We start from the raw sequence: 288,358 nt of genomic DNA, 5'->3' as shown, positions 1-288,358 counted from the left end.
AATCCGGATGCATTACTTACATTGTTGGCTGTGTTCACTGCAAGCCTTCCATGTGGGTGAAAAACAACATGCAATGAGAAGATGAACCAAAATATTAGAGGGAATCGGAAAGGTTAATGTTCATTCGATACCTCTGCGAAATGAATCAGGACCATGCATGTAACTAATCATTAATCATGTATTTGTGGAAAGATATATAAAGAAGTCAAGAAAAGTACGTAAAAGAATAGGAAATAGCAGAAAGAAATATTTTTAATAATAATATGCTGTTTTTGGACGGCTTTCAAGACAAAATAAATAAGAAATCAGGAACAAAAAGGAAGGAAGGAAAATAATGTTATAGTGCCAGGTATAGGACACTACTTTATGCCATGAAGGTCGATTGAGAATGCCATGCAAAACGCAGGGTGCATAATACCAGTTTAATACCAGTTCCTTGGCAGTATTGAAATGGTAAATGTTCCAGTTGCAGTTCGAGGCTTTGCTCACTCAGACTCGCATACTGTGGGTGATGGTGGTAACTCGAAGTTGGGGAAAGCCATCGATCCCATACCTCTGGGGTGGTGGGGAGTGTTATGCGGCAGTGGCTGCTCTACTTAGCAAAGCACAGCAGAGCGGTGGCCTTGTGCATTAATCATTCTTTGGCTTTGCTGCATCAGACGCTGGCACTGGAGTCACAAACAACACAATAGGCAGTGACAATCATAAAGCAATTAAACACCGACACCACATACTAAGGCTCTAGTAATAATATAACTTGGCTTGGAAGGAGAAAACTTGAAGAACTTTTATTCTGAGGCTCCTCCCCCCCCCCCCCCCCCAACGACACATTGAACATCTGAGGTCATCAGTCCCCTAGAACTTAGAACTACTTAAACCTAACTAACCTAAGGACGTCACACACATCCATGCCCGAGGCAGGATTCGAACCTGCAACCGTAGCAGTCTCGCGGTTCCGGACTGAAGCGCCTAGAACCGCTCGGCCACCGCGGCCGTCTCTTCGGCAGTGCAAGGTGTGTGTGCATAATGCTTCTCGGAAGGCCGTAGAACACGACGAGATGGGTCAGATCACACCACCCAGATCCCCTGCCCTCGGGAAGACCGATGCCGCATCCGAATGGCACTGCGGGACAGACCTGCGTTCTCCTCGGCTCTGGCGCAACTGTGGTACAGTGAAATACATTGTACACCGTCAGTCTGTCACGTTTATTACTACATGGATTACGTGCGCGTCGTCCACTTCTCAGCCTACCTTTGACGAATGTGCAGAAACATGCTACAGTGCAATTGTGTATGAACCACGTCACTAGGGACAGGAATGGTATCAGATGGTGTTTTCCGACGAATCCAGGTTCTGTTGTTGTGTTTGTTTGAAAAAGATGGCCGCATTTTGGTTCGTCGCAGACACGGGGAGCAGCATCACAGCGACTGCATTCTCATAAGACATACACCGCCAACTCAAGACCTTACGGTGTGGGATGATATTGGGTGCAACCAAAAACCACAGCGGGTGCGTGTCCAGGTCTCTGTGACTAGTGTGACCTACGTTAATGACATCCTGCGACCCATAGCCATACCCTTTCTGCACAACACACCAGGCGCCATTTTCCAGCAAGACAAAGCACAAACACACGTTGCTGCACGAACACGTGCCTTTTTGGTATCACGGGACGTCAGCTTTTTGGCATTGCCCGCCAGAACACCAGACTTTTCTGTAATCGAAAATGTGTGGAATATGGTGAAACGACAGATGCACTTCTGTGGCCCAATGCCAACCACCACAGATGCACTTCGGAGCAAGGTGAATGCAGCCTGGATGGCTACACCACAGGACGCCATTTGCGCCTTATACGAATCGATGCCATCACACATGGAACAATTTATCAGGGCCCATGGCGGACCCTGTGCCTACTAGAAACAGGACACATGCTGAACCGAGGTGACTGAAATGCTAACCATTTCTGCAGAACGTACTAATGTACATCTCCTTTGAATATAAATGTCGTATCTCTAGTCATTGTAGAAGGTGTTCTGTTTTTTTCTGCTCATGGGTGTAATATAGATACTGATAAATTGAATGAGGCCTTTCCCCTTTTGATGAACCTAACTGCCTATGCAAGTCTGTGTTATCTGCCACTTTTGAGCCACTTAATACAGCAAAGACTGAACGCCTCTGTATTGGTAATTCCTTGTTCACCGAGATTACAAGCCGGCCGATGTGGTCGAGCGGTTCTAGGCTCTTCAATCTGGAACCACGCGACCGCTACGGCCGTAGGTTCGAATCTTGCCTCGGGCATATATGTGTGTGCTGTCCTTAGGTTAATTAGCTTTAAGTAGTTCTAAGTTCTAGGGGACTGATGAACTCAGATGTTAAGTCCCATAGTGCTCAGAGCCATCTGAATCATTTGAACCTAGTTTACACATTCTGAAGCCTGAGTCTACATCAAACGAAACACATGAAAAGAGTTTCTATTAACAATACTGTTATATCTTACATAAACACTTTTTAATCTTTATGACTTAGCACCAACCAATCACGCTCTCTGCATTCACTGTCAAAACCCCAGGTCTCTGGCATTTAAAACAGATAACTAACGAGAACTGAGCGCTAGGGACACTATAACCCAGCAAATTACACATTGAACACTTAACTTGGCGCATATCAGCATAAGTCTCTGTTGAGTTCCCCCTACATACCCCAAACCATCACTTGAGTCCGCTTTCATGTCACTATTCTTGAACCCTATTCTCATGCGCAACAGATCAGACATTTTTAACCACCTGAATAGAAAACGGCCAAAACAGTTCGCTATCATTCGCCACGCTGCGATGACGATGCTGCACAATGGCCAACTGCTTTTGACGACGGTGTAATAGGGCCGGGAGCCAGACACTATTTTATGCCATGATTATCGCCTCAGGATACCATACAGGACATACGTTAAGTACTAACAGTTACTCGGCGGTAGTGAAATCAGCAATCCTCTGTTAGCAAATACAATCTTTATTCACTGAGAGTCTAGCACAATGGCTGATGTCTCGAAGCCAGGGAGAGGCATTGACCTCGTGTCCGTGGGCAGTGGGGAGAGCTGATGATGGTAGCAGTTATTCTACTCCGTAAATCACGGCACTGCAGTGACGTTGTGCAGTAACCATCCCCCCGTGTCGCTGCTTCGTAAGCTGACACGACACAACTGGCTGAGTGTTGGCCGTGTTAGCCACTGGTGACAGGCGCTGGCAGCAGTGTAGAAGCGAGTCAGCATGGTGCCCCGAACCGAGGATCTTAGCGAAGGACGCAGTATCAGCAGCGCGAAATTCTACAGTAGCAGAACACTTTTAAACCGGGCAAATGTCAGTTTGGCATTGGGTAAGAAGTGAGGCACGCTGGTGCACAAGCTCCAAACCCAATACTCCTAGAGTGCGAATTTTTCACTAGTTAACGGAGCGCACCTAATTCTGTTCAAATGTACTACAAGATTATGAATTACTCCTGTATGGCGTAGGTTCTACAGAACTAAGTTTGAAATAAGTAAGTGAGTGTTGTTACCTCCTATAAAAAGTGAATTACGTCATTTCTATTTAACTTGAGAATTTTGAGAAAGAGCTCCAAGGAAGAATTCGAATCGAGAACAGCGGCCAACATGAGCAACGTAGAAGTAAATTTCCTCGGAGTAGTGAAGCAACTTAAATCACTTAATAAAAGGGAGTCTTCTGGTCCAGACTTTATACCAATTAGATTCTTTTCGGAGTATGCTGTTGCATTAGCTCCATACTTAACAATCATATACAACCGTTCGCTCGACGAAAGATCCGTACCCAAAGACTGGAAAGTTGCACAGGTCACACCAATATTCAACGAAGGTAGTAGGAGTAATCCACTAAATTACAGGCCCATATCGTTAATGTCGATATGCAACAGGTTTTTGGAACATATATTGTGTTCGAACATTATGAATAACCTCGAAGAAAACGGTCTGTTGACACACAGACAACACGGGTTTAGAAAACATCGTTCTTGTGAAACACAACTAGCTCTTTATTCATATGAAGTGTTGAGTGCTACTGACAAGCGATTTCAGATAGATTCCGTTTTTCTGGGTTTCCGGAAGGCTTCTGAAACTGCACCACACAAGCGGCTTGTAGTGAAATTGCGTGCTTATGGAATATCGTCTCATTTATGTGACTGGATTAGTGATTTCCTGTCAGAGAGGTCACAGTTCGTAGTAATTGACGGAAAGTCATCGAGTAAAACAGAAGTGATTTCTGGCGTTCCCCAAGGTTGTGTTATAGGCCCTTTCCGTTCCTTATCTACATAAACGATTTGGGAGACTACTGAGCAGCCGTCGTCGGTTGTTTGCAGATGAGGCTCTCGCTTATCGACCAATAAAGTCATCATAAGATCAAAAACAAACTGCAAAATGATTTACAAGAAACATCTGAATGGTGCGAAAAGTGGCAGTTGACCCTAAATAACGAAAATTGTGAGGTCATCCACATGAGTGCTAAAAGGAACTCGATAACTCAGTCTAATCTAAAAGTCGTCAGTTCAACTAAATACCTAGGTATTACAATTATGAACAACTTAAATTGGAAGGAACACACAGAAAATATTGTGGGGAAGGCTAACCAAAGACTGCGTTTTATTGGCAGGACACTCAGTAAATGTAACAGACCTACTAAGGAGACTGCCTACACTACGCTTGTCCGTTCTCTTTTAGAATACTGCTGCGCGGTGTGCGATCCTTACCAGATAGGACTGACGGAGTGCATCGAAAAAGTTCAAAGAAAGGAAGCACGTATTGTATTATCGCGAAATATGGGAGAGAGTGTCACAGAAATGATACAGGATTTGGGCTGGACATCATTAAAAGAAAGGCATTTTCGTTGCGACGGAATCTTCTCACGAAATTCCAATCACCAACTTTCTCCTCCGAATGCGAGAATATTTTGTTGACACCGACCTACATAGGGAGGAACGATCACCACGATAAAATAAGAGAAATCAGAGCTCGTACGGAAAGATACAGGTGTTCATTCTTTCCGCGTGCTATACGAGATTGGAATATTAGAGAATTGTGAAGGTGATTCGATGAACCCTCTGCCAGGCACTTAAATGTGATTTGAAGAGTATCCATGTAGATGCAGAAGACGGCAGATATAACCGTCAGATTGTCGCACACGTATAACACTCTAAAATATTGCTGGAATGGCTCAAATGGCTGTGAGCACTATGGGACTTAACTCCTGTGGTCAGTAGTCTCCTAGAACTTAGAACTACTGTAACATCCACGTGATAAATTTTTGGCTACAGTGCGACGAGAGGAAATTATGCCTCTAACAGTTATAAACATTGTGTATTCGACGTATGAAAAAACAGTAAAAACTTATAAATATTAATTATTTATACAGGGTGAGTCACCTAACACTACAGCTGGATATATTTCGTAAACCACATCAAATACTGACGAATCGATTCCACAGACCGAACGTGAGGAGAGGGGCTAGTGTAAGTGGTTAATATAAACCATAAAAAAATGCACGGAAGTATGTTTTTTAACACAAACCTACGTTTTTTTAACATCCGTTAGTTTTGTTAGCACATCTGAACATATAAACAAATACATAATCAGTGCCGTTTGTTGCATTGTAAAATGTTAATTACATCCGGAGATATTGTAACCTAAAGTTGACGCTTGAGTACCACTCCTCCGCTGTTCGATCGTGTGTATCGGAGTGCACCGAATTACGTAGGGATGCAAAGGGAACGGTGATGGACCTTAGGTACAGAAGAGACTGGAACAGCACATTACGTCCACATGCTAACACCTTTTTATTGGTCTTTTTCAACGACGCACATGTACATTACCATGAGGGGTGAGGTACACGTACACACGTGGTTTCCGTTTTCAATTACGGAGTGGAATAGAGTGTGTCCCGACATGTCAGGCCAATAGATGTTCAATGTGGTGGCCATCATTTGCTGCACACAATTGCAATCTCTGGCTTAATGAATGTCGTACACGCCGCAGTACATCTGGTGTAATGTCGCCGCAGGCTGCCACAATACGTTGTTTCATATCCTCTGGGGTTGTAGGCACATCACGGTACACATTCTCCTTTTACGTACCCCACAGAAAGAAGTCCAGAGGTGTAAGATCAGGAGAACGGGCTGGTCAATTTATGCGTCCTCCACGTCCTATGAATCGCCCGTCGAACATCCTGTCCAGGGTCACCCTAGTGTTAATTGCGGAATGTGCAGGTGCACCATCATGCTGATACCATATACGTCGACGCGTTTCCAGTGGGACATTTTCGAGCAACGTTGGCAGATCATTCTGTAGAAACGCGATGTATGTTGCAGCTGTTTGGGCCCCTGCAGTGAAGTGAGGACCAATGAGGTGGTCGCCAACGATTCCGCACCATACATTTACAGTCCACGGTCGCTGTCGCTCTACCTGTCTGAGCCAGCGAGGATTGTCCACGGACCAGTAATGCATGTTACGTAGACTCACTGCCCCGTGGTTTGTGAAACCCGCTTCATCGGTAAACAGGTAGAGCTGCAACGCATTCTCTGTTAATGCCCATTGACAGAATTGCACTCGATGATTAAAGTCATCACCATGTAATTGCTGATGTAGCGACACATGAAACGGGCGAAAGCGGTGACCTTTGGATCCCTACGTAATTCGATGCTCTCCGATACACACGATCGAACAGCGGAGGAGTGGTACTCAAGCATCAACTTTAGGTTACAATATCCCCGGATGTAATTAACATTTTACAATGTAACAAACGGCACTGATTACGTATTTGTTTACATGTTCAGATGTGCTAACAAAACTAACGTGGCTCCATTTAAAAAAACGTAGGTTTGTGTTAAAAACATACTTCCGTGCATTGTTGTATGGTTTGTATTAAACAATTACACTATCCCCTCTCCTCACGTTCGGTCTGTGGAATCGGTTCGTCAGTATTTGATGTGGTTTACGAAATATATCCAGCGGTAACGTTAGGTGACTCACCCTGTATAATATTCTATGATGTAATTAGACATATCGATGTGTATCATACAAAGACAACGATAATTGTAAACTCCTTTTATGATCTGCGATTGTCTTCTTTTTTTTTTTTTTTTTTAGCTTTTGTTGGATGGCTTTTGTAGGTTCAGCACGCAAGACGCATATGAAACTGAGGTCTGTTAAGAAATTGTAATTATTTGTTAATTATTACTTGAAAATAGAGTTCATTATTATTATAAACATGAGTGATTAATTATTTGTAACTGTAATTCCTCTCTCAGTAAGCATTATCTGTGTTAATTGTTTCTTTCCGCTGGAAGGAGCGCAGCCATTGATGATAGCGATTTGTATCGCGTTTTTGTCTGTGTTTTCCTTAGAAACAAATCAAATGTTTGCTTGATGAAGTCTAAATAGTGCACAATACGAAAGTAAAGTTTCTGTAAAGTTTAATAAGCAGTTATAATACTTATTTGGTCTAACAATAGAAAGTCTCTATCAATTGTCTGCCGCCACCTTAATAATTATCTCAGCGGCAAATTCAAATTACACAACTCTGCAGGCATAAATGCCGAACGTAATACAAATGTGTAAAAATAAATGTGCACTGGTGGTTCCGAACTCATTTTAATGAAAATAATTCGAATCAGATTGGTTCTTTAAAAATAGTGCTCATAGCACGATCGTTATAACAAACTTTTCTAGCTGATGTATGGAGCCGAAATTAATTACGCACGAGTTGCGAAGAATATTGTTTCAGGTAACATACGTCAGTGTTGTGCGCTGCTGATATTCGGTGGTTTCAATGATCATTTTGCTGAAGATAACTGTTTCCATCATAATCCATAATTGTATAGAATCTGTTGTATGAACTGTGATTTAGTGACACTTACACAACTTACAGACAACACTTTAACACGACGTTAACTTGGAGTTCTTTAGCAACTTGATCAAATCTTTAGCCGGGAGAAAAATTATTTAGTAATTACTCAATGTAATAAAATAAGAGTATCATTTCCATTTACAAATTAGTTAAATACCAAATCACTGAATAACACAGCGAACGCCACACTACTTAAACCTAACTAACCTATCGACATCACACACATCCATGCCCGAGGCAGGATTCAAACCTGCGACCATAGCGGTCGCGCGGTTCTAGAACCGCTCGGCATCCCCAGCCGGCAGCTGGAATGTAAACCGTTTTTTTCTGAAGCTGTATAATACCTTCCGAGGCCTTGACTGTATCTGTTAACATACCACGGTCAAAATACTGATAGATATTCAGAAGACGCAGTTCGTTTCGCCTCTGGTAGCACGCTGTGCTCACCCCCTGTGTCGGCATCTTCCTCGCACGTAACCGCTTCTACACAGATGGTAGAGCCGCGGGGAGCAATTTGAATAAATTATGCGCGTAACTTGATCGGCCAGTCGCAGTTTCGCCGGCTTCCTTTTGCAGGACATTTATGCATACATCAGCGTAAGATGATGAAAGTAAAATAGCAGTAAATTTCCTCTACCGAGAAGAGTGAGATCGGACGATATAAACACTTGCTCTGCTAGTCTGTATACTGCACGGTTTTAGAGTAATAGCACGTCTTTAACGTTGTTTATACTTACGATAGTGTAAGTTCCTCGTTCCTTCTTAAGTTTGAAAACGAGACTTATGAACATATAGCCTTCAAAGCTTCTGACCTCGAAAGCTATACTATACATCCTCTTTCTGTTTCCAAACTGTAAATTTCAGAAGTATAATTATAGGTGAATTGACATGACATACGATCAGCAATTTTAAACAGCTACGATGGCTGTAAACAGCAGAATACATTTCACTGTTTAATGTTGTGATTTATTCCTCTATAACGAAAAAATTACTTTTTGTTCTTTATTCACTTAGTTGTTTATTAGAGCCATATCAAAGACATGGGGTCATTTCTTACATCTGACCAGACTCCTTGTATTTTACGGAGTAGAAAGACTTATTTTTAGGGAATAATTAGTTTTCAATGTATGGATCCATAAACCTTATTTATCTCATAATGTACTATGTAAAATCAAAACCTAACGCAAAGTAATAACAAAAAAGACAGTTTTCATATGATGATAATGCTGGAGGCATTGCAGTACATTGTAAGTTATAACATAAATTTGAATAAAAGCTAAGTTCTTAGCTAAAGCACAAAAAAAAAACAATATAAAGAAAAAGTAACAGAAATAAGCAGCTTCGGATTAAACATGTCTAAGAGTGGACAAAAGCCTTAAATCCATGAAATGTCGTCATCAGGAACACCAAGAGAAATTAAGATAGAAATTATGCTAACGAAAGAGATTAGTAGTTAGATCTTCTCTTTTTAAACTGTGAAAATGTATATCTTTCTGGTGTTACGGAAAGGGAATTACATAGTCGAGTACACACAACATGGAACAACTCGTAATATGAGGGGGAACTGAACCTTCGGTTGTTTTGGAAACACTGTTGGTGCAGGAACGCTCGGCTGGAGGAAAGATATTTAGGATTCTCATTTCGGGAGTGACACTAGTGCGCGACGTATCACCGCCTTTGTTCTGTACATAATTAAGACTGTTCGCTCAGGAGATGCATATACCACGAAGTGTCGCGAACAGTTTACTGGAAGCTGGGAGGACATCTCGAGTTGCCGTGCATCATCTACCGCTGACACGATACGACAGACTACAAACACATGCATGGTGTCGAGCAAGAATCAACTACGACATTGAATGACATCCGTTGTATGCAGTGGTAAGTCTAGTCCCTTTTTGTGGAGGTCATACACCACTACGTGGTGGAGGGTCACAGGAAGCAGTGGTTCTAGAGAGTCATTCTTCTTCAGCAGCTGAATCGTGGTGTGGAGTGCTACTGCATATAACAACAAGAATGATTTGGTATTTGATAGAAGGAGGCTGCAAGCCCATCAGAAGGTGGCAAGAATAGAAAACCATGTAGTCACATCCTACATGATCAGGATACCAACAGCACACTCCAGCATCATAATTCAATTATTTTATTTAACAATAAGATCAAACAGCAAAAATAGCAAGAAGTTCTATCTCTCTTACTGTCCAGTCCGGCACTTTAGAAAAATCATTTTACTCTCTATTAAAATACACAAAGTAGATCAAATACTTAGTCTTCAGACAGTAAAACAAAAATAAAGAATACACCAAAGAGCAAACACCAAACGGGCACCAGGGTGGACAACTACGATAGTGACCTCACGCTGATGTGTTGGTTGCGATATCCGCCCGATTTCAACACTATGGAAAGTATCTGGGGGCTATCAATTGGGTCTAGGAATCCTGCATACTCGGTTCGCTAGACAAAAAATCAAACAATTTGTATTAATGAGTTTCATTACAAAAGACAACTACACTACTGGCCATTAAAATTGCTACACCACTAAGACGACGTGCTACAGACGCGAAATTAAACCGACAGGAAGCAGATGCTGTGATATGCAAATGATTAGCTTTTCAGAGCATTCACACAAGGTTGGCGCCGGTGGCGACACCTACAACGTGCTGACATGAGGAAAGTTTCCAACCGATTTCTCATACACAAACAGCAGTTGACCGGCGTTGCCTGGTTCAAAAATGGTTCAAATGGCTCTGAGTACTATGGGACTTAACATTGGAGGTCATCAGTCCCCTAGAACTTAGAACTACTTAAACCTAACTAACCTAAGGACATCACACACATCCATGCCCAAGGCAGGATTCGAACCTGCGACCGTAGCGGTCACGCGGTTCCAGACTGAAGCGCCTAGAACCCCTCGGCCACACGGCCGGCCGTTGCCTGGTGAAACGTTGTTGTGATGCCTCGTGTAAGGAGGAGAAATGCGTACCATCACGTTTCCGACTTTGATAAAGGTCGGGTTGTAGCCTATTGCGATTGCGGTTTATCGTATCGCGACATTGCTGCTCGCGTTGGTCGAGATCCAATGACTATTAGCAGAATATGGAATCGGTGGGTTCAGGAGGGTATTACGGTACGCCGTGCTGAATCCCAACGGCCTCGTAACACTAGCAGTCGAGATGACAGGCATTCTTATCCGCATGGCAGTAACGGATCGTGCAACCACGTCTCGATCCCTGAGTCTACACGCCGGCCGGAGTGGCCGTGCGGTTCTAGACGCTACAGTCTGGAGCCGAGCGACCGCTACGGTCGCAGGTTCGAATCCTGCCTCGTGCATGGATGTGCGTGATGTCCTTAGGTTAGTTAGGTTTAATTAGTTCTAGGCGACTGATAACGTCAGAAGTTAAGTCGCATAGTGCTCAGAGCCATTTGAACCATTTGAACCCTGAGTCTACAGATGGGGACGTTTGCAAGACAACAACCATCTGCACGAACAGTTCGACGATCTTTGCAGCAGCATGGACTATCAGCTCGGAGACCATGGCTGCGGTTAACCTTGACGCTGCATAACAAACAGGAGCGTTTGCGATGGTGTACTCGACGACGAAACTGGGTGCACGATTGGCAAAACTTCATTTTTTCGGATGAATCCGGGTTCTGTTTACATCATCATGATGGTCGCATCCGTGTTTGGCGACATCGCGGTGAACGCACTTTGGAAGCGTGTATCCGTCATCGCCATACTAGCGTATCACCCGGCGTGATGGTATGGGGTGCTATTGGTTACACGTCTCGATCACCTCTAGTTCGCACTGACGGCACTTTGAACAGTGGACGTTACATTTCAGATGTGTTAGGACCCGTGGCTCTACGCTTCATTCGATCCCTGCGAAACCCTACATTTCAGCAGGATAATTCACGACCGCATGTTGCAGGTCGTGCACGGGCCTTTCTGGATACAGAAAATGTTCGACTGCTGCCCTGGCCAGCACATTCTCCAGATCTCTCACCAACTGAAAACGTCTTGTTGATGGTGGCCGAGCAACTAGCTCGTCACAATACGCCAGTCACGACTCTTGATGAACTGTGGTATCGTGCTGAATCTGCATGGGCAGCTGTACCTGTACACGCCATCCAAGCTCTGTTTGACTCAATGCCCAGGAGTATCAAGGCCGTTATTACGGCCTGAGGTGGTTGTTCGGGGTACTGATTTCTCAGGATCTATGCACCCAAACTGCGTGAAAATGTAATCACATGTCAGTTCTAGTAAAATATATTTGTCCAATGAATACTCGTTTATCATCTGCTTTTCTTCTTGGTGTAGCAATTTTAATGGCCAGTAGTGTACAATTACTTAACTTTGGTATGTCTCGCAAGCAAAGGGCGACATGCTAAATAATCAGTCTTATTCAGAATAGACAAACACAAATCCGTGCTACATAGAAATAACTAACGAAGTGGCTAACGTTGAAGCTGCTATCGAAGTGGGCTGCCACCAGTCGGGCGCGGCGCTATGTCCTCTTCACGTAGGGGTCACTGCTGTCGCGTTGTCATCCTGGAGGGAGGTCGGTCAGTGTGCGATTGGTTTGATCTCTTCTCACAGCCATCTCTTCTCTATCGTTCCCGACTGGCGTGCCTGCGCTGACTTTACGCCGTAACACTATCAGGAGCCAATTCCGTGCACGCGACCCACAAAAGAGTTTACTGGTTGTGCTTAACCTGTAGACAACTGATCTCACATATCCCTTGAATCCTACCAATGACTTCTTGAGCCCATGCGACTCATAATCGCTGCTGCATTGCACTCAGCAGGTCGACCAGTACGCTATTGAGCGTGGTCATAAAGTTTTGGCTCATCAGTGGGCACTAGTGACATATTAATCAGGTCAAAAGTTTGTTACACTTAACTTAAGGAACAACAGTACAAAATTTCAGTTATTAATCAAGACTAGAACACCAAGCGATCACACTCCTTGGCCAGTAACGGACTATATTTATGTCGGTTTAGATCCCTTTCTCTGCAATCGAGATGCGTGAACTAGGGTTCTGTGAAGGCTATAATCTCTGGAGAATGGTGCTTCCAGCAGCAAAACAGATTACTTCACATCTGCGAAATGTTTCGTTACGGACTGTTTCACTACAAACTAATGTGTTGTGCTATGGTAGACTTGCTTGTTTTTGGTCACAATATGCATATTCTTAACGGAAACCAAGTTGAAGAGAACAAAATTTATTCTGTATCGTGAAAGAAAGTTTCAACGTGAGGTGACCACTGGGCTGCATCTCAAAAAAGAACACTCCGATTTGCAATGAAACTGAGGATCGTAAATGTATCATACTTAAATCATCAGTACCTGAAAGGCATATTACGGGAGACTTCAGTATTATGAACAGTAATACAAAATCTCTTAACTGGTCCGTCGTTATATGCGAGCACCAAAGATTCGAAAGCCATTGAGGAAATCTTGTCATTCATGAAAATTTCACAGTAGATTTCTAAAGTTAGGTTTAATAACAAACCAATGTATTCTCACACTGCAGCTACAGTAAAACTTATCCTCCGAGGCTCAGCAATCAAAGGCTGAAATTGCGAGTCGAAAAGCCTTGCCGGCCGCGGTGGTCTAGTGGTTCTAGACGCGCAGTCCGGAACCGCGGGACTGCTACGGTCGCAGGTTCGAATCCTGCCTCGGGCATGGATGTATGTGATGTTCTTAGGTTAGTTAGGTTTAAGTAGTTCTAAGTTCTAGGGGACTGATGACCACAGAAGTTAAGTCCCATAGTGCTCAGAGCCATTTCGAAAAGCCTTCTTTTCTAATCCGCAGAAGGTTTCTAATAGTTTTTCAACCGGCACGGTAGCTCAGCGTGTTCGGTCAGAGGGTTAGCTGCCCTCTGTAATAAAAAAACTGAGTTGATGTATCAACGATGAACTTCGAACAGTGTCATAGGACGTCCGCCCCGAACAAATACAACGATCAATTAGGAAACAAAAAAATATGGATAGAGCGTCTGACATGTAAGCAGGAGATCCCGGGTTCGACTCCCGGTCGGTGTATTTTAAAAAAAATGTAGAATCGTTGTTCCCTCACCCACCCTTTATTCAGTAACCTAACAAAAGCAATAATCTAGTAAAATTGTGGCTACTTCTTACAAGGGCAATAGATGTATGAATGAATCATATTTTCATCTACCGCGGTTTGATTCTAAGTAATTATTATTATCAGTATTCCAGTGGCCGTTGTTTCCTATCCTCACATTCACCACAGTCGACCTTTACATTATTATTGTTTCCGTTATATCTCACTTCATATTTGGTTTAAAATAAATACATCTTCAGGAATTCTGCCCTGAGCAGACACATATTTCTTCTTTTTTCACGCAAACACGTTTTGGCGAATTTCCACCATCATATTGCGTTCCCTTTATTTTTCTTAATAAAGCTGTCCACAGCGTGCCGTACAATTGCTCATCTGCAAGTTTTGTAGTTTCCACCTTGTCGTTACTCTGTGGAACTATACTCTGAAAAAACAACTGTATCACTATTTTGAAAAAAGCTCGGCGCCACCATGATCGGAAAAACATGCTCTTTTCATTTACGATGCAGACAAAAAGTCTAGCGTTCGCTGGGAATATTGATCTCCATTGTGCCGCACTGCGTTTCCTAGAACATACTGATACATGAATCAACTAAACATTTCGCATTCCGCCACCAATTACATGGTGATTTTTTTTTTAGTGTGCTTGAGGTCCGGCCGTGATCGGTCTCGCCGGGAAGCTTACGGCGTGTGCATAGAAGCTCTGAGAACTGCAAAGCTGCTCTCTGCTTGTTCGCATTGCATTGAAGTAGATTCAGAAAATATACAACCTTGTACCGTTATGTTACGACCAGCACTGTAGACGTTTTAACTGCGAAACAGTCTCCCGAAGTAAACACAAACGATTATTTTGCAGTTCAAATGATGCGCTTTGTGTAGTGAAACTTTTCTTCTATGTCTGTGTCGTAGATAACTTCCTACACATTATGCATTCGGCTGAGTAGAACAGTGTTTTGGCAAAGGTCCAACAAAGTGGCTCTGAAAGGTCCTACAAGTACTTCGACTGCCACGTCGATACGAACAGGTAATCTTCACTGCACCCGTAATATGATACATACTTGGGACACCTGTCCATATGACGGTACGATTGAAGAACTATATTACCTATACACGAAATAAACAAGTACAGTGATTTAAAAATGGTGGTGCAGTTAAAATATTCGATACCTATATCTCATCTTGGTTGGAAATAACCTATTCTAACGGGTATGTGTGCATGTATTTTAATATGAGGTACCTTAATACGTGCGCATGTGAAGGTGTTGATTGTCTTTTCTCTCCATCGAACATTCTTCCTCCAAAGACGTCGCCGGCCGTTGTGACCGAGCGATTCTAGGCGCTTCAGTCTGGAACCGCGCGACCGCTACGGTCGCAGGTTCGAATCCTGCCTCTCGCATGGGTGTGTGTGATGTCCTTAGGTTAGTTAGGTTTAAGTAGTTCTAAGTTCTAGGGGACTGATGACCTCAGAAGTTGAGTCCCATAGTGCTCAGAGCCATTTGAACCAAACACGTCACATAATTTACTACCACGTGTTTTCTGCGTGGTCGTAACTGCACGACTAAGTGGATTATGCCTGTCAGTATAGACTAGCCGTTTTACGTCCACGCTTCAGCTCCTGACTTGCTGCCACAGGAATACAAGCATTAATGCTTATTCTTTTCATATGTGCTTCAAGTTGCTAACCAACCTAAATATATACGATTTGTAATAGCTGTAATTATTAGTCTGCAAATGACGTGAATACTGACGAATTGTTGTTCAATAATCCCTCATCAGAAATATCTGCACTTACTTGTATACCGGTTTTGGCCAGTTCTCTTTTGCCATCTTCGGTTCAATGTTTACACCATTAGATATTCTCCTCCATTAGTATAGTCAGTGGTGCTGTACAATGTATGTCCATGGCCATAGATAATTGCAGAAACCTGTCATCTGTATGAATAAATAATTTTAGCGATCTTGGCAGTTGAGAATTTATTTAGTGTTCACAATACTACAATCGCCTGCACACTGACGATATCAGAAGTGTACAAACGTAACTGTGACACTCACTGCTTGCAACACATGACAAATGGCAGTTCCAAGTATTTTACAAGTTTTTATGTGTTAAAATATATATGCGCCATTTATCCACAGAAATTGTTTTTTAATATTTTTGGGACAGCCGTTAAGTAATGTATAAAATGCATATTTGAACGACCAGCTGTTTTTATTCTAAACCCAAATATCTATCGGGTTCGGTCTTGGACCATCTTCACGGATGAAGAGTTAAAATGGTTTAACCCACCATATGCGTTAGCCTTTACTTAAAATGTGTAGTGCATGCCATGAATGTCAATATATGACACAGGACTTTGAAAGCAAACATACGAGTATTAAATGTATACAGAGCATTATTGAACAATTGTTTTTATTTTCATGTAACAGCCGTTCACTGGGAGAATGCGTGACGCTGAAGGTGAGGATTCTGATCACAGAACCGTGCTGCCGTGTCGAAGGCCATTGCTCCTCATAGATGCGCTTGCGTACTGCCCACGGAGGTAAAAAAAGAAGGAAGGTGTCATTACGTCAAAAATTCTAAGCCGATGTCCCTCATCGTAAGTAGCCCAAAACATTAGGTTCACCTCATCCGGACCTCCACAATTCACCGCTTCGATACTTCGCCGTGACGTCACTCTCACGTGACCGTGACCGGCTTCCACCGTGTTGGGTGCTTTGATTGTTTGGAGACGTATTTGTTTCATCAAAAATGCCAGATTACGTTGTGGTAATCGATCCGATCGTAATCTCATGTTTAAAGGAATCAAATTTTTTTCGTGAGTGGAGCCATTCAAGTAATATTTTATTTTGTATACATGAATTATTGTTGCACTGTTTACTTTTGTTGCAATGGTTTTATTCCTGTCAGTGTCCGTCAGTTTCCTGTTAGTGTCCTGTCAGTGTCCGTTCTTTCTCTTCTTTCCTGTGATTTTGTTGCCTTCCAACTTTCCAAGTCACAAACGCTCCGGCATCCGAGCCACACTGTCCCCGCACAAAACACGGCTACGAAACCGCGCTGATTGTTGCAGCAGCATCTGATGCCCTAAATTCCTCTCGCCGACAACTATGATTCATTTTTCACATTTCTTCCCTCTTTAAATAAGATTCTGGCTAGAACAGCCGGAGACAGCGGTTATGAGTTCTTGAGTATTGTGTACATGATTGTATGAATGTGTATCTATGCTGTGCTTCCTTTTTGAAGAAGGCTTTGGATGAAATTTTATGTGAGTAGCTATCCATCCGTTTCACAGCATAGTTATTCCCTCAGGAACTTTGTTGTAAATAATCCACTCCACAGGAACAATCATGTATATAATTACAATACCAGAAGAAAAAATTACATTCATTATTTCACCTTAAGGTTGTCTCTAGCACAAACAGGGGTACGAAATGTTGCAACCGAAAGTTTTGATCACTTACCCATTGATACAAAATGCCTGTAAAAAGCAAAATCTGAAACTAAACTGCAAACGTTTCACTCTGATAACTCCTCCTATTCCGCAGAAGATTACGATTCACTGTAATGTGTAAACGGTGGTGGGAACGAATTATTAACATCTGCCTGTTTTTAATTTAAAAACTTAAAAACTAATAAATGATCAGCATGGAGCCATATTTACAAAAAAAAATGATGTCAATATGTAATGACCCATTCCATATCATTACGATTTATCGTGTAAGTGATCCATGGAACATGAAACTAAATAGCTAACTATTTGTATATTACAACGTACTGACTTACATACTTTGAAAACCTCAGAATGAAATTCAAAAGTAAAATGAAGCATATGACCTCAGATTCTCATAGTAGACGTCCATTCCAGTTGGGCTATGTTTGGTTTTACTGAAAACCTGACAGTGCTACTGGCGAGAAATATTCCGGGAAAAGAAGCAAATAGGCGAGTGTTGGGAAGGTTGGCCTAAGTCTTACACAGGTTGGGCTAGCATTACTAAAAACTTATTCATAACTTGTTAAAACAAAATATCCATTTTAAGGGCTCGTAAGCGTTTGATACCATCCCCTTAATCACATTTATAGCATTCCACAAAGCTGTAAGATATTTAAAAAATTAGATTTCTTTTTTTCCTTGTAAGTTACTAATAATGGCCACATACTGAATGACGTACCGTAGGTAGGATTTCAAAGTGAGAAGAAGGGTGAACTACAGTAAGACCAATGCACTGACAATCTAATAAATCAAGAACTCTATTCTGCATGGAGGTATACCTCTGTGCAGTTCTGTTTCTTTGACATTTCAACGATCATATTCACTTCGTTGACGTGCACAAGTTAAAATAGCATGCTTTGCTTCTTTTATCATTGCAACCGTTTATGTGCCAGCTAGGAACACGTTGGTAAGTTTTCTGCAAATGTGAACACTAAAAATGTGGTGCATAAGAGCTGAAGGCTGAAAATGTTACGAAGAAGAAGCAGTACCGTTATCAGTAAACGAACAAGCTTTGATTTCGGAGTTCCAGTTTCGTTTGCTATTGATACAAAAAATTATCAGATAATAAAACTATTGTTATATATATATATATATATATATATATATATATATATATATATATATATATATATATATATATATATATATATCTGTGTGTGTGTGTGTGTGTGTGTGTGTGTATTAACAATAGTTTTATTATCTGATATTTTTTTTTTTTTTTTGGTCATCAGTCTACTGACTGGTTTGATGCGGCCCGCCACGAATTCCTTTCCTGTGCTAACATCTTCATCTCAGAGTAGCACTTGCAGCCTACGTCCTCAATTATTTGCTTGACGTATTCCAATCTCTGTCCTCCTCTACAGTTTTTGCCCTCTTCAGCTCCCTCTAGTACCATGGAAGTCATTCCCTCATGTCTTAGCAGATGTCCTATCATCCTGTCCCTTCTCCTTATCAGTGTTTCCACATATTCCTTTCCTCTCTGATTCTGCATAAAACCTCCTCATTCCTTACCTTATCAGTCCACCTAATTTTCAACATTCGTCTATAGCACCACATCTCAAATGCTTCGATTCTCTTCTGTTCCGGTTTTCCCACAGTCCATGCTGTACTCCAGACGTACATCCTCAGAAATTTCTTCCTCAAATTAAGGCCAGTATTTGATATTAGTAGACTTCTCTTGGCCAGAAATGCCTTTTTTGTCATAGCGAGTCTGCTTTTGATGTCCTCCTTGCTCCGTCCGTCATTTGTTATTTTACTGCCTAGGTAGCAGAATTCCTTAACTTCATTGACTTCGTGACCATCAATCCTGATGTTAAGTTTCTCGCTGTTCTCATTTCTACTACTTCTCATTACCTTCGTCTTTCTCCGATTTAGTCTCAAACCATACTGTGTACTCATTAGACTGTTCATTCTGTTCAGCAGATCATTTAATTCTTCTTCACTTTCACTCAGGATAGCAATGTCATCAGCGAATCGTATCATTGATATCCCTTCACCTTGTATTTTAATTCCACTCCTGAACCTTTCTTTTATTTCCATCATTGCTTCCTCGATGTACATATTGAAGAGTAGGGGCGAAAGGCTACAGCCTTGTCTTACACCCTTCTTAATACGAGCACTTCGTTCTTGATCGTTCACTCTTATTATTCCCTCTTGGTTGTTGTACATATTGTATATGACCCGTCTCTCCCTATAGCTTACCCCTACTTTTTTCAGAATCTCGAACGGCTTGCACCATTTTATATTGTTGAACGTTTTTTCCAGGTCGACAAATCCTATGAAAGTGTCTTGATTTTTCTTTAGCCTTGCTTCCATTATTAGCCGTAACGTCAGAATTGCCTCTCTCGCCCCTTTACTTTTCCTAAAGCCAAACTGATCGTCACCTAGCGCATTCTCAATTTTCTTTTCCATTCTTCTGTATATTATTCTTGTAAGCAGCTTCGATGCATGAGCTGTTAAGCTGATTGTGCGATAATTCTCGCACTTGTCAGCTCTTGCCGTCTTCGGAATTATGTGGATGATGCTTTTCCGAAAGTCAGATGGTATGTCGCCAGACTCATATATTCTACACACCAACGTGAATAGTCGTTTTGTTGCCACTTCTCCCAATGATTTTAGAAATTCTGATGGAATGTTATCTATCCCTTCTGTATTATTTGACCGTAAGTCCTCCAAAGCTCTTTTAAATTCCGATTCTAATACTGGATCCCCTATCTCTTCTAAATCGACTCCTGTTTCTTCTTCTATCACATCAGACCAGTCTTCACCCTCATAGATGCTTTCACTGTATTCTTTCCACCTATCTGCTCTCTCCTCTGCATTTAACAGTGGAATTCCCGTTGCACTCTTAATGTTGCCACCGTTGCTTTTAATGTCACCAAAGGTTGTTTTAACTTTCCTGTATGCTGAGTCTGTCCTTCCGACAATCATATCTTTTTCGATGTCTTCACATTTTTCCTGAAGCCATTTCGTCTTAGCTTCCCTGCGCTTCCAATTTATTTCATTCCTCAGCGACTTGTATTTCTGTATTCCTGATTTTCCCGGAACATGTTTGTACTTCCCCCTTTCATCAATCAAATGAAGTATTTCTTCTGTTACCCATGGTTTCTTCGCAGCTACCTTCTTTGTTCGTATGTTTTCCTTCCCAACTTCTGTGATGGCCCCTTTTAGAGATGTCCATTCCTCTTCAACTGTACTGCCTACTGCGCTATTCCTTATTGCTGTATCTATAGCGTTAGAGAACTTCAAACGTATCTCGTCATTCCTTAGTACTTCCGTATCCCACTTCTTTGCGCATTGATTCTTCCTGACTAATGTCTTGAACTTCAGCCTACTCTTCATCACTACTATATTGTGATCTGAGTCTACTATATTGTGATCTGCTCCTGGGTACGCCTTACAGTCCAGTATCTGATTTCGGAATCTCTGTCTGACCATGATGTAATCTAATTGAAATCTTCCCGTATCTCCCGGCCTTTCCCAAGTATACCTCCACCTCTTGTGATTCTTGAACAGGTTATCCGCTATTACTAGCTGAAACATGTTACAGAACTCAATTAGTCTTTCTCCTCTTTCATTCCTTGTCCCAAGCCCATATTCTCCTGTAACCTTTTCTTCTACTCCTTCCCCTACAACTGCATTCCAGTCGCCCATGACTATTAGATTTTCGTCCCCCTTTACATACTGCATTACCCTTTCAATATCCTCATACACTTTCTCTATCTGTTCATCTTCAGCCTGAGACGTCGGTATGTATACCTGAACTATCGTTGTCGGTGTTGGTCTGCTGTCGATTCTGATTAGAACAACCCGGTCACTGAACTGTTCACAGTAACACACCCTCTGCCCTACCTTCCTATTCATAACGAATCCTACACCTGTTATACCGTTTTCTGCTGCTGTTCATATTACCCAATACTCATCTGACCAGAAATCCTTGTCTTCCTTCCACTTCACTTCACTGACCCCTACTAAATCTAGATTGATCCTTTGCATTTCCCTTTTCAGATTTTCTAGTTTCGCTACCACGTTCAAGCTTCCGACATTCCACGCCCCGACTCGTAGAACGTTATCCTTTCGTTGATTATTCAATCTTTTTCTCATGGTAACCTCCCCCTTGGCAGTCCCCTCCCGGAGATTCGAATCGGGGACTATTCCGGAATCTTTTGCCAATGGAGAGATCATCATGACACTTCTTCCATTACAGGCCACATGTCCTGTGGATACACGTTACGTGTCTTTAATGCAGTGGTTTCCATTGCCTTCTGCATCCTCATGTCGTTGATCATTGCTGATTCTTCCGCCTTTAGGGGCAATTTCCCACCCCTAGGACAAGAGAGTGCCCTGAACCTCTATCCGCTCCTCCGCCATCTTTGACAAGGCCGTTGGCAGAATGAGGCTGACTTCTTATGCCGGAAGTCTTCGGCCACCAATGCTGATAATTTATCAAAATCTAGGCAGTGGCGGGGTTCGAACCCCGCATGGAAGATGTTTTGATTATGAATCAAAGACGCTACCCCTAGACCACGGGTACTCTCAACTATGTGATAATAGTGAACTTATTATTGACAAGGCGAAAATTATTTTTAATCGAATCATGAATTTTGTATTTACGAAGCAAAGTAGTTGGTAGAGGCATGTACAACGTATTTTAAGCAGTTTATTTAAGCGTCATAATATATTTTCTTGTGAGTCAATAATTTCAATTACTGCTTTTGTGGAGCTGCATATGCAATGTCTTTGTCGTCCAGTGTCGGATAACTGAGTTTATCGACGGAAATTAAATTGAAGCACCTAATTACCGTAGTCATCCCTGCTATTATTCTAAAGTATTTTCCGCTCGTCTTGCAGTAAGAGAAATTGCAATATCAGTTTTCAAATTATCCCTTTGATTCAGTAATACGAGTATATGTATATCGAAGCCTGGAAGTATGTTACACCCAACTTGTTTGCCAAGAGACTACGTGGGGTTATAAATATTCATTCTAATAGCACCACAACTGATGAGGCTAACATGAAATCGCAAAATCAGCTTTTTATTCCTTTCAATTTGTTTATGAAATTGTTTTTTGTGAGTCGTTAAAAATAACCTCAACTTGTCTTCTGAGGTTTATAACAGGGGTGTTTTGGAGACTTTTCTTTATCATAAATAAAATAGTTGCCAATGAAAATCTGTGCAATGTCCAGGATTCTTTGGCAAATAAATTTATTGCCTTTTCTCTTACTTATTAAATATGGACTATGCCTTTAATCGGCAGAAGATTGTGTACAGCCTAACTGGTTCAAATGGCTCTGAGCACTATGGGACTTAACATCTGACGTGATCAGTCCCCTAGACCTTAGAACTAGTTAAACCTAACTAACCTAAGGACATCACACACATCCATGCCCGAGGCAGGATTCGAACCTGCGACCGTAGCGGTCGCGCGGTTCCAGACTGAAGCGCCTTTAACCGCGTGGCCACACTGGCCGGCGCCTAAGTGGTGACACTGAGTTCATCACATACGTATTATTGTAACTCGGTCGAGAAACGCTGCTGTCTGCGGAGGTTAAGGGTAAAACTATTTGATGTGGTGACTTTATCTTCATTAACCTCACCTCCAGTTGGAAGTGTGTTGCCAGAAACTACGCTAAAGACGTGCTGTCGGCAGGACAATTACGTCGTACAAGGACGCCCCTGACAATCGGGAGACGAGCGCAAAATGAGCGGGGGTGGGGCTGAGGGGGGAGCTCAAATTAGCGGTGCGGCAGTTTCCATCAGAGTCGCATTTTGCTGCGGTTGCTCGTGATCGTTGCGGGCCTTCGCCCTGAAGGTTGGCACGCCGCGAAACGCAATCGCATTCCTCGCTGACACACTCAATACGTCATGCGCTAACTGCATCCGGCTCGTGTCATTTCTCTAGACAATAAATATACAGTAAGGAAATCAATAACAGGCACTATTAACGAGTTACGGAAGAATACTTAGCATGAGGTTCCAATACTTATCTGGACAGATGTCGAAGTGATTGTCATAATTCGTTTACCCACACTGAACTAAGGTATATAAGCCTACATCCTGCAAAATAGCATCTTTCTTCAACGCCTACGCTGCATGTTCTGTCCTTTCTCGTTGTTGCTGCTGTTGTTGTGATCTTCACTCTGAAGACTGATTTGATGCAACTATCCATACTGCTATATCCTGCACAAGTCTCTTCATCTTTGCATACCTACCACAACTTACATCTATTTGAACCTGCTTACTGTATTCATGCCTTGGTCGCCCTCTACAAATGTTACCCCCACGCTTCCCTTCATTACCAAATTGACAGTTCCTTTACTATTACGGGGTGCCGTACTAACAGACTCCCTCTTCCGGTTGGGTTTGCCATAAATATCTTTTGTTCCCAATCGGACTCAATACTGCCACACTAGTTATTCTCTTCTTGCCTGAACTGTTTATCGTCTACATTTCACTTTCTTCTCATTAGTAATCAGCATTTCGATTGTAACTGTATCGGTCTTTTACTTACTTTTCTTTATTTTATTTACTTACTAATGTTCTCCCGCTAATTATCCTCACTTCATTAGCAAAACTGCGTTCACAACGGACATATACTGTATATATTCAAGTGTCAAATGAGACACAAAAGAAAACAATAGGAATTACTTTAGGTGTGACAAATAATTTTAATTTCTGTAATTGTTGATATAGTCTTATTAACTCACATGCTTTTCAGAACGATTTCGTTGTGAAGTATTTTCACTATCGAATTACAAGTCACTTTCAACTAACTGTTAACGTAAACATCCTGGTAAAATCTAACAAGAATTTTACATACTCTTTAGCGTTTTGCATTAACATGACCAACAGGCACCTGGATATTCATGAGGGAACAGCTTGAAATCGTAGTCTTTGTAACAATGACATAGGTTACAAACAAGATCATGGAGCATACACAATTATTTGAAATCAGCTATGATTCCTTTGTAATTGTAGTACTGTGCAATTGATCTGCAAGCTAAAATGCCCTATGATATTCCATCATACGATGTTCGACACTGCATATTCGATTGAACTGTATGTCCAGGACAATGTCCCATCCGCTCCATGATTATCCAGACAATCTGTTTCTACACGAACGGATTACAGAATTTTGTTTGGGAGACCCCCTCTGAACAGCACAAAGCTTCTTTGATAAGCCTCCACAATAGACGAATTTTATCTTGCAATTATGTGCTGTTCTCAAACAATAACTTGTGGCTCTTACTCTCTTCCAGCCTCATTCAAAGATGCAAAAGATTATTTGCAAGAAATGGTATAGGATCTCAATCAAGATCATTTAAAATTCATAGCCGACTACTCCTGAACAAAGAAATGTGTTGGATTTGTATTCCAGTGGTGCCCTACACTGTGCAAAGTGCATTTCACATTAATATGTCAAATACCTGTAAGATATATTCTCACTTAACAACATTCAGTTCTCAACATCACCAACCTGTGCATTTATTTGTAAGGAGATTGGCAGGCAATATCCAGATTACACTTTAGATACCTTTCATCGCACAGCAAAAAAATAAGTAACTAATTTTTTGATACATGAGTTCACAAAACACAGCAAACTCATTAAAATTATCCATTTATATCAACGAAGGAAAGTCATTTATTTCTCGTTGTTGACCACTTTCGACCACACGGTTATTTTTAATTGCAGATATTACATCAAGATATAATATGGAAAATCAGGAAAAGTTTTTCCTAAAATCCCCTATATATTTCGACATCTTCCCAGATTCACCTGAAAATGGCAGAAGAATGGGAATTATCCCAACAGTATGGAATAAAACTTTATCCTTCATAAAATTTGCAGCATTAGCGTAGGGAATAGTTCCATTTAGACTACTTAATAACCCTCATGTTTAAGTGATGGAATAAAAAAGTTACTGACAATACCAACTGCAGATTAAAACTCTTCAAAAGCTGTATGATAAAAGTTCCAAAAATTACTCAGCAGTATGCAATTCGCAGTGTCACAGCCATTGCCGTGTACTGAACTCTGATGTGCAGAGAGCTGTTTCGGAAGGTCTGAAAATTGACTTTCTCTGTCTTAGTGATTTTCTTTAGTAACGTGTCTCTTTATATAGACGTGATGAGTTCCATCGTCTCCCTGAAGTTTCATGCAGAGGAAGGATTCTTTGTAGAGTTCCAGAAAATTTTGTACGGTAGGAGTCACGACAGAAGTGGACAACAAATACTTTCCGTTTATTCTTTAGATAATATTACTTTTAATGACTACCTCTCTCGCGTAATCGGCGTGTGCGTGCTACTCGTAATTGGCGTTGATGCTATAATTGCATCTTTCTCGTTTTAACGGTTGTACGATTTTAACGGGATTAAAAATATAAGTACCGTTAGTTTACGATAACTAACCTGGAGCGCTAACCTGTTAGCAGAAAATTATATACCATTAAAAATCGATTAATTCTTGTTTGGACACACAGGTGTTGACGGTTCAAACTCCCAGTTTTTTTTTCTTTCTTGCGTTTTCGAAGAACGAGAAATTCGCTATGCACAGTAAATGCTCAAAAATCTGCAAAGCGTACCCTCACAGCTCACTCTGTTACAATTCCTCTCACAGTCATTATTCGATGATATAAGCCATCGTAATACGCTGAAATAAACGCTTAGAAGATGCACTTATTTTTCTCTGCGTCTCACCATTTCATCATTTGATTGAAGTTGTCACATTTAATTCAAGTGATAATAATTTCCTGTACTTCTGTTCTAACTCAACAATTGCTCTTGCTCTCTTTTCTTTCAATTCTCAAAATTTTCTCTGAGGTAAATGTTTTTCAGATAAGTGTTATGCCGAAGCAGAATCAAATGGTTCAAATGGCTCTGAGCACTATGGGATGTAACATCTGCGGTCATCAGTCCCCTAGAACTTAGAACTACTTAAACCTAACTAACGTAAGGACATTACACACATCCATGCCCGAGGCACGATTCGAACCTGCGACCGTAGCGGTCACGCGGTTCCAGACTGAAGCGCCTAGAACTGCACGGCCACACCGGCCGGCTGAAGCAGAATCCCATACGCTAGATGTTTGTCGATAGTGATACTTAACAAAATTGCATCACTACTTCGCTTAACAAACAATAAGAAATTGAGTTTTGCAAGAGGGAATTTCTTCAAAATAATTTAGATGTTATAATTCTTTTGCAGTTATTCGTTAATTCCTTTGTTGGTGTGATATTTCTGAAGGATAAACATAACGTCACTTATAACAGCGTTACACAAAACGTACTTGTCGTTAAAGTCTACCAAGACCCGTTTCATGGGATGTGCTTCAGTGCAGTCCGTTGTACTCGGCATGCCACTACTAAAGAACGCCCGTTGAACGTCAGCACGAGTTCTATCAGTAGTTGACGGTAACTTGATCACATTTGTTGAATAAAAGCCCCAACGTAATAAAATGAAAGTTTAAATTGATACCCATCGTGGAAAATACATGATCAAACCATTAAGCGGGACTGTACGGTGAAAAGAATGCAAATGGCATCAAATCGGCGTGCAGAGACCAGGCAGCACAAGCTCGAGAGTGGTGCGAAAAATATCTGTCACGGCATTGTAGAAGCACGTAAGTGCGATGCCGTCTTTATTGAATGCAGAATTGTCATCTTAACCGACTTCCAGGCTACAGACATGTTACTGGACCACAACTTTGCACAACGACTTAACAAATCTTTTGTCTATAAAATTTTGTAACAAATCATATGACTGCAAAATCACCACAGATAAGTCATATTAATCTGAATCAGAGGTCACAGTGGTATCCACGGCAAGGAAGAAGATGCCCAATGGCTAAACAAGGGGCAACTTCAGTCACACAATACCATCCAAAGGTACTTCACATCCATTCCCTAGAACGAAGAAAAATGACGATACGAATGAAGTGAGATGAAAAATGCAGAATGAGCACAAAGGGAAAATTTAATATATATATATATATATTCTGTAGTACCGACCACTCTTTGGTATTTCAAGTGAAATGTTCAATTTTTGGAATGTAGTAATATGTCGCGGCCTGGACCCGTGGTCAAGGAGTAGCGTCTTTGATTAGTAAACAAAACGGCCACGGTCCCGCTTTCGAAACCCCCCTCTGAAACTTTGGTTAATAATCGGCATTGGCGGCCGAAGACTTCCGGCGCAAGAAGCCGCCCTCATTCTGTCAACGACTTTGTCAAAAGGGCACTCTTTTCTCCTTAGGTTGGGAAAGGCGAAAGAATCAGCAATAATCAACGGCATGAGGATGCAGAAGGTAAAGGAAACCACTGCTCTAAAGACATATAACGTGAATCCACAGGGCTTGTGGCCTGTAATTAATAAAGTGTCATGATGATCTCTCCATTGGCAAAAGATTACGGAATAGTCCCCATTCAGATCCCCGCAAGGATCTGACAAGGAGGAGGTGACCGTGAGAAAAAGACCGAAAGGCGTAGAAAGCATCGTGTTTGCTGATAAAAGACGTGATCACAGGGATCGTTCTGGAACCGTCGACCACTCGACCAAAGTGCATGCGAACTTAATGAGAGTGCTACCTCGCCCAGAAGAGTTTGTTTTCGCTTTGGTGGATCTGGGCATTTTCCCCGTGATTGCCATTCATGACGAAAGAAACTGGTGGATAGTTGACGTCAAGGGAAAACGGCAACGTAGATCTTGAGCTGCACCGAGAGGAGGTGATAAGAATGGAGGTTATGACAAGACGTAGATTCCCTTTATGTGTGCGCCGCTTAACAAAAAACCTATTTGTTCCTTGTTGGATTGTGGGAGAAGCTTCTCTTATTCTCGATCATACTTCGATTTGAGGAATTGTGGCAGAAGTAAGTTTTCTTCATTGGGTTGCGTTTGTACGAGTTTACTGTAAAACTGATGATCTGTCATGCCAAGTAAGGCTATTCGTGGCTAAAGGTCTAAGTACAGAATTGTTACTGGCTTATGATTATATTCAGGGCGCTGTATTGGTTTCAGATTATGCTGGTGGCCAATTTTATTTTATGTTCTGGCCCCATAACTTATATAAGCTTTGTGAACACTGTAGTGGTCAAGGTTTTTATAGCATGTCCGATGAAGATACTGAATTTATAGCCCCGTGATACTTAACTTTTACTGCAGTTGCTTAGGAAGTTTTCGAGTGTCTTCAATGATGATCTAGGTGTAACAGATAAATAAAAGTGTGGGAGACAGCACTCTGATCTGGTGACTGTGTGCTGCCAAAACTGATGGTCCTGCAACAACTGATTGACCAGATGTTTCATGATACCCTGATTATGGCTCTAAGCACTATGGGACTTAGCATCTGAGGTCATCAGTCCCCTATACTTAGAACTACTTAAACCTAACTAACCTAAGGAAATCACACACGTTCATGCCCGAGGTAGAATTCGAACCTGCAGCCGCATCGTTCGAGACTGTAGCGCCTAGAACCGCTCGGCGGCCGCGGCAGGCACCCTGACTGTGTCGTCGAATTTGACTTATGCTTCGCTGATGTTTCTAGTTCCCAGAGCTATATGCGTGGGATATAGGCCAGTTGTAGATTATAGAGCTCTAAATCAAAAGGTCATTTTGGAGTCGGTTCCCTTGATAGACCTTCACAATTGCTTCACTTGGTTCGCAGGGACGCCGTAACTTACCGTTTTAGATTTCAGCAAAGCCTACCAACTAATTCCTGTGAATAGGGAATGGAAGCATATTACGACTTTTTTCACTGATTGGGACTTGATAAGAGTTAAGTCGGTTTCCCTTAGGTTTATCTACCAGAGTGGCTGCATTTTGAAGTTTCTTGACCTCTGTTTTGGAAGATATTAAAATTAAATTTGTTAAAATGACCTAGATGATATTTTCAAATATATTTGTACATTTTCTGAGCATACTAAGAACGTCCACTAAGTATTAGGCTGTTTGCATAGTGCTGGTCTCACAGCAAAGCTATCTAATGTTAATCTGGCCAACGAGGAAATTTCCTTTCTTGGGCATTTAGTGTCGGCCAGTGTGCTAGAATATATCAGGTACACACTAAGTGATCCACAAGTTCCTAGCACCAAAGTATAAGAAGGGAATCGACTGTTTTATAGGGATGGCGAATTTTTCTTTTAGGAAGTTCGTCCCTAGATTTGCTCAGTTGGCCGCATCTTTGACTCAGTTACGTTAGAAAGGGGAAGCATTTCAAAGGATAGAAAGTCAGCAGGTAGCTTTTGACGCTTTGAAATCTAAGAATGTCGCTGGTCTGGCTATCCTGGATTTTAAACGGGAGTTCATAGTCCACCCCGACGTCTTTAATTCAGGCCTCCTGGCTGTTTTGTTACAGAAACGATGATAGACGTTCTGTCGCTTATGCCTCCAGATCTTTGTCTCATGCCGAGATAAAATATTATGTCTACAACTTAGAGGCACAGACGGTCCTCTTTGTGATAGAAAAGTTCAAGTTCTATCTTGTGCATCGAGGATTTTACCGTGAAACGGATAGGCAGGCTTCAAGCTGGGTCCTTGGTCGACAGTATAAAAAAGGTCACTTTGCCCGTTGGGCCTCCATATTTCAGCATTCCGTTTCTACATCAAGCATATAAGGGAAAATCCAGTGGCTGATGCTCTAAGCGGCATGTTTGAAGATGATGTAGGCGAACTGGTTATCCTAAAGAAAACCGAAGGAGGGGTCTGGTTTCCTGTGGTATTAGCTGAGATAACCTCCTTGTTTGGTGATGTCAATGAAAGACCTTACCCTTCAGGAGTTGAAACGGAGACCTGCCGCTGAGGAGGAACTGCATGCTTACCAACCCAAAAAGCGTTTGCTCAGCTGTCTTAGCCGTAAGAAAAACAGTTAGAAAATCTGTCTTTCTTGGGAGTTATCGCCAGCAATTCTCAAACATTTTCAAGAGCCTGTACTCAGCAGCCACCTGGTGATCTATAAGAAAATCCAGAAGGTTAAGGAATGTCTCGCTAGGCCATCCCTGGACAAAGACGCGAAGAGTTTGGTAAACCAGTGTGAAGCTTGTGAGTTTGGCAAGCCGAATTCCAACACATGCAAGGGTTTCCATTACTCCACACAGAGTGAGAGGTCAGAGGACTAGGCATTTATTGATTACGTAGGGCTGCTGCCTCCTACCCACAAGGGTAATAAATGTATATTCTTCGTCATTAATGCATTTTCGCGTTTCTTATGGATGGAGGAGTAATAGCTGAACTTAGGATTAGGCATATTACTAAAATCTTTTCCATATTTGAGCCGTCAGAGTCTCTCGTGAGTGACAATGGACCTGCTTGTTTCGAGGGAATTTAAGAGATTTTGATTTCAGAATCGGTATTTCATACGACGACGACCATCCTTTATTACTCTCAGCCATTCTCACTGGGAGGGTGAACCGCAATTTGAAGTCTACTATAAAAATATTTCATTCTTGAGCCCAGTGGGATAGCTCTAGTCCTTTTTTGAACCTAGCGCTTAAAACTGCCACTGATGAGACCAATCAGACGATCATGGCATCTTTAATGTTTGCTTGTTCTGTTATTTTGCACTTGTCGAATGTTTGGTCAGTAAATAACCTTCTTCCTAAGCAGGTGACCCCTGAAGTCATCTGGGCAAATATTGATATTGACCATGAGTATCAGAGGGAGGGGAGCGATACAAACACGCTATGCACTCCGTCAAATTGAATATAGGAAACATAGATTTTATTCAGAGTTTCAGTTGATACCAAAATTTCGAACCCACTTTTGCGGGTGATTGTAAGATTTTAAAAATCCTCACCACAGTTAGCTTTTTGGTCGACAGTCAGTACACCAGTCATGTTAAGACTTCCTAGGTTTTATAATTTTGTAACCTCCTCTCAGGGTGTTTTGATTTAATGGGGGGGGGGGGGATATTGAGCTTTGTTGGCTCTTATCAGTACTGCATGTGGTCAGAGTCTTTGTCTGTTACCGACGAGGGGGGACGTGTGCATCGAATTTCTAGTCGTTTTAGTGTGTACTGGTATCGTGATGAGACAGTCTTGATCTGGCAGCCAAAAGGCAAGGCTCAGGCTGGCAACTTCAGTGGCGTCTTCACTCTGAGGAGACTAGCTGAGAGGGCACCTACAGAGCTGTGCATGGTAAAGTCCACAATATCAACGTCGGGCCTGCATGAGGTTCAGACCGGAGGTGAAGTGGGCAGCTCTACATCGGGCGAAGGAATAGCTGGGTCATAGGCTGTGACCAGTGAAAGACTGGTGTACCAGTGGCCACTTGGGACAGCCCCTGTTCAGTCAGAAGAACTAAACTTCGTGCACACGTTCAAAACATTCCCCGTTGCTGTAAACTTGTGCCAGGAAACTATCTTCTGTCTATTAATTTGTCTTGTGATCACGGGTTGGAATTAAATGTTTGGGGTTCAAGGTTTAAACCATTCATTGATTAGTTTATGTACCGAGATGGATCAGAAGAATAGTTTTCTGTGGAACAGCTGGTCCGATCTAGCTGAGTGAGTGCGTCTGGTTTCAAGATTATTTTTTTAGTATGCTGCCTTGAAACTCGTCTTATTTGACGCGGTACGTCTGCTTAGATCTATTTAATTAGGCTTCACTTATCTGTACTGTCTACCACAAGTTTCAGTCTATCTGTATAACGCTTGTATCACGTATACCAGGACTTATCGTTGTCGGTTGGCTACTAAAAAGTTGATGGCTGCTGCTGTCAGGTATGGGTACTTTTGTTGTAATTTGTTCTTGTTCTTATTTATGAAGTTAGAATTATTTACAGTTTCTTGAAAGGTTACTTTTAATACATTTGGTTGTGGACAATGTAATGCCCGCAGAACCGGTTGATTTTAATAAAACTGTTGTTTTTATGCAAATTATGCTTATTTGATGGCCATGTTCTCCACTCCTCTAGCAGAACTCTCTGATCACAGTCCACGGGTAAACTAATTCCGAAAAGGAAAATTCGCCTGAATGTGCTGGTTGAGGAGGTTGGGAAAGGCACAGATTTAGATAGTCACATGATGCATTATAATGATGCCTTTGACATGTGGGACGACTTACAAGCTATCCATAAAAGTTATCCACGAGTCAAACCCCCAGATAAGCGATAGGTTCCTGCCATTCAAATGGATGGAACTGGTACAACGGCAGTTATTGATTCTGGTGCTGAGATACATTAATTCGACTGCCTTGTTCAGACTTATTTCTGAAAGCAAAAATGTGCCAGCATGTCCTGTTAGGACATGCAGCATCCTCAGTGCCACAGGTACATGAAGTAGAGCTATTAAGCTGCAGACCTGTCTTGAAGTGAAGTGTAAACAACCAGTAGTGTGTCACATCTTTCTTATTGTCGACAGTCTTGCAACTAATTGTGTCCTAGGTGTCGATTTCATTACAAAAAAGAACACAGTGATCGAAATCTCTGCCAGGACATTCGTTTTGCAGTAGGGAGGCCATACCTTAAAGGTAAATATGTTAGCTCTAGCCAAAGGCCACGACCGATTCTGTATGCAAGTATAAGTGCAGGAGGTGGGGGCCAAACCCAGACCTTAAACTCTTGTATTGGCAGTGACGCAGAAACAACCAAGGTGTTCGGACTGAATATTGCGACATTTCAGAGAAAAGACCTGGAGTGATTAACTGCAATGAGTGCAATCTATATGTTATACCTGATGTACCATTCAGTTTGCCATTTTACTCAAACACATGGGCAGAACGTCATGTCATCTCAAAAGAGATAAGAGGCTAAACATTAGTCTGGGGAAAAAGATATATCACCTGACAGACCTACTCCTCAAGACAAAACGCATGCACCCCATGCAATGCCTGAGGAACTTCTGTCCAACTATGGCACACAATTTACGAGTGACACTTGGAGAAACTCGTTCAGAGCAGAGGAATTGGAAAAATGCTGATTTCGAAGTACTATCCTGAAGGGAATCCTGTTGGGTAGTGTTTTCGCTAGCTGTCTCAGTATACATGCATGCTGCAACACCTTGTGCAGACTAAATTGTTAGATTTCTTGGAAATGTTTGAGAGAAAATGAATTATTTGCCGAACACAACAACTGCTACGCACCATGTGAGTTCCTGAAAGCTTGTGTGAGATAGGTAGTCATGTATGAATAAAGTAAGGCAGCCAGTAACAAACTTAACTGTGAGAGTCAGTCAAAAGAAATCCTCTTGTGATCAGAAAGTCACTCAAATTTGTGGCTATGAAGTTGGTAACGTAATCCTGATTCACAACCACCTTAAACCTTCCCATACTGCTAATTAAATAAAGAAGTGGAAATTCTTACAAGTTGGGCCATTTGAGATTATACATGTGTCACATCAAGGATCATATTTATTGAGCTTTTCTGGCTTGAAGAGAATAAGAGGTTTGTATTTGTATCAGAATATGGAAACATGTTATAAATAAACAAATATGCGAGACATGTGTGATTTCTTACAGTTACATATAAATGATCTAATATAAGTTGATATTATTTGTAGTCTCACACAGCTTTATTTTTTATGTGTGTATTAGCACGTAAGAGGTTTTGTTCCCTTCATGCTAGAATAAGTATGTTTTGTGTTAGTGGTTAGGCAGCCATGTTGTTTAGTTGAACCAAACATTTTCAGAGATAACCTGTACTGTAGAATTAAGATGCAGGGGGCAAACACACACACTTCTTGCAGTTGTTGTACACACACAACACTGATCAGCTGAAGTTGTGATTTATTTGTCAGTGGTTAGCTATCTTCTCCTGATTCAACGTGATTGTGTCCTCTCATTCTTCTTGTAATTTTTGGGTTAAATTCAGTCTAGAATTCGCCTGAGAAGGACATGATTGTATGGATCTAATTTGTAACCATGTAACAAAATAGTTAGAGTGGATCTTCCTACTATCAAAGAATGCGTTGTAAGTCAAGAGGTATAGGCATAGGTTCATAGTTAATTCATTTTCCTTTGATTTATCATTCCAGTTCAGTCTGATTTATTAAGACAAAGATTAGACAAGTACATGTGTAATTTATCATGCTTTTTGTTATGAAGAGAACGTTTCTATCAACAAACGTATGTTGGGTCCATGAACTTTATTTTATAAGTACTAACTGTGTCTCATGACTCCATGTCATGCATATATTACTTTAGTATCAGTATATAATGCAGGAAACCTATCTTATTTTGGACGAGTTGGCTTGCCATGTGAGCTTTGTGGTATGAAGTCTCTCCGAAAGTGTGTACCTGCCATTCAACTTGTACACACGTTTCCGCCATGCTGCATAGAGTCTGGAAGTGCTGTGTGTGTTTGTTGTTTCAACAAAGTGGTCACACTGTGTTTAGCTAGCAGCTATCAAAGTTAAGTATAAAAATTATTGCAAGAGGCGACCTGTTAACTCAGATCTTCTTTGTGAACCAGAAAGTGGCGTGGAAATAAGCCAAACTGCGTGTTCCTGGCAGCAGTCCATCTTCCATATAGTTAATGATTAAAAAGTATTCTACAGATCAATTTGATACTAAAGTAGGCCTGCCTTGTCGTAAGGTTTCCGTCCTCTACAAACTTTTAGCAGTATAATTGCACCATTAGGTTAATCACGTATTATGCATATTTTATTTTATCTTGTTTCGTCTCCTCTTGCCCCCCTTTTTATGCAAACTACAGTAGATAAGCAACTATGCGTCCCCTTAGAGGTCATTGACACCAGTGTCTCCACTTTGATTCCAAACAAATATTTGATTCACTAGTATGTTCTGTTACATCTACACTACAGTGAGCTTCATCACCTAAAAGAAGTCCACTTTCCTGTTGACAATGTATCCTATCATCTTATCTTGCTGTTTTCAAGACATCCTGTCAGCCTGATGTCAAACTGTGCGTGAAACAATGTATCTAGATAAAACTACCGATGGCAGTTCCACTCTGCTTTGGGTTAGGATAGTTTTTCCACAGCTACCAGACTAATGCCAGGATGAAGAAAAACCTTCCATCTTCAAAGCAACTCTAACATGCTACTACGTGGCATCGACAAAGCTGAATTTTGCTTTTGTTAAAATGTTATGTTTACCAAGTGTTTAAACTTGTAGAAAAAAATTGTAGCCACAGTATCGAAAACAAATGTATGAGACTGTGCTGAAAAGTAATGCCTCCGATTATTTTGTGAAAACTCTTAAATCTTTCTAAATAAAACAAACATCATTATGATCATACATCTTTATTTTTAATATGTACATATTTGCAGTTCTCTTTCGCTAGATGGCTCCAAATTGTAGCACGTAACATGGCAGTGCATAACGTAACCCTGTAGGTGAGTGAAAAACAGGGTGCTGCTATCGAATTTCAAATTCAAAGAGATTTTACATCAAAGGGACACCCACTTCTTCCGCATAGCAATGTTAGACCACACTGCAACATTTGCAACATTCCGACCCCTTGAGTTCATTGTCATCAGTCATCCTTCATACAGTCCTGACTTGGCCATATTCGATTTTCACACCTTCGAGGATTACATTTTGATAGTGATGATAGTGCAAGCAGAGATCATATTGTGGCTCCATCAATAACGTCAAACATTTTACAATGACGGTATCAACAAATTGGTCTCCTATTTGGAGAAATTTGTTTGTTACTAGGGTGACTCAATTTGAGAAATGAATATATAAACATGAAGATTATAGATGTACAATGTTAACAAAGTTTGTTTAATTTAAAAACCTTTACAGCTTTTAAGTAGAAAGTCGAAGGTCTACTTTTCAGCACAGCCTACTAATTGAATGCCCTCATATCCAGCATGCACCCTAGGGCCGAAATATGTGTACCTTCCTGTGTATTCATGTATTATGTACATTGTTCTATGTGTAATTTTGAAAAATTTGAGTGCAGATCATATCTACGTTACACAAAAAGTGTTTTTGTACCGGTGTTTCCATTGCATTGAGAAACCTTTTCATTCACGTTTGACAAACTTTCTAACAAGACTACGAAAAGCTGACAGTTTTACGGACTGAAATACTACAAAAAGAATGTTGTTGCCTTTCGATATAGACATTGGTCTTTTGATGTATGTCTGTTCTTTGTGTGTGTGTGTGTGTGTGTGTGTGTGTATGTGTGTGTGTAATATTGCTTCAGAATTTCAATTCTCATTGGCCGACTCTGCTCTCGACGCAAATTTCTTAGTCAATATGAACTTGAACAGCAGAAGCAGCAATGAATATCCTCAAATATGATAGGAAACATAGCTCCTGAGTGGTATAAATGGAAAACATAGTTTACAGAAGTTGGCAAATTACGAGCGACAACTTTCATCAGAGGCACCTAAAATTAGAGAGCAGACTTTCTGTAAAGTAATTAGCAGAACATAGTCCAACATGACCGTTTAAATCATTTTAGAAACCAGAAACGTGGATGCCATTCATCAAGATAAGACAAAAGTAATATGGTTCATGTCACAGAATTAGAAATAGACTTCAGGACACATAGCCCTGGTAACCAATAATGCTACAGTATATTAGACCACAAAATAATTGTAATAAGAGTGATAATATTTTTATCAAAAGCTAAAATTAAAGATATAAAGTGTTCAAGATATTTTCACATAAGAAATTGAGTCTACTAATACAAAATGCTACGGAGTTGAAGTGGATGCACCCATGTACATCACTGACGCAAGATCACACTGATCTGTTAGTATGTCACTTAGTTAAATACCACTCGATAAATAAAAGTTATCTTCATTCGTGATGTGGTTTGAATGATTCAACACTAATACAATAACAATACAAAAGTTTCAAACTGAAAAAGTATAGGAAATTATCTCAAATTCTCAACAAATAAAGACGTCCATTTTCAAGATGTGATCTCACTGTGGTCTGAACAGTCACACTACAACAAAAGTTACACTGAATTGTCTAATTGAAAAAACATACAAGTATATTTTAACATACGGCCGCTCTTTGGCCTTGATGAACACACAAATGGATGTGAGCATCCGTGAATAATGCGCAAAAGATACATAAAAAATTATCTAATAAAAAAAGAGTACATTTATTTTAGACAGGTAACTCCAAGTGTTCTGGTTCATAGCTTTTCATCTATTACTTAGGCATAGACATCTTACTTAAACATGGCCTCCCTGGCCTTATTTTTTAAGTGATTATATTAATATAGAGAACTGACAAGTTAAGGTCCCTGTGTCCTTATAAAAAATGACTGAAACAATATAATACACAAAAAGCATTGAGCTGACAGTGGTTACCGCAGTATAAAACATATGACAATTTATGGCCTCTGTGGCCTTACAGAAGGTTGAATAGAGTTACATGAGGAAGTAAAAATGGATGAGTTGTGGCCTCCTGCCATCATGGAAATTTGTGTGACATGCTTATAGTCTCTAGAATCCTCTAATATACCCATCAACAAAAAAATCAAATGTATGAGTATGATCTCAAATAAGAAACCATAAATAACAGTGCATAGCATAGGTAAGGTGTTTTTTCGATTGAGTCTGGCAAGACTGAATTCTCATCTTCATTTGCCTCATCACCAGACTACTTCAGCATAGGAAAGGTTATTGAACAGATCCTTTTTGTACATACAAAAGGGAAAATTAGAGTCTCAGTTAACTTGTTTAGTAGCCTAACAATGTTCACAAATTTGCATCCAGTATTCATCTGTAACCTATTTGACGTCTTTATGTCATATGAACATCCTCCACAATGGTCTAGAGTCTGGCTTAGATAAAGTATCAGAGTTCCTTGGTCACCTTATCACATATTCTGCATGTGGATTCATTTTGCCATCTCCTCAAGGATTCATATTTTTACATGTAACATATTAAGAGAGGTAGACTTATATTCTATAATTCTTCCCACCCCTTACTTACTACTGATACTTGGTCTAGTTCCAATGTTATGGTATTTTCATATGAATTACATACTTTGTAACATCTGTGGAACATTTATAATGCAGAAAATTATAACCTGATGGCAGTTCATAAGAGCACTGGAAAGTAAATGTGACCATGGGTGTTGTTTCAGATGTGATTGATGTATTGATGTATTGATGATTTTGAAATAACCACTTTTTATTTGTACTTCTAGCATTTGAAGAAATAGAAACTCATCCACATTTTCATATCTGGTATATTAAAGTGTTCACACAAAGACTTGATCCAAAGTTTCCCATTGTTCTATGCATTTTGTACCAAAGTGTGTTGTGAACTGCACTTCGGAACTGACGAAATACAAATGAGGTATTTGGAGTCAATTACAGAGTGTGTATAAATTATGTATTGTTCTAGAAACATACAATATATTCGATGAATAAAATTAGTGGTGCACACATTTGTGCTTTTAAAATTAACACAAATACACTCCTGGAAATGGAAAAAAGAACACATTGACACCGGTGTGTCAGACCCACCATACTTGCTCCGGACACTGCGAGAGGGCTGTACAAGCAATGATCACACGCACGGCACAGCGGACACACCAGGAACCGCGGTGTTGGCCGTCGAATGGCGCTAGCTGCGCAGCATTTGTGCACCGCCGCCGTCAGTGTCAGCCAGTTTGTCGTGGCATACGGAGCTCCATCGCAGTCTTTAACACTGGTAGCATGCCGCGACAGCGTGGACGTGAACCGTATGTGCAGTTGACGGACTTTGAGCGAGGGCGTATAGTGGGCATGCGGGAGGTCGGGTGGACGTACCGCCGAATTGCTCAACACGTGGGGCGTGAGGTCTCCACAGTACATCGATGTTGTCGTCAGTGGTCGGCGGAAGGTGCACGTGCCCGTCGACCTGGGACCGGACCGCAGCGACGCACGGATGCACGCCAAGACCGTAGGATCCTACGCAGTGCCGTAGGGGACCGCACCGCCACTTCCCAGCAAATTAGGGACACTGTTGCTCCTGGGGTATCGGCGAGGACCATTCGCAACCGTCTCCATGAAGCTGGGCTACGGTCCCGCACACCGTTAGGCCGTCTTCCGCTCACGCCCCAACATCGTGCAGCCCGCCTCCAGTGGTGTCGCGACAGGCGTGAATGGAGGGACGAATGGAGACGTGTCGTCTTCAGCGATGAGAGTCGCTTCTGCCTTGGTGCCAATGATGGTCGTATGCGTGTTTGGCGCCGTGCAGGTGAGCGCCACAATCAGGACTGCATACGACCGAGGCACACAGGGCCAACACCCGGCATCATGGTGTGGGGAGCGATCTCCTACACTGGCCGTACACCACTGGTGATCGTCGAGGGGACACTGAATAGTGCACGGTACATCCAAACCGTCATCGAACCCATCGTTCTACCATTCCTAGACCGGCAAGGGAACTTGCTGTTCCAACAGGACAATGCACGTCCGCATGTATCCCGTGCCACCCAACGTGCTCTAGAAGGTGTAAGTCAACTACCCTGGCCAGCAAGATCTCCGGATCTGTCCCCCATTGAGCATGTTTGGGACTGGATGAAGCGTCGTCTCACGCGGTCTGCACGTCCAGCACGAACGCTGGTCCAACTGAGGCGCCAGGTGGAAATGGCATGGCAAGCCGTTCCACAGGACTACATCCAGCATCTCTACGATCGTCTCCATGGGAGAATAGCTGCCTGCATTGCTACGAAAGGTGGATATACACTGTACTAGTGCCGACATTGTGCATGCTCTGTTGCCTGTGTCTATGTACCTGTGGTTCTGTCAGTGTGATCATGTGATGTATCTGACCCCAGGAATGTGTCAATAAAGTTTCCCCTTCCTGGGACAATGAATTCACGGTGTTCTTATTTCAATTTCCAGGAGTGTACAAGTAAATGGTATTTGCTAAAGTAACAGAATTTTTTTAAATACATATTTTATGTTAAGACATATATTCAACACAATGTAGAATGGTAAAGTAATCGAAACAGCATCTCTCGTAAGCTATAATCCATTGATCACATAAAACAAAATTTAAAACAATGTTGTACTTCATATTTTTTAGTAAGATTTACAGGAAGTCTAATTTTGGCAGCATAAGCATGCAGCATATCAAATTATTGATATCTACTCTGTTAACTTCAAGCAAAGCAGATTTCAGAAGAGTGCTAATAAATTGTATAAATATCCGATAACGTGTATCAGATACTTCATGTCAGAAAATAGGTGAATCATAGCTGCTAATAAAACGGTATTGTAAGTTTGCGTAATCTGAAGAACTTACATTAAATCTTGTTTTCTTTTAACTGTTTATCACCAATCTCAGTCAACATAATGCTCTACTAATCCCATGTAGTGAGAAATCTATTCATTGGATCACTACTTAATTTACACAGCGGTATAAATGACAGTAGTATACATTCAGCCAGTTATCCATTATTTACACATTTCAATAGAATTGGCTGCAATTTTCTTTTAACATACTTGTGTAAACACTTTATGTTTGGCTAACTGAGTGCACTATTTTTCCAGAGCTAGCTGGCTAGTATTGCAATTATCCCTCCATATATTTGGCCAAAGCTATTCCTTCTCAGTGCATCACTCTACACACCATTATATAATCAACTCACTACAACAAACCACATGTTCCATACCACTTTCTGCTAGCAAACATATGACAATCATTCATCAGTGCAAACTTTTACAGAGGAAACTCAGTTATAACTACAAGAAATGGAAGCAGTTATAGATACACACAGAATCAATAATCATTAAATACAATATCAAATTATCAGATGTTTCATTCCTTGCCTATAGACGAACACTAATAACAAACCAATGGAAGTTGCACTAGGCAATATTTAGTGATCATGAAAGGTAATTCTCAAACATAATCAGTTCCATTTTCTCTCATCACAAACAATCTACAAATATCCCTGATTCAGCTAACATTCCACTCATTGAACCGATTCTATTCTCCTATTGATACACCTAACTGTCCCAGAAACCTTCACTAATTTCCGTAGTTGACCACTGCTATTCAGAATTCTTCTGGCTTTTGTATCTATCAATACCCTTCCTCCTCGCTGAATGGAAGAGAGTGTACTTTTGACTCACAAAGTGTTTACAAAATCCCAACTATCTGAAAGTATCGAACATAGACTGTAACGCCAAAGAAACTGGTATAGGCATGGGTATTCAAATACAGAGATATGTAAACAGGCAGAATACAGCACTGTGGTTCAAAAATGGTTCAAATGGCTCTGAGCACTATGTGACTTAACTTCTGAGGTCATCAGTCGCCTAGAACTTAAGAGATATGTAAACAAGCAAAATACAGCACTGTGGCTCAAAAATGGTTCAAATGGCTCTGAGCACTATGCGACTTAACTTCTGAGGTCATCAGTCGCCTAGAACTTAGAACTAACCTAAGGACATCACACACATCCATGCCCAAGGCAGGATTCGAACCTGCGACCGTAGCGTTCGCTCGGTTCCAGACTGTAGCGCCTAGAAGCGCACGGCCACTCCGGCCGGCAGCACTGTGGTCAGCGTCAATATCAGATATCCGATAAAACATCGAATCTCCGACATCGCTGCGACTGGAAAAGGATCCTGCAAGATCAGAGCCTATGACGACAAAGAAAATCGTTCAACGTGACAGAAGTGCAACACTTCCGCAAGTTGCGCCAGATTTCAATCCCGGGCCATCAACAAGTGTCAGCGAGTAATACATTCAACAAAACATCATGGCAATGGCTTTTCAGAGCCGAAGGCCCACTCGTGTACCCTTAATTGCGGCATGGCACATTACTTCGTGCCTCACATGGGCGTGTCAAAAATGACATTGGACTGTCGATGATTGGAAACATGTTGTCATCTCGGATGAGTCTCGTTTCAAATTGTATCGAGCAGATGGATGTGTATGCTTATGGAGAGAGCCTCATGAATCCATGGTCCCTGCATGTCAGCAGGGGACTGTTCAAGCTGGTGGAGGCTCTATAATGGTTTGGGTCGTGTGTAGTTGGAGTGATATGGGATCCCTGAAACGTGTAGAAACGACTCTGACTTCGTCTGATCACCTGCATCCATTCATGTTCATTGTGCCTTCCGACGGACTTGGGCAATTCCAACAGGACAATGGGACACCCCACACGTCCATGATTGCTACAGAGTGGCTCCAGGAACACTCTTCTGAGTTTAAACACCTCTGTTGGCCATCAGACTTATGAGACATGAACATTATTTAGCATATCCCAGATGCCTTGGAACATGATGTTCAGAAGGGATCGCCACCCCTGCAGGTTACATGGTGTCAGTTCCCTCTAGCACTACATCAGACGTTAGTCGAGTCCATGCCACGTTGTGCTGCAGCATTTCTGCGTGCTCGCGAGGGCCCTACACGATTTTAGGCAGGTGTATCGTTTTCTTTGGCTCTTCAGTGTATTATCCGCAATAATAAGCATATTATCATTATCCAAGTGTATTCTATTCGAGACATTATTATCCGCATCTTACTTTTTAAATAATTACACACTTTTCGTGCTCCCAAGGATCTTCATCTGAATTGAGTTTGGATGCACAAATTATCCACTCTAGATGGTCCTAGATACAGTGGGAAAAACTTGTATATTAATTAATGTATTTTACTGGGTAATTTATGTGAGTTTGTCAACATTTTTTGTGCTACTATGGCACCCTTAGCTAATCCTCAGCACTTGTTGTTGGTCAGCTGCCTTTCTGATGTTCTTTAAAGCCAGTCTCACTACATCACTATGTCTCAACTCGGTGGTTCTTCAGTGTATTACACGCAGTCATAAACACGTTATCAGTATCCAAGTGCATTCTATTCAGTTCGAATTTTATACCATGGAAGCTGATTCTTCAGTAACTGAATTAGTGGTACGGAAAATGAATCATATGATACCCCATTCATGACTTCCTCCAATTGCTGAATGTAGGAGCTCCATTACTTGTGGCATTTCTGACTTTCAAGTCTGCATAATTTCCCTAGTTCTTTCATCAACGTTCAGAAAGGTTTGACGCTGAATGATTCAGTGTGATGTAAATGGTTTTAATCTTTTGATGACATACAGCACATTTCCAACCTAGTGATTTGAACTGTATGAATAAAACATACTGACTAGTAGCTCTCCTCACTGGTGCGAGTAGCACACATATGGAAGTCAGCTCAAAAGCAACCAAAACGTAGGAGTATCCCTGGTTTTGCCATGGAAGAGGACTGAACAAACCCACTACTGCAAGCTCTTTTAATCATTGTGGAATAATCGAAAACAAAGGAGTATGTTCAGGCACTGTTGGTGGTTTCGCCCTTTGACAGGGCTTGCAAAAACTAAGACCTTGCATATACTTTTCTCCATATTCAAAAAATAATGCGTTTCACTAATTTTACGAAAATACTTTCTTACACCAAAGTGCGCTTAACATATATTCTATCAGATCAACTTATTTATCAGTATTTCAGGAGTAAAAACAACTAACTATCAGTTATTTCAACATCTCTTCTTAAACTAGATATCATTTATAAAAAAGTGGAATTGTCAGATGACAACATTGCTACAGTATTCTCACTTTACTATTACTTCTTTACATGATGAATGCTTGTCTTGCTGCTCAGCAAAGTCTTTAAGAGAAGTCGTAATGAAATTATTAACTCTGACAAATGAAGTCAGACATTTATTCTGAAAGGTAACAGCCATAACATAAAAACGTTATGAGCATCTGACATGAAGGATGCAGCTCAATCTGTCGATAGCTTTCTTACAGATCAACTGAAGACAGGACCGTAATACTCCGAAAGTTTTGCAATAATTCTTTTAATGCCAATGGCCTATCATTTTCTGGCACAACGATTGTATTAATATGCCTCAAATACACAAGCAAACGGATGCAATTCCCCTTCTTGGGCACAACTGATAATATATTTTATAAGAAACGACAGCAGGTTCAATCGCCTCTTGCTGCAACATCTTCTCAATTGCTGCTTCAACCTCCTTTTTGTAAATTACTGGTATATGATATGGCTCTGAGCTGATGCGAACATGCCTTAAGAGCATGTTGCTCAGAAAACTCTGAATAATGACGATGCAGTACTTTAAACAAATTTCGTTTCGCTACCTCATCTCCTTACTGAACACAGTCACTCTGATACTTTAGCAACTGGAATCACTCAATAGAGGAAAGTCCACTGGACCTGACGGGATACCAATTTGATTCTACACAGAGTACGCGAAAGAACTTGCCCCCCTTCTAACAGCCGTGTACCGCAAGTCTCTAGAGGAACGGAGGGTTCCAAATGATTGGAAAAGAGCACAGATAGTCCCAGTCTTCAAGAAGGGGTCGTCGAGCAGATGCGCAAAACTATAGACCTATATCTCTTACGTCGATCTCTTGTAGAATTTTAGAACATGTTTTTTGCTCGCGTATCACGTCATTTCTGGAAACCCAGAATCTACTATGTAGGAATCAACATGGATTCCGGAAACAGCGATCGTGTGAGACCCAGCTCGCCTTATTTGTTCATGAGACCCAGAAAATATTAGATACAGGCTCCCAGGTAGATGCTATCTTTCTTGACTTCCGGAAGGCGTTCGATACAGTTCCGCACTGTCGCCTGATAAACAAAGTAAGAGCCTACGGAATATCAGACCAGCTGTGTGGCTGGATTGAAGAGTTTTTACCAAACAGAACACAGCATGTTGTTATCAATGGAGAGACGTCTACAGACGTTAAAGTAACCTCTGGCGTGCCACAGGGGAGTGTTATGGGACCATTACTTTTCACAATATATATAAATGACTTAGTAGATAGTGTCGGAAGTTCCATGCGGCTTTTCGCGGATGATGCTGTAGTATACAAAGAAGTTGCAGCATTAGAAAATTGTAGCGAAATGCAGGAAGATCTGCAGCGGATAGGCACTTGGTGCAGGGAGTGGCAACTGACCCTTAACATAGACAAATGTAATGTATTGCGAATACACAGAAAGAAGGATCCTTTATTGTATGATTATATGATAGCGGAACAAACACTGGTAGCAGTTACTTCTGTAAAATATCTGGGAGTATGCGTGCGGAACGATTTGAAGTGGAATGATCATATAAAATTAATTGTTGGTAAGGCGGGTACCAGATTGAGATTCATTGGGAGAGTCCTTAGAAAATGTAGTCCATCAACAAAGGAGGTGGCTTACAAAGCACTCGTTCGGCCTATACTTGAGTATTGCTCATCAGTGTGGGATCCGTACCAGATCGGGTTGACGGAGGAGATAGAAAAAATCCAAAGAAGAGCGGCGCGCTTCGTCACAGGGTTATTTGGTAACCGTGATAGCGTTACGGAGATGTTTAACAAACTCAAGTGGCAGACTCTGCAAGAGAGGCGCTCTGCATCGCGGTGTAGCTTGCTCGCCAGGTTTCGAGAGGGTGCGTTTCTGGATGAGGTATCGAATATATTGCTTCCCCCTACTTATACCTCCCGAGGAGATCACGAATGTAAAATTAGAGAGATTAGAGCGCGCACGGAGGCTTTCAGACAGTCGTTCTTCCCGCGAACCATACGCGACTGGAACAGGAAAGGGAGGTAATGACAGTGGCACGTAAAGTGCCCTCCGCCACACACCGTTGGGTGGCTTGCGGAGTATTAATGTAGATGTAGATGTAGATGTAGATTTTCTTCTTTGGAAATCTATTAATAGAATTATATTAGCGATACTCTCATTCGCTATAGACCTCGACTCAAAGGACAATTTAGACGTTGTGAAAAACTTAAGATAGTAGTTCAGACTTTTCTCGTTAGTCACATATTTATCAAAACATAACTTCGACATATATCCTTCACACTTCAACAACACTTCACCACAACCACAAAAAGTCAACTCCTAAATATCATCAATAGTGAGCCTCAGCACAATCACTAAATTTACAGAAAACATCCTATCCTGAACCAGAAATTTATTACACACCTATCTCTTCAGCTCAACGCTTTCTCCAAGAATTTCCACCTTAACCTTAGTCCACTGCAAAGGAACATTAGGACACTTTTTTTTTTTTTTTTTTTTTTTCACTTGCCGCCCTGATTTTACGACCCACCACCTAAGTGCTTAAGGTGGGTCTATTTTGACCACTTGGCCGCTACGACCGGTGTGCGGACTCTGATGTAGTTGATGAAACTCACACCAGTTCCCGCATCCGGTCGCACCGTTGCCCGTGTCCCGCCACGTGGAGGCGGGTCTGTGCTTTTTTTTTTTTTTTTTTTTTCTTTACTTTGGCAGCTTTCCCAAAACCGATTTAACAAAAATTTTACAAAAATTAATTTTGAATTGGAAGAAGGAAATACAAGGAATAGTTTAGTCTGAAGAGGAGAAAAGACGATAGGAAAGGAAGAGATGATAGTCCCACCACCGTAGGGGACTGAGGATGAGCGTCTTGGGATTTATCTTCAAGCCTCTGATCCTCAGTCCCCTAACCTTAGCCTAGGAAGTTCTATTCCATTCTAGTTGTGGCGTTTGATATCTCTATTTATGTTCTATCTGGTTACTTGTATACAGGTTTAGAGTGCCGTGGTAGCTGATGGCAATTGCGACGGTGCGCCGACACTGTTTATGTCTAATTTTATACATTAATCTATTGTCAGTTTTAGGTCTACTTATGTAAGTCTATTGCATGTCAGTTGTTTTATATTGAGACTTAGTTTAGTTCTTCCACACTATGGTGTCTGTCTGGGTGCTGCATATAGGTTTATTGTCTGTGTGGTCTTCTGTTCCTGTATTCTTTGTGGCATTCGTCAGAAATTTTGTCTGTTAGTGCGTTCAGTATGTCCCAAAGTTCAGGTGTTCTGATCGCGTCGTATATGTGTTCCTCTGTCTGTAAGTGTTGTATCCCAGGTGTGTTCCTGTGCTGTCTGTATTTCCCGCAGAATAGGATTGTGTGTTCGGGGGTTCCCATACCTCCACATGTACACGTTGATGTGTCTCTAAGACTCACGCGATTTAAGTGCGTGGGATAAGGTCCGTGGCCAGTCAAGAAATGCACCATGCCGCGGCTAGGATCGGCATGTTTCATTCTTAATCTTTCCGTTATGTTCGGAAAAAATGTATAGACTCTCCGTCCCTTATCACTTGTGCCCCATTCCTGTTGCCATGTGTCGATTTTCCATTTTTTGAGGTCCCGCTTATTGTTCAGCGGGGAACCAGTCAATATGTTGACCTGGTCTAGTCTACCCATCTTTAACCAGTACAGAGCGGCCCGATATTTGATTGTGATATCTATCGGGAAAATTCCTAGCACGACACACAGTGCTTCAACTGATGTAGTGCCGAAGGCTCCCGATAGTCGCAGAAGGACGCTTCTCTGCCCTCGCCTAACCGCTGTTCTGTTTGTGACGAGGTTGAGTCTGTGCGCCCATGTACTGGCCGCAAAGCTTAGCACTGATTCGAAGAGTGCGCAGTGGTAAGTTCGTGTGACTGACAGAGGAAGTCTGTATTGTCCTGAATTAATCCTTGCCAGTTTATGTAGTAATTTTTCTGCCTTGTTTGTTGTTATTCTGATATGTTCATGGAAGTTCAGCTTCTCATCTGTGTATACGCCCAAGTAGCGGGTTACCGTCATTCTCTTTATGTTGTTGTTCTGTATTTTAATAGATGGATTGCGTCTGAGTTGCCCTTTGAGCAGTGTGTATGTTGTTTTGTTGCCCGCTATCTTGAGTTTGTTTGTGTTGCACCATTGTGTTATTGTCTGCAGTGTGCCACTCGCCTTCTCCTCTAGCTGGGCTCTTGTATTTGCTGAGATGACCACCAGTAGGTCATCTGCATAGGCGACAGCACCGTCTGTCCTCATATCCTCCTCCAGCAGTTGCAGGAGAGGTTCAAAAATTATGTCCCAGAAGATGGGTCCACAGATCGATCCCTGCGGACATCCCTTGGTAATTTTCCTTATTACCTTCCGGTTGCCCACGCGCCATTCCACTATTCTGTCTCTGCAGTAGTCTAAAAGACTGTTGTATAGGGCTGCGGGTACTTCCATCTGGCGTAACCTCAGAAACAGTGCTGGCCACCACAGGTTGTCAAATGCTCCTGCGATGTCTATCATGATTGCCAAAGAGTATGTTTTATCTGTGTTTTGTGTGATTTCTAAAGCTCTGTTTATTGCATCATCGATGCTTTTCCCTTTCCGAAATCCAAACTGGTGGGGATTCATTCCAAGTAGGGTTCTGTGAGCCTGCAAGCGGTCACACAGTAGCCTCTCTTGGATTTTTGCCATGGTGTTTATGAGGCATATTGGTCTGTAGGATTTCGGATCTGATTGGTCTCTGTCTGATGATTTTCGTATGATGACTGCATTTGAGGTTTTCCAGACTGTCGGTACACGGCCTAGCCTTAAGGCGTCGTTTAGTAGTTCTGTTAAGTATGGGGTGATCTGTGGTGCTAGCCTCTTAAGCACTTCTGCATGGATCCTGTCGGGTCCAGGTGCTTTTTTATTCTTTAGCTCTCTTATCGCTACCGCAACTTCCTCGTGCGCAAAGGGACAGGTGACGGCGTCGGTGTTATACTGTTCATGAAGTTCTTGTCTGAGTGTGATCTGTTCCTGTGTGTCTGAGTCTGTGGCATCTTCCGGGAGGAGTTTGTTCAGCAGATATTGTGCTGTGTTTCTCCATCCCACTGTCATTGTGCCGTCTTCCTGCCGTAGCGTGCTTAATGCCAATGGGGTCTTTATTTTTTCTGTCAGGATCTTGTATTGTTCCCCCCAGATATTCTGTTGTGTGTGTGTGGTCAAGTAGCTCTCCCAATGTTGTTTCCTGGTCTGAAATAATGTCTTTTTGAAGAGTTCTTTGGCTTCCCTATATGCAGCTAGTCTCAGTAGTTTGTCTCTTTGTATCCATGTCCTCTGGTATAGTTTTCGTTTCCTTGTCATGCCACGTTTGAGTCTGGTTAATTCGTCTGACCATGGTGTTTCCCGTTGTTTGCTGTGTGTGTGCGTAGGTATTGCTGTTTCTTGTGCTGTTTGGATGATTTGTGTCAGTTTGTGTGCTCTGTAGTCCACGCTTCCCTGTATGTTGTATATATTCTCATTTTGAACAATTTGTTGTAGTCTGTCCCAATTCGCTCTTTTAAAGTTGAAGTGTGTTGTATCGTGTGTGGTGCGATAATTGTTTGTTGTGAGACTTATTTCTATTATGTTGTGATCACTTGTGGTCAGAGAGTCGTGTATGGTCCATCTTTGCAGTCGTCCTAATGTTCTGTCATTCGCCAGACTAATATCGATTTTGGTGGCAGATCCGCCTGGACCTCTGTATGTAGGTGTAGGTCCGTCTTCATTTATAATATGTAGTTGTGTCTCCTGTATGACGTCGTTGACTTTCCGTCCTCTGTCGTCCGTTCTGTCCGAGTGCCATAGTGTGGATTTAGCGTTGATATCTGCACATATAATTAGGTTCTTATTTCTAGAGTATTCAGCAATGTCTTGTATCATATGTAGGTATGGCTCTATGTCGTCACTGTACTGTGCGTATAGTGATGAGACCACCCATGTGTCTCGACCCTTAGTTATTTCTGCTGTGGCCAGATGACTGTTACATAGCTGCGTAATCTTAGTGATATTTAAAGTTTTGTTGAGGACAACTATGGCAGCCTTGTAGTTTCGTCTGTCTGAGATTGTGACAGCGTCCCAGGGTAGGTTAGTTAAGTATCCCTGGGTTGTCACATAAGGTTCTTGCAGGCAAAGAACATTAGGACAACAAAACACACTTTGACATCTCTGACCTAACCATCTCAGCAACTCAAAATGATTGCCTTAACATCAGTCTGAAGGACAGGACTCGCCGCAGCCATTACATCTTCCTGTCTCTAACAAGTAAAACCTTCCTCACATCTTTGAATTCTTCAGATTTTCCCATTCATAGCTATAGTTCACTATATTTTCAGCACCTAGTTTGGCTTTGGATCGAAAATCTCAGTCACTTGCTGGTGGACTCTCATCACAAATGTTACTTCATGGACCAACTGATCATACCTCCATAATGTGTAGATCTGAATCTCTATCATTCCAATAATTGCCTCTGATGTTGCTTCTGCTACTTTTGTATTTACCAAAATCCTAATATTCTAACTATCCCTAGCTATCCTTCTACTGACATTCTCATTATGATCATTTCTTTCATCCTGATACCTCCATCTGCCATTCATATGCTTGCTGTGTCATTTATCATTTTATCTATTATCATAATTCATACTCTGTTGTGGCATTGGGTCAGAATAAGCAAACTGATTACTTCTTCTACCACAACCATTCTCATCAATAATATCACACTCCGACTGCTGTATTAAGCTTTGGAAACATTCCTAGTCATTGTTCTTTCGATCATCAGGAATAATTTGATGTTAAGTGTGAAGGAATTTTTATAAGACAGATGTGAATTAACACAGCAGGATTGTAAGGATTTCATAAGAATTGATTTTTCAATACCGTGTTTTTACACAATGATGCAGGGTTGCTAAAACCATACATTAGAAGACCATATTTAACTCTGTCTTGTGCTGCTTCAGATCAATATGCAGACAATAACACACGCTTCCATTCTTCATTAGATTAAAAAAAAGATTTAAACATAAAACACTATAGTAATCTTACAGTAATTACCTTATCTTCTTGTTTGTTTAACCACATATTTACAAAGAAAATAACTGTCTCTGTACGTTGAAGCTTGCATCAGAAAATGCTGCCTGTTCCACAGATTGCAAACCTCTTCTCGAAGTTCTACCCATTCCTGATTCTATTCACAGACTTCCTCCAGTAAATATGATTTATAAACTGGACTATCTGCAAGACAAATGTAATGTATTGCGAATACATAGAAAGAAGGATCCTTTATTGTATGATTATATGATAGCGGAACAAACACTGGTAGCAGTTACTTCTGTAAAATATCTGGGAGTATGCGTGCGGAACGATTTGAAGTGGAATGATCATATAAAATTAATTGTTGGTAAGGCGGGTACCAGGTTGAGATTCATTGGGAGAGTCCTTAGAAAATGTAGTCCATCAACAAAGGAGGTGGCTTACAAAACACTCGTTCGACCTATACTTGAGTATTGCTCATCAGTGTGGGATCCGTACCAGATCGGGTTGACGGAGGAGATAGAGAAGATCAAAAGAAGAGCGGCGCGTTTCGTCACAGGGTTATTTTGTAACCGTGATAGCGTTACGGAGATGTTTAATAAAGTGGCAGACTCTGCAAGAGAGGCGCTCTGCATCGCGGTGTAGCTTGCTCGCCAGGATTCGAGAGGGTGCGTTTCTGGATGAGGTATCGAATATATTGCTTCCCCCTACTTATACCTCCCGAGGAGATCACGAATGTAAAATCAGAGAGATTAGAGCGCGCACGGAGGCTTTCAGACAGTCGTTCTTCCCGCGAACCATACGCGACTGGAACAGGAAAGGGAGGTAATGACAGTGACACGTAAAGTGCCCTCCGCCACACACCGTTGGATGGCTTGCGGAGTATAAATCTGGATGTAGATGTAGATGTAGAACAAACGAAAGCTATCCTACCGTGTTATCCTATTTTAGCAATGCAAATAACACACAGCAACAAAAAATACTGTTCAAGGCGTCCTTAACCTATACTCGTACAATTATTCACAATTAAATGTGACCAAACATTTTTCATTAATCTTGTACACAGCTTACTAATCTATTTTAGTGTTATTGTTCGAAGCATTGTTCCCCAAAATGTCTTACATTTAGAGTAATGTATAGAACTTCCACTGATACTCACAGATATAAGCAGTGATTCATTATTAAAATTTCCTGGAGGAGAAGAAAAGGTGTACCTTACAAATTTTAATGCCTAGCGTTCTGTGTTATCAGTGTAAATAACGATACTCTGTAATAAACTGCATGCACAGCAGATAACTGCTTCAGTGAAAATAAAGTTACTTCCAAACACATATAAGCTCGATGTAACTGATAATATTACTTTTTAAATAAAGAAACTGTATCTCTTTTGGAACCTGGACAAACAAAATTTGTTCCTTTATCAAGGCAGAGTCAACCAGCCGTATGTTGCCTGTAGAATGTGTATCTAGTAGTAGTGATCATTAAGTTCCACATTAAATTGCCCAGATTATGTATTTCTGCTTTACTGAGTGAATAAAGGCTAAGTAGGTAATATTATTACGCCTTCTGTCTGTCCTTCAGGTAAGTTTCACTACAGACACACCTGGTTAGCACAACATATATTATGTGGCATCCAAAATGGTTTATCACAGTTCACTGAGCAAACTTGTCATCACTGCTCTAACCCTAGTTTCCATAAGTATTATTTACATTACGTCTGGTAGGAAAGACAAAACATAATCGTCGATCAATTATTTCTTATAATACTTGACTGTTCGTATCTGGTAATACACCGTTTCCAGAAAACATTGTATGAATACGCTGAAACAACAGCTGGTCTGAAACTCTCAAAGCAAACACATCTTCTGAAATTTGAAAGCAAATTATTAAGGTAATAGAAATCCGTTCTGTCCGTACAATGCACATGATGTGAGAAGTGGTTATCACAAAACTATTGAGCTGAATATGTAAGACCTTTTTTTTTGTTATTCCTCTACAAAGAATCGGTGCAAGGCCAGAAGGTTAATCGTTGCCACCATCAAGAGAAATATATTTAGTTTTATTAAATAGATAAAAGGGATGAAATATAAATAAATATGAGAGATTCACTTTGGACTTGCGACTGTTAAACTACAAAGAAAACAGATACTTTATATGCATTACACAAGCCACGAGGTACACATACCGCTTTCATATAAAGACCTGCTCTTCAGGATGGTCGTAAAAACTAAGTGCTAATAGCCTTTGGTGAATGAAATTCCGGACTGATAAACACCATTACGATCCAGTATAGTATGTAGAAAGAACGGAAACTGCCAACATTAGGCGTAACCATGAATACAACTCTGCTATTCAGGCCTGCCGGGATGGCCGAGCGGTTCTAGGCGCTACATTCTGGAACAATGTGACCACTACGGTCGCAGGTTCGAATCCTGCCTCGGGCATGGATGTGTGTGATGTCCTTAGGTTAGTTAGGTTTAAGTAGTTCTAAGTTCTAGGGGACTAATGACCTCAGATGTTAAGTCCCATAGTGCTTAGAGCCATTTGAACCATTTCTACTAATCATTCAGATTCAGTAACAACGGAGTATTATTTTTCTAATATTACTCAACAAGTTCGTAATTATAGAAGAACATGATATTGCTTCGAGATTATATGCGTGGAGAAATTCTATGCGATACTTCATAAATAGAAACCGTTGACTGCTCTCATGTGTGACTCGCACATCTTTTTCAGACTAATTCAATGCACCAAATGACACACACGCGAAAGCACACCTTCATCTCAGAACAGAACAGAATGGAACAGGACGAAAAAGAAGGCTTCGTTCTGCATCAGACATGTAAGCCATTCAGGTCATAATATCGCTCTCGGTCCCTATTAGCGGAGCCTGCTCTTGGCGCAAAGATTTTAGCCAAGATCAAATAGTACAGTAGAAGCAGCTGTGAGTAAATGAAAAATCGATTATTGGGCGCAGGTATGACAGCAAAAGTTTCTCGCAAGTAGTAGGCACGTAAAACATAATTTATGGAGCTGGAAAATTATAGCAGAAAACTTTCAACTTGTACAAAAGGCACTTAGTATCTAGATGACTTACGTATTGATATTCTGTGCCAAACATGTTTGAATGAATGAAACTATTCAGCGGTGTGTCTACTGAGTGAAGCAACAGCTACAACGCGAATAAGAGTTTAGGTCTATAGACATCATACATATTCCGTACTTCAAAAGTTTCTTGAGTTCATTGTATTTTCATCATTTTAAGCATCATCTATATTAACGTACATTTTTCAAACTTTCTACGTTTCATCTAATATACATTATGGTCTGGAGTCTTTGCAGTCCAGCTACTGCGTCGTATTACTTCGTAACATTAAAATTTCGAGAGAACCGAAAAAACTGTAATAGTTTCGCTTTTGAAAGTTAAAAGACAACACCAAGCTTAAATAAGTTCCACTATCCTTCAGAAGTCTTCGCATTTTTGTGTGTTTATGGTTTCTAGAGACAAAATTTATTACTTGCTCCTCCCATAACAGTATATACAAAAAGCGATCCCTTTCATAAACGCTCTACTTCAAGGAATCTTTCTAATCATCATGTATGATTTACATAAAACTGCGTCAATCAGACATGCGAAAATGTGGAGCTCATGTCTCTCTAAACAGAAATTTTGAAACTGTGTTGCTCTCTGGAAGTGAGGCGGAACGTAATATCAACTACTGGGAAAAAAAGACAAGAGAATACCTGCGACAGCGTAACGTTATGTACAGAGGGCTGAGATCTCTGGCAGATGAAATCTCAGCGGATATTCTAACGAGCCGTAATCCTGCGGGAGTACGTGACACAAGTATTAATGCCTGTAACTACGCATGTTCCTAAGCATCGCAGAGTTCATATCAGTTCACCAACCTAAGACCCCGTTTCAGTGTTGCGAGAACATTGTGGTAAACAGCCTGAGAAGTTACTTGCATCACTCTATGGCTGACTAAATAACACGATGTATCAAAAAAATTCATCCAACTTGACAAGAGTATAACTTCTACATGAATAAAAACAGAAAGTTGGGGTTAATTTTAACTTACGTGTAGGTCTACAATTCTTTTTTTTTTTTATTTTCAAGGGAACCGTCTGATTTTACTAGAGTATATGTTTTGCATATATGTACATACAATCCTCGAATACTTTTTATAGTTAGTTTAGGATCAAAGTTTTCATGTACCTTTCGCAAATGTTCAATGTGGCCTCTACCTGACGCCCGATGAACATCCCGATGGTCAAAGTTGCCCCACGCTTTTGCGAGCATGCCTGAAGTTACCGCACTCGCTGCTGTAGCTATGTGGCGTTGCAGTTTATCCAATACCTCAAAAAATATGTACAATATAAAATCCGTATGTCCCTTATGCTGATGCAGTGATACTCTCGAAGAAAATCACGTAGCACAGATAACTGAATTGCGCCTGTTGAATTAGCCCCCTGGTTTCAATAAGAGACATTCAAGAAGTTTCTGTTTGAGGGCTTTGCTGCTGCTTATATGTAACATAACACCCCAATGCCGTTATGTGCCGGCCGGAGTGGCCGAGCGGTTCTAGGCGCTTCAGTCTGGAGCCGCGCGACCCCTACGGTCGCAGGTTCGAATCCTGCCTCGGGCATCGATGTGTGTGATGTCCTTAGGTTAGTTAGGTTTAAGTAGTTCTAAGTTCTAGGGGATTGATGACCTCAGATGTTAAGTCCCATAGTTCTCAGAGCCATTTTTTGCCGTTATGTAAGCACCGACATGGGGGTAAGGGATTACTGTGCCGTTCGTGTCTTTCCGACATAGGTGCGATAAATGCGGGAACGTGAACTATGGCGGCGTCATTACCTAATGCGTCCAAATAGGACCAAAGTGCTGTTTTCTTTTCTTATGTCGCGAAGGACAAACACCGGTAGACATCCAACGAAGAATAAAGAATGAGTATGGAGCAGCATGCCTGTCGAAAACCACAACTATGTTTGTCAGAAATATGACCGTTTACAGTCAAAAGGGACCTTGTGCACACGAACATCTTCGCCTCTGTGAGTGCTACGTACGCGAACATGCTTTTTTAACTCTGAATGGTTTTATTACTGGCAAACCCACGTATAAGGTGCTGTGGTTTATCCACCGTAATAGCAACATGCCATGAGGCACTAACTCATAATGGAACACGTTATATAGCAAAATATTTTCAAAACCAGAAGATATTTACAACTGTCAAAGCGGTTTGTAGACAATGAAAACTCATTTATGCGGTCTTGGTTAGTGAAAGTTTTTCCCAGATAAAACATAGATCGCCCCTTCTAAGTCCTCAATATGAGAAAATTCAGTTTTCGTGAGATATCTGTAAGGGGAAGCAATATGCTGGTTAACTCTTCCAGGAACGTAAGGTCTTGGACTTTCTTAACAATAAAGATTACTGTAATGCAGAACGGCTATCTTGTACCATCTGGCACTTTAGTTAGCTGAATACCTCGGTGACGCTTATTACATGTACCTGCACCGAAACATGCTGTTCTTGTTCAAATGGCTCTGAGCACTATGGGACTCAACTGCTGAGGTCATTAGTCCCCTAGAACTTAGAACTAGTTAAACCTAACTAACCTAAGGACATCACAAACATCCATGCCCGAGGCAGGATTCGAACCTGCGACCGTAGCGGTCTTGCGGTTCCAGACTGCAGCGCCTTTAACCGCACGGCCACACCGGCCGGCTGCTGTTCTTGTTAGATGTTCTCTGTTGCCTCTATCAATCCAGTTCCAGACTGACGAGCAATATTCAAGTATTGGTGAAATGAGCTTTCCCTACCGTTCTGAAATCATTTAGTCATGTATTTACGCGTAATACTTTACATTTGTCTGCGTTGAGAATCAGTTGTGACTCCCTGCAATACGTGTCGATCCTGTGCAATACTTTTTGCATTTCCCTAATATTTTCTAGCGTTGCGGTTTCTCTGTATAAAATAGCATCAATCCTACAAGTCCTCACGAAACTGTAGACGCTTTTGATCAGGTCATATATAGGTTTTGTGAAATACTCTTACGTCTGAAGATTTCTCTCCGTAAAGAATAACATACTAAGTTCTGCTTGCAAGGAACTCTTTAGTCTAATCACAAAGCTGGCGTGGTTTTCCGTACTCTCGTATTTTGTGCATTAGGGAAGAGTCTGGAACTGAATCGAATGCCCCTTGGAGGTCAAGGAACACGGAGTCAACTTCGTGTGCCTGTACCTGCTACTTTCTAAGTCCAGTATATGAACAGAGCGTGTTGAGCTTCACACGATCATTGTTTTCTCAACCCACACTGATTGCTACAAAGAAATTTTTCGGTGTCCGGAAATGCAATGCGCGACCATCACACATGTTTCAGAGTTCTACAGCAAACCGAAGACAAGGATAGAGGTCTATAGCTTTGTGCGTTTGTTCGACAACCCTCCTTGAAAACGCTGATGGCCTTCGCTTTTTTTTCCAATCACAAGATGAAATGGTCAGTTCTGTAGAGCTAAAGATAAATAATGTTAAGACAAACCCAATGTGCATAAAAAGTGGAAATTCATTTTTTCAAATTACCTGTAACAGAAAATACTACAAGATGTTGACTGATTTCTTACCAGCCTTCTCTGTAGTAAAGGGGACGTAAACGAAGACACAACAGTAGAACTGCGAAACCTTTTGCAGTCTTCCTACGATTGCGACCCATGTGGCAGTTCAACTCTACAAGCATGTCCACAAAGCGTCGACTGTATTCCTTTATCGTCTTTCCTTTGGTCGTTTACGAATGTGAGGCCTGGAAAATGTCAGTAAAACCAGTACACATGCTCAATGTTTGTCACCACCTATGCTTGAGGCGAATTTTGAAGACTAGTTATCGCGACCACGTTTCAAACGATGATGTGTTGAGACGAAGCAGTCTACGCAGTCTGCACAAAATCGTTGCTGAAAGAAGACTGGAGTTTGCCGAGGCATGTTATACACGTGAAAGTTGAAAGAATCCCCAAATCAGTACCGTTGTGGATACCAAAGGGCGGATGCAGATGTAGAGGAAGACCTCGCAACACCTGGAAACGAACTTTTTCAGTCTTCAATGCATAGACATGAACTGGGAGGCAGCTGAAATCCCGGCACCTGATCTAGTTCGCTAGAGGAAATCTGTTGCCCGACATGCTACTTAGCATTGTAGGTGCTGACAAAGAGAGACAGGACAAAAAAAAAAATATCAGTCAGTCGAAGCATTTCGATGCAACTATCAAAAATTATGGAGAAAATCGACTTAAAAGTTTTTTCGAGCGCCTTTAATCCCTTAAAACCAAGTCGTTTTTTCGATGGGTCACGAGGCTCTGTGGTAGAATGCTCGTTTGCCATGTGGGCAGACTGAGTTCGTTTCCTGGACACGACGAATTCCTACACAAATGTGCTTGTTGCGCGAGTATTTCTGTGAGGTGTAAAATGTATAAGGATGAAAAAAATTAATTTGTAATTAAAAAGTAGTCAGGTGCATTTTCTCTGGTGTTTCGACAGATATCTACAATTTCTGTTTTTTATATTGTAGCCGGAGCCAGTCCAAACAGTTACTGCTCGTCACGTGTTTCATGCAATGCGCAGTGTCGACAGAAAGCGTCAGTTCGTTTCCCATCACAAACAAAATGGTTTTTAAATCGAAATATGACGTGCCAATTCGACAGCGAGAATAAACAGCAATCCAGCAGCTACTTACTACCGGTACATTGTTGGCAGTAGCAGCTAATCGGGGCGAGCGCAGTGCTGTCACTGATAGAGTGCTGGTTATTCTTCAAGGTTTCTCAGCCCCTTTAAATATATATAGATAAAACCAATACCACTCTAGAATGAGATTTTCACTCTCCAGCGGAGTGTGCGCTGATATGAAACTTCCTGGTAGATTAAAACTGTGTGCCGGACCGAGACTCGAACTCGGGTCCTTGACTTTCGCGGGCTAGTGCTCTACCATCTGAGCTACCCAAGCACGGCGTGGACGTGAGTCGTGCTTCGGTAGCTCAGTTGGTAGAGCACTTGCCCGCGAAAGGCAAAGATCCTGAGTTCGAGTCTCGGTCAGGCACAAAGTTTTAATCGGCCAGGAAGTTTCATATCAGCGCACACTCCGCTGCAGAGTGAAAATCTCATTCTGGAAACATCCCCCAGGCTGCGGCTAAGCCATGTCTCCGCAATATCCTTTCTTCCAGGAGTGCTAGTTCTGCAAGATTCGCAGAAGAGCTTCTGTAAAGTTTGGAAGGTAGGAGACGAGGTACTGGCAGAAGTAAAGCTGTGAGGACGCGCCGTGAGTCGTGCTTGTGTAGCTTAGACGGTAGAGCACTTGCCCGAGAGAGGCAAAGGTCCCGAGTTCGAGTCTCGGTCCGGCACACAGTTTCAATCTGCCAGGAAGTTGAATACCACTCTACACTGATCTGGGACCGCTCTATCAAATGGACACGTACAATTCCGCTTTGAAAATCTTTTTTTTTCTGTAACTGGAAACAAACCAAAGCTTTACGTCGACACTGGGCATCACATGGAAACGTAGTGAGCAGTATTTATTTGGATTGACTGCAGGTACACATTGCAAAAACGATATTGCTAATATCTGCGGAAAAACATTAGCAAATGCGTCTGACAAGTGTTATGCAAACCTAAAATAAGCGTCTTCCTCTTTTAAGTTCGTTCTTTCTCCGAACAAATATAGATTTCTATTCCAGAAAAAGGGACAGAGCCACACCACCTCTCGAAAAATACATCATACTTCGGTGTACGAACGACCCGCGGAAAACTTAAGGTAGAACTCTGAACATAGCTGCTATGGTTCAGTGACCGTGTCAGAATTATATTAGAACAAATAAGCCCTCGGCCACAAATATTCAGTCAAAATTGACCAGGTTTCGACGCTACTATGAGCGTCGTCTTCAGAATTAAACTAACTGTTCTAAAACATAATAGGTATATAAGACATTAATATAAGTTTGTTTAGTGTGCACTGACTGGAAAGAGATGTAGTACTTACAAGTCACATTCTAAAAAAAAAAAAGCGGAAAGGGCGACGTCATGTAAAGTTGTAAATAAGATAAGATGGCGAGCCGCTAAGGGCTGCTCGTACCTGAGTGAACGCGGGTTGCAACAAAACTCAAAGTTGCAACCCGTGTTCACTCAGGTACGAGCAGCCCTTAGCGGCTCGCCATCTTATCTTATTTACAACTTTACATGACGTCGCCTTTCGGGCTTAGATTTCTTTTTTCTTTTAGAATGTGACTTGTAAGTACTGCATCTCTTTCCAGTCAGTACACACTTTAGTTTATCAATGTCTTATATGCTTATTATGTTTCAGAACAGTTAGCTTAATTCTGAAGATGACGCTCATAGTAGCGTCGAAACCTGGTCAATTTTTACTTAATATTTGTTCTAATATAACTTAAGATAGGCCTTGAAAATTTTTGAGAGTTGCATCGAACTGATTTGTCTAGGCGCTTCAGTCCGGAACCGCGCGACTGCTACGGTCGCAGGTTCGAATCCTGCCTCGGGCATGGATGTGTGTGATGTCCTTAGGTTAATTAGGTTTAAGTAGTTCTAAGTTCTAGGGGACTGATGACCTTAGATGTTAAGTCCCATAGTGGTCAGAGCCATTTTCGAACTGCTTTGGGCGACTGATATTTGTGTTCTGAATCTCACGTAGCTTAAATATTTAAAAGTTAAAAAAATTCGATTGTCATGTCGTCTCCACGCAAGTCTAAGTGCAAGTAGGAACGTTTGGCTCCTCCTGCTTGATTCCTTACTGTTCAGCGTTGTGTCTGTACACAGCATCGCCAGCGTTGACGACTGCAGTTGGCAGATACAATATGCCGTGCCCTGTACGCAGCACCCACCCATCCCTGTAGAGACATAGCAAACTACCGAGCCTGTTCACCTGCTGGTGTCTCGGAGCTAACTGAGCTGCAGAGACGGCGACCGCGCCCGACACCTCGCAACTCGTCCCTAGTTACCAGAAAACGAGGCAGCCTGCGGTAGCGGCGGTCGCGACCTTGAACCGGAAATCGGCTCCGGTGCTCCCGGGGGCGTCTGCGGGCGCCTCGGAGGGCGACGGCAGGGCCGAGCGCGACCGAGAGGTGGAGCCCGGCGGCGCGGCGGGAGGAGGAGAGATCCTCCGCGCGGAGATGCGCCGCTCCGCCAATGGGAGGGCGCGCCGGCGCGGGCGCACTTTATAAAGAGGCCGCGCGGCCGGCCGCACGTCTCCAGTGGTCCCTGCGGCGCCCGCCCCTCTCGCACTCGTACGCGCACACACGCCGCCCACGCACGCAGCCTCCACGCCGACAGCTCTCTCCGGCATCTCCAGCACACGCTCTGCACTCTCCGCCGGCGCGTCGTGGGCTCCAGCATGACTAGGAGGTGAAGACACACACCCAGCGAGCACCGCCAAGCGACCACCGACCATGGAGCCGGTCAGCGCCGCCAAACTGTGGCTGGTGAGTACTCTGCTCGTAGCGGTGACGAACGCGGCTGCTCGACAAGTGAGCGAGCTTCACGTCGTTGGGGTTCCCGTGCCGAGGGCCAGTTGGAACTGGTGACAGCCATCGGCAGAAATTGATAATTTTCTCTTGCGTGCTAGACATCTCGTAAAATAGTCGTCGAGGGCCCTAGTCCCACCTTTGGCCTTCCTCTGGGCTTTGAGCCAACAGCTACTGTGTTTACATTGGAAAATAACTAACAAACCACGTTTGCTTCTAAACTCATGTGAAATAGAGAATACCAACGAAAAACAAACAAAACCAATTTGTGAACAGTAAATACGTAGTGGATGGATGCATTTACAAATGACAGAGAGGTCGAGAATCTTTATTTCTCGTATGAAAGTCATCGTCATGCCAATATCAAAACTTTTTTTTTTCTTTTTTTCAAAGTAGGAATATACAGCTAAATAACGACCTCAAAGCAATCCCTAAGAGACCATTACAACATATTCTGTTAAAAGCTATATCATTGATAGCTATAATATCTGTGTTTGTAGAGCATCTGTATCATCACATTACGACGCACGCCTGAAGGAACAGGCACTGTTCCGATGGTTATTGTACTGTGAAGACACACTTTACAATCAGAGACATCGTAGTCATCAATGGTGTGTTCATGTTTCGACATGTCAAAATGATACTAAAATATTTGTCTCTGCCTGTACGGGAATCGCGAAATGTACGACATAAGAGTTGTGGACTCTGTGACGTGTGGAAGTCTGGGTCGGTCCTGGAGGCGTGCTTGGATAACCGAAGTGGTTAAGGTGACCTCTGAAGCTGAAGTCTACAAATATTAGCGAAATGCGAATCTGTTTCGTAATAAAAGCTATGAATACCTCATCTAGAGATATATGCGCTAATAGTGTGATGCATAATCGCCAAAAAACGGTAAAAGTGAATTTTGAACTTCCTGGCAGATTAAAACTGTGTGCCGGACCGAGACTCGAACTCGGGTCCCGAGTTCGAGTCTCGGTCCGGCACACAGTTTTAATCTGCCAGGAAGTTTCATATCAGCGCACACTCCACTGCAGAGTAAAAATCTCGTTCTGAAAAGTGAATGTTTTTGCTAGTGTTAATAAGCGAAATTTATCGGAATGACAAACGTACAATGGGAACATCTTGTTGGATCCAGTAACGAACGTCTCCGTCCAAAAAATCTTGACGCAGACCTGCATTCAATCTACTTTAGTACACATTTAGCCATTTGCTACGGAAATGAATCCAGTACACAGGAAGAAGACATACCATGCTAAATTTCCTCAAGGAATACATTGGGTTTATTAGCAAAGAAATGATACAAGTCGTCAAATAGTCTACACAGGGCAACTTGTAGGACGGTGTATTAGACAGGAGGAGTCATAGTGGTTACGAAGAAAGGTCTGGGACGGACCTAGTAACGGAGGAGATAGTCATAGCTGACGAGAAGCTGATCTTATCTAATACCAACGTCTTTTCGTTATCAGTAAGATTACTGAAAAGAGTTTAACTAATACGACTCCAACTGGTTGTTCAAGCTGCGACTGTGTAATCTCGCAAATAAAGCAGTTTCACTCCCAACATGCAAATAAAACGACCGTAGTAGAGTGCGATTGTAATGGAATTGTTGCGTCAAGCGTGGGTGAGATTTTGACAACTGTCATCACAGATAAATGCGAAAAGCTGCTACACCTTTTGATGACCCTCAGTTGTAAAAATTTATCTGTAAGACAATAATGATTACGTAATAAGTCATTTAGGGTGTAATGTCCACCGAGCATACTGCACATTTCAATTAAAGCTTTCACAGGAAAGACGTAAAAAGTATAGTCCTCAGTGACAGTTGATGTAGTATACTTCGACATTCCTAGTCTTTGATAGTTTGGAATGCATATCTATAATTCTGAACATTTAAATGTTTCTTACGTTCCATTGCAAACTAAGTAATTGAGTGTAATTACAATAAATTAATTTATTTATATATAAATTTTTGTGCCTTAAGATGTTTCTCTCCTTACTTTATCTGCAAGGGATTGGGTGTTTTCTTATGTTGTACGTGCCAATGGGTTGTTATATACAATTTGCTGTGTGTGGACGCTTTCCATACAATTAATTGCATTCTTCATGAAATCATGTGCTAGGCATAGGATTTTCTAAGAGCGAAACCCAAAAAGCGACGAAAATACCCATGAGAAGTTGAAGCAAACTACATATTCGAACTCTAGTTCACTCATTAACCTTCCGACCTCATCATAAGTGTTGGCGAACTGTGCAAAAAAAGGATGGAGCTGCGGTGCCCTCTTCTCCGTATACAAAGCTACATGAAAGGAGTAAGCTCCCAACCGGTCGGAACGGGATCCATCTCGACCTTGCTTTAAGATATTCGGTATTCCCTCCAGCTCCAAGGCCACGCAGATGGCTGTGTGCTGGCATTCTGCGGACGCGTAGGACGCCTTCCTTAAGGAGCCAGCCGTACCAGGCGCCGCCGCAGCCTCAGTGGACACCGCCTGATAAGGCCGACTAATTGGGCGTAGCGCGCGGTACGGCTCCACGTACGCAATTTGCATGGCTACGCAGATTCTGCGATAGCACTGCTTCTTCTCCCCCCATCCCATCACTCTTTTCTCTTTCCTCGTTCTTTCTTTTCGGAGAGATCTTCAACAAGTTAATAAGTATTTATATATTCACTTCGTATTTCTCTCAAAAAAGAGGGCTTAAGAAATAACGAGATGCTTTCATACTGATGGAATGTACGTGAGTTTGATTTACAAAGCTATCCAATACTGTCACAGACCCTAGAGAGTCTTTTTAGTCGCGTGAGTTCAGAAAAGTGACGTGATGTGTGCAAGGAATCTGTCTCCTTATCCCTAGTACATATATGCACAAAAAATGCGACAGGCTAGAAATGTAAGGAGGACTTTGTTAAAAATAATTTTGAAAACAGGGACTTAATGACAGTTGTTATAAATTTTTGTGGTTGTTGGTGCAACTCTCCATGCTGCTCTGTCCTGTGTAGGCTTCTTCATCTTCAAGCACTGCAACCTACATGCTTCTGAACCTGCTTATTGTATTCATCGCCTCTACAATTTTTCTACCCACACTTTCCTCCGATACGAAACCGAAGATTCCTTGATGTCTCGGAATGCGCCCTATACAACCGATTCCTTCTTTTACCTCCCTATTTTTGATGGATAATACTAGTGAAATGCAGGATGAAAGTATACTAACGCACAGTATGTCATAATTCTTGGCGTGAAAGAAGCCCGTTCACGAATACACTAGAAGCATGGAGTAAATTGTCAAAATCTGCGTAGCGTACCATTATGAAGTGAGTCAGAAGTAAATATACAAAGGTCCTCACTACTTGAATCAAAGACTTCATAAGACTTTTTACATAACTGCTCACTCGGCATTCCTCTATAGAATATATACAGTTATACAGCGTGTAACAAAAAGGTACCACCAGGCAGTGACTACACATAACTCACTTGAAGAAGAAGAAAATACATTAATGTGTATCTGGAAGTGGTCTATATCGAAAATCCATATTCTACAACTCTACATGACATATCAGACTTGGCAAAACGCAGGAACCTAACGCTTTATATTTCCACATGAAACTGTTTCTTTCATTCTTACTTCTGGCTAAATTGTAATTTCCGTCGGCCTCTAAATATCAGTTCTGCAACAGTGGGATAGGAAGACGTGGACTAATTCCCTGGGCTCCAAGTTCTCTCAACCTAAACATACTAAACTATATGCATAGGGATACATGTATGATGTTGTATATCGAAATCTTCGTCTTTGTCTTCGTGTGTGTACTGTGAAGGATGCGAAACTACCCATATTACTCCAGGGATAAGCCACCTTATTCAGGATTCAAAGCGACGGTTAGTTTATGCATTTATCAATCCTAAAGTGAAGCCAAAAAATCCTTATGTCGTGTTATACGACAGCTACAAAGGACATTTTGTTTTTAATCGACCACAACTTGCTAATTTTTTTATTATTCTCTGAAAAATTTCGACCTCGAACTCTTCGTCTGGCATACTTTAATTCTTCGTCATGGCGTATACCACATACCAACAGTTTTAAAATGTGTTAAGTAACACAGTGTTAAATAGTAATTCAATACATTTTAAAGTTGTAAATGTGTGGTATACAACATAAAAATATTTTGCTTATTCCAGACGATAACTTTAATTTCGACACTCTTTGGAGAACAATAAAAATTATCTAGCAGCTTGTGATGGTTTCATATCAAAATGTCTAATGTAAGACTTTTTGAAAACAACATTTACGAAAGAGCGTCATATATTATGCTTCTACATTGCGTTCCTGTGTGTTTTACATGGTACATACATTGAGTTTCAAAGTCCTCGCATCAAACGTATGGGGGTGATAGATCACGTCATGGAGAGCAACTTTTGTTGGAGGCAAAATGTTCACTGACACTTCCCGGTGACGCTAGACATGCTTTAGTATTCTCCGGCCCTTGTACGACGAGATGTCACCAAATTACTAGGTATCTACCAACCAGTTGTGCTGCACACACAGACACACACACACACACACACACACACACACACACACACACACACACAGACACACAGACACCGCAGAGTGCCTGTGCCTTGCAGGCTTTCACGGGCGTAACCAATACAACAGGACGCCTAGCGTGGCCGGGTAGGGTCAGCTACCTGTTTGTCTATAAGAAAATTTGTTCGCCGTGAGGTAATCTATCCCACCCAGACGTTTGACACAAAGACTTTGAAAGATATCGTATATTTCGAACTCCCGTGGATAATTAGTTACTGGACAGATGCCTATGTAACATAATCACTCCTCTTCGTGTGAGGAAAGTGTCCTGAAAGTTTCATCGTAATTTTTTGTTGCATCCTGTAAATATACTGAGACCATACCAGCTGTCCGAATGATAGACGATTAGTTAAATGTATGGGTCGCAGCCTGAGGCAAATCCTTCAAATCAGCGCCACTTCGGCAGACTTGATATCAGCCCATCGCGTATGTTTCCCAACAGGTCCTTAGCTAACATCGCGCGACAGAACAGATCTTAATCCAGACGTAGTAACTACAGGAAAGCTCGAGGTTGCAGCAAGGAATTATTTTGTATACCACTTTGCTTCCACCCTTTTTTTTCTCGGAGTTGGAGAAATTATTGCGAAAATCTTACAAAAAATTTACGATACAAAATATTGTCTATCGCTGCCCACTAATTTCTCTCATCTTTCGGGCGACACGAGAATATCGCGGCGAATGAAGTGGATCTCTTCTGAGGAGATCCACGAATCGACCCTATTTTGCACTTATTTGTATGACCGGAGACAGTGGACAGCCAGGCCGTGTTCCAGTGATCGATAAAGGTGGTAGTCGGAGAGAGTAACGTCAGGAGAATACAGCAGGTAGGGCAGAACTTCCTATTTCAACGTTTCCAAGTATCCAGAATGAGATTTTTCACTCTGCAGCGGAGTGTGCGCTGATATGAAACTTCCTGGCAGATTAAAACTGTGTGCAGGACCGAGACTCGAACTCGGGACCTTTACCTTTCGCGGGCAAGTGCTCTACCGACTTTTTTTAAAATTGTTCTCATTTTGTTCGATTTTGTTCGTTGCATTTGTTCGGTGCGGATGTCCCATGACACTCATTCAAGATCAGTCTTGAGCGGTTGACTCAGTTTTTCTTTTTTCTTTTATTACAGAGGGCAGCTAACCCTCTGACCGAACACGCTGAGCTACCGTGCCGGGCGTCCAACTGAGCTACCCAAGCACGACTCACGCCTCGCCCTCACAGCTTTACTTCAGCCAGTACCTCGTCTCCTACTTTCCAAACTTCACAGAAGCTCTCCTGCTGTGAGGACGGCGCGTGTGTCGTGCTTGGGTGGCTCAGTTGGTAGAGCACTTGCCCGCGAAAGGCAAAGGTCCCGAGTTCGAGTCTCGTTTCGGCACACAGTTTTAATCTGCCAGGAAGTTTCGTTTCCAAGTATGTTTCGACGGTTTTTACAACATGTGGTCGATAACTGCCACGTTGCAAGTTCACCTTTTCATGTCTATCGCTATATTGAGGCAGTTTGTATTTCAGTACTCGGGTGATAATTTTCGTCGGTTTCAGTAGCTTTGGAAACCTTCTCTCTTCCACCACCATGCCGGTCTTCGACGTCAGAATCACAGTTCTGGAAGCGTTCAAGCCATTCACTGCGCGTTCTTTCAGTAATAGGTGCATCACTATAGGTTTTACCCACCGTTTTATAATCCTCGGCAACAAATTTCATCGTGTTAAAGCAGAAAATTAAAACTTCCCACAAATGACGAGAATTGGAGTCGTAAGTTGGCATATTCAATCGAGAATAACTTTACGATGCAATCACAGATGGACTAATATTTTGATGGTGTTATGTTTAACAACGCCTAAGCTTATTGTATGACACTCACGACCTACCACCTGCTTCTATTGCCATCTGCTGCGGAACGACGGAAGCAAGGTTGTAGACCTCATAGAAACGGAAGCCACTGTCTAAGTAAACAGACACGTCGACCACTTAGTGATGGACAGTATGCAACAACTCATCACGATCCAGTCTCCATCGGAGATGGAGGTACCTCATTTGCAGTGCCTGCGTTCCAGACCCTTGATACGGAGAGACGCTGTTGGCGACGGAAGAGTGAGTGATGCCGCTGCTATGTCGAGCTGACCGCCGTCCTTGGCCAGGTCTTGCTTACGCGGCTCCCTCCCGCCGCTGACGGCGCGCCAATTCGCGCCGAGATGCGGTGGGGACGCGCCTCCTAAGTAGCCTGGCCGTCATCTCTGCAAACAGCCACCGACACGGCTAATCCCACCTCCGTTTCGGGAGCTTCATTTGCTTCCTTTGCTGCAAGAACAGAGACGAGGAACCGCTGCGGTGCGAGCACTTACATAAACCTACCAGAGGATGGATCACGGCTATATTTATACTTCTGCAGCGACTGTTTGCGCCGTTACTCGCCGGCATATTCTTTACCGTTGCTCTTCTGTTTTCTCTATGAGACAACATTTAAGCTATCAGAAAACCTCTATCCTCCTGAAGTTACGCATCGTAATTTTACTTTTCCCACAGAAACTAGCAACTGATACACATTATGTGATCAAAAGTATCCGGACACCTGGCTGAAAATGACTTACAAGTTCGTGGTGCCCTCTATCGGTAATGCTGGAATTCAGCCTTGATGACAGCTTCCACTCTCGCAGGCATACCTTCAATCAGGTGCTAGACGGTTTCTTGGGGAATGACAGCCCATTCAACACGGAGTACTGCACTGAGGAGAGGTATCGATGTCGGTTGGTGGGGTCTGGCAGGAAGTCTAGATTCCGAAACATCCCAAAGGTGTTCTGTAGGATTCAGGCCAGTCAGGGATGTTATCGTCAGGGATGTTATTGTCTGCACTCAAACTTTATTTGTGGTTCCAATGGTTCAAATGGCTCTGAGCACTATGGGACTTAACATCTATGGTCATCAGTCCCCTAGAACTTAGATCTACTTAAACCTAACTAACCTAAGGACAGCACACAACACCCAGTCATCACGAGGCAGAGAAACTGCATTTGTGCGCTGTACACTCCCGTACACGGTTTCATTCACAGTAGTATTAGTTTTACGTCATCGCTGATACTTTATGAGCTGTAAATCTTCTGCGTATAAGACAACCCGTGATTCTTTTACAAGCTGCGACAACGTCGCAAATGAAAGCAATGAACCACGAAGTGCAAAATGGGTCAAATGGCTCTGAGCACTATGGGACTTAACTGCTGTGGTCATCAGTCCCCTGGAACTTAGAACTACTTAAACCTAACTAACCTAAGGACATCACACACATCCATGCCCGAGGCAGGATTCGAACCTGCGACCGTAGCGGTCACGCGGCTCCAGACTGTAACGCCCAGAACCGCACGGCCACTCCGGCCGGCACGAAGTGCAGAATTTGTTTCTTTAATCCTAGTCTCTGATCACAAAAACTGTCGTCAGGCTATTGGCCGCGCTCCATAATATATCTTCTTCAGATCTGATTAAAACAAACGGTACTTTATATCATCCTTACGTGATGAAACTGAAAGATAATATGAGGCTGCGTGGCTTATGTACCGGAATCGAGATTCTGAGGACAATTTTTGTGGCCATATACTGGAATTAGAGAAACAAATTCACTCCATGATCCTTCGCCATACAATCTCTTGTAAATATTTTGCTTGACATTTAAAACACAGTTCCATATCTTATGTATTATACTGTACTTTATGGTAACACTGTTTTTCCTTTTTGTTTTGTTAATTCTCGCTACACTGTATACAATATCAGTTTTTGTAGCAGCCGGAGTTCCAGCCTGGGTGCGAATGTGCGACAGAGTATTTAAAAGTGTTGTAGTTAGCCGGTATTGTGAGTCAATGGAATCGTTTCCTTTAAAACATTGCGGCACACATTGTACGTTATACGCCTTTGCGATGCGGAGCAAATATACCATACATATGAAATCACTTCGGTAATTTGTGTGACAAACCAAACGAATTACTTTCTACGAGCCTCTGGATGTCAATGGTTCCCGTTATCAAAATACTCAACAAACAATCATGATAAATAACCGAAATACTCTAACTAGTGGCTGGTCACATCTTGTTTCTATACACAAAATATCGTAAATATCTGTTCTTTGATAAAGAACTACTCCCATTTTCCACGTTTTTCCTTGTATAGCCCTTAGAGCAATACTCCCTTTTCACCTGTTTCCCGAAACGTCCAGCAGCAATAACATCCTATAAATGTTAATACCAAAGCTATTACACGAAGAATGCCGCAGCTTTCATTTATATTTCTGATTTCCTATAGCATGAAATTTTATTAAATAATACTCTAACTGGATTAATGTAACAAAATAGCATGTCCCACTGAAAATTTTACTTTATTTTACCGTTGAATGAAATTTCCGAGAATATGGAAAACAAAATTGAGTTTTATGAGGCGCTACTTGGCGAGAGTTCGGCTGCAACGTCGTAACGGTAGTGAGATGGATTACTCGTGAGAGTAAGTATACTGTAAATCGACCTGAATCAAGCCCTTCAGCAGCGATGATAAGTATTTCTGCCAAGGGACTGAATTAGTTTATTAAACATTTTGTAGAACGTGTATATCGTGAATCGAACATGCAAGAAACGGTTGGTTATTGAGCATTCCTCTAATTCGTGCCTTGTCAGCCGTTTATACAATACCAATGAATTCTACTTTGGCTAATGTCCTACCAGCTAGAAGAAAAGAATGTTGTTGTTACAGAGCAGGAAACCATTAACACTAAAAGGAAAAATTTTCAGTCAATTCATGGCAAAGTACTGTCCGATTAATTCATAGAAAATTTTATTTAAAGCATTGTGCGTCATTTACCTGATAAAGTCACAGTATGCAAGTCATGAACTCTAGAACAACAGGGCAGGATAAGAATAGAGCCTCAGCTACGAGCTATGTTACCAGACTCACCTCCAGCACATTACACGGTCAGCTGAAGACGCCAGGCGCCCTGCAGAGTGGGTCCTCCTTGGTCGGTTTACGAGGAGGCGCACCGGTAGACCTTGATCCCGTTCCGACCACTCCGTAAAGAACTCGGAACGTGTCGCTCGGGCTGGAAAGGTTTTTGCAGAGACTCTCTTTTGGTATGAGCCAAGTTTTGCCAAATTAATATGTTTACCAGTGGAAGGAAAATAAATTTCATGTTCTGGAGGAGAGAGTTTGAAATCCCCATTCGGCCACTCTGGTTTAGTTTTGTGTCATTTCGTTCAGTCGCTTGATTGAATACTTGATTCCATGAAACCTGATCTGGTTTTCTGTCCCTATCTGAACGATTGATGATCAAAACAATGACGTGATTTGAAACTCCAACCATCGTTCATTTTATTATAACCATAACTATCTATTCGAAAGAGTTCACACCACACGTGCGAGAAACCGGGAAATGCCCTTCAGTAACAACGGGATCAGACAGTTTGTTTCACTATGTAAAGATCAGTTCTTATATGAGTTCAGTTGAATTTTCATCCAAAGGCTCTTCCCTTCAGTCCTCTATCCTGCTCCACCCGGCTACGTTCTCGATCACCTGACCAGGTTAAAATTTTGCGAGGCCATTTGTTATTAATTTTCTTTTCCGATTTGATATATTTCCTGCCTTGAAAAGACCAACGAAATTTATGTAAAAGATGACGCTTAGAGAGAATATTGTAAGAAATTAGCAGACACTTCAGGTAATATCTCCTGAAAGAGAATAGTAGTTCAGTGACTACATAGGTCTTGTAGTTGAGAGGATGTGAGTTCAGATCTACGTAGGACTATCGAAATTCTGATTTTTCGTAATTTCTGTTTGTCACTCTACTGGAATGGTGGAATGGTTATTTCCCATCGTGTCGAACCGGACGGCATCCAATGTCGATGTGAGGCTCAACTGTAACCGTCCCTAGTTTTGCTACGATTTCCGTAAATACAGGCAGTCTATCATTCAGGATCAAGGCACCTCAGAAATACTCTTTACACCGAAAATCAATTCGCAGAGGGTTAGAAAAAATCTACTAGGTCATTAAAGATGAAGTGCAATGTAGGAAAGCGTCCTTTTCGAAGCAACGCTCTAGGCAGCTGCCATAATCGATTTAGGGAAACCAGAGCAAATTTAAACATGAAATGAGTGACAGAAGTCAGAATATGACACAACTACGACAGTGGGAATATCTGGTAAATATGGTACTGTAGTAATGGCGATAGAACGCTGCTCCTCAAAGAGGGTGGAACACACACGTTACAAGTGACCACGAATACAAAGCAGATTAATACCCAAGGTTGCTTTCTGGCGCGATAACACCTGATCACTCTCAGATGCGAACCGTGACGCTGTGATTAGAGGATGCTGAGCTCCCCCTCTTATACCCTCTACCAGGCATTCAATGATTTTCATCGCATCGGAACGGTGGAGAAATGCTTTAGTCACTGACAGTAGTAAAATATACGGATATTCAACGTCATCTTAAACTGCGCCCAACGCTGTCACCGTGTCTATAGGCTTCAGTCTCTTACTGCGTTAGTAGGGCAAATGTTGGTCAGACATGGTAATTATAATTACATTCAAAGGAAACTGGAACCGGTTCCATATACATCTACACCTAGACGGTGTGTGGCGGGTGGTACTTCCGGCACCAGTATCTGGTCCCCCATCTGTCGATAAACCACCGTATTAGCCCAAATTTTTCGGATTTTCTGGTTGTCGTCATTTCGCGAGAGACATGTACGGCAGCAAGTAATCGGTTGCCCAACCCTTGTCCGAATGTACTCTCTAGAAATTTCAGTAGTAAAGCGTTCCGTGACTCACAATACAATGCTTCCACATTCCTCGGTGACTAATCACAGAGTTTAGTTTCAGTTAGCCTATCATACAGCTTGAACAACTTGCGGGGGCCGCGCGGGGTATCGGGCGCGGTCTCAGGCGCCTTGTCACGGTTCGCGCGGCTCGCCCCATAGGAGGTTCGCGTCCTCCCTCTGGCATGGGTGTGTTTATTGTCCTCAGCGTAAGTTACTTTAAGTTAGGTTAAGTAGTGTGTAAGGCTAGGGACAGATGTCCTCAGAAGTTTGGTCCCATAGAAACTTAGCACAAATTTTCAAATTTCCAACTTTGTCCAGGTGCCTCGCCAAGGTTCACGCGGCTCGCCCAGTAGGAGGTTCGTGTCCTCCCTCGAGCATGGTTGTGTGTGTCGTCCTTGGTGTAAGTTAATTTAAGTTGGGTTAAGTAGACTGTAAGCCTAGGGACCGATGACCTCATCAGTTTGGTCCCATAGGAGCTTAGCATAAATTTCCAACTTGTGCAGGGTCGATTTCGGACATATCTCCCCTGCGCAAGTTTTTCAGCGAGGGCCGTCTGTGTTTTGGGCACATGTTCTGAATTTTTACATTGGGGGAGAAAGATACAACTAAACATGGTAATGGTTGGGTGGCTGCTGCTACTGTGCGGTATCCTGGAGATACCGTGAACGCCGTTGCAGGACTGGAGACTTTCATTAGCAGAGATATCATTGCTTATCGCACCTTTCAAGTGAACGAGCTTTACACCGGGACATAGGTCGGTCGTATTTCACCTCTAATACGCCATTTGCAGTGAGGACCAGGGATCATCGTAAACTAAATGAGTGTGAGTCCGTCGCTGTATGGTTTAAAGGCCAAGGAGTGTGTGCAAAAATTAAAGTGATTGGTGATCTAACAGTTTATTGTAGAATCTGAAATAAAGTACCTGTCCTTTCCTTATCTCCCGTGAAAATCGAATGCAGTTCTTCCCTATGCGCAGTTAGCAAAGGTAAACGCTGGTCTACCGATGGGGTCGTGGCCCATACTACAGTGCATTACCACAACTGCCTGCGAAGTGGAGTTTGCCCGCGGCAGTCGTTGGCACCTCAGCACGCTGCAACCTGGAAGGTGTACTCGTAACCACCAGCGCAGGCGTAAAGAGCAGGTGAAGGCGCCACGCGCCGCTGTCGGGCTGCGGCACGTCAGGAGCAGACGGACGACGGGGCGCGAACGGTGACGGGGGTACACACACCGCAGCGCGGCCGCGGAGATGCGCCAGTGACGCAAGAGCGTGCCGAGCATCGAGCAGCCGGCCGAGCGGAGCCGGGCTGCAGCCACTTTCACCGCCGCCCACGGCGGGCCGGCCTTCACACTCGCCTCGTCTGGAGAGCAGTGCGCGCCTATGGCACGCTCGGCTAGACACATTTACATACACGCACCGCCGGGAACAGGGTAGAAATGCAGGAGTGCGCCACAATGAAACGTTTCGACTTTCTGGAGCCCCAGTATCTGTGATCACCCACACCGTCAACTTTTCTGTCGGCCGAGTAATTGCAAATATATGGCTGATGAAGTTATTAGTACAGGATTGCGCGCTTATTCTATACTGAACCGTAGGTCGACGAGAAGACACTACTAAGAGGTTAAGATATTGTTCTAAACTGAACTTCGTCTGTCGTTGACTGTATACAGGATGGTCAAATGTTCAAATGTGTGTGAAATCTTATGGGACTTAACTGTTAAGGTCATCAGTCCCTAAGCTTACACACTGGAATGGAAATGAAGTCCCATGCTTCTTTACAGAGCGTAGGGGAACGATGCGGGAGACCCGCACCGCCTTACTAGGCAAGGTCCTAATGGAGGTGGTTTGCCGTTGCCTTCCTCCGACCGTAATGGGGATGAATGATGATGATGAAGACGACACAACAACACCCAGTCATCTCGAGGCAGGAAAAAACCCCTGACCCCGCCGGGAATCGAACCCGGGACCCCGTGCTCGGGAAGCGAGAACGCTACCGCGAGACCACCAGAGGCGGACGCTTAGACACTACCTAACCTAAATTATCCTAAGGACAAACACACACACCCATGCCCGCGGGAGGTCTCGGACCTCCCCCGGGACCAGCCGCATAAGGTAGTCAGTAACAGTCTGTTGCAGTATAGGTTGTGCGGTGAAATAGTTGCTAAGAAAAGAATTCGATACGTCATACAGATTCCGAGCTAATTAGCCTTTAAGTTAGCCAGTCGTACTGTTGCGCGCCCAAATTCCAGCAGCCCGCCAGAGACTATATCGCTAAACGTGTTCTTCGTTTGGTTTCCTAAAATAATATAAGAGGACCGAACCCGAACCAAAGGCTGAGCAGTCTAGTACGTTAGCAACTCCACTACGAGAAAAACTGACGCTAATTGTATCTGGTGGGCCACTTGACATCGAATTTGCGCGCGCAATGACCTAATCGGTCAACTTCAACGCTAATTGAATCGGAAACGACACAATATATAGAATTTATTCTCAAGTATTTCTCAGCATAACCTACCCTACAACATCCGGACATTCTTTTTACGCTGTTTATGAGCACCCTGTATAAAACCAGGTTTAAATTACTTGTTTTGTTCAGCTGTATAAGTATTTCTTCATTTCGAGCTTGTTTTGCTTATTGTTCAAATGGCATCAGATGGAAACAAAAAATAGTTCAAATGGCTCTGAGCACTATGGGACTTAACTTCTGAGGCCATCAGTCCCCTAGAACTTAGAACTACTTAAACCTAACTAACCTAAGGACATCACACACATCCATGCCCGAGGCAGGATTCGAACCTGCGACTGTAGCGGCCGCGCGGTTCCAGACTGTAGCGCCTAAGAACCGCTCGGCCACCCCGGCCGGATTTGCTCATTGTCAGGCGGTTTTATTTAAGACACAAGAAAATAAAAGATACTGAAAAAATTTAAAACTATTTCCTAATTTAAAAATTATAGCTAATACAATCTTGATCAAATCGTTTTTAATTTGTAGCTTATAAAATACATAATTTTAGATTGTATCAGTAAATTTTATTTTTTATTTATGCAATAAAATCGCCTTACACTGAGCAAAACATGCTCGAAACTAGTAGGAACATATCAAATTAAGAAATAACGAAATAATATGATAGCATTCATAACAGCGACTATGTGCCCTTTTCTGGACTTCTGTCCATCAGTAAAGGTACTGTTTCCTTTCCATTTACTGCAGTACAGGGCGGCCAGAATCCAACTACCCGGAAATTGCGCACCAAGTACCAATATTGACAAACTACAAGTGCAGATAATTTTTAGGAGTAAAAATGATTTTTAAACGATGACCGATTAATTCCCACTTTAACAGCCCAACAGTGTTTCGATTTGGCTCCACTCCCTATCAGGCATGGATTCCTAGTATTCGGGCTGAGTTCGAATGATTTCCAATGATGTCTTTACTGTTAAGATGCCATTACCGTCAAATGCCGAAAACACTTTTCTGGTAAATTATATTTTTCCCATCCTGTGTATCTGTAAGGGTAAATAAAAATGTGAGCTGGCACGGCGAACCATGATTGTTGCCGTTTCATGTATTCTGCAAAATTATTTTTTGGGTTACAACCGTCATAGTCCTCTCCTTAAGAGAAGAGAATATGATTTTTCTATATACACTCCTGGAAATTGAAATAAGAACACCGTGAATTCATTGTCCCAGGAAGGGGAAACTTCATTGACACATTCCTGGGGTCAGATACATCACATGATCACACTGACAGAACCACAGGCACATAGACACAGGCAACAGAGCATGCACAATGTCGGCACTAGTACAGTGTATATCCACCTTTCGCAGCAATGCAGGCTGCTATTCTCCCATGGAGACGATCGTAGAGATGCTGGATGTAGTCCTGTGGAACGGCTTGCCATGCCATTTCCACCTGGCGCCTCAGTTGGACCAGCGTTCGTGCTGGACGTGCAGACCGAGTGAGACGACGCTTCATCCAGTCCCAAACATGCTCAATGGGGGACAGATCCGGAGATCTTGCTGGCCAGGGTAGTTGACTTACACCTTCTAGAGCACGTTGGGTGGCACGGGATACATGCGGACGTGCATTGTCCTGTTGGAACAGCAAGTTCCCTTGCCGGTCTAGGAATGGTAGAACGATGGGTTCGATGACGGTTTGGATGTACCGTGCACTATTCAGTGTCCCCTCGACGATCACCAGTGGTGTACGGCCAGTGTAGGAGATCGCTCCCCACACCATGATGCCGGGTGTTGGCCCTGTGTGCCTCGGTCGTATGCAGTCCTGATTGTGGCGCTCACCTGCACGGCGCCAAACACGCATACGACCATCATTGGCACCAAGGCAGAAGCGACTCTCATCGCTGAAGACGACACGTCTCCATTCGTCCCTCCATTCACGCCTGTCGCGACATCACTGGAGGCGGGCTGCACGATGTTGGGGCGTGAGCGGAAGACGGCCTAACGGTGTGCGGGACCGTAGCCCAGCTTCATGGAGACGGTTGCGAATGGTCCTCGCCGATACCCCAGGAGCAACAGTGTCCCTAATTTGCTGGGAAGTGGCGGTGCGGTCCCCTACGGCACTGCGTAGGATCCTACGGTCTTGGCGTGCATCCGTGCGTCGCTGCGGTCCGGTCCCAGGTCGACGGGCACGTGCACCTACCGCCGACCACTGGCGACAACAGCGATGTACTGTGGAGACCTCACGCCCCACGTGTTGAGCAATTCGGCGGTACGTCCACCCGGCCTCCTGCATGCCCACTATACGCCCTCGCTCAAAGTCCGTCAACTGCACATACGGTTCACGTCCACGCTGTCGCGGCATGCTACCAGTGTTAAAGACTGCGATGGAGCTCCGTACGCCACGGCAAACTGGCTGACACTGACGGCGGCGGTGCACAAATGCTGCGCAGCTAGCGCCATTCGACGGCCAACACCGCGGTTCCTGGTGTGTCCGCTGTGCCGTGCGTGTGATCATTGCTTGTACAGCCCTCTCGCAGTGTCCGGAGCAAGTATGGTGGGTCTGACACACCAGTGTCAATGTGTTCTCTTTTCCATTTCCAGGAGTGTATTTCAAAGTTTTAGCGACATACTTCGTCGCTAAACCCCACAGCATCTCTTTAACTCCAAAGAGTCAATCTCATTCTCTCTCTCTCTCTCTCTCTCTCTCTCTCTCTCTCTCTTTCTCCCTCCATCCTTCCCTCCCTCCCTCCCTATCCTCCTGGCCTCCTCCATCACTCTCTCGCCCTATCTTTGTTTCCACGCTATTTTAGGGCCCGCATCTCATATATACTCGATTTGCGATTTAAGCATATTATGTTTTTGCGACCAGAAACATTTCCTATCGGTATATCGTTATTTCAAGACAATGTCTGTCTGTGAATAGCGGAATTTTTTTCTTGTGGTGGAGTAAGGGAACCAGCCTTACGTTTGTCTAGTTGGGTGTGGTAAATCTAAATCTCTTTTTTCAGGATAACCCTTGTGTTTCCGCCTCACTGCAAGAGATACTCTTTTTCCTGTGTTAGTGGGCAGCATTCAGCGCCATACAGCAAAAAAAGATTAGTTTATAATGTTGTATACTTAATTTCTGAGCGGCTTCTGAACTCCTTCGTTCTGTGTGTAGTCGGACTGCACATTTAGAATTAAATTTGACAAACGAATCACATAACGTTAACAATCTGGTAATTCATTACACACTGTAAAATCATTTTGTAATCTCCAGCCAGTTTTTTGTGTGTCACTGACTCGTCTGAACAAATAAAGGATAATTTTTATACGAACTAGATGAAATACGTTATACACTCCTGGAAATGGGAAAAAGAACACATTGACACCGGTGTGTCAGACCCACCATACTTGCTCCGGACACTGCGAGAGGGCTGTACAAGCAATGATCACACGCACGGCACAGCGGACACACCAGGAACCGCGGTGTTGGCCGTCGAATGGCGCTAGCTGCGCAGCATTTGTGCACCGCCGCCGTCAGTGTCAGCCAATTTGCCGTGGCATACGGAGCTCCATCGCAGTCTTTAACACTGGTAGCATGCCGCGACAGCGTGGACGTGAACCGTATGTGCAGTTGACGGACTTTGAGCGAGGGCGTATAGTGGGCATGCGGGAGGCCGGGTGGACGTACCGCCGAATTGCTCAACACGTGGGGCGTGACGTCCCCACAGTACATCGATGTTGTCGCCAGTGGTCGGCGGAAGGTGCACGTGCCCGTTGACCTGGGACCGGACCGCAGCGACGCACGGATGCACGCCAAGACCGTAGGATCCTACGCAGTGCCGTAGGGGACCGCACCGCCACTTCCCAGCAAATTAGGGACACTGTTGCTCCTGGGGTATCGGCGAGGACCATTCGCAACCGTCTCCATGAAGCTGGGCTACGGTCCCTCACACCGTTAGGCCGTCTTCCGCTCACGCCCCAACATCGTGCAGCCCGCCTCCAGTGGTGTCGCGACAGGCGTGAATGAAGGGACGAATGGAGACGTGTCGTCTTCAGCGATGAGAGTCGCTTCTGCCTTGGTGCCAATGATGGTCGTATGCGTGTTTGGCGCCGTGCAGGTGAGGGCCACAATCAGGACTGCATACGACCGAGGCACACAGGGCCAACACCCGGCATCATGGTGTGGGGAGCGATCTCCTACGCTGGCCGTACACCACTGGTGATCGTCGAGTGGACACTGAATAGTGCACGGTACATCCAAATCGTCATCGAACCCATCGTTCTACCATTCCTAGACCGGCAAGGGAACTTGCTGTTCCAACAGGACAATGTACGTCCGCATGTATCCCGTGCCACCCAACGTGCTCTAGAAGGTGTAAGTCAACTACCCTGGCCAGCAAGATCTCCGGATCTGTCCCCCATTGAGCATGTTTGGGACTGGATGAAGCGTCGTCTCACTCGGTCTGCACGTCCAGCACGAACGCTGGTCCAACTGAGGCGCCAGGTGGAAATGGCATGGCAAGCCGTTCCACAGGACTACATCCAGCATCTCTACGATCGTCTCCATGGGAGAATAGCAGCCTGAATTGCTGCGAAAGGTGGATATACACTGTACTAGTGCCGACATTGTGCATGCTCTGTTGCCTGTGTCTATGTGCCTGTGGTTCTGTCAGTGTGATCATGTGATGTATCTGACCCCAGGAATGTGTCAATAAAGTTTCCCCTTCCTGGGACAATGAATTCACGGTGTTCTTATTTCAATTTCCAGGAGTGTATGATAACGCCAATTACTCCCTATCGACATCACTAATGCGGTGACACAATGCTTAAGGGGGGGTAGGACGTCAAACGGGCCGACTTGGAGCAGGAGAGGCACCACAGGAGATTTTAATTTGCACTGACTGTACTTTTACAAATAAATTCATAAAACTTTCTCAGCATGACCAGGAAGGATTCATAATTCACACTCATAGCAGTGGAAGTTCGAAAACGTAACGAAGTAATTTTTTTTACATGTCTAATTTCATGATTTTTTTCACTTAGTAATGGCAGCATTTGTTGCTATAGGTACGCTTTTCTTCATAAGTAAGAGAGATTCTTCGATGAATTTTGCACAGCATACAAACCATACTTAAAGGTATATGAAACTCTATAATTTTCCAAGTCTATTAAAAACTGTGGTAAAAATTGAGGTAATTAACCATGAAATTTGTGTTTTACCTAAACATGAAGTTTAAAATATAACAGCTCATTCGTTTTTTCATAAATTAAATAAATTCTAGAGTCTCATACATCTGTAAGTATGGTATGTATGCTGTACAAAATTCATCGAAGAATCTCTCCACTTATGAAGAAAAGTGTACCTATAGCAACAAATGCAGCCATTAGTAAGTGAAAAAAATAATGAAATTTCGCACGTAAAAAAGAAAATTATTTTGTTATATTTTCGAACTTCCGCTGCAATGAGTGTGAATCCTGAATCCTTCCTGGTGATGCTGACAAAGTTTTATGAACTTATTTGTAAAAGTATAGACACTGGAAATTAAAAAGTCGTGTGATGCCTCTCCTGCTCCAAGTCGGCCCGTTTGACGTCCTACCCCCCCTTAAGACGGTGCACTCGCATTTTGAAGAAGCAGATTTCAAATTTCTTACGGCCATATTGATTTGTGCTTCTCGTGCTGCCAAAAAGCAGTGTATATGAACACTGCAAAGATCACGGCCGATTGTCAGTCAAATCCGTGTCTAGTCTGGATATACGCTTCATCTCTAATTACCTAGTTATCGACGGAGTGTTGCATTCCAGTCTTGATTTTCCGCTTTGCCAAAACGGTCTATAGGTCGAAAACTGCAAAAATAGCACTTGCAAGAGCGAACGAAGAGCGGAAGTTAAGCCCGTCGCGGAATCGTGGTTCGCAGCGCAACGCCAAGTGCCAGCCGAGCAGCAGCTGCGTATTGATATTCAGCAGGTGATCGGTCGCCGGTCGCACCTCCGGCATGCTGGAAAACATGTGCCTGGGACAACCGAGGAGCGACAGTATCTGAATCTTCAATTGGGCGCTTTGTCTAACGCTACCCACAAGTGAAGTTGACTGTACAGTGAACGAAACTGTTACACCTAGTGCTGTTTCAGCTCACCAAAGACCCCCCCCCCCCAGTGCTGTTTCTTCCATTGCGACGAATGCAACCTACCAGTGTTTTTTCAGTTCAAGATTCCCAGTAGTGCAGAACCTTTATAAATGCATATTAAGAAGTCAGCTTCACCACTGATCGTATTGTACATCGTTGTTGGTAATTTGATTCTACAAAGGTTTATTTAATCAAAATTCAAATGTTTAAATGTGTGCGAAATCTTATGGGACTTAACTGCTAAGGTCATCAGTCCCTAAGCTTACACACAACCTAAATTATCCTAAGGACAAACACACACACCCACGCCCGATGGAGGACTCGAACCTCCGCCGGGATCAGCCGCACAGTCCATGACTGCAGCGCCCTTGACCGCTCGGCTAATCCCGCGCTTATTTAATCAATAGATAATGTTGACGACATTTTGCAGGGTTTTCTCAGTCGTCAAGTTTTTAAAATCATCCACTTACGTCTTATAAAAATTCAAAAACAAATATTTTGTCCATAGCTGTCAAAAAGATTGTTTCCTATTAGTTCTTTTTGGAACTAATAAATATTACTGATATTCTCGAGCGTTACGTCCTATGAAATCACCAATATTCTACAAACCACCTCCTCGTTATTGTCGACCAACAATAACCCTCTCCTGAAAAGAAAAGCAGATGATTCTTCGTTATATTTCAAAGTTTTAGTGACATACTTCTCGCTAAACGCCACAGTATCTGTAACAAATTGATTTACCTCTAAAGAGTCGACATCATTCTCTCTTCTTCCCTCCACTCCCCACATCCCCTCTCCCTCCTCCTGCCCTCTTTCATTACTCTCTCGCCCTATCTTTGTTTTCACACTTCTTTAGTGCCCGTATCTCACACGTATTCGGTATTATATTTTTGCGGCCGCAAGTAGTTCCTGTCGGCGTATCGTTATTTGAACACAATGTCTGTCTGTCAGTACCAGGAACTTTGTCTTATGGCGGAGTAACGGAATCGGCTTGTTGGTTGTGTAAAATCTGTATCTCTTTTTCCAGGATAAGCCGTGTGTGACGACAACATTTATTTCACAGGCGAAATGGTTCCGCCAGAACCCACTCTACCACAACGCTGTTTTGCAGTCCAGCGCTCTACGCGATAGTCCACAGAAATAGGTCATAATAAACGTTCATCTAGATCAGAAATTGTCCAGGCTGAGTTGTAATTATCAGTGAAAAATTCGTGCTGGTGTCTCAACCATGCATTGAAGTCTCCGTAACAAGTTTGAAATTATTTGTAAAATCTTCGTTTCCGTCTCCTAGAATATCAATAAAATATCGGTATGATAAACTGTCATGGCTAATAAGCATAATTCTGCAACTACAGATATTTGTCGGAGACGCCAGTCATCCTTAAATGAAGGACGAATTCGCTGCCGCAGACTCCTTGGAAGCATTCCAGAGGTATATACGCATCCCCACAAAACAGTTACCTCAGATTATTTCTGCAGTCTTACGTCTTCAGGGATTATGTACAGTCACGGAAACATGCAGCACTGTTATCGCATTGCGTCAACAAGCAGAAGGTCCCTCTTCAGACGCTGAGATGACGCACAGTAATATTTCAGTCCATCACTTTCTGGATATTACCGACGTATATTCACACTTTAAAAACTATTTCGTCGTTGATGAGGCAATCAGAATTACACATACTTCGCATGTAATTCGATATTTGCGTATAAACATCTGCGGCAAACTTGTGACCAAGAACCAATGCAGTAACAAATCGGAAACAGCACTTCAATTCCGGGTGCCGTGCCGAAGCCTTTACCATCGTAAGTTACCGTTCTGATTCACGAGGTTCGTCACGCAGCCAAACGACAGACTATAGCAAGCGGCTGTAGTACTGCGAGAGTTTCTTCTCAGTACTCGATTTCTGTACCGTCACGAGATGGAACTGTGAGATGCCCTCAGACTGTGACGTATTTTGCCGCATCCACGCAGAGTGTCACACAGAGAATAAAGGTAATATCGCAAAAAGCAGTAAAATGACAATATGTTTTTCCTTAGAGGTATATCAGCAAGAGCGTATGTGAAAGTACCTGTTACGGCTTTTAGATGAATTTTGCGTTTAATATGAGAGTAGTACCTTTTCGTTCCAAACAAAGCAAAGAACCACAGAGAGGACATTGGCAGTAACAAATGTTGCCTCCGTCTTGCACCTTGAAGTGCGTTCGTGAGTTGAATTGATTAAATGGTATAAGAATCCGAAGAAAAATCGTCCGTTGAATTATAGTCAGCGATGGTCTGTCTTGAGGAAGGCAGTGACAATTATCCTTCGTGAGTAAACATTTGTACGAAATAATTCTCGTCCCTGTCTATAAATGGTAAGGAAAGGTAAATAAATTGGAGTTTTGACTGCAGCGAAAAAAGGTAAAATATCTCGCAGTACTCCACTAGATAACGACCACGCGGTAAAACTTGCAATAGTGGATTTGATGAACACATAGTTTAAAAAGTGTAATGTTATCATGCGTCCTTCAAATTATGTGACTGTGAACGTTATCCATGAAAATTTAATACATCAACATATCGCTCCCAAAAGTTATACGGACGATTGCTTCCATCTTGTGTTGCAGTTTATCAAAGGTCAATATTGCATTCTTTTTCAAACCCTCCAAACATTGCCATGGCAATCATTGTCGCATTGCCTTCTAGGAAGCATCAAACCAATGCGGCATTTGTCTTAGAAAAAGCTTTGTCTACGTAATTCCTCTCGTAAAGCGTGCCGTACTTCTTCTCTTTAGGGGATTTTTAATCATATTGTACTCTTTCTCGGCATTTTCAGCTGTGTTTGATGGGTTCTGGACGCACTTCACGTCGATCATCGCCAATATAAGTGAAGGCACGTTTGTATCCAATTTCTCATTTCTTAACTGTTGCAAATGAAGGAGAGGTTCTCCGGATAAACTTTTTCCATCTTTTTATGAATTTCCTTTGATGAAATGGGTCCTAAACAAGCGATGTTATGATGTAAACTTTTCCCAGCTCCGATAGACGCCCGAAGCAAGCAACGTTACTATAGAACATTATTCCAGCCATTGGCATTCCTGTCTTTTCATCTGAACCAAACAAATATAATATTATTTTCAAAATCCGTTTATTCAAAACTATTGCTCATGTGAAGTTGACGACTCGATTTATTGCACGATATGTAGAAACATGTTAAACAAATAAACTTTATTGGCATCCTCACCACCTCTGTGAGAATGAGCCCCTTGCCACTGCAGTTGTCTCGGCTCGCACCGTTCGCTCAACAGAGATCGACACAGGCGTTGAGCCTGGGATAGGCTGTTGTCCAGGCTCTGGTAGTCTGGAACAGTTGGCCTGCTGGCATCCATGGCGCTTCCTGCGTGGCGCAACCTGGTCACCGCCCCACTTTCGAAAAAAAGCGACCTCCGCAGGCGCGACCTGCCTCTGAAAGCAGGTGATATAACGCAGGTGGGAGTGCCGCTGGTGTCAAAGGATTGTCGCAGCCAAAGACGTAGCAGTGTTGCGAAAGTGAGTAGGCCATTCACGGTGCAGGTCGCAGGACGCCTGCTTATCCAACAAGAACCGTTTTTAAACATTCGTCGTCAAACTGTCACGGTAGAAGTTTTCAGTCTGCCAATGAGGCGCCCAGTGATACGTCGATAGAATCTCATCTCACCACAATAGGGAGTTAAAGTCCCGTTCCAAGGAAGGAAGAGTGGAAGGGAAGATCGCAGTTAACGTCCCATCGATACCGGTGTCGTTACAGATGAAGAACATGTTCGGGTTGTGTCAAGGATGGAGAAGGAAATCAGCCGTGCCCTTCCTAATGAATCATCCCGGCATTTTCCTGAAATAATTTAAGGAAATCACTGAAAACGTGAATCTCGATGGCCAGGCGCGGGTTTGAACCGTGATCCTCCCGAATGTGAGTCCAGTGTACCACTGCGCCACCTCGCTCGGCTAGTCCCGTTACAATTCATAGTTCCAACTTGTTACAAACTTTCCAGTAATTCTGCGACAGTCACAGTATTAGCAACACCCGTGGCGGTTTTCGGGATTTTGTAAATTTATATTCAGGAGTATACAGTTACTTTTAATTGTGTATGTTTGCCGAATGGAGGCATCGTCTTCTACCAGAAGTCAGTGCGTGCCAGGGGCAGAAGAGTAGTAGACAGTCGGAGAACGACGACTAGTACAGTACTGAGGTACTCAAATTGAATTTTTGGTTGAGAACATATTTATCCTACTTTTACCCAAGGAAATGTAATCTACATAACTTAATATTATATAAAAAGGCGACTGACACGCATGACTCTTATTTTGTTTTATATTGTAAACAGCAGCGAGGGTCTAGAAAAAGATAAACACAGCTGAACGGAATAAAGTCACAGCTGACTGAAATACTTAAGTGAATAATTTCGTAATAACACACTTCCCCTATCTTTATTTTCTTTCTTGTCTCTTCCTCATTTCGTCTTTACGGTAATTGTGTCGTTTAATATATAAAATCATATATGGATGTTCTGTGTTAAACCTAAATAAACTCAAAGGCAAGAAAAAACAACGCACCATGAAGGAATTATCGCATGGACGGAAATCTGGATATGATGTAGATATACAGACAAACAAATGATTTCAGCTTCAGAAAACTTGGATGATTTATTCAACAGAAAGAGCTCCACAAATTGAGGAAGTCAATAATGTGCGTTGGTCCACCTGAGGCACCTATTAAAGCAGGTATTCTACTTGGCATTGACAGAGTTGGATATCCTCCTGAGGCATATGGTGCCAAATTCTGTTCAATTGGCGCGTTAGGTTGTCAAAATCCCGAGCTAGTTGGAGGGCCCTACCCATAATGGTCCAAATATTCTCAGTTCTGGAGATACTCAATGACCTCGAAATGTAAGTGCAGGATGGCTTGTCATGAAGGATAACGAAACAGGGTGTAGAATGTCGTCGACTTACCTCTGTGCCGTAAGGATGCCGAGGAAGATAATCAAAGAGGTGTTGTTATGAAATAAAATGGCACCCCAGACCATCACTCCTAGTTGCCAGGCCGTATGATGGACGACAGTCAGATTGCTATCCCACCGCTGTCCAAGGCGACTCCAGACACGTTTTCGCTGGTCATCGCGGTTCATTTCGAAGCGGGACTCATCACTGAAGACAATTCTACTACACTCAATGAGATTTCAGGCCAACGACGTGCCTCGTGACGCTTCGGACAGCGATGGGATGTCAATCTGACTATCGGCCGCCACACGGTTCAACAGCCGGGAGTGACGATCTGCAGCGCCATTTATTTTCACGGGGAGACCGCTTTGGTTGTCATACGCGGCACCTTTACAGCAAAGCGGTACGTCAACGATAGACTACGCTCCGTTTCGTTGCCCTTCATGGCAAGCTATCCTGAGCTTACATTTCAGCAATTTAATGCCCACACACGGTGAAAGTTTCTACTGTTTGACTTCAGGCTTGCCAAACCCTACCTTTGCCAGCAAGGTTGGCGGATCTCTCACCAGTTGAGAAAGTTTGGAGCACTGCAGGCAGGGCCCTCCAACTACCTCGGGATTTTGACGATTTAAAGCGTCAGTTGGACAGAATTTGGCACCATATCCCTCAGGAGGACATCAAATAATTTTATCAATCGATGCCAAGTCGAATAACTGATTACATATGTGCATCACGTGGACCAGCGCGTTATTCACTTGCTTAATCTGTGAAGTTCTTTTTCCTGTATATATCACCCAATTTTTCTGGGCTTCTAATCACTTGTTTGTCTGCGCTAAATGCGGAAGGATATGAACACTCTTTAGAGCACTGTGTACGGGTGTATAGTAGAGGAACGGTTCGGAGAGAATAACTGTATCAGCATTACACTGCACCCTGCCATAACACAGCAGCTGTGAGACAATAGTTTATGGACAAAATCATTCCTGAAATGAACTGGCATGCCCAGAGTCCAGACCTGAAGTCAATACAGCGCCTTTGGCATGCGTTACAGCGTGGACTTCGCTCCAGACCCCTGCGTCCAACGTCCCCCAATTCTCTTGAGAAAGAAAGGGCTGTAATTCGTCCAAAGACATTTCGACACCTCATTGTATACATCTCCACAAAGTTAGAGCACGTTTCTCTTGACAGGAAATCCACAACTGTTATTTATCGTTAAAGATAAAATTCAATACAGTTGTAGAAATTGTTTGTTTCTAAAAAGGAAATCCCAACTCGGTTTCAGAGCATTTGTCCCATCTTAAGGTGCACACTAAAATATGAGTTCACAAAGGATGCATAACTGTGGCTGATAGATTAAAATATGTTAAAGTTGTGCATCCCTGGTACACGGCATGCAATAGAATATCCTCTTTAATCCTATGCCTGCCAGGGAGACAAGTCTTCATACGGATCCATGTGCGGCGGGCCCCTAAGTACAGACCGTCGTCCTCCTCTGCGAAAGGCTTCCTGGCAGATTTAGAATGGTAGAGGATATTTTGTTTCATACCAAGTACCAGGGATGCACTTTTTTAACATATTTCAACCTATATTAACCTCACTTAAGCATCCTTTGTAGGTTCACAGTCTAATGTGCACCAGAAGATGGAACATATGTCTGGAAACCATGTCCTGTTTTCGTTTTTAGAAATAAGTAATTTTTACAAGTGTAGCGAATTTGATGATTGACGAGAGTTAAAGCCATCGTAAAGTCGATGAGTGGGCACAGTCCATATTAATGGCCACTACTGCGAGCCTAGATATTTCCCATCAGACAGTGTATATAAAATACCGATCAGCCTGACAGTGTGACGCAACTGTGACAAAATAAAATTGGAAGTGCTTATACTGTAATCTTTTGAATGTACAAGCTCTGTTACCGTTACACGAAATATAAATTAAAGAAAACTATGGGAAAGTTGCGAATGATCGAGTACTTCAGCAATCAGGAGAACGATCGAGATTGTACCATTCGGTGGACGGGACTATGGACAGCAGTTCAGCGGCGAAAAGTTATAGAGATGCCAGACGGCACTCGGGGATTGCCGTGCTCTTTGAGAAGTCACCTGGCGCACTTGTGGGACTTTATGTGTCTGGAGGCAACACCGAGATCGCAAAATGCGACAGACGCTCGCCTTCGTTGAAGGCCGCGACGGCCGGCGAATGCAGAGGAGCGGCTACCCAGGAAATGCGCGCCGACAAAGCGGAGCGTAGCAGAGCGTATTCCACGTAGCAGCGTCTGTTGTTGTCTGTTCTAAAAACGAAAAGATAAGCCCCTTGTTTCTTCACGAGCTCAGACACAGTTTCTGCAAATCCGTCAGTGATCCAGGAAGATATTTAAACATTTTTCTCTTTCTTTAATTCCAGTTCTGGTAGATAACCGTCTGTCTCCAGCCATAACAATACCACATCAGCAATGACTGGACTCAGAACTGAACTATTGCGCGATTTCCGTAGGAGCTGCATTCACGTTATGTCTCATGGTACATATATAGCATATTTATGGTTTTTCCTGCATCTACTGTACACAAGTTACTTTAAGGTAAGTGGTGGAGTGTACCTCTTGTACCACTATCCTCTCCCTTTTCTTGTGGTTTTCCTACAGTCGATGTTTCACTTCCATACAATGTTGTGCTTCAGACGTACATACTCAGATATTTCTTCAACAAATTATGGGCAATGTGTGATACTGGGAGCATTTTTTTTAGCGAGGAAGACTTTCACTGCCTCTGCTAGTCTGCTTGTTACTTTTAATTATTAAGGACACCACCTCAGCTGTTTTTTTTTTGACATATTTGTCGTGTTACGACCGGTTTCGTTTCTTTTAGCTTGTTCAGGTTGGCGAGTGGTGCTGAAGTCAAGACATAGATGGTCTGCTACTCGTACGTAAACACTGATCATGTCCTTGGATGTTGTCTTTAGCATTACGTACGACAACCAGACCATCTAGCCTTGACTTCAGCATAACTCGGCAATCTGAGCATGTCCAGAGAAACCGATCGCAGCACAACAAATGTGTAATAACACATCTGAGGTGATTTTCTTTAATCAGCAGCGGGCTCAATATGATCAAGATTATTTGTTTCTTCTTCGGATCCCCTGACATTCGTTATTTTACTTCCAGGATAGAAGAATTCCTCCACTTCATCTACTAATTGGTCCGGACCCGCCCAGACACGCATGCGTTAGCCCTCCACTTCCGGTGTGCCAGACAGCTCTGGCTCTTTAGGCGGTTTCCCACACCCGACTAGGTGAATACCGACCTGGTATCCACGTCCCGTATCTGTACCACGACTGGTATATGTTCAGATAAAGATCGTACACTTTCACGTAGGATTCCACGAGGCGCAGACCTTTGGGATACTAGGGATACGCAAATTCGGTCCCCGGATGGGAGGGCGAGGGAAGGGGGGGGGGGGGGGGGGGGGGGAGCGGGGGTGGGAGGAGGGGCAGAAGGTTGGCAACAGGAAGAGCTTCCGGCTACGCTATACCATTAACATTGCAAAACCGAGCAATTATCTTGCCGACCCCGTGATGATACGAGATAAAGGTCTGGAACCAGAAGGAAAATCTACTACTTGGTTCCCAGTTTCGATGTAAGTTAATCGTTAATCTTATTCTTCCACTCCTCATTACTTGCATCAATCTGTAGATTCCTCGATATTCTCTGTTCATTAGATTGTTCATTCTGTTCAGCGGGTTCTGCAATTCTTCCTTATTTCCGCCAAGAATAGTAATGCCATCAACGAACCTCATGATCCATATCCTTTCGCCTCGAAATTTAACCCCACTCTTGAACCTCTATTTTATTTTCCGTCATTCACTCTGCTTCTCTGTTAGCCACCTTATTAACACAAATAGCCACATTCCGTTTGTAGCTGATCCTGGAGTTCTGTCTGCCATTACGCCGGAAGTTCACTTTTGACCGCTAATTTTTTGTAGCAAATAGCCCGTTTCACAGTAGCTGAGGTTCCACGACACACTGTAGACACAGAAGTGCCCGAAAGAGCAAGCGTTTACAGGCCAGAGGAAAACAGGAACCAGTGGGAGCATGTAGGCACATCATTTCCCATAGTTTTGCTGTTATCGTGCCTAAGGACATAGGTACGGGTAAAAGAAGGATTCTAAGACTAGAGCGACTGCATTCGGACTGTGACGGCAGAGGCACGGAGCTGACGGGCTGTTTTCTCCTGCGGTAAGTCGGCCGTGTTAATTGTCGGAGCCTGTGGGTGCAGCGTCACCGGGTGAAGCAACGCACGGAGAGAGGGGAACAGACTGGTCAAATTACAGCACTTACAGGAGTCAGGCATTCCTTCGCCTTCTGTGACACTGTTTTTCTATGATGAATGGTGCCGAGTACTGTTGCATGATGCGGCTGCGGGTGATTTACCGTAAGAATAGCTTCTTGAGGTGATGGCGTAGACACAGTATTGCGATGAATGTGTTGTGCTGATTCAGAATAAAAATAACAAAGAAATGAAGCTATCAGTGATATCTGGGAACGTGCGTATTATAATGGAATTACCGGGAAAGATATGAACTGGTAAAATAGTGATTACTCCTGCACACTAGCATCGCAGCAGTCTACCCCAAGGTAGCTAGCTTAAATTATGGCAGAGAAAGAAATTGTCATCAGTTTGCATAATACGCGAAAGGAAACCTTAGGCAGTATTTGTTTGGACGTCTTCTTCGTCCCACAACAAGTTTCGGCTTTTTAAGCCATTATCGAATGGTTTTAGTGAGGTACGAAGAAGGCAGCGTATTCACATTATTTGTAATCATTTCTCTTTACATATTTGGTTATTTACTTCTCACGCCTCACGTGCACTGATTATCTGTTATGCCACGAACAGTTCGATTTGTAAAGCAAAATGAATGAAAGCACGTCGTGTGAATACGCTGCCATTTTCATTTATATGGCACGTTGTTTCGGCTAAACACTCGATAATCGCTTAGAAACATAAGTGGGAAAATGCTGTTATGAAGAAAAAGGATAAGATAGTGACCTAAGATCTTGATCACTACGGAGTGTGCTAATGTGGCTTTGGCTGTGTATCCGTCTTGTTCGCTGTTTCTTAAGGGGTGAGGACATGTGACACTTTTGACGGCGATCCGTCCATTGTAGATACGCTTGATCCAGAGGATTTATAAATGAAGTCGATTATTTGAAGCCTGCCGATAGGTCGATGTTTTCGAAAACGCTCTCATCTGCTGGTTTGAAGTGACCCGTACAAAAACTATCGTTTCTGTTTAAATAGATTTCAGAACATCGTTTTTTGTATGCAATACTCCTACCCCGCACTATGTTTCGGACTGTACGCATTAAATGTAGTTCACGCCATAGGCGCCTGGTAAAGTGTGTTCTCGTGTAGGAAGTAGGCAATTCATTGTGTGTCAGTAGATATTCTCGAGTTTCTTAAATGAAAGGCGACGTACTCTAGTCACACTAACAGCTTTTGACAGAACTATAATACGATCGCTCACAATAATCTGAATCTCTGGAAAAATGACATTTTGTCGTGGAGATAATGACTGACTTTTTAACTGTACACTTAATATTTATTTTGACGCAATCACAGAAAAATTTTACGTCATTAACAAGTTACAGGTACCACTGGCCACCATCAGAACTGTGTATATGGCAAAACGTAAAATAACTATAGCGAAAATTTCTTTTGGTACCGATTGAAAGCAGCTTCATATTGCCATCGAGTAATGATAAGTTAAAGAACATCTTCAAACTCTACAAACAGTCCACATGAGTTGACATTTTGACATCCTAGAAGAACTTGAAATTTATATGTCGGAAAGCAGCAATGTTGACAAACTTCTGAGTGGAGAAAATGGGTTCTCCACCGCCACATACTTGCCTTTGATAAACGAACTTGTATTTTGATTTTATTAAAAAGATTGTTTAGTTACATGGTGATTTTTAATAAAGCCATCCACGTAAACTTTTCAACTCGGTGCCGAGACGTTGCGTACCTGCGCATAAGGAGAGTAATAGTAGCACACCTACAAAACTTGCTCCTAGCATTTCAGATATTATTTGGTGAGTATTGGATGCGGCTTTCGATCGATGTAAAAAGTAACTTTCGTTTTACCTTATTATGTTGTTCACCAAGCCTAGAGCTGACAAATTCTTTTTCTCCTGTTCTGGTGAGGACCAGTGGTGGCCGATTACGAAACATTTTCTATTATCTGTAAGTCCATAGTTATATAGATGGTTAAGGAATCTCAGCTGTTTAGTATGAAATGTCGAATCAAACACCTTCAACCGTCTAAGTCTCAAATTATTTTATTTGAGCAACCAGTTTCAGCGCTATATTACGCCATATTCAGGCCCCCTTATCGACGTGTATGAAGTATCCAGTGTGTGGTCCAGTCAAAATAAGGGCCAGCACTCAGTGACTGGTATCCCTAGATTCTTTCTTAACGCAGAGATCCCTTCGATCATCACTTGCGGACTATTTTCTGTCATGATGTCAAAGAGAGAGTACTAAGTGTACCTTTGTATTAGAAAGTGACCTGGATTCCCCGCCAGCGTGCAGTCTGAGACAGTTTTTCGCGGCTCCGAGCACGAGGCACGCAGTTCTACAGGCATTCTGTACTGACATAAGCATGGCAGTTACGCCTTGCCATTGGCCATCTGAAGCCTTCAGACCACGCCATTTGATACAACTTCTTCTGGGTAGGCGCTAGAGCCTCTATAAATCTGAAGAAGGACATCGTTCCATCAGCCTTTATTTTGAAAAATTCTACTTTATTAAGCACAACTAGCGTCGAGCTTACTTCATTTTCGAATTCGTCTGTATCAAATGTGAATACATCACCCTCGTCAGTTAAGAATTTCGTGTCATGCGTCGTTATGCATAGCACGGTCGTCAGACTGTCAGGCGCCACAATGCATCGCCACAAACCACACCAACACACAGCAGCTTATTGTGCTTTCACGTGTCTACAGCCGGCCGAAGTGGCCGTGCGGTTAAAGGCGCTGCAGTCTGGAACCGCAAGACCACTACGGTCGCAGGTTCGAATCCTGCCTCGGGCATGGATGTTTGTGATGTCCTTAGGTTAGTTAGGTTTAACTAGTTCTAAGTTCTATGGGACTAATGACCTCAGCAGTTGAGTCCCATAGTGCTCAGAGCCATTTGAACCATTTGAACGTGTCTACAAATGTGATAAATAGCTAAGCCCGAAACTAGTGGTGCTTAATAAATCACAAATTCAGAAAACAGCCTGGTGGAACGACGCCTTTCTTAACATTTACAGTGTTCGATAATTGATTTCTTTGTGGTTTCCCATCTTCTGGTAATCACTATGGACTGAGCTTTCTGCGTTTTGCCTTCTAACTAAGCATTAAGTTCGTGAACTTATATCTTATCGACTACTCGGAACTGCCATTTGATCCACCGGTCACCACCCCACGTGTTCTCTACACTGAATAAGATACTGAATGTACAAAGCTGACTCCCTTCACTTTAGAGGCGCTCGCATAACAATGAAATGAGTTGTTGGTGCCACAGTGCCGACGCTGAATTTATGATACCGCAGTTGTTTCCGCTGTCATGCAGTTAACGTGAATGTTCAGTGAGCACGGCGCTGTCGACGTTTTCTCGTAAAATCTCGAGAAAGAATGTTTCCCACCCTCGTCGTTGTCGGGGTGATGAAGAACGACATCTCCGTTAATGATTTGTCTCCTTCTCTCCCGCTCCTAACCGAGCTCAGTCAATGAAGCACAGGATTCATCACGCCAGAGCGGACACTACGCAACGCCACCGGTGAGCAACGCTTAGAAAAACCCGCAACTAACTGTCGGTTACGGTGAGAAGATGTGCTAAACGCTGTCCCCGCCCACAGCGCCAGGCGGAGAGAGTGAAAGCAACTACGCGGCCGTAATCGTATGTGGCGAGTCAGCCGGAGAGCATGAGGTTCGGGACGCGCCCGCACTGGGATGGAGGGCCAAACAAGGTCGCCACATTTCGGCGGACTGCTTCACCTTTTGTCCTGTCCGGGATCTGGTTCGTAAAGTATGCGCTGGCCCGGAGAGACGAGGACGCGCTTTTGTTCCCCGCCCGGGCTTCCTTTTCTGTCGTCCGCCCATGTCGTAACCTAAACCGGCGGCAAAATTTATGAACCCAGCGTGGTCGCGATCGTGATGCTTTCGCGGTTTTTAAAGGAGGGCTATATTGGGGTCACGGTGCCTCGTAAATAACGTCTGGGATGAAAACGAAAAGCTGAAGCGTCAGCAGGAAATATGAAGCCACCTGGAAAGGTAACCGAAACTAAACGTGGCACTCATTCTGCCAATTTGTTCTTCCACCGTAAACCCCTGCAACAGCCGTACCTATTTCTGAACATGTTTTGACGGAAATAGGTTTTCGAACGAGCTCGCACTACACAGGATAACCAAGTTTACTGAAATTAAATATGCTGAATTGTAAGTTAAATAAAATACTCATAAAAATTCTAAGAAATTAACAGAGAATCACTAATATGGGAAAAAAATCTAGGGAATATTACAAAAATAGCAAGCAAAATAGCGTAAAATATTTCTTTAAAGTCAGTACCGCCATTAAACTGTTGTTTATTTACAGTGTTACATTTACACTTACACAATCATGATTTCGGCTTCAAAGTGCCATTATCAAGTGTTTTAAGTGTTATACATTGCCTAAGACTGCATACTGTCATATTAAAATACACTATTAGACACATTGTGTAAGAGTCGATATTTCTGGTAGAGCCTACTGCTTTGTTCCATCACTGAGTATACCATCTTGACTGAATGCGATTCAGTCAAGATGAACGACCGAAGAACAAATTAGCAGAATGAGAGCCTCGTTTAGTTCCGGTTACCTTTCCAGATGGCTTCGTATTTCCTGCTGACGCTTCAGATTTCCATTTTCATCCCAGACGTTATTTACGAGGCGCCATAACCCCTCCTTTAAAAATCGCGAAAGCATGACGATCGCGACTGAATGACATTCAGTCGAGATGGTATATTCAGTGATGAAACAAAGCTCTACCAGAAATATCGACTCTTAGACAATGTGTCTAATAGTGTATTTTAATATGACAGTATGCAATATTAGGCAATGTGTAACACTTAAAACACTTGATAATGGAACTTTGAAGCCGAAATCATGATTGTGTAAGTGTAAATGTAACACTGTAAATAATGGAGGTACTCACTTGAAAGAAATATATTATTACTGTGGCCCCACATAATGTAAGAATTATTAGCGTAAAATAGTCCCTTTCTTCGATATTTCTCTAAAGGGATCGCCGTTTCTGATTGGGTCTCCTTCCAGAAGCCAGTGCCGACTTTTATGAGAGTAACAATGCTCTTTGTCGTCTCTAAACCATTTTCATGGTAGATACGTGCTGGCGTCAAGTCCCTGATCACCAGACTTTGCGCCAGAGCCCTGGACCAAATTTCAAAACTCTTCACGATGTCTCATCGAGTAAGGACACGTGACACTGTTCAATATGATCCATCTGCCTGCACAGATCTGAAGCTCTATGGCTCCGTTGGTGCTATTCGAGAGGAGTAGGCAACATGCCAGCACTCTGTCCCTCAGCTCATCATCATAGCACACAAATAAGACACCACTCAATACACGCAACCGTTGGAGTCACTTACACTCAACAGATACACTTAAGCAAAAGCCCTCACATGAACTGCAAGAAAATGACTTCACACAAGCCATCAATATGGAGCTGAAAATGAGACGATCATGGTCCCATTCACACCCATCTGCTCCGATCTGCCGTGCCCTTAGTTTCTCTGGGTCACCTCAGGGTCAAACATCAATGAAGTTGCGCAAGTGATTCCCCGATTTAGATGCCCTTTTAATATCGTTTGTCTCTTACAAGCAGGCAGCAAGAAACAAAAAAAGGGGACGTATCTAACGCTCTATGGGCAACTTTGATATATTTGTTGATGATAATGATCGTGAACATGACCGTAGTTATGATAATAACATTACCAATTACTAACAACGAATGTTATTATTATCGACAAAAACAATAAATCACCCTGCATCATAATGAAAGACTACTTACATTGCCAACCTCACTGTCCACTATATATTGCACAATCTGGTGTATTTTCTCAATGTTTATTTTATTCTAACTGACTGTTCCATCTCTGACGTGTCACTTGTACTGCGGACATTCTCATTAAAACATTGTGGTGTTGCCATGTGACACACGGGAGGAGAAATTTTTCTCGTCGGTACGGCCCAACAAATTAGTCAGGACCCACGAGTGTGTGTTGTTTTCACACAACTGCTTTCTCCAGTGGCGCAACGGCCAATAGGACCGCTTACAAAACGTTTCTTCCTATAGACATTTATTTTGTCGGTGAAGTCCAAGTTAGTTACGACGAAACTCTCCCACTAGAGAAAGCTAACCTTTGGAAAAGTAGATTTAGAAATATCAGCACTTGTTATAATGCACATAATGAGTCAGTGGTAATGAAGAGAGACAAGATGAAAACTTCATAGGAGACTGCTTCAACACTTCGTTCCAGAAAGGATAGTGCAGTATCCGCTAATTATATCATGCATATACGTGAAATGAAGTTCACGGGCATATCAATAGGAGATTTAATTAGAGTGACTAATTTCCTTTCATTTATTAATGTTATTTAATGCACAGGTTATTTACAAATTTTGTACTTCTGGCGACGGTCCGTTAATATACGTGCAATAGTAATCTCATGGAAACAATACGCAGTGTTTTAAATATTTCTGGTGCAATTTTTGTCGTAAAATACACAGCTATTTTCGGTGGATAAATTGGTGTTTAACGTCCCAACAATGACAATATCTTGGAGACAGAAGAGAGGCACAGGGTGACGAGAAATAAGTAACAGTGTCATTTCCAAAGATAAATGCCATGTTTCCGTGCGTGTACGCAAAAGCAGTAAATGATTCGTGAGAACATAATTGATGAAATTTAATTTGAGATTATAGCAGGTCAACGCGTAGCGGCTATTCTGATATGCAGCGTACTCTTCAATGCAAAATTTCAGCACGAAAGTAACTTCCGTATGATGTGTGACTGTCAGGTAACGTATCTCGATGAAACTTAGACCATACACAGAAAACTGCTACAGTATAGTACAGACGTGCGGTGTAGCTTGTGATTTTTTGTTAAATTATATGGACTTATGCTGAATAAATATGTTGATAGTGGGTTGACCTGATAATTCTTCTACGCGTGTGTTGAAGACGTATCTATCAGCACCTGAAAAAATGCGAAAATTTTTGTTTTAGAGGAGCTGAATGCGAATGAGGAGCGATACAAGATACAAGAGCTGGCTGGTGTCAGAGGGGGAGTTTGTAGTGTACAGTTTGTCCTCCTAGTTTCAAGAAAGGGTGCTACCGGGATGTAAGCGAGTAACGTTTATTCGCGTGTTTTGTCACATCATTACGCTACGTGACGCGCCGGTCGAATTCCATCCCTAAGAATTTGGCGCTGTCAACTGAAAATGAGACAGATGGACAAAAAGTAAGTAAATAGTTTATTATTTCAAAAGTAATCGCAGTAACTATTAATAAATTTCTCCACTTGTGAGACAAGGTGGTCAATGCCTTCATAGAAAAATGTCACCGACTGCTTACGGAATCGTTGTACCATCCTTCGCTCGAAACAATTGGCGGCCACGAATGTCTTTCTTCAGGGCTCCAAAATACGGACGTAGCATAGGGAGAAATATGAACTGTATAGATGATCTATAAGAACTTCCCAGCGTAACTTCTGCAACGTATTCCAAAGAACAGGAACGTCAGCTAAAGGAAAGTCATGACGACCTTTTTCTTTGACTCTCTCCATGCGATTTCCATATTTATGGAGAGCTGAAAAAACAGTGATTCAGGAAGGCGCCTGTGTACAATCATGATTGCATAGGCAACAGAAAACATTTTTCCATGAATGCATTAACCGTCTTTATCACAGTGGGATAAACGTATTAACAGCTATGGAGATTACTTTTGAAATAATAAACAGTTTACTTACTTTTTCCAATTGTCTCCTTTTCATGCCCGCCGCTCTGGACGAGCGGTTCTAGGCGCTTCAATCCGGAACCGCGCTGCTGCTACGGTCGCAGGTTCGAATCCTACATCGGGCATGGATGTGTGTGCTGTCCTTAGGTTTGTTAGGTTTACGTAGTTCTAAGTCTAGGGGACTGATGACCTCAGATGTTAAGTCCCATAGTGTTTAGAGCTATTTGAACCATTTGTTTTCGTTTGACTGCCCCTTGTATGTACACTACTGGCCATTAAAATTGCTACACCAAGAAGAAATGCAGATGATAAACAGGTATTCATTGGACAAATATATTATACTAGAACTGACATGTGATTACATTTTCACGCAATTTGGGTGCATAGATCCCGAGAAATCAGTACCCAGAACAACCACCTATGGCCGTAATAACGGCCTTAATACACCTGGGCATGGAGTGAAACAGAGCTTGGATGGCGTGTACAGGTACAACTGCCCATGCAGCTTCAACACGATACCACAGTTCATTAAGAGTAGTGACTGGCGTATTGTGACGAGCCAGTTGCTTGGCCGCAATTGACCAGACGTTTTCAACTGGTGAGAGATCTGGAGAATGTGCTGGCCAGGGCAGCAGTCGAACATTTTCTGTACCCAGAATGTCCCATACAGGACCTACAACATGCTGTCGTGCAATATCCTGCTGAAATGTAGGGTTTCGCAGGGATCGCATGAAGAGTAGAGCCACGGGTCATAACATCTGAAATGTAACGTCCACTGTTCGAAGCGCCGTCAATGCGAACAAGAGGTGACGGAGACGTGTAACCAATGTCACCCCATACCTTCACGCCGGATAATACGCCAGTATGGCGATGACGAATACACGCTTCCAATATGCGTTCGCCGCGATGTCGCCAAACACGGATGCGACCATCATGATGCTGTAAACAGAACCTGGATTCATCCGAAAAATGACGTTTTGCCATTCGTGCAGCCAGGTTCGTGATTGAGTACACCATCGCAGGCGCTCCTGTCTGTGATGCAGCGTCAAGGGTAGCCGCAGCCATGGTCTCCGAGCTGATAGTCCATGCTGCTGCAAACGTCGTCGAACTGTTCGTGCAGATGGTTGTCTTGCAAACGTCCCCATCTGTTGACCCAGGGATCGAGACGTGCTGTGCTATCCGTTACAGCTATGCGGATAAGATGCCCCTCATCTTTACTGCTAGTGATACGAGGCCGTTGGGACCCAGCACGGCGTTCCGTATTACCCTCCTGAACCCACCGATTCCATATTCTGCTAGCAGTCATTGTATCTCGACCAACGCGAGCAGCAATGTCGCGATACGATAAACCGCAATCGCGATGGGCTACAATCCGACCTTTATCAAAGTCGGAAATGTGATGGTACGCATTTCTCCTCCATTACACGAGGCATCACAACAACGTTTCACCAGGCAACGCCGGTCAACTGCTGTTTGTGTATGAGAAATCGGTTGGAAACTTTCCTCTTGTTAGCACGTTGTAGGTGTCGCCACCGGCGCCAACCTTGTATGAATGCTCTGAAAAGCTAATCATTTGCATATCACAGTATCATCTTCCTGTCGGTTAAATTTCGCGTCTGTGACACGTTATAATCGTGGTGTAGCAATTTTAATGGCCAGTAGTGTAATAGAGTCTCGCCAAGACAAATCCCGACCGCCAGTGGTGAGTTAATGATCTGGGAGTTTGAGCTTGGTGGTAAAGTGTGGGGTTAGGGAGAAGACTGGACACTGAAAATGTGCACTGTGCCCGCTTGTAAATTCCTACTTCGGTTTGATGCAACCCTCTTAGCAGCAGTGCCTTCCTTTTATCGTCCGAATTGGCCTGTTTGCCGTCGCCCTTTACACTGTGGGCGGCGGCACCGTTGGCGAGTATGAAATGGCTCTGAGCACTATGGGACTCAACTGCTGAGGTCATTAGTCCCCTAGAACTTAGAACAAGGTAAACCTAACTATCCTAAGGACATCACAAACATCCATGCCCGAGGCAGGATTCGAACCTGCGACCGTAGCGGTCTTGCGGTTCCAGACTGCAGCGCCTTTAACCGCACGGCCACTTCGGCCGGCGGCGAGTATGACCGGCGCGTCGTGACCGGAGCGGCAGATCGGCGCGTCGCGCCCGCCCGACCGTCCTTGTCGCATCTGGGTCTCCCGGACAGCGCCGCGGTTGCCTCAGCAGCCGAGTGGATGCGCCCCCGCCGGCCACAAAGGTCGCCGAAACGGGCCCGTGCGAAGTCGCGTTCTTATGCAAATCCCCGGCGATCCACTGGGCGGTGCGAGTCTGATAACGACACTGCGGTCGCTCTGCGTAGGCGGTACAAGGCCGCGGGGTGGGCAAGATTCATTCTGCTAGGGGACCCGTGCGAATCCGGGCAGCGACGCGCAAAGGTCGCCCGGCTGGCGAAAACGTTGCGAAAGCCGGTTACATTATACATAAGGCTCGCTTTCTTTCAGCCTGGCCAGGACAACCCGCTGTCTCGAATAGGTAACGAGGCTAGGGCATTTAAAAGCTGCTCTCTCGTCTCTCACCACCTGGCTTCCAGGTTGTTCTTCTCTGCCGAATTTCAACTATTATCCATCATTGCTAATGGTCAGGTGTCATCGTAAACTAACACCACAATTCCGATCTACAAGAGTCTTATGCCACACATTTTATCTTTGACAGTATGCTTTCGATTTCTATTTCTCTCCAATTCTACCACTCTCTGCAATCATATATTGAAAATACCGCTACAGTTGTAAGGCTGTTTTATTTAGAACACGACCTGTTCCGGGCTCTTATACGCCCATCTTCAGGTGTCGTACAGAAAATAGCAAGAGACGCGAGATAATTTTTTTAGGTGCCGTAACACCTAAGTCAATGCCAAAGTGGCACCAGATATGAAACTTCCTCGCAGATTAAAATTGTGTGGCGGACCGAAACTCTTGCCCGCGAAAGGCAAAGGGCCCGAGTTCGAGTCTCGGTCCGGCACAGTTTTAATCTGCGAGGAAGTTTCATGTCAGCGCACACTCCGCTGCAAAGTGAAAATCTCATTCTGGAAACATCCCCCTGGCTGTGGCTAAGCCATGTCTCCGCAATATCCTTTCTTCCAGGAGTGCTAGTTCTGCAAGATTCGCAGAAGAGCTTCTGTGAAGTTTGGAAGGTAGGAGACGAGATACTGGCAGAAGTAAAGCTGTGAGGACGGGGCGTGAGTCCTGCTTGGGTAGCTCAGTCGGTAGAGCCGCGAAAGGCAAAGGTCCCGAGTTCGAGTCTCGGTCAGGTGCACAGTTTTAATCTGCCAGGTAGTTTCATATCAGCGCACACTCCGCTGCAGAGTGAAAATCTTTTTCTGGCACCAAATAGTACTACAGACGACTGCCTGGGTAAACAAATATGCAAAAATACCAGGAAACTTACACTTCGTGCTGTTTTTCACAGCGCCGCGGTGGACGAGTACAAGACGCGTTATGCTACCAGCATATTTTTTCCATATTTCTTTACCCAGTTCTGTCTGGTGTCACTTTGGCATTCACTTAGGTTTTACAGCACCTAGCCCGAGCGGTGGTTTTTGAATTTATTAATATTTCTATGGAATCATTTTGTTTTTCATGTACGCTGCTGCATATAAAAATTATCTCCCGTCACTTGCTATTGTCAGTATGACATCTGAAGATGGGCGTATAAGAGCCCGAAACCGGTCGTGTTCCAAACAAAAGAACCATACAACTGTAGCGGTATTTCTAACCTCTGAGATAATGCTCAGTTGCAGATGTTCCTCCGACAGGATTGTTTGCACTCTCTGCAAGTTTTTGAACGTCGTGCGCACCCACCTCCTCTTCCCACACACATTCTTCACCGCCGAAATATGTTCCCACTCATCTCCTCAGATTCTTAGAACACCTCCGGAAACCTTATACGTGTTTCCAGCTAGAGCAGCAAATTCTCTTCGCGTTCCCGCTTACCACGAAACCTGTTCCGTTCCCGGGCCTCTATCTCTACAGTATATTCACAAATTCCGTTTACAAACTCGTAGGACTTATACAGTGGAGTGAGTACATTATATTTTGAACAGGAACCCATGTCTAGAGACTTACCGTTTCCGTGATACATCCGTTTGAAAACATGTTTTCTAGATAGGTACGCAACAGGGTAATCATGGTGGGAGGGAGTGGGGCGATGGCTACTTCGGATGTCTGATGCCATTTGACGTCTGTCCTAGCTCTCTGACCTGGTTCGAGCGTCATTCGCTTGACTGTGACGTTAGAGAAACATGGTTGAGTACACGTTTGCGGAACACACCGACATCACCCTTCCGAATGGCGAAGCTCAAAGTAATGGAAGAGCTCGTCGCCTTTATCAAGATCGTTCCCCACAACGTCCGACTCCATTACTCACCGTTTCCACCACAATTACGCAACGGCTTCGAGGAAGGGTACCTTCACCGTCAGCAGGCGTGACTATGGTGCTCCACTGAGACGCCGCACACCCGAATTGGAACTGGCATTACCCATCAACGAGTACACAAGCAATTTCTTTAGCTATTAGTGAGTGGAAGTGTAGAACAAGTGATGTACTGTGTCACGGCTAATCAAGCGCCTGTAACAGCGGTGGCGTTACCAACATGTTTTCAAATTTCTGTAGCACGGAAATGGTACTTTTCCGGTAGCTCTCTGTGTATGCCCCCAATTTCAGTAATAGTTAACAATAAAAGGAAATTAAAAGGGCTAGTCAGATTCTAGTTGACATTATAAGGACTAGTTGTGTTAAAGAAGGAATCTAAGGAATCTGCAGTCATCAATTTTAAGTAACAGCGGCGTTCCAGTTCTGGTAATATGAAAAAATCGAAGAGAAGATAAATCACAGTCGACGAACCAGGATTTTAACACTCCTCCTTTAGAGTACGACCTCAGCGTCGAAAACTCTGCTCCACTTCGTTTGGTATACGGAGGACATATATCACCTCTAGGTCATCCGTACGCTAAATTATTCGATATGATATCTCTTGCTGCGTCCCTTCTCTCAAAACCATTTTGTCGCTCCTAAGACCTCGATGTATAACCGGAATATTAAACGTTTCTTTGGATGTACTAAGAGTGGAAAATAAATCTTTGAGTCTATTAATTTGTGGATAACACAGATGATCAAGGAAGGACTATAAATGTGGATAACTTAGCTTTAAGACGTTGATAGTCCACGTATTTTGGCAAATATAATCGCTTGATCTTGTCCTCAGATTGACGCACGTATGTGAAATTGTACCTGCGAAAGAAGTGGACTGAAGCAAAACGTCCAGGAATTAAAATTCCTAACGTCACATGCCAACAGGGAAATCTGTAGGCATTAGCCACACCTGCGTACTCGCGACTGGTTTCTGGCAGGCGTCCTTACTTTCTGTCCGATCTGATCCAAACTCCACTCTCACCCTATAAATTTTTCATCAGTGTCTTAGTAATCCTTCTTTACATGCGATTGTGTGCTTATTGGATGAGAGAAGCGTAATGAACCGGCTGATGAACGATAAGGACAAAGCAATGTGTAGTAGTCACAGACTGTGTCACAAGGAAAATGTGAAAAAACAGGTCGGTGACAAAGCCGTCAGAAACTCAGTGGCCTCTCAGAGATTAAGTGGCGTACTAAGACAATGGGCAATAGAAACTGAAACTGTGTTTCTCAGGCACTGTCTGCTTTGCTGTGGATTTCAAACTCCACTACTTTACACAGATAAAGCTTGTGGAGTTGTTAAAGAGTCCCGCCCGACAATCGTGGTAGGCTACAGCAGGTTCGTCCTCCTTTTCTGTGGTTTCCCTAAATCACTGGGTTGAACATAAAGAAAGTTCTTTATATAAGGCCACAATCAACTACCTTCCACGTCCTTAAAAAGAGCAAGCTTGTAGCCAGTCTTGGACATCAGGGTCAACTGAACATTTAGCTCTAAATGTAAAACTTCTCTCTCTCTCTCTCTCTCTCTCTCTCTCTCTCTCTCTCTCTCACACACACACACACACACACACACACACACACACACACACACACACATACGCACACACTGAGAGCATCTTACTCATCTAGGCAACTCTCCACTGACACACAAACTCTAAACAGCAGACAGTTTCTCGGTACAAATAAACTTGGCAACAGTGGTTAGGTAATACTTTATGGCCACTGCTGATGATGATCACAGTGACAGAAACATTGAGTTCTTCCAATGACGCGTCGACAGCTGATCAGTACGCCATGAAATTGTTTGATATGATACCAGTAGTGTTGGTGCACGTACGCTATCTAATCAAAGTTATGCGGATACCTGTTTGTGGACATTAATTTTGGATGGATAGACTCTTAGCCTTTATGACGGGTTGAACTCGGCTCGGGACGCTTTCAATGAGGCGCCAGAATGTCCCCTTCTTCCTCAAGAGATTGTGGAAATATTGGACACTGAGGGCTGGGGCGAAGTCCACGTCCTAACTCACCACATAGGTGTTTCATTCCTTCAGAACGGGGCTCTGCGTATACTAGTGCATTTCAGGACCGCTTCTCGTGACGTCTCGTGGTCAATCTGCTTTATATAATGGTGTCAAGATACTTTTAATCAGCAGCGTATTTTCAGGATGTGATACACGTTGCAGATTACTCTCTTATCTATCTCATATTATTTATTCACGATGTAATACAATTTGGAGTTCAAACTTTTCGAAAGACATCAAATTCGCCACTGACTGTAGAAATTATTTATTTTCACTTTTGCACTTTCAGCCTTTGTCCATTATCAAGTGATATGATGCAAAAGACTGTGTTTCATAGCATGTCTTTCAAAAAGATCTACATGGCTGTGAACCCAAACCACGAGCAATTAATCTGTCAATGCAGCGAAGATATCTCAGTATAACGTATTCCACAGCTGCTGCTGGACGTTACCACGCATTAGGTTTCAGGTATACGCATCACTGTTTTATAATGTTATTTCCCCACATTCCGTAGATATATTGTTCTCACTGCCCTTATACAATGAACGTAAAGGAAGGTGGAGAGATGACAGTATAAAAAACAGATGCGAATAGTTGAAGACTTTACGCGTGGAAACGTCTAGAGGATGCGTCTATGTAGCATCAGATGTCGAATGGATGATGATGATACAACAAGAAACAGAGCAGTCTAGACTGAGTCACATGCGGAGGCATACATAGAGTAATTTTTCTCATCTATATTGGCTAACAGGCTGTGCAGGACATGCGCAATAACGGTAATTTGTATCTTCAACAATACACTGTTTATTAGCCACTGAAGTATAAAGGTAGATTTAGAATTATTTAGTTTCATAAAGGCTTGGAGATACATTTCATTCACTAAGAAACTAGAGAAGGAAACAGATTTCCTGTTGTTACTCTACTTAAGTTTTTACGCCGCATGTCAGAGTACCAGAAACCGATATTGGTGAGGGTGAGTCGCAAATTAAACCAAAACTTGTTGAGATACAATTGATCTTGCCCAGTCAGTGCCATTTATTTGAAGTCAGTGGTTCATGTAGCTACCGTTCACTCATGGAAATTTTCAACATCCTTAAGACCTTGCACCTTGCTCGGTAGCTTAGTGACGATGTCTCCGGTTACGGCTCCGAGGATGTGCGATGATTATCTGTCACTTGTCACTTCTTTCACCTCTGGTAATTGGAAAATGCTAAGCTGAGTGTGGTTCGAAATCCTCAATAAATTGTAGGCACCCCTGTAAGTACTGGGTAAGGCAGTTCAGAGGTCGGAAGACAAAAGAGGCATACTGCTGCTAACGCCACCGTCTCCAAAAAAGCAGTGACGTACTCAAACTACGAGTGACGACAGCATCACGTAAGACGAAGAGAATGGGAGGGCGATTCTAGTGAGTCTTCTTGAAGAGTGCATAGCTCACTAAATATTTTGGTGAAGACTTGCCGCACGGGACGTAGAAACTGGAGTGGGCCCGCCGCCAATTAAACCAAATCTGTTCTCTTTCTGCAACAGTAACGTCAGAGCCAATGAAAAGGTCTGTAAACCTATGTCGGAAGCGAAGCGCATTTTACCCGGAACACCTGCAGGCACTTCAAAATACCACCGCTATATCTGTGCACGTAACGAGGCTCGACCCCATACGCTGCGCCGAGAATGTGAAGGTCGGCCGACACTCAGCTCATTGCCAAAGTACCGCAGCTCACTGTTGCCACTTAACCGAATCTCGGCCTTGGAGAAATATTAGCCGCAGACGTTCCCAGAAGCAATCATCGTGTCAAACAGCAGCATCTTGCCGGCAATCCGTCACGATCTCGTCAGCCGCTCACGGCCGGCAGAAGAGCAGCGGGTCGACGGCGCGACCCACGAACCGTCGGCCAGTGCGGTCACGCGAAAGGTTAGCCGACCGCCGGCTGTTATTACGGGCGGCGTAATGAAGCTGCGGGCGTAACGCACTGGGGAACCACGTGCCGGATGTCGGCTGCGTCTGCCCGCCGCGGCTGCGCAGCCCGCCGACACGACGCGAATATACAAACTCCTGATTAGCATTCCCGGGCGCAACCCCAACCGCCGTTCTCCGGGGTCGTGGACTGAGTGCGGAAGGACAAAGTCACCGCAGATTCACGAGAACCACTGGCCGCTGAATTCGTTCCGCCGATGGACAGGCGAAATACCCTCAGACTTCAAGAAGAATATAATAATTCCAGTCCCAAAGAAATCGGGTGTTGACAGATGTGAAAATCGCCGAACTATCAGTTTAATAAGCCACTGCTGCAAAATACTAACACGAATTCTTTACAGACGAATGGAAAAACTGGTAGAAGCCGTCCTCGGGGAAGATCAGTTTGGATTTCCGTAGAAATGTTGGAACACGTGAAGCAATACTGACCCTACGACTTATCTTAAAAAATAGGTTAAGGAAAGGCAAACCTATGTATCTAGTTAGAGAAAGCTTTTGACAATATTGACTGGAATACTCTCTTTCCAAATTCTGAAGGTGTCAGGGGTAAAATACAGGGAGCGAAAGGCTACTTACAATTTATACAGAAACCAGATGGTAGTTATAAGAGTCGAGCGTCATGAAAGGGAAGCAATGGTTGGGAAGGGAGTGAGACAGGGTTGTAGCCTCTCCCCGATGCTATTCAGTGTGTATGTTAAGCAAGCAGTAAAGGAAACAAAAGTAAAGTTCGGAGTAGGTATTAAAATCCATGGAGAAGAAATAAAAACTTTGAGGTTCGCCGATGACGTTGTAATTCTGTCAGAGACAGCAAAAGGCCTGGAAGAGCAGCTGAACGGTATGGACAGGGTATTGAAAGGAGGATATAAGATGAACATCAACAAAAGCAAAACGAGAATAATGGAATGTAGTCGAATTAAATCGGGTGATGCTGCGGGAATTAGATTAGGAAATGAGACGCTTAAAGTAGTAAATGAGTTTTGCTATTTGGGGAGCAAAATAACTGATGATGGTCGAAGTAGAGAGGATATAAAATGTAGACTGGTAATGGCAAGGAAAGCAATTCTGAAGAACAGACATTTGTTAACATCGAGTACACATTTAAATGTCAGGAAGTCGTTTCTGAAAGTATTTGTATGGAGTGTAGCCATGTATGGAAGTGAAACATGGACGATAAATAGTTTAGACAAGAAGAGAAAAGAAGCTTTCGAAATGTGTTGCTACAGAAGAATGCTGAAGATTAAATGGGTAGATAGATATCTAGTGAGGAGGTATTGAATAGAATTGGAGGGAAGAGAAATTTGTGGCACAACTTGACTAGAAGAAGGGATCGGTTGGTAGCGCATGTTCTGAGGGATCAAGGGATCACCAATTTAGTATTGGAGGGAAGCGTGGAGGGTAAAAATCGTAGAGGGAGACCAAGAGATGAATACACTAAACAGATTCAGAAGGATTTAGGTTGCAATAGGTACTGGGAGATGAAGCAGCTTGCACAGGATAGAGTAGCATGGAGAGCTGCATCAAACCAGTCTCAGGACGCAAGACCACAACAACAGCGATGGACACTTGGTTGTCACCAATCGCGAGACTTTCAGTTGTTTTAAAAATGTTCCCTTAACAGAGATGATCTGCTAACCTCTGTATACGTGATACAGCAATCTGGACCGCATCATTTATGTACACCCTTTTTTCTTGTTTGTCTCGGAAATATCCCCCCAAAGTTTTTACTATTGCACTGTTCAACACAATAAAAAAGTCATAGTACTACCAAAATGATTAACTTGCTCAGGCTGAATAATAAGGGGTGATATGTAATCATTCAGCTTGAAGAAAGACAACTTCTCAGCCAACATCACGTTTGTAAAATCCTTATTTATACTGCCAGATTTCGCTAAACAGAATTACCATCATATGATATCAGCACACGTTGATACATGTTTATGAAACCGGTCGTCATAGATAAAGGAATTACAAATGCGCTCTTGACCGAGAAGTTGTCTTTCTTCAAGTGGAATAAAACGACCTTAACTCTTTAATTTTGTGCTACTGAATTCAAGTCTGGCAAAATTTCAGCATTACTCCGGACCGAAGGAAAGTTCGTAGCCATAAACAAGAGTTGTGGTGGCGCTTCATGTGGTTAATCTATGAACTATCTGCGATGAATCTACATCTACTTCTACATGGATACTTTGCAAATCTCATTTAAGTGCCTGGCAGAGGGTTCATCGAAACACCATCACAATAATTCCCTATTATCCCAACCTCGTACAGAGCGCGGAAAAAAAATGAAGACGTATATGTTTCAGTGCGACTCTGATTTCCCTTATTTTATTATGGTGGTCGTTTCTCCAGATAGAGCTGGGCGTCAACAAAATATTTTCGCAATTCGGAGGAGAAAATTGGTGATCGAAATTTCGTGACAAGATTCCGCCGCAATGAAAAAGGCGTTTGTTTCCATGATGTCCACTTCAAATCCTGTATCATTACAGTAACAATTTCTCCCCTATTTCACGATAATACAAAACGTGCTGCCCTTCTTTGAACTTTCTCGATATACTCCGTCAATACTATTTGGTAAAGATCCCCCGCCGCGCAGCATTATTATAAAATAGGACGGAAGAGCGTAGTGTAGGCAGTCTCCGTAGTAGAACTGTTCCATTTCCTAAGTGTCCTGCGAATATGACACAGTCTTTGGTTAACCTTCCCCACGACATTCTCTATGATTTCCTTCCAATTTCAGTTGCTCGTAATTGTAATTCCTAGGTATGTAGTTGAATTTACGGCCTTTAGATTTGACTGATTTATCGTGTAACCGAAGTTTAACGAATTTCTTTGAGCACTCATGTACATGACCTCACACTTTTCGTTATTTAGGGTCAATTGTCATTTTTCTCACCATTAAGATATCTTTTCTAAATCGTTTGCAATTTGGTTTGATCTTATGATGACTTTACTAGTCGATCAACGATGAATCTAAGAGCACAGCTTAGGCTGCCGCGAGTAAACGACCAGTAATGACTTTTACAACCATATTTTTGCACAAGTTTGGCGCTTGTTCTGGAATATATCGCGATTTCAGAGAGGTTTGGTAATTTAGGGCAATGGGCTTGCCGCAGTGGATACACCGGTTCCCGTCAGATCACTGAAGTTAAGCGCTGTCGGGCGTGGCTGACACTTGGACGGGTGACCGTCCGGGCTGCCATGCGCTGCTGCTATTTTTCGGGACGCACTCAGCCTCGTTATGCCAACTGAGGAGCTACTCGACCGAATAGTAGCGGCCCCGGTTAAAGAACACCATCGTAACGTCCGGGAGAGCTGTGTGCTGACCACACGCACCTCTTACCCGCATCCACTGAGGATGACACGGCGGTCGGATGGCCCGATTGGCCACTTGTGGCCTGAAGACGGAATGCTGTTTTCTGGTAAGTTACACGTAAGCATACAGTTTAAACTTATTTGTGTATTCCTCGAAATATCATGTCACTGTTCGCGTTCTTGTGAAGCGAACAATTGACTCCACACAATACACGAGTCGAGTGCGGTAGAAGGGGAAGGAGACGACACGGATATACGCTCCATTGCAGGTGTTTTATGAAGTTGACTCATTATGCAGGCGTCACGCCTCGGTTCATTTCGTGAGTAACACATAGCTGGCGGCCGGACGAAGATCCGTGCCTGTTTAGCCTGAGATACGGGCACAATTTAACACCTGGCGCGGATCGGACAGCAGCCGGGATGCGGCCTCCGTGGAATGCGAGGCCAGGACGGCAGACAAGGGAGCGATTGCCCAACGGCCAGCAGCTCGGTCCCCCGTCACCGCAGCCACCGAAGAAGACCGCGGCCGGCGACCTTGCGGTGCAGCGCCGCTCCAAAGGCCGAGATCGTGCGTCGCCCGTGCACCCGCGACGCTCCAATTATGAGTCCCGGCTGAAGCGACCTCCCGTAGCCTTCACCTTCTCTCCTGTCCCTTTCTTCTTTGTCTAGCAAACAGACAGTTCTGTGCCATGCGCCAGAAGGCATGGCTAACACTATACAAATACTCAGGTCGAACACTCTCGAAACGTGATTAGCCTACTTAGTTACTTAGTCGGTTAGTTACATGTATTAAAGATCATTTCCTCGATTTCTATGGAAATAACGTGGAACAAATCAGTCTATAACGCCCGTATAGCTCATTGTGACTGGCTTATAGCTATACAAAGTGAATTTATAGAGTACGAATTGCGCAGTGGTTTAATGTTATTGATATTTGCAGAAATTCTTCGTAAATTGCTAATTCAGTGTTGTTTATTTTGTAGGTAAGCGTAACTATGCTTTGTAAAGTGATGTGAAAGCCGAACGTTGTGACCGAACGGTTCTAGGCGCTTCAGTCCGGAACCGCGCTGCTGCTACGGTCGCAGGTTCGAATCCTACCTCGTGTGTGGATGTGTGTGCTGTCCTTAGGTTAGTTACGTTTAATTAGTTCTAAGTCGAGGGGACTGATGACCTCAGATGTTTAGTTCCATAGTGCTCAGAATCATTTGAACTATTTTGTTGTGAAATATTAATATATTGCTTTTATTAAATTTATACGACTGTACAGTTTATCTCCTGAACAAGAGTAAGCATTACTCTTTTTTAGCAACTGAATTTTATTCTTGTTTTCCATCAAACAAATTGAAGATGTTTCAGAACAACTATAATGAGTGAGCAAGGTATATTTTTGTTCTAGTGTTGCAGCTGTTAATATCGTTATTGTTTTCAAGTTGCACTGAATGTTTTATGACCGGTTTTTTTAGAGAAGTAGTATTCAAATATCTAATTGTTTCGTGGAGTGCCAACAACATGCCTGTTAATGGGTACCACATATGAAAGTGAAACGAGGGTGCTCAGGCAACATGACTGAGAACCTTTTCGAAAATGGTGGCTTTGTTGTAGCAAAATTCTGTTGGCTGGTATGATCGTAAGGTATTATGAGCTGGGAGACCACACCTGCGATTGATCGACCGACACGTGTAACTATCTCCATTTGATGTCATTTTGGCAACCTGCATGTCTTTCAAATGAAGACGAGATGAAATGATTAGGACAACATAAATAACCACTTCTCGACCGAAGAAAATCTTCAAGCCAGTGAGGAATCGAAACCGGCAACCGGCTATCTGGAGGCAACCATAATTACTACTACACCGTGGGTTGCGAACACCCTGTAGCGTAATTGTGAGAACGGGTATTCGCTGTATACGGTGTCTGCCTCTGTCTGATATTTCACGTAGTTATCATGAGATACTAAGACTTACAAATATTTTGCTTAGCTCCGTATGAGATGTTACATGGGTCTGACGAATTCTGGCACAATGTACCCGCAGTTATGCTCTTTATAGTAGTTTGCGGAGTAAATATTTATACGCATATGTAGATTGCAAGATATGCAACTGTAGGACCATAGGATCATTTTTTCGCTTTGGCTGCAGACACGTATTTTGTCTCCTGCTGGAGCATCGCGATGCTTGCGGTCTGTGTTGGTGTGAGGAATCAGACAGGAGGTGTTGTGTACCGTACGGCACTGGCGCCAGATCCGCAAACGGGTGACGTCACACAAGGCCATCCGGCCTCCGCTGGAAGCGCTGAATCAGCAAGCACTCTCGCCGTTCCTCGTCTATCTGAGCTAAGTCTGTTAGTCCCAACTCTCGCACCATGAACAACAACGAAATATTAGTTATTTCCAGAGATCATGAGCGATGATACATTAAATGACTCGAGGTGTAGTTACACCACGTATTAGTGATTTTAAGCTCACACAAACGGCCATTCTGTTAATAGAATAGCGACTACGAGAATACGAAGGATGCTGACGCAGCCGTTCAAGGCAGGGCATGTACTGAAGAAGAACAAAATCCGACAGCCACTTTAGACGAACTGGAGAATTGCAATAAGTGCTTCTTGAAGCCGAACCTATCTAGTACCCACGTAAGCGTCTACCATTAATTGTGAAGCATGCTGGACGGCAAAAACCTAATGGAATTTGTACCTGCGATAAAATTTCTGCCCGCAATATTTTGGGATTATTTTGGACAGACGTCTGAGACATAGAAGACGCCGTCTCCAAGGCTGTTACTTTCTGGAGAACGCAGCCCTCACATCTCAGAATATTAGCCTTGCTGTACTGATTCTCTGCAGTCGAATAACCTATTCCTTTGTGGGACGCATTATTTGACGTGTTGCCCGCTATCAAATGGCACGTCGCGACTCAATATGAGAACATATTCCCTGTCGCAGGCATCATACCACCTACGATAAAGAGAGAAGTTGCTGCAGAGTCAAAGAGAGAAGAGAGAGAGAGAGAGAGAGAGAGAGAGAGAGAGAGAGAGAGAGAGGGAGGGAGGGATAGAGGGAGGGACAAACAGTCGATAGACTATAGATAATCCCCATATGTATATTAACCAGCTAGGTCCAAACCCACTAACACTCCATATTCTTAGCAGAAAGAGCATCGATGTGGTAAAAGCACGAAGATAAACAGGCAACAGAAACAGAGTGCGAAGAAAGATTTTTTTTCCTCCTACAGGAAGAATAATCGGTAGGTCCCCACATGTTTATTGTAGAATAATGACGGATTACGTGATCGATTCTCGAAAATGCGAGGTGAATCAACATCGACGACAAATGCTCGTTATGGGGGAAAATGCCGAATGCTCCTGTTCTTTCAACGATAGTAAAACAACCCTTACACAGGGGAATTTAATGAACACAACTTCTCTAATTCGTACAAATACTGAAAGGATAGCTTGTTATCTGTACACAGAAAATAAATACATAATAATGGTCCTTAGACTGACACAAACTTTAGCCCCAATAGTACATTGTCTCCCTTCTTTGTTCTTAACTGTATACCCTACGTCTCCAGAGTTCTAATTGTGGCGAATAACAAAGACTTAATTTGATAACAGGAAACACGTGGCACACTTTTACAGCAAAATGCAACTTTATTTGCAAGTCAATTTATCCTAAACCTGTTAAAGTAGTAGGTAATAAGGAATTTTCCTCTCAGCTATGTTTATTTTATTTTATTTTATTTTATTTTTATTTTTTATTTTTTCCCCTTAGAATATTCGCCCTCTCACTCTTACTATGTTGTTACTATCCAATTCTGTAACTAGCTTTCTCCATGATTACCTCTCGTGTTCACAATAAAGAAAGACCTCTTCGAAGGGCTTTGATGATGTAACACAAAAAGCAGGAAATTCGTGCAAAGACACTGAAAGGAATATGCAATCTGTCCTTAGACTGTTGAGCACCACATAGTGTCTTCAGTAATAGAAAGATCTCAAGGCAGTGGGTTAAGCTGTAGTGCAGGCAGAAAACCGGAAATTTCCGTTACTACCGTTGCCACCTCATCACATAAAAAGATTCCTTACATAATATTGCGGCTTGACAGTCTGTAAGCACGTAGTGAAGGACAAGTTTTACCACCATGCACGATACGTCACCACCGCAATCGTATTCACAATCGTCGCTGACAGCGTACGACCTGTCGCTCTTTTCCTGCCCACAGCAGCATGAATTGTAGAACGACGATTTAGATCACCCACTATGTGTTGGTTGCGAAATTTCGTTATTCCATCTCCTCCAAACGTTGCCTCGTCTTTAAATAAAACGAAATAGTTTGGTACTTTCTGACATATGTTAAAATAGACACTTTTTCTCATTTTAATGTAAGGAACCTCGTAAATGCATTTTTGAATCACCCTATAAAACACGATGCGATTAGTTACGAATAGTCCATATTCTTTGTGTTGAAAATGTGATAGGAGAGAGAGTAATGCTGTAAATTTTACAATCACGCAAGTACCTCTAACACGTTGTCAGCATCAGAAATGAGCTCTGAGGGGACGAGTTTTTACTTATTGAAACTGAATCTGGAATCATTGTAAGACCAGCTGTTCGTCCCTTGTCGACCTTTCAATTGGCCCGTAGCGGCCTTGATGGGGTCCATGTTGAAGGAGCGCCCGCAAGCGTAGCCACAACACCTGTCTTTGTACCACCACCATATTGCATGATAGCCAAAACACCCACAACATTCGAGGCTAATTGGCGGTGCCATTAAGTGGAGGCAGTGTAGGAACAAACGTGCAACTAGTCGAGATTGCGTGGAATCTGCGGTCTTAGCCGTGACTCATTTTGTGTTCGGCGGCCTTCTGCCGCTTGTTCTTCGACACAGCCATGTAGTGGACTCCGGCGAGCAACCGTAAAGTGGGTCAAGATTCACAGATGAGCTACATTTGCGAGGCGCCCCTCTGTGTGAGTCTCTCTCTCTTGAGTGTGTTATGTAACTCACCTCTGTTCTGCACTACTGAAAGTTCAGACCCTTATATTTATTCCAATACGTTAATTACTTAGTTTCCATTCGAAATTCAGCGAAGCGTAGCAAACGCAGGTCAGCATGGGGGTCTCCAATCATTAATCAGATATTCAGTGTGGAAAGGGTGACTTAACGTTTATCGCTAGCAAATTGCTGCGGAGGAGCAAGAGAGAAAGAAGAAATGTATAAAAATATAACGTATTTCCTCTTTCAGAAACACAGTAATTATTACCTACTTTTTTTAAGCTCCATGCATGTTTCAATGCAATTCCGTCACCCTCGGAAGGTACTCTTTATTTATAGACATGGAAAATTCTTCCAAAAATAGCTTGCAATAAAAATATGTACACTTACGATGCTTGAATGTCCTACGAATGTTTCTTTAAATTCTGATATACAGTGTTTCTGAGGCACTTAGTTTGACCAGTCATATACATTTTGGAATTGCGTTTTTGACATGAAATACACAGATATTTAAGACTAATTTGGCAAACATATGGCCTACCTTCATTCTGTACTCTCAACGAGGACACTTAAAATTTATTTGGTGGTTGATCTGATAGGGAAAATTAGGGTGGTTGTTTACTCTTAACTGGCTGGAGAAAGACGCAAAGTTCAGTATTTCTGTATCGGTGTTTATCATGAATTTCAATGACAGTAAAAAGTTCTGAAATTTCGCCAGTATTTACTTACGTGTGTTTCTCTACAAGTTGTGTTCTCTTTAACACATTAGAATGCAGTTTAAATGCGGTAATTGCGTGTTCTATTGCGGTTATTAACCTTTGCACATTTTAAAAATGGTTACTCATTCCCTGCTTTTTATAACATAAATAAATACTGAAGATTAACTTCTTCGTAGTGGCATCTCTAAAGCGTTGTCACATTACAAAGACCTGTGATTGGAAACTTATCTTGGGATGTGTTTATTTCTACATTCTGTCCAGAGGTAGGATAAGTATCATCTGCGTGTGGTAATACGTAGTTTGTTGAGATAGTTCTGCTTAATAACGTACTAATTGTTTTTCTTAAGGCTTTCTCTACGAACTAGTTGTGAAATCTCAACAACATTTCGTCACCGCAGCTCCAGGTACGACGAACACACTGTTGGCACCTACACTTCCGCGTGTTTACCACTTCTACTCGTATAAACAGGAGATTACAATCGTAGCTCAGCAGTGGGTTCCTCGCACCTGAAGATATTGGTCAGTTTGCGCCGATGAAGTATTGATGTTGATTTCGCAACAATAGCCGGTTGTTTCCCCGACAACCTTTCATTAGAGCCCAGCCTTTTAATAAAATGTTATCACATTGGGTTCACGTTGCCAAAACTATATAAAACTTTTACTTTTTTCGAACTAATCAATGAAATACGTACGTTGAGCAAAAATTGACGTATGCAGTACATCAGGAAACTACGAAAACCAACTACTGTATCAATATTTAGTGGCTCTACCCATACATACAATGAACGTAGCAGGTGCAGTGAAATTACAGTAACCCTGATAAAGTTGAATTGCTCTGATTTGTCCATAAAATTTTTGGTGAACTTAAGTCTTTATTTTCATTAACTCTTCGGTGTTCAGTTTTTGCTTGGACAAAAGAAATCGCTGTTTTCTACATCGTATGTCAACGCCGATTTTACAACTATACATAAATAAAAAATCTAGTATCTCATTTGTCTTCAGAATTTTCTCATAACCATTCACAATCTCGAAACCATTGTCACTTGTGGGGAAGTGACGAGAATGTACTGTATACTAATGCATCTAGTTTCATGAACTGAACGTAAATTCCATAGTTCATTATGTATAAATTCGTGAGTATTATGACTTCTCGGAGCACATTTGATTACTGAAGTGCTAAACTAACATTTCGCAGGTTAAAATTTGTCTATGCAGAAGTCAAGCGAGCCAAGAAACTCACAGTTACACAAAACCATAATCCTTATGTAAGACAAACAGTTCACGTTTTAGCATATGCTGTCAAATAATATTGAACAGAGAGTTGAAGAGGATGTGGTAGATAGGGAGAACGCTTTGAACATAACAGTTGAATAGTCGTAGCAAACATGGAAATCAAGAAGAGAGGATTTGGCAGGCAGAGCTGTTAAATCATTCATCAGAAACCCGTGCTTGGCACCTTTCGTAATGCTACCACGAGGGTCTTGTGGGGAAAAAAACGAGGTTTAAGCAACAGAGAACACGCTTTTTCTGATAACATCGTGAAGCGTTGTCTCAGAATGAGAATGTCCTTGCGTGCCACAGAGACAGAATCTTGCACAATACACACTTTTGGCTTCGGCGTCGACGGACCGTGTGGTATCACTTCCGTATATCGTTTTCTGTTGCCAGTATGTCCTAAGCAGCTCTATATGGAATCCCAACGACTGCCTGGTTTACACGACAGGGGTGTTAACAGTTATTCTTAGACACACTTTCAGACTAGTGATGCAACTCGATGAGGCCAATTTCCAGAAGAAGCACAGGTTGTCACCAAATTACAAGGAAGCTGACTGGCATTGCGATACGATGGTGTGTGCCTGGAATGCTGATTAAGCCTGAAGTGCTTCTCTAACAGCATTTTTGCCCTATCGTTACGGACAAGTACCGCTAAAGGCTACAGTACAGCAGTGTGATTGAGGCTAGTTGTATCACCCGCATTGATTACTACAAACGGAATAATCGCTCTCAAAAACTGGAGATGAACCGCAACTGTTACTAGAAAATTAGTTCGCTTAGTAAATCCAGTGTTCCATTTCTCATCTGGCTTACAGTGGTTAGGCTACCCGTGATTTTCTTAAATCGCTTCCTTTGAAAACGGCACGACAGATTTAATTCATTGTCTTTTGGGGCTTCGAACTCGAGCTCGGTCTCTGAACGAGTTCGTCGTCGACAGTACGTTGAACTTTAGTCCTTTTTTTCCCTAGACTCCTAAGGTGACAGAGGGATACTTACAAAAAGTAATTTGATAGTGTGCTAATTTTGAAAGTACGGGTAGGACGGAGATGGAAGTACCATTCGAGAACCTTTCCCAGGAAGTAACGAGCTCAGAATAAACGTTAAATTGACGATTTGTATACATGAAATATTAGGTAGTAATTTGCATGATACCATAAAGAATATAAGGAACTTAAGTTTGCTAGGTTTCATGGTTATAAAGTAAGCTCTGCGAATACATTGTTCCATTTATATGGTTCGGGTTTAAAATGACAAAACTTATCTGCTAAGGGACAAGAAGTATTGTAATTAAAGCAATCAGTAGCTCGACTCCTTCTGACATATTAAAACTATATGTCGCACTGGGACTCAAATGGGGAAACTTTTCTTTCGTGTTCTTACCGGCATAGCTATCCAGGTCCACCTCACAGCCTACCATTCCGCCGGTACCTTTGTCCTATTTACCAGACTTCGCAGAAACTTTGCTGCATACCTTGTTGGACTACCAGCCCTGGAAGAAAGGATTTCGTGCAGCAAGGGCTTAGCTCCAGTCTAGAGGTTGTTTCCACGATGAGTCTTTCGCTCTGCAGCGGTGTGGGGGCTAGTTTGAAATTTTCCACCGGGTTAAAACAGTATATGTGGATCCTTGACTTCCGAGGGCATTGTTGTTACAAACCTGCCCAGCCAGCTTCGAGTTCATGTATGGCACACAGTTGTAGTCAGTAGCGGAAGTTTCCAAATAGCTCAGATTCCACTGTAGAGTGAAATTCTCATCCCGTGCCTGTAGTTTATTTAAGTGTCCCGTAAAGTTGTACACTTAATACTGTGAAAAAATGCTGGTAAAGCGATAGTGTAGTAGGGATATTGTCAGGCAGAAGTCCACATCAGCATTTAATTCTTGCTAGACGTTTTGCGCGTAACAGCAGCTGACCAGAACATATAGGGACACACCTTTTACATCTGTTGTAAAACATCATTTTCAGATCAAGCCTTTGTGTTCGTCAGATGAATATTGTGTCTGCCAGAGCCAGTATAGGAGGTGTTCTCCAGCATGGTGCCGAGGAGCTGGTCTTTCACTAATTCTCTGAAATGGGTCGTGAGCGAAGCCTACAGATCCCTGATTTCCCATGACGACCGGAATTGTCCGACACCCGTTACAGAGAAACTTGTGAAAGTCCTTCCGGGACCTAGCATCTTACGGAAGCTCTCTTACCGGGAGCAGCAAACGGCCAGTTAAAGTATCTACATTCTGCTCCTAATCCCGGTTGGCTGGAATGCCTAAAGGTTGGATAATTTTGTGTAGAGTTTTGGCAGCTCACCAAACAGCGAGTCGGCCGCCAGCCCTCGTGAATTCCCACCTGGGGCGGAGGTAGTGTTACGGGGTGTATTTTGGCAGACGTTAGTCAACGATCAGTGAAGTGCTTCTCCCTGTGCGTAATGATTCCAAAGAATTCATTACCGCAGTTATTGGCTTAGTCGTCTGTCTGTTTTTAAGGCAGGTGCTGCTGTCTAGTGGGCGTAAATGGACCCAGTGGAAAGAGGCTCCGTAGCGGTTTTTGGAGTCATCGGGAGTCATCGGCTAACTGGAGTTGTTAGTTAAAGAACGAAGTGAACTTACCAAGGATTAGTAGAAGATAACAAATTCCGACTTTCTCCAAAATAAATCGTCGGGTCTTAGTGTGGGTCCTTATCCATTTTGACTTGAAATTATGATCCCGTGTTGTTTACGGAAGAGATGATGTATTGACCGTTAGCAGTGCTGGTTTTCAAATGGTTCAAATGGCTCTGAGCACTATGGGACTTAACATCTGAGGTCATCAGTCCCCTAGAACTTAGAACTACTTAAACACAACTAATCTAAAGACATCACACAGATCCATGACCGAGGCAGGATTCGAACCTGCGACCGTATCAGTCGCGCGGTTCCTGATTGAAGAGCCTAGAACCGCTCGGTCACCGCGGCCGTCGGTTTTCAAATCTAGTGGTCTAATGTGAGAGTCTTTCGAGAATAGTTCCATTGCTACACGGCACTGACGAGAGGTGTAGAATAAGCAGCCATTTTAATCCTGTCTTACAGGTCAAAGCGAGCTGTGTGATCCCAATATAGCTTAACAGGATGTGTGTAGCAGTGCATAGAAATATTTGAGGTCCACCAACAAGCATTTCTGAACAAGTCTACGGAGCAGTACGTTGCGTAATTTGTACCACCACACGACGTGTCACTAAGAGTGAGTAGATTCCGCGAGTGAGCCTTCGCCAGACGCTGCGGAAACTCGGAGCCGACAGGTGAGAGGCAATGTTTCAGTCTCTGTCGCTGACCGGGATTTTAGTTGGCCTTGTCGAGTAATACGCCAATGGCTTTGCCGTGTGGTAGCACCGGTCCCTGTCAGACTACCGAAGTTGAACGCTGTCGAGCGTGGCTAGCATTTGGATAGGTGACCATCCAGTCTGCCGAGCGCTGTTGGCAAGCGGGCTGCACTCAGCCCTTGTGAGGCTAATTGAAGAGCTTCTTGACAAGGAAGTAACAGCTCCGGTCACGAAAACTGACAGCTGAGCCTTCAATGCCTGTTGAGAGGGTACGGATTTTGAGTTTTTTTTTTTTTTTTTTTTTTTTTTTAGTATTACAGGATACATCGTGCCGGTTTGTATGAAGGCCGTTGAGAATGGCGAATTTCAAGGTTGTATTCCGACTGGTGCGGAACGTTTTTCCTTAGTGTCATAAGCCTTTGATCACATAAGAGTTGCTTGCCGTGCGTTGTACGGCGATTAAAAGTTGCCGCTGATAGGCAGGCATCGCCCTGTAGCGGACCCGGAACCCGTTAGCGCAGTTTGCATAATCGGCCAGCTCACGCTGGCTTACGACACAACAGAGCTGCCGGCTGCTCCTGAAACAGGTCGAAAGACGTCGCCCAGCGCGACGCGCCGTGCTGAACTTGGCCCGAACGAGCGGCAGCCGGAACACCGCGAGGTCGGCCCGGGCTGCGGCGGCCTCGCTCTGCACTTGCCGCAAGCCGGTCACTGTCAGCGGCGCTATAGCCTCATCTCCGACGGCTGGAACTTTAATAGTGGCAACCACTTCTTTACGATGTATATACGCAGACTGAGGCGATTAATGGAAATTGGGACAAGGCCGGTATTCGAACCCAGGTGTCGTCCTCACTAGGCACGTACGCTAACCACTACGCCACCCTGGCACAGTGAGTTTGTACAACAGCACGGACGACCCTAGCACGCCTCCCTTCTCAATTAGAAATGGCTCTGAGCACTATGGGACTTAACTGCTGTGGTTATCAGTCCCCTAGAACTGAGAACTACTTAAACCTAACTAATGTAAGGACATCACACACATCCATGCCCGAGGCAGGATTCGAACCTGCGACCGTAGCGATTGCGCGGTTCCAGACTGTAGCGCCTAGAACCGCTCGGCCACCCCGGCCGGCTCTCAATTAGAAATTTCAAAAAAATGGCTCTGAGCACTATGCGACTTAACTTCCTTAACTTCTGAGGTCATCAGTCGCCTAGAACTTAGAACTAATTAATCCTAACTAACCTAAGGACATCACACACATCCATGCCCGAGGCAGGATTCGAACCTGCGACCGGAGCGGTCGCTCGGCTCCAGACCGTAGCGCCTAAAAACGAACGGCCACTCGGGCCGGCTAGAAATTTCAATTCACGCCTCAGCCCACTTGTCATTCGCCATAAACTCGAAGAGCATTGCAGATGCTCTCCTATCGTATAGGAGAGCTTCGAACGTAGCAGGGGATCCAGTCCGAAACCCAGTCATAGGTGCCTTAATCAAATAAAATTATATGGTTCCAGAGACCTTTCCGAGTCTTGAATATCTATGCTGTATGTATGAAGACTAAAGCGACGAATGAAAATTTGTACCGAGCCCTGGATTCGAACCCGGAGAGCAGGAGACCCGGGCCATGGTACAAATTTTCATTCGTCGCTTTAGTCTACATACATACATCATAAAAAGGGTCTCTGGAACCAAATAGTTTCATTTAATTATTTATTTACAACTTACACAACACAGACACATGTGTCAAAGTTTTACTATCCTTCAGAGTAGTCAGCGATATGGATGTCGTAGGATACACTTAGCAGTGCCAGTTGATAGTTCGACCGGAGCTATCTATTGTCCGACGAATCACTTTAACAGTTCTAAAGATAATCCCATGCAGTGCTCCCTGCATCTTAGGTACCGAACTGAATTCACAACAGCTTACCTCCGGGGAGTGTGGTGTGTAGTTCAGCACTTTACAGCCCCATCGACCGAGCAAATCAGTCACAATTTGCGCCACATGCGCCCGAGAACTGTCCTGCAAAATGGTGGTTAGGTCCTGCAGAAAGAGTCGCCGATTCTTTCTCTATTCCGGCCCTAGGGCGTGTTCTAAAAGTGAATAGCATCATTTTGCAAGACAATTCACGGGTGCATATGGCGCACGTAGTGACTGATTTGTTTGACCGATGGGACTGGAAAGTGCTGTACCACCCGCCACATTCTCCGGACGTAAGCCCTCGTGACTTCAGACAGATCAGAAATTGAAGGAAGCATTTCGTGACATTCCCTTCAGAGCTGTTAAAGAGATTCGTTGGATAACAGAACACTCCACTCGAACTGTCAACACAACTAGCGCTACGACTTCCACAAACCTGGGAACAATACTGGTGACTACTCTGAAGGGTAGTAAAACCATGAAACATGTGCATCTATACCTATACTCCCCAAGTGCCTACTAAAGGTCTGTGGCACAGGACACTTGATATATCAGTATTAGTTCTTCCCATTCCTGTTCCAGTGCCGAGAAGTTCGCGAGCATGACTGTTGTTAAGGTTCTGTTTGAACACCAGTGTACCTATTTTTACCTTCATGGCCTTTCTTCGAGATATTCAGAGTGAACCAAAATTCACAGTATCTATCGACAAATTTTCGGAGGTTGTTCAGATATATTTTTTGAGTAATTTGGCATAAGGGATCCATATGCTCACGTAGTTTGTTTGATAATACCGGAATTTTACTTGATTTGGTACCCCCATTAACCTTTGTATCTGTAATGCACTGAATATATCTTCACAACAATACAAATGTCAACGACATGATCTGCGAGTTTTTTTTTTAAACAAACGCGTTCCATTGACTCATGGTGCTTGCTTTTCGCAACAGCATTTTCCACTTAATTCTTCCTGTACTTGTATTCCAGAGCAATATGGTTCAGATCACCGTCTGGCCTTCCGGAGATTTATGTTTTCCGTGATTTTCCTCAATCGTTTAAGACAAATGCCACCTTGTTTACCCATCTTCGTAGATTCCGAACTACTCAATCTCTACTGACTTTGGCGTGGACAGGACGTTAAACGCCAAATTTTATTCACTCTTTTTCCACCCTTGACCCTGAAGCTTGCATACAGCGCTGCTCGCTTCTGCCTCGCTTCTCTGTCTCTCTCTCTCTCTCTCTTTCCGGTAGTGTTCGTTGTGCGTGAACAGCGATATTCAGCAGCATCAATAGGCGTTGATGTATGGGGTAAGCTGTGTGCGATTACACTAACACCCCTGTGAGTGTGGATGCCCGTAAGAACTGGGAATTCATGGAAGTGTTTGAGGAAAACATGTTCTCGTAAGACTCACTGAATGGAAATAATACACTGCTACAAAAGCAAATACTCATCGAACCGCAGTGGCTGGAAATGGGAAGCATGTAAAATCTACAAATAACTATCAAAAAGTCCCCTACTATTGTATAATTAATAGTCGTCATGGTGACTGGGACATAGGCTAGTGACTGTTATTATGACAGTTTACGGGTTGTTCGGAACAGAAATGCAGTAACATGTACAAATAATAGAAAACAACCGATGTTACGGTCTGCTCCCAAAAATATAATGGGTGTCATAGGTCGATTGTTGATAGTCTTGAAAAGGTTAGATAGAATCTTCTAGAAGGAATTAAATGAGCAGTAACTCTCTTTCATTATCGTTTATGTTACCAGAATTTTGGATAAATAAGTTACTGGCCACACCCAGATAATATGCTGGTATACGCACAGAGGAAAGAGAGAGAAAAACCTATCTTATCGTACAGTGGGCGCTCAGTAAGTGATGCAACACATTTTTTTCTCGGCCAATTACAGTTGAAAGGAAGTGGAATTTGTTGTGGGACATCGTGGAAAATTCTCGCTTCGGCCCCTATGCTTTCATGAAGTTCCGATATGTGGCAGCGCTATCGCAGCCTTCAAAATGGCGTCTGTAACGAAGGTGCTTTACGAACAGAGAGCTGTCATTGAGTTTCTTTTGGCGAAAAACCAGAGCATGACAGAAATTCGTACGCGCTTGCAGAATGTCTACAGAGGCCTGGCATTGAACGGAAGTTTGGTGAGTCGTTGGGTGGGGCGTCTGTCATCGCCGCATTAAGCTCGTGCAAACCTGTCCGATTTCTCGCGTGCCGGCCGGCCACACAAAGCTATAACTCTTGCGATATTCGGTTTTTGTAGCCACACAAATGCGAATGAACTTCTCCTTCTGCATATCATCGCAGGGACTTGCACAAGTCTGCGTACCCGAGAGGCGATATGCCAGCCGCGGTGGTCTCGCGGTTCTAGGCGCTCAGTCCGGAACCGCGCGACTGCTAGGGTCGCAGGTTCGAATCCTGCCTCGGGCATGGATGTGTGTGATGTCCTTAGGTTAGTTAGGTTTAAGTAGTTCTACGTTCTAGGGGACTGATGACCACAGATGTTAAGTCCCATAGTGCTCAGAGCCATTTGAACCATTTTTGAACCGAGAGGCGATAACAAAACTTCATTGGACTGTTTACCCTCATCCACCCTACAGGACGTCGAGCAGTACAATGCGACCATGTAGGCACTCCCAGTATGCCGGCGTAGGTCGTCGCATTGAACGGAGATTATGTTCAAAAATAGGATTTTGTAGCCAAAGGAGTGGGGAATAACATCGTGTTTGGAATCCTGAATAAAACCAACGCGCTCTCAGGAAAAAAAAAGTGTTACATTACTTGTTGAGAGCCCCTCGTAAATACTGAAATTATCGTTTCAATTTGCAGTCCAACTTCCTTACAAACAGAGGTTAGAGAGCAGTTTGTGCCAGAGCGATGCGTGTGTAACTGCGTTCGCCACATGTAAGTCGGCGGGGTAGTAGTAGGAAGAGAAGTGAGTGTTTGTAGCAGGTTTGCAGCGGGCAGTCGGCGACCTCCTGGGAACGCGAAGGCTTCCGTGAGAGCAGTGACCGGCGCCGGTGAGTGGCTACCGCGGTTGCGAAACAAACTGGAGCAGCCGGCTGGCCACCTGTCCGGCCGCTCTTGATCTTGGCAGCGCCACGCCCCCGCACTGGCCTCGCTCGCCGGCGCTCACCGCCGCTCCAGTCTCGGACTGCCCAAGGACGAGGGCAGAAAGCAGAAACGTAACACAGCCGCGCCCCTTCATTCAGCAAACCGGCAGCCGCATTACGCGGCCGACTGTATGGACGAGTCCACCTCGCTTTTCCCATTCACAGTCTACTCGACAGATACGTTTCAGGCAACTACCTACAGCCCTTCCCCGACTGGATGGGCTTCCAGAGGATTTGATATACGATGCCCAGATCCATTCACAAGGCCGGCCGCGGTGGTCTAGCGGTTCTAGGCGCTCAGTCCGGAACCGCGCGACTGCTACGGTCGCTGGTTCGAATCCTGGCTCGGGCATGGATGTGTGTGATGTCCGTAGGTTAGTTAGGTTTAAGTAGTTCTAAGTTCTAGGGGACTCATGACCACATATGTTAAGTCCCATAGTGCTCAAAGCCATTTGAACCATTCACAAGGTGACGTCGGTTGGCCCGCCCAGTGACTTGATCCCACATTGTGTGATTTCTTTGCTTGAGCTACTCAAGCGCTAACGTATATCTTCTGTAAATCATGAACAATGAAATGTAGCAGTACAGCATTTTTCCGTATGATCATATAGCACTGATGACCGGGAGAGTCCACCTGGGAACTGTTCAAATGGCTCTAAGCACTATGGGACTTAACATCTGAGATCATCAGTCCCCTAGACTTAGAACTACTTAAACCTAACTAGCCTAAGGACATCACACACATCCATGCCCGAGGCAGGATTCGAACATGCGACCGCAGCAGCAGCGCGGTTCCTGACTGAAGCGCCTAGAACCGCTCGGCTACAGTGGCCGGCTCCACCTGGGAATGTTCGGCCGCCGACGAGGTGCAATTTTTTCAGTTGATGCCATGTTGGGAAACCTGCGTGTTGACGACGATGTAATGACGATCAGGACAACACTACCGACAGTACCATAGGGAAGAAAATCTCCAACCCGGTTGGGAACCGAACCCGGTCCCTCTGCATGGCAATCGGAAGCGCTGACGATTTCTGTGAGATGTACAATGCTTTGAAATATTTTTGTATGGGACTACTCCACAGTTCAAATAAAACAAACTAATCTCCTCTCGAACCAACGGTACTGACAGGCCACCGTATCACCCTCAGCCGCCGGCCGGAGTGGCCGAGCGGTTCTAGGCGCTACAGTCTGGAACCGGGCAACCACTACGGTCGCAGGTTCGAATCCTTCTTGAGAATGGATGAGTGTGATGTCCTTAGGTTAGTTAGGATTAAGTAGTACTAGGAGCCTGATGACCTCAGAAGTTAAATCCCATAGTGCTCAGAGCCATTTGAACCATTTTGAACCACCCTCAGCCAATATGCGTCACTGGGTGCGGACATGGAGGGGCATGTGGTGAGCACACCGCTGTCCCGGCCATATGACAGTTTCCGACACCGGAGCCGCCACTTCTCAATCAAATAGCTCCTCAGTTTTCTTCACAAGGGCTGAGTGCACTCCGCTGTCCAACAGCGCCCAGCAGACCAGATGGTCACCCATCCAAGTGCTAGCCCAGCCCGACACCACGTAACTTCGGTGATCTGGAGGGAAGTGGTGTTACCACTGCTGCACCACTCAGCTACTAAGTAATGAAATTTGCAAATACGATGCTGTACCTTCCCGTCAGGGTATGCCACCTAACGATGCCATACTACATAACTTTTCTGACCGACTCTATGCAGAGAAAATAGCTGGGCGTATTTCAGAACATTCCTACTTTGAAATCCATGTCCATTCGCAGGCAGTACAGGTTATTTTCCCAGACAAAAACTGGATACTGACCAGACTTTCATTTGATCTAGTGGACCAATATGCGTGCCTCGATAGCTCACTCAGGGCAGTATTTGCCCACGAAAGTAAAGACTCCAGATCCGGCACACAGTTTTAATCTGTCAAGAAGTTTCATAACACCGCACTCACAGCTGCACAGTGAAAGGTTCATTCTGCAGACGGTCAGTGGTTCTTAACCTTAAAGGGAACGCACTCTTGCATGTTCTGAAGAAAAGACAGATGAAACTGATTGTGTGTGTGTGTGTGTGTGTGTGTGAGAGAGAGAGAGAGAGAGAGAGAGAGAGAGAGAGAGAGTGAGAGAGAGAGAGGGAGAGGGAGAGAGAGAAAGAGAGAGAGAGAGACGTGGTGTGACTACGGTGAAGTTGATGACGAAACGCTCTGCAAGTCTGAAACGTCCTGCTTCTGGGTTCGCTTGTGATGCAAGGCGAATGGAATGCATTTTACGTTTGCTACAATGAATGCAATCGCGAGGCGGGTATATTCGTGTGATGACAGAACGAAAATAAAAAGATGTTTTTTGCCTGTTATAAATCTAAAATCGTTTGTTAGGTGTCGTTCGTAAATAACTATCAAAATAGACACGTTTCAAGATAAGAAATGGGCTATTTTAGCAGCTATATTAATACTCCATAAGACATGACAATCAGTGTATATACTAAGAGAAAACTGAAGTAGTATGTGCGATAATAGTGTGCATAAAGTTTACACTAATCTGACACTGGCATGTGTCTGTGACATCGCCGCGAGCTGTACTATATTCAGCAGTGGTGTAGCTGTTACAGTCGCTGGCCGGCGAAGTGTGGCTCATCGCTTCACTTTCCTTTGGTCATTTCGTCAGATCTGGCTAGCGTCTCCCGAAAACACTCACAGATACCTAGCGTGCAACCTGCCTCATCGACGCTTTTGTATTCATTGGTTTCTTAACCATACCTGTGGAGGGACCGATGACCTCAGCAGTTTGGTCCCTTACGAATTCACACACACAGTTCCTGTGACGGCAACGGCTATTACGTATCGTCATTGGAGCAACAGCTATATCGATGTCGGAGATACCACGTGTCGCCAGAGAGCTACGTGACGTAGAATCCGGGGTCAAACACAAGTTACCAGAGCAGGACCACTAAGTCGTTAACAGGAACTAATACATCACACTAAGCGCATATTTACAGAATAGACACGAAAGTATATACGGAGACGAACTGACTGTCTTATCAGGAATTCCTTCCATTCATGTATAAGTTGGATGTTCTTGAAAATTTCAGTATTCCAAAAATACGTAAGTCCAAGAACCTTCAGAAATTATAAATGATGATCATCGATAAACAATTGCAGGGGGTGAGAAAGGAACCTGCAACCCATACTTTTCTGGGCTGCCACAGTAACCGCTACGCCACCATATACAACGCATAAGATGCTGCAATATTTGTATGTAGTACATATCCTTACAGGTGTGTATCTAGACTCATATAAGTGCATCATATGCTATAACAGATGCATGAAACGGGTAATGACCCATGTCAGCTGTTTTCCAACAGCGTTGATAGCTGCTAGAAGGTAATGCCGTAACATCCACCCCAGGGTTTTGGTGTAGAGCTTACGGTGCTGTTCCTTACAAAATGTCTCAATCTTAAAATTATTGTTGTTTTTCGAAATCACTCAAGGTAACAGTCTTGGGATTCTTGCAGAAAGATAGATTCCTCATTTAGTTGAGTTTGCACAGAATCATTCCCTAGATACGGAAAAAGCAAAAGTCACTAAAAACCATCTTAAACAAGCGACCATAAAGTTCGTATTGTCACGGAAATTAAAGAACAGCGCCATGTTCTGAATTGTGGATTCTCAAATACTCTTATTTCTTGCGCTGCTTAAGTTTTACCCCAGTCTCTTGAGAATGTGGAAGTTGAAGCTGCGATTTGTTTCCTGTTTCGAAAAGATTCCTGAAAGCTTACTGATATGGGTGTAGACAATGCCCACATATAAATATGGTTAAGTAGCATAGCCTACGAAATTTAACCTGGAAGATGAGACCAGGAGTGGTCGCCCATCTGAAATCGAGTAGCCACGCAAGTGAACGTCCTAGTGCTTGGAGAATGTGCACGTGAGTCATGGGTCACTGGTATGAATTATTCACAAGCCTTTGCGTATGTCGAATATCTCCGGTTGCTGAGTACAGTGCTTGCTCATATTGAGTGAGCACGGCACAGAAAGGAAGAAGTAGCAATAAAGGTTGTGGCTTTGCTGGCTTGATCCTGTAATTTCTCTGCGCATCATCAAATGGGTAAGCTTTATGTGTGATTTTCTTTATCACCGAGTGCAAATACCACAGCAAGCAGACGGCGTACCACGTCCTCAACGTAAAGGTGCAATGCATTAAAGACTCGTGAAAGGTCAAGTTACGCGTTTCTTTGGAACTGTCATGTCGTACTGTTGACATATTATGACCTGTATAAAATGCAAACTTCTGTATTCGGAAAAATCAAATTTGCTATAAGTCTCCGGAAATAAAAGAAACATTTGGAGTAGGAATTAAAGCCCATGGAGAAGAAATAAAAACTCTGAGGTTTGCCAATGACATTGTAATTCTGTCAGAGACAGCAAAGCACTTCGAAGAACAGTTGAACGGAATGGAAATGTCTTGAAAGAGGGGCATAAGATGAACGTCAACAAAAGGAAAACGAGGATTATTGAATGTAGTCGAATCAAATACGTTTATGCTGAGGGAATTAGATTAAAAAATAAGACACTTAAAGTAGTAAATGAGTTTTGCTATTTGGGAAACAAAATAAATGATGATGGTCGAAGTAGGGAGGATATAAAATGTAGACTGGCAGTGGCAAGAAAAGCGTTTCTGAAGAAGAGAAGTTTGTTAACATCGACTATAGATTTAAGTGCCAAGAAGTCCTTGCTGAAAGTATTTGTATATAGTGTAGCCACGTATGGAAGTGAAACATGGATGATAAACGGTTTAGACAAGAAGAGAAAAGAAGCTTTTGAAATGTGGGGCTACAGAAGAATGCTGAAGACTGGGTGGGTAGATCACATAACTAATGAGGCAGTATCGAACAGAGCTGGGGAGAAGAGAAATTTGTGGCACAAACAGACTAGAAGAAGGAATCGGTTGGTAGGACACATTCTGAGACATCAAGGGATCACCAATCTAGTTCAAATTGCTCTGAGCACTATGGGACTTAACATCTATGGTCATCAGTCCCCTAGAACGTAGAACTACTTAAACCTAACTAACCTAAGGACATCACACAACACCCAGCCATCACGAGGCAGAAAAAATCCCTCACCCCGCCGGCAATCGAACCCGGGAACCCGGACGCGGGAAGCGATAACACTACCGCACGACCACGAGCTGCGGACGCCAATTTAGTATTGGAGGGAAGCGTGGAGGGCAAAAATCGTAGAAGGAGGCCAAGAGATGAATACATTAAGCAAATTTAGAAGGATGTAGGTTGCAGTAGAGGTGAGCAGACTTGCTAAGGATAGAGTAGCGTGGAGAGATGCATCAAACCAGTATTTAGACTGAAGACACAACAACAATTGTAAGAGCCAGAATGTTACTGGGAAGCGATAGCAGAATCTCCCTCCGAGAAGATGGGACTACTATTAAAATTACTGCGCGAAGTTGTTCAAGTGAGTACGTTTGCTTCACAACGCGCCACGACATTCTCTACAATGGACAGTGAGGCACCTGACAGATTTGCGTATGAAATTTTGACCCATTGTCTCACATTCAGCAGCCTAGTACCGAGTGATTTCGTCTTTCCTCGAATAAAGATATAACTGCGGTATAGGCATTTTGAGGTCGACATCTAGATAACACAAGAGCTTTCTGCAGTGGCCAAAGTAAGGAGTTGTTAAATTCAGGTACGCGCCAGCTCATCTATTGGTTGGGAGTAGCGTACCATTTTGTGTAGTGAATATGCGAAGAATAACTAAAACCGCTAACGAGCCTCCTGAGCTTAATTATCTACTTCAATGAAGATAATACAAGCCTTACTTTCCGTCTCTGACATTGTGAAACATGTCTTTCTGTTTTGTTAGGTGCCTAGGAGATATGCTTTACCGATCAAGAAAAAAGAATAGTCTTGAGTTAAGCAAAAGTAGAAATCTTCCCGGTACGAGCTTGAGGCCTGGAACTGCAGATTATTTTATTTTATTTTTGTTTATGTATTGGGTTCTGCGGGACCGTACGAACTAGAGTTATTTGATCATGGAACAGGTGAGTACACAAATTAAAGGATGCTGACTAGAAAATTTATAGACAAAGGAAATTAAGGACTTAATACACACGAGATGAGCGAGAGAGCATACGAATAAATAACACATTATAGAGAAAAGTTCTCAACAACTGCGAAAACCATCTACACAGTATGGGCGGAGTATGCTGGAAGGAAACTTTTTCACTTGAATTTGAAGACTTGTGGTTCATCACTCATTTTTTCAGTTGTGCTGGATGAGTCTTGAAAATTATACCTTCTGAATAGGCTCATCTTTCTGTACAACGCTTAAGGAATTGTTATCCAAGTACAAAACGTTTTTGCCGTGCATTGTTCACTGATTCCACGTTGCGGTTTCTTCTGTGTGAGTCAATATTGCCAACAACAAACCGCAAATCTGTCTGACCACCATTTTATGGACTAAGACTTGAAGTGTTCACAGAATTTCTCCCGAATATGATTGCATAGGAGATTATAGAGTTAAAGAAAGCAAGTGACCAAGCCTTCGTACTGCAGTGCGAGAAACAGTGGAGGTTATTCCTGTAACGAAAATATCTGCATTCAGTTTCCGTTTCAGTTTCAGTTCTGTTGCTGCCAAGAAACTTTTTTATCTACCATCAGTCCTAAGAATTTAAACTAGCCGACTTCACTGACTCTATGATTATTTTAGTATATTAAAATTCCGCCTTTAAAAGATTTCCCTGTTTGAAGCTATATACATTGCGTTTCGTTCCCATTAAGCGTTGATAGTTTCACTGAAGGTTATGTACTGATGTTACCAGCTGCCCTTTACCCAGATCGTTATCTTCCACGTCTTCCACAATCGCACGAGGGTCATCTGCAGTGTTAATAGTTCTTAATCATCCGTCATGTTTACTGGCAGATATCTATCAAGAAAAGAGACGGACTCAGAACAGAACTATATGGCATACCCACTTCACATAACCCCAGTCAGATTCAAATCTCTTCCTTGTTATTTGACGTTGCAGGGTAATATTCTGCTTCCTATTTTGCAAATATGAACTCAACCATTGTTGACCTATTCCCTAATCCCACAATGTTACAACTTATGTAAAAGCGTTCCATGGTTCGTAAGACCAAATCTTTTTCTTAGATCAAAGAAAATGCCCACTGACCTCAACCTGTCGTTTGGCTCTGCAAGTGCCTCACGCACTAGGCCACATAGACGTAAATCTGAGGATCCCTCCTATCGTCGGCAGAAGCTACGGTCGCTGCAGCTGTCCGGCTCGCAAGGACACCCACATCCCAAGGTCGGTCACATGGCGAGACTCTCCTGCTGCTTCTGCTACTACTTACGTCCCACCCAGCGTTGGATACCATCCCGACGCTCTCCGTAGCCAGTGTAAAACTGTGCGCCATGTCCTCCACTGACTGCAAAAGACTACACCTCTCTGCCAGCCACTCGTGGACAGTGTGGATCCAAACCGAAGGAGATGAGGTTCCTATTAACACTTTGAGTGTCATGCCCTTAGTAATTACGTTGCCTTCAGCGTTGGAAAGGATGACACCTCTGCTTTCATCTTCCAGGTTAGTTTTTATACCCTAAGCTACTTAACCATATTTACATCAAAACATCCTAGTGTGGACTGCCGCACCTACACTACGAGGGTTGAATGAAAAGTAATCCCACCACCTTCGTTAATTGGGTTCGGATGGGAATATTTTACTAAATCAAATGCAGAAATATTCCTTAGAATGTGATTTTTAATTACCAATACTCACTTTTCCACATAATCACAAGCCAATTGGATACATTTCTGCCAACGACAAATAAGCTTTCTGAAGCCGTCACGGCAGAAGTCGACTCTCTGATTCCTCAACCATAGTCTCATAGTTCTCTCGTAATGGTGTACTCACTTCTCGCCTCCTGTCACAATCGAATGGAGAGAGGCGTCACCTTCATTCTCGTAACGCGATAGGAGTTCCTGGCAAATTTCAAGTCTGTGCACTTTCATTTCAGTAGCCAGCATCCGGGCACAGATCTTCCGATAGCCAAGCAAAGCAATAATGTGACCCACACGTTCTTGTGAAACGCCGATTGTGCTTCAAATTTCTCTATGAGTGATACGACGATCGTCCTGAATCAAACTCTCGACATTTTGCTTGTGAAACTCAGCGGTTGCTGTCACAGGACGTCAAACTCTGTTTGTCACGCAGATCAGACGTTCCCTCCTACATGTCTTTAATCTTACTCGCCCAACGACGCGCAGTACTCACATCAACGCAATCAAAATAAACTGCTTTCATTCTCTGATATATCTGCTTTGGGGTGACACCTTCTGCTGTCAAGAATTCAACGACTGCACGTTGCTTAAATCGCATTGACCGACAGTCTTAGCAGGTTTCCATACTTTACTCTATAACAACATTGCCGTTCAATGCTATGGCTTCCCGCCAACTGGAGGCGTAGAGGAGAGGCTATGGAACAAGCCAGTACCTGCCACATACCAATGCTGCCAACTGTTGAAGAGTTACGAAGATGGAGGCATTATTTTTCAGTCAACCCTCTTATCACCGCTATGGCAGTCCTTAATCGGATGTTGTGACCGAAATATTTCGGGCATGGCAATCTTTCAACCATTGAAAGCAACGTAACATTACGGGCGTGGCCCTCAAAGTGATAAGGCATTGGTGTCACATTGGAAAGCAATTATGCTGTAAATTCAACATTTAGGTTCCCAGGATTACCGTAAATCCAATGAGGCGAAAACGGGAATGATTTTCTTGGAATTCATATGGCCAATTTCCTGTCCTGTCTGCGTTTTCAGTGGAACGTTAGATGGTAATCTTCCTACTTTTTCTTTCCACCACTATTTGGCGAGCGCCAAACTTTTTACTGACGTATATATATCTGGTTTAACATGTCACTGTCGAAAGGCACTGTCACGACTGCAAGTTAATGTCTGGAGTAATCACCCTCAAAGAACATGCTGTAGGTAGGCGAGTTTGTAGTGAAGTAATTAGGTGTTGGCAGGGATAAATGGAATGAACTTCTGGGCAAGAAAAGCAGTTTGGAGTCACGATCGTCCTCTTCCAGCCATTTGGGACAGTTCTAGCAGAATGCGAAGTTATCTACCTCATTGTAAGGTACCAGCTTGCCCAGAAAAACAGTCATCAGTGAATGGTTGAACGTAATTTTTGTGGACAGATTCGTAAACGCTTTGTCAAAGGTGCCACGACAATATTTCCCTAAAGATAAAGCTGTCCATCAACTTCATGGCGAAGAAAAGACGGGAAAAAGTCCTTGATTTTTCTTTGTCTCGTAACTTTTCTCCTAATCTGCAGGAAGACGTATTTAGTACTTACATGCAGCGTTACTGACGATTTCTGTGCTTCATCACTAAATGACTGTTCCGAAGATTATTGAGAAAGAATGGGCTACCAGAACATCGTAATATTCTTGTTTTAAGCTGTTCATGAATTTAAAAATGAACTGCCACTCGATAAAATGAAAGCATTTCCTAACTTTCTACATAATATTGTCCATAAAGATGACATACTATAATGTAGGTAAATATTTTCGGCTTACTGTGACGTAATGCAGACTGGAGTACTTTTAGAGTAAATGTAGTAATTTCCTATGCCCTTGGGCGATACAGAAATTAATATGCGATAACAGTCTCTTTCAATTAATACTTGCTTTATTGACTAGTAACCATAAAATTTTCCGACGTTGTCATTTCTCGTAAATCATATTTCAGTCGTCTACGCGGACAGACTCTGCGTTCCGATATCTTCAAGGGCACGTTGATCTATTTCTAAACAATGAGAACATGTTCACAGTATCAATTTCCAAAGTATTGTATGTTGCTGTAGAAAAGTTATGATAATGAAATATTTACTAGTAATAACTAAACACCTGCTCTTGGCGGAAGGGCATCTGAATAAGCGTATGTGCTGGCCTGTAAGGGAAGATTATTTACAGATTCATTCCGATGCATTAGTCGAACCTAATCCTGTTACACGCAATTAAGTAGGAATACACGAATAAACAGGAGGCACAAGAACCGACTAAGTTACCTCATTTTGGCAAGAGAAAGTTGTCGAGATTTCACAACAAGGCGCGAAAAGTGCACGTCAGATAAATCTGAGCGTTTCCCTTAATGCAAGCCGCGTACGAGGAGAAGCACAACTGTCATAACGTAAAGGTCGTTTGCAGCCTTGTCCGAGAAAGTAGGTTGCCGGTACAGGAGCGATCGAAACTCGCGGGAACACCCAACGTTCGTGCCGATGAAATCTCATCCTCGCGTCGCAGGTGCGTGAGCTGCACACGTCACAATATTGTGTTCGTGATGCACGGCACGACCGGCGGACTTGAGTAAGCACGATACATTTTTCAGGAACCTCTGCGGCAGTATTAATTTGAAGACCGTCGGTGTTAATAGCGTAGGTTTGAATTTACGAGCTCTTCCGCACCAAACTAAGAGAGGTGGCGCACTGAGTAAGACACGGGACCCTTTCCTTCCACGAGCAATAGGGGTCGGACACCCATCATGTCATTCATATTCAAGATTTATCTGGTGTTCATAGTTCATTTTCAGTGATTGCCCGCAGTATTCCTTCTGAAAGGACATAATCAACTTTCTTCCAAACCCTTCTCCACCCCGAGTTTGTCTTTCGTCTACAATGACCTCGTCGTCGATACGTGTTTCACAACACTACAGGCGACCAAAAAACTTTATTACCTTTAAGAAAAGTTTTTCTTTCCTCGTGTCTGCTGCAACACAGGTATGCTAACATTAAATACAGAATGTAGTCGTATATTTCATGATATGGTTGGCCAACAACCAAAATTAAAAATCAGTGAATTTTTTGAATATCAGTAACACGAAACTTTCTGGCGGACTAAAACTGTGTGTCAGTCCGAGACTCGAACTCGGGACCTTCGCCTTTCGTGGGCAAGTGCTCTATCAACAGAGCTACTCAAGCATAACTCACGATCCGTCCTCACAGCTTCAATTCCGCCAGTACCTCGTCTCCTCGAGCACTTGCACGAGAAAGGCAAAGATCCCGAGTTCGAGTCTCGGTCTGACACACAGTTTTAATCTGTCAGGAAGTTTCATATCAGGGCACACTCCGCTGCAGAGCTAAAATCTGAATACCTGGGGCTAGCCATACCGAGAGATTAGAAGTGGAGCCTTCACACTAATCTACCAGCCGGGAATGCAGATTCACCGAAAGTATGTCAAGAAAGTGAAATTCGCCCACAAAGGATGTCGCTAACGAAGCTCTCGGCTGACGATTTTTTGAGTAATGCTCGTCAGTTTGGAACCAATATAAATTTGAAATGCCTTGAGTAGGTGCTGGGGAAAAAATCAAATTTACATTAGTCACAATGTATTCATTACATTAAGAGTTTCGCGAACATCGTTTCATGTCATTACATCTTCATCGACTATATTTTCATCATCCATCCGTTTAATTCAGCGAATGTAATTCAATAAACATGAAGCTCGATTAGGAGAAGAGATACATGAGAGGTTTCTTCGATCAACATAAAGCAGTCACAAGAAATACTGGATAATCTTCAGTAGTAATTTTCATACGAAAGAGCCATCTGTAAAGGATAACTCTAAAAATTCCAGAGCATACTCTCCAAGACTACTCCACACACATTACTTCCTTCCACAAACCTTTAAATAAATGAACACATTGATAAAAACAGAGGAACCAGGGTTTACTTAAGGAATATCCACACAAAAACAGCACTATCACATAGTGCACACTCTGCCTCACACCTCATGGCGAAGTGCTGACTACACAGCATGATTTGGCTACAGTGAAATCAACAGGTTTTTGAGGAATATCTGCCATCTTTGTCCTAGCTTGGTCCAATATCCGTCATTTGAGGGTAGTCTTGTGTATGGAACTGAACGGCTCCCATGTCTTATGGAACGCCACAGCCAGACACATTACAGTTAACTAATTCCTGCATGTAACGATCGTCTGCAGCAAACTCAGGGTGTGTGGGAGGTTTAGAAACGAGTCCGAGGCGATTTGGGATAGAGCAGGAGCATCTGTGTGGGGAACGTAGCGACTCCTGTCAACCAAAACTTATAGGCGTCGCTAATTTTCTCGGCTCGGCGCCCACGCCCTCCAGTGGAGAAGCGGTCCAACAGGACCGGAGGAACGGCTTTAGCTACCCACGTGTGGTGCCGTGCGTAAATTGACGACATGACGACACGAGTCCCTAGCTAAGCAATAAATTATTATGTTACGGCTAGCCACCAACCGTCGTTACTCCGAAGGTAGTACGGAATATTATGCCTTCAAATTATATGGCTATTGTAGTACAGTTCAAATCGTAAAACGGCGATACTTACTAGCCACAAATGATCATTGTGCTTGTACCTCTTGATAATATCATCTTGTTACGCAGAACACACTGATCCACGTTACGTGCCAATAAATGACTAATAAACACTGACATTTTAACATAATTAATTGAGCAAAGGAAAGGTTTAGACCACATTTCAGCTGTTTGAGGTCTCGTTTGTAAACAGAGTGGAGGTGATTAATTTCATTGGATAAAATGTCTTTTCCGATTTGGATCTCATCATGGCACCAATAATTATAGCTTTCAGGTCTTACAAAATCGCATTTTTCGACTTATACTTTACCAAGAGCGTCTGATACCAGTAATATACGTACAACACAAAAGGGTTGCGTCGGTATGTGTTTATCGGCATCGACTGCATGGACAGTGTGTGATACTTTTTAATGTAGTCCTGCAGACGCTATTGTTAGAGTATTTGCTTTACCATACCACCAGAGCTCGTTTCTGCGAACACAGCGATTTACTTATTCTGCACTCTTATTTCATAAACTGCAAGTCACGTCTAGTTGTAACTTAACCATTAAACCACTTTCTTGAAATACTGATCTGCAAACTTAACATTCTTCATAAAATCATTTCTACCTTCTCTTTGTTCATATTCATTGAACTCACACAAAACTTCACGTGAGGGTGGTTGACTGAGTCAACAGTATTCATCATTCTTGTGTTTCTATTTGTATACTGCCAACTGCAGCAAGTGGACGAGCTACATTCCCCCTGGTGCTGGCACTGTGTGTTAGTACAAGAGAGTCGTAGTCAGTTTTGTATTAGGTGTTTAATAACGTCGTGCTTACGTGAACGGTGCACTGTGATACGTTTTCGAAAAGGTCTTGAGGAGAGGAAGTGAATTATTCAATAATAAATATAAGGTGATAATTAAAAAAGACGTACTCCTGCTTCATATCTTCGTAACGAACAAAGGTACGAAGGTAGTTTGAAAAGTTCGTAGTGTAAAATAGAACGAAACGACTTCCCTCAGTGAAACATTTTATTTTTCAATATAGTCTCCCTGTACGCTACTGCACTTGGGCCAGCAAAGTTGAAATTCCTTCATCTCATCCCGAAAACCAGGTCCACCTGACCTTAAAGCACCTGCCTACTTTCGTTCTCAGTTCTTTATTTAAAGTGAATCTCAGTCCGCCGAGGAAAATTTTCAACTTGGGGAAGCGATGGAAGTCTGATAGAACTCGATCATGTGAATGAGGTGGATGTGGCAACAATTTACATCTTATTTCACGTATTTTTGCCATGGTAACGACATTTGTGTTTGGGTGCACACTGTCTTGAGTGCACGCATTGTCTTGATGAAAGATAACTTTGTTCCTTCCCAAGCCTGGTCATTTCCCGCGTACCTTTTTCTGTAGTTCTTCCACAACGTTTGTGTTTAGTATCGTCGCGTGCTTATTTGATCAGTGGGAAGATAATCTATCAGCAGGTTTCCTTTCGCAACCCAGAAAACTGATGGCATGACTTTTACGGTCGACCGCATTTCCTTTAGTTTCTTTGGTGGTGGTTAATCAACGAGTAAACTGCTATGCCTGCTTTTTGTCCTTGGGGTATAGTAGAGGACCCGAGTTTCACCTGTGGTCACGAACCAGCGCCAAAAATCTTGTTGATTGCTCTGAAAGCGGGTTAGACATTGTTTGGACTTTACCATTCTGATGCGTTTCTGATCCTGCATTAGGAGACGTGGCACCCATCTAACACATAATTTTCTCACATCCGATTTCACTGTTAAAATATGATATGCCCGTTCAGATGACGTCCTTACAACAGTAATTTTACGCATTTTCAGCTGGCGATCCTCCATGACCGTTATACGCAATTTTGCAATGATTTATGGGTTAGTGGTACACCTTGGCCGTCCACCATGCTATTATCAGTTAAGCTTTCACGACCAAATTTAAATTCGTTTGTGCAGTGAACAACAGTTGATATGAAAGGGCAGAGTCCCTCACTGTCTTTTGAAAATCGGCATGGATTTCCTTTCGTTTTCATACCTTTCTATAGGAAGTACTTAATCACTGCTGGAATCACTACACGGGAACAACAACGGAGAGACGTCTGCCCTAAAGATGTCTCCCAAGAGCACTGATACATCACGTGTTCACTCATAAAGGATGATCTACTGTGCGCAACAGAATTAGAGGCTCACTTTTTCGAAATCCCTTATTTGCCTTCCATGACGACGCATAACTTTGAGATTTGGCTCAAAGCTGCCTACAGCCTTCCTCCGCGATAGTACAAAAGTGTGGTGCCCTACGACGTCACCTTCAGGCTCCACTTCGAACAGCAAGGTGTCAATATATGGGAAAATATGCCAGAGTTCGGAAGTTTATGTGGCCTGTAAGGTGCTTTGACGATGTCAGATTGCCGCCAAATTTTGCTACGATTCCGCTCAACGTCACCGTAGACGTGTCACATAATGAGAAGGTCGTCACAGCCCCTCTCACCCAACCCTTCTTTCGATGTCTCTGCGATGGAGGTCTGACGCGTGACACCCAGCGTTAAAATCACTCTGTTTTCTTCTGCATGGCCGAGGAAAACATTTCAGACGCAAGGCGGCTCAGAAACACCAAGAAAAGGCCTCAAGTGGTGGCATAAAGAGTGTGAATAAACCAATCGTTTCCCTGGAGCTTGATTCACACACATTTCGCGGTCTAAAATGACAGTTCGCAGTGCGACGAGCAAAAGAAAGATGTTCTTGACAAGCTTTGACACCATTGGAATTTTAAACCCTTCCCAAAGACACTGTAGTGTTGCACCCTCATTGAAAGGCTCTAAACACTATGGGACAACATCTGAGGTCATCAGTCCTCTAGAACTTAGAACTACTTAAACCTAACTAACCTAAGAACATCACACAGATCCATGCCCCAGGTGGGATTCGAACCTGCGACCGTAGCAGCAGCGCGGTTCCTGACTGAAGCTCCTAGAACCGCTCGGCCACAGCGGCCGGCCCATTTGAGAGAGGTCGCACTCCTCTGGAGTGCAACGTGACCGCAATTTTTGCTCTCGTGTACAGGTTGGAACCACTAAGGTCGGTTCGAACGATTCGACGCAATTTGAACGTGACCCGAGGCAGCAAATGATACTTAAACCTTTTTAACCACTCTGTCTTTCGCCCTCCTGTGCATGAATAAAACGGTAAGAGGTCCTTCTAAAACCCTCCAGTTCGGCAATACCCTCGGTGCCATCCACGAACATTTGTTGAGCACGTTAGAAACGTAGCTTCAGAAATTTCAACACCAAATCAATTTGGTGGCTGCTCTAGCGCCTGAGGATGAGACAACCCCTCTGACACCCCTTAAGTACCGTTTGCGTACCTTCAGGCCCCAGAGCACCCGCCAGAATGAATTTGAGTCAAAGTTCCTGACAGATACATTTGTAACGTGCGCAGCGAAGTTGCGTGGACGTTTGTGCGTGTAATGTGACTGCTCTTGACGAGCACTTAAACGGTATCGGAGAGGAAACGAAATGATTTTCGCTTTAGACTGTGACGGCTCTACCGCCAGTTGGCGCACGGGGCGTCACCGTACCCGAACGATCGGGATCGGTAACGTGTCATTTTCCGGATCCCACACTGGACAACCACCTCGGAGGAACAATAGCCACTTTGTCGCGCTGCCCGTCATTGTTCTGCGGCCGCAGCGCAGAGCGATGTGGGCCGAGGCTGTGGGGTCAGGACGCGACCACACGGGTCCCTAACGTAATTTGTCCGCGGTTAGAAAATTACGGGCGCATTACTTGCCACAGCGGTTTGTCGCACAGGGCTTTCACTCCCCGAGTGTTACGAACTGTTCTGCGCGGCGCGGCGTGGCACACCTCCGCAACGGCGTGTGGTGTGCTCTCTCGCGTTAGTTTCGCGCGGCCTGAGATGCGATGGGTGCGAGATAGGCTGTGGGAAACACGTGTAAAGTGCGTCCGTTCTCAGCGCGCGCCGCTTCGGTAGGCATTCGGTAGTCGCGCCGTCCGTTCTCATCAGGCAATGGGCGGGCTCTCCGCATTTTACGACACTTCGTGGAAACAGCGCGTTTACAGGAGGCTAATTAACGCTAAGGGCAATAGGAAACAGTAGGGTGGCGTCAAGGAAGCGAACAAGCGTCAGAAAATGACGCGTTCTCTCGGATAATTCGGAAGTTCAATTTCCAAGATATTCGTTATTTTTTCCATTAAAATGTAGCACAACATCATGTTTCTGCAAGTAATATATGCTACAAACACAGCCTCGGCACTTTTGATAATCAGTAGTTTGGTACAAGAAGAAGGTTCCGCCGTTCTTGGCGCAGACAGGCCAATGCTAGCCGACCGAACACCGTGTCATCTTCGGCTGGATGCGGTATGGAGGGACGTGAGGTCAACACACCGTTCTATCGGCTATTGCTGGCATTTCATATATTGGAGGTTCTTCTTTTCTTTCAAGTACCGCCACAACTGTCACCACGAGGCTGATTGAAACCCGTTCCAGTTCTCCCAACAAGGAAAAATTTTTGGCAGTATCGGGAATTGATTCCAGACCTCCACATGGCGCTACATGTGATATTAGCATATAAAAGAACATTCCAAGGTTTCATCAGGTTACCTTCCTTTCAGAAGGCTGTTACACTCAGCGACTGTCATATTGACTTGTTAGTAATAGATTTCAGCTGTCAGTCGTCCTTTTTAAATTTTATTGGCAGATCTAGATTTTAGCTAGAAACTAGCCATTCCCAATGCACTATCATTTTTGATCAATGCATGTAGTGCCCGTTGGCCCGGCTTCATCCACAGTTCATTGAATACTGAGTAGTATTCAATGAACTGTTTTTTTGTGATTATCTGAAAGTGCAGCCTACAGTGAACAGCCAATACTACTCGGATCGGATTTGATTTTAAACATGGTGAATCCAGTCAAGAGAGAGAGAGAGACGTTGTGGATCTCAGAGGAGAGGCTTGATTCTCCAGCAAGAAAACGCACGTCCACATACTGCTCAACTAACCTGTGAAACCATCAACAAAATGTGCTGGAAAGTACTGCCTCATCCCCCTTACAGTCATGATTTAGCACCTAGCGATTCCCATTGTTTGGTGCACTGAAGGAGGCATTACGGGGGAAGAAGACCAGGACAACGAGTACGTGAAAAAGTTTGTGGGAAATTGGTTCAAACATCAAGATTAATAGTTCTTTGCAGCTGGAATAAAAAAAAACTTGTAGCCCGTTGGAACAAGTGCATAAATGTTCAAGAGGATTATGTTGAAAAGTAAAAAAGCATTGTTTTGTAAAAATAAACCATTTTTTTCTCCTGGCAAATTTGTCTCTTTAATTATTGGATGGCCCTCGTAATTGTATCGTCGTCGTGGAAGAGCGGGTTTCAAGTTCATACCCGGTTCTGCCACTTTATGTTTCCCATAGGTTTCCACAAATATTTTTGAAAATGTCACATGCCACAGGTTGTGTCTCCGTCGTCGTTGGTACATCAGACCTAATTTTTGCATCCAAAAAGTAACGTTTCCTGTAGACTAATGTAGCTATCGGTTCTGTTTTCAACAGAATTATCGAAGATCAGCACGTTTTCCTTCGCCAGTAGTCGTACCTCCGATCTCATTAGCTTTCCCACAGCGTTAGATATTATCGGCACAAACTTTCGATAAATGACACATTAATACTTCAATGCGATCTACTGGGGTGGAAATGACAGTGTATAGGCGGTCGACGCCGTAGACGTACGAAGGTAGGTAAATACACGTTTTCCCAGACAGAAGCTATAGTAAACGTTGCGTGTCAGTGAAGTAAGTCAGGTGCGCGTATGCTCTGGTTGGAGAACGCTCCTCGACCAAATTACAGAGCCGGTGTGACGCGGCGTGTGAGTGAGTGAGATAACCAGAAAGGGAAAGTCAACTGCGGCGAATCTCCACGGAGCAGCATCTCGCTTCTTGCGCATTCCGGGCCAAGGTCCCCGGCTTGCCACAGGGCGTTGCGGGCTTGCTCACGTCGCAGGAGCACGCGTAAACGCGGCAGCTGCCGTCGTACACAGGACAACCACAATCGAAGGACTAGCCAGGCAATTCGGAAACTGAACCCCTCGTCGTACAAGAATTATGCTTCGACCTGCCGTCTAAACTGTCACTCCGAATATCAACACACTTAACATTCTATTGCCAATTTTGTATTGCAAGTGAAATTAGTCACGTGCCATATCGTACAATAGTTTAAGAAAGTATCAGACATTTGAAAATTAACTAAATTATATATTATTTTAATAGGTCAATCGCTGTTAACGACAGGGGCCACAATGTATTTTATTATGTCCAAGATTACAGGTTTCCTCAGACTGCACTTTATCGACGTGGATTGTTCCATACACTGGTTAGATTCTCGTACTGGTTAGAGATTTTCTTCGTTCGGAGATTGGGTTTTTGAGTTGTCCTAAACAATTTGTCTCATTTTCATCGACGAGCTAGTCGCCGAAGTGGCATCAAATAGAAAGATTTGCGCCATGCGGTTGAACAAAATGGTTCAAATGGCTCTGAGCACAATGGGACTTAACTGCTGATGTCATCGGTCCCCTAGAACTACTTAAACCTATCTAACCTAAGGACATCGCACACATCCATGCCCGAGGCGGGATTCGAACCTGCGACCGTAGTGGTCACGTGGTTCCAGACTGTAGCGCCTAGAACCGCTCGGCCACTTCGGCCGGCGCGGTTGAACAGCCCAGCCAGTAATTTCTTATGATAAGTTGGTTCCATACAACACACATTTTAGATTTCGATATAGATATGTTCGTTTTACCAGGTCCAGTTGACGGAATGTGTATTCCAAAATCGATCATGTACATTGTATGAACGCTCAACATTGCAGAAGAACGGCCTGAGGAAGCCTTCAGTATTTCACATAGTGAAAGCGCGTACCATTTGTTCAGAGGCACGTATGAAGTAACATTAGAGCCGCAGGTAGTAATCAGTAACTGTGGTCCAATAAATTTTTGAGCACGGAGAGGGAAGATGACGGCGAAGAATTGCTCATTACAGCCTTGTCTGGAAAATGCCCAGCACTGCCTCAACGTCAGCATAAAGCAGTAGCGATCAGTAAGACATTTATGTTTCAAGAGGACATTGTACAGAAACATGGATAAATGTAGGACGTGGCAGACACGTAGAATGGGGTAATCATGTTTGGCCGCGCCCATGGCCATACGATGTGTGAAGTTGCAGGATTTATTAGTGTTTCGCAACAGTCTATTCAACGTATCTACAAGCAGTGGTGTAACACACGTGGCCTCGAAACATGACGTCACAATTGTGGCCGGAAAAAGATCCTGGGTGATATTCGGTAATTGCGAGTCAAAATTGCTTCCAAACCCGACATAAATTGCTTCAGGCGGTGAACGAAGGTCCATTTACGCCTCTTAGCGAGAGAACGTTGCAACGTGAACATGCAATGAACATTTGGCAGTTGCTCAAACTGGTACAAATAACGGCAACAGCAAATTTCATCGGAATGGAACAATATGTGAGTGATTTTCTGAACACTTCTACGCCTTATTACATCTCGATTCGCCTGCGTTATCACGTGACTTGAACTCCACAGAAAATCTGTGGGAAGTGTTGGAACAGCGGGTATAATGCCGACGTCAGCATTCCAACAATTTGGTGGAACTACGCGATCAGATCCTCAGCATATGGAGATACTTAGATGCGAGGTACCTGTAAAGCTCGTGGACTCACTTTGTAAACCAATACAGGAGGTTATCAAATCCAGGGGTCGTCTGGTGAGGTTATCTGGGAATAAGTACACGGGGGCAATTTAAAATGGATCAATTGTATCAAAGTAACTGCAGGGGATGTCAGATGTCAGAGTGAAATTCATTGGAAGAATATTGAGAAATTGCAGTCCACCCACTAAGGACTACAGACTTAAAATGTTTATCAGCTCAACTCGTTTCCATAGTTATGTCATGCACAATAGCCTTTATACCTTATTTGCCTTTGGATAAGTGAAAGTGTAATAAAAGCTTGCATTTCCTCAGGTCTTCTACTACATGACTCGCACTGATGCAGCTATCAGCTAAGAACATAGATAGGTTGTTGAACGTGACATGATTGTCGAAACGGCTTTAGCCATTAAACAATATACACACATCAAAAGAAGTTTTGCATCACCTCGGTTTCGAGAGTTCCGGAACCTGTACAGGAAATTGAAAAGGAGATCTATAACATAAACACCGTTATCTCCCTTTTTACTGCTCATGAAAATCACACATAACATGTTGTACCACCATACAACGAGACTTTCAGAGATGGTGGACCAGACTGCTGTACACACCGGTACCTCTGATATACAGTAGTGCGTCCTCTTGCATTGATGCCTGCATGTATTAGTCGTGGCATACTATCCACAAATTCATCAAGGCACTGTTGGTCCAGATTATCCCACTCCTCAGCGAAGATTCTGCATAGGTCACTCAGAGTGGTTGTTGGGTCACGTCTTCCATAAACAGCCCTTTCAAATCCATCCCAGGCATTTTCAATAGGGTTCATGTCTGGAGAACATTCTGGCTACTCTTGTCGAGCGATGTCGTTATCCTAAAGGAAGTCATTCACAAGTGCACGATGGGGGCGCGAATTGTCATCCATGAAGCCGAATGCCTCTCCAATATGCTTCCGATATTGTTGTACTCCGACGATTGTCTGGCTGAAGGCATATGCGACACTCATCGGTGAAGAGAATGTGATGCAAATCATGAGCGGTCCACTTGCCATGTTGTTGGACCCAACTGTACCGCGCTGCATGGTGTCGTGGTTGCAAAGATGGGTCTCGCCATGGACATCGAGAGTGAAGTTGCGCATCATGCAGCCCATTGCGCAGAGTTTTAGTCGTAACACGACGTCTTGTGGCTGCACGAAAAGCATGATTCAACATGGTGGCGTTACTGTCATGGTTCTTCCGATCCATAATCCGTAGACAGCGGTCATCCACTGCAGTAGTAGCTCTTGGGCGGCCTGAGCGAGGCGTGTCATCGACATTTCCTGTCTCTCTGTATCTCCTCCCTGTCCAAACAACATCGCTTTGGTTCACTCCGAAACGCCTGGACACTTCCTTTGTTGAGAGCCCTTCCTGGCACAAAGTAACAATGCGAACGCGATCGAACCGGGGTATTGACGATCTAGGCATGGTTGAACTACAGACAATACGAATCATGTACCTCCTTCCTGGTGGACTGACTGGAACTGATCGGCTGTCAGACTCCCTGCGTCTAATAGGCACTGCTCATGCATGCTTGCTTACATCTTTGGCCGGGTTTAGTGACATCATTGAACAGTCAAAAGAATTGTGTCTGTGATACAATATCCACAGTCAACGTCTATCTTCAGGAGTTCTGGCAACCGGGGTGATGCCGAACTTTTTTTGATGTGTCTACGAGAGCATTGGCTGACAACACCTGTAGTCAAATCTACTGTCCCTCCGATGTTACATATCAACAACTCGGTAAATAGCCGCGAGGGATTAGCCGAAAGGTCTGAGGCGCTGCAGTCATGGACCGTGCGGCTGGTCCCGGCGGAGGTTCGAGTCCTCCCTCGGGCATGGGTGTGTGTGTTTGTCCTTAGGATAATTTAGGTTAATTAGTGTGTAAGCTTAGGGACTGATGACCTTAGCAGTTAAGTCCCTTAAAATTTCACACATATTTGAACATTTTTTGAACTCGGTAAATATGTACCCACGAATGAGGGATCTTACATAACAATCTTTCGAAATATACTGAGTATTGCTTGTCAGTCTGGGACCCTTAACAGGTAGTACTGGCTGATGAATGGACAAGATCCAAAGAAGAGCAGTGCGTTTCGTCACAGGTTCCTTCAGTAAGAGCGAAATCGTCACGGCGATGCTCATCCGACCCCTGTGGCAGGTGCTACATGACAGGTGTCTTGATCACTGGGTGGTTTTTTTGTGCACAACTTCATATACAACCGTGAGGAGAGGTGGGCTACAGTGTGTTGCGGCAACTGTCGTCGTAGGAAAGCTGACAGGAGGAGAAATGATAAGCAAGCAATTTCACACAATAAACAGAAGATTTAATTAACTTGTACTTAACGAAGAATAAGAAGACTCATTACAAATAATGCAGCATGATGTAAGTCCAGCTATTACAATAGCAACAGGTGTTAGGCTCTCTGAACAGAAGCATGAGCCAGCCGCTGTGGCGGAGCAGTTCTTGGCGCTTCAGTCCGGAACCGCACTACTGCTACGGTCGCAGGTTCGAATTCTGCGTCGAACACGGATGTAGGTTCGAATTCTGCGTCGAACACGGATGTGTGTGATCTCCTTAGGTTATTTATGTTGAAGTAGTTCTAAGTCTAGGCGACTAATGACCCCAGATGTTAAGTCCCATAGTGCTTAGAGCCATTTGAACCAGAAGCATGAACGATGGTGTCAGAGCCGCTAACACGCTGTGTCTGCGTAGCACCACGCATTGAAGAGGTTCCAGGTGCTAGTGGCCTCTGCGGCTGCTGCCGGGCATTCTATATCGAAGCAGCAGAGGGTGCTCGTAGTCCAGATTCACCGGAAGTTTGGCTTATTGGACGTCCTCCATTGGGTTCACAGGTTCCTGCACTATCGCTATCGGCGTCAGACGGGAACTTGGAATTCCGTTGCCATCTTTGACACCAGTAGGATGATATCGATACGTGATGCCATAGTTTACTGCGTTCCAGTATATTACTTTGTGATTCGTATAATTCGCGAAAAGACCGTGAAGGTAAAGTTAGAGAGATCTCAGCTCTAGTGGAGCTTTACCGACAACCGTTCTTCCCAATCAGCAATCCCGACAGGATCAGGAAAGGGAAGAAGCGAAAGTGGTACTCAAAGTACCCTCCCACATATATCGTATGGTTGTTTGCGGAGTACAGATGTTGGAGTAAGCATCTCAAAGCATAGAGAACATCAGTCAGCGATGGTATGTGGAGCTGATGGAAAGTGAAGAAAGACCGACCACCGCGAGATTCACTTGCGGCCTCAGCGGGCCGCAGTACGTCATTAGCCAGTTAACGGCAGGACTCGGGTACCCGGGGGCACGGCCGCTTGAGCCCGTAGTCTGCGGGACTGGTCACGCGCGCAGACACGGCCGGTGACGTCACCGCAGGTAGCATCCCGTTGCTGGCGCTTTCGTGATAGGCTGGAGGCCCCCGCAAAGGGCACAGCTCGCATCTCCACCTCGCAGAGCACGAGAGGTCATAACACAAGCGGAGGTGCGCCCGTCCCGTTTTGTTCCTTCTGCTCCAACTGCACAGTGGACACGACCGAGACCTGACCCACAAGTACATCAAACTTTGCAACTGAGGAGAGACTTCAGGAATGACCTATTGCAAAGAGTTCATGTATTCCCGTTATGCGCTCTGCTATTATCCGCGACGGCGTGTGCGTACAGCTGCACCATTCCGATGCGCTATATTCGTTAGCACCACCTATTTCAGGAGTCTGTAGGTACTCAAAAGCGTGTCATCGTAAAAAAAAGTTCATATCTGCAGTTAAAATCGGGCTCAGGAGGAAATAGAAAAAAAGTAAGATTAGTGAGAAATTTTCTACGGTGTTTTTCTGTTCATTATGACACAGATACCAAATCTACCACACAATTCCAAGAAATACCAGTAATGGCCCTTCAGTATCACGCTAATAACAGAAAGAGCATAAGCTGGGGTCGGACAAAGATAGGTCAGAAAATCGTCCGAGCTCTCGTTCAAGGAAGCAATCCAGAATTTGCCTCAAGTGGACATACAGCTAAATCACCATGATCGGCTTGGGTATCAACCATGCTCTTCCTCGGTGAAAGTCCAGTAACTTAACTCTTAGCCACGTCTTTTGATAATAAAGAACGGAAATCTCAGGGAGGAAAGAAACTGTGTTGGTCTGTAGGTAGGGCAACAAAAACTAGTGGCAACGTGACATTCTGAAAAGAAATTTGCATTTCTAAAAATCGTTATGGGGAATTTTAATATATACAGTATACTGTATCAGAAAATAGTTTGTAACAACGATAATTACAATGGTCGGTATACTTTTGCAGAACTGAGAAACATAATAAGGGACCAGAAGGAAGCCGTTTGAGGATTAGGTACTCCTTCATGTTGTCGTAGAAAGAGAACCACGTTTTCTACAAACATTAAGAAGACAAATGACATCATTACACATGTTCAGAAATTGTAGTAGATAAGTAAACTTCCGAACGGTGATGATCTTAACTATTATAATGATTTGTCAAGGCTTCACGAAGTTCAGAGAAAAAATTAATCTCACTTGTTGATGAGAATTTTGAAAAAAAAGGCGTTCCGGAATACAATCACTGCACCTAATCTGACACTTACTTCTAAGTATTTGTCTAAACATAAGAGAAAGTAATCTGACATGGTATTTCTGTTTCCTGAGAAGATCTTTATCGATTTGGCGACACGTTCTGGTGGATATTGTAGTTGGTTGATATCAATGTAATATTTTGTTTCAGTGCTTTTCAAGTGAAAACCATTAGTGTAGGATCTGACGAAATTAATGATATTCAGGAACACTTCCCTAAAAGCCATTAGTACGCCAAGAAATGGAAATAGCATAATCAATTTCGTCCTTATGGTGTGTACATTACTCACACAGAAAGACAAGATTTAATTAAATTACTAATTATATTTCATTTAAGAGCTACAGCTGAAGTCTGGAGAAGAGGTGACATTATATTCGGCAAGCAGTTAAACGTATTAGAAGCACTGTTGTCAATAAGAGGGACTAATACAATGTACTATAGTGTGGACAGTGAAATATTCATTCCGGAAACAATGCAGAGGGTGGGAATGAGCGATATCGCGCTGTAATTAAACCAATGGACTCGTATTCGGAAACAACACTTTCTTAAATTGTCCGATAGTTACATAGAAAGTATTGCACAAAGTGACCTTTCGACGCACAGGGAAACTTGGGATGCAGAAATTACAGATAATTTTTAAACAAAAATTCGTCTTCCGTTTTTTATTTTGTCATATTTAGTCAATAATCAACTTCAAAGTTTTATTCATACTTTCGACCTACGGAAAGTGCCTGTGGCCGGAGCAAACACCCGCACGGAAGACTTCCCAGTTCGTACTGACATACGTGACAGACACGTAAAATTCAAACCATGCCACATTATATATGTGTCCGAAAGAACAGACACTATTTTGATACTGCAGCGACCATTAATGAAGACACAAAGGAATTAATTACATTAGCTGCCAATGTGCACTAATTGAAATCAATGGGGAAAGTTGAAAATTTTTGCCAGACCAAGATTCGAACCTGTGTCTCCTGCTTAGGGGGCCCGGTAGGTGGGGGGAATTTGTGTTTAACATCCCGTCGACAACTAGGTCATTAGATACGGAAGACAAAGTCGAATTAGGGAAGGATGAGGAAGAAAATCAGCCGTGCCCTTTCAAAAGAATCATACCGTATTTGTCTTAAGCGATTTAGGGAAATCACGAGGAACCCAAATCAGGATGGCCGGATGCGGATGTGAACCGTCGTCCTCCCGAATGGGAGTCCAGTGTGCAAACCAGTGGTGTACCTCACTCGAGTCCTGCTTACTAGACAGATGAGCTACGCCATCCAGACACAGTGGTCACCACAACCGAACGAACTACCCTAACGGAATGCTGCGAGTAATGAGGTTAATGAGCAGGGGCGCTACATTTGTTGTGTGTGAATTAGATGAGAATTTGGGGCTGACTGGAGGTGCGCAAGGGTGGTACATACAGTTGCGCTACGACTATCTGCATGGCGCAGTAGTCAGACCATCTGCTTAGTAAGTAGGAGACCTGGGTTCGAATCCAAGTCTGCTAAAAATTTTCAACTTTCGCCATTAACTTAAATGAATGCCCGCTAGCAGCTAATGTCATCAATTCCTTTGTATCCTTATGCCACATTACCTTGACGACGTATGAAATGTAGCTGCCCCAGCCAAGTTTGGAGCAAGTGTGGTTTCTCTGTTTCATTTCTTTCAGTGCTATGATTTTTCGCACGTTTCGTGATCACCACGCTTAGTTTGGACAAAGCTGCTGCATGACATATTAACATGTGATACTTTTATATTTTAATTAGTTAATTGTATGTCCCTCCGCCTTTTTGTTTGTGAGCTGCAGAATAGCAGTGACAATCCTGTAAACACTATTTTGGTTCAAAAGTGATTCGTAACTTTTCCGTCCTTCTCATCGTTACCTGTACGTCATTTAATTTTCAGCACACGTAGGAAAGGTACTCCCTGTATATGAGATAAGTGATATCGAAACATGGTGCCTGACGACAGCGGTGAGTGATCATGCAGTAAATACTGAAATTAAAATTTGAAATGAGTTTTAAATTAATTACGATACTTTCTGTCTGAACTGTGTGAATAACTGCAAATTAAATCACAGAGATTACACTTCATGGTAATAGTACAGAACTTAATATCAGTCGCTGAAAATAACTCCTCAAAAATGTTTTTTCCCGAGTCAATTTGAAGGAGAGTCATTAAGGATGAGCGCTGGGCAGATGAGAAGCTGAGGGCCTATTTCCAGGCTGCGGGCGCAGAGCGTATGAGGTCAGCAGGAGGGGAAGTTGGCACAGCGCGTGAAAACGGCGTTTAGTTCGCAATGCCGCTTCGGACGGCTGGCCAAGGCCAGCGCAGATCCCTATCCCTACCCCGGGCCGCGCATTATCTCGCTCTCGACTTTTAACGGCCGCCTCAGCAACTCCACTTCCCCCTGTTAATAGTCACAGCTTCGCGTGCTGTGTCCGTCAGCGCTGTTTGCGTTTTTATCTCCTACAGCAGCGCGCTAGCAGTCATCGGAGGTGTGGGTAATGCACGGGTACTGGTGGATCACCCACCGGAGATGTTGTATCAATTCCGTGAAGATCTAAGAAGGCGCTACAGGCGATTTCGAACTGCTTGCAAAGTCACTCGCATTGGTCGTCTGCTGCCATAGCCCTTTGACGCCAATTTTGCCACACTACACTACAGCAAAGGACTTGGAAGATCAGTTGAAAGGAATGGACAGTGTCTCAAAGGAGGATATAAGATGAATATCAACAAAAGCAAAACGAGGATAATGGAATGTAGTCGAATTAAGTTGGGTGATGCCGAGGGAATTAGATTAGGAAATGAGACACTTAAATTACTAAATGAGTTTTGCTATTTGGGAAGCAAAATAACTGATGATGGTCAAAGTAGAGTGGATATAAAATGTAGACAGGCAAGGAAAGCTTTTCTGAAGAAGAAAAATTTGTTAACATCGAGTATAGATTTAAGTGTCAGGAAGTCGTTTCTGAAAGTATCTGTATGGAGTGTAGCCATATATGGAAGTGCAACATTGACAACAAATAGTTTAGACGAGAAAAGAATAGAAGCTTTCGAAATGTGGTGCTACAGAAGAATGCTGAAGATTAGATGGGTAGATCACATAACTAATGAGGAGATATTGAATAGAATTGGGGAGAAGAGGAGTTTGTGGCACAACTTGACTAGAAGAAGAGATCGTTTAGCAGGACATGTTGTGAGGCATCAAGGGATCACCAATTTAGTATTGGAGGGCAGCGTGGAGGGTAAAAATCGTAGAGGAAGACCAAGATATGAATACACTAAGCAGATTCAGAAGGATGTAGGCTGCAGTAGGTACTGGGAGATGAAGCAGCTTGCACAGGATGGAGTAGCATGGAGAGCTGCATCAAACCAATCTCAGGACTGAAGGCCACAACAACAACCCTAACGGATACGTTCGTCGTACGTCACACGTTTCTTTCACGCAATGTTGCTTGTTCTATTAGCACCGACAACTCAACGCAAACGCCGCTGCTCTCGATCGTTAAGTGAAGGCCGTCGGCCGCTGCGTTGTCCGTGGTCAGAGGTAATACCTGAAATTTGGTGTTCTTGGTACACTCTTGACACTATGGATCTCGGAAAATTGAATCCCCTAACGACTTTCGAAATGGAATGTTCGATGCGACTAGCTCCAACTACCAGTCCGCCTTCAAAGTCTGTTAGTTCCCGTTGTATGGCCATAACCTAAACCTTTTCACATGAATCACCTGAGTACAAATGACAGCTCGCCAGTGCACTGCCCTTTCATACCTTTTGTAAACCATACTATCACTATCTGTATATGTGCATATCTCTATTCCATAACTTTTGTCACCTCACTGTATAGTGAAATCAGATTTATCGAAAAGAGTACGGAGAAAAAAATCTACAAACAAAACCTTCATGATGGTGCTGATATTGTAAAATGCAAAAAAATTTGACATTAGGAATAAATATAAATGAAAACAAGTTTTGTGGACTGAACAAGCAGAATTTTTCCACCCGTAGCTTCTATTCATGTACGAGGAACATCACCGAGTCTTCTAGCAAGCTATGAAGTATGGTTGTGATTCCGTAATGGTTTGGCCCATCATATCGTCATTTCCTACGATTTATGCTAACAATGAAATTCAACATAGCTAATATCATCTAAATTAACATATGTATCTGTATACATTTCTCTGTACAAGTTTTCTTCGTAGCACGGGACTGTATTTTCCAAAAATATAATTAATCCTTTCACACTAGCTAAAAACTTATAAGATCGGTTAGAACAGCGTCAGAATGAAATATCTCGCGTTTGATAGACTCCATAAATGAGGAAGATGACAATATCTAATCACTATCAACTGCATCGAAAAAGACAGTGACACGTTACCACCTCCCAACTTTCTCAAAGAAACTAAACAGTTTTCCTGCGTGGAAGGAGATCAAATGTCACTGACCACCATCAACATTTATAAGCGTAGATCCCATTTAGGTTTCACGCTGGCCAGCACACCAAAGAAGACTTTTAAGCTGAGTTGTTGTTCGGATTACTGTGTCCAAACTATTCAATCGCCAATGAGGGATAGGTGAAAAGGGGAACAGAAATGCATAGCAATTTACTGACGATGGGAGGAAAGAGCCAGCAGTGCAGCTGTACGTTATCTACCGTCATAAACCAATAAGAGATTATTTGCATACAACGGTATTCCGTTGTATTTCTTTCTTAGATTTTATTGTCTTGAAAGTAGTCGTGTAAAATTTTTATTGCGTATTCGATTACTGCAGCGGCCTTTCCCTATTGGGATAGCTACTTAGTGCGCATCACTTTTCTGAATAACCGCTACTAAGTAGATTAATTTCGTACATGTGAATCATTGGCTGTTGTTATAGAATATACCCGTCAATAGTTATTTTACTGCGAGTCACCATGAATTTCCGTGTCTGAGTGGTCATTAAACGTCACTAATGTCATCAGCTATCACGGTTTTCTCCTTAGTGTTAACTGGTTTGGGATTTATTGGCACTTGTCCGGGTAAAAAACTTTCTTAAAGGCTGCGCGACTGTGTTTGTCTTAGGCAGCTGTTGCTCGATTATCACGTCTTTTCTTTAGAAAACAATACAAAACTTCAGTAAACACTATATATTTAAAACAAGTCGACCTAAAAGTTGGGAAAAGTGTAAATCATTTGTGTCTCCCTGACGTACAACTCGACTACTTCCTGATAAATTGATCGGATGAAAACATTAGTATATTGTGAACATTATATCGGCATTCGCTTACTTATTTAAAAACTTATAATCTTTAATTTTTTAGTGAGAGAATGTATGTTTCGAAAATAATTGTATTCTTCAATTATACCTATCGACATGACGCAGTGGTTGAGAGAGTGAACTTTTATTCTGGCGGAGTAGCTGTGAAATCACCCTCTCGCCACCGGATTCATTTTTTACACAGTCTTCCTGCATCACCTGAGACATATGCTGGGAGAATTCCTTCAACAAGACATGGAACGTTTCTCTGTCAAACTAACCAACATATATCCACGCGATACCTTTTTAAATAGGTATATGAAGCGGAAAACATTCGCGGAATTTGCACCATAACATTATTTCCCCAAAATACACACACACACACACACACACACACACACACACAGAGAGAGAGAGAGAGAAAGAGAGAGAGAGAGAGAGAGCTTAGTGCGATTTCTTATTTTTTATTTATTTTTTTATTTATTGTTCCGTGGGACCAAATTAAGGAGAAGTCTCCATGGTCATGGAACGAGTCAATACATGAAATTATAACACGATATTAGAAACAGATAAAATGAAATATAAAAAAAAACATATTCAGGTGACAAGTTGTAAGTTTAAATGAAGAAAATCAAGAATGTAACACTGGAATTTGCTTAATTTTTTAGCTCTTCCAGGAGCTTCTCGACAGAATAGAAGGAGTGAGCCATGAGGAAACTCTTCAGTTTAGACTTAAAAGAGTTTGGGCTACTGCTAAGATTTTTGAGTTCTTGTGGTAGCTTATTGAAAATGGATGCAGCAGAATACTGCACTCCTTTCTGCACAAGAGTCAAGGAAGTGCATTCTACATGCGGATTTGATTTCTGCCTAGTATTAACTGAGTGAAAGCTGCTAACTCTTGGGAATAGGTTAATATTGCTAACAACAAACGACATTAAAGAAAATGTATACTGTGAGGGCAATGTCAGAATTCCCAAACGATTTCGATTGGCCTACAGAACACATTTTACTCAGTTGGAGACGATTATGTTAGAGAATAAGTCAAAACCCGCATAAAGCGAACACGCTACAGATTTTATATGACTCCTTACATATCTGCAGGTGATATTAATTTTAATACTTGACTTTCTTTGCTTGAGTAGTTGGAAGCTTGCCAGCTGCACGAAAATAATTCGAGGACAAGTTTTTAATTGGTGGATGACTTCGGAATTTATGACCATCAGTTGGCGTTTCAAGCTATAACTCTTCCAATGTTGTCGTTGGAAATTTCTTGTTAGTGAGATATTCGTTTAAAAACGAAATAAAAATAAATTACTGTGGCAGCTGCGTCCTAATTGCTTTCCACGACCACAAAACGAAAAATAAGCAGAACCAGAGACAGTGAGGTTGACATCTAAACTTTGATCGGTATTTCAAACAAGACGAGTGTATTGGCGTCAGTCTAGTTATCATAACGGGAATGGCCGCATACTTGAGCATTAAGCAGCTGCTAAGGACGAAAACAAGAATACAAAGTGTATTGGAAGTAACAGGTAGACTCAAGTCTTTATGCATTTTGTCTGTATCAGCAACAGTTCCCAAACGATTTCGATTGGCCTACAGAACACATTTTACTCAGTTGGAGACGATTATGTTAGAGAGTAAGTCAAAACCCGCATAAAGTGAACACGCTACAGATTTTATATGACTCCTTACATAATGTCTGAAGACCACTAAAATGTAAATTACTAAATTACGATTTTGGTTGTCCTCAGCTCGAAGCTGTTTCACGCTTCACTGCGTTGCATTTGACACTATTTCGGTCAGACTGGATGTTTATACAAAAAACGAAGGAAACGTTCTTGACTTTGAATGCGGAGTCCTTGTTCTTTTTTGTAGCCACCATCAGAAATTTGGAAATTTGTGGTAAGATCCTGCGGAGACAAAACTGCTGAGGTCATCGGTCCCTAAGCTTACAAACTACATACTCTAACTTAAACTAACTTATGCTAAGGACAACACACACACACACCCGTGATCGAGGGAGGACTCGAACGTTCGACGGGAGGAGCAACCCGGACCATCACAAGGCGGCCAAGACCGCGCAGGTGTCCCGCGCGGGGCAGCCACCATTAGCATCCTTCAGAGAATTATGTTGTTTCTTTTATTTTTGTCAGCGGTAACAACACAAGTATATAGTGGCCTTCATGTAAATACACGTTTTGCATTCTAATGCTTGTATTCGCAGTCTCGATAGTGTTAATTCATATGTTCATTAGACATATCCCTGGAGTGTGAGCGCGCGGAGGTGTGTGTGAGTGTGTGTGTGTGTGTGTGTGTGTGTGTGTGTGTGTGTGTGTGTGTGTGTGTGCGTGTGTGTTTTAGTATGCACGTATGTGCGGTAGTAGGATAGTTACAAGTGGAAAAACTTAGAAGATGCTCGTTCATCAGGGTAAGCGTCCAAGGGATCAGCTTTCTTCACATCCGTTCGTACCTATTATAATGTTTGAAGTTAGACACGAGGTTTCTACCTCATCGTATACCAGTTTCACATTTGTCGGTCTCAGACGAGCATAGTGTTTCTGACCGTAACTATCGGCAATCTGCATATAGGCGAGAAATAAACCTTGGAGCTGAGCAGCGATGTTTTCCTTGATGTGGTGACGAGATGGGCACTCCTTACATAAGCCTGGCAGAGGAATCACTGACGTGTCCGCGATCTCTTTCGAGATAGAGGGAGCGAGAGAGAGATCGATAGCCTTATCGTCTATGCAGTGTGAGATCCGACCGCTGGAGAAAGCTGCCGAACAATAGCGGGCGACCTGCTCTGCCTCTTGGCCTGGTAACCCATGTAACGCCTTCACTTTCGTTTCACTGCAGCTGCCCCACATACAACACCATATTATTTTGCTGCACCCAGCCACTCTAGTCCACCCGTATGGACGGAAATAAATATTCTGAAGCCATGCCAGACGTTGGAAAAAAATATGGGAACACCGCGAAAAATGTATGCTTGAACAAGCATAAAGATGCTAGCTAAGCCTGCAGGTTGCGCTTGACCGCGAAAGGCACCTGTGCAATGGCCTCAATACGTTGCAACCATAAGTCGTGATCAGAACTGTATTCTGTGTAGTTGTGAGATAGCTAGGTGGCTGGATCTCTAACACAAATCTGTGTTCTCTCGTGTTACCCTTTATTTCTGCTTCTTAAAAAGTCTTGCTATTTTATATTTTCTTCCGAATTTGTAATATATCATGATGTTATAATTTGTCATAATGTTCTCTACATAAATTGTTAATTTTAAGTATTTCTGTACCTAAATTACTTTTAACTCCATAAGTATTTAAAGCTGCAATATTCTTCAACCTCACTAACCTTAAGTATTTCATATTTTGTATACATATAATTTCATATTGTGAAAGTACGACCTAGCTTAGTAAAAAGATGATAGGTCATTTGTAAATGGCAGCAAAAAAGAACAAAAAATTAAAAAAAAAAGTTTGTGGTGTTACATGTCGGAACTAAGTGGATTCTAACATGGGCAAATATTGGCTCTAGTATTATGGGTGCTATCTTAACCAAGATAGCCAAAGTGTTTGATGTTTCAAGAGGGGGCTCTGAGCACTATGGGACTTAACATCTGAGGTCATAAGTCCCCTAGAACTTAGAACTACTTAAACCTAACTAACCTAAGAACATCACACACATCCATTCCCGAGGCAGGATTCGAACCTGCGACCGTAGCAGTCTCGCGGTTCCGGACTGAAGCGCCCAGAACCGCTCGGCCACCATAGTTACCAGATATCAGTATCATTTAGCATTTGGTACCCCCTTTGGAGAGAACGCTGTGTGATCGCTATCTACTTCCATCACCAGTACGTGAACTTGCAACTATTTTGCAGGAAAGGATTGAGATTTCCTTAAAAACATAGAGGATCTTTATTTAACATTCCGAGACAGCTGGAAGCTGTTGTGAATGGTAATGGTTTTCCTACTCCGTATTAGACATGGCAAAGTGTTGTCCGCCGCGGTAGCTGACTGGTCAGCAGCGTGACGGATTGCCGTCCTACGGGCCCGGGTTCGATTCCCGGGTGGGTCGGAGATTTTCTGCGCTTAGGGACTAGGTGTTGTGCTGTCTTCATCATCACTTATCCCCATCTGGCGCGCAGGTCGCCCAATGTGGCGTCGAGTGTATTAAGACCTGCCCCACAAGGGACCTCCCGGCCAATGACGCCAAACGCTTATTTCCATTTCTCTGGCAAAGCGTTTTGCTTTAGTTGTTCCCGTGTTCTTGTATACCTCCTGAATGTATTAGACTAGAGCGTTTTCAACCAGCAAACGACACGTGTGCTACGGTGACGCATTTTCGAACTAAGCTTTACTAGAATGAGGCTCACGGCCAATTCAGTCAGTACGTTGAACAATCAGAACTTGTGCAGACAAAAGTGATGGGGGAAGACAGGGCTAGTTGTGATGAAAAAATCCAGGTGGGAGCAGGCAACCACAGTAAGTTGTAGCAACGATAAGATCGAGGACAACGGATCTACTTATGAGGGGACATTGTTATTCTCGTCCAAACTGCGGATTCTCATTCAAGAGACTCTAGTACCGACGACAGTAGTGCGACGTCCATCATAAAGCTGAATACATCAAAGATTAAAGCACAATTTCGTGCCAAGCGGTTGCTACTATCTTTACGAACTGTAAAGCCTCTCTCATTTCCGTTTAGCCAAGGCTGGTATCGTTAACACAACAAGCACTTAACATTTACGTGCATAATGTATGAAATTAGCACATTTGATACTCTCCTTATTGCACATCTTGTGCTTCAACCATTTCATTAGAATAATATACCGTGCGAGGGCAGTAAAAAAATAACTGGATAACCATATACAAACTATGAGACGTTACGCAACTGCATTTCGAACTCTAAAAGCACGAAACGTTTGTCCGGGTTATGCTGAAATTACAGTAGATGACAAACTTACAGTACACAATAATATAGACTTTGGTGTAATATGAAGCAAATATTTCAAATGAACTGAACACATAAGCAACAGCAACTTATAAAGTGAAGAAACTATAATTCTAGGATATGAGAATCGTTGAAACTGATTGACGGATTCCATAGGATGAAAGAATCCAATGGTTTGCAAATATTTGTATCATAGTGTTCTTTAGCTACTATCGGAAATAAGAAAATGGTTAAACAAGTTCTGTTTTTATAAATGATGTTTTCGAATTCTGTGTCACAACATAATTAAGTTGTAAATAAATTACTGTTCGAACAACCACAGTCTTCATTTTAATTCCAGTCTAGCGATAGTATGCGTAAACCACGCAAATTTTCAGGTAGCAAATTCAGTAAGAACTGATACGCTTTTGGAAATATGAATATTCTTAATATGTCATTCCATATTAAACAATACTCAAAACAGTTTGGTATAAATCAAGTACAGTAATGTAAGGCAGGAATCAACTAAATCAACTAAAAGCACGGTGTATTATTTTGAGTTATCTCGTTGGTAGTTTGCTTTGCAGTAACGTGGATAACACTTTGGTACACTCTTCCTTTTTTTTGACATTCGTTGATCGTAGGCTGGCGCGAAGTTCGAAATGAGTATCACACAAAATCCGAGGGATAGCTACAAGTACTCGAAGGCCGAAAACTTTGACTCGTCATGTAAAAGTTGACCGACTCAAAATATTACAGCTTCCGCTAAACGTAAGCCCCAGTGTTTTGATATATAAGTGTTAGAATTCGGTTTCTAATGATACACTGAGAACTGAGTACTATTGTGTGAACTGCATCCTAAGAGGCGTATTTTCACCCTTCAGATAATATTGTGAAACCGTCCCCGGTCTTAGCTGTTTATTGTTATTTCAGCGCGTAGTAGCATAGAGAGGTATTTTAGTTTCCCATGCCATATACCTTTTTTCAGTATGTACCTTCTGCTTGTTAAATAACGTCCTCACGAACGAGAAAGAGTTTCTGTTTCCGAACAACAACCTAGTCTTTCACGTGCACGCTGAAATACATTAATGAAAAGACTGTACTCTTTCAGTTATCGTCTCAGTGTTATGTAAGTATTTATGTTGGTTTCATGCACTTTTTTATGATATCAAAAATATTTTGTTGTAAAAATAGTAAAAGATCCGTTCACTAAATACGCTACAAATTTGCCTGTTACCTTTTAATGTAGGCATGTAATATAATAATTCTTCGCAAGTATCGATGCATGTGAAATGTGAGCACTGCACTTCAGAGGAGAAATTCCAGGCCCGATTCGGACACGATCGAAATTTTCCGGTAGGTCCGAGGCCCCTAGCGTGAAATGTTAACGAAATTCACTGTCTGTGAACTTTAGAAGGACTCCGTACTCAATCTCAAATGTCAGCTGGTCTCCTCTGCTGTTGCATAATACACTGATTTGGAGCAGGTTGCAGCGAGGGCGCATCCTCTGTCAATACCGATAAGGTCCCGATGATTCACAGAAGTTCGCACTGTACAGAGTCCTTAGAGAACGTTACGAGGGTTTGTCTTTCACTGCCACAAGTTAATGAGTGGTTTGAATAGAACATGGATCATTTAGCTTACGTCAGTCCTCGACAGTTGGTTTCAAGGAAACCATAAATTAAGTGTCCAGACATAAGATGCCCTCAAAGTTTGTATTTTCGATTATAGTGACTAACCAATGGAAAATAAGATTTTTTAACAACGTCTGTAGTTCGGATTCTATTTGAGTTTATAATGAATAACTACGTTAGCTGTAATTCCAACCTGGTTAGATATGGAAATTCGGAAAACTAGGTACAAACCATAAATTCGAGGCAGAAATGTTATAGTCCTTGTGCAATGACGTCACTATATGAAACGTAATCCCACGAAACGACGCATTTTCAGATGCTATACTGATATGGTAAGGACATACAGACACACACACACGCACACACACTCACACACAAACACGCGCAAACTCGTTCACCGTTCTCTCCCTCTTTCACTCGCCGTAAATGTATGTGTTTCTGACAATTACTTTATATTTTCAGCTTACGAGCACTAGATTGACATCCTCGAGATAAAGATGTTTTTCATTCTTATGGTGTTATAGGCAAAAAGTGTGTCACTGACGTTAAAAAGAGAGATCACATTGCTTAAACTGCTTACTGTCAATAAATATAGCTGCTCCTGTTCTTATGCAACCAAACAAACAGTCTTGCCGTGCTATACCTAACACGCTAGGGGCGATCTTTTACAAGCAGGAGACAGATAAAGATTTTCATCTGAAAAACAGTAACGAAATGAAATTTCCAGATATGCTACACTATAATTCGCATTATATCGAATCTGTGCTGAAGGTAAAAATTAGTTTGTCGAGTAAAAAGTCCTTGAAAAACTTATGTAACACAGTCGAATGAAACGACCCTCAAACAGTTACGTAACACAGGGCTAACTTAATACACCATTAAGTTCTCACAGGATTCTGTGACAGCGAAGCTGAAGTGTGAAATTTCCTTCATACAGGAACGCGTTCTTGCTAGACTGTGATTTACTGTTTCTACTCTACTTGTGACCATCAGACCGTTTTGGAGCGAACAGCGACAATTTTCATAATCCTACAAGTAAAATAATCTTTGTGGGATGAAGCATTCTTATTGTAATTATTGCGCACTGAAGATAGTGAATGCATTTTTATGAGGAATTAGGTTAGTTTTATTTCATTACGATAAATAATAGGCAAAAGCCGAGGACTAAATGTAGTCTTTGAAGAAGGACTCTGTAGATACCAACGTATGAGGAATCGAAACATCATGCATTCTACGAAAAACTTTGTTCTGTTTTACGCATGGCTGATTACCTAAGGCGAACCTTCCAACTTGATGCCATATTGAGCCCCTGCGCGTCCGTCGCGTCGAGTTGAAATTTATATCGTAGATTATTTTGAAACGGTTTTACGCTTGTTCTGAAAGAAAAGATGAAATGTTCAAGAACTCAGCCTAATTTTGAGCACGGATCTTTTCTGCCAGATACTAGGGACCTGAGACTGCGATAGGGGTTTCGTAGTTAAGAACTTATGGAGGAGATTTTCAGCTTCAGCGTTTGCGTTTATGGAAAACTTCCCGATAATTTCGATCGGAATTATTTCAGTTGAGCTCTTTTTAATCTGTTTCTGGGACAATCTATCCAGACAAAAATATGGTCACCTACTGTGGAAATGCACATTTGTTAGGGAGAGTGAAGTCGATATCTTTCTCGACCTGTATCACAGTGCGTAGTGTCAGTGACTGCGATGAGTGCATATAGGTTGTAGTTTCAGTACACCACCAATTGAGCTGCCGATATGAATTTTTTCATTCATCATTTTAAAAAATTAAAAATAAAACAGTAATAACAATAATAATAAAACTTATAAATGTTCAGCATGTGGGCATATTTACAAATTAATTTGCGATATAAATCCAAAATGTGTCGTTCCACGTCATTACGATTTATCGTGCAAATACTTCACGGAACATGAAACTAACTGACTTCACCACAGAACTGAGCCCTTACGCCACGAAACATTGTTGAGATGTTTGCGGTTTTTAGGTTTGAGCATATCTGCAAAATCAAATGCTCACGAACTAAACGCCACTACCAGCCTTTCCCTTCATTTAATAACTTCTGGCGAAAAGATTTTCTTCCAGCGGCAAGATTCGAAGGGACTAACTCAGTATCGACCATTACCAAACTACCTGGCGTTAGTTAGCGCGGCTGTGGGTACAGGTAATCTCAGAAATCGATTAATTATCCGTCACACAGATGTATATACTAAATCAGTCTCTACTCATACAACAGACGGGAAAATCAAACGCAACAAAATATATTAAAGGCTGATGTAGTATAAGAGGAATGTTTGTGACCGCCAAGCAAAATGTAGATATGCTTTACTGTGCTGCTATACGCGAGGTAAATTAACTGCGTTTTCTAGTTTCTGGCTCTCGACCACACAGCTGTATCTATACCGACCAAGGGCATTTACTCTTGGTCGTAATAAAAAAGAATGTCCGGTTGACTACAGCCATAACTGCAAACACGGTGTACGGAATTCGCATCAAAACTGTGCAGCACTCACTTCACAGACTGGTAGCAACATACATTCTAAAATAATTGCATCTCTGACATACGAAGTGGCGATTTTATCGGGCGTGCTAACGGGTATGAGTGCAGATATTTCTTTTGGTGACAGGACGAAGTACTTAACGACACTGGATCGCTATTTACGTCGTTTGCAAATTAATAGTTGTAACCACTTTAAGCCGTTTTTGGCTGGTTAGATCTCCAAGTACACGTGGCGGCAGCAAGCTTTTAATGATTGTTTTCCGCTAGGCAGCAGTCAGGTGCTGAAGTGTGGACGCAGAATGGTTAGTCTATAGTCACAGACACAGTCCACTAAGTGGTGCAGAACGACCGTGCAGAAAGCATCAGGTAGCAAAGTTTATTACGTGTTTACGGGAAGACTGTTGGACGCACAGAAAAAAAGCCAACACATTGATGTGTGTACACATTAAGGTACCACATATAAAAACATCTACAGTCATACCCGTTACACCCTGCATTCTTTAAGCAGCTACGCAGAGAACAAGTAATGAAATTGCATCACGGTAGCCAAAGGCTTTAATTTGTTGCCTACGATACTAGTTGTGTTAGTTATCAGGCTCAGATAGTCACACTGTTCGGGGTATTCCTGGCCTAAAACACAGTTATAGGTTTAGACCAGGAGGAATCACTTGTTAATAATTTGAAGGGGACAGCAACGGGAATTTTTAATTTAAAGTTTCCGATAAAGATTGAGATATTAAGAGCAATCACTAGAATGATTTGCCCGTTTAGCAGTAACTAACAAGTAATTGAAGATATGACGTCTTGAAGGCATAGCGGACACTATTAATATTATGAAGAAAGACAGACACTACTCGAGTCATTTTTAATCACATGACTGTGTTGGCACAGAAACAGTATGGCTACAACAATGCCGATATGGACTGTGGTGGCAAAAGTCATGGGATACGTCCTAACATCGTGTCAGTGTCTACCTTGGTTACAGGTCATCTTCAGATTAATATCAGATTACTAACTATTCGCATCAAGAAGACTCTCAGCCTGAAGTAGCTGATTCGACTGAAACTGAATGGTGTCGGCCCATAAAGACAGATTTCGGGGCGCAGCTAAGCTAGTCCACTTTAACTAATAGGCGATACTGTACTTGTAAACCCAACTATATTATTAGTTACAAATACTGTGAAGTGTTTGTCCTCTGCAAATGTCATAATAGCATGACAGTGTTTGCACAGGAACAGTATGTCTACAACAATGCCGCTATACAATGTGGTGACAAAAATCATGGGATACCTCCGAATATCGTGTCGGATCTCCTTTTGCGCGGCGTAGTACAGCAGATCAACGCGGCATGGGCTCTACAAGTCTCCAAAAAAGTTTCCTGTAGAAATAGTGAGCCATACTGCCTCTACAGTCGTCCCTAATTGTGAAAGTATTGCTGGTGTATGATTCTGTGAACGAACTGATTTCTCGATTATGCCACATAAATGTTTAACGAGATTCATGCCGAGGGATCTAGGTGACCAAACCATTCACTCGGACTGTCCACAATGTTCTTCGAACCAATCGTGAACAACCGTGGCCCGGTGACATGGCGCACTGTCATCCACAAAAATTCCATCGTTATCTTGTTTTGGGACATAAAGTCCATGTATGGCTTAAAATGGTCTCCAAGTAGCCGAACATTCAGAAGACCCAGTCCATTCCATGTAAACACAGCCCACACCATTATGGAGCCACCATCAGCATGCACAGTGCCTTGTCGACAAAGTCCATGGCTTCGCGAGGTTTGCACCACAGTCGAACCCTATCTTCAGTTCTTAACAACTGAAATCGTGACTCATCTGATCAAACCCCAGTTTTCCAGTTTTTCCAGTCCAGCTACCATCAGCTTGCACAGTGCCTTGTCGACAGAGTCCATGGCTTCGTGAGGTTTTCACCACAGTCGAACGCTGTCTTCAGTTCTCAACAACTGAAATCGTGACTCATCTGATCAAACCCCAGTTTTCCAGTCATCTAGGGTCCAACTGATATGGTCACGAGCCCAGGAAAGGCGCAGCAGGCGATGTCGTGCTGTCAGCGAAAGCACTAGCGTCGGTCGTCTGCTGACAAAGCCCCTTAACGCCTAACTACGCCGCACTGTCGTAACGGATAAGTTCATTGTTCGTCCCACATTGATTTCTGCGGCTGTTTCACGCAGTGTTTCTTGTTTGTTAGTTCTGACAACTCGACACAAACGCTGCTACTCTCGGTCGTGAAGTGAAGGCCGACGGCCACTGCGCTGGCTAAGGAATTCTCGGCACACTCTTGACACTGTGGGTCTCGTAATATTGAATTCCCTAACGGTTTCTGAAATGTCCCATGCGTCTAGCTACTACTTACCACATTGCTCTCGTCGTGCGGCAATAATCACGTCGATGACCTTTCCACATGAATCACCTGAGTACAAACGACAGCTCCGCCAATGCACCGCCCTTTTATACCTTCTGTACGCGATATTACCACCGTCTGTATATGTGCATATCACTATGCAATGGCTTCTATCCCCTTAGTATATTTGGAAATAGTATTAACAGCTAACGTTGGTAGCGACGGGAAACAAGTAAATATCGATCGAAGTTACCCTCTGCCTTCCGACTTTTTTCAAAACAGCTTCTCCCGAAAGAGAGTCTTCTTAGAGCGAGCGATTAAGAGATATGGATCTGAAGACGACGGTAACCGGTATTCCGAGTTTCTTCAGCAACAAAAGCAGTCCGTGTGGGTGGAATTGGGGCCTCGGGTGATGGACACCAGAGGCAGACATGAGAAACTCTGTTCGCATTCCACTCTCACTGCAACAATGGAGGGACGGGCCGGTCATTACCCTAATGAAGCACTCCCCTGCAGATCAATGCCGCCCACTTGTGCGCGGCAGTTATTTATGCACGCAGGCGAAAAAATCGCGACCCGCGCTGGCAGGTGGGGAATGAGAACCGGCGCCTCCCCAACCAGTGGAATCTGGAGCGCGAAATGAGACGCCGCGCTTTCAAGTTCCGTTGGTATCAGGAACTAAGGAAGATGGAAAGCTTCTGGTATTATACTTAAAGAGGAGTACCAAATGAAAGATTAACACGACAACGGTTCCGTTACTTAACCGTTATTTAACCGCGTGACATTCACGTCTGAAATGACAACTGAAAATTTGCGACAGGATCTGAGCTCAAATGTGGTTCAAATGGCTCTAAGCACTATGGGACTTAACATCTGAGGTCATCAGTCCCCTGGACTTAGACCACTTAAACCTACCTAACCTAAAGACATTACACACATCCATACCCGAGGCAGGATTCGAACCTGCGACCGCAGCAGCAGCGCGGTTCCGGACTGAAGCGCCTAGAACTGCTCGGCCACAGCGGCCGGCTAGCTCAAATGTGGATTTTCTGCTTTTCATAGGTAGTCGTCTGTGTAAGCACGTCTCGTGACTCCGCTCATTCCTTAATGTCACTCTGTGTTCCCACCTATCTGACAAACGCTAAGAAGCTGACTTTCCACCGTCATGTTTCAGTATTGTCCAAGACGACGGCCCTCATACGAGCTTAAGTGGTGAAGTAACTTGCATGGATGGTTTTACATATGTCCTGTTGACCTGCGCTAATGTCCAGAAAATCGTTCTACCAACATTAATTTATAGTCGCCTCAGTTTTTTCACCTGAACTATTAGAAAAATATTAAGAAGAAGGAATGATTTTGAAAATGCAATTGCCCACTATCCTAGTCTTCTTGTGCTGTACTTCTTGTCAGCAACTGGTAATGCAATGAATGGAGTTCATAGTTGGTCACAGTCTCGTCTGGTATTCCTCTCTTCAGTTTTGTACCTTCCATGGTGTGAACCATGATGGAATCAACAACTGATACAGAATATGCATAGGAAAAATATGTATTTTTTCTACTTTTATTCTTCCCTTCTTCTTTTTCTTTTGCCATTCACGTGTATTTACTGATATCAAATTTACATGCTGTCGATTTTACAGCCCCCTTAAGGCAACTAACAGTGACAGGTATTGACATAAACCCGCAGTCTATGTTATCTCCGGATTGAGTGTATGACAAAAGTGTTCTTTCTGTTTCAGCAGTATGCGTAATGATTACACTAAGCCAGGTTTTAGGAAAGTCAGCTGTCTTCCACATTGTGTTGATACAGGGAAGACAGTTTTGTCACGTTCTCAGTCAGAAAACGACACTGACTGAGGACTGATGCCTGCTTCCCTGTTCGGTGCCCGGAGATGGAGCAACTTGGTTCTGAAATTGACAGTTTGTAAATTTGACATCAGTATATGCATCTGAGTGGAAAAGTTCAATGCTATCAGTACTAGTTTTCTCTGGAACAGCAACCATGAAATATATTATAAAATTTAGAAATTCAAATTTTTTCTATACTTTCGACTCACAATCGATGCGGGGACAAGAACGTACGGACAGAGTGACGTGTTTAGTAATACAAAAAATATCTGGACACTATTTTAATTACGTTTTTCCCTCCACCTCCGTCCCCTCCCCCAAATATCTTCGGTAGTGATCTGTGACACATTTTAGAGGAGCATTCTGCATAAAAAGCTGGTCATCGCGGCCCCTTTAAGAACTTATATTGGATTAAATATAATTATTTAAATCTTATCCTACAGTCTTGAGAAAATTGCAACAGAGTGAACCGTAATACCTTCAAGTGTTATCCACCGACATTCACCTCAAATGACAGAGGAGCTGTGAGTCTGGACAGAAAGAGCCAACATGTCTTCCCTGCCCTACACACAGGATCAGACGGACAGCCGGTGGCGTACTGTTTAGAGTTCATCTCAAGGCCAATCTGATAGCTCGGCGCTGGCCTTCAGCTAAATGTGCTGCGTTATCCCAACGGTATCGTACTGCTACCGCTGTTGCTGTGTGGCTCCTACAGCGTTTCCGCACGAAAGGGCGCATGCACTCACACCAGGCGTAAGATAAAACATCTACAAAAAAATTACATTTGCACTCATACCTGGCATAAGACGAAACGTCTCCAAGAAGAATCGTATTTGAAGCAATACCTACACCCCGATGCAAGACACAAGAACCACTAAAATATTTTCTATTAAGTGAGCACAATTCGCTTGGTTCACACAGACTCTCATCCCTCTAGTAAGCAGATTTAACATATTCTGACGTCAACTAGGAACAGCACTTTTCGCTTGTATGTGCGCCCATCCCATTCTTTGGCGTCTGATGTACTTTAGATTCGCCATTTGCTTTCAAAATGGTTCAAATGGCTCTGAGCACTATGCGACTTAACTTCTGAGATCATCAGTCGCCTAGAACTTAGAACTAATTAAACCTAACGAACCTAAGGACATCACACACTTCCATGCCCGAGGCAGGATTCGAACCTGCGACCCTAGCGGTCGCCCGGTTCCAGACTGTAGCGCCTAGAACCGCACGGCCACTCCGGCCGGCCCATTTGCTTTCCTCAAAATCTTTACGGTGACAACCTTAGTGGCTACCAGATGTCACCATTCTGGTAGCGAATGAGTGTGTGGATAAGCGTGAAAATGACTGCAAGCGAACTGGCATCCCAAGCTCATGACATATTGACCGGAATAACATGCAAAGGAAGAGCAAGTAAATTTAAGAAGAACTAAAGTTACTGGGAGAATCAGTTGGGCTTCGGATAAAATGTAAAGACGCAAGTTATGATGACGTTTTGCTTCTATATGGGAAAACAAACAAGACGTCTACATTAAGTCTCTAGAGCAAGGTTAAAAAAGTTTAGGAGGAACAAAACATGCACAGTCCGAAGTGTGGGACTAAATTACAGAGACCGATAAGTGATTTTCAAATATTTAGCAGAAAAAAAGGAAGACAGAAGGACTAATAAAGTGAAACGATTGTATATTTTTGTTAACAGTGCCTTACGTAGGTAAGAAACTGCCGCTTATTATTACACTTATTTAACTTGGGTTTCAAAGAATCGATTAATCAAGCGAAAGAAAATTTCAGAAGAGGGTTAGAAACGCAGGGAAACTGATAAAAATGTCAAAATTCACATACGTTATGGTGGAATGTAAGGAAGACTAAAGGGATAAGCTTCATGAGCAGTCCACTTAAAAAAGGAATTGTAGTAAGAGTGAAAAAGGTGAAACCGATCGATAGTAGCAGAAAGGACAACAGCAAATTACCAGGTATCGGCAGAGGAATGAGGAACAATATGACAAAGACACCATTCTCCACACACACACACACACACACACACAAACAGAAGTATGCAACATACACGTCTCATGACACATCAGGGTATGGAAGTGGAAGTTAAAACAAAAGGACCCTGTGAGGAAGAAACTGGAAACTATCTACTTGTGGCATTACGAAAAGAGGTTAGACATAAAGTACGTATCTGATGTACGAAGTGAAGAGAGGCTACTTATGTGTGGCATTACGAAAAGACGTTAAAAAATAAGTATACAGATAAAGTACGAAGTGGATGCTAACTACAAAGCACTACAGTGGATAGAAATGTATGTAAAACCCTTACTAGGAAACTGAAAGATTAATGGAACATCTTCTACGGTGCCATGACATACTAATAGGGACAATAGAAGGAGTAGTAGAAGGGTAAAATTTTAGTGGCAGTTGAAAGTTAGGTAATTTAATAGAGATAATCAAGAATAACGGGGGTAGTGATGTGAAAATAATAGCAACAGAGAGAAGGAGATCTAAGGCAGCCGCGGACTAATCGAAAGTTTGATGACTCTGAGAAAAGCAACTTTTTGCGCACCTCCCTAGACCGAAGCCCATTTGATCTGTTGCCATCAGATACGCTTTTCTCACAGCAAAATGTGATGAGAAAATGTGAATCTCTCATTGTGGCTTCCATATATATGCAGTATATACAATCCTCGACCACTCGTGCTTTCGGATGTCACAATTCAAAACTTATCGATAATGACTCCACTAACATGCGTTGCATGAATTAGGATCTCAATGCTGTTAGCAGTTTTGAAAGCAAGGAAAAACAGAGCCTTTCTCGTCATTTGCTGCCTGGAGGTGCACTTTTTTATCCGATGAAGTATAAGCAAACACCGAAAAAAATCTTTTATTGAGATTATCTTGCCAGCAATCTTCTCACCGACGTGAAAATATTACCAATTAGTAGCAGTCCCGATACTACTGGTGGGTGTTATGTAATCCTTACGAAACTCCATTTCGTGAAACACGCGCCGTTGAAGTGCGAGACTTAATAAGTAATTCTATTTATGAAAGTGACTTTCAAAACTGATTAATTACTGCAAATGGAAGTTTATTAGCGAAACGGCTCCACTCACTGTGAATCGTCGACACGTAATCTGAAAATCCTATAAAAATATTGAAATGGTACCTTGATACCAAAACGATGCAATCATGTAACCAGTCATTCGTGAATTTAAACATACTTTTTCACGAACGTATCTTATAAAGTTCATACAGGTATTCATTAAGTGGATGATATGTTAAGACATTTTTAATAGCAAAAAATTAGCTTTTATCACGTAACTCGAATTTCACTAAAGTCCCAGAAAAATCTGTCTGCTCGTTCATAAAAATTACGTAACTTGTTTTTCGCTAGGTATTCATATGATTTCGTATTTATAGTTATAGCACATTTTACCTGCAAAGGGAACAAGAATTCTGTATACCAAATGTCATTTAATTCTCAAGTACGTCACCTTTAGCATTTATTCGTGTTTTTCAAAGGTTGATCTGCCTCCGTTGCTTGCGATTGGTCCTCTCCTCGCGTGTCTGGCAGAGTTAAGACTGGAAAGTGCTATCATAATCTGTAGGTTTTGACATTAGACATAGTAGGGAGCACTGCCAACGTGTTCCTTTTGGTCTAGAACAGAAGACTAGTTAATTCGTGCCAGTTTATCTAAAGAAACATTACTAACAGGCATAATATGTTTTGTCACTGCAGCCTCTACCGTCTCAGTTACAGCGATACTTTAGAAGACTGAGGGAGATATAAAGAATGTTTAGTTTAAGCTTAATATTTTTAAACATTTTTAAACCGAATTTTATCATACACATAACAACATTATAAGTGAAACGCTATAACGCTCTATTTTTAATATTTTCATGAAGTTTCAAGTGTCGTATCACTTGGAAGATGTTGCGCACAACTAAGCAATCGCATAGCATTTATCCTAGATATTCCATGCTATTTGTGACAGACGTTAAGCTAAACGAGGTCGAAACACAACATATTAGAACGGAATACAACAAACAGTTTTTGTGATAATTTACCGTGTAAATTCAGTCAGAATACACTATTGGCCGTTAAATTGCTACACCAAGGAGAAATGCAAATGATAAACGGGCTTTCATTGGACAAATATATTATACTAGAACTGACGTGTTTTTACATTTTCACGCAATTTGGGTGCATAGATCCTGAAAAATCAGTATCCAGAACAACCTCTGGCCGTAATAACAGCCTTGATACGCCTGGGCATTGATTGAAACAGAGCTTGGATGGCGTGTACAGGTACAGCTGCCCATGCAGCTTGAACACGATACCACAGTTCATCAAGAGTAGTGACTGGCGTATTGTGAGGATCCAGATGCTCGGCTACCATTGACCAGACGTTTTCAATTGGTCAGAGATCTGGAGAATGTGCTGGCCAGGGCAGCAGTCGAACATTTTGTGTACCCAGAAAGGCCCGTACAGGACCTGCAACATGCGGTCGCGCATTATCCTGCTGAAATGCAGAGTGTCGCAGGGAACAAATGAAGGGTAGAGCTACGGGTCGTAACACATCTGAAATGTAACGTCCACTGTTCAAAGTGCCGTTAATGCGAACAAGAGGTGACCGACACATGTAACCAATGGCACCCCACACCATCACGCCGGGTGATACGCCAGTATGGCGATGACGAATACACGCTTCCAATGTGCGTTCACCCCTATGTCGCCAAACACGGATGCGACCATCATGATGCTGTAAACAGAACCTGGATTTATCCGAAAAAATGGCGTTTTGTCATTCGTGCACCCAGGTTCGTCGTTGAGTACACCATCACAGGCCCTCCTGTCTGTGATGCAGCGTCGTGGGTAACCGCAGCCATTGTCTCCAAGCTGATAGTCCATGCTGCTGCAAACGTCGTCGAACTGTTCGTGCAGATGATTGTTGTCTTGCAAACGTCCCCATCTGTTGGCTCAGGGATCGAGACGTGGCTGCACGATCCGATACAGCCATGCGGATAAGATGCCTTTCATCTCGACTGCTGGTGATACGAGGCCGTTGGGATCCAGCACGGCGTTCCGTATTACCCTCTTGAACCCACCGATCCCATATTCTGCTAACAGTCATTGGATTTCGACCAACGCGAACAGCAATGTCGCTATACGTTAAACCGCAATCGCGATAGGCTACAATCCGACCTTTATCAAAGTCGGAAACGTGATGGTACGCATTTCTCCTCCTTACACGAGGCATCACAACAACGTTTCACCAGGCAACGCCGGTCAACTGCTGTTTGTGTATGAGAAATCGGTTGGAAAATTTCCTCATGTCAGCGCGTTGTAGGTATCGCTACCGGCGCCAACCTTGTGTGAATGCTCTGAAAAGCTTATCATTTGCATATTACAGCATCTTCTTCTTGTCGGTTAAATTTCGCGTCTGTAGCACGTCATCTTCGTGGTGTACCAATTTTAATGGCCATTAGTGTACATATAGCCTGAGTATATCTTTTTACCTGCACTATGATGCATGTCATCACCTGCTGATACAAAGGCATTACATTTTAATTGATTATTTCTTTTTCCACAGGTGCTGATAGTGACGGCTCTGCTATCAGCCACGCACGCACAGGACGCCAGAAGAGACGGAGATGGCGGCAAAGAAGTCATAGTCGACATCGAAAACGAGGACAAGACGCAGTATCACGAGCAGAACTTTAATAATAGTGAGTAATAGTCACAGCTCTGTTTCTTGTTGGGGGATGATGGGGATGGGAGATGAGGGGTGTACCTCCAAGTGCACGTAGCTTGATTCGGAAGACGATCTCATCTACGAGGGTGCTTCAAAAAGTGAGTTACACACTATGGTAGATCTAGTACACTACACGTCAACGTGACACAGATACGCTACACTGTTTTCCAACACAGTCACCAAGTAAGTCTGCAAACAACGGACGGAACGTTGTACCAATCGTTCAGTACCTTGGCGATGGAAATCCGTTGAACAGTCCAGAGCCATTCGAGAACCACTGCGTGAGCGCTTTCATCCACCCCCTCCCGCTATCCCCCACACAGCTGTTCAGCTAACCGAAAAGATGGAAATCGCATGGTTCAAAAAATGGACATCACGATCAGCATCACCCATATCTATGGGGCATTGGTCAATTTGTTGGCACCGTTTCGTTACGACTAGACTTGGCACTGCATTTGGTCCGTGTTCCGACAGAATTTGACGGTGGATCTGAGTGTATTTTAGATGTTTTGCCCGCAAGGATCGTACTGTTCTGCACACTTCAGCTTTGGAGTACGTTTTCAGATGTCACGCCATTGCACTCCCACATTGTGCCACACCTGTTATCCCTACCGCAGCGGAAATAAGTCTGCAGGAAACTCGGAAAATGTACTCTCCTCTGAAAATGTAACATACTTGTTGCGAAATTCTGTGGGCGTGCGAAGATATGTGAACTTACTTTCTGAAGTCACTACATACATAACAGACATTAGTTTATGCGCTGAACTGATATCAGGACTTCGTTTAGTAAATCAGTCTATGCTGCAAAGTGAACAGTCCTCGGAATACGTCCAGACAGAACTAGAATCAAATATCTGCATAAACTGTCTGCTTGCTTGTCATCCAAATCATTCTTACTTAAATACAAATTTCATTTTTCATCTAACTGTACGATCTGCTCTAAAAAAAACGAGCCGACGATTTCATGACTATTCGAAAAGTGATTGTAAAATATGAACAGTGTCATTTGGAAAGAGCCGCATAATCCTTCTCATCTCGTAAAGGAAGCAAAAGAATTCCGCTGTAGGTAATCACAAGGTTAACGACCTGATGCTTCTTTTGCCCCTTATACGACGTAAAGGGAAAGGTATACACACTGTTATTCAAAACTTAAGTAAGACAGTAACCTTCGCATGATTTGTCACTGCCAAGTAACATTGAGGATGTCCGGGAAGTAGGAACGAATATTAAAGTGCTGTAAAACATCGAAATTTATTGAAAATGTAATTTTTGTACAATTCATTACGTAACTTCTCCCTTTTATGTATAAAAAATTATATCGTGCATGTGATCACCCATGGTCGCGCTGCACCGAGTAATGCGTTCATTGAAGTTCTCGATGTCGTGTTCACAAACATCTGGTGAGATGCCGTTAATAACCCTTTTAATTTCATCCTTCAATCGGTGTACTGTTTGTGGTTCGTTCACGTACACTTTTCATTTTGCAAATCACCACAAAAGTGTCACGTGGTGTAAGATCACATGATCTGGTAGGTCATTCCTGGTTGCCACAAAAAGAGATAATTTTTTGAGGAAACTTTTCACTCAGCAGAGCAATCGTTTCATGCAATGTGTGACATATCGCGCCATCTTGTTGAGACAAAAGATAGTCATTTAATTAAAAAGAGGGAAACAACAATCAAAGGGCCTGTTTTGGTAACGGTCGCCGTTCAAGTGACGGCAGCTCCCTCATCTTTTTCAGAAACATTACAGGCCGATCACTCCTACTACCCAGAACGTACACCACACAGTCGTGCGTTGTGGATCCATCTCATCTTCCACAGTCACTCGCGGCTTTTTGTTACCTGAATTTCTGCAGTTCTGCTTATTGACGTACCCACTGAGGTAGTTGAGCGCCTCATCTGAGGAAATTATTCTTTTTGTGTCCTCGTTGTCCGCCTGTCGAGCCAAGACCCACTGAGCAAATTGATCTCTCTTTCCATGATCTGCAAGCTTCAACTCTTGTGTAAGCTGAATCTTGTATGCATGCATTTTCAGATCTTTCAAGCAGTGAAATTGTTGACAAATTCAGTTTTTGAGCTCGTCGGCGAACCGATTTTTTGGGGCTTACGATCACATTGTCACGCACAACAGCAATGTGTTCTTTTGCTCAAACAGAACGCGGTCGTCCTGTTTTCTTAAGGTTTGAAACAGAGCCCGTGGTCTCAAACTTCCGGATCAACTTCCGAACTGATGATTCGGTTGGAGCAGCATTATGTCCGAGTGTCACACGCAATTCACGATCGGTTGCCGCGGCGCTTTCACTTTTTTAATGACTTTTATATCACTTGGATACGTCGCTCGGTTGTCATCTGCCGCATGACAAAAATTAACTTCAGACAACAATTCTCACCACAAATAAGCTGTCAGGCTACTAATGGGAAGTATCGCAGATAACAAAACCGAAAAAAACCACGGCTGCCGATCGTCATATGACAAAATGGCGCAAAGTTCAAATTCGACCTAACTTGCCGGAACTGCGTTAGCTCTCTGGAGCTTCAGTATGCATCGAAATTATTCCTACAGTGTAGTACAACAGACAACTAAAAGAAATTGGCAATGAAATACAACTAAAAGAAATATGCAATGAAACGGACAGAAATGATACTTTTTTTCGAAGACAATAAGTACACTGAAGTCACCGCGATTTACGATAGCATCCTGAAGATTACAAAATGCGGGACATGGTTTTTAATTGGGTGTGTGATCACCATGAACGGCAATCCTTGCTCTGCAACGCGCTCCTACGCAGGTCACACGATTGGTAAGATGTTCTTGCGGCTAGGCTTTATATTCGTCCATCAGAGCGGTCGAAAACTGTTGGATGACAGTTTGTGCATGTGGGTGTTGTGCAATAAATCGCTCCAACGCATCCCACAAGTACTCAATCGGATTTATGTCGGAGATAACGGGTAGGCCAGTCCAGTCGCTGAATATCCTCTCGTTCCAATAGCTCCTCTACTTGCACTATTCGATGCGTTTTCACATGGTTATCTGTAAAAACAAAGATAGGACCGACTGCACCTCTGAAAATACGCAAATGGGGAAGAAGTACAGTGCCGTAGTAACGTAGAGCTGTGAGTGTACCGTGTTCCAAGACTTGGAGATCAGCACGCCCGTGCAAGACTATGCCTCCCCGCACCATAAACCCTGGACCACCGAAACTATCACGTTCGACAGGGTTCCTGGTGCACTGTGTGTTCCCAACTCTCGCCAAGTGGGGATACGTCCAGCATGGAGCACATGTGCTATGCATTGCGAAGAAGCATTGCAGCGCGCGCACGTGAATCAACGACCATCCAGCAATTGACGACCGCCATGATGGAGGAATGGAAAACCCTACCACAAGAAGCCCTTACCCTCCTTGTAGTCAGCATGGGAGCACAATGCAGGATATACGTTGCTGTTCTTACTGATCACACACTCTATTAAGAAATATGTCCCGCCTTTTGTAATGTCTAGGGCACCATCACAAATCGCGGTGGCTTCAGTAATAAAAGTGTAACTTCTGATCGTCTCATTTCGCATTTCTTTTAGTTACCTTCTGTACTATACTGTGCTTGTATGGTCCAGGTTCCATCGAGCTGTGTTACTTGGCAGTGACATATCATGATGAAGTTAGTTCCGTCCTTAAGTTATGCATTCCAGTGTAGTATGAAGAACATGATACCCACAACACAACGCACTTATTCGCCTATTTACATCAACATAAAATGTGTCGTTCTTAGATAATTACTGCATTTTAGTTCATTTACATCTGAGATATCATATTTGTACACAAGCTGAATCACTTAAAAGTTGTATCAGTTTCGTTTCATTAATATTTCAAGATATCGAAAGGAGGTTTTCAGCACATGATAGAAAGCAGAGGAGCACGTAATTCAGATGGAAGTTAAATACATTAAACTCTTGTTTCGTCAGAGATATTCAAGGACGCATTTAAAATAAGTTTATCTCAATTAAACTGTTCGGGATGTCTCCAGACAAATCTTCGCTGGCTATGCGAGGCGGTACTCAGCACTGAAGACAATTCTACTCCAGTAAATGAGATTCCAGGACGTGTCTGGACACTCCCTGGACAGGAATGGGACACCAACCTGACTGTTGCCCGCCGTACAGCCCATCAACTAGGAGTGATGGTCTGAGATGCCATTTCTTTTCATAGCAGGACTCCTTTGGTTTTCATCCGTGCACCATTACAGCACAGCGGTACTTCGACGATATTCCACGCCTCATTTTGTTGCCCTTCATGGCAAGCCATTATGCGTACATTTACGCAAAGCAGTGCCCGCCCACGCACCGCGAGAATTTCTACTTGTTGTCTTCGTGCCTGCCAAACCCTACCTTGGCCAGCAAGAGCCCAGGATCTCTCCCCAATTGAGAACGTTTGGAGCATTATGGACAGGGTCCTCCAACCAGCTCGGAATTTTGACCATCTAACGTCCCAGTTGGACAGAATTTGGCACGGTATCCCTGAGTGGCCGCCCAACAACTCTAACTACCAGTGCCAAGCCAAATAACTGATCGCGTAAGGTCCAGATGTGGACCAAAGCTTTGTACACTTGCTCAATTTGTGAAGCGCTTTCAGTTGAATAAATAATCCGATTTTTCTGATGTTATGATCTTTTTTGTCTGTAAATGTACATAATATCTACTGATATCTGTCCCATTCGGATTATTCGCTTTTTTTATCTTCGAATGTATATTATTGAACGGCTAACACGGGGCATAGTCGTAGTTTCAAGGTGCGTATCGAACGGCTTCCAAGGGAAACAAAATTTTCGATTTTCCGTATTTCATTGAGTTCCTAACCGAATTTTAAGAAATTAAGGCGCTACTCGTTAAGAGCTCTAGTCTAATGTTAAATGTTTAACACTATATGTCAACTGAATCAAGTACTTTTTTATTTCATGCGCCTTGTTCCGGAGGACAAAAACAGGAGCAAATCTCCACAGTCATGGAACGAATCATTACATGGAATTAACATTAGAAAAGTTAACTATAGATCAAGTAAAATTTACACAAATCCTATGGAGACGACAAGCTGCTGAGTGTGTGCTAACATAGTCAACAATGTGAGACAGGAATTTGAGTTTTTCAGGAACTCCTGAAGAGAATAGAAGGAGTAGGCTTAAGGAAACTCTTCAGTTTAGATGACTGCTAAGATTTTCATTTGTTGTGTTATCTTATCGAAAATGGATGCAGCAGAATACTACATGCCTTTTTGGACAAGAGTCAAGCAGGTGGAATCCAAATGAAAATTGGATTTCTGCCTAGTATTAACTGGATGGAAGCTGCTAATCCCAGAGAATAAGCTCACACTCTGAACAACAAACAGCATTAATGAAAATATGTATACTGAGAGGCAATAAACACTTCGTGTAAACCTTGAAGCAGCATAACTCATGTTGGTCAAAATACCCACATTATACAGGGTGTTTATAAATGAATATCGGGGTTTTAACGCTTTATAATATTTATTATATTAAACTTACAGTTATAAATGATTTGTTAAATGAAAGAGCAACTCAAACAGTTTTACCAAGAACCTTATAAATCTTCAATGTGACCACCATTTGTCACACGGCACACATCAAGCCTATACCAGAGCGCCGGGTAGGCCGCAAGAGGCCCAATGACAGGGCTTGCTTTGCATGGCCTCCACGTTCACCCGACCTAACGCCATGCGAATTTTTCCTTTGGGGCTTCAACAAGGATCGTGTGTCCGTGCCTCCGCTACCAGCAGACCTCCTGAATTAAGAAACCGGATTGAAGCAGCTGTTGCTACAATCACTACACACTTATCAACGTTTGGGAAGAGCTCGGCTATAGACTTGATATGTGCCGTGTGATGAATGGTGCTCACATTGAACATTTATAAGGTTCTTGATAAAACTGTTTACACCCAGTTTCAAACCGATACGAAACTTCTTTTCGCTGATATTCCCCACAAAATAAAGAAAGAAAAAAAGTTTCTTGTTTACTACATTTTTTCTGTTCATCCAGTAAAACTGAAGCACAGGCACGACGTTTTCACTTATTACATCTTAACTACCGACTCTATTCCCGTCAAATTTGACAGACAGTATCCTCATACACCATCGAATTTGCCTGCAAAATTATATCATTGTATGACAGATAGTTGGGCAACGGCCTTGCCGCAGTGGATACACCGGTTCCCGTGAGATCACGCTGTCGCGCGTGGTCGGCACTTGGATGGGTGACCTTCCAGGCCGCCATGCACTGCTGCTATTTTTCGGGGTGCACTCAGCCTCGTGATGCCAATAGAGGAGCTACCCGACCGCATAGTAGCGGCTTCGGTCAAGAATACCATCATAACGACCGGGAGAGCGGTGTGCTGACCCTACGCCCCTCCTATCCGTATCCTCCCCTCTGAGGGTGACACGGCGCTCGGATGGTCCCGGTAGGCCACTCGCGGCCTGAAGACGGAGTGCTATGACAGACAGTTTGGGAGTTAAGACGTTTCGATGCTTTAGCGAACCGAGTATTGGGGTTTACTAGTATGTGCTAATATGTTTGCGGAGTAAAGAATGAGCATCATTCCCTTGGATCTCTCTCTCTCTCTCTCTCTCTCTCTCTCTTTTATTAAACCTCATACACCAGACTCAAGAGTCCTTCCGCAGTGCTCTCTTTCCTAATACATCTACTCGGTACTTACGCGCCGGAAACATGTGATCAATGTATCTGAATGTGCGGGTTTACTCTTGTGTGCTCAGCAGGTGCTTACGAGTATGGATACGAGGTGGGCCCGGACGGGCAGTTCCACCACGAGAACCGCGGACCGGATGGCGTAGTATACGGCTGCTACGGGTACGTGGACCCGGAGGGCAAGCTGCGAGCCACGCATTACGTGTCAGACGCCTGGGGCTACCGCGTCGTGCAGCCGGGAAGGCCTGTGGAGATCTTCCTCCACCCACACGACGAAGGACACGACCACGGCGGCGGTGAGGAGCACGGCCACGAGGGACACGGGTATGTCTTTTTCTCTTCCATTATCATTATCTTCGTCTTTACAACAATGTCGTTATCATCGTTTATCCTTTCATCATACCCTTTTCTTAATAATCCATTCCATTATTATCATCATCTTTACTTCGTCTTTGCATGATAACTTTTGTGTTAACCATTACAATTTTGATAATCATCATTCTCTTCACTTGCTCCTTTTCATCATCATTACCATCACCATCCAATTTCCTTATTTTTTTCACCATTATTTTCATTATCATCATACTCTTCATATTTTGTTTTATCGTCACCTTTTTCTTAATCATTTAATCATCATCATCATCTTTGCATTCTTCTTCTCATAAACATCAGCATCTTTGCATTCTTCTCCTCGGCAGCATTATCATATTATTAATCGTATCAGTAGCTTCTTCGTCATCATTTCATTCTAATTATCATTAACGTTGTCTTCTTTTTACATAAGAATCCATCATTGTCTGTGTCTCTATCTTATGATCATCTTGTTAGAAATCATCATTGTTCATTTCAAACGTCATTATGTTTCCCTTTTTATCTCTACTATCATCATTAACCTCTTCTTAGTTATCATCTTCACTTTCATTATTATCACTTTCATCGTCTTTGCCATAATCATCTTCTCAATCATCATTGCCATACTCTTACTCTTCTTCTTCACATTATTACGTTCTACGTAGGCAGCATCGTTGTCAACATCATCATTATCCTCTTCTTAGTTATCATCTTCATTTTCATTGTTATCATCATATTTATCATCTTTGTCGTAATCATCTTCTCAGTCATCATTGCCATAATCTTGCTCTTCTGCTTCTCATCATTACGTTCCACTTAATCAGCATCGTTGTCAACATATTTTTCATTTTCTTTTTTTCTTCTTCCTTTTTTCTTATCATTTTTAACGTATCTCAAAAAAAAAGAATAGATAAATCGGGTTTAACGTGTCGTCCATTGAGTGGTTTTATTAGATCCATAATCGCTAAAAGGGCTGAAGAAAGTAATCAACTATGCCTTTTATTGATGGAATCACCGCAACATTCGTAAGAAAATGCAGGAGAAACCTTTATGCATACGGCTTAAAGGGTAGTTCAAGCTCGCTCCTCGACTCTTGTGTCTCTTGACCGCTGAACCACGTCTCGTGGGACGGGCCACAAAAGACCCTTCTTCGCTTTATCTTCACATCAACAAGTTGTGTACCGAGCACGGTGCTACACATCCTGGATCATAAATGGTCAAGTTTCAGTCCGGATGTCCTGCATTATGTTTTCTGTAATTTTCCTAAATCACTTCAAACAAATGGCGTTATGGTATGTATTCTGCCTCTTGCTAACTAAGAAGCCGATGTAATGATAGTCACTTACCTACCTTATCATTTCTGCTTCAATGAAATTTTCTCATTTTGCTACAGAACGTATTGCCTAGTCCAGTTTTCTGGGAATTAAGATCTTCTGCTTCCCGACTTGTTGCGGCACCATGCAAATTGACGTGTCAGCAGCCTGACATTGCATTGCATTAACCTTCGATCCTTTTCCTCAGAGAGCTGTGAGACCCAAAATCGCCGAAGCAAACATGGCCTGGAGTGAGATTGGTTTTGCTACTGCGTGTCTTCATTGTTTTTCCTTTTTTTCTTAATTGTTATCTTCATATTTGACAAGTGCTACAATCAGGACAAAGAAAGCAAGGAGCAATAGGGTTATGAAGCACATGGGTATGTCTCCTGTGGTCCGCGCTTGTCTCTAGTTCTAACGTTAAAAATCTACATCCAGAAAGCGAAAATTGGACAAATACTCTGCAAACCCTGTTACCAAATATGTGAAGATCGACATTAGAGTCCTCAGAGACAAATACATACGAATTTACCATTTCAGAATGTATCTGACACGCGATGGGCAAACATGAGTAATATACAGTATGTTAAAGAACAAAGAGGGAAAAATAACAATGGAAGACAAAGCATTAACTTATGGGATTAAAAATGATAAGAGGCAGCAATGCAAACTTTTTCTTTCACTTGTTTGTTTTTCTTTAGTTTCTCTGATTAGGGCGCTCTACATCGTGCTCATCAACGCCCTTAAAAATTATTATGTGAACGTCGTTAACACACACAAGCCGTAAACTAAATAAAATTATGTTTGATCTTTCTCACTGTTTCTCACATTATCACACACAGTCACTCTCCAGGGCACAAAACCGAAAACTTTTAACATAGTCCATCTGTTAAAATACGAATACAGGCCCAGAAAAGACACAAACGGAAATGGTGGCTGTTTGATCACTTACATCTACATGTACAGTTACGAGGGCAGTTCAATAAGTAATGCAACACTTTTTTTTCTGAAACAGGGGTTGTTTTATTCAGCATTGAAATACACCAGGTTATTCCCCAATCTTTTAGCTACACAACACTATTTTTCAACGTAATCTCCATTCAATGCTACTTCCTTACGCCACCTTGAAATGAGGGCCTGTATGCCTGCACGGTACCATTCCACTGGTCGATGTCGGAGCCAACGTCGTACTGCATCAATAACTTCTTGATCATCCGCGTAGTGCCTCCCACGGAATGCGTAGTTCATTGGGCCAAAAATATGGAAATCCGACGGTGCGAGATCGGGGCTGTAGGGTGCATGAGGAAGAACAGTCCACTGAAGTATTGTGAGCTCCTCTCGGGTGCGAAGACTTGTGTGAGGTCTTGCGTTGTCATGATGAAGGAGAAGTTCGTTCAGATTGTTGTGCCTACGAACACGCTGAAGTCGTTTCTTCAATTTCTGAAGAGTGGCACAATACACTTCAGAGTTGATCGTTTGACCATGGGGAAGGACATCGAACAGAATAACCCCTTCAGCGTCCCAGAAGACTGTAACCATGACTTTACCGTCAGAGGGTATGGTTTTAAACTTTTTCTTGGTAGGGGAGTGGGTGTGGCGCCACTCCATTGATTGCCGTTTTGTTTCAGGTTCGAAGTGATGAACCCATGTTTCATCGCCTGTAACAATCTTTGACAAGAAATTGTCACCCTCAGCCACATGACGAGCAAGCAATTCCGCACACATGGTTCTCCTTTGCTCTTTATGGTGTTCGGTTAGACAACGAGGAACCCAGCGGGAACAAACCTTTGAATATCCCAACTGGTGAACAATTGTGACAGCACTACCAACAGAGATGTCAAGTTGAGCACTGAGTTGTTTGATGGTGATCCGTCGATCATCTCGAACGAGTGTGTTCGCACGCTCCGCCATTGCAGGAGTCACAGCTGTGCACGGCCGGCCCGCACGCAGGAGATCAGACAGTCATGCTTGACCTTGCGGCGATGATGACACACGATTTGCCCAATGACTCGCCGTGCTTTTGTCCACTGCCAGATCACCGTAGACATTCTGCAAGCGCCTATGAGTATCTGAGATGCCCTGGTTTTCCGGCAAAACAAACTCGATCACTGCCTGTTGTTTGCAACGCACATCCGTTACAGACGCCATTTTAACAGCTCCGTACAGCGCTGCGACCTGTCGGAAGTCAATGAAACTATACGAGACGAAGCGGGAATGTTTGAAAATATTCCACAAGAAATTTCCGGTTTTTTCAACCAAAATTGGCCTAGAAAAAAAAAGTGTTGCATTACTTATTGAACTGCCCTCGTACATGCATGCTTTGCAAACCTCTGTGAAATACGTGGCAGAAGATGTACAGCTTAGTGACACATGTTAGGTCTTCATCCTGTCCATTCGCGTATGGAGGGCAGGGTGAATGCTTTAATGCCCCTGTAAGTGCCGTGATTAGTTCAGTCTTGTCTCCTCCGTCAGTCGGCCGGAGTGGCCGAGCGGTTCAAGGCGCTACAGTCAGGAGCCGCGCGACCACTACGGTCGCAGGTTCGAATCCTACCTCGGGCATGGATGTGTGTGATGTCCTTAGGTTAGTTAGGTTTAAGTAGTTCTAAGTTCTAGGGGACTGTTGACCTTAGAAGTTAAGTCCCATAGTGCTCAAAGCCATTTGAACCATTTTTTTCTTCTCCGTCCCTATGGAAGTAATAAACACGTCTGCAGTTTCTTCACTTAAATCATAACTAGACGAGCCTAAAATCCTCTACACACACTACTATCTCCTGCCCAACAGTTGACGGTCAGACGGATTGAAATTAAGGATTAAAGATATCGGTGATAGGATTCACTGCTGACAGTCTTCTCCTCTGTGAAAATTAGGAAGAATAACAAGGCGCGTCCAGTGTCAGGAATTGTCTACTGAGGACATAATACGGATACAAAGTAAACTAAAGAAGTAAAGAGGAGTAGCAGAAGCGACTTTTGTGAAAAATTAACTTCAAAACTGAGTATCATGTAGGAGATGAAGTGACTGAATTTCGATTGTTCAGAAGCAAAACAGCGCACAAAGGTCGCAGCAAGGACCAGGTAAGTAAATTTGAAGGGAGTAGGCAAAAAACTAGTAGCAAATATAGTCCCTAATTTGAGAAAGAAATTTGTGAAAAGGTGCTGCGAAAGCACTCTATAAGAAAGTGGAGCACGTGCAGTAGAAAAACCGGAAAAGAAGGGAATCAAAATTAAATGTACTGATAACACAAGAAATGAAGAGTTTCTCCTCAAACTCGGCGAACAATGACATGTACGGAAAACACTAGCTAATAGAAGGATGACAGGACTTTTGTAAAGACATCGGACGATAACTTCCATGGGCCTACTGGGAGGTGTAGTAGGGAAAAATCGTAAGGGAAGCCAGAGATCAGAACAAATGGTGACGTTGTAAGCACCACTCTCAGGTAAAGTGATTAGGTCCTAGCAGCTGATCTAGCACACTAATTTTTATGAAAACATCGAGATGTAAAATGTTTCCGAAACGAAATTTATGTCAAAGGTTAGGAACGTAACAATACTCGTACAAAAATGATCATGATTATACACCTACACATAAGACTGCAAGGATTCAGTATGGTGTGGCATTCTCTTCTGCGGCAATCACAGCCTCCAAATATTGGTTCAAATGGTTCAAATGGCTCTGAGCACTATGGGACTTAACTGCTGAGGTCATCAGTCCCCTAGACCTTAGAATTACTTAAGCTTAACCAACCAAAGGACATCACACACATCCATGCCCGAGGCAGGATTCAAACCTGCGACCGCAGCGGTCGCGCGGTTCCAGACTGAAGCGCCTAGAACCGCTCGGCCACAACGGCCGGCCCTCCAAATATTCCATGATTTATTCATCAGGAGGTCTATTGTGACATGCGCACAAACGGCGATGTCGAGTATTTGTGCAGACTGCAGACTAGCGAACGATGGTCGTCAGTAGTAGAGGCAAAGCGATTCAAATGAATGTTTGCTTTTCTCATGTCCATTGCTGTTTTTCTCTTATCATTTCTAGCAGGAAAACCACATCAACACACTGAACTAAATTCAGTAACTACATCCTAATCGTCAAAAGACAGCTGTTTCAAAGTAATTTTCAATAAAAGTACCATCAAACTCTCTAAGAGTGTCAACAATAAGGCTGTTTCTCTTTTTAAACCTTCACGCTATATAAGCGCACTTTCAGCGCAAACTCTGGTGTTAACACTCACAAATGTACTAGGTGCTTAAACACTTATGCAAGCTTTAGCTCTACATGTAATACGGACTCAAACATTTCCTAAACTATAATAGATATTTGACATCAAAATGCATACAATAGACGAAAAACAGATGTAAGTGAACCTACTTCAGACCATAATACAGTACTCTAAGACATGATAATATCAATATGGTTAATGACGTTTCTCCTTCTATATAGATACAGCAGTATGTAGTTAATGAAATTTTTCTGGTTTATTTCCAGGCACGGTCATGGACATGGGCATCATGGAGTTGTGACACCGTGGAACAAGCTCTACTTCCCTAAAGGATGTGGCGGAGTCCGGCCACCAGGGCAGCCCGGTGGTGCACCTTTCCCAGGACCTGGAGGTGGACCAGTAGAAGGAGCTGGCACAGGAACAGAAGAGGGAGCTATTCTCCCAGGACAAATACCAGCTGGAGGAGGTCCACCAGGTGCACCAGGATACCCAGGTGCTCCAGGCTATCCAGGAGGACCAGGGGGACCTGGTGGACCAGGAGGACCAGGTGGGCCTGGAGGACCAGTAGGACCAGGGGGACCTACAGGACCAGGTGGTCCAGTAGGACCAGGAGGTCCAGTTGGACCAGGAGGACCAACAGGCCCAGCACCACCAGGGGCACCAGGAGGCCCTGGAGGACCAGGTGGACCAGGAGGTCCAGGAGGACCAGGAGGACCACCGGGTATAGGAGGACCAACAGGTCCTGGAGGACCAGTTAGACCAGGAATACCAGGAAGACCAGGAGCACCAGGAACACCAGGAGGGCCAGGAGGACCTGGAGGACCTGGAGGACCAGGTGGACCAGGAGGACCACCAGGTATAGGAGGACCAACAGGGCCTGGAGGACCAGTTAGACCAGGAATACCAGGAAGACCAGGAGCACCAGGAACACCAGGAGGACCAGGAGGACCAGGAGGACCAGGAGGACCAGGAGGACCAGGAGGACCACCAGGTATAGGAGGACCAACAGGTCCTGGAGGACCACTTCAACCAGGAATACCAGGAAGACCAGGAGCACCAGGAACACCAGGAGGGCCAGGAGGTCCTGGAGGACCTGGAGGACCAGGAGGACCAGGAGGACCACCAGGTATAGGAGGACCAACAGGGCCTGGAGGACCAGTTAGACCAGGAATACCAGGAAGACCAGGAGCACCAGGAACACCAGGAGGACCTGGAGGACCTGGAGGACCAGGAGGACCAGGAGGACCACCAGGTATAGGAGGACCAACAGGGCCTGGAGGACCAGTTACACCAGGAATACCAGGAAGACCAGGAGCACCAGGAACACCAGGAGGACCTGGAGGACCTGGAGGTCCTGGAGGACCAGGAGGACCAGGTGGACCACCAGGTATTGGAGGACCTACAGGGCCAGGGGTACCAGGTATACCAGGAAGACCAGGAGCACCAGGAACACCAGGAGGACCTGGAGGACCTGGAGGACCAGGTGGGCCAGGCGGCCCTCCATTCCCAGGAGGACCAACTGGGCCAGGAGTACCAGGAATACCAGGTATACCAGGAGCGCCAGGAACACCAGGAGGGCCAGGTGGCCCAGGAGGGCCAGGTGGACCAGGAGGACCACCAGGAATAGGAGGACCTACAGGCCCCGGAGGACCAGTTAGACCAGGAATACCAGGAAGACCAGGAGCACCAGGCACACCAGGAGGACCAGGTGGTCCAGGAGGGCCAGGAGGACCAGGTGGGCCAGGAGGACCACCAGGAATAGGAGGACCTACAGGACCAGGTGGACCAGTCAGACCAGGAATACCAGGAAGACCAGGAGCACCAGGCACACCAGGAGGACCAGGAGGTCCAGGAGGACCAGGAGGCCCAGGTGGGCCAGGAGGACCACCAGGAATAGGAGGACCTACAGGGCCAGGAGGACCAGGAATACCAGGAAGACCAGGAGCGCCAGGAACACCAGGAGGACCTGGAGGACCTGGAGGACCAGGAGGTCCTGCTTTCCCAGGAGGACCGACTGGGCCAGGAGGACCAGGAATACCAGGTGTACCAGGAGCACCTGGAGCACCCGGAGGTCCAGGAGGACCTGGTGGACCTGGTGGACCAGGAGGACCACCAGGAATAGGAGGACCTACAGGACCAGGGGGACCAGGAATACCAGGAAGGCCAGGTGCACCAGGGGCTCCAGGTGGTCCAGGAGGACCAGGTGGACCAGGTGGACCAGGAGGACCACCAGTTCCCGGATTTCCTGGAGGCCCAGGTGAGACAATTATTACAAATACCAATGTAAACATATAAAAATGTGGTTTACTGCAATTTTCGTTTTATAAAGATAATTTATATTTGAAAGGTTCTGAAGTAGGCTCTGTATGGTCCTAGTTTTCAAAGCATTAATATAGAAAACATTTTCTTTTTGCTTAAGGATACCCAGGAGGCTATCCTACTGGACCTGGTACTTTCCCTGGGGCGCCTGGTTTACCAGGTGCACCAGGTGTACCAGGAGCTCCAGGACAACCTGGAGGCCCAGGATATCCTGGAGGACGACCGCCTACAGGACCTATTGGTTTCCCAGGTACTCCAGGAGCCCCAGGACAACCTGGAACACCAGGACAGCCCGGAGCACCAGGGTTCCCTGGACAGAGGCCACCAACTGGACCAGGAGGCTATCCTGGCGCCCCTGGAATCCCAGGACAACCAGGTAAGGGATTTCTGTACTATTGTTAATCATTTGCGTGCTTGGCCCCTTATTATAGGCTTTCATATCGCTTGGTCAACATGAAGAATACTGCACAGTTTGTGTAACTGAATATAAGTAATCTAGCTATGGTCAACAACGGTAGACAAATTTTCATATCTTTTTAAATATCTTACATAATTTTTGGCTGAATACCAAGTTATATGGGATTGATTGACAACAGTTTGCGCTATTCTGTAAATGTGCTCTTTACTTCTGTTGAATTTGTGTGACATCAAACCAAATGTCAAGTGTGTTTACACACTGTGTCTAGTAATTAGTATGTAGGTCAATCAAAGATCTAAATGAAACGCTTTGTAACTATTAGTTAATCTGTTAAGTATTTGTACAATGACTCGATTTCTCTTCAATTTATCAAGTATGAAATAATCCTCTCGTAGTGCTGTCGGCTCTTGCGACTGTTTGGATTGCTACTAAATCATTATCAGGTGCAAATAGTCATGGTTCAGACTCGTATGCGTCATGTTGATTAGTGACAATCAATTATAAGGAGTTTAAAAGCAACTAACACCGACATAACAGAAAATATCTGAAAACTGTTGGGCACCAGCTACTGAATATATCACGTAATATATTGGAGAAATTGGAGAGAAGGAGAGGGAAAGGGTAACAGAAAGTAGGCACAAGCAGCAAGTCTACAGGGTACAACAAAAAGGTATGGCCAGACTTTCAAGAACCATTCCTCACACGTAGAAGAATAAAATATATTATATGGACTTGGATCCGGGAACGTTTTATTTCCACGTTAGCGTTCATTTTCTGCTTCTCTTCATAACCACATAATCATAGGAACACAAAAGCAGAACTTACCAGTAAAAGATGAAACTGTTTTTTTTACATGAAATGTTCAACATTCCCTCTGGGTTACAGTACGAAACACTTTGCCAAATGAATTTTTCAAAATGTCCTCCGTCAGCAAACGATACATGCGTGAACCTACAGTTGCGCTGACTTTCTGATGCGGTGATGTATCCCTGTAGAATTGCGTATTGTTTCATAGCTTTCGACAATATGGGCACGAAGACCCTTCATTTTGTATGGGGGTTCTGCACATGGGAGTTCTCAAACTGCCCCATGAATAAATGTCTAGTCTAGAGTGTTTAGGTCTGGAGAATGCAGAGCCCAGGAATTTGTCCACCTCCACTTACCCATCTGTCAGGGAACATGAGGCTCTAACAGTCAGCAACAATCCTAGTCCAAATTTTGACAGAATATCTTTGTCGATGACGTGATTCTCCAGAGCAGGCAAAACCTAGCAATAGCACTCCTTCTTCAGGCCACAAGTGGCCCATCGGCATCATCCGACCGAGGATCATCCGACCGCCGTGTCATCCTCAGATGAGGATGCGGATAGGAGGGGCGTGTGGTCAGCACACCGTTCTCCCAGTCGTTATGATGGTTTTCTGTGACCGGAGCCGCTACTATTCGGTCGAGTAGCTCCTCATTTGGCATCACGAGGCTGAGTGCACCCCGAAAAATGGCAACAGCGCATGGCCGCCCGGACGGTCACTCATCCAAGTGCCGGCCACGCCCACCAGCGCTTAACTTCGGTGATCTGATGGGAACTGGTGTATCCACTGCAGCAAGGCTTTTGCCTCTCCAGAGCAGGGGCAGCCAAAAATTCGGCCCATAATCTGTGCCCTGGCTCTCGTGCCATACTGCTCAGCTTGTCTGCGTACTCTTCCCACTGCCACGCCACGTTGTCTTAGCAGGAGGAGGAGAATTACGAGTAAATGGCAAATGCGCTGGCTTTAGCTGGCATCACAACAGCGTTGCATACGATTCGACTTAATACTCATACTTCTCAGCAACACAGAACACAAACGGAGCAAATTTTTAGTCTTATTTAATTATTGTTGGCGAATTCATAATGTAATTTTTATCTAGAAGAAACAGTCAGTATATGAATGTAAATAAGATAACTTTACAGATTTTGGCAGTAAGGTCTCCACGTAATTTCGTTTCATGATAGAAAAAACATCTTTCGCATACACGCGGTATTTCTGTAAGAGCGTGCAAATATGTAACAGGACATAAGAATGATCCACTGGTTAATCTGAGGCAATGAACCTGGGGTCGGAGAAGCCGGCTTAAGGATATAGGGAAGGAACCTTGTCTACCGCTATGTGTAGCTTTACTGTTTCCCAGCTTATTTCCCGACTGTCAAATGTTTTTGCCAAACATACACACACACACACACACACACACACACACACACACACACACAGACAGAGCGCAAAAAAAAAGTTAAATTAATACCACACCAAAAAACACTCACACACACATACACAAACGCACACACAAATGCATACACGAACAGACCATAGATACTTCAATAGTTACACTCATAAGTTTGGCAATAACATTCGATCTTTGGCAAAAAAATTTGACAGTCGGCAACAGAAACCAAAACATTGCATTAAAACAAGCGTTCAGTGCATAGTGCTGTGGAATGTGGAAAAAACCGCAAATTGGCGTTCATAAGAAGAAGAATAACACCAAAAATGCAACAGGAGCGTAATATGTAAGAAATTGTCCACGCAACCTGTAAGTACAGTTCAAAACATTACTACTTAATAGGAAATACCAACTACCAGAACTGTTTATAACCTATAGGCAAAGTGACAAAAATGTAAATAAAATAGCTAACATGTGTACATATTCCAGGCCACTGATGATGCCTTGCAGAAAATAAAGGCGAAACGCGTATGGCACTAAAATTGTGTTTTATTCAGTTGCTGTCAGACGGTCCATAAGTAAAAATTATCAATATACCGTAACAGTACAAATGGTACGTTCATTGTATCAGTGATTATATTTGCAGTTAATAGTAACTAAGGTAAATTAAAAAAAAGTACACATTAACGTGATTTTATTCCTGCGTACCACAAATTGTTCAGTGAAGCATTCTCTATGTCCTGTTAAATTTTTGCACTCTGTTAGGGAAACACCCTGTATATTTGTTGATCGAAATGTTGTAGAACTTTTGAAACATCATTATGGATACTTAGAACCCCTACCTTAGGAAAACAACCTGGGTAATTTTAACGTTAAAGAATTTGTCTTTCAAATGGGAATTACGTTGCAGATCAATCCGTTGCATTTGCGAGTGCAAAGGGGGTCTTTTAACTGAAACGGCAAGCGATCTCTAAAACAGCTCGAAAATAAATGTAAGATTTGCACTGAACTTAAAACGTTTACGTAACTATTGTAATTGTTTTAAGTTCACAATGAATTATTCAGACCACATGTTGTTTTTATTTTTTTAATGTCAGTGTGCTTAGGAAACTGGACTTTGTTTCTGTCGTTGCTAGATTTTTCACTTCTACAACGCGATTTCCTTTCTAAATGCATTCCCAGCAAATCAGAAACAAGTCGTTTTTCACCCTGCACTGTCTTACTGTGGACCGTGGGAAGCTAAAGTCCACTTAAAATGAAAAGTCTGCGATTAATTCCAGATGTTTTAATTTTCGTTCTTGCACTCCTTTTTCTTTCAGAAATTCAATAATAACGGGCTTTAAACTGAATAATCGTTTCAGGCATGCTCCTTTAGGTAACCAACGTACATTGCCTCAATACTCTTTGTTTAGTTCCATCGAGAACTGTTGCAATTGACAGTGGAATAATGTGTGCGACTTCAGAAATTTTACTATTCGTACCGCCAATTTATTCACGTGCTCCATGCCTACAAATTTAGCACAAGTGCTTCTTGATGTACAGAACAATGAATCTAATATGTCGATCGTTATTAAGTTTTTGTTTTCCCATTGTCAGAAGCATTAAATTCTTCCTGCATGGTTTTATAATGTCGTTTCATAGCATATTTGTATTGCTCGTAGATAATGCGACCGCATAATAGATGTTGAGACTTCTCATTCCTCTCTTTTGTCATTCCCATTCATTTTTAGAGACTTGTGAAGCAAGATCGCTAGACTGCCTCTTTTTGTGCTAACGGCCACTGCATCTGTGATCGTCCTTCATACCAGAAACAAATAAAGAAGAATAAACGGCGCTGACACCATGATTCTGCTGAACTGAAATAATTTGCGCCTAGCGCAAAATGGGGCACCGCAACACTAAACACTATTTGAAATGCCGCGTTACACCAAGTAATTCCGGGAAAGAACAAGCATCTGGCTCTCGTGTGTTTTGACATGGTGTGGCCAGCCCTGCTCCAGAGATACACAGCGCGTCAGGGATTCAATGTGAAGGAAGGTTAATGATTGTACCCTTATTAATGGGCGGTGTTTTGAACATTTCATTTAGAAAATTGTATCACACCATAACCATAGGTTATTTTGAACATTTCATGTAGCAAAACTTTTCATGTAATACTGGCACACCCTTTTTCTGCATGTTTCCCACGATTAAATTCATTATGAAGGGAAGTAGAAAATGAACTCTTACATGGAAATAAAGCATTGCCAGGCTCGTGTCAATATAACATGTGTTCTTCCTCTGTGTGTGAGAAATTTTTCTGAAATTTTGGCCACAGATTCTTGTTACACCCTGTATTAACGTGTTTTTTTTTCTGTCACAAATCCTGCTGTGTCAGAAGCGACGCCATCATTTAAGTAAGTTCCGTAATTTTTGATTTCTCTATTAAATTTTAATTGCAGCTCCGAGAGGTGCTGAATGACATTTTAAACGCTTAGTGTGTGACACAAAAATCTTCTAATTATTTGACCAGGTCGCGATATTCAATGTTGCACCCATTATGTCTACTAACACATGTGACGTCCACCAATATTCGCTAGTGAAATTATGATAAATGATCTGTCGCAGTTTGAGACATATGGTGGTGCCTACAGTTGCAAAACTAAAAAAAGGAAAATCATGTGTATAATCATATGTAGTTGTCAGTCGCACAGAAAGCAATTCAGTTCTTCGATCTTTTGCCGGACAACGTAAACTGAAAGTTATCAAAGCAAATTTAAATCTAGCCTAACATCATCTCTTCTCGGTAACTCTTTCTGTTTCATAGATTAAATTTATTAAATGACTTTAGAATCTATAGCTAAAAGAACTACGTTTAAATGAATACCACTTACATCAGAAGCGTTAAAGGTAAATAAGTTAATTCTTATTAAATTTAATAATTTAAGCCAAGGTGCTATTTAGTAACCTGCAAATGACCATCTTGTAGTAATACTCGTAAATAAATAATGTAAACTGATTTCTTCCTCACTGTTTCAATAAGACCATGCAAATGATATGTCGAATGGGTAACTAACAAAATCGCAAAGTGCTAATGCGGACGTTGTTTCCCCCAGGCTACCCGGGAACACCAGGCCAGAGGCCGCCGTCAGGACCAGGAGGATATCCAGGAGGACCAGGTAACGTGACTAGCAATTTGAGACATTCTCATACTGAGTGTAGTTAATAAGTAATGCCAACAACTGAGTCGGTGACTTCGGAAACCACATGATTTCGCAGTTTTCCATAAGACGCTTTATGCCATTATTGGGCTTGTCTAGGATCTACATTTTGTGTGTAGAAATCACGATAGTCCAGTGACTCGTCTCAAAAGTGTAGGCCCAAGAAAACTGTGATGACAACAGAAGCAACATAAGTCAACTACTCGTGTACTTGCCCCCTGAGTGGGTAAATGGCATCACTACAATGTGGCTTTGCGCTGCTTACATGTTTTGACGTGCCTTAGTGTATGCTCGTGTTACAGTCTGCTCAACTTCCGAGGGCTTTCTTGTTCAGCTGTTTAGTTAACAGTATGTGTTGTTGTGAGATAATTGTGAGATATTTTAAAATGATTTGCACTGGAAGAAGAGGCGCTTCAACAAGATACATTATTTTCCCAGTAGATGCTATTCCATTTTGGTAAGAAGAAGAGAGATCTGTAGAAACACCCACATCTACATCTACATGGATACTCTGCAAATCACATTTAAGTGCCTGGCAGAGGATTCACCGAACGACCTTCACAGTTCTCTATTATTCCAATCTCGTACAGCGCGCTGAAAGAACGAACACCTATAACTTTCCGTAGGAGACCTGATTTCCCTTATTTTGTCGTGGTGATCGTTTCTCCCTAGGTATGTCGGGTTCACAAAATATTTTCCCATTCTGAGGAGAAAGTTGGTGATTGGAATTTCGTGAGAAGATTCCGCCGCAACGAAAAACGCCTTACATTTAATGACGTCCAGGCCAAATACTGTATCATTTCAGTGACACTCTCTCCCATGTTTTGCGATAATATAAAACGTGCTGCCCTTCTCTGAACTTTTTCGATGTACACCGCCAGTTCTATCTGGTAAGGATCGCACACGGCGCAGCAGTATTCTGAAAGAGAACGGACGCGCCTAGTGCAGACAGTCTCTTTAGTAGATCTGTCACATTTTGTAAGTGTCCTGTCAATAAAACACAGACTTTGGTTAGTCTTCCACACAACATTTTCTATGTGTACCTTCCGATTTAAGTTTTTCGTAATTGTAATTTCTAGGTATTTAGTTGAATTTACAGCCTTTAGATTTGACTGATTTATCGTGTAATCGAAGTTTAACGAATTCCTTTTAGCACTCATGTGGACGACCTCACACTTTTCGTTATATAGGGTCAACTGCCACTTTTCATACCATTCCGATATTTCTTCTAAATCATTTTGCAATTTGATTTGATCTTCTGATGGCTTTATTAGTCGATAGACGACAGCGTCATCTGCAAACAATCTAAGACGGCTGCTCAGATTGTCTCCCAAGTCGCTTATATAGTTAGGGAACAGCAAAGGGCCTATAACGCTACCTTGGCGAACGCCAGAAATCACTTCTGTTGTACTCGATGACTTTCCGTCAATTAATACGAACTGTGACCTCTCTGACAGGAAGTTACAAATCTAGTCAAATACCTGAGACGATATTCCATAAGCACGCAATTCCACTACAAGCTGCTTGTGTGGTACAATGTCAAAAGCCTTCCGGAAACCCAGAAATACGGAATCGATCTGAAATCCCTTGTCAATAGCACTCATGCGAGCGAAGAGCTAGTTGCGTATGACAAGAACGATGTTTTCCAAACCCATGTTGACAGTGTGTCAACAGACCGTTTCAAATGTTCAAATGTGTGTGAAATCTTATGGGACTTAACTGCTAAGGTCATCAGTCCCTAAGCTTACACACTACTTAACCTAAATTATCCTAAGGACAAACACACACGCCCATGCCCGAGGGAGGACTCGAACCTCCGCCGGGATCAGCCACACAGTCCACAACTGCAGCGCCTAAGACCGCTCGGCTAATCCCGCACAAAAGACTGTTTCCTTCGAGGTAATTCATTATGTTCGAACACAATATATGTTCCAGAAACCTGCTGCATATCGATGTTAATGATATGGGCCTGTAATTAAGTGTATTACTCCTACTATCTTTCTTTAATATTGGTGTGATTTGTGCAACTTTCCAGTCTTTGGGTACGGTTCTTTCGTCGAGCGAACGGTTGTATATGATTGTTAAGTATGGAGCTAATGCAGCAGCATACTCTGAAAGAAACCTAATGGGTTATGTGTATACGTTACACGAGAGTATAAAGCAACGTAATCAGTCATTAACTATATTCTGTTCAAAATTACTTTAGGGTCGACAACCACAGATCTTGAAAAAAAAAATTGAAACATAGCGACAAATGCATGCTTGAACATAAATCCAGATACTAGCCGAGCCTTCAAGGTGCCAGGTTGTATTTGACCGCAAACGGCGCCTGTGCAGTATTTTCAACACGTTGTGAGTGTCACACTTGATTGTAACAGTGTTGCACGTAGTGACTTCGAACGTGGACGAGCTGTTGGTGCTCGTATCGGGAGTAGTTCCGTAACCAAGGCAGCCGAAGTGTCTTCAGTACGAAGATTTATACCACATACGCGGAACACGGGGGAAAAAGTAGTCCGCTACGTCACAACGCGGACTAAAGTGTGTGTTGAGGGATCGTGACAGGCGGTCATTGAAGAGGTTTGTGACGAAAAATAAGAGGACGACAGCTGCATAAGTCACTGTTTTTACGAGCCATGTCAGCACCAAAACGAACAGGAAGAGGGCTCCAAAAGCCGGGAATTCCTGGGCAAGGTGGAAATCCAAATCCACACCTGAGTGATAGATTAGATTAGATTAGATTAGAGTAGATTAATACTAGTTCCATGGATCATGAATACGATATTTCGTAATGATGTGGAACGAGTCGAATTTTCCAATACATGACATAATTAGGTTAATTTAACAACATACTTAAGTTAATATAACAACTTTATTTTTTGTGTTTTTTTGTTTTTCTTTATTTTTTATTTTTATTTTTTTATTTTTTTAAATATTTTTGTTTTTTTTTTGTTTTTTTTCTTAATTTATATCTAAAAATTCCTCTATGGAGTAGAAGGAGTTGTCATTCATAAATTCTTTTAATTTCTTCTTAAATACTTGTTGGTTATCTGTCAGACTTTTGATACTATTTGGTAAGTGACCAAAGACTTTAGTGCCAGTATAATTCACCCCTTTCTGTGCCAAAGTTAGATTTAATCTTGAATAGTGAAGATCGTCCTTTCTCCTAGTATTGTAGTTATGCACACTGCTATTACTTTTGAATTGGGTTTGGTTGTTAATAACAAATTTCATAAGAGAGTATATATACTGAGAAGCTACTGTGAATATCCCTAGATCCTTAAATAAATGTCTGCAGGATGATCTTGGGTGGACTCCAGCTATTATTCTGATTACACGCTTTTGTGCAATAAATACTTTATTCCTCAGTGATGAATTACCCCAAAATATGATGCCATATGAAAGCAATGAGTGAAAATAGGCGTAGTAAGCTAATTTACTAAGATGTTTATCACCAAAATTTGCAATTACCCTTATTGCATAAGTAGCTGAACTCAAACGTTTCAGCAGATCATCAATGTGTTTCTTCCAATTTAATCTCTCATCAACGGACATACCTAAAAATTTGGAATATTCTACCTTAGCTATATGCTTCTGATTAAGGTCTATATTTATTAATGGCATCATACCATTCACTGTACGGAACTGTATGTACTGTTTCTTATCAAAATTCAGTGAGAGTCCGTTTACAAGGAACCACTTAGTAATTTTCTGAAAGACAGTATTGACAATTTCATCAGTTAATTCTTGTTTCTCAGGTGTGATTACTATACTTGTATCATCAGCGAAGAGAACTAACTTTGCCTCTTCATATCGCTTTAACAGTAAATCGTTGTGCGGAAGCTATATAATCTGGACTATGGAGCTATGGAAGATAGGCGGTTGATCTGAGGTGTACTTTATTTCACACTATTCCCAACTTCTCGAGTTTACGTCCCAAGAATGAATCATGACGAGGGTTCTGTGATAATTTCGGCAGCCGTATCGTGGTATTTGGCTCTAAGCACTGTGGGACTTAACATCTGAGTCCCCTAGACTTAGAACTACTTAAACCTTACTAACCTAAGGACATCACTGACATCCATGCCCGATTCGAGCCTGCGACCGTAGCAGTAGAGCGGTTCCGGACCGAAGTTCCTAGAACCGCTCGGCCACAGCGGCCGGCTATCGTGGTGTTTCATGTGCCCCAAGGATAACTTGTAAGGTCGCATAACTGCCAAGGACTAAGTGACCATTTTGGCTGATCCCATGGTACAATCTTTGTTCTCAAATAGTGACGCTGTATTCCAGTGCGACAAGGTTCGCTTTCACTCGCACCGTCCAAGACTGTTTCCTTTAGCTCGAGGGTGACTTGTTGTATCTCCGCCGGCCACCAGTCATGATATCTCATTGTTATTCAGCTTTTGTCGTCTGTTTAGGAGAGAATGGTGCGTGATCAATATACAGGTCCATCATAGTTACATAAACTTGCCACTGTTTTGTAGGAAAAATGATATAAACTTACATTGAAAAGCGTATAGGAGTTGTATTTACCCATTACGAAACTATTGGAAACTTCTTTGAACGCCAATGGTCTTCCTTCACCGTATTAGGCATGGTAATGTATTGAATTTTTGGTGTTTCCATATTTTGTCCACCGCTTGTACAAATTTAGTAGCGGAGTGAGGCTGACGAGGAAGCCACGGCACATATTCAATGAAACCGATGAGACCTGTAGATGCGACGATCATCTGCGGTTGCCAGACCTTCATCCGCACCCCTACATTTCCCGCTTGCACTACGTTGCAAGTGGTGCTTCAAGCAGTTTGATGTCTCTGGGATCGTCGTTATTCGCTGAGATTTTGTTCGTTTTTATTTCTTACACTTGAAGGGTTAACGTTTTATCTGTTATTACAATTATTAGTTGCGCGTTGCGTGATACTGAAAAACGTCACAAGCAATTTCGTTCAAATGGCTCTGAGAACTATGGGACTTAACTTCTGAGGTCATCAGTCCCCTAGAACTTACAACTAACATAAGGACATCACACACATTCATGCCCGAGGCAGGATTCGAACCTGCGACCGTAGCGGTAGCGCGGTTCCAGACTGTAGCGCCTAGAACCTCTCGGCCACCCCGGCTGGCAGCAATTTCGTAAGAAGCTATTCGGGGAAAAGTTAGACATCGTTCTCTTGGTCAGGGCACTGCCAATAAGTGGTCTGTCGAGCAAAATGGTTCGCGCGTTACGTGCCTACACTGTCAACAATTGTTGTCGATAATGCTCCAACGTGTTCTTTCGTTGCTGAAAAGACGGCCACCATGCGAAAGCGAAAATATGAGATTATTGGCTTCAGTGCCGAAACGCCGAAGTAAGTGATAAGCTTAAGAAGCTCGAGCTTATGGGTTTAATCCGTCTTCTAATCCTCACCTTAATGCTGCCACAATGGCACTGTCATTCCAGCCGAACGTAGTTTAAGTGCCTGGCACAGTCGAATTACATTTTCGTAATAACTGAGTCTGAATCAAGTTCATCTCAACTACTCAGTCTTACCCTTATTTTTCTTTCGCGTGTATCCCGTACCTACATGGGGTCAGCATGTTAATTATTGGATTTGGCAGTATTAGTAGCCGAGCGTGGCCTTCTGCTATTCCTGTCGCCGTCCATTTTCGTCCGAAATCCTAGTTGTGTATCCCAACAGACTACGTCTAGTGTTTCCTCATGTGAAAGAGTGGGAACGTTTTCTAAATGTTTGCGAATTGTAAAATGGAGTGATTTGTGGATACCAGACTGGTAGTTACGTAGCTGGATGTGGAAAACTGGCTAAAAACAACTTCCTCACTGGCCGGTACACTGGCCCTTGTCGTTAATCCGCCGGGTGGGTATTCCATCAGAGGTCGTCGCATCTCCCCGAATTCCGAAAGTGGCGAGTTAACGCACGCGGCTTTCCGGGCAGGTGCTCTCATCACACAAAAGAAATCGCTCTCACTGTCCGCATTACAACTGTTGAAAAACTGAAGACGTGTAATTTGTATCACTCTTCTTCTTCCTGCCGAACCCTTAAGTCTCTTCAGCTCAATTACCAGGCGTAATTTTTTTGTTACGCTGCAAAAATGTTGAAATTTTGCTCAGAAAACATATTGATGGATTAATTACAAACATTGCGCTCCATTTCATGCAATAAAACCAAACAGGCCGCCCCTGAGGTTTTCATGCTACGCGCAAGCGCAGCATCACGCATCATGTTTAACTCATATTATCTCGTGTTAGGGATCTCAGGCAGAATTTCGATTTGGAGAAAATGAAAATTTCACACATTCTTAATAATTCGGACGCATAATGTGTTCACCGAAATTCAGTAACAAAATAAGTTTCCCGCATGTCGAAAATTCAGTAACGAGTTTGAACGAGTTGAATGAAATGTAAGAATAGATGTGTGCTCTGTACAGGACGTAGCCTCTCTTCTCCACGTCCTCACATGTTGAGTCCTACAGTAATTTTGAACATACTGTAAGTGTCAGTAATAAAATTCGAATCCCTACACGTCTGGATTTTGATCACTGAAGGAAAGCCTACTGCAAAACATATCCTGCAGTGTTGAATATCCATCGAGTACACACATGGAATTCCTGTACTATTCACAACACAGCGAACCTGTATCTATCGTCAAGGTCGTTCATGCTTTAGTGTAGAATTCATTCAGCTTCCGTAAGCTGTAGAAACTTCAGCACACCATGCCTCCTTGATCTGTTCCAGTGAACAACAGAGGTTGGAGGATCCCAAGAAGTTGTTGGCTACATATCCCACAAACCGCAATATTTATGAAAATGTCTTCCAGTAGTCACTATATATGTTGATGTTTCTTGAATTTAGCTCTCTCACATGACGATTTTTGCATCATTTGTCCTACTGTAGACAATTTTTGTTGCGTTGCTTTGTATGTTACATTACTTATATCCAGTGTTTTCATAAAAGTGTTGAAAATGTCATGTGTTCTGTAACATATACATTTTTGTTTTTCATGTGAAAAATACAATTACCGACTTTGATGATGAAACATACTTTTTCCTCATAGTATGGCTAGTTATTTGTATAATTACAGTTTATTTCATGCGAAAACAACTAAGTTTTCCGTATTTTGATTTTGGAAACTGCAATTGAAACTGAATTCAGAAATTTAACGCACTGTTGTGGTTCCATTTATAACAGGATAATATTTAAAGAAAACTGAAATTTGCTCTTGATTTGGAACGGATATAAGGTTTTCCCCTCTCCAATGAGATTACAAAAACATGAAACATTTCTGTTCTGTTATCACCAATTCAGTTACAACCAGGAGAGGACCTACTGGAGAGAACTTTATGTTAGAGAGTCAGCGCTTGTAGTATCTTTGCAAAACCAATAGTTCGGCTCAGCAAGCGAACTTTTGACGTCAAATCCTATATTTTCCATCTCGCTGACTTCTAGGCAGAGCACAGACAATACATAGTTTACCATTACATTTGATTACAGTGGGGTAGATCATTGATGGCAGAAACAAACAATACCCTCCAAGCTTGCGCCTGCTGGTAGGATGTCAGGAGTTTCGATCAAAATAGGTAATCAACTAGTGAAGAGAAAAGCAGTTTGTAGTTACCTTGGTATAAATGTCAATTGGAAACAGAACATTCAGACACAAGCAGAAATCGTCTGCTAAAGAGGTGTTTAAATCCTCAGCAAAGTACACGCAATCGGCGAAAGAAACTTTCAGCTGTCTCCAAGCATAATACGAACACACCACAAAGCAACTCTCTTTGCTATAGCAGGTTATGGGCAAAGTGTATGGGCTCACATAGCCATAATGGTGAAACTAACACAGTACCTTCGGCGACCACAAAGTATATTCCTGTGCCTCGAAGACGCGTATAGAACACCAACCGAGACGCTTCTGGCATTGCTAAACATATGACCAGTAGACCTAGCAGTAAGAAAGACTAGCTCAGAAAGCTCTAACGAAAGAGATACTCCCTACAAGAAGAAGGAAATAAAGGAGTGTGTCGTTCTCCCAGTAACGTCTGATTTGATTCTGTTACACTCTATTACCTTTATTTTACCTTTGTTAATATTCCTATTGTTCCAGTATCAATTTCGTTCTACTGACCTTCCAGTTCCTTTACCGTCACCGACGAATTGGAGTACGAAGACAAATTTTAGTATCTATTACTTAGGGACGGGCTACAATCGAGTACGGCAGAGCTGAGGGCACCGTTCTTTGCAGAGACCGCGACACATTTACATATTTTTCTTATTACTATTCCTCTTTCTCTCTCTCTCTGTTCCTCATCTAACTTACCTATTCTACTTTCCTTTGTAACACAGTATTATTTTGAAATATCCAGTATGTTATTAGATGGTAATTAGTAAGCAAAATATGAGCTATTGTACAACCTACAAACCAGAATAAAAAGAAACAATAAATAAATATGTAACTTTGTATGTGTTTTGTGACGCACAGCTTCAAACCATGATCGTAGCCAGTATGGGACCTCACGATTTATTTGTTGGGGCTCGTCACGATAGCAAAAAATGTCTCTACGTGAGACGGGAGAGTATGGAGAGCTGCCGACAGCACAACTTTGCCAGACTGAGAATCGTCCCTAAGGAATCAAAGTAGTCACTCTATGATATGACCAGGAGCGAAATTATGAGGCAACGTCAAACATTTCTGACCCTTCTGCTTAATACCCAGAAAGTTATCATTTGTTATCATTTAATCTTGTGATACTGTGAGACCATCGTTCTAATTACAAACTTCCTGCCACAGGATATCCAGGCGGAGGTCCAGGAGGATACCCAGGATACCCCGGCGCTCCAGGGCTTCCAGGAGCACCAGGTAATGACAGATGCGGCTGATCGCTATGATCGAACATGCTTCCTCGTCACACCTCACGATGTACTACCGACTACTAATGCTCCTTGTCGCCTTACATCTGACCCTTACACTCAGTACTTGTCCACACATATCTAAGAAAGGATGACGACTTCCTCCCTAGTCTCACGTCAATATAGATATGGCTGTTTTAATAATTTCATACACAGTAGCTGGCTTCCGTTTCTGTTGAATAGTCACGATTTCACTTATCTCTGTGGGTGCTCATACGCATAATAGGATAATCCAGTGAAGGCAGTTTCATTTTACAACAAGAGTAATGATGACGTAATGTAAATATTTTTCTGTATTTCGTGAAGACTGATAAAAATCAAATATAGATGATCATATTGAAAGATAAAAGTAATATAATCTTGGAAAAGCTCTTAACAAGATGCAGGTTTCTAAGAATAATTAAATGAATAGTCAGAGAATGGATGTTCAGCATTTCTATTGGTTTCGTCGTCTTACAGACACACAACTGTTACACTAAAATAGTATGTGGAAAGTCCCATTTGATACATACATAGACATGATTTATACGACTTGAACTGGGTCAGTAAAATGATAAAATTATTAATTGCATTTACATAGCTACCTGACAAATATAAGTAATTTATTGGTGCAATGCAGCTTACAATGTGGTATCAGTACGAACAAGTCATATTCAGTCTATCTAACTCTCGTAGACTAAATGGTGGTTTCAGTATAGATTATTTTAATTTTATAGGTGGAGCGGAGAGGAAGGGGTGTAAGTGGAAAGGCTGACAAGTATTCATCATTGGGTTATTACGATCGCTCAGTAGAGTGTATTACTGTCACAGGCTGCCGAGATTTAATTCAGTTGGTATAATTACAGCTCTAACGTAATCATCTTCTTAAGTTCTTAAAGCAACGTTACCTGACCTCGTAATCGGACCTAGCTATACTCCAGTAAAATTGCTAAATTTCTTCTCAGCACGTGAAACAATGTTGGTTAGTACCGCTCTGACGCACAAGAACTTTTTCAAACTTTCATTAAAATGCGAATAGCGTTGCCCTCATGGACAAAGTCTCTAACCAGACCTTGGCTCTACTGTCGACGGACGTTCATATCTAATACTTCTTTGGCGGCTTCAAGACTGCTTTTTAGTTCGCTTCATAGAAAGAGCATTATTTGCCAGCTGTTCAGATTGTTTTCACCTACTGATTCATCAGTCAGGCTCGTTACCACATTTACTCAGTAAATGTCCGACAGCTTTAAGATGCGCTGCATTGTACAGTGGATGTATTCGCTAACATGAACAATGAAGAGACAAAAAAATCTGGTACACATGCCTAATATCGTGTAGGGCACCCGCGAGCACGCAGAAGTGCCGCGACACGACGTGGCATGGACTCTACTAATGTCTGAAGTAGTGCTGGATTGAATTGAGACCATGAATCCTGCAGGGCTGTCCACAAATCGTAAGAGTACACGATGGGGGAGATATTTTCTGAACAGCACGTTGCAAGGCATCCCACATATCCTCAATAATGTTCATGTCCTGGGACTTTGGTGGCCAGCAGAAGTGTTTAAACTCAGGAGAGTGTTCTTGGAGCCACTCTGTATCAATTCTGTATATGTGGGGTATCACATTATCGTGCTGGAAATGCCCTAGTCCGTCGGAATGCACAACGGACATGAATGGATGCAGGTGATCAGAAAGGATGCTTTGTCACCTGTCAGACTCGTATCTAGACGTATCAGGGGGTCATATATCAATCCAGCTGCATGTGCCCCACACCATTACAGAGCCTCCACGAGCTTCAACAGTCCCTTGCTGACGTGCAGAGTCCATGGATTCATGAGGTTGTCTCCATGCCCGTACACGTCCATCCGCTCGATACAATTTGAAACGATACTGGTCCCACCAGGCAACATGATTCCAGTCATCAACAGTCCAATGTCGGTGTTGACGGGCCAGAGCGAGGAGTAAATCTTTGTGTCGTGCAGTCAGCAAGGGTACACGAGCGGGCCTTCGGGTCCGAAAGCCCACATCGCTCATTTTTCGTTGAATGGTTACCACGCTGACACTCGTTGATGGTCCAGCACTGAAATCTGAAGCGGTTTGCGGAAGGGTTGCACTTCTGTCACTTTGAACGATTCTCTTCAGTCGTCGTTGGTCCCGTTCTTGCAGGATGTTTTTCCGGCCTCAGTGATGTCGGAGATTTGGTGTTTTACCGGATTCCTGATATTCACGGTACACTCGTGAAATGGCCGTACGGGAAAATCCCCACTTCATCGCTATCTCGGAGTTGGTGAGTCCCATCGCTCTTACGCCTACTATAACACTACGTTCAAGGTCACTGAAATCTTGATAACCTGTGTGAAACGCTTGGAGGGAAGTTGCAGGGCATGTTGTATTGAGACATAAATTTAAGAAAAAATTTCGATACATTCTGCCGTTTCTGAGTGATTTAACTTTGAAATTAGCCAGTCAGGGCGTCGCTCGCTCGTATTCAAACGGGCTGCCAGGAGAGGTGTTGACCTACGAGTGCTTTGTTTGGTCAGCTGAAACTTTAATTTGCGCGCGCGGCGACCGCATTGGCTAAATAACTTGGAAACGGTGCAACGTACTGAACTTTTTTCTTAACATTTAAGTCTCAGTGCAACATGACCTGCAACATTCCCACAAGCGTTTCAGAAATTTTCTGAGCAACCTGTAGATGTCTTATAGAACTAGATGATAGGCGAACACCAGAAACTCATAGTGTGAGTTTAACAAACAGAAATGTATAAAATTAACGTAAATGGCGGTTCGTGACTATCTGCGGTAGCTCTTTTGGTGCATTTCCTTCATTGTGGCGTTAGATTCGGATGAAATGTATTCACAGTTCCTTATTATGTTGTTTTATCTCCAACAGATGTCTGATCTCCAAACCGTTTCGCCCCTTTGTAGTGCTTTTTTACGAATCATGTACGTTTTTAATGTTATAGATATACAGTTCGCTTTCTGAAGCTATAATGATTGACTCACCTCGGCGTTTCAGGATACCCAGGAGGACCGGGACAGAAGCCTCCCACAGGACCTGGCGGATACCCCGGAGCACCAGGACAACCAGGAGCACCAGGCCTTCCAGGTCAGTACAGGACAACCCCAGGGCACACTTCCAATACACCACGACCACCACTTGTAAAACTGACGTGCACAAGCCTCGACTGTCACGTGGAGTAGCAATTCCACTTGACTAGGAGGGCGATTTTGCGTTCACATGATGTGGAAAGTTAAGGCAAATAAAAGAAATTTCTCCCTCCTAGAACATCAACATGAAACGTTCCTGTCGTCCGTGCCTACGAACTTCCATAGCGTCGCGCGGAATCACACACGCAGCCGCGGAGAGAACTCACGAGTTACTGGTGATATGCAAAGTGCAAAAAAATTTCGCGACACTCCACGGATTAAACTGGAAACGTCTATTGGCAGACCCGGCAGATTCTCTTTACTCCTACACATGTAAAAACCAATGATTCTGCATCACATTAGAAGTCCACCAAGGCTCGGCCTTATCAGTACTGCTGTTCATTCTTGTGACGGACACTGTCTCAGCAAATCTGCACATGACACTACAATGGACACGTCTCTGTGCTTATAGTGTCATGTTGGCTGAGGAGAACAAGTGCAAAAGACAAAAGTGGATCGACCGACTTTCGCGATACGGCCTGCTACTCATCAGAAAGAAAACTGAGTACATGGCATCTGATCGATGAGAAGTTGGGACCAACAACGCTGACGGAGAAGATCTACTACGACTAATAAAATCAAAGTACCTCGGTTCTAAAACCTGTAGCGATCTCAAGATTACAGACGAGGTCAATGCAAAGATGCAGGCAGCGTATGAAGTGGTGAAAGACAAAAGGATCAAGGGTCATCTGAAGTCAAAGATCTACCAGACTGCCATCCATCCCATCGCCCTCTACAGCGCAGACTGTTGACAAATTCCAAAAGAAGCAGAACGACATTTGGGAGTCATGGAGACGAAGTTGCTTTGACAGACTGGTGGCATCACGTTTCGAGCTATACTATCACGAAACGTTTTGAGATAGCACTGAGTTAGAAGAATTGCGAGAAAGCTGTCTGTGATGGTTTGGACATGTGCTGTGCGCAGAGGACGATACTGCAACAAAGACAGCCAACACAGTGGAACTGCACTCTGAAGGTTGTAAGTCTTCATCCAGATATGTCCCACGTTCGAACGAAATGGAGACAGCGATTCCAGTCAGCGAAAAAACGCTAAGGGAAAATAAGAAGACCGCTATACACGCAAAGTCAGTCTAAATAAGGGTCGCCAACCTCGTTTTGAGCAGCGAGATAGCGTTTAACTTCCCATCACTCTAAGTGCAATAAGAAAGTCCTGTAGCAATTCAGTTACTTTCAGGCAGGATTCCGAGATCCGACCACTCGACTGGAATATGGTCCCCGCTAACAGATCAGTACGCCGCCATCAACTGATCCCTAAGAACACACGTCGGTACTCTCCATGTAACAAAACAACAATACACTCCATTGTCAGTAAAGGAGAAACTCGCACAAAAATTAACGCTGGTCATGTCCGTCTCTCCTACCCAGCACTATCTCTAGCTAGCCAATGGCTCCGGGCTTTGCTCTCAGGTCTGTTTTTATCAAAGAGGCCACGCTCACTGATCCGCAACACTAGCCTAGAAGAACCGGGAAGTGCCTCAGCAGAATTCGACACCGGCGCACGGGAACGCATTTTCATTTTGTAGGCTTTTCGTGCCGGGAAATCAGCCTCTCTCAACACGAAGGAATACTAGCTCCAGAATTAGGAAATGCTAACCACTTCAGCAGACGAACCCTGCCCAAGAGAGCCACGACTTGACACCTCAAATCCACGAGCGCCAAAGGCCGAGTCTTCCATTTCGCGAGCTTCCCAGAACGAATTGTCAATATTCAGGAATATGACAGGAATGGTCACTGGAACAGCGACATCTAGTAAACATGGGCCTTAAAACGGGTACCTTAAGACTTTTGACCACCTCTTCATCTTCAATACTGCGAAACATATCTCTTCTATTGTTAGCTCTTTGCTTTCCATATTTGGGTAAGAGGGAGTATGGACCAAGACAAGAAAAATTGTCCAGTAAACATGGGCTCTAAAATACATATCTTAAGAGCTTGTTCAGTAGAAGGGATGTGTTTCACTGCCGATAGCTCTTAATGTACGCACTATAGAGCCCATACCTGCTGGATTTTTTTCTTGTTTTGGTTCATTCTATCATCTCTAAAAATACAGAGAGAAAAAAGCTTGCAGTGGAAGACATTTGTTTCACACTGTCACACCTCTTAATATTGACCATTCCTCCTGGAACACACCTTACACTATTATTTATGCTCCAAATTCATCTTTCGTGTCTTCAGTAGACTCTTGGGAGCTAATCAGCTCTAGTGATAAGTTGCATAACTGTATTACACTATTATCGACGGAACAACATCTTACTAGACATGCATTGCATTTTTGCTACATATCGTAAATGCTTGTCTGTGTACTTTATACTCTTAGAACTTCACCTAGTATCACATTACGCATTCAAAAGCTTTCCTTGTATCCACGAGTATTCTGATTATCCTTCCACAAATTACTAAGGGTAAAGTGAGAAATTCCTGCTCTTAACCAAAGACAGTACCAGAAAACTAAGAATTCGTTCCCTCCTACTGACGCAGGCGTACCAGGACAGCCGGGACAGAGGCCTCCATCAGGACCTGGAGGATATCCAGGAGGATATCCAGGCGGATACCCAGGCTACCCAGGAGCTCCAGGAGGTCCAGGCGCACCAGGAACACCAGGTATGCTAAGAAATAACAGTAGAATTACGTAACGAAATGTAAGGCGTGTGACATAGGGAAATGATCCAGCATTTTTAATTCTAAGGTTTTCTGGACGTGGTCGTTTGATGACTGTCGTTGTTATAGTCCTCAAGCGAAAATATGGTCAGACTAAATAAGCGATAAAGTAATAAATAAAGGTTTGATGCAGTTCTCCGCGCTACGATATCCTGTGTAAACTTCTTCATGTCCTGCAACCTACATCCATCTGAACCTGTTTGCTGTATTCGTCCCTTGATCTCATTCTATAATTTTTACCCTGCACACTATCCTTCATTACTAAACTGATGATTCCTTGATGTCTCAGGATGTGTCCTATGAACTGTGCTCTACTATAATTAAGTTTTACCATAAGTTTCTGTATTTCCCCAATTCGATTCAGAATCTTCTCATTAGACACTCAATCTACCCATCTAAGCTTCAGCATTCTTCTGCAGCACCATATTTCAAAAGCTTCTGTTCTCTTCTTTTCTGAACAGCTTATCGTCTACGTGTCACTTTCGCTGATGGTTGCACTCCAGACAAACAGCTCCAGAAAAGATCTCCTAACACTGAAAGTCCTATTTTTCAGAAATGGTTTTCTTTCCATTGTCAGTCTCCATTTCATATCATCTCTACTTCGTTCAACATCAGTTACTTTTTTCCCTCACATTCGCCTGTTTTAATTTGAATACAGAATTTTACTTTTTTTTAATGTTCATTTTGCAGCCTCTTTTCAACAGCTCTTCCAGGTCCACTGCTGCCTCTGACAGAATTACAGTGTCATAGGCAGATTTTAAAGGTTTCATTTCTTCCACATGAACTATAATTTCCTCTCCATGTCTCTCCTTGGTTTCTTGTACTGCTTCCTGAATGTATGTGTTGTGTCGTTATTTTTTTCTTTCTCTTTTAAATTTTTTTGAATGTATGTGGATGCAAAAAAATTATAACGCCCTTATAACTTCAATGCGCCAAAAATCGTACAGAAGCCAATCAATCCAGTGTAAATGAGACGCTTGTCAAATGCAGTTGGTTTGTTTATGACGCCTCCGAAACACATGTTTTCATTATGTTATGCATTATGAAGCACACAGCATAAATTTCAAAAAAATTTCACTGTACGAAAAGCTACTGTAACCTCAAACAGGGTAAAGTGAGTAATTCCTGCTCTTAACACAAAGACAGTACGAGAAAACTATGGATCTCCTCACTTCTACTGACGCAGGTGTACCAAGACAGCCGGATAGAGGCCTACATCTGCAAGTTTTTTTTTGGGTGGGGGGGGGGGGGCGGGGAATATTCAATGAATTGTCCCAGAATTGATCGTTTAATGCTGTTTTCTATAATAAGAAACTGAATCAGAGAGGAACAGTTAACAAAATCTAAATTTCATTTACAAAACTAAAGGCCATCATAATTGCTTTACCATTTACTTTTCCTTGACTGTCAATAATACAATGACTGCCACAAGTAAATGCACAACAAAACATAAGTAACAAATAAAAAAAGAAAATATTTTCCTATGTGATTTGTTCATAGAAAGCTAATGTAACTGATGTTTGATATGCAGAAATAATAATACCAAATAATACTTTTTAGAGTAAAGAATTGCAGGAATCCGAGGTCCGATGTGTTCGACTCGTTCAGAACTACAACACAACACAGATCAGGCCACTCAACTGATCACAGAGTTCTTAACATTCAGACTAATTTGTATACAGAGCCTGTGATACACCAAGACATTAAATCACCCTATTCACTCCGCTGCCAGAGCGCCCATATTGTGATTGTGCTCACAGCAAATATAAGACATCGTTCAGTCCCTCCTCTGACCGACTGCGCATTTCCTAATAATAATGCGTTTCTGGACCAGTTAATTAGACTATTCTTTTCTTGTGTCGATAAGACACTCTACATATACGTTTTACACACTATGTATTTTTATGCAGAGTACTGCAAATGGAAATGGTACGGAACACGACATTACAAAGAAAAGTTCAATTTCTTTAACAAAACTTGTTTTTCGTTTTGCTATACAGTTTTTTAACTAGGAGTAAATTAAATTCATACACCACAAAAGAAGAAAAAATTATTCTGTTTAAAAATAAATAAAACTACAAAGAGAACAATTATAACAAGTTGCAACATGATGATGTGTTTGAAAATTATGTTTACTTTTGTCAATAGGTGTGCCAGGTAAGCCTGGAACACCAGGGACACCAGGCTACCCAGGAATACCTGGAGGTCCAGGATATCCAGGGGGAAGACCGCCAGCAGGAGGAGTACCAGGAGGATACCCAGGTGGACCAGGTGCACCAGGAGCACCAGGCTACCCAGGAGCACCAGGATTACCAGGAGGAAGGCCACCTACAGGAGGAGGACCAACTGCACCAGGAGGCTACCCAGGTCAACCAGGTAGACCAGGAACACCAGGAACACCTGGAGCACCTGGATTACCAGGGACACCAGGAGGACCAGGATATCCAGGAGGAAGACCGCCTACAGGTGGTGGACCAACAGCACCAGGAGGATACCCAGGTGGTCCAGGTGCACCAGGAGCACCTGGGTACCCAGGGGCACCAGGAGCTCCTGGGGTACCAGGATTGCCAGGAGGAAGGCCACCATCAGGAGGAGGACCAACTGCACCAGGAGGCTATCCAGGTCAACCAGGTAGACCAGGAACACCAGGAACACCTGGAGCACCTGGATTACCAGGGACACCAGGAGGACCAGGATATCCAGGAGGAAGACCGCCTACAGGTGGTGGACCCACAGCACCAGGAGGATACCCAGGTGGTCCAGGTGCACCAGGAGCACCAGGGTACCCAGGGGCACCAGGAGCACCTGGGGTACCAGGATTGCCAGGAGGAAGGCCACCATCAGGAGGAGGACCAACTGCACCAGGTGGCTATCCAGGACAACCAGGTAGACCAGGTACACCTGGAGCACCTGGATTACCAGGGACACCAGGAGGACCAGGATATCCAGGAGGAAGACCACCTACAGGTGGTGGACCCACAGCACCAGGAGGATACCCAGGTGGTCCAGGTGCACCAGGAGTACCAGGCTACCCAGGGACACCAGGAGAACCTGGGGTACCGGGATTGCCAGGAGGAAGGCCACCATCAGGAGGAGGACCAACTGCACCAGGAGGCTACCCAGGTCAACCAGGTAGACCAGGAACACCAGGAACACCTGGAGCACCTGGATTACCAGGGACACCAGGAGGACCAGGATATCCAGGAGGAAGACCACCTACAGGTGGTGGACCCACAGCACCAGGAGGATACCCAGGTGGTCCAGGTGCACCAGGAGCACCTGGGTACCCAGGGGCACCTGGAGCTCCTGGGGTACCAGGATTGCCAGGAGGAAGGCCACCATCAGGAGGAGGACCAACTGCACCAGGAGGCTATCCAGGTCAACCAGGTAGACCAGGAACACCAGGAGCACCTGGATTACCAGGGACACCAGGAGGACCAGGATATCCAGGAGGGAGACCACCTACAGGTGGTGGACCCACAGCACCAGGAGGGTACCCAGGTGGTCCAGGTGCACCAGGAGTACCAGGCTACCCAGGGGCACCTGGAGCACCTGGGGTACCAGGATTGCCAGGAGGAAGGCCACCATCAGGAGGGGGACCAACTGCACCAGGTGGCTACCCAGGTCAACCAGGTAGACCAGGAACACCAGGAACACCTGGAGCACCTGGATTACCAGGGACACCAGGAGGGCCAGGTTATCCAGGAGGAAGACCACCTACAGGTGGTGGACCCACAGCACCAGGAGGATACCCAGGTGGTCCAGGTGTACCAGGAGCACCCGGCTACCCAGGGGCACCAGGAGCACCTGGGGTACCAGGATTGCCAGGAGGAAGGCCACCTTCAGGAGGAGGACCAACTGCACCAGGAGGCTACCCAGGTCAACCAGGTAGACCAGGAACACCTGGAGCACCTGGATTACCAGGGACACCAGGAGGACCAGGATATCCAGGAGGAAGACCACCTACAGGTGGTGGGCCCACAGCACCAGGAGGATACCCAGGTGGTCCAGGTGCACCAGGAGCACCAGGCTACCCAGGGGCACCAGGAGCACCTGGGGTACCAGGATTACCTGGAGGAAGGCCACCAACAGGAGGAGGACCAACTGCACCAGGAGGCTACCCAGGTGGCCCAGGCATTCCGGGAGCGCCAGGTGAGTAATTTTCATATAACTCAGAAATATTTGTTGCATTTAATAGCGTCGTAGCTCTTGAGGGCTTGCTTGACCCTTGATAATGTCAGGTTTAGATGGAGTGTAGCCAATAACAGTTGCAGTATTTATAATGAATTATTCTCAGGCATATTCATGCTATTTTTATCTTGTAGTTTCATTGTGTAGACTCATTCAGTAGGAGGCTGGTTACGTAATTACATTTGATTCGCTGTATAAATCAAAATTTAGAGTACTAGGTTAGAATGGAAACATGTAGCTGCACAGCAATTTACGTTATGGTAATTTTCTTAGATCAGTAAATTCCAAAGTCCACTGGAGCTTTCAATGTTTATTCGATTGGCCTCCTGGTCTTTGCAGGTAGTATTGTTGCCCATTGAAGTTGTGGTCGAAGGTTCGATTTTCACAGCAGTTGTACATAAAATGCAGTAGTTTACAGTAAAACTCCTGTTTGATGCTGCATATTAACTTTATTTTATTTATTCACGCAGCAGTGTTTCGCCTTTTTATAAACGCATTTTCAGTGGGTGTCTTGTTATATTATACGATTTTTTCGGTGTCAGTTATTGGTTACAGATTTAAAACAGTTCATGTAATTTTCGTGGTAGAATGGAAACTTACGTACAGATCAGCGTCTAATTGATTATTAGCAAATCAAGCAGCTTCTTCTCATGTGGAAAGTCGAGTGAAAGTCTCATTTGCTTTGGGCAGTGACTGTCTGTTCGTAACATAACACTTTAACTGCCTTTTCTGTGTTTAGAGTGTTATATTCTCTGTATCGTTTATAAAAGTGTTCGCTATGGCACCTGACACTGGACATCCAAGAACATTGTCTACCAATGGACTCTGCAGTGTCAGGAGTCAATAAACAATACTAACACAATCACAAACAACACAAAAAACTGCTCAGAAACAACCACACAATGACAGAACAACAACGACACAAAGAACACATCACAACGAGAAAAAAGGTTCAAGATGTAACACAACGACATATAAGCACAGACTCACAAAAACTAACTACATTTTTGAAAGAAAAGGCATAAACATAGCATGCAAAACAGACAATGCCGTCGAAAAGCATATTCCAAAAATAACAAGACACATACCTCTACCAGAAGGCTGGAAACTGCTATGGAACATACGTCATGGAAGGTATGTGGGAAAACCAGTACAACCTTTGACGCGTGGTACAAAGAATACACCACAGCATGGAAATGTGGGACGAGCCACTTAATCTTTTGCTGACTGGCTGGCTGGTTGGCTAATTTGGTGGAAGAGACCAAACTGTGAGGTCATCGCTCTCATCGGTTTAGGAAGTCGGCCGTGCCATTTCAAAGGAACCATCCCGTAATTTGCCTCAAGCGATTTAGGGAAACCGTGGAAAACCCAAATCAGGATGGCTGGATGCAGTATTGAATCGACGTCCTCCCGAATGCGAGTCAATCTTTGCAAAACATTTAATAGATTTGAATCACAGGAGAGAAAGAAATGAAAATTATAAGTAAAAAATGAAAGACACCTGCTAATTTTGGAAGAAAATTATCATATGTGCAAAACAAAGACAGAAAAGAAGGTACAATTAAAATACAAAGGAAATATGACTTACCGCGCACTGTTTACAATAGGCGATTACATAACAGGCAAACATCCAAATCGATGTTAATAAATACCATTCCTCTCATAGGTGTAAAATCTGTATAGACGCACACACACACATACATACACAAACAACCAAACTTACATCAACACAGACAGTCAAACAAAAAACAAATGGAAGCAAAAACACGGTATTCGGCAACAGTTACAAAAACAAGTGACACTTTAGACACAAAAAATGACAGTTTTGTTACGAAAACTCAGTGGCTACACAGAAAATTGGAGGCTTTCAACCGGTTTCCCACATGAGGGAAAGCTGCTTGGTTTTCAAATAATTAATTAGACGCTGATCTGTAATTACTTTGCAACACGCTAGCACAAGTGAGACCAATACAGACGACAGTGACATCGCCAGAATAATACGTAATCCCGATGATTGGAACACAATAAATACCGAAGCCGATATTGTAGTGAACACACTGCGTGAAGAAAGCAAGCGCCAAAACCCATATGGAAGGAGGTGCAGACAAGCACAAACGACACTACAAACCACACAAGAGGACCCAAGCACGGCCACAGATTCCGAAGCTGAATTAGGCTTGGCTCAAATGGCTCTGGTCACTATGGGACTTAACATCTGAAGTCATCAGTCCCCTAGACTTAGAACTACTTAAACCTAACTAACCTAAGGACAGCACACACATCCATGGCCGAGGCAGGATTCGAACCAGCGACCGTAGCACACAACGGCCGGCGAAACCGAGTTAGGAACCAATACACGAAGTGAGCATGACGCAAAAGGCATCAGCACGTGAAGGACCCAAACCAAAACCACATGACACTGCATGCCATACCACAGTAACAAACAACACAACAAGCAGGAACAATCATAAAACAAACATCGACGCTACATAGTAAGACCCTAGTAATAACGCAACGTCGCTTGGGAGTAGGAGGCTCGAAGAACTTCTGCTCCCAGGCTCCTCCTCCTCAACGATACACTGCATATTTATACTCTCTTCTCCATTTGCAGTTACAATCAATGAATTTTATATATCAAGTGTATTTTCTGTTTAAATTATGTATAAAATTAAAAATGTAAAGTATTAAGTTATTTAAGGAATAACGCATTCAAGTAGCAGTGAACTACACTCTATACTAACAAATTTACAACCATAAGTGTATTCGTCTTGTAAAGTTAAAATTCCTGTATTCCATGTATCAAATGCTCAATCAGTATTTAATCTATATAATACCAGGTGTATGCATCTAAGGTATCGTACAGAATATACCACAACTACCAACAATAAGACAAACAACTGCTGAAGATCATATATGGTGTCCTGACTTGCAACACATCCAGTACTACACCAATACTCACAAGCACAATAAACATACATAAGCACAAATCATTTCATATGAAAATAGCTCAACGTTCTACTGAGACGCTCTCACCTGAAGTAGGTAGAAATAGGCTATTATCAACCAACAAGCTACTTAGGCTGTATTACACATCCAAATATAGTATTTCACTTCGCTCTACATATTGCAACTTATTTTCACCGCACTTATTGTATTACTTTTTTTTATTTTTCTTTAATATTTTCATTATATAAATTATATTCTTATCAACTAGGCAGAAACAAATCATATAGAACCATGTCTCAGCACCCAAGGTCACTAATGTACACTGACATGGTGGCGGTAGTCTCCGAAGTAGCTGGTTCGAACCCTGTTGATGTAAGAAATTTGCATCGCCAGGATTTGACACGTAACGGGAGATAAGGTGCATCCATTAAGTTCCTCGTCAAAAGGCCTTGCGTTAATGACCTGGATTAAATTACAAACCTCTTCACAGCGCCTCATGGGATGAGAGCACGTGTCATTAACGTGGTGATCCATCCGTCGGATAGGAACATTAAGTTCTGCGTCCCCATCTGCGGCGTTACAGCCGTTCAGCAGAGCCACCCAAGATATACACTTGGCAAACCATGAGAGGTTACAGGAAGACCGAGGCAGGCCAGCTGTACTAGGACTTTTACGGTGACAGCAAAGCTTTTGAGTATGTGATTGTCCAAATAAAGAAATATAGTGTGGATTCAGTAACTGCAGCGAGTAAATTTGAATCAAGGTGGAACACCAATTGTGACACTTTAATTCGTAGATGAACGCCATTATGAGACTATGGTCTGCTCTCGGACGTTACTTTCAGAGGCAATGAAGCCATAGTCTGTGTAAAACGCCACTTATAGCGACTGCTAGACGTCGAATTTTTAAAAATAAGTACGCAGTCGAGGAACGGCTACAAAAACAAACATTAAAAAATGATTTTCTTTGGCGTTCTGTGGTACTCGAACAATTAACAGTTGCAGCACCTGTTTTTACATGACGAAAAAGATAGCGATCGTTAGCTGCGGATAAAGTGTGAGTCTGATGCCACCAGACGTAGAACGTGAGAGAGATTGATAATATTATTAATATAAAAATAATACAGTGTGAAAAATGTACGTTTGAAATATGATTAAAGTTACGTAACTGACAATAGTCTGAAACATTTCCGTTAGTATGGAAATAGCGCATGAACGCGTATTATAGCTCGTCTCATGCGCTTTGTACTGACCTGAACTTTTCTGACTGCAAGAATGTAAATTTAATTTAACTGCGAGAATGTAAAATGTCAATAACTTTAAACCAAGCCAGAACTGCATGAATTTACGTAACAAAAAAACTGAATCTGATGCAACATTATTGATCTGAAATTGGCCCTGGTAATAAAATAAAACTTGTTCAGTTTGAAAATAATGGCCCCTGTGCTTAATGACTGCTATCCCCGAAATAATAAAATTTCTTACCTGTATCTGCGCAACGGGAACTTCCTTCGCACTCTTCTCTGTTAGTACCATAAATCGTAAAGTTACCAAAGAGCTACTGCGCAAGGCTGTTGCTTCGCATACATTTTAATTAGATCGAATAATACTGAGACAATAACTTCTTGAGAAAAATAGATAAAAATGACATGTATCTGGGAACTGGTATTGACTTGGGATAACTAGCAATATAACACTAACTGTAAAACTAGTATTTTGACTCTTTGAAAATTAATAATGCTCACAATTAACACACTCAATAAACCGATTATATATTAACAATTAGCTTTACAAAATCATTGGATGTAAGTCCTATACATTGTCTCAGTCATCACTTAAGAATACGTGCATTGCATTACTAACAAAACAATTATCTTTACATTAATTACACTCCTGGAAATGGAAAAAAGAACACATTGACACCGGTGTGTCAGACCCACCATACTTGCTCCGGACACTGCGAGAGGGCTGTACAAGCAATGATCACACGCACGGCACAGCGGACACACCAGGAACCGCGGTGTTGGCCGTCGAATGGCGCTAGCTGCGCAGCATTTGTGCACCGCCGCCGTCAGTGTCAGCCAGTTTGCCGTGGCATACGGAGCTCCATCGCAGTCTTTAACACTGGTAGCATGCCGCGACAGCGTGGACATGAACCGTATGTGCAGTTGACGGACTTTGAGCGAGGGCGTATAGTGGGCATGCGGGAGGCCGGGTGGACGTACCGCTGAATTGCTCAACACGTGGGGTGTGAGGTCTCCACAGTACATCGATGTTGTCGCCAGTGGTCGGCGGAAGGTGCACGTGCCCGTCGACCTGGGACCGGACCGCAGCGACGCACGGATGCACGCCAAGACCGTAGGATGCTACGCAGTGCCGTAGGGGACCGCACCGCCACTTCCCAGCAAATTAGGGACACTGTTGCTCCTGGGGTATCGGCGAGGACCATTCGCAACCGTCTCCATGAAGCTGGGCTACGGTCCCGCACACCGTTAGGCCGTCTTCCGCTCACGCCCCAACATCGTGCAGCCCGCCTCCAGTGGTGTCGCGACAGGCGTGAATGGAGGGACGAATGGAGACGTGTCGTCTTCAGCGATGAGAGTCGCTTCTGCCTTGGTGCCAATGATGGTCGTATGCGTGTTTGGCGCCGTGCAGGTGAGCGCCACAATCAGGACTGCATACGACCGAGGCACACAGGGCCAACACCCGGCATCATGGTGTGGGGAGCGATCTCCTACACTGGCCGTACACCACTGGTGATCGTCGACGGGACACTGAATAGTGCACGGTACATCCAAACCGTCATCGAACCCATCGTTCTACCATTCCTAGACCGGCAAGGGAACTTGCTGTTCCAACAGGACAATGCACGTCCGCATCTCTATGATCGTCTCCATGGGAGAATAGCAGCCTGCATTGCTGCGAAAGGTGGATATACACTGTACTAGTGCTGACATTGTGCATGCTCTGTTGCCTGTGTCTATGTGCCTGTGGTTCTGTCAGTGTGATCATGTGATGTATCTGACCCCAGGAATGTGTCAATAAAGTTTCCCCTTCCTGGGACAATGAATTCACGGTGTTCTTTTTTCAATTTCCAGGAGTGTATTTCGAGCTTCTGCTTAGATTCCTTTTACAGTTAGCAAACATCATAGGATAATGCAGCTAAATAAATCATTACTGGCCGTAGCGAGTAAGTACACACCGAAGAGCCAAAGAAACTGGTACACCTGCCTAATATCGTGTACGGCTCCCCCCCCCCCCCCCCCCCCCAAGAGCCCGCAGAAGTGCCGCAAGACGACGTGGCATGGACTCGACTAATGTCTGAAGTAGTGCTGGAGGGAACTGACGCCATGAACCCCGCAGGGTTGTCCATAAATCCGTAAGAGTACGAGGGGGTGGAGATCTCTTCTGAACAGCACGTCGCAAGGCATCCCAGACGTACTCAGTAATGTTCATGTCTGGGGAGTTTGGTGGCCAGTGAAAGTGTTTAAACTCAGAAGAGTGTTCCTGGAGCCACTCTGTAGCGATTCTGGACGGGTGGAGTGTCACATTGTCCTGTTGGAATATCTCAAGTTCGTCGGAATGCACAATGGACATGAATGGAGGCAGGTGATCAGACGGGATGCTTACGTACGTGTAACCCGCCAGAGTCGTATCTAAACGTATCAGTGGTCTCTTATCCCTCCAGCGGGACAGGTACTACACCATTACAGAGTCTCCACAACTTTGAACAGTCCCCTGCTGACATGCAGGGTCCATTGATCCATGACATTGTCTCCATACCTGTACACGTCCATCCGGTCGCTACAATTTGAAACGAGGCTCGTCCGACCAGGCAACATGTTTCCAGTCATCGGCAGTCCAGTGTCGGTGGTGTGTGGTCCAGGGGAGGTGTAAAGTTTTGTGTCGTGCAGTCATCAAGGGCACACGAGCAGGCCTTCGCCTCCGAAAGCCCATATCGCTGATGTTTCGTTGAATGGTTCGTATGCTGACACTTGTTGATGGCCCAGCATTGAAATCTGCAGCAATTTGCGGAAGAGTTGTACTTCTATCACGTTGAACGACTCTCTTCAGTCATCGTTTGTCCTGTTCTTGCAGGATCTTTTTCCGGCATCAACGATATCGGGGATGTGATGATTTACCAGATATATTCTTGAAATGGAAAATCCCTATGTCATCGCTACCCCAGAGATGGTGTGCCCCATCGCTCGTGCTCCAACTATAACACTACATTCAAACTCACTTAAATCTTGATAACCTGCCATTGTAGCAGCAGTAACCTATCTAACAACTGTGCCAAACACTTGTCTTATATAGGCGTTGCCGATCGCAGCGCCGTATTCTTCCTGTTTACATATCTCTGTATTTAAATACGTGTGCCTATACCAGTTTCCTTGGCCCCAGATGTGTGTATCCAGCACACATCAGATACAACACGTCTTTACAATTGAGAGTCCTCCACACTTCACTCCACCTAGAGTTACTCTAACACATTGCCGATAACACCTCGAATCAGCGACGCTGTTGAGCAGCGACGCTACTACACAATCGATAGTATATTAATTTACACTGCGTATGGTATATACCTTTCAAGTGTACGAGCTACTATAAGGAAAAGCCATGCAACGTAATTTGCGGAATTACCAACTACAGATTTATGTGTGGAAGAGCACTCTCTTTTTTGCCCCCTAGAATATGGCGAAGCATATAAAGGTGCCCCAAGTTCTGGGGACAAAGCCAGTCATCAATTACCACCTTTCAGTTCATGGTGCGAGCGTTCGCTTGGTCGCCAGACTATACTAAATCAAAAGAATTCCAACATGACGTCGGTACAGGACCAGCAACTTGGATAGCATAAATTTTTTGTTGTAATTCCTTCATAGTTGCATTTTATCAAGCTGGAGGCTGGTTTCGAATACCAAGTTCGTTTTCAAAACCAGTGCCTGGATTAGAAATGAACCTCGTAGTTCGAAACCAGTAGCCAGCATAATAAAACTCAACTTGACGGAATTACAATAAAGAATTTATGCTAAATTAGCTGAGTGTTTTGATTGCAGTTTTGATTGTCCACTTCCTTATTAAAGAAACACATATCAGAAGCGCTGTATGTATAATTTTAATTAAAGTATAATATGTATCTAATAATCTTTCGCCTGAGATATGAGACATCTAACTAAAACTGAAGCGTAACGAAGGCTCAGACGTATATACAGTCAATGTCATTTGATATTATAGTAGTATTAACAAAGATTTGTAGTAATTTCTTTGTACACAACGTAGCTACTAACAGTACACGCAACATATTTTCCACTCGCTGTTATTAATTCTTTATCAGTCTTAAAAGAATGTTTTTTTTTTGTTCTTTTATTGTTATCTAAGTTTAAGTACATCTGTAAACAGCATCAAACAAGATCAATGAGTTACAAAGGGAATTCTTCATAAACAGTTTTCCAAGAGTTAGCTGGTCTATTAGCTCTGCTTTTTGCGTCGTTACGTCTTTACTGGTATCATCATATTTCTAATAATTGTGAAAATATCATCGACTACAATGCAAAGAGAGTTTTCTAATGGCTTCTACCTCAGTTACCAGCATAATTTGATTATGTGTTTACCTTCTCATGTAATACGAGAGGAGAGTATCTGCAGGTTTCTGATCATGTTTTCGTAGTTTTTTGTACTACAAAAGTCAGCTATACAAATAACTTAGGTCAAACTTTACTGTTATTGGTTACACAGCCTGTCTTAACACAACGATAGAAAATAAACACATAACACCACAACATCCCTGTCATTCATCGGTAACATAACAATATTAAAACATTGTACTACCTATAATAATTTATAAACAAACTATGCCAAGAAAAAACGTAAAAAGTTAATGCATATATCACAGTACGCCCTAATGAAATTATTCTTCGCTCCAGGCTATCCAGGAGCCCCAGGAGTACCGACAGGACCAGGAACTGGCCAACCACAACCAGGACAACCGGGAGCACCAGGTACTCCTGGACTACCAGGCAGCCCTGGAACACCAGGTCAACCAGGCACACCAGGCTACCCAGGAGGGCCAGGATATCCAGGCCAACCAGGAATATCAACAGGACCAGGTGGAAGACCACCAACTGGAGGGTACCCAGGAGGACCAACTGGCCCAGGTGCACCAGGACAGCCAGGAGCACCAGGACTGCCAGGGCAGCCCGGATACCCAGGACAGCCAGGAGTACCATCAGGACCAGGAGGAAGACCACCCACTGGAGGTTACCCGGGAGTACCGACCGGACCAGGTGGAAGACCACCAACTGGAGGGTACCCAGGAGGACCAACTGGTCCAGGAGCACCAGGACAACCAGGAGCACCAGGACTACCAGGGCAGCCTGGATACCCAGGGCAGCCAGGAGTACCATCAGGGCCAGGAGGAAGACCACCCACTGGAGGTTACCCAGGAGTACCATCAGCACCAGGTGGCAGACCACCTACTGGAGGTTATCCAGGAGGACCAACTGGACCAGGATTACCAGGAGGACCAGGATCACCAGGGCAACCAGGCCAACCTGGCACACCAGGTAAACCAGGAACACCAGGATACCCTGGAGGACCAGGATACCCAGGCCAACCAGGAATACCAACAGGACCAGGAGGAAGACCACCAACAGGAGGATACCCAGGAGGACCAACTGGTCCAGGAGCACCAGGACAGCCAGGAGCACCAGGACAGCCAGGATTACCAGGGCAACCAGGTGCACCGGGTTACCCTGGAGGTAGACCACCATCACCAGGCTATCCAGGAGGTCCAGGATTACCAGGCACACCAGGACAACCAGGATATCCAGGAGGACCATCAGTACCTGGTGGCCGACCACCTACTGGAGGTTACCCTGGAGGACCAACTGGGCCAGGAGGACCTGGATTACCGGGCCAACCAGGACAACCTGGTGCGCCAGGACAACCAGGAACGCCAGGCTACCCAGGAGGACCAGGATATCCAGGCCAACCAGGAATACCAACCAGACCAGGAGGAAGACCACCAACAGGAGGATACCCAGGAGCACCAGGTGGTCCAGGAGCACCAGGACAGCCAGGAGCACCAGGAATACCAGGACAGCCTGGATACCCAGGACAGCCAGGAGTTCCAACAGGCCCAGGTGGAAGACCTCCTACTGGAGGCTACCCAGGGACACCAGGGGGACCAACAGGTCCTGGAGGTCCAGGATTACCAGGCCAACCAGGACGACCTGGCACACCAGGTCAGCCAGGAACACCAGGATACCCAGGCGGACCAGGATACCCAGGTCAACCAGGAATACCAACAGGACCAGGAGGAAGACCACCAACGGGAGGATACCCAGGAGCACCAAGTGGTCCAGGAGCACCAGGACAGCCAGGAGCACCAGGAATACCAGGACAGCCTGGATACCCAGGACAGCCAGGAGTTCCAACAGGCCCGGGTGGAAGACCTCCTACTGGAGGCTACCCGGGGGCACCAGGAGGACCAACAGGTCCTGGAGGTCCAGGATTACCAGGCCAACCAGGACGACCTGGCACACCAGGTCAGCCAGGAAAACCAGGATACCCAGGTCAACCAGGAATACCAACAGGACCAGGAGGAAGACCACCAACAGGAGGATACCCAGGAGCACCAAGTGGTCCAGGAGCACCAGGACAGCCAGGAGCACCAGGAATACCAGGACAGCCTGGATACCCAGGACAGCCAGGAGTTCCAACAGGCCCAGGTGGAAGGCCACCTACTGGAGGTTACCCTGGAGCACCAGGAGGACCTGGACTACCAGGAGGGTCAGGATTACCAGGCCAACCTGGACAACCCGGTACACCAGGACAACCAGGAACACCAGGCTATCCTGGTGGACCAGGATATCCTGGCCAACCAGGAATACCAACAGGACCAGGTGGAAGACCACCAACTGGTGGGTACCCAGGAGGACCAACTGGCCCAGGAGCACCAGGACAGCCAGGAGCACCAGGAATACCAGGACAGCCTGGTTACCCAGGACAGCCAGGAGTTCCAACAGGTCCAGGTGGAAGACCACCTACTGGAGGTTACCCAGGAGCACCAGGAGGACCAACAGGTCCTGGACTGCCAGGAGGTCCAGGATTACCAGGCCAACCTGGACGACCTGGCACACCAGGTCAGCCAGGAACACCAGGATACCCAGGAGGACCAGGATACCCAGGTCAACCAGGAATACCAACAGGACCCGGAGGAAGACCACCAACAGGAGGATACCCAGGAGGACCAACTGGTCCTGGAGCACCAGGACAGCCAGGAGCACCAGGCCTACCAGGTGCACCAGGTTACCCTGGAGGTAGACCACCATCACCAGGCTACCCAGGAGGTCCAGGATTACCAGGTGCTCCAGGACAGCCAGGAGTACCTGGACAACCTGGATATCCAGGAGGGCCATCAGGGCCTGGTGGTAGACCACCCACAGGAGGGTACCCTGGAGGACCATCTGGGCCAGGAGGACCAGGATTACCAGGCCAACCAGGACGACCTGGCATACCAGGTCAGCCAGGAACACCAGGACAGCCAGGAGGACCAGGATATCCAGGCCAACCAGGAATACCCACAGGACCAGGTGGAAGACCACCAACTGGTGGTTTCCCAGGAGGACCAACTGGTCCAGGAGCTCCAGGACAGCCAGGAGCACCAGGACAGCCAGGCGCACCAGGAGTACCAGGACAGCCAGGATACCCGGGACAGCCAGGACTGCCAGGAGGACCAGGTGGAAGACCACCCACCGGTGGATATCCAGGAGCACCAGGCGGCCCAACAGGACCTGGTGGACGGCCACCTACCGGTGGTTACCCTGGAACACCAGGTGTACCAGGTTACCCAGGATATCCAACAGGACCTGAGGGACCAACAGGACCTGGAGGCAGGCCTCCACCCGGATATCCAGGAGGGCCTGGAGCACCTGGGGCTCCAGGTACTCCTGGAGCACCTGGACTCCCTGGACAACCTGGAACACCAGGGTACCCAGGAGCACCAGGAGGACCTAGTGGAGGACAACCACCTTCTACTACTCCAGGTATGACTATTTCTTGTACCTCCAGATAGAATAGAACTGTATTTATTAAAGTTACTTATATCCTCAAAATAATTGAATTCATGTACATCAAGTAATACAGTGACTTAAGTTTGCCTACCATTACAGTAATTGCTCTTTTCTATGACACAGGAGAGTGAAAAATAATTTCACCCCGATGAGTAACAAAGTGCGACAGGCATGACAAATAGGTACAGATAATAGTTTTCGATTGATTTAATCGATAAAATGTTTATATTAAACGTCAAAATCGTTTCTAGGGCAGAAATCATTACTTCTGTATTCGTTAAAATAGTGTACACTGCACAATATGAGCTGTACTTGCTCCTTTGGATAATATGGGGAAACTGTAACATATATACACAAGCAATTCGGGACTAATTATCTGAACCCCTAAAGGCCAGTTGCTCTACTAAACATAGAGGATTCATTGTCCAACACTTTCCTCCTCAGGGCTGTCTGGTTCATTTTCTCTTCGCTGCTCTGTTGTGGCAGTACCAGCTGCATGTCATTATATTAGAAGTAAGAAAAGGCTGATTACACTTTCATTATAGTTTGTTTACTCATGGTCTCATGGTTATATTCTCCCTCATCAATTTACGCTTTAGAAGTTTCTCTATTTTTATATCGAAACTCTACTTTTCCCCGATCTGCTGCGCCTCCCATATCCTTATTGGTTTTCTACCATCTCTGCATAGGTAGTTCATGTCGTCGCATTCAATCAGTTTTCGGGTTGTAAGACTTAGCGACGATTAGATTGGCTGTTTTCAAAACATGTTCATAGTAGCGGCGAAGATATATCCAGTTTCTGTCGGCAATTATGGCTGGTGACTTGATCTAATGCGAAAATGCCTATCTTGCCATGTAAGATCGACGTGACTTTCAGTGAACATTTTTCTGTGCAACATGACGCTCAATCTCTTACCCACTTATACTGAAAGAAGATTTAACACTTGTGTATCACACAATAGCCAAGTTACATTAGAACACATGCTGGTTTGATCGTAGATAGCACATCGCTGCTGATGCGGCCATCTCTTAGTACATCTAACTCAAGGTAGTGTAATGCGACCACATTTACCAGATTTTATCCTTTGTACGTTCAAGAGAGAAAAAGCTTTCAAGAACTCAGTGTCTGTGATATTCAGTATCATGTACCAAGGCTGGAGAAGCGTACTTCTTTATATAAATGTTTTAAGAACAACAAAATCCATTTGTTTTGCTCGCGATGCTGTTCCTCTGATACTTTCCGAGATTTCTCAGGGTGTAGACCCAAGATAACCCAGTTTGCATTCTCCTTCCTTGGATCTAGCTAAACAACCACGTACATGTTGCAGCTCACCTAATTAGCTCTTGTAGAAATAGTCTTGGTAATCGACTACTGACCCAAGCCAATTGTCAATTGACATATTAGTCATGCTGGACTATTTTAAATATATATAACTATTTCTATAGCACTAGTGATTGTAATAATGACTATTTTACGTAAACAGGTGGTTTGATCCTGCTATGATGATGAAAATTTTCTATCTGTGTGGTAGCTAACTGACTCGAATGAAGGTAGGTTTCCATGAAGGGCACGACATGCTTCGGTCACAGCAGTAAGAAGAAAGTGATAAGGTACTGGACGCGCGGCGTTTCTGATGCCCGACCGGCCATCCAGGTTTACGTAGTTTCCCTAAGTCATAAACGTCAGATGCTGCCTTGCATCCTTTACAAGGGGCACGGCTGATTCCCTTCCTTAGCCTTCCCAAATCAGAATTATTTTCTCTCTCTAACGACCTCATCTTCAAAGGGATGTGTAACCCTAAACGTCCTTCCTTTCGAACGCCCCCTTTATTGTTCCAACACTACCACAGGCAGCGAGGCCCTACAGCACATGAGACATTTCACACGGTCGTAAAAATAGTAATCGAGTGGAAACAGTTCAAGAGAACGAGATGGCCACGAATCACGACCTCTATTCATTACTGAGCAAACGTCTGATGTATGTGTTCACTAGCAAGTCTTGTTAACGGGGGTAGGACGTCTTCGTAAGTTAGAGAGATTCTTCGATGAATTTTGCACAGCATACAAGCTCTAGAATTTATTTAATTTATGAAAAAAAGGAATGAGCTGTTGTATTTTTAACTTCATGTTTTGAAGAAACACAAATTTTGTAGTTAATTACCTCAATTTTTACCACACTTTTTAATAGATTTGGAAAATTCTAGAGTTCTATATGGTTTGTGTGCTGTCCAAAATTCATCGAAGACTCTCTCTTACTTATGAAGAAAAGTGTACCTATAGCAACAAATGCTGCCATTAGTAAGTGAAAAAATGATGAAATTTCACATGTAAAAAAAAATTATTTCGTTATGTTTTACAACTTCCACTGCTAAGAGTGTGAATTCTGAACCCTTCCTGGTCATGCTGACAAAGTTTTATAAATGTATTTGTAAAATTATAGACAGTGGAAATTGAAATGTCCTGTGGTGCCTCTCCTGCTCCAAGTCGGCCCGTTTGACGTCCTACCCCCCCCCCCCCCCCCCCTTTAGTGAACTGGAACTCTCTCATGTTGGAGCTTGTAAAGTTTGGAAGGTAGGAGACGAGGTACTGGCAGAAGTAAAGCTGTGAGGACGAGACGTGAGTCGTGCTTGGGTAGCTCAGATGGTAGAGCACTTGATCCGCGAAAGTCAAAGGTCCCGAGTTCGAGGCTCGGTCCGGCACACAGTTTTAATGTGCCAGGAAGTTTCATCAATATTGTGCAAACCAGGCTTTACTACTAAAATTATGTAACTACACGACAAAACTTTTCGAGTTACCAGAACAGAGAAAGTTATTTTTCTCCAGAAATAACAGCAACACTTTGCACCAAAAATGTTGACGAAAGAGTTTCCTCACCGGTAGCAGGTGAAATACGCCACTGGTCCACCTCATCCAGTGGTCCAATGATTCGGTCTTTCCTTACGAGATCTAGACAATTACGCTTTCTTTTAATTTTAAGACAACTACATTTGTTCGCTTCCTCCTTCTCTGATATTACACTACTGGCCATTAAAATTGCTACACCAAGACGAAATTCACATGATAAACGGGTATTCATTGAACAAATATAATTTACTAGAACTGACATGTGATTACATTTTCACGCAATTTGGGTGCATAGGTCCTGAGAAATCAGTTCCCAGAACAACCACCTCTGGCGTAATAACCGCCTTGATACGCCTAGGCATCGAGTCAAATAGAGCTTGGATGGCGTGTACAGATACAGCTGCCCATGCAGCTTCAACACGATACCACAGTTCATCAAGGGTAGTGACTGGCGCATTGTGACGAGCCTGTTGCTCGGCCACCATTGACCACACGTTTTCAATTGGTCAGAGATCTGGAGAATGTGCTAGCCAGGGCAGCAGTCGAACATTTTCTGTATCCAGAAAGGCCCGTACAGGACCTGCAACATGCGATCGTGCATTATCCTGCCGAAATGTAGGGTTTCGCACGGATCGAATGAGGGTTAGAGCCACGGGTCGTAACACTCTGAAGGTAACATCCACTGTTCAAAGTGCCGTCAATGCGAACAAGAGGTGACCGAGACGTGTAACCAATGGCACCCCCATACCATCAGGCCGGGTGATACGCCAGTATGGCGATGACGAATACACGCTTCCAATGTGCGTTCACCGCGATGTCGCCAAACACGGATGCGACCATCTTGATGCTGTAAACAGAACCTGGATTCATCCGAAAAAATGACGTTTTGCCATTCGTGCACCCGGGTTCGTCGTTGAGTACACCATCGCAGGCGCTCCTGTCTGTGATGCACCGTCAAGGGTAACCGCAGCCACGGTCTCCGAGCTGATAGTCCATGCTGCTGCAAACGTCGTTGAACTGTTCGTGCAGATGGTTGTTGTCTTGCAAACGTCCCCATCTGTTGACTCAGGGATCGAGACGTGGCTGCACGATCCGTTATAGCCATGCGAATAAGATGCCTGTCATCTCGACTGCTAGTGATACGAGGCCGTTGGCATCCAGCACGGCGTTCCGTATTACCCTCCTGAGCCCACCGATTCCATATTCTGCTAACTGTCGTTGGATCTCGACCAACGCGAGCAGCAATGTCGCGATACGATAAACCGCGCTAGGCTACAATGTGACCTCTATCAAAGTCGGAAACGTGAGGGTACTCATTTCTCCCTCTTACCACAACAACGTTTCACCACGCACGCCGATCAACTGGTGTTTGTGTATGAGAAATCGGTTGGAAACTTTCCTCATGTCAACACGTTGTAGGTGTCGACACCGGCGCCAACCTTCTGTGAATGCTCTGAAAATCAAATCATTTGCATATCACAGCTTCTTCTTCCTGTTGGTTAAATTTCGCGTCTGTAGCACTTCTTCGTGGTGTAGCAATTTTAATGGCCAGTAGTGTATCAGATGTAACTAGTGACATGGTGTGCTACATTTGGTTATGACTGCATGTACCTGTGTGTGTCGCAGGAGGCGGAGCGCCCCCAGTGCAGCTGGTGCCCTACCCGCTGCCCATCGTACCAGTCCCGGGCCTGTGCCCGTGCTACCTGGTCGAGCCCAGTGCCAACGGTACGTCTGGCAACGTGAGCCTGCCGCCCACGCCTCCCCCCTACAGGCCTCCGCCGACCTACAGCCCGCCCCCGCAGCAGCAGGGCGGCCTGCCGCCCTACGCCTTCATCGGCTTCATCCCAGTCATCTTCTACCCGTACTGCCCGGGCAACGGCAGCGATCCCAGCCAGACGCTGCAGCCCATGTTCCCCTCGGCGGTGCTGGCGCCCTACCCCTGCTCGCAGTGCGGCTCGGGCAGTGGGGAGCAGTTGCCGCCGCCCACGCTGGCGCGCTTCGACCCCTCGTCCAGCTTCGGGCGCGTGCTGGACCTCGCCAACATCCCGCTCACCTCTGTCGTCAGGGCGCCGCACCGGCGAGTCATGAAGCGCAGGCATCGAGTGCTCCCTGCCACGGCACCGGCGCTCTGAGACTGACAGCCCGTACAGAATCGCCCTCGCCTGTCCTGAAGATGGCCACTTCCGTTGCCTTCGAAACGCTACCGTGCCTCCAGCTCAAGTGGCCTACCAGACAGCATGAACTGGGACACGAAACTACGTAAAAACTGTTGTACATCTATTCCACACATACGTAACAAGGGTGTTATACACTTTGCGATAGTTCTCGAACTCGTATCTAGGCGCCAGTTTCCTTTGTTGATCACGTCCCGACCTTACCAGAGGGTGCCAACATTTTACAAAATGTCTGCAGGCTTTCGTGGCCGTTATCACTGAAGTTAAAATCATCTGGGTTACAGTGTTCTAGCAGTAGTGGACACCAAAAGATCCTGAGGAAGATCCCAGCAGAGGGGTCGAAATGTCGAACATTTTAGAAGAAACATGACGCGGCCTAATAACCCAGAAGATTTTAACTTCGTTTTACAAAATGTTCTTCACATATTTGTTCCAGTGACTTCCTCTACCTTGCGTGGTCTGTCCAAAACTAATCTAGACCCCGATTTCCTGTCTGCTAGAACTTTTTCAGCACATTCAACATATAAATTACAGAAACATTTTTGAGATGTTATGTTAACATCGAGGTATGCAGAGAAGGTAGAAACAATTATGATTACAAGGAAAGCAACGCCTATAAAAATTAGAGCCAGTACTTGAATACAATATGAAGTAAAACCTCACTGCTGTCTAGATAAAAAGAAGTCCTCTTGGAAGGAGGCACTGAGTGAGCATACTCGGCGAAACGGAAGCGGCAATTGTCGACAGGCGGGCTAGATTCTCGGTCTCTACTCCTGTCGCTACTGATCTATTTGCTCTCGTACCTACATTTTTCGTTCCACCCCTCATCCACCCCTCGCATCCTTTCTAGACTAACACATCACCTGCAAAGATCCCACATCAGAGAGCTTTCTGGATCAGTCGCGGCGACGGAGGACTCGGCTACTGCTGTCCCTGTCGCAGGGGCAGTGTTGGCCGGATGGCTCTGGGCGTCTGAGTAAGGAGAACCTCGCGCCGTGCTCACTTCGCTCGACGGCGGCCATGCTGCAGGAAATGCTCACTGCTAATCACTATTTATATGCATACGTGAAAACGCTCCGTTGTGGGCTTCGGCGCCTCGAAAGCTTCCCTACTTCGCAGCTACCTTTGCCTCTCGCTACACATGCTCCGCTCCACCGCACTACATTATGAAGATCACATGCCCAGGTCCATCCTCACGTAACACCGTCAGAGAGTGCCTATTGTATTTAAAAAACATTTTCTAATCCTTAAATTATATTCTACACATGCCAATAATTATTTTTGTACAATGAGAAAATACTTTATAAGCAAGTATTTTAACATGTAGAAACTTTGTTTCAACAATTAATGAGACGGATGTCGCTTGTTTTTAAGTTAAGATTTCATTGACTCTACAGGTGTATGAATAAATTGTCCGTATATACGTATCTCGCATTTTTATGAGTCGTACAAAGCTGTAAACACAAAAAATTAAAATACAGTCTTTTTATAAAATTAGTGTACACATTTATTTTGAATACATCCCTGTCTCGCCTGCAGTAATCAGAACAATTGAATGGCCATCCTCCGTCGCATTTGGATAGCGTTTCTGGATCGTAATGCGATACTCGGCTTTAGGATGCCAATTTGAATGAGGGTGTATGCTTTAATTGTGCCTTTATGTGTGTGTCCTATATGGACTACAAATTAAACTACATATAAACATGCATATACGTTTGTACTATATTTCTCATATAATTTGAATATACGATCAGCAACAAGCCATTGGGATCAATCACAATATTCAAGTATCACTGAGTATCTGTCAGGAGCTATGTAACTGTACGACAGCAAGAATCCAGCCGTGATGAAGGCAGTTTGCAGATTCATATTTATTAGAAAAATACCTTTTCTCCCTAGTCCTCAACCTTTCAACTGATTTGATGCTTTTCTCATCATTACCTTTCTTGAGCTAATTTTTTTTTCATGTATAATTTACTTTGCAAGTCTTTGCCTATCCCTACTACTTTTCCCCTCTACTCCTTCTGCATCGCCTAGTTGTCCGTCCCTCGTAGCTCAGTGGTGAGCGCAACGGAATGTCATGCTTAACGACGCGGGTTCGATTCCCAGCTGGGACGGGGATTTCCTCCGCTCAGGGACTGGGTGTTGTGTTGTCCGTATCATCATCATTTCATCCCCATCTACACGCAAGTCGCCGAAGTGGCGTCAAATAAAAATGGTTCAAATGGCTCTGAGCACTATGGGACTTAACATCTGAGGCCATCAGTGCCCTAAAACTTAGAAGTACTTAAACCTCACTAACCTAAGGACATCACACACATCCATGCACGAGGCAGGATTCTAACCTGCGAGAGAGGACCTCGGGATGTTTAATAAATAGCTGTGAACGATGCTACAATAAACGCTGGCCGTAATGTATCTCGTAGTTTAATTCTCTAAATTCGTTATACTCTAGATTGCAAAATACACTGAATCTGAACTTCACATGTGAGAATGTTCTACAAATTAAATTTAAAAAAACTAACACATCAGATGCTACTTGTTGTCTAACGATACAGTACGCTATCATTTTTATACAGATACAGAATGCAGATACAGAATGAAAATAGTGTCCACAGCCCACTAAAAATTTTCAGATTCTGATCATCGTTCCTTACTGAGTGTACTGGAGTAAGTGCCCTTGAACTCCCATAGTTCGTTACATAGTAATACTTTCGGGTTGTGTAATCTGTCGTAATCATGGCTGTCGAAAGTCGAACAGCTTCTGTAAAGGTATAGCTCTGTATTTCTATGCACCGTATCGTTCGCCGACATCGTTGTTGACATTATTATTTGTGTTCTAAGTATTCGTTACCTTACCCAGTACCTGCCCTCAGTAGAATTTAAGAGACAAAATGGCATTAAATTACGTTGTCAACAGCAATAACAGGAAATTTTTTGTTTACATACACGATACGCATTCCGTATCACACAGCTTTGCACTGATGTTCAGGTATTCTCAGTGTAATGCATTCAGCAAGCTAGCAGGGGCAACAAAACGAATAGTCTGTAACTGTCTACAGCAGATGAAGGGTTTCTTACTTCAAAACGTTCAGCAAATCATAATGACAACGCATTAGATCCAGACAAATACTGAAAGTAATTCAGCTTGTTTTTTAAATTTTATGATGCATCTCTGAAAGAAATCTCCATCAACAGGTAGTACAGTTTTGAGTACATATTCGATAATCTCTGTCATGTAAATTAAATTTAATTCAGATTCTGACTATGATACTCTTGCAGTGCCCGAAGAACAACAGTTATAAATTAGATTTAAAGATTTAATGGTTACGGTAATTTATATATTATGCATATAACGTTATAAAGAAAGTTCACGGATCAGTCCCTCAAACTTCAAAATCTTATTGGTAGGGTTCGGACTTAGGCTGTATATTGCAGCGCAGTATACACTACTGGTCATTGAAATTGCTACACCAAGAAGAAACGCAGATGATAAACGGGAATTCATTGGACACATATATTATACTGGAACTGACATGTGATTACATTTTCACGCAATTTGGGTGCATAGATCCTGAGAAATCAGTAACCATAACACCCACCTCTGGACGTAATAACGCCCTTGATACCCCTGGGCATTGTGTCAAACAGAGCCCATGCAGCTTCAACACGATACCACAGTTCATCAAGAGTAGTGACTGGCGTATTGTGACGAGCCAGTTGCTCGGCCACCATTGACCAGACGTTTTCAATTGGTGAGAGATCTGGAGAATGTGCTGGCCAGGGCAGCAGTCGAACATTTTCTGTATCCAGAAAGGACCGTACAGGACCTGCAACATGCGGTCGTGCATTATCCTGCTGAAATGTAGGGTTTCGCAGTGATCGAATGAAGGGTAGAGGCACGAGTCGTAACATATCTGAAATGAAACGTCCACTGTTCAAAGTGCTGTCAATGTGAACGAGAGGTGACCGAGACGTGTAACCAATGGCAACCCATACCATCGCGCCGGGTGATACGCCAGTATGGCGATGACGAATACACGCTTCCAATGTGCGTTCATCGCGATGTCGCCAAACACGGATGCAACCATCATTATGCTTTAAACAGAACCTGGATTCATCCGAAAAAATAACGTTTTGCCATTCGTGCACCCAGGTTCGTGGTTGAGTACACCATCGCAGGCGCTCCTGTCCGTGATGCAGCGTCAAGTGTAACCGCAGCCATTGTCTCCGTGCTGATAGTCCATGCTGCTGCAAACGTCATCGAACTGTTCGTGCAGATGATTGTTGTCTCGCAAACGTCCCCATCTGTTGACTCGGAGATCGAAACGTGGCTGCACGATCCGTTACAGCCATGCGGATAAGATGCCTGCCATCTCGACTGCTAGTGATACGAGGCCGTTGGGATCCAGCACGGCGTTCCGTATTACCCTCCTGCACCCACCGATTCTATATTCTGCTAACAGTCATTGGATCTCGACCAACGCGAGCAGCAATGTCGCGATACGATAAACTGCAATCGCGATAGGCTGCAATCTGACCTTTATCAAAGTCGCAAACGTGATGGTACGCATTTCTCCTTACACGAGGCATCACAACAACGTTTCACTAGGCAACGCCGGTCATCTGCTGTTTGTGCATTAGAAATGGCTTGGAAACTTTCCTTATGTCAGCACGCTGTAGGTGTCGCCACCGGCGCCAACCTTGTGTGAATGCTCTGAAAAGCTAATCATTTGCGTATAACAGCATCTTCTTCCTGCCGGTTAAATTTCGCGTCTGTAGCACGTCATCTTCGTGGTGTAGCAGTTTTAATGAGCAGAAGTGTATTAACGCATATTCCCGCTAATTACTCTTTATGTGATACAAACTCCATATGACTGTTTTACGCCTGTGTATATCTCATACGCATTTGAAACACCCAAAATTCTCATCCCCAAGAAAATGGCTCTGAGCACTATGCGACTCAACTGCTGAGGTCATCAGTCGCCTAGAACTTAGAACTAATTAAACCTAACTAACCTAAGGACATCACACACATCCATGCCCGAGGCAGGATTCGAACCTGCGACCGTAGCGGTCACGCGGTTCCAGACTGAAGCGCCTTTAACCGCACGACCACACAGGCCGGCTTCATCCCCAAGAACGGAGAAGACTGGTTTGAGTACATATGATATGGTTTCAATGAGATTAATGATTACTTTGTTGGGAGATTTTTGTCTCTCCTCAAGAAGAGAATTTCCCCCTCCGATATAGCAACTTAATGGAATTGATTTTCGTATCGTATTCAACCTTAGTACGGCAGTAGTGATATGTACGCTCAGCTTTTAGCATGTAGTGAAACTTCGGAGCACTAGAGAGGTTATGAGTATTGTAAAGAAAACATATATAGTACAAACTGCTTCAGAGCAGGGTAGCACGCAAATAGCTCATTTGTAGCGTTTGGCACTGAATTAAGAACGTTTGGAGGACAAAATGCAGTTGCAGTTCGACGTACACATCTCCACGATGTTTCTCATTCCAATTTCTTTGGACAGTACTTACCGTGATGTTAATACGACACACACTCTCTAGTTTCCGGCATACTTTACTTTCGGAAAATGTTCCCATTAGAACAGGAATATGCCGTACCTACCAAGATTTCCTTCAGCTAAAGTTAACACATCTATAAGCAGATAATAAAAAGAGTTACCTAACTGTCTTCTTCATTTTGAGATTAGCTTCTGTACTTAATTTATTCAATAATTTTCTTAATTCCATGGTCCATATTCCTCACGAAAAGGATAAAGGAAGTACCTGTTCTGCAGACACTGTGGACCAATAACGTATTTTAATCTTTATTCATCTTTTACGATTTGGCCACATCAACAAAAACAAACATTTTAAACCAAGCATTCCGATCACACACGTACAAAAGAAACATAAGAAAGTAAAAAACACGAAATGGGATAAGGTTACTACATATCTGTTTTTAGTTCACAAATAAAAATCGCGGAGTGTTGTGTCATACGTAAGATTCATTTTAAGAAAGATACGCATTGTCCACGTCTTTTCATCATGACGCTGTTAGCGCTGCCAACGTTTCTTCATAATGCGACTGACGTTTGCACTTGATTCATATAGTAACTGTAGGCACTACTGATTATATCTTTATATGCAGCTCTTCTATTATTTTCGAAAATTAGGCAACTTACGCATTCACAGGTAGCGTTGACTTTTTTATTTAATTTCGAAAGCAATGCACCACCACACCAAAAATGCCCTCCCTCTCTCTTTCTCTCTCCCTCTCTCTCTCTCATCTATTTATCCGCAGCGAAACTACTATTTGTATACTATTTTTTATCAGTAATAAAAGGGTGTGTGGTTTGCGGAGGTGTATGCTGGGACGAGAGGACCTGTTAACAAGCTCTGGCTTCCTCGCACAGCTCTGCCGCTGTGCCTGTGATTTGTAATTGCTACAGAACGCCTCCGAAAAGTAGGAATGACTTCATCATATACCGTCATCCTCCTTCTGTGAGGAGTTGCAGGTAGCGCCCGCACCGGCTGAGGAACTGCTTCGACACACATTTCGAGGTAAAGAAACTGACAACACAAAACCACATTCAATCACATTGCTAAGGTGGGCAATGGCCGTATATAAAACACTATTGGCCAAGGATTCCGAAGTTCGGCAGTTCAAAACTGTGGAGACCAATAATCAAGAAGAGCTGTATAAATGGAATATTGTCTACTACGATAAGAGTGTTCCGTGATATTTTATACCTTTCTTAACGATTTATATTCTAGTTTTTATGATTTTAGATGGGTGTTTCTAGGGGGGGGATGATACCATTGTACACGAATTACACAGAGTATTACTGCTTGGGGTACAGGCTCCTTCTCCCTTAAGTACCATACGTGTATTTCACGTTTAATATTGAGTGAGTGCCATACGAATATAACGAATGTAAAAAAAAAAAAAAAAAAAAAAAAGGCCTCAAATGGAAGTCACATGATCAAGAGAGAGGTTATTATGACACCACTGACACTAATTCAGTACAGTTACCAAACTGTGTTTCACGCTTCGTAACGGATGAGTGTCTCACGAACCTAATAACCGTTTGTATTTTATACAGAATCAGCATTTTAAAACGGAGACAGCGTAGTTCAGAAATTTATTGAATGAGATTTTCACTCTGCAGCGGAGTGTGCGCTGATATGAAACTTCCTGGCAGATTAAAACTCTACCACGGTAGAGCACTTGCCGGCGAAAGGCAAAGGTCCCGAGTTCGAGTCTCGAACCGGCAGACAGTTTTAATCTGCCAGGAAGTTTCAACAGATTTTTTTTCTTACGAAATGACTGATAGAATCAAACTTGAGGATTATAGTAACCAATTAACCGGTTTTAGCTTTAGATGTAGACGAACTTTTTCGTTTGATTCTTAAACAGAGGTCCCCAGCAATGCGATCGACTTCTGAAACTATCTATACGGTGAGACAGGTTAAGATCCCAGATATCACACACGGAAGTCATTCACCCTGGTGGGTCCTCGTTTGCGAGTAACTGACGAAAAAAATTCAGAATTTTGTGTCATAATAGAGTTAAAAAAGTCGCGTTACTTAGCGTGGGTGCGTAGTGTGCTGTATGGATTAACAGAGTCACATGCAGGGTGAGGGTAGGGGTGCCCTTGTAGGTTCGAATCTCGTCAGATCCACATTTTTTTATTGTTAAACTTTTATAGAAATTACTCCGATCTTTTTTTGATGCAATTAATTAGTTTAAACGTGATTTTTTTATTTTTATTCCTTTGTTACATCATTTTAATCGCCGTACGAGCTTTTTCATTTGTTTCATTTTCTCTTTATATCTTGTTTTCCCAAACGTAATTTTTGTGAATATGAATGGTCAAATGGCTCTGAGCACTATGGGACTTAACATCTTAGGTCATCAGTCCCCTAGAACTTAAAACTACTTAAACCTAACTAACCTAAGGACATCACACAACACCCAGCCATCACGAGGCAGAGAAAATCCCTGACCCCGCCGGGAATCGAACCCGGGAACCCGGGCGTGGGAAGCGAGAACGCTACCGCACGACCACGAGATGCGGGCGAATATGAATGTAATTATATTTATCTACTATAATATTCAATTATTTGAAAATTCCTCTCCATCAGTTAGAAAGAAAAGCCCGAAGTAATCTATTTGAATCTGTGCAATGGTGTGAAAAATGTATTTCTATTACCAGATGTGCAACTTTTTTCGCACGGTTGTCTTCATACAGACAGTTAAAACATAATCTAAATATGTGGTGCATTATGGGCAGAATAACGCAGATGAAAATTTAAATGATAGAGGGGTCTATAAGTAAAACGAAATTCAAAAAAAATTAGAAACAGATGTAATGAACGCAATAACGTGAACGAAAAATGGGGCGATAAAACAAAAGAAATTAAATTGAAATTAATACATAACATTAGTTAAAAATACATGAACAAAGCTTTCAAATGCATAAAAAAATGATAGGAAGAAAAATTAGAGCGAATGGAGAAGTTCATATCACGATTAAAATTATGTGACGAAGGAATGGAATTAAAAAATTACACTTACATCAGTTAATTGAATAAAAATGCTGATCAAAGACATTTTCATTAAGGTTTAAAAATTTAAAAATACCTTCCTGCACCCGACGAGGTTCGAACCCACAAACTCCTATTTGTGACGCGGATATCCTATCCGTCATCCCATGCAACCCGACTATGGAACGGAACTTTTTTTATCGCTACTGAGCATCAGACAAAATCACAAATTTTTTTTTGTAAGTTACCCGCAAACAGGTGAATGGCTGCAGTGTGTGACACAACGGATCGTACCATACATCACCGTATAGATAGTTTCAAAAATTCGATCGCACTGCTGAGGACCTCTTCTTGTTAGGTCTTAATAATGGTGCATGAAAACGGTTATTTGGTTTCTAAGAGTCCTAAATTCTGTCATCTGTTCCCGAAGAAATCAACGTATAAATGTTTCAACTGATAAAAACTGAAACTGAAATCGGCCTATAAAGTGACTTGTTCAATAAAGACGTTCGAATAATGATGCTTATTGGCACAAATAATGTTTCATTGACATGATGCAAAGTATTGTGACATGGCTGTATAGAGCGCCCTGTTCACAGTATTGTTTGATAGCTATGGTTGGCAGCTGCTGGCTAAACAAACGCTACCAGCTCAATCCGTTCTTCTTCCAGAACCAGGGAGTACATATGCGAATATAAAGTGCATACGAAACACGGTTTGTACACTTTGACTCTGGGTTCCCTTGGTCATACTCGTATATGGCAAAAGTTTTCAGTATTCAAGGAAATATTGTACGTGCTGCAGCATTTGGCAATCTTTGCGAACCAAAAATCTGTTGTTAAGCAGTATCCTATGTCCTTCCTTGTCAGCGGTTGAGTACTACTGTGTTTAGGTATCCTGCAAGGAAAAAAAATTTCGATTACATTAAATATTTATGCATTCGTTATCTTCGTGATTTTGTTTTAAATTAAAAACGAGCAACGTTGTCATTCGAAAGGTTGTCAGGACTGCAGAGCTTACTTATACCGCTTTTCTCTCCTCGCTGCGGCAGTCCATAAAAAGGACAGAGCTAATTCGCAACGCACCAAGCACCCTTCTCCGAGAAGGTTAAGTAAAGCAGGAAAAAACTATAGTTACCGTGTCTGGATGAGCAAAGCATCGTTTTTTTCTCCTCTTGCATTAACGTTGTGCAGCTGTACTCGTGGTTTAAAAGCTTTCCACTCGAATTATCAGAACATGTTCATTCATTACCTAATTGCTGGGACCAGTTTACACAAAAATATTTCTACTAGCGCACGTGTTTCACAGATGCAGTTCATTCAAAGTCAAATGATCAAAAGAAAACAGAAAGACGGCAGTTTAGGAATGAACAACATTTCAATTGTGATGGTGTTTTCTAAATGCGTTTGGGAGTGAACTAGTCTTTCTTATAATAATATGAAGAAAACAGTATATCCTTGTAGAAGCTACAGGTCATTGTGCAGGACAATGAATCATTTTGATAAAAATTGAAGAGACTCAGTGTTAAAATACATGATTAGACTGCATTATTAAGGTAAATAATGATGAAAGAATACCTCTGACTTCCTCCACCATTTGAAAGTAGATATTTCTGTGACTGCTGCGTCCTGCTTTCTGCCTGCGTACTGCAACAAGAACACCTTGATGGAATCTTAGACTCGGCGAATACGTTACGCACTTTCTAGCTTACGTAAGGTTATCTAAATTTGCTATATGTCATCAATATATTCATCCTCGATCTACGCGAAGAACAAGACATGGCTTTCTGCGTTTCTCTAATAGAACTACTAGATGCTATAAATTGTGTCGTATAACACAGAACGTTTAGACAGAGAGAGAGAAGGAAAAATGTGTTGGTGGGGGGCGGAAGAGAGGAAAGAGAGAAAAAGCGGGCGAAATGAAGCTCAGTACCAAGAAAAAAAAAAAATACAATCGAATATACTGAAGGTCGTTGACAAGTGAAAACTAAGAGAATGGGAAGTTTTGCAGAGACAAGGATGAAATTGACTCCAAGTGCGAAACGGACGTAGAATGCCATAGTGCTTACGAACATAGGGTGCCATGGGAGAGACATACACGTTAAGGATAAGAAGATCGGTAAAAACCATCAGCGGTGACAAGAAAATTCGCGCAACAATTTACTGCAGAAAGAGCTTCTTTTTTATTTTCCCATTCATTGCCTTCATATAAGTGTCATCTACGTACAAATGACTGTCTATATGGCCATTTTATGAACTATCTATAAAATTCAAGAGAATATTAGATAACAAACAAAAATTTAAACAGAGACAGCAATGTTTAGATCTAATACGTTACACACTTTGTAGTTTATGTAAGGTTATCTAAATTCACCGTATGTCTTCAATATATTAATCCTCGATCTGCGCAGGGATCAAGACACTGCACACAATTTATAGTTCAATTGAAGATGATAAAATGCTGCGTTACATAGGAAGAGCTTCTGGAGCAGCCGGCTGGTCTTTACTTGAGAATGAATCATCTGGAAAAGGCTATCGAATACATTTACCGTATCATAGAATTCTTGGGCAATTGTGCATTTCCATGATTACGGATATGTTGCATAAAGTAACGGCTCTTGTACTGCACTTTAGCACACTTTCTTAGGGGGATACAGGGTGATGACTACCTTTAAGGTTGCATTTGGGTTACGATATTAATCAATGAACTCGTAATGTAGATCGTGTAGTATATTCGAACTACAATTTTGAAACCATTATAGTGTAAAAAATTGCGAGCTGTCGTTTATATTTTCAGTAAAATATAGTTAGTACACAGGAAGAGTATGGCTCAAATGGCTCTGAGCACTATGCGACTTAACTTCTGAGGTCATCAGTCGCCTAGAACTTAGAACTAATTAAACCTAACTAACCTAAGGACATCACACACATCCATGCCCGAGGCAGGATTCGAACCTGCGACCGGAGCGGTCGCTCGGCTCCAGACTGTAGCGCCCAGAACCGCACGGCCACTCCGGCCGGCCACGAAGAGTAATTCCATAATTTATTTCCCCAGTTATAGATTACTTAAGGCGTCTTCCTTTAAATAGCGCGTCTCTCTTGACATGCCCTCATCCGGATTGGTTCTCATGAGGTGTATAACACAAATACAACATATTTAAAGAATCACATGAACAGTACAACTAGGACTGGCAGACGTCCGGTTTTGGCAGAAACAACGCGGAAATTTCCCGCCTTGTTCCGGGTACAATGCAAACCTTTAATCGTACCCCAAAGTTCCGATTTTGAGAGGCATAATGACGTATTTTTTATCTTATAGTACCAAATTTTACGATGCAGACCATGTTTTTCTTGCTGGGGCGTGCATTTGATGGCAGTTGAGACGCTTGTGACGAGCAGCAGAACTGCGTTGTGGGTTTCCATATCAAGCAAGAAGGCACATGGTTTCGTTTATTTCGGGAGCAATTAGATATTCAAACCAGCACACACTGGGACAGAAGATTCCAAGTGTATCGCTCAGTTTGGTAAAAAGAATTTCCAGAACTGCGGCCAGTTTCAGAAAGTCAAATAAAGCAAGGTATACTTCACGTGTTTGAAGACCTGGAGAAGGATTTTACATTCCACAAGGCGGCGTGCTTGATGTTATGCAACATTTTAGTAGTGTTAGCCACAAACGCAGACGCTTAGCATCAGTTCACACAGGCTGATGAAAGGTCTCTACAGGGAGGACTTCGTTGAAGCAGATAAGGTATGTAGTAGGTGCATGATAATTTCAGGGTTTCTAATTTTCATGGTAATGATAGACGCTATTAATAGTGGGTGTTTTTCGATTCAGATGACTGCGTCTGAGCTTACATTCCCGTTTGACACAGTTATACATCATCTTAGCTATGCTAGCACCTAGTGCAATGTGAAAATATCGTCTCAGTTATTCCCGGGTTCGGCAACTCACGTGTAGCAATACAAAATGTGATACATTAATTACTGGAGTTTTTGGACCAAATAGCATCAATAATTTAACTCAAAAGTTCAAGGACTACAAATTTTTTGGTGTGGCACTTGACACTTCCAACATAGGTGATGAAAAGTGTTGTCCTATTTGTGTAAGCTACTTTGATGTTCAAACAGGTGTGTCCCACAGAATTCTAGATTTCTGTGAGGGCTCTGGTGATTCTGCATCACCAGTATCCGAATGGGTCTTAAAAAGGATGCCAAAACATCAGCCGAATTTCTCCCAGGTTTCAAGTTTTACTGCGGGCGGCACAAATGGGAAGAAAAACTCAGTATGTGTTCACTTAACATAGAAAAATCGTGCTATAATGAAATCAAACAGCTGTGCACATATAGTCCAACGCTGCTGTAAATCTTGTATGAATGCTATGTCCATAGATATTGAAATGTTGGCAATTAAGTCTTTCAACTGTTTCTCAAATTCAGCTAAAAGGGTTTCACAGTTGAAATATTTCTTTCAGTTTGTTGATGTGGAATACAATGCTTTGTTCAGAAATGTACAACAAGTTTGTTAGGCCTAAAGCTTGTCGTAGAAAGATGGTTGAAAAATCATCCTGCAGATGTTTCGTCCTTTTCTAGTGTAAATGATTGCCCCAGCTTCTTTACAAAGAACTTGATACATGTGTCTGGTTCAGGAAAACAACTTATTTTAGTGAAATTCTATCTTCATTTTTCTTTGCAATTAACTGACATATTTTCCAGTGGTGTACTCAACTTTTATAAAATGAACTGGCAGTTGGTGGAGCATACCGTAAGATGGAGTAAATAAAAATGGAGTTGGAATATAGGATAAATCATCTGTTTCTTTGTTATAAGGTGCAACAGCTGCAGATAAACCGGAGGAACTTATCCAAGATGAAAAACAAACACAACTGATAGATTGCAGATATATGTATGAAGTGTGTGTGAAATATTTAAATAAATGGTTTGATTTTGATGACAGTAACTTTCTCTCCTTAGTAGATTGCATATCACTTTTAAAAAAATGTGTTTCAAAATATTTTGAAATTAACCGAATCGCGTTGCATCGTTGATTTCCCTAGTGCAGGCAATATGTATTCAGAGATTGCTATGGTTTGTTATTTGTTTTGTGGGGAAGGGAAACAACATTTGTAACCAAAGTCAGCCACTATGACAGGACCACAGAGATGGGTCTGCACTACAGAATTAATTTGGGCAACACAAATGTGCAGTGTTATAGTATTAGTTAAATTCATCTTGCGTATATTTTCTTCACATGTATCCAAGAAGAGATTTTTCTCCATTATGAACATTAACTGGGGAATGAGCAAAACAGATGCTAAGTTGAGCTAATAAAAATTAATTGTACACTTACTTCAATTATGGCTAAAGTTGCAGTGTTTTTAAAGACTTTCCTACTTAATGAAAAAATGTTGAGAGCTGCACGCTGCTCTGAAAAATACCCCTGTTAATTTTGTTGAGTGTACTATGAAAAAAATCTGCAGTAAATATATTTTTTTTAAATGTGAGTGTCGATACATGTGTTACTATTTTCCGTCACTGAAAGCTGCCAACCGTAAGTACAACACATCAAGTTGACGAAAATTGGACAGCGGAGCAGATAAATGCTAAGCCCTATCAAACGAGTGTGGCTGCATGGTGCGCAATCGTCTAGCGGACGGAACCTTCGTAAACTAAACGCTAGTGGAAAAGCTAAATATTTACGAAAGTTGATGAAACGAGAATTTGAATCAACTTGAATCGAAGACACCCAATAGCTCAAAAACGCACACAATCTCTTTATTGGGCAATATCAATGCTCTGTTTCTGATCAACATTTATGCTGTACGTACTCTATACACATTCCCTCACAGTCGAATCCTAAAGACTCTAACTATACACGTGGAGCACGTCAACAAGAATCTCCCTAACACACTTGCAGCCTGTTGGGTGAACAAACTGATATAACAGACCGTCCTGCTCGACGACTTGGTGAGTCAGGATGTAATAAAAATGAAAAATAAATTTACAAGATGTGAATTTGGTGCCAAAGTATGTGGACTGCCTATGGTGAGCAAGTCATCGAATTTACTGACAAGCAACTGGCCGAAAAAAGCTTGTCTGAATTAAGGATCACCACAATCTTCGTTTAGGGATAGAAGGTAAGAAGCATGTAAAAAAGTCGAAACATGGCGTAAAGATCAAAAATGTAAAATCCTACAAAAGATACCGAAATAAATAAAATAGTCAGGTGCTTACCTGGGGGAAGAATAGAGCAATCCTTCCCTTCCTTTCCCCAGTTCCTGGGGAACCTCGAATTGCAGAGGATGATGAGGGTGTTGGAGCCCCATGAAATTGATTTACAATTTTTGCAAGACAAAGATAAACGCTGACCTCCAACTACTCAACCCTGAATGAACACGTGACAGTTCCTTCCAGAATAACAACACATGACGATGTTGCACAAGTTCACAACAAACCTCAGGTTAAAAGCCGAATTTTTTCATCCACGAAATATGCGGAATGTGACTTTTATGAAAACATCTTACCTACCATTAAGTTCTTGCCCTTTTCGGTTACTTACAGGATGTTACAGGAGACATTTATTTCACATTCATTCAATTGTCTGGGAGTGCGTAACGTTATAAGCTTAAGAATAAATAGCTTCGAGTAGTGCGTTAGTATGTTAGAAGCATAAGAAAGAATAGCTTCCAGCGTAAATACAGGAATGAGAGTGCTTCTGGAGTATATCATTAATGTGCCACGTAAAATGTGATATTGTATCGAGGTCAGTTGCCATGTTACAAGCCGATAATCACCTAGCCCTTGGTGAGAAATGATGGCAAGTACGATTTATAGATTTAAACTCGAATACTTCCATTGTATGAAGGAAGTCCGAAGGAGAAGCCTTTTCCTCTAAACGGTTACTTAAATGGTCTTTGTCTCATTTCAAAATGGTTTTTATGTTCAAATTATTTAATAATACCTAAACAGATATGTAAACAGATAGCTGTAAGGTAGGACAGTGTCGTTGACCGAAGCTACTCAGACGTTATCGGAAGCTGTATCAGACTCTCTCTTCAACTATCTGGCTCATGCAGTCGGCTACAACTTTGAATGTAGGTTTACAATGTTAAGAGTGCCCATTTCATTAAATTTGATGAAAAAATAAAGGGAAACAATTTGAAATTCGTTTCAGTGTTGTATATTTAATATCTTAATCCCACGATTTGTATGAATACGATTATGGTCCACTGTAGATAGCTAGCTACGACAACTCGCAAACTGTGTGTGTGCGTGTCCTGGAGCTACAGCACACTGATTGTGGGCGGGCGTGTTCAATTTCCATCATCTTGGGTCCTTTATGGGCTCGGGATAGTGGCTGATCAAACTGTACGTAGAGCAAAAAGCAAACAACAGCGGTATTTCAATCACACTTTATTTATTTTTCCGTAAGCTACCAGTTACGGCAGTTCACCGATTCCATCCTCAGGCCTCTGTGCATTAGAACATCTACAGCTACACAATGTAGAGTATGTCTAGTATGTAACACAAGATAATAATACAGATACAAAGCAAGAACGGCAGCGGTCGCTCACTACAAAATGTAGCATAAAGGGATTTTAGACTTAACTTCACACACAAATTACACTGTAACAGGATATGTTCACATGCTGGGTGTCATTAGTAAACCAACACATTAAACACATCCTATCAACCAGAGAGGCAAATCATTTCAAACCCATTGTTACAGCGTTTTAATATGATTGTGTGGTTACCATTTCCCTTGGGAAATACAAAGTGTCATACAAATGGCATGTTTTCTGGAAACAACGATGAAAATGAATCGATGTAGAAACTTGAGCTACGGTGTACGCATTTAACGCCGAGACGAACGTAAATCACGTCCTGGTAGAGATACAAATAAAAAAATGCCATAAAATAAGCAAAAATGAATAATAACTGATTGAAATACGGCTGTTGTTTGGTTTTTGCTCTGCACACTGTTCCCTTTCCCTCCGTGATCATCCAGAGGGAGCAAAGACGTAGTTGCAACAGCGAGCACAGTTTGCAAGCATCTAACAGATTTGTTCAGCTTCTGCTGAATCTACCATCTAGCACGACACATTTCAGAGACCTTTGTGAACAGACGCTCGTGGCACCTCACCTACACATCACACGAGCTCTGGTGAGCGGACATTGTTGCACCTTGAATGAATGCTTATCAAACGTTTTTTAAGTGCGCAGCGGAAATGAAACGACAAATTTCTTTAAGCGTTTAATGCATATTCTCCATCAAAACACATTATTATGTTATGGCCCGACCACCCACACGCACACCGACAAAGAGAAAGAGAGAAGGAAGAATGCGGGTGGGGGATTGGGGGGAGGGGGGGAAGAGGGGGAAGGACAAGAGGGGCAAAAGAGTAAAAGCTGTCCAAATGACATTCAGTACTAAGAAATAAGATACAACCGAATATACCGCAGCTTGTTAACAAACGAATACTAAGATAATGACGTATTTGGAGAAAGAAGTATGAAGATTAATCCAAGTGCTAAACGAACATAGGATGCCATACTGTTTAATGACAAACATAGGATACCATGGGAGAGACATATATGTAAGGATAAGAAGATCGATAAAAATAGAAAGCGCTAACAAAAAATGCGCGCAACTATTTACAGCGGAAAGATTTTTTTTTGTTTTTCCATTTATTGCTCTCATACAAGTCTCATTCATGAACAGATTACTGGCTATACAGCCGTTTTATGAATGATCTATAAAATTCAATAGATTATCGGTTAACAAAAGAAAATGTAAACAGACACAACACTGTTTAGAACTAATTTTCAGCAGTCACTGAAATCTTAAATTATTATATATTGCTAATGTGCAAAACTATAGCGAGATGTTTTGCCACTAAAATTTAAAAGATTTTGCGCCTTGCAAGAACTTGTGGGATCTACTCCTATAATCACATTATTTTTTGAACGGTGCGTAAGAATTACCAAGTAAGTTAAGAGCAACTGTTACGTTCGGCCGGCTGCAGTGACCGAGCGGTTCTAGGCGCTACAGTCTGGAACAGCGCGACCGCTACGGTCGCAGATTCGAATCCTGCCTCGGGCATGGATGTGTGTGATGTCCTTAGGTTAGTTAGGTTTAAGTAGTTCTAAGTTCTAGGGGACTGACGACGTCAGAAGTTAAGTCCCATAGTGCTCAGAGCCATTTGAACCATTTGTTACGTTCAACCGCATACATTGTACTACAATGGGTCGGACTGCTAGCTCGCATTGTTGCCGCTAACGGCCCAGCCGCTACTAGTTACCCCACACCGAGGGGTAATAGGTAGTATTGTGTCAGCTTTTCCAAAAGGTGTTAGTCAAGTCCAAATGGTTCAAATGGCTCTGAGCACTACGGGACTTAACATCTGAACTTAGAACTACTGTAACCTAACTAACATAAGGACGTCACACACATCCATGCCCGAGGCAGGATTCGAACCCGCGACCGTAGCGGTCGCGCGGTTCCAGACTGAAGCGCCTAGAACCGCTCGGCCACAACGGCCGGCGTTAATCAAGTGAAACGATAAATTATAACTATGACAAAAATTCTAATGTGGCCCGATGGATGTATTTACAGGTGTCTTTCACGCTGATTGGTAAAACTTTGTTGTCTAATCCAGTTTTCTGTTGATTTCTGCTATCTTTTGTTTGAGATTATTCGTATTTCCAAATCACAAAGCAATACGAAACTTTACGTTCCTTGCTTTTCATAAGAGCGCAACACTGGATAGGCGATTAATGAATATCCAATCAGATATGCGACGTCTTTTCAAGGGAATCGAGATATTCCGTTACCGGCCGGGATTGAGCAACGGTAAGGAAATAAAATCGGATACGTCTCATGGGGATACTACACGCCCGATTATGTTCGCAATACATTACTTATCTATATTTTCACCATAAAGAACGGTATGTCAAAGTGACACACACAAAAAATCATCATTTTATTGCTTCATTAACTTTTGTTTTAATTGTAAACACCATTTTTCGTTTCAGTGCTGGTGCCATCGTTGTAATCTTGAAATGGGTAGTGTCAAAAACTCGCGTGATGCACAGTGGCAGTATGTAGTGAGTGTATTCTTCCAGACACGAATGTAAAACGACTCTTAATCCACTTGGCACGCATCTGCCTGCGTAGTAACGTTTAAATTGGAAGAAAAAGTGAATAAAAGAAGAAACTGAAGATTTTTTTTTTTTTAGCACATTGCTCGACGAAACCAAGTGTAGTCAAGGCGGTTGAACGAAGTACTTCGACATTGTCACGTGAGAAGTCACAAATGCGTCTAAATACGCTTTCTTACTTTGTACTGTAAGCACAGAGACTGATAAGTAGAAATAAGTTCAGAGACAAATGGGTTCAAACGGCTCTGAGCACTATGGGACTTAACTTCTGAGGTCATCAGTCCCCTAGAACTTAGAACTACTTAAACCTAAGTAACCTACCTAAGGACAGCACACACATCAATGCCCGAGGCAGGATTCGAACCTGCGACCGTAGCGGTCGCGCGGTTCCAGACTGAAGCGCCTAGAACCGCTCTGCCACAACGGCCGGCTTCAGAGACAGGTGAGACGGTCTGCTATTAACGCAAAATTAAAGTACAATCGCAAGACGGAAGAATGAGAGCCAATGGACATGTGACGATTGCTGAATGACTTCTTAACGGAGCTTTTTTTTTTTTTTTTTTTGGGAACGAACCGATACTCAAACCACAAATAACAAGCCTACATACAAATGCATAAATACAAGAAACGTAGAGATAAAATTCGAAAATTCTCACGTCCTCCAGTAACAGAAAACATTTTGTTTTTCGTTGCATAACACATTTAAAACCCTGTCATTCTATTTCCAAGTGGCGGTTGTAACTAAGACGCGAGCGTTGGCTCTTTCTCCTTTTACGAATTGTTCGAAACTGTGACTGAATTACTACATTCGTCACCAGTACTTTACTTTTTACGCTATCTCAAAGACATAAATTAAAATGGGCAGATATGTTACCACGACTACTTCCCTTTTCCTTCTGGCTTACTGTTTGCTGAGCACTTAAGCGGTTGTAGTAGTCCATTTTGTGTTCGTTTCTTTCATGCACTGATACGACAGTACCACGTATTCATTGAACAATGTCAGAGATATACAAATTACTACAAAGATGTTATTTCGCAGTTGACTTCAGAGATTGATTGAAGGTATGAGATCTGTTTAACGATAAACAGCACATGATTTGCGGTATTGTTTCACCGGAATTTATTACGATCTTGTTTCTCGCTTCCATACGTGAAATCTGACAAGCGCGGACAAAGACGCTGCTTCGCAAGCAACCAAAATTCAAGCGCTGAGAGTCACTGCCGTAACTTTAGATAGAAAATTTGACATCTGAAGCCCACATTAGCGTCACATCTTACACATGTTAGACGTAAGACTTCTCAATTCCTGCGTACTGTTATGATTAAAGGCTCTATATGTAATAACGACTTTATTTATTTATCAAAGCTTTGTTCCTCGTTCAAGAACGTATTTGTTGACGCCACTCAGTTGTTTCCCGACGAGCCCAATAACCAGAATATCGAGTCCTAATTAATAAATATTAACAGAAGAAAAAGGGACAGAGATCTGTTCAACATAAGATTTGGATGAAGTTAATTCATTTCTAGAAACAAGGACCTTGACAAATGTTAATATTCATCAATTCATGAGACTAAAATATAATACTGAATATCTTTGTTTTATATTTTCAGTTATGGTGCCGAACCAGTACATTTGTCGTTATCGAGACATATATCCACTAAAATCTGCATCCTTTAGGGAACATGAAATAAAATCATTTTTTTAAAACTGTGTCATATTTTATTATGTCAAATAATTGTCTCATTCGTAACCAGTCAGTTGTGTATGTTGTGAGTGGCAACGTGACCCAACCTGAGAAACACGTGACTTGATTACCGTTTTCGATTAGTAGCTTTCATCCAGAACGAAATACTAACAGAGCGAAGTGGTATGTTGGTACACACACAGGACTCGCACAACGGCGGAGTTCCCTAATGGTCATCTATTCAAAACATTAAAATTCTTCTTCAGGCTATTACTTGTATCGCACCACGACAAAGAGCCGCTTATTTCTGTGCCCCTTTTTCAATCTACTTAGTTGTTAATTCATCTTAACTACATTGTTCTATAAGCATCATAAAAAATGTCCCCCAAACCCTCTCACCACACTAGCGATTATGACAATCAGAATTAACTGTCGAATTATTCCGACTTAATAGTCTATGTGGAACAGTGTGAAAGGGGCCACGTCGCCACACTTGGCGCTATTATTACTTTTGCACAGTGTTTGTGTCAACCTTTCGACACCTCGCCACAGAATCATGACTGAGTAGCATGAAAGGGCAGTTTTCGATATGAGCACTGGCTACAAAGACTTATACATACAGTGTGATCCCTTTGAGAGGTCAGAAAAGTGCGTCATGTTTATAAAGTTAATCTCTGGCAGTTTTTTGCAATGTACGTAAAATGGTGGGAGTTAACAAGACAAGCCAAGAGCCTTTAGTTTACAGCATAAAAAATCACCAGACGTAGGAGACACATTGCACAAAGGTGACACAAATTAGCGCTCATAGTGTGTCTTGACTGTTAAGTGAAAATTATCGCTAAGCCACAGCAACGCGCAGAGGGTGTCGTATGGTATGCGAAATTTTCCTGTGACGCACAGACTGAGAATAAAAAGTTAGTGTCGTCAATTAGCTTCAAATGATGGATCAGTATGTGGTCCCTCAATTACAGCAAGATCGGTTATTTGACACCAGCATCTATCTACAAAACGGCGGTCCAACGCAGTGGTCTCTCACAGTTAAACGAGATACTCAATTATTGCTGATGCGGCTGTGGTGGACCTATTTCATGGCCTCCTAATAACCTCGACATAACGCTTAGAGATTTCTTTTTATGACGCTACGTCAATAGTGTGTGCACGAATACCACAAAATCTGCCGACCTACGGAGGCAGATTCCAGCGGCCTCCCAGGAAATCACCCCAGAAATGCTGTGCGCCAAATGGCGCAACATGGATGCGAGGTATGATATGCACCCCATTCCCAATGGCGAACATGTTACGGTAAGCTGAAAAAGAGAGGGTGGGGGGGGGGGGGGGAGAGAGGTATGCACGTGCGTGTGATAAACACCTTCCGTCGAAAATTTCTCTCCTTCATACATGATCTACGTTACCACACATGACGTGTCTGTGATCTCATTTGTACTAAAATTACAGTACACGTGAGGTGCCTAATTGCTTCCACTGTCCTGAGGGGAATACTTAAGTTCTAATTAATGTTCACCAACAGTTTTCTATAGTTATCCCCAGGAAACAGCACATGGGTCGTGAATCCGTTATCTTGAGGCTGTAATAAACTTTTAGCAAGGAACTTATATTTTGTAAATAATTAAATTTCTTGTTAGTTTGTTTATACGGGATGCCACTCGCCTTTTATTAGCTAAATACGAGAAACTGCACAATTATATTCTGCTTTATGCATCACATATAGTCTCCAATCTTCACAGTTTCATAAAAATAAAACAATGAACTGCACATTTACGTAATCACTGTCAAATTGTTCTCAATTACATGTTCACATAACCAGAAAAACTGACACCGACCGCGGCTGTCATCATGTCTGCCCTCCGACTGCCGAATCAGCAGAAGTTTATCATTTTGGCGAGCAACTTCCGAACATAGCAGCCAATCGTGGAGAAGGACTATAATTTAGGCGATCTTTCTCACGAGACCCGTACCGAACAAACCATCTGTCATCGGTACCTCACACCACGTTACTCCATCTTGCCACTGTTGCCCTCTCAACTGCTCTAAGAACAGCTTCTTACAGCCGAGTATGAGGGCCCTAATGCTAGAAATATTACAATGTTGAGTGCTAATGTTCTGTGACGCAAACATCAGGAACAAACTCCAGGCTCTCTTACACGTGTATGTGCCGTTAACAAGCAATGGATTTGCATAGTTTCTTGTATATATTGTATTACTTCTCTAACGTCTCAAGCAGATCATCCAGCATATCTTGGCATCATGATGGGAAAGCTCGTTGGTCAGCATGGATTCGAACGTGGAAGTAATTGAGGTTTCAAACAGAAAGTAGACTAAGTAAGTTTTGCTGAATGCTGCACAACACTTCAAGGTGACACAGACCCATGATATTATTTTTAAATATAGTCGCAAAGTCTCTGTAAACAAGAATCGGAACATTCTATCGGTCGTTCATTTCCTCGACGATAGAAATTTGCTCCCTGGTCACAGAGCCGTTTGAGAACCACTGTGTGAGCGTCCTCATCGTTGGAAAAATCTCTTTCCCCCCTCCTTAACCCCCCCCCCCCCCCCCAAAATCCCCCGATGTTCTTTTAGCTCACCGAAAATCTAAAAAATCTCATGGCTCAATGTCTGGACTTCCCCATCAGCTTCTTTCCTGTCTGTGCGGCCCTGGTCAAATTGTTGGCACCATTTCACTACGGTTGGACGTGACGCGGTATTTGGTCCAACTACTCACAAAATTTCAGGCTGAATTTTTGTGCTGTTTGGACGGTTTGTCCAAGAGAATCGTACTGCCCCTTTACTGCCGCGCGGTCTGGGCGCCTTGTCATGGTCGGCGCGGCTCCACCCCCCGTCGGAGGTTCGAGTCCCCCCTCGGGCATGGGTGTGTATTGTCCTTATGTCCTTAGCGTAAGTTAATTTCAGTTAGATTAAACACTCCGTAATCTTCGGGACCGATGACCTCAGCAGTTTGGTCCCATAAGACCTTACCACAAATTTCCAAAAATTGCCTCTTTACTTACGTTTCCATTTCTGTGTCTGCAGGAAACCCGGAACACGTACTCTCTTCTGGCAATGTGCCGCGCTTGTTGTGAAGTGGTCTTAGCGTGGGACGACACTGGTAACTTATTTTCTGAACTACCTACATGTGTGTGGACCGATGCGCTCTTTGACAGGACCTCAGACTTATGTTAGGCGGCAACGAGTGGCTAAGTGCTAGCTTTCACTTCAGAAATGATTGTTATTTACAGAATCATGTTCTATGCTTATAATATGGTTTCTGAGAGATACGTTATGACTTTAAAGGAACTACCTATTAATATTCACTGGAGTTAATTCATTTTTTGTCTCACAAAATCTCCTCTCTGAATATACTGATGTATGTTTCACCAGCTGGTCGCACACGATATGTATTAGGCAGTCATAAATACGAGGGTTGGAACTTTAATAGTGGCAACTATTTACTTACAGCTCGTACAAAATAGATACGTGTTTCAAAGTCTTACTGACCTTCAAAGTAGTCACCAGCATTGTGTATAGCCCGTTGTCATCGATGTGGAAGTCGTAGGATACTCTTAGCAGTCCCAGTTGTGTTGACAGTAGGAGCGGCGCGGTCTATTGCTCGACGAATTTGTAGCAGCTCTGAAGCGAATGCCGTAAAGTGTTTCCTTCAGTTTATAAATCTAGTTGAACTTACGAGGGCTTAAGTCAGGGGAGTGCAGAATGCAGTAAAGCACTTAGCAGCCCCATCATTCAAACAAATCAGTAACAGCTTACACTGTACGTGCTTGAGCATTGTCCTGCAAAATGATGGTCAGGTCCTGCAGATAGTGTCATCACTTCTGTCTCTATGCTGTTCATTTTTGGAACACAATCTACAACCAGCTTAAAGACGATAGTCTCTGCAGGAACTGACCGTCACTTTGCAGGACAATGCTCAAGCACGTGCAGTGCAAGCTGTTACTGACTTGTTTGACTGATGGGGCTGCTAAGTGCTTTACTGCATACTGCACTCCCCTGACGTAAGCCCTCGTAAGTTCAACTAGATTTATAAACTGAAGGAAACATTTTACGGCATTCCCTTCAGAGCTGCTACAAATTCGTCGAGCAATAGACCGCGCCGCTCCAAATGTCAACACAACTGGCACTGCTAAGAGTATCCTACGGCTTCCACATCGCTGGCAACGGGTTATACACAATGCTGGTGACTACTTTGAAGGTCAGTAAAACTTTGAAACACGTATCTATTTTGTACGAGCTGTAAGTAAATAGTTGGCACTATTAAAGTTCCAACCCTTGTACAAACACTTCATATATAAATGCCTGAGTTGTTGTGAGATGGCTACTGTTTTTGGGATTGGGACAACTAATGCAAACAGTAACATTAAACCATGATTTGGTGCAATTAAGCGTATTTACAAACAAACTCATGGCCCAATAATCAATTTTGGACCTCTGACTTCGAAAATAAAAAACTGAGAGCAAACAAGTAATTCACACTTAAACCGTCGGCACACGTCTCGTAGTTTTGAACGTCAGCTTTGAGCGTCCCGAGTTCAACGTGCTGCTAAACTCTCAGAAACGATGCGACTTGTGCACACGGTACGCGGGCCCCAACGGGGTATGCGCGATCGCAACGCGCTCCAGCGAGAGCTATCGGCTGTATATGGCTCAAAAATTATACTGTTTACGAAATGGACGGACCTAGAATTCCTGTATCCGCCCTATCAAAACGTACCTTACTTCCATTGTCCATATGATAGATTGTTCTGTCTGTAGTATTCATAAATAAAAACTTAAACACCCGTGAACGTGTTATAATGCAAAAAGGACCACGTCCACTCAACAAGGACAGCGGTTTATAAAAGTTCCATTATTGAACAGTGCGATACAACTTTACAATAGTTTTTCACATGACATAGAAGTTGTTTCATCATTCTTCAATTTTTAGTGAAATCCTACGGTCATTCTTGGTCACTGCCCCTATTCGGTAGCAGGATCTTTAAGACATATGAAGCACAAAAATTAAAAGAATAAAAGGGCAAAATGTCTTACTACAAGTAGTGCAAGCTGTCCTGAGGTTAAGCCAATCGAACAAACACACTCCTCAAAAAAAGTGCACTTACATTTACATGACATCGAATATTATACTATACACTAATATTAAACTAATAGGAAAGTATCGGGACCTATTAAAAACGCGAAGTTCAGTAAAAAAGGAATAAATTATATGTGGTGGGACGCCAGTCTCCAACAATTCACACGTTTACTATCGAATGTGCGACGCTACGAACCGCGTTACACTTACCACAATTATCAGGTGGATGTACCTAGGAGAGCTTTAATCGTAGCTATGTTATTAAGTGCTATTTAATTATGACAAACTGTACCAAGAACAATGTGTTTTTGATGGATCTTCAATGTGACGTTGTCTTCAAACGGCATACTCGCATAATAGTTCGCATGTTAGAATAATTCATTAACCGCGAATCTGACGTTCTCGTCATCTTATTAGAAAGAGTCGTCCAATTGACGACGAGTTTTTGAGAGATCCTCAGTTCGATGGTAATCAGAAACGGGCTATATTCATGTGGAACTGGAAGCCAATATGGCGCCTCGCGATTCTGTACTGAAAGGAGATGGCGTGCATGTGACGTAGGTGGCGTTCTGCCATCTCATTGGTAAACGTTCAAACGCACGTTCATAATATCTGACATGCTAGATATCGCTCTCCATGTTCAGAAAGACTCTCCAACGTACTATGACACCAGCAACTGAACACAACGTTCGAATGCACGGTCCGTGCGCCGACGGTTTTACAATAAATTGCGAATCGAACGAACTTCAGGCATAACACGGATAACTGAATACACAAGAGAGTGAAAATCACTAGCAAGACACTATCATCAAATTTCAAAAGTATAGTAGGACTTCACTGGTAGTCAAATACTGTGTAATTTGAATTTTGGCTCCTTTTTGTAATCGCAATATTCGAATATGGAAGTTTTATAACCTTTGATAATGACTGTCCTAGCCACTTAGATATGATGCGATTTGAAAGAATTGAATATACATGAATTATTACCTAGTGATGAACACATCAGTACAAAACTCTATGCATATAGAAAATTTGCCACAGCAATTTTTCACTCAGCAACCGATTACCGCCTTACCTTCGAACTGAATATTTACACACATCAAAACAGGATAGCTACTAATAACAAGCGGAAACTAACGGGGAATCGAATTCTTGGCGCTTTCTTTTTTAAAAAAAAAGACAGAAAGGAGGTTCCTTAGAATGCGTGACTACGAAATGGCGGAAGACAAAGCACGCACCAGAAATATTCATAATACTCGATAAATTACCTAGTAAAACGGAAATAAGTAACAGCAAGTGAAGTTCTTACACTGACTTAAAAACAACCAAACAGAGGACGCAAGCCACTCACTTTCCAGTCGACAATTCCAACATTCACAAAGATTTAAGTATGTGTGCATAACTCAAAGCATAGAATGACTTAAATTGAAGAGGAGAGTGACGAAATTGACTGCATGTTGTATCAGACTGTGTCCCTACAACACGATTCTGTAACTAGCTTCAAGCTTAGCGAAAGCACAAAGATTCGTAAGTTTACAATACCACTACCTGAACCTCAGCTCACCTTCGCAATTCATCGCAAATTTTACACACAAAATTAGTGAAGGTATGCCGTGGGATACAAACACTATGCTAATGAATTGACTGAAAAACCTTGCCTACAAATAACCACTTAGAATAAATGTAATGCTCTCACGAACAACTGCAAACAGGCCGCGCCACATCTTACCCCCAACCGTAAGAACACGCATCCCGGGACAAGTGTGCTTTCGAAGTTACCGGCAAGCATGCCCTCTTAATTGCCAGCACTGTTATTGGCTGAAAGCGCGCAGAAGTGGGAAAGAGTGGACCATTATTCTGCCAAAATATCTGAGTGAGAGACAGAACTCAAAGAATCTACCTCAACATTTAGATACTGGATACCGTAAGCCTTTACAAAGTATTAGCAAAAAACAACACGGCAAATTATTGACAGTAAAACTACTTGAAAACCGAAAATTCCATTCAGAAGGCAACTTTCTATGTGTGTTAGAAATGGCTCTGAGCACTATGGGACTCAACAGCTGTCATCAGTCCCCAAGAACTTAGAACTACTTAAACCTAACTAACCTAAGGACATCACACACATCCATGCCCGAGACAGGATTCGAATCTGCGACCGTAGCAGTCACGCGGTTCCAGACTGAAGCGCCTAGAACCTCTCGGCCACACGCGGCCGGCTATGTGTGTTAGAGAAATCATGCCGACGTATACATCATCATAACCATCAACCGGGATCGACAACGCGTCAGCGATCAAGACACAAAATAAATACACCTTAGAACAATATACGCATTCAGGTAGCGTTTCATATCGACAGCTTATTCCTTGTAAGTGCGCTAGCAATCATTGATTTAGAGCACAGAGCGCCAGGGTAGGCGTAGCAGCGTTATGACTTGTGTGTGAGGAAAACTGTCGCTGTTAGACTGAGATTAGTCTGTGGAAAGCCATCAGGCAAAGCAGAGATGTGCAAACGAGTGCCAATTTCAGTTGTCGACATCAAAGTCCGTTATTACCACCTCTTATGTGATTTCTAACAGCGGTGAATAACGAGTTTCCAAAACAGGGTTTGCCGTAGTTTCATATTTTTAATTTTAAATGTCGTGGTGTTTATGACAGTGATGCGTGTGTGGAAGCAGTAAACATAACAGCGTCATACGCAGCAAATGAGCACGCAATGTGAGCAGGCAACGTGAGTTTAGCACGCGATGACCGCCATCTCGTCTGCTTGGCCTTTAAGACCCGTATATTCTCGTCTATAGCAGCCGTGCTCACTCTTGAATCCTGCCTAGTTGTCGAATATGGGGTGTCTAGGTAACCTGCTTTCTCGGATCACTAGACAACAATTCAACCAAATCGTATTAATGAGTGTTTTTTTTTTACGAAAAGTAAATGACAATACTTGATGACTTTGAGAATTAAATAGATGTGTCGCAGGCAAAGGGCACCATCCGAAATAAACAAGGTTCTCCAGTAAAGCTATTCTAACAGAAGTGAAGTAATACAGTTGACGCTTCTATTCAGCTCGCTAGTCTTTTTTTCCACAAAATAATAAAATATTTCTTGAAAACGTAAATAAGTATACTTTTTCAACATCATTTTTTTCCAGATCATGTATCATATCAATTTATTTTTATTGTCATTTTTTAATTTTTTTGTTTGTATTTGTTGAGATCACATAGGACGCCCTCCAGGAGAAAAATAATGATGTGTAATTACCATCAATAGCAAACAAAACTAACGGAATTAAAGAAAACGCCCTCTTGCCGGAACAAACAAAATGGCATCCTCGTTCCGCCAACTTGTGGGTAGACGCACACTGAATCCCAACGCAGGTGGGTTTGTTCCACGCTCGTCTTCACGAAGAATACTGCATTTTGACGGTACATTGCACCCAGTCCTGGTATTATAAAATCACAGCGAAATCACCTTCTCATACCTGGGACACCTCAACTGCAGGGGGGATCGAAGAGGGCACTACCCAAAAAGTTGGCATAGTACTGACGGTATCGCGGATGGTGAACGAGAAAAATAAAGCGATCTTGCAGGAACGTCCAAAAATCGAGAACACTTTTATCACGTTTATGGAACAAATAAGAGATCGAGAGGCCTTTTATCCAGATCACAGCGTTGGTCTTCGTACGTGGGAAATGTCTCATCTGGGAACAGATGTGATTTCGGCGTAAGGGCATGGGTAGCCGTACATAGTAGAAAAGTCAAGCATCTTCTGAATCAGTTGCCACACCTCTGCAGAAGATCCAGATGTTCGTCCGTATCAAGCGTGTGACAATGAGGGCACAGCGGCGAATCTGTCATTTTTGTGGCATGTAGACGAAGTTGTGTCATGTATTTTCCATTAACGACCAGATACCAGGTCGCACGAGCGCTCGTTTTAGAAGGACATAGTGCACAGAACGCCAAACCACGGGCCAGGCGACCATAGGATATCGGCTTTCCACAACATTCCGAGTATGAGTTCTCATCATTAGGTGATAAACATCACGTGCCGTAGTGTTCCTGGTACTAGGCAAGTTGGCATGGACATAACGGTATTCGATGAAAAAGGTCCTGACATGTAAGAGCGGGGAAGAAATATGGGCTACTGCAGCAGGTGCCACTCGAGAGGGAGGGGCCAGTTCGTCAATCAGGCTTCCCGATAATCCGGGTCGTACTTAAGTAAAGGGCTGGTGCTCTCGCTTCGACGTTGACAAGGCCGAGGCCGCCATCTCGAGGATGAAGTGTCAGCGTGTCGTAGCGGACTTTGAAGATAAGAACCGCGCTTACAAAGTAACCGAACGCCATTGATTTTGGCATCGGTAAAATCTGTGCTAAATGGGGTAGTCGCGAGGCTAGACGAGTGTTAACAAAATCCACCCGCTGTAACATGTCCAATGCTCTCAGGAGATTGCCGCGAATGTTCGTGCGGATAGCTTGAAGCGGGCGTTTATATTTAAATGAAATCGTGCGCTGTGTATCACGCGTGAAGGTGATCTCTAAACATTTGAGCTTGTCCACGAATGGCAATGGAGCCACACTCTCTGCTGCAAGACCTCTACCGACGAACATAGCACTATATTTCGTCAGGTTCACACGACTGCCCGTAGCAGTCCCATACTGGTTGATCCATGCCAGTGCCTCTCGCACTTTATCCTCCGATAGCACCAAGAACACCACGTCATCTGCATAGGCGCGGCAGGTGAAAGTATGCGCCCTCATTGTTATCCCTGTCAGCCGGCTCCTCATACAGTGTAACAGTGGCTCAAGGGCGATGGCGAAAAGGAGCATCGACAGCGGACATCCTTGACGGACCGACCCCATGACATTAATAGGGCCCGCCACACGGCCATTGACCAGCACTCGCGACATGGCACCTCGAAGGAGCCATAAGCCGATGTTTACAAACGTGTGGGGGAAGGCCATCCGTAGGAGTACGTTTCCTAGAAAGTCATGACTCACTCTTTCAAAGCCGTGGTCGAAGTCCACTGTCACTACGGCACCGCGACTGCGCCAGGTCGTGGCTAGGGCTATGACGTCACAGTAATCGCTGAGCGCCGTCTGAATGTTACTGTCACCACAAAAGCACGTTTGATCCAGAGAAATGATTTGAGGGATGACGCGCAGAAGGTGGGCGGCAAGAATCCCGGTAAAAGTCTTGAAGTCACACTTTAACATAGTTAACGGCCGACAATGACCAACTCTGCGACCTCCCGATGGCTTGAGGACCGGTATAAGCAAGCCTTCTACGAATTCGGGTGGGAGCAGAAGGGCAGGGTTCATCAGTTCTTCGTACATCGCAGTCCAGCGTGAGCCCGTGATGTCGTGGAATGTGCGGTAAAACTCCAGCGGGAACCCATCGGGACCTGGGACTTTGTTCGCCGCACCCTTCTGAAGAGCATCAGCGACTTCATTAGCCGTAATTGTCGCTGTAAGAATCGCCACAGCAGCCCTGTCAAGGGTACCTGTCAAGGAATGGAGCACATCAATCTTTACTGCCATGTTCTGGTCCTCTGCTACATAGAACTGTTTGTAGTGATCCACAAAGGCGTTTACGATGTTATTCTGGGACGTCAATCGACGACCATTTGGCACGCCGAGGGCGTTGCCCAGTTTTCTCCGACACCGCTGCTTCTCTCGGATAGCACAAAATCGTGACATCTTGCACGTACTATTGTGCCTTCAAGGCGGTGACACATGAGAAAAAATTATCTTCACCTTAATCCGTTGAATTTCAACCTGTCGTTGAACAGAGGGCGAATGGTTTGAGAATTACCGGAGAATTGTGAAATAGTTTTCCATGGTATGTCGTTGCCACATAATTTTATCGCGACCGTAATTTATCATCGAAAGACGTAAAGCAGCCTTGGTTCAGTCGAGTCACCACCGCAGCGTTGAAGAATACGCTGGCAGACCTCTCACACAGTTGTTCCACGTCGTCTCTACGACTTGCCTGCATTCCAGATCCTTGAGATGGGCGACATGCAGCTCCCACAGGCCTCGACCGTGCCACGTCTTCTGCCTCTGGTGCGAAACAGTACAAATGTAGGCGATATGGTCCGAGAAGGCGGTAGGCCATAACTCAGCGTCAAGTGTGGCAGTTACGATTCCTTGGGAAACGTAGACACGATCAGGACGACTTGCTGAGTGGCTGGTGACTCACGTATATCCAGATCGATTATCATGCACGCGGTCCCAAGTGTCCGTGAGGTTCAGTTCAAACACGAGCAGCTTGAGTTCCTGGCACGAGGTGAAATGGGGGTGTTGGTCCTTCTGGGATAACACAAAATTGAAGTCGCCGCCAAGAATAATATGGTCGTCGCGGCCTACAAACGTAGGAGAGTCCTGTTCTGAATACAATCACAACCGTTCCCGTCGCTTGGCCATGCCCGACGTAGCGTAAACATTGATGATTCGGACACCGTGGAAAGTCACAGCAAGACCCATAGCCGATGGTAGGTAAATCACGTCGTCTGCCTCGATGCCCTCCATTAAAAGAATAGCTGCCCCACTGCCACCGTCAGCACACGGCGTGAGGTAGGAAACATGTTGTTGTTTTTGTTGTTGTGGTCTTCAGTCCTGAGACTGGTTTGATGCAGCTCTCCATGCTATCCTATCCTGTGCAAGCTTCTTCATCTCCCAGTACTTACTGCAACCTACATCCTTTTGAATCTGCTTAGCGTATTCATCTCTTGGTCTCCCTCTACGATTTTTGCCATCCACGCTGCCCTCCAATGCTAAATTTGTGATCCCTTGATGCCTCAGAGCATGTCCTACTAACCGTCCCTTCTTTTTGTCAAGTTGTGCCACAAACTCCTCTTCTCCCCAATTCTATTCAATACTTCATCATTAGTTATGTGATCTACCCATCTAATCTTCAGCATTCTTCTGTAGCACCACATTTCGAAAGCTTCTATTCTCTTCTTGTACAAACTATTTATCGTCCATGTTTCACATCCATACATGGCCACACTCCATACAAAAACTTTCAGAACGACTTCCTGACACTTAAATCTATACTTGATGTTAACAAACTTCTCTTCTTCAGAAATGCTTTTCTTGCCATTACCAGTCTACATTTTATATCCTCTCTACTTCGACCATCATTAGTTATTTTGCTCCCCAAATAGCAAAACTCCCTTACTACTTTAAGTGTCTCATTTCCTTATCTAATTCCCTCAGCATCACCCGATTTAATTCGACTACATTCCATTATCCTCGTTTTGCTTTTGTTGATGTTCATCTTATATCCTCCTTTCAAGACACTGTCCATTCCGTTCAACTGCTCTTCCAAGTCCTTTGCTGTCTCTGACAGAATTACAATGTGATCGGCGAACCTCAAAGTTTTTATTTCTTCTCCATGGATTTTAATACCTACTCCGAATCTTTCTTTTGTTTCCTTTACTGCTTGCTCAAGATACAGATTGAATAACATTGGGGATGGGCTACAACCCTGTCTCACTCCCTTCCCAACTACTGCTTCCCTTTCATACCCCTCGACTCTTATAACTGCCATCTGGTTTCTGTACAAGTTGTAAATAGCCTTCCGCTCCCTGTATTTTACCCCTGCCACCTTTAGAATTTGAAAGAGAGTATTTCAGTCAACATTGTCAAAAGCTTTCACTAAGTCAACAAATGCTAGAAACGTAGGTTTGCCTTTGCTTAATCTTTCTTCTAAGATAAGTCGTAAGGTCAGTATTGCCTCACGTGCTCCAACATTTCTACGGAATCCAAACTGATCTTCCCCGAGGTCGGCTTCTACCAGGTTTTCCATTCGTCTGTAAAGAATTCGTGTTAGTATTTTGCATCTGTCAACACATCGCTATAGATGTTAGGAAACGTCGCTAGGCGAACTTCCTGCAGAACGGCAACATCGAGGTCCGACGCTCTCAACATTTCGAGGAGCCATTGTAGTTTGACAGTGGTGCTAATGCTGTTGATATTGATGGAGCCAATCCTGTAAGCTTTTCGCGGAATTTGGACTACTGGGACGCTCATGGCGGCACGAAGAGCAGCAGCGAACAGGAACGTTGTCCCAGCAGGCTGCACATACATACCCAGGAACCCTGTGGATTAGCAGTCGTGGGTTGGAGCAGCAGCATTCGCTACTGTCACAGCGGTGGATGTTTCGTCGTCTACAACGTCAGACCACGCAAAGGTGCGTGGATGGTGTGCATCCAGTGGAGTACCTGTGGAGTCCGAAAACGGCGTCACGTCACCCGCGGAAGAGTGGCGCTGGCTCAGCTGCTGTTCAACGTCCATAGGTACAGCACCTGGTGCATGCGAAGATGGTTGTACCTCCGACGGAGGGCAGACTGGTCCTTCCACCACGGAATCGTCCATCGGGGAAACATCTTGAGACTGCGTCAGACGGGTCGATCCGCCATTTCCGACATCTCTTCGGCTACCGTTGCTTGTGCACGTGATCTTCAGTATCCGAAGACGCCTGAGGATCCGTATGGTCTGGCACAAAAGCATCGGTAGGCACAACCATGGAATCAAGGGCCTTCCCCTGTCCCAGAGAGTGCTAACCAATGCACATGTCGGGAGGAGGAGGCAAAGGCGCCGGTCCTTCCGCAACAGCCTGAGGCATTACCGGAGACGACGATGTGTCAGTAGTAGAAGCCACTGGTGATTGCGGTCGGGGGTCGTTATGGAGAACTTCGACAAACGTCAGCGGTAGCGTCGTCGGAGCGGTCGTGGCCTCCAGGTCCCCAGGCGGTAACTGTGTGATTCTGCGTTGCAGACAGCTGGAACGGAGGTGTCGCTCTTTGTCACATCCCGCGCTTGTCTTCGGCTGGCCGTCATAAATTATAACTGTACGGCAACCGCCAATGTATAAGTACGACGGCACATGTTTGGTTAGCTCAATGCACATCTGTCGAACTCCATTGAAAACGGGTTATGTAGTGAACTGAACCAACTTTTCAACTGTATGACTAATCGCCTTTCCATATGGGCGGAATGCAGATACCACTATGTCTGAAGGCACCTCGAAAGGGAGTTAAAATACACGGATCGTCCGCAATCCAAGTTCCACAATTACGTCACCAATATGTAATAAAAGTCGTATCTATCGGCCACTGTGTCATTAACTGAAGGGAAGTACTTTCGGTTTTCTTGTAGAAATCGTCTGATTAGCTCCAGTGATCAGAAAAATCTGCCTACAATATTGTCTCCACAAAGCCACTAAGCAGTATCAAGATACAGCAGGAAGGTGGTTATTCTACGTTTCAACAATGAAGGCCTCGAACTTGGTTGGCTGGTTGATTTGGGGAAAGGGACGAGACAGCGGGGTCATCGCTCAAGGCCTTGAACTGTCGTAGTGCACTAACATTTGAGCGGATGTGGTTGATAATTTTTTGTTTCCTAGAAATTACATGATGGATTATTTTCCGAATTTTCACAGCCAAGCGAAAAGCGGGAAATGGGCAAATTGGGTATGAAATTGACCAGCGTGAGATACAGCTTTGCTAAATAATTTTCTCCAAAGTAAGCAGGGTAAATAAGAAAAACTAAATTAATTATTTGGTATTTCACGAAGAGCTGCAGCTGATTATGGAAATGAAACGCCGAAAAGTTAGTCTCATCGAGGCCAGGTTATTTTGTGCATAAAAATTGAAATGATGTGGTATTTAACTGCCGGAAATGCTACCTTCAATCCAAGTACTAAATTTAAGACATTTTGAGAAAAAGACACGCTAGGAACTAAATGAGCGGTCAAAATGGTAATCTCTTCGAGGCGTACGTATTTTGAGGAAAAAAAAGTTGTTTTGTTGAGATAACTGATCTTCGAAACGGCTTTCTTCCAGTCAAGTAATAAATTCATGACATTTCGGGAACAGAAGGAGTTAGGGAAGCAAATAGAATGTCAGGAAGATCGTCATTACTGAACCAAACCCGAAAATGACAAACAAATTTTGAAAAAAAAATAAACGGTCAAACTTTTTGCGAAATGATTTAAGTAAAAGTAAGAAATAAAATGGAATAGAGTAACATTTGAGGCGCTTTTGAATTATGCTTCTAATCACGTATATCGGATGAGGTGCTGATTGATAATTTAAACTTCATTGTTTAACTTAGCATCTTATGCACTGAAGAGCCTAAAAAACTGATACACCAGTCTAATATCGTATAGGGCCTCCGCGAGCACCGAGAAGTGCCGCAACACAACGTGTCATGGAATCGACTAATGTCTGAAATAGTGCTGGAGGGCATTGACAACATTAATGCCGTCAGAGCTGTCCATAAATCCGTAAGAGTACGAGGGCGTGAAGATCACTTCTGAACAGAACGTGGAAAGACATTCCAGATATGCTCAATAATGTTGCTGTCTGGGGAGTGTGGTGGCCAGCGGAAGTGTTTAAACTCAAAAGAATGTTCCTGGAGACACTCTCTAGTAATTCTGGATGTGTGCGGTGACGCATTGTCCTGCTGGATTTGCCGAAGTCTGTCGGAATGCACAATGGATACGAATGGATGCAGGTGATCAGACAGGATGCTTACGTACGCGTCACCTGTCACAAACGTATCTAGACGTATCAGGGGTTCCATACCACTACAACAACACGTCCCACATCATTACAGAGCCTCCACCAACTTGAACACTTACCTTTTGGCATGCAGGGTCCATGGGTTCATGAGGTTGTCTCCATTCCCCTACACGTCCACCCGCTCGATACAATTTGAAACGAGATTCGTCCGACCAGGCAACATGTTTCCAGTCATCAACAGTCCAAAGACGGTGTTGACGGGCCCAGGCGAGGCGTAAAGCTTTGGTTCGTGCAGTCATCAAGGGTACAATAATGGAATCCGGTTCCGAAAGCCCATATCGATGATATTTCGTTGACTCGTTCCCACGCTGACACTTGTTGATGGCCCAGCACTGAAATCTGCAGCAATTTGCGGAAGAATTGCACTTCTGTCACGTTGGACGATTCTCTTCAGTCGTCGTTGGTCCCGTTCTTGCAGGATCTTTTTCCGGCCGCTGTGATGTTGGAGATTCGATGTTTTACCGGTTTCTTGATATTCAAGAAACACTCGGTAATTGGTCGTATGGGAAAATTCCTACTTCATCGCTACCTCAGAGATGCTGTGCCTAATCGCTGGTGCGCCTACTATAACACCACGTTCAAACTCACTTAAATCTTTACAACCTGCCATTGTAGCACCAGTAACCGATCTAACAACTGCGCCAGACACTTGTTCTCTTACATGGTCATTGTCGCTCGCAACACCGTATTCTGCCTGTATACATATCTCTATATTTGAATAGTCATACATGTACCAATTTCTTTGGCGCTTCAGTGTTGTTTTAAAGAGAGATAGCGGGTTTTATCTGGTGAGCAAAGTAGACCGTGTGGTCTGCTGTTGTGTGGCCTTGATATATTTCTATTATCCATGGCTGAACGTGTAAAACGTTCTAACAATTTCTTCAATCTCAAAAAAATTTTCAATATAGGAGCGTTCAAATGTCATGAAAGAGAATGCTCATTCTCAATCATTTGCAGTACATGATATAGCACATCATTCAAAGGGGTGTCAAATGTTTCCCTAATACACTTTATTTCTTGCTTTTAGAGAAGTCATTCCACGAAATATTTGATCTTTTTTTAAAAAAATTTTGTAGAGCTATCTGCATAACAGGAAGATACAGATAACACGTACCGAGTCAAGCGTATAAATGTGAAAAGGAAGTTGCTCGTGTACAGCGTTGACAAGGGGCCGCACTATACTGATGCTCACGAGCCGGGCTGTGGCCAACGCTGATCTGCACCGTTGGTTCAAACAAATCGGGTTTCATCTACCTGCTTCGAGCTGCACTGCTCACTCACTCTCCAATGTGTGGCCTTATAATTGCCCAGCTTCAGCCTGCTATAGGTACGCGAGAGCTATTTCTAGCCACAACCGGCAGCCTGCGGTGTTGAGCGACTTCGCGGACAAACATTAGACGTTACGGTTTGAGGTGCCAACGGATACACTTTATGATTCCATAGTTTTGGAGCCACGGCTAATGCCATTCCATCAGCAAAATCCGCGTGCCACACTTCACCGTGTGTTGCTTCATATCAGGTGAACAAAACAGAAGAAACGAAGAAAAAATTACACTAATCACGCAGAATATAGCAATGGTGTGAAGATGTATTTAGATGGTTCAGATGACACATCACTTAACATAGCTTCACGTCCGAGTCGATATATGGTATTTGATTCTGTGAGATAGACATAAAAAGTAGCTTTTCACTGAGAACCCTCTTGTCAGAGTAAAAGATTGGGTTGTCAGAGGTTACACGTTACTCAACCAGCAGCTAGTCAACATTGTTTAAACAGATTTAAAACCGCTTTTTATGATGTGCGCTTGGGCCATTCCTCCCTTCTAAAAATAGTTGTAACCTGGAAAGAAACTGAATGGTTGTATAACGGAATGTACTTCATTAACTTGTTGACTGAAGTTCTGCGAATGAAGTTAGCCAGTGCACTCCCCTACAGAAAAGTTGCCTGCAAATCACACTGTCGCTGAGTGTGGCTGGCTGCGTACCGATGTTGAGAAGGCGCTCCACATGAGTGTGCAGTACAACCCTAAGTCACAATTTAAGTCCGTCATCCTGAAGGATTGCCAGCAAAACACAACGTATTTCAAATGCGATACGCACAGGATGACAAAAACATAAAAACAGTTCGTGAATACTGTGATGATACAGTGTTTGGAAGTCTGTACCATCGAGATTTGTTCCCGCCACATGACGCATGGAATGTAAGTAGCTGTAGGTTTGTTATAATGTTTAGATATGATAAAATGAATTTTATATTTTGTTGTTACAACTGTAATACTGGAAGAAATATTTGTGCTTATTTTTGTTTCGCGATACGAGCGGGCGTGTGGCAGTGGCGGAAGGAAAGGTCTTCCCGTCGTCACATAGAGTTACCGGCCATGAGACACGTGACAACGACGGTCGATTCCAAAGAAGACGTCCTGAAGCGACTCGCCCAACCTTGCCGTAATAATGGAAAAAAGAATAATCTTAAAAACTGAAAAAGATTTTGTATGGAATTGATACTGTAAAGATCGAGAGAGTTCATGTTCAGCTTTAGTCACGAATGGGTGCAAACTTACTCATCCACGTTGTTAATGTTTGATACGTGGCTATTTATAACTGTATGATTTCACTGTAATAAGGTGGATAAAAAGTGAAGTTATTAATTTTGAAGTGTTCAGTCGAAAAGTTTATATGAAGATAATCGTTACGAACTGAGTCTAAGTGGAACAAATTGTGGATTAAGTGAAGTTGATTTTTTTTAAAGTTGAAGAGAGTTTAATGAAACGGGAGATCAAATCATAGGGGCTAATGCTAACCTTGGAATATTGAATCCACGGACGTGATATTTTATGGACTATACCTCACGGCGTTAGGATGTTGAGATTTTCTTTAGCAGTCGTATAAAAGATAAATATAAATTGATAACATTGCACAAACGAAGGTTTATCAAATTACAGGCGAAATAAATTTTCAAGTGGCAGTTATAAATCGACATACAAAGATCATCTTTGTACTTGAAGTGCAGCTACGGCGAACCACTATATTAAAGTAGTTGGATATTGTAAGTTGCGTTAAATGCAATTTTAAAGTGTAAAGTCATACTAATTATGGAAAAGTGTTCGTTGAAACTAGCCCAAAAGCTAATTAATCTTTAAAAGTGAAACTTCGTGAGTCTGTTTTTTAGTGAAAAATCATCATTAACTGTTCCAACGTTAAATGTTATTAGGACCAAAGATCAATTACTGTGGAAACTTGACAGAAAGTGGACATCTTTGGGTTGCTATATCGACAAAATAAAAAAAAGACCGTGATAACGAAATTTTTATAATCATGGATATTACAAAAGCTGCTACTACCAATGCGCATACGCTCTCCACGATCGACCGTTGAAACTGAACCTGCATATTGATTATATCTTCGGAACAATACAGGGTACGGCAGCTACAGTATGTGCTTTGCTTTATTGCAGTAGCATATCGAACTGACAGGTAGCATCTTTTCATCACCGAGCAAGAAAAGTTGCCGTGCCACTGCAACACATAAACAACTTTGTAATTCGCTCTAGAGTTAGTGACAAAATGCAATACCAACAGTACGCGTAAAACAGAAATCAAATGTATCACCGAAACAACAGCCACACGACGGTACACAAACGATTAGTGTCACGACGCAGTACATTACCCTTGATTTACAGAATTCATCACGATATGAAACCCCACGAGCTACAACAAGGACATATAAACATCATAACAAGTGTTCACAGAGGATGTATTCCTGGGGAATCTTCTACCTCTGTTTTGTATGCGACTCTAAAACGCACAAATAACCGTTGCTGGAGGATTGTGGTGAATGAGCCGTCCGTTATCTACACTACTGGCCATTAAAATTGCTACACCAAGAAGAAATGCAGATGATAAACGGGTATTCACTGGACAATTATATTATACTATAACTGACCTGCGATTACATTTTCACGCAATTTGGGTGCATAGATCCTGAGAAATCAGTATCCATAACAACCACCTCTGGCCGTAATAACGGCCCTGATACGCCTGGGCATTGAGTCAAACAGAGCTTGGATGGCGTGTACAGGTACGCCGCCCATGCAGCTTCAACGCGATACCACAGTTCATCAAGAATAGTGACTGGCGTATTGTGACGAGCCAGTTGCTCAGCCATCATTGACCAGACGTTTTCAATTGGTGGTAGATCTGGAGAATGTGCTGGCCAGGGCAGCAGTCGAACATTTTCTGTATCCAGAAAGGCCCATACTGGACCTGCAACATGCGGTCGTTCATTACCCTGCTGAAATGTAGGGTTTCGCAGGGATCGAATGAAGGGTAGAGCCTCGGGTCGTAATACATCTGAATTGTAACGTCCACTGTTCAAAGTGCCGTCAATGCGAACAAGAGACGTGTAACCAATGGCACCCCATACCATCAGGCCGGGTGCTACGCCAATATGGCGATGACGAATACAGGCTTCCAATGTGCCTTTACCGCGATGTCGCCAAACACGGATGCGACCATCTTGATGCTGTAAACAGAACCTGGATTCATCCGAAAAAATTAAGTTTTGCCATTCGTGCACCCAGGTTCGTCGTTGAGTACACCATCGCAGGCGCTCCTGTCTGTGATGCAGCGTCAAGGGTAACCGCAGCCATGGTCTCCGAACTGATAGTCCATGCTGCTGCAAACGTCGTCGAACTGTTCGTGCAGATGGTTGTTGTCTTGCAGACGTCCGCATCTGTTGACTCAGGGATCGAGACGTGGCTGCACAATCCGTTACAGCCATGCGGATAAGATGCCTGTCATCTCGACTGCTAGTGATACGAGCCCCTTGGGATCCAGCACGGCGTTCCGTATTACCCTTCTGAACCCACCGATTCCATATTCTGCTAATAGTCATTGGATCTCGACCAACGCGAGCGGCAATGTTGCGATACGATAAACCGCAATCGCGATAGGCTACAATCCGACCTTTATCAAAGCCTGAAACGTGATGGTATGCATTTCTCCTCCTTACACGAGGCATCACAACAACGTTTCACAAGGAAACGCCAGTCAACTGCTGTTTTTGTAAGAGAAATCAGTTGGAAACGTTCCTCATGTCAGCACGTTGTAGGTGTCGCCACCGGTGCTAACCTTGTGTGAATGCTCTGAAAAGCTAATCATTTGCATATCACAGTATCTTCGCGTCTGTAGCACGTCATCTTCGTGGTGTAGCAATTTTAACGGCCAGTAGTGTAAGTCCCACATACGGCTAGTGGCCAACGCTCTAAGTGAAGCCAGGGAGGCAGTTGTATCTGTTGTTCGTACATTTCTTGGCACACTTGGACAGGCATTAAATATATTATGTGTAATGCAACTGAATTAGATTGAAATGAAATAAATGGATGATACGGCTGAAATCAGTGAATATACAACGATATGAAATCAATGAATACTGATCAGAAACGGCGAACCCTAAAAGCAATGTGTGGTGTAACCGCCAGACACCACACTTGCTAGGTGGTAGCTTAAATCGACCGCGGTCCATTTAGTACATGCCGGACCCGCGTGTCGCCACTGTGTGATCGCAGACCGAGCGCCACCACAAGGCAGGTCTCGCGATACGGGATAGCACTCGCCCCAGTTGTACGGACGACATTGCTAGCGACAATACGGACGAAGCCTTCCTCTCATTTGCCGAGAGACAGTTAGAATAGCCTTCTGCTAAGTCCATGGCTACGACCTAGCAAGGCGCCTTTAGTCTTACCTAGTTTGAGAGTTATCGTATAAAGGTCTCAAGAAGAACGTTGTAAACCAACAAAGAATAAAGTTAAGTATATTCCAAAGCTACGTATTTTCTTTATAGCAGTCATAACGTAACCTGTTCCAGACTTGACGCCAGTCGGCGTGTGTGTACGCGTGCCTTTCGGCTCCCTTCTCTGTGTGGCGTAGCTAGCTTGTTACGCCACAACACAATGAGTATGTTTTTATTAATGCAACTGTATTGCAGACTGGGACTCGAACCTCAGCTCCTTGATTTCCAGGGACAGACGCCTTAAAGATCAAGCTACCTGAGCACATCCCCACATTCTCTATCTCAGTTACCAAAGAAACTATCCGTCTGTGCATCGGAATACGAGGTGCGGTTATAAAATAACGGAACTATAACTGTGAAACATTTCATTTCAAAAACACACACATTTTGTTATTGCCACCCTCAATATACTTACCTCCTCTAACCCTACAACGTTCCATGTGAATTTTCCATTAATGGAAAAAGTGCTTGAAGTCCCTCTGTGAGCTCCTTGATGACGCATGCCAGTTTTTCTTTTACTGCTTCAGGGGACTAATCTTCTTCCTTATAATGCAGATTTGATTTTGGGAAATAGCTAAAAGTCGCATGGTGCTAGATCAGGCGAATAAGGTGAGTGGTATAACATTGGGACGTTGTACCTCGCTAGAAACCATTTAATAGACAATGCAGTATGAGCCGCTGCGTTGTCTCAACGCAGAGCCCATGATTTGTTATTTCACAATACGAGTCGGTTTTTCCTATTTTCTCATGGAGTTTAGTAAGGACCTCAAGGTAGTATTATTGATTAATAACATAATCTCCAGTAAACCAGTGAAGATACACAGCTCCACGAACATCGAAAAAACAATCATCATGGCTTTTAATTTTGATTTACTCATTCGAGCTTTTTTCGTTCTCGGTGAAACTGTGCCCTTCCTATGCGTGTATTAGCGCTTCATTTCTGGAAAACAAAGTTTCGTCACATGTTCTCACTCTTTCCAAGATATTAGGATCATTTTAATGGTGTTCAAAGTGTCAGTACAAACATTTTCACGAGCTTCTTTTTTATTCGATCGTGAGAATTTTCGGCACCAGTTTCACACACACTTTCCTCATGTCAGATTGGTTATGTAAAATTTGCCTTACGCATTCTTTGTCAATTCCTTCAGTTTCAGCAATCGATCGAATACTCAACCTATGGTCAGATGAAATCAGATTAACAACTTTTCCAGGATTTTCATCTGTCTTTGATACTGAAGGCCGTCCCGGGCGTGAGTCACCTTCAGTGTCTTCTCGACCATCTTGGAAACGCTTGAACCAGTCAAAAACACGCGTACGTGATAGTCTTCGCCACACCCTTCATTTAGTAAACGACAGATTTCAGTAGCAATTTTTCCAAGTTTCACGTGAAACTACAAGGCAACTCTGTGTACTATTAATATTACTACACTAACCATTTTTATGGCAAAACCAAATAACAGCTCTTACACAGACGAAGACCACAGCCACACTGGTTTGTCTAGACACCAGAGATCTTGAATTCGACTGAGAAGGCTTCACGCTTCGCAGCTACTGGTCGTTTATCTTTCACGCATGCTACTTATTCAGTCTCGTTTTTTATAGCCACACCTCGTACTCTCTATCAATCTAGCTCTCCTTTTAGCTGAGTTGAACTTCCTCCCCGCTTCCATATAACACCTCTTCACTGCTCATCTGGACCACCCATCTATTCTTTTAGAATTCTCCAGTAACACAACATTCCAAAAACTTCTATTCTCTTCTCCGTTTTCATTATAACTCGTGTTTTATTTCCATACAAGTAACAGTTTTTAGCTTTAAAAGAAAAAGTTGATAATTTTAAAAAAAATCAAAATCAAGATTATGGTTATGGGTCTTGTGCCTAGCTTTAAACTTATAATTAGTTGTGGGACCAAGCTCGTGATTTTCTAGCAAAAACAAGCAACTAAATACTTAGTGTTTCTATGCACTGCGTAGAGAGGGTTGAACGAAACAGCAGTGTTAATTCCTTTATTGTTCCTATTTATTTGGCCTTAGGGTGAGTGGAACATGAAAAAATCTGTTTTGGTTCTAACTGAAGAAGAAACAAAATTTATCTGGTGAAAAAAAGTGTTAGTACAAAATGAAGAAGGGCGATTTTTTATTCAGTTTTACAAATTAAATAGCGTTATATCTGTAATTATGTTATTGTAACTTTCAATTGGTGAACCTGGATCGTTTGTTAATATATTAAGTCACTAACATCATCTTCAAAACTAGTTATGTCGTTCAATACAAATTGTAATATCCCCAGAAATAACGGAGAACTATGGAGCAACATGTTCTTGACTAAAAAGTGATTACTGATCTGCTAAAATCAAGGTTTTTAATCGGCTTTGATGTTTTCGAAGAAAACACCAACATAACTATTGCCTTCTAAATAACAAATTTTATATACGTACAATAGAAATGAATGCTCACTTTTCCATCTACTTTAATCACAGCATAATATCCAGATTGTAGAACTGTGCCATGTGGTTCTTCATTTACGTCAAATTCTTGGTCTTCTTCTTCTTCTGAAGGAACATTGTCATTACTGTTTACATTCATTTCACAAATTCCGAAATCATAACTCTACGTTTTCAATAAGCTGGGACGGAAATCAAACTAAAGTACCCTTCAAGACTGAACATTTGGTTAATGAAAGAAAGAAGGAAGAAAGGAAGCTTACAATTTAACTTCCCGTCGACCTCAAGATCATTAGAATGTTTCGAAGATGGAGAGGGAAATCGGCCGCGTCTTTTCAAAGGAACTATCCCTGGAGCTATTTAGGGAAATCACGGAGAATCTGAACAGCTGGACACTGATTTGAATCATCATACTCCCGAATGATAGTCCATTTTGCTAATACTGCGCCACCTCGCTCGGTTTAGTTTATGAAACGGAAAAGCTTATTTGCAATCCAGGTACGAAAAATTGAAACAACACAATTTAGATTGGTACTTACAGACGAAGTCCGAAATAAGTACATTCAGCGCCAAATCCGAAGTTTGTCATTGATAAACAAACCATCAATTAATACGTTCACCTACTCTGAACGCCAAAATTTCACTTCGAGATTGGTTCACTTACAACCTAGACTAATAAATTTTTGAATTGTATTCTTATTTGTCGTCTGAGACGAGAGCATAGAAACGTTTTCTAAAAATATCGTTTCTATTCACCACACTGTTCCTCTTAACCCCGGTTTACGGTATTTGCTGAACGTTTGCAGTATAAAGTCCTGGGGTGTTTTGCTAAGATTACCCCTTAGTTTTTGTGCTTGTAGAATTTGTCAGAAGTTTATATATGGTGCTCACTTTTTATTTGCATCAACGTTCGTTTGACAGAAAAGCTTACTCCATTGAAGCATATATGTTTACAATGAGTTTTCATTAGCGGAGAATCAATGGTAATAGCAACATTACAAAAATTGTATTACTATATGTTTTGGCTTTTCATGCAGAGATATTACTGGCGTTGAGAGTTGTGTTTTTAATTTATATCTTGATGTTGTAATTCGCTGAAATTTACCCTTTTTCCTTTAGGAAGTCAATAAAGTTTGGTAAATATCGTTCGTTTTTTAATTCTGTTTGTTCACGAACAAATCCGTCTGGATACTCGTTTGTTTGCATATGAATCTCGAGTTCTGCCAGAATATTTGCTATAGTTCCTTTGGGTACACGATGCAGAATTTTCATTGCATTTTTTATTCGCTCTGCTTTGTGTTTATGGTTACCTAAGAGCGTATAAAATATGGATTATTTTCTTTGACAATTTCGAGTATGCTCTTTGTAGCTAATTGTGAGGTTCCTACCCGTTAGTCCAATGTGAGATTGGCTACAATCATCACATTAGATTTTATATATTCCAGGAGGGTAATCGGTCTACATTTTACATACACTTACCCAACCATGAACACAGAACACAGCGAGTATAAAATGAAATGAAATTTCTACATCATATATCGAAAGGAACTATAATAAATATACTGCACGATCTCGAGATTTATATTCACACAAATGCGTATCCAGACGAACTTCTTAATGAGCCAATGGAATTAAAGGACAAACATCATTGAAACGCTCTGCTAAACCCACAGGACAGGACAGGTAGTTTAAGTTGTGGAAAGGGGCCAAAATAAGCGGCTGTCAGTTACACTCGAACATACAACCTTTTGTTTGATCAAACATCGCAAGAGCCAAGAATTTTTTAAAACAAAAAAAAAGAAAAGAAAATAACAGCTTTAGTTTTGGAACTTAATTGGCGGCTGAATGCGCCGTTTAATCTCATGCCTTAAGTGCAAGACTACTTTAATTTAAAAACGGCTGAAAGCAAATAACTTAAAGCTCAACGAAAATCAGAAACTTAAAAAAAGGCAAAGCCTTATCTTAAATCAGTTCCTTAATTTGGTTGAAGGCCCAAAGAATCTGACATTTTAAGAGCAAACAACTTAAATTCAAAATCGGCTGAAGGCCCAGCACTTAAGACTCAATGACATTAAGTTTAAAAATTGCAAAGGCTTTACATAAAACAGTTCTTAAATTCGGCAGAAGGCCCAAACCATCTGAAGCCTTAAGGGCAAAACAACCTTAGTCTAAAAATCGGCTAGAAGCCATACAAGTAGAAGCAACAAGAACAAACAAGAAAAGGCAGTACACCAAAGGGCGCTCAGAAGTTCCGAGGATCGCCCTGGAATTCATACACTAACGCTCGCTTAGGTGAGACAGGCAGTCAGCCCAATCATTGTCGATCCGACGACAATCCAACCGACAGACAGTCAACGGACCCACCGCCAAGATAACCTCCGCTTCACCCGACCAGCACACAACAGGGAGTTCAATGGAACAACGTAGAAGGTATTGGCGCCCACAACCAATTATACATTGAGCTTTCAAACTACACGCCATGCAGCACAGTGGAAACACGATGAGGAAAATACACTGAATGAATTTACGTCAACGGCTACGGCAGGTAACCGGAAAGTTAACGGCCACAAGGCAGAAGATTCTGCTGGTGCAGTTCAATTCGAATAACCGAGTACAGTTAAACTCCACCGGAGGGTGGCTAAAATTTGCCAACTTGAAAACACACGTTGTTGCTCGCGGGAATATCCCAACTGCCGACAACGAACTCCAAGCGACACACTGTGGACAGTCGTGACTTGCTGGTAGATAAAATCAAAACTCAACTTTCATGTCCAGGATCGGTGAGCCGCGGACCTGGTAGCAATGGGAACAGGACCACACACTCAGACACTGAATAGAGGCCGCCAGCGGGCCCAGCAAAACTATGCGCCGCGGATATTTCCGCGCTGCTTCACGTCAACCGACCAACTGCCCAGGCCCGGAAACGGTGAAAGAACCAAATATACGTCGGCCGATGAGGCGACCAGCCAACGGTCGTCCCGCTCCAATCTCCCTCCGTCGGACAGTTAATGTGTGTCGCCAGCAGTCGGCGAGCACTGGCTGTCGGCGCCTCACCGACGCTCCGTCCCCGACTTCACTGCTGCTGCGTCCCGACTGCACTGCTGGCCCGTCCCGAACTGACTGCCACACACACGACGACCCGGAAATACTATCGGTCGCTCCAGAGATGGTACGACAGTGCACTTATCGATACACACTGCTGCTGCCACTCCGCCGGCCGGATCGGCCGAGGGTTCTAGGCGCTTCAGTCTGGAACCGCGCGACCGCTACGGTCGGCAGGTTCGAATCCTGCCTCGGGCATGGATGTGTGTGATGTCCTTAGGTTAGTTAGGTTTAAGTAGTTCTAAGTTCTAGGGGACTGATGACCTCAGAAGTTAAGTCGCATAGTGCTCAGAGCCATTTGAGCCATTTTGCTGCTGCCACTCACGCGCAAGTAAGGTAGGAAGTTAGTGACGCCAGTAAATGGAATAAGAAATCGAGGCGGCAGTACCGTAATAAAGGATGACTAACAATAAATGGGATAAACGCGAGCTGTGCACGGCTCAGTCTTTTAGAAAATCTTATTGAATTCCGAAAGGGAAAAGAGTGAATTTCAGTGCATCATGACACCAGGAAATAAACTGAAAACAGCACAACTCTCAGCACAAATAAGATCTTTGCACAATATATGAAGACGTATACTAATGTGATCTATGCAATGTAGATATTATCATTGATTTTCCGCTAAGGTAAACTCATTGTCAACATATATCCGTCAGTAGAGTAAGCTTTTCTGTCAAACGAACATTGATGTGAGCACCATAAGTAAATTTCTGAGAAATTCCACCAGCAGAAAAACTAAGAAATAATCTTACCATAGCACTCCAGGATACTATGTTGCAACATCGAAAACGCAAAGCAAATATCTGCCAACATAGAAGTAAGTCATTCAGCATTTACTTTTATAACTTTATGCAAAAAATTTTAACATCATTAATACTGCAGGATCACTTGGAAATGTCATAATAGGCGAAACGGGACTCATCGTATGTAAGTAAAGAGTTACTAAAATCTTTGTGCAGTAGCATCTATAAAAATACGTACTATCTCATATCTGACTTAATCTATGCTGAGGATCCATCGGTAAAGATACGTGTATACTCTAATTTCTTCCTCTTCAATTCATTTACTTCTAGTTCTCTAATTTTCCTCCCTTCACTTCATTTAATTCTAGTACACTCCATTGCATTGTTTTACTTTTTTAGAAGTTCGTCTCATAACCTCTTTTCAAGATACAATCCCTTCCATTAAACTCTACCGCCTCTGAGAGAATCATGACGTCATCAACAACCCTTTTAAGTTTTTGTTTATTCTCCCCGTACTCTAATTCCCTTTCCAAATTGTTCCTTAGTTTCTTTTACTGCTTCCTCAATATAAATACAGAATGACATAGATGATAGGCTACATGATTCATGGTTCTCACCCTTCGCGATGACTTCCTAACTTTCATGTCCTTCGATCTACAGAACTGTAATCCGGTTTGTTACCAGATGCACAGTACATAGCCTTTCGCTAGCTGTAGTTTATCCGTGATCATTCCAGAATTCCAAAGAGTGAATTTCACCCAAAATTGTGAAAATTTTATACCTTATGAGAGGTTGAAATAATGAGTCTTAAGAGATGAAAGAAATGCGGACGTAACCGTTCATTCTACCGACGCATGACACAGACCTAATACGGCACATAAGTAGGAAAAAGCATCTGAAGACTACTCAAGAAGAATACCGCGGACACAGCAAATATTCCTTCTGGGGTCTACAAGTCAAAACATGACTCTTTGATAGAGCAGAATAAACCATTACATATAGCTCATAGACACCAAATATAGTCTGCTAGTCGGCTGGTAATGGTGTAAAATCAATACTTTCCCTTATAAATGTTGCATGTGATAAATATCCCAGATCGACTCCACCTAATGCACCTAGAGGGACTGTCGAGCATGTAAAAAGTCATTCCGATAAATTACCCTCATCAAAGCTCTCCACACTGCAATAATATCGGCTCCTTGCATCATGAATAATAACGAGGGGTACGAATTTGTTTTTTTTTAAACTATCAGCTGAGCATTAATCACTCACCGTGCTGACGAGTATCGGTCATGCCTCACGTACAGTGCAGTGTCACGCCATAGGACTGTAGAAAAGTGAAGAGAGATGCGGAGTAATTAATCATGGTGAAAAAATTGTATTCTGATGAAACGGGGCAATTCTGGAACGTGTTGGGTGATCAGAAACAACGTGGTATCATAAGTGGTATTTTCCAGATGGATCAGTAACGGCTTAGTTATCTCTCTCTTTAAGTAGAGCTGAAATTTTCAATGTCACGGACGTATTTTATACAGGTATTCTGAGCGCCTATGTGTTGCACAGTGACTTTATTCTGAATAATTTGCAGGTGAATGATTACACGACAAGGATGAAATCAGTAAAGACTGGTTTGATCACATTTCAGCATATTTATGAGATTATTCGGCACGACTGGTTTCTGCTACCCGATCATTAACACCTCTGCTTCTTGTCGAGTCGCTATCGACACAGTGATGTACATACTAACACATTCACACAACCATACCACGTCAGAAGCTCTAGTACACTAGTTTCAATATTTTTAATTTTATTTCTTTATTTAGCGTACGGCTAATACAGACATATTATAAAATTAAATTACATACGTATATATACATAATTACACACAAGAAACTTAAGTTTGGCTTTACAACTGAATATCCAGTCCTTCAATCCAGCACACTGCATCTGGAGTTGCTAGCAGGAAGTCCTTTTCAGCACCGTAATAGGCTCGAATCCTCCATTCACTGACAATGTGGTGAACAGTCTGGTACGGAACGCCTCAGTCACAGGCTGAAATAGGCAGCTTCTTCCACTCACAGAGAGCATCCCTGCATCGGCCATGGCCGGTACGGATTCTGTTGAGGGTAGTCCAGGTCTTGCGTGGTAGGTCGAATCCACTTGGAAGTTCATCACCTGAGAAGACCATACGCAGGCGCACATTTGTCACCGCTTCCCACCGACCTTTAGATACTTCAACGGGTTAGAAACCATGTCAGCAGCATCGCACAGAGTTGGATGGCGCGATTTCAGTCTCCTAAGATTTAAAAGTGGCAGGTTGCTATGCACGGGTAGGTTATAAGTCCTGAAGATCTTGTGGAATTCCCTCGTAAGGGCAGTACATCTGCGTACGTCAGGAGGCATTATACCCGTTAACAGTGGAAGACAATAAACTGGAGTAGATCCGATTGCGCCAGATACTATGCGCATTGTCGTATTCAATTGGGTGTCGAGAAGCCTTCTATGATGACTGTTCATCCAAACAGATGCACAATACTCAGCACTTGAGTACACCAAACACAGAGCTGAAAATCTCAGGGTGGTTGCTGAATATTCCCAGGTAGTTCCCCATATCCTATGGAGGACGTTGTTTCGAGTCCACAACTTTTGAGCTAAGTTAAGAAGGTGTTGTTTGAAGCATAGTGTACGGTCCAGGATGACACAAAGATATTTTGGGCTCCAATTATAACGCAGAATTCTGTCTCTGAAACTTACTTAGAGTTTTCCATTCGCCAACCTATTATTTAAATGGAAGCAACACACTTCTGGTTTACTTACACCGGGTTGGAGTCTCCAGAGGAGAGGAAACTAGACAACGGACTGCCCCAAGGATCAGTTCTCTCACTATTACTGTTCAACCAATACATATCTGATCTATCTGATACTTCGTCCAAAAATTTCTGCTATCCCGATGACCTGGCTCTAGCTGTACACCAGGAAATGAAAACAACAGAAGAAAGTCTAACCAATGACCTCTATGTATTAGTTTCCATAAATCATGCTTAAGTCACCAGGGAGTGTTAAGAGGAGAAAGCGTGAATGAGTTAGCTACGCAGTTGACTATATTGTCAACCCAGTGCTGCTGCATGAAACTCTCACATGCAAACCGTAATGCAGAGGCCAAAGTTATAATTTTGTTGACTAAAAATATAGCCGGATGATATCATTTAATGTTGATGACTGGCACCATAATTAACGTGCTCGGCCTACAGTGAGCGTTTAATATACTCATCTTACTGTTTCTCTAATCTGCGGTAGTTTATCTGGTTTATGAGTCACGAATTTAGGTATCAGAGAAAACCAACGAAAGCATTTGTTCTTAACATGCAAATCTAGTCTTTTAAAGGATGCGGTATCATTGAGGTAATATATTTAGACCCTCTATGTGGCAATCACCTAACTCTCAGTTGTAACCACAAGAAAAAAAGAACTTACAACTAAACTGTCCCATGAGTTTGGCTGGAGGCAAGCTTTCACAAAAAAATGCTCTATTTTCCTCCTTCACGGTTTTCTACTGGTGGTAGACAATGCCATGAGTCATAGTGCATCGAACTCAATCACACAAACACACACACATATATATATATATATATATATATATATATATATATATATATATATACAACGGGGGTCATAATGGGCCGTTGGTTCTTTGTTGCTAGGTGGGGTCGCTTCAGAGATATGAAGGTCAACTTCGTTTTTTTTTATGGGATGCTGTAGCTTGGTACTTATTTTCTGAAGGCGGCTATCGGAAGAATCCAATGATGTGTAACAGTAAGTCAACGAAGGTCACAAAGGTGGCATGAACGTCCATTTACAGAAGATGTTCGAAGTGATGACCACTGGTATCAACGCAGTGCTGCAATCTTCTTATCATGGATTGAGTGGTATTCCTTATCACATCGGCACTTATCGAAGTACATGTTCTGACAATTCTCTCTCGCATATCTTCAGGTGTAGTTGGAACATCTTTATAAACAATGCCTTTTACGAAGCCCCACAAGAAAAATCCAGAGGCATCAAGTCTGGCGAACGAGCCGGCCACGACACATCTCCTCCGCGTCCAATCCAACGATTTGGGAATTGTCTCTGCAATTAATTTCTAGCCATCAGCGAAAAATGTGCCGCACGCCCATCATGTTGAAACCACATTCTGTTCCTTGTTCCATAGGTATTTCTTCCAATAACAGACCTAATGTTTCTTGCAGGAATGTGGTGTACTTCCTACCATTAAGATTTTCTTGGATGAAATAGGGGCCTATAATTCTGTCCTCCAGAATCTCACGCCATACATTCACCGACCACGGTTTTTGGTGTGCAAGTTGCCGCAGCCAACAAGTATTTTCAATGCCCAATAATGCATTTTATGCAAAGTAACATTTCCATGGTTCGTGAACGTAGCCTCGTCAGTAAATAAAAGCAAATGAATAAATGTGTCATCCCTCTGAATCTGAAGTTGAAACTATCGGCAGAATTCAATGCGATGCATACAATCCGTAGCAGTTAATTCTCGGTGGGGACTGATATGGTAAGGATGATATTTATAGCGACGCAGAACACGAACACTCCTACTCTGGCTCATGCCAGATTCCCTTGCGATTTGACGCGAACTAACACAAAGATCTTGAACCACAGTGGCAAGGGTACCAATTTCCGTTGCCTCGTTAGTAGCTTTCCTTTGCCGGATATGTTTCGATGCGTTAAAGATCCAGCTGTTCTCAATTTATCATACACTTATTTAAATGTACGACGTGTAGGGTGTGTACGTTGAGGATATGTTTCAGCGTATAAGTCTCTAGCTCTCACTGAATTTCGTTGCCATTCTCCGTAAATGAGGAACATAATTCTTCAAAGGAATACATCATTCACATTCGCTTGATTCGACGATACTAGTCTTTCCGTTCCTATTAGTGTCGTATTTCAAAACCGTCGAATGGTATTTACATGTCAATGGCACGTTAGATGGATACACCGTATTCGGCGAATATTTACTATTTGCACGATATACGAGAGAGAATGGTCAGGGCATGTGCTTCGCTAAGTGCCGAAGTGATAGGGAATACCACTCAGTCCACGGCAAGAAGATTCCAGCACTTCATTGATACCAATAGTCATCACTTCGAACACCTTCTGTAAATGGACGTTCATGACACCTTTTTGACCTTCGTTGACCTTCAAAGACCTTACTGTTACACATCTTTGGATTCGTCTCGATAGCCGTTCTCATAAAATAAGTACTAAACCATAGCATCTCATTTAGAAAAACAAAGTTCACCTTCATATCTCTCAAGTGACCCCACCTAGCAACAAAAAACCAATGTCATATTATGGCCCCCGTTGTCCCATGCAACTTTTGTCCCACAAACTTTGCAGCTCCTATCATGGAAATAGTTAGTGACTCACCCCATATACATATGGAGCTGCATGGCATATGAACTATGAGGGGTGCGGATGTAATTATGTTGCCTATAAGCCACTAAACTGATAATGATTTTCTTCAAGAAAACGTACAAATTAGAGTCTAAGAGGAGAATAACATTTTAAAAGTGAACCACAAATTTTAATTTTTGTGACACGATCTCCTTTAACACAGAGCAGTTGACTGAATAACAGGCATCACACACTGCATACACGTGCCGCGGAGTGCATATGTCCTGCCGCCTCTCAGGGGCATAACGAATAAAATTCAAATGGCTCTGAGCACTATGGGACTTAACATCTATGGCCATCAGACCCCTAGAACTTAGAACTACTTAAACCTAACTAACCTAAGGACATCACACAACACCCAGCCATCACGAGGCAGAGAAAATCCCTGACCCCGCCGGGAATCAACGAATAAAACGTCAGCTAACATTTTGTCTTTGACAATTCTTGTTTCCTATGACGTGATGTGTCATAACTAAATTTTTAATGTGAACACTTTGAAACATCTTGTATATGTTTGTTGTGTTTCATATAGGAAAAAGTTTGCGCCTCGTTTCTTGTAACTCCAGAGGAATGCTGGGATGGTTCCTTTAAAAAAGTCATGAGCGATTTCCTTCCCCAATACGAGTTCGTGCTCCGTCTCTAATAATGTCGCTGTCGACGAGACGTTATACATATAGTGAAAAATATTCGCACACTCACATACTGGTAACACAAAAATGTCTGTCACGAAGTTTCCTGCTGGGCATATTTCGTGTAGTAAATGAACGTTAAAGACTGGCAATCTGGCAACACTGTAATCACATGTACGGTAACTACAACTGTCAGGATCATCACTCGTATTGCCGAGTTGGCACAGAGGATACAGCTTTGGGTTAGCATACAGAAGGTCGAGGGTTCGATTCTGCGTCGAGGCTTATTTGTTTCTATTTCCTAAAATTAGTCTGGGTGGTACGTTATCTGACGTCTTAATCGTCATTCACCGATTACAGTTGGTCTTCTGCAAAACAATTGCAATTACGTACCGTGAACACAGAAGCGGAAATACAATCGTTTTCATTGGGCAGCTTTTAAAAAAGCCTTTTGCACGTCGTGGACGCGAATTGCTTCGTGCCATTGCGTCCACTAGATTCCACAGCTTGTTTCTATCTACTCTCCCCCAACGGTTAAACCGAAAGTATTTGCAGGGCACGGTGCTAGCCCTACTGATGATGCAAGGCCCTAACGAAATGTGACGGATCTAACGTGGCAAGAATAATAGTCGGTATTAATCGATAGAACCACTGGGGGACGGTACAAACAAAAGTTTGAAATGTAGTAGTTCAGTGGTGCGAAACAATTCGCTTCCACGACACGCAAATGGTTTCTTTAAAATCTAGCCAATGAAAACGATTGTGGTGCTTCCATTTCTGTACTCGTAGTATGTGAAACGCCCCCTTAGAAAAATTATACGTGACTGTGCTGATAAACCTCTTACATTATTTGCTTTTCAAACAGCTGAGCAAAACTGAACGTACTCAAACATTTACTAAAGTGACACACAATATTTTTAGCGCAAACCTATACCTTTCACAAATCACTTACCTCACAAAAATCTTCGTTACTCGAACTACTGCAATTCAGCGAGCGCCACTACTGAAGGCACTAACTACTGATAGACATAGTTAGCAAATGAAAGATTTTGATAGAGAACAAACAATGTATTTACCTTAATAGTGTTGAAAAGTCATAATATACATAGCAGTTCATGACATCCAGTCTTACAAATTTCAAAACTTCGCCATTTCTCTCCCCACATCCACCACTGCTGGCGGCTCACCTCCAACTGCGCAACGCTACGTGCTGTTCACAGCCAACTGCCCAACACTACAATGACGAATATTACAACAATGCAAACCAGCCACAGACTGCACACAGCACAGCCAGTGATTTTCATACAGAGCGCTTCGTGCCGTTACCAATATAAAAACGTAGTCTACTTACATATGTAACTGCAAATGTTTCGTAGAGGACCCTCTGCACTGGCTGTGTGAAGAATAGGACGCGACATTCCATGCCAAGCAGACTACTTTTAGCAAATGAAAACAAATAGGTCTCGACCCAGAATCGAACGACCGACCCCCTGCATGCTAACCCAAAACGCCATCCGCTTCAACTGCTCACTCCTATTACGATGTCCTGACAGAGGTAGTTAGCATAAATGATTACTGTGATGCCAAATTGCCAATCTTTAACGTCAATTTACTGCCTAAAATATGCGCAGGACTGATTTTTGTGACAGGCATTTTTGTACTGTTAGTATGTGAGGAGTCACGCTCCGAAGTTCGATTGCGCGATTTTTTCTTCACCTTGTATATTACAGTCCGCCCCGATAACTGAGTGGTCAGTGCGGCGGTCTGCCACGCCAAGGATCCCGGGTTCGATTCCCGGATGGGTCGGAGATTCCCGGCTGGGTGTTGTGTTGTCCTCATCACCACCAGTGGAAGGCAACGGGAAACCACCACTGGAATCACTTCCCTAGACGCTCATGCGGCGGACCTCTCTGACGAGGCTTCCCCCATGAGAAGACCTGCCGTAAGGCAGAACACAAAGTTTGTTTTTGTTTTCTATATTACATCATATAATACAACTATCGCCCGGACATTGATTACGTGGGGATGGATTTCTTCAAAAGCAAACACGTTTGTGTCTGGTTTGGCCAGTTTTATGTTCAGACATGAATCATACAGAGCACGTTTCTAACGTTATTGTTAGTCGATTTTCTTCTCTCATTCTTCTCCCCAATAACATTGCCGTGTTGGAAACAGCTTTGCAGAAAAAATGGGATATATTTCCTCTGAAGATGGGCAGTATCATTCAAATATGAACCATCAAACGAACTACACTTCTTGCCCCCCTTACTTGTTTTGTTCTATGCTGAAGATTTAGTGGTTACCTAATATGTTCTAAATTATCTTCAAATAAATACGACATGTGGATCCATATTTTATTTCTCCTGCAGTATATGAGTATTTCTGTATCTGTCGTAAGTTCCTCAGAGTTACAATTTTCTCCCCTTAGTTTATGTAAACCATTGTAGCATCTATATCATGTTGGTCGCAAATTATTGGTTTTATGTAAAAGTATCGGTTCCAGAGGGCTCTAATTTTTAGAGGTTGCTGGATTGTGATATTTAATGCTATTATTTGACTACTTCTCATTACATGATAGTATACGTAGCGGCTGTTGCTATTCACATGAAACAACTCCCACACGATCTTCATCATGCAACACTTCAAGACCCGATGCAGAGATTCACTTACATCAGATTAAATCCTACACAGTGCATGGCACTGTATTTTTATCGCTTCTAGCGACGGAATACTGAAATAGATATTACTTTCTACCACGTCAATAACCTTTCACAGTGGAATGAAAATAAGTGTGTGACGACTAAGTCAGAAGCAACAGAGCACGAACTACGATTAGGGAAGG

The 288,358-nt window shown here is 43.1% G+C and overlaps 1 protein-coding gene and 1 pseudogene across 1 annotated transcript; one reads left to right on the top strand and one right to left on the bottom strand.

Moving 5' to 3' along the window:
- The first annotated feature begins 61,236 nt into the window (after positions 1 to 61,236).
- On the top strand, positions 61,237 to 232,748 carry LOC124544658 (collagen alpha-2(IV) chain-like). Its single transcript, XM_047123275.1, has 13 exons — positions 61,237 to 61,455; positions 174,373 to 174,508; positions 181,314 to 181,566; positions 187,399 to 189,389; positions 189,552 to 189,827; positions 195,158 to 195,220; positions 204,040 to 204,108; positions 207,157 to 207,246; positions 209,847 to 209,969; positions 212,175 to 212,402; positions 212,649 to 214,178; positions 223,087 to 226,209; positions 230,707 to 232,748. Exons 1-13 carry the CDS (start codon positions 61,423 to 61,425, stop codon positions 231,210 to 231,212), a joined length of 8,421 nt encoding a protein of 2,806 aa, XP_046979231.1. The 5' UTR covers positions 61,237 to 61,422; the 3' UTR covers positions 231,213 to 232,748.
- Positions 191,363 to 191,480, bottom strand: LOC124546379 (annotated as a pseudogene).
- Positions 232,749 to 288,358: the final 55,610 nt, after the last annotated feature.

Source organism: Schistocerca americana, chromosome 8 (assembly GCF_021461395.2).
Source record: "Schistocerca americana isolate TAMUIC-IGC-003095 chromosome 8, iqSchAmer2.1, whole genome shotgun sequence".
Classification (NCBI taxonomy): Eukaryota; Metazoa; Arthropoda; class Insecta; order Orthoptera; family Acrididae; genus Schistocerca; species Schistocerca americana.
This window is presented reverse-complemented; position numbering and strand designations above follow the sequence as displayed.

What these genes read in the sequence shown, in the direction of transcription:
- LOC124544658 (XM_047123275.1), top strand. Translation starts at nt 61,423, where the DNA reads ATGGAGCCGGTCAGCGCCGCCAAACTGTGGCTG. An exon ending in CACGGCCACGAGGGACACGG is followed by an intron (nt 181,567 to 187,398) that starts GTATGTCTTTTT and finishes GTTTATTTCCAG; the next exon opens with GCACGGTCATGGACATGGGC. An exon ending in AGGCGCACCAGGAACACCAG is followed by an intron (nt 209,970 to 212,174) that starts GTATGCTAAGAA and finishes TTTTGTCAATAG; the next exon opens with GTGTGCCAGGTAAGCCTGGA.